Raw genomic sequence first — 288358 nt, forward strand, 5'->3', positions numbered from 1 at the left:
TATCATCTCTTCCAAACGATCTATCCTGATTCTCCCACTACCTGGGATAGAGTAAGTATCAGTCCCTCAGGGAAGCAAGGAAGTTTTTCTTATTTAACCTTAAATAAGCAGTGTTTAGAAAAGCACAGGGGGACTCACTGAACCTAACTGCTCCCTCCAGCTAGTCGTCTCTCCCTGCATTTCCTATTTCCCCTCCTCCCCTTTTTCCTTCTCACTGTCCTAGTGCCCTACCCATGGACACTCCATACAGGTTCTGCAGATCTTCAGTGTTATTCCTCCCACCTCAGATGCAAGTCCCAGCCTGGGGTGGGTGGGTGTAGGAAGAGGGTTGAACTATCCAGTAATTGTCCTCTAGAATAGCAGCATGCTCTGGGCTGTTTTCCTGCTATTCGTCCCTGATGGAGTTTGGATGTGTTGTCCCCTCCAAAACTCATGTGGAATTTTGATCTCCAACAATGTGGCAGTGTTGGAAACTGATTGGGTCATGGGGGCGGATCCCTCATGAATGGATTAATGCTCTCCCTGGGGGAGGGGGGATTAATGAGTGAGTTCTCGCTCTATTAGTTCCCGCGAGAGCTCATTGCTTAAAAAGACCCTGGCACCTTCTCTCTCTCTCTTGATTCCTCTCGCCATATCATCTACTTGTACCCGCCGGCTGCCTGCCACTTTCCACCATGAGTAGAAGCAGCCTGAGGCCCATGCCAGATGCAGCTGTCCCAGAATTGTAAACCAAATAAACCTCTCTTCTTTATAAATCAGCCAGTCTCAGGTATTTCTGTTATAGCAACACAAATCGGACTAAAACAGTCCCCCTCACTGGTGTCTATGTTTGAGTTGTGCTTCCATTGTGAGACAGGAGTCTTTAGTTTTCTTGCTTTGTGAGACAGTAGAGATAAAAATCTGGAGCCAGAATACCTAGGTGCAAATCTTGCTTCTGCCTTGGCTTCCTGGATAACGTAGAGTAATTCACTTCAGGGCCTCAGTTTCCTCTGTAAAAGTGGAGAAGGGGTGGTCTGTGAAGCCCTTATGTTCTGACCTTTTCACCCGTGACATAATGACAAGAAAAGAGCCCAGTCATTGGTGTTGGACTGGCCTGAGTTAAGCTCCAACTCTGCCGGTTACCACTGTGTAATCTTGGACAATTTAGCCTCAGTTTCCTCTTCTGTAAAATGGGAATAATAATAGTTCTACCTCAGAGAGTTGTAAGGCTTAACTGTGAGAATGTGTATAAAGCACCTAACATAATGGCTGGCAAATGCAAAGTTAAATGTTTCCTTAGATTACCAGCAGTATCCTGAGGTACATTGTCTTACCTACCAGAAATTTTCTTGAGTTCTCCTCAGAGTGGAAGGAAAGTGACACATTTCATGGTATTTTTTCAGTTCTTTCTACAAGGAGTGAGGGTGGATGTGGAACACTGAGGTGTCAACATTTTCTGGCCATTCTAGCCTGGTCAGTGACTACTTCCAGCAAGAATGAGTTCGATGGAAGGAAGGAATAACTGGAAGAGGTCACATATATTTAGCCTGGGTCTTCTGAGAAGCAGTCACCAAGAGGGGAATTAAGCATGCAAGAAATCAATTAGGGGACCACCTGTGAGAGAAAATGGGGAGGAAGCCATGAGAGGCTGGGAGAACCATCAGATTGCAATGCAAGTCTGACTGTCAGTCAAGGAGAGAGGAGGCTGGCCAGTTAGCTCAGTTGATTAGAGCCCAGCCTTACAACACAAAGTCACGGGTTTGGAACCCTGTACCATGCAGCTGCCAAAAAAAGAAAAAAAAATAAGTCAAGGAGAGAGGGGTGGAAGGAAGGTGGGTGGGAGTCTCTTAGACTATCATGCAGTTTTAAGGAAAGTTCAGCAGGGCTGTTGGGGAGTCCTGGAGCCATAATGTCCCTGCTCTGGCTGGTCTGGGAGCAGCTTGTAGAAGGTGTGGCCTTAGTGCCAATTTGGCACTGAATTTTGGAGGAATGGCTTCGGGGCTCTCAGTCAGTTATGCTCAGTGCAGTCCAGGTGTCTTCTCACCATAGAGACGTTTGGATGGTTAGGAGTAAAGGATGTGAGAGAGAAAATTTTAGAGAGCAGCCGTCATCCATGGGAGGAGAGGAAATTTTTAGCATTTTTGTTGTGCGTTAATAACGTACTTATCCCCTTGGTGTTTTGTTTTTGTTTTTGTTTTAACTGAAGAAAAAAGTAAAGCACTTTAAATTCACAATTCTTTTGCTGAACTGTTTCCTTGACTTCTGAGATTGGCTACAAGACCCCTGACTTAATTTCAGGTAAAATTGTTAAGACCTGGAACCTGGTTTTCCCTAGACCATGTACATTTTCCAAGCCATCTTGAGAAATCCTCATCTTTTCTGACTCTGCAGGAAATGTGCAGAGCTGGTCCATCCCTTTTCCAGAGACACTTCTAGACCATTCTTCCATTCTTGCTGAGCTGCCCTTTCCTTTAAGTTTTTGCCATCTGTTGGTACCAGCCTTCAGCATTCCCCTGACCTCCACAACACACCCTTCTGTGGTTTCCATATGGGGCTCGCTTTTCCCCTTGCCTGCCTTCTACAGCCATTCTCAGAGAATTTTTTCAGCCTTCATGCTGACATACTCTGACCCTCTGGCCTCGGAATTCCTCAGCCTCCTCAACATGAAGGGCCTTCAGCTCTGTTCCACTTCAGCCACCCACACACTGGCCTTGTAATCACATTGCTCCACTTCCAGAACTGGAACCTGGCAGTTCTCTTTACCACCTCCTTTTTGGCTCCCTTTTCCACACCGTCCATACTGAATCTGGTCCGTCCCTTCCATGGTATCCTTTTGATTCCCTCAGTGTAAATATTTAAACTGCCTACCCTAGCTCTCCAGCCTCTCTCAACTCCTTGAATTTCTATCTTGATCACCATGCCCAGGCCCAGCCCTTCATTTGTATCACTTTGATTCTGCTCACAGACGGTCCACAGTTGCTGGCAGAAGTCACAAAAATTATACTAGGTGTTTTAGTTTCCTAGGATTGCCACAAGAAATTACCACAAAATTGGTGGTAAGACAACAGAAATTTATTCTCTCACAGTCCTGGAATACAGGAGTCCAAAATGAAGGTGTCGGCAGGGCCATGCTTCCTCCAAGGCTGTGGGGGAGAATCCTTGTTTTCCTTTTCCAGCTTCTGCAGCCCTGGCCGTCCTTGTTTTATGGCAGCATAATGCCAGTCTCCACCTCCATTCACCTGGCCTTCTTCCCTGTATCTGTGTGTCTGTGATTTTCCTCTCCTTTTTCTTATTAGAATGCCAGTCATTGAATTTAGGGCCCAACCTAAACCCAGGAAGACCTCATCCAGAGATTCTTAATTACATCTGCAAAGATCCTGGTCCCAAACAAGGTCACATTCACAGGTACCAGGACTTAGGGCTTGGACATGTCTTTTGGGGGGACCCAGTTCAACCCACCACACTAGGTCACTGCAGATTTTTTGCTGTTCCTTGCTGTTCTCCGCAGCCCCATCTCTGTGTCCAAATCCCATGCATCTAGTTCCAAACACCATGTCTTTCACAAAGCATTTCCATGATTTCCCAGGTATAAGCCCTAGTTCTTCCTTTAAGCCCCCATCTACTTTTTGCTCCTCATTTAAAGCTTTTGTCAAGTTCTACCTTTTAGCAGTGCTGTCTTTGTAAGGGAAGCTTACACTTTCTCTGGTTACCTGGGTGGCAGAAAGTGCTATCCAAGTATTAGGTTACCAGACTTCACTTTGGAATCTTTGGTCTAGCTAGAATCATTTGTTGCCTCTGAATATGCAGCCCTGGCCCCTCTATCCTGAAGGTCTCTGTCTGTCTCTTCTTCCCTAACTAGTTCCCCTCTTCCTACCTCATAGCTTCTCCTTTTCTCCAGTCTCAACAACCTCCCCCTTCCCTACTTCTGCCTCTCAGTCTCCCAGCTCGGTCAGCTCTGTGAAGCACAATTCTGCCCTGTGTACATGAGCCTCTGAGGCCACCAATTGCCTTCTTATTCTCTTCTCTACCCAGTTCAGTCCTTTGCTTCAAACTTTCTCCTACTTTCCCTTCTGGCCCCTAGATATCTTTCACTCTATCCAAGAACACTCCCTTCACCTTCTTGTGTTTCATGATGAAATTAGTTCACTTCCTTCTAATACCCAACATGCCTTCCATCCCACAGATTTACTGCATCCCTCTTTTGTGTTCACATAGTTTGTCCCTACCTCTGTGACAGTACCTACATGAATATGTTACGTTAAAATTACTTCTTCAGGTTTTGCTGATGACCTCACCCTTCCCACCCACGGCATATGCCAATTCTGTTTGGATTTATACCTGGTGATGGGGCTGGGATGTATGTTTACAGAACTGTGATATTCTAGGTACACTTAGCTGGAATGGGAGAAGATATGAAAAAGGATGTGGATTCAGAGACCTTGAGCACACAAGAACAGTTCTAGTCTTGCCTTCTGAGTACCCTGATTCTGCTACCCTTGAGGATGCCCTTTCCCATTTCAACCAAAACAGTCTTAGTGATTCCATTTCTGGATACTGATAATGTGTTGCTTTTAAGCTAGAATGCAGCCATAATACAAGAAATACTGTTTTTTTCCCCCTCATCCTCTTTCTTCCTATCCCTCTTCCAGCTGCTTAGAAAATTCCAAAAGAGGAGTCATGATACTAAATTAAGAAATGTTTATTTTAATTAGTGGCCTCTCCTCTTCTTTTTCTTTTATGATTCCTGCTGCATTTCTAAAAGGCTATATAAATTATGCTAATTTCACATATATTTCTATTGTAATGCATGATTTTGAGCTTTTGGTATGAATTATGCTGTTCTAAAGCAATTAAGGTTAACCTCTAGAAAATGGAAAAAAAAAATTAGCTATTCATATATGACTCCACACTGGATTATAAGCTTATTTAAGGTAAAGAGCCTATCATTTTTATTTCTATGTTTCCAGTACCAAGCGGTTTCTGATATGTGGAAGATATTCAATCACTGAATGAACTTTCTCACTACTCCAGTTTCTCTGGGAAGATGGAATTATCTGACCCTTGGCTCCATCACTAGAGGCAGCTTTTTTCCCATGGAGCATGGGAAACCTCTCTAATTTCCCAAAAATGGTGTTGACATTTGAGACGTACTCACTGGGGAACATCAAAAGTAGTCAAGGTAATTACTTTTCATTAGGGTATGGTTCATCCCATCCAACACATCTCCACCCCCTGCCAAATTTCCTTATGATTGATGTGAGTATAACCTTGAGTGAATGAAAAGAGGAAGGAACGTGGGGAAGAAGCATCTTAGGCTGCAGTGCAGCCTGAGGAAAGTCAGCAGGATAAAACTAAATTAAAGTGACGCCGCCAGTGTACCTTCTGCTGTCGCATGCGCTTTGTTGTTTTGGAAAGAGAGAGGAGGTGGTAGGGAAGAAAAAGTGAAAATAAAAACACATACTGTTTCAAGACTTAGAAAACAGCTGCAACCACAGAACTTTCCTTATAACCCCTTTTATATGGAGGAAAGGATTAGGTAAATATTGATGCATTCCTCACTTCCAGAATCAGACAGTCATAGGCTAGAAGGATCCTAGAAGGAAGCACTACAATAATTATGAGTTAGTGAAAGGTTTCTGATACAATGGAAAACATGCCTTGGTGCCCTAAAAACTGAATTCTAAATGACATTCACAAGCAGTGTGGCTAGACAAGTCGGTTAATCTCTTTTAGCTACAGTTTTCCCATTTGCAAAATGGCAATAATAATACTAACCCTATAAAATAGTTGCAAGGATTGAATTAAATGAGGTTACACATGTATAATACTGGGTATGAACTAGGTACTTAATAAGTGATAATTCCAATGACTCTTGCTTGGGAGGAGAGTCCAGTGTAGATTGAGGATAGTGTAGATGGGAACTGATTCTGGACACCTGAAGGAAAAAATTAATTTTTGGAAGGAAGGAATTATCAGAAAGGCTGGAGAAGAGTTAAAAAGCAAGATAATGTAGAAACAGGAAAATGTAGCTAACATCATGCCACAAGATCAATGTGGTTAGGACATTGACCTGGATATCATTGTTAACACACCTTGCCACCACTGCCCATGGATTCTCAAGGACATACTGCCACTGTGAATAGTTTTTATATTGTCATGTATATCTTTGCATCATAGTCTCAAGTGGGAACATCAAATTGGCAGAGACTAAGTAAGATGCCAACACCCTAGCCTGAGAAGGATCTAGCCTGTTTGGCATCAACAATCCCATAAATGGGAGACTCCCTAGAAATAAAAGGGAGTTAAGATGAAAAGTATTCAAGAAAAGGACAAAGGACCTAGCAACTATAACAAAACCGAAATTTTCAGTGACCTAACATAATAGAAGCTTATTGTTCACTCATATAACATTTTAGTGTAGATATTCCTCCACATGATGGGCAGCTTTCCTCCGCATGGTGATTCAGTGACCCAGGCTTCTTCCATCTTGTGGTCCCACCATCCCTAAAATCCTCTGTATTCAAGAGAAGAGGAGAAGGAGACAAGTGAAAGGAACTTCCTGTGTATTAAAGACCCCAGCTCTACCTGGATGCAGGTGGTAGGTTGGCAATGTAGTCCCTGGCTGGCCAGCCACTTTCCAGCTACAGAACAGAAGGAGGATCACAAACTTTTGGTTGACATTAGCTATCTATGCCACAGCCTCTACTGGGCCAATGTATGTGGTAAAATGTATGGGGAATGGGGCAGGGTACTGAGGATTAAAGGATCCTGAAAGGATGTATAGTCATTTTGAGTAGTGGGTTTGGAGAATGGGAAAAGAGATAGTACACTAGGAAGTTTAAGTAAGTGAGGAACGTTAATCCCGGGGCACAGGATTGTCTGAACAGCTCAGGACTCCTGACAACCCCTTTCTTATGATGGTTGAACTGAGCTCCTTCTATGTATAGGGCACTGGGTGAAGTGCAGAGCTTGGTAAGGGTGATATAAGGGTTACTCTTCAGGAGACCTCTAAACTAGATGAAAAGATGATAAATGTATTTTATAGAAGGATGTATATCTCTAGATCTATCTAGCTATATCTATATAGATGTAGCTAGATAGATTTTATGGACAGAAAGATAAATTTTATTTTCTAGGAAGCATTTGGGAAGTGTCAAGTGAGTGCTGGGGGGAAATGCTATAAGAGTTTGAAGCAGGAAGTTATTACTGACAGATGGAGCTTAGGGCAGGTATTTAGTCCAGGTCTGCCAAGAAGCTGATGCCAAGACAGCATTAAATGTATAAGAAATTTATTAGGGAAATGCCTATGAGAGAAACTGAGGAGGGAGCCAGGGGAGAATGGGAGAGGCTTCAGACTATGAACATAAAGTAAATCTGACCCTGAGTGAGGGAGAGAGGGAAGGATGGAAAGGATGGAAAGCAGGCTTAGATTGCAGAGCAGGCTAAGGAGAGCTCAACAAGACCATCAGAAAGTCCTTGAGCAAAGTCACCCACCTATCTCCATGGACCTGCTTCAGTTTCCTTGCCACACTCAGTTTTGGCTGGGAGCACACTTCAAGAAGCATAGCCTCAGAGTGAATCCAGCCATAGATTTCAGAGGGCAGCAGCCACTGGTTAGTTCTACTCCTTGCAGTTGGAGATCTGAGTTTAAAAATTTAATTCAAGGGCCGAGCCCGTGGGGCACTCAGGAGAGTGCGGCGCTGGGAGTGTGGTGACGCTCCCGCTGCGGGTTCGGATCCTATATAGGAATGGCCAGTACACTCACTGGCTGAGTGCCGGTCACGAAAAAGACAAAAAAAAAAAAAAAAAATTTAATTCAATACAGTTTAAATCAAGGCTTAGTAATTCTTATGGCCACACAGTCTACCCTTTGTACCACACTGGTCTACCTCTTCCCACAGGTTTAGGGAGCAGCTCCTCCTTGGTTTCTGTGGGCTATTGTTCCTTAGGGGAAACTCAGAAGAGGGAGGTTAGTGGAAAAAACTCAGCCTTTGTTGCTACAGTTGATTTCAGGGTAATAATCCTCTCCCTCCTTCACTATTCATTCTCAAATTCCCTCATTTTGTCAGGTCTTGTTGACTTGCATGTAATGTGATCCAAACTTTCATTCTGGAATGGTCTGAACCAGAAAGATAACCATACCTCTCAGGCCAGGGTTGCTTGATATGTCCATTCACATAGCAATTGAGCAAGAGAGTACCAGGAGGCACCCAAGTGGATCACCTGGCTTCCACATTTATTCTTCCTTGTCCTGTTGTGTAAAAGCAGCCCTTCTGCTAATCCAGATCAAGTCCTGCCAGGATGGTGATTCTTCTTTTTGCCTGATGGTCCCTGGGCACAAGGAATTCAAAGTGCCCTGACAGCAGTTATAGCTTATAGTTCAATGAGGATTATTTGCTGTATCCCCTGGCAAGACTGTTAGAAGCGAACCAGGGCCTCTAACCCTGAGTCGAAAGTTGTGGGGATAGGAAGCACAAAGTCCCTCAGTGGAGCATTGGGTGTGATAGTAAGTGGGCTCACTCCTGCTTCTTTTTTTTTTTTTTTTTTTTTGGTGGCTGGCCAGTATAGGGATATGATGGCTCACTCCTGCTTCTATCCCTGTTTCTCAGGCCTGTGGATTCTTTCTGTTGAGGACACAGCACCATATAGAGGTCTCTGATTTAATACATATGCTGTGTCCTGAAGGATGGCACCCCATCCATCCAAACTGCTTCCTCTATACTGATACTTAAGCACTGTTAGAAGTCCATTCCAAACGTGCCCTGGCTGAGCATTTTAATATCGCAGGAGTTCTGCTACTTTAACAATTAGGTATTCAGCCTACCACTCAGCTTTGTATTCCCTTCCCCTACCAGAGATATGGGTCTCTTTGTAAGCTACCCCAAGGACTCTATGGCTTTCTCACTTAACCAAAAACTATTTGTTAACTGCTCTGTCTTTTAAAACTTTTTTATTTTTTTATTGATTATAATTATTATTTTACAATTTAAGATGTCGTTGTGGAGCTGTTGGCAGGTAGGGGAAGAGAAAAAAGAAGAGGATAGTCCTCTGGGCTGGATGCGAACTTCAGGGTGATATGGCTGACGCTGAGTTTTCCAGCTTGGGAACCTGGAGCACTTCCAGTGTAGGCTCAGTGGTCGTTGTCGGGCTGGATGCAGACATCAGATGGGCATGACTGAGGCCCTTGGCGCTCCTCCCACCCTGGCTTGGGAACTTGGGGGATTTGGGGTCCTTCTAGGTTTTATAGGTGTTCTTTGGTGGTATTAGACCTTTACTGGTTAATATCACAACTTTGTCTCTGATCTGTAGGTTTTTTGTTTTTTCTTTCAGTTCTGTGTTGGATTATTCTCTATTCCCACCACTTAAACTCTGCAGTGCAACTAATTTGTTGTCCTTTGGTTACTTCTAAAATGGGGGAACTTCCTGTGGGAATCAGCACTTAAGTCCTATGGTTGAGCTAAATGGCTGCTTTGATGCTGATTCTCTAGGGAAGTCTTTTTGTGCAGCTCAGGTTTTAATTGTTGACCTTGTTAGCACTTCTAGGTCTTGAGAGGCCCAGTACACCTGGATTGTGTGGAAACTCTAGTCTGTGCCTGAGTGTTTTCAGCAAACTGCTCCCCCTACAGTTCTATATTAGTTACCAGTCTCCACTGAATGGGCCTGTGCCGATTGGAGGGCAGATCAGCTGTTCGTGCTGTGCCCCAGTGTTCCCCTGGTGTCCCATCTCCCCCACTCCCCACACTCCAGACACTTCCCATGTGATGGGCCATGTGCCGGCCCCTTGTGATGACTCACTGGGCTCCGAGTGGCTCCTTTTTTCAGTTGTCTGTGGCCCCTCACTCCTATGTGGGTTCACAGGAACGCTGTTAGTGGTCTAGCTGGCCTGGGGGCCGCCAAGGCCCTCCTCTGCCCCGCAGTCTCCAAGAAACTTCATACGAAGGGCACATCAGTAGCTTTTGTCAGCTCCTGCTCCAGGTGCTCACCAGGGCCAGGCTTGAAGTGGTTGGGGCTTGAAACAGTTGGAGTGGTCCTTTCTTTCTCTCACTGTGGCTTCTCCTGCCTTCATGCACTCTGTAGGTCTCTCTGTCTCTTCCCCTGAGCTGTAGAGCCCCAGCTTAGCGGTTGTTGCTTTTTAATAGTTGTAGATTGGTTGATTATGGGAGAGAGTGATGCTGGGTACCGTCTTTTCCACCATCTTGATCAGAAATGCCCTCGGTCTCTCGTTATGTCTCTATAGGGTATCAATACAACTTAGTAGTAACCATCCAACCTGATTGGTTTTGGATATATAAAACTTAAGGTGACTGCAGGACATCTAGCTGAAGATGAAAGCAAGAAGCTAAGATGCAAATTTGAAGCTCAGAAGACATTTCAAAGTAGAGTTGTGGATATAATAGTTCTTCAGGAAGAAGGAATAATTTAAACTGAGTGGAGGAGTTGCCCGAATGAGGGTATGAAAAAAGACAGGCTAAAGACTGTGGCTGGAATTCATAAATAACTCATTCATTCATTCAAAAATAAATGAACTAATATATCAGGTCCTCAAAAAACTTACAGTTTAATAAGTGAGATAGTGATGTAAATAGCTGGTTTCAATTAGGGGAAAAATTGAAATGAGAGGGGAAAATCGAGAAATAAGAAAGAGAATATACAGAAATAGGAAAATTCAGACAGTGCAAAATCACAGAATAATGGAGGAAGAATTTTTTAGGAAGAAAGGTGTAATAAATGATAAATTTTTTTCAGAGCCGTCAAGGAGAATAAGGGTTAAGATTTGGTAAAGTAGATTGATACTGTTGAATGCTACCTTTCCTCTGTTCCAGAATTGGTGCTTAGGGCCTACAGCTGAGGACAATGAAGCTCTTAAGTATCTTCAATATTTTCAGACACCTTCCTCAAGATTAAGAGGCAACAAAGCCAGCCCCACCACCACAGCAACCCTCTCTCTCTTCCCAGTTCATAGAAAAAGTGGAAAGAAATAGAGAGTCAGTGTCCAGCCTTGTGGTTGTGTGTTTATGGCAAGAGACTTTTTGTTCCCCTACCAGGGAAGCTGTGCTTTTCCTCTGTTCCCAATAAGTGTGACTGAGTGTGTGGGAGAGTGGGAGGGGAGGCTGGTTTCCTGTTTGAATGTATTCTTGGGCTGGGAACTTGATCTGAGCAAAGGAAAAGGAACTGGAGATAGATGCCAAACGGGGGTTGGAGGTGGGCTATGGAGGAATCTAAACACCCACTATTTTTTATAGCAAGGATGAGTATTCCCTATTTGTGGACCCTTAGAAATTTCTGAACCATCTTAGCAGTACTCCACATAAGTGGATGTTTAGAAGTGGTCCTAGAGAAATGTAAACATGTATCCCAAAAGAGACTTGGCACTTGGCTGCTCTGCACTCAGAACTTGAGTTAGGGCTGGCCAGTTAGCTCAGTTGGTTATAGCACAGCCTTATAACACCATGGTCACGGGTTTGAGTTCCTGTACCAGCCAGCCAAAAACAAACAAAAAAACCTTGAGTTGCCAGTTAATGTTAGCCAGAGAAGCAGTGCAACCCTCAGAGACAGAGCTGCAGTCCTTCTCAGTTGGGCAGATACTTGCTCAGGTCCATCCCAAACATTTTCAGGGCCTAGGGCAAGAGTACAAATGGTAGCTTACATGGTATATGTCTAAATATTTACAAATTATAAATCAAACCAACAAACTTTCAAAGAAAATGTTTTATTCTCCTACTTTGACAAATATATTTTCAAAACAACATGTAATCCTGAGTTTGAATTTAGAATATTTGAAATCCTTGGAGCTTCACACCAGAATGTGGCAGCACAGGTAGAACTGGTCCCCCAAGCATGGATGCTGGCCTGCTTCCTTTCTCTTTCTACCCTTGGCTCCTTCTCATACTTTGAGGATCCTGACATGCACATCCCAGTGCAAACATCCAATCTCTATCACTAACTGTTGTCCTTTGGCAACTCCTTAGGGTCTGGGGCAAATCTCCTTGGCTCTGTGGACCACTCTACCTGACAGATGGAGAAGCATGGCCAGAGTTGCTGCTTCAAGTCTGGGTCTCAGAGCACTACTGCATTTGTCCCTTTTCTTCCTATTTTGCCAACACACCAGAGGAGCTAGATCTTGAAGAGTGAAGAGGAAAGGAAGAGATGAAATTTTAAAACATTTTGAGATTTTTAGTTTGTGGCAGAAACTGCTAACTGCCGTCCAAATTCTATTCTCTCCTTTTTCTTTAATTAACAGAATTTTCATTTTATTTGGCACGTCCATGAACCCACTAAAAGACTACGTTTCTGCCTCCCTTGCAATTGGACATGGCGATGTGACTAAGTTATGGCCAAAGAAATGCAGAAGAGGTGTTATGTGAGCTGCTTACAACCGGAGGCTGTTTAGAAGGTATAGACTCAGCTGGGAGGTGGGCCCTTTTGTTCTCCTTCCTCCTTTATGTTATCTGCAATGCTAAAACTTCAGGAGCCATCTTGGAGTATATGCTTATATAAGACATCCTGGAAGGTAGAAGGTATATGGATGGTAGAGTATGAAGGCAGAGCCTGGATCCCTGATGACAGTGGAACTGCTGTACCAATGGTGCATAGCCTTCCTCCAGACTTCCCGTTACATGAAAGAATTAAATTTCTATTTTGTTTAAGCATTGTTATTTTAGTTTTTCTCTGATTTCAGCCAAACCTAATCCTGATTCTAAGCTTTAAACTAGACTGGACTTTACTAACTAAAAATAATCAGAGGGTTATAGAATCTGCGTAAGATGTAATATAGGGACAAGAAAGAGCCATTAATAGCATTGTTGAAAGTACTAATTGGACAATAAAAAAGTCAAACATTTTGAAGAATATGGTTTTGAAGAATATAGTTTCAGTAAAGTAGTGGAGAGAGAAATCTGAGTTCAAGAGATTGAGAAATGAATAGTTAAGCTGGCTGGTTAGTTCATTTGGTGAGAGTGTGGTGCTGATAGCACCAAGGTTCAGGTTTGATCCCTGTACTAGACAGTTGTCCCACCCCCCAAGAAAAAAAGAAATGAATAGTTAATAAAAATTAATATTATAGTTAGTATTATAATAGTTAATAGAAAAACTTAAATAACGTTGAATTGTTCCAAAAGTTTGACAGATTAAAGGAAGAGAGAGAGATATGAGCTGAAAGATGGGTTCTGGAGCATACGGCATAGCTGGGCAGAGCTGGTGAAGATAGCAATGAGGGGCAGCACACTGAAGAAGTAAACTTGGGAAAACCATGGAGCAAATTAGAGGAAGAAGCCAGAAACAGAAGGAAAGAATGAGAAGATGGAGAATTATGAAATATTTTGATGTAGAGAAGGAGATCTTGATTTTCTCTTTAAGCTAAAGGTAAGGTTCTCTGCTAAGAATTGGAAGGCAAGGTGAGATGGGGGATCACAAATCTAGGGATGTGGAAAAGGTCTGGGAAGCCCTACAGCACAGCTAAAAGAACTATAACCTTCAAATAAGACTTCAACAGTAAAAGAAGCTACCATTTGTATGCTAGTTATTATGCTACTCTACACATTACCTTGCTGAAAAGGAAACATCTTTCCAGTTTGCTGCCTACGTCTCTGACTACTGCTTTGTAGTCTCTTTTGTGGGATCCTTTCCCCATGCTCTTTGTTTAAATACTCGTGGTCCTTAGGGTTTCATTCTTAGCCTTCTCTTCTTACTCCCATCCCCCGCCCCCCACCAGGTAATCTCTATCTCTCCCTTGGCTTCTACTGCCATTTGTATGCTGCTGACTCCTAAGTCTATACCTCCAACCCAGATCCCTCTCCCCTATATAAAGAGCACAAGAACCATTAATCCAACTGCCTACTGGACCTTTCATTTGGATGCTTCACAGTCACTTCAAACTGTACATGTCTAAAACCTACATTCATCATTTCCCCGCAAACCAATTCTTCCTGATGAGTCCCCATCTCTGTGAATCTGTAGAATATTGTTAAGAGTAGAGATTCTGTAACCAGACTGGCTGGATTTAACTCTTATCTCACACTAGCTGTGTGACCTTGAATAAATTATTATATCTCCATGCTTCAGTTTCTTCATGTGAAATGGGAATGATAATAACAGTACTAATCTCATAGTGTGGTTGAGCGATTAAATGAATTAATATGTTTAAAGACTTAGATCAGTGCCTGGCACATGGTAAGGCCATGTAAGTGTTCGTTATTGTTGCCAAAAGTAGAGAACTTGGATATTACCTTGGACTGACCCTTGTTCTCACATCCTACCATTCATTAACTAAATCCTATTGATTCAATCTCCTTAATGGCTCTCACTCCTCACTGACACCATCTTGATGCCCAAGATCAAGGGGCAGCTAACTTTTTCTGTAAAGGCCCAGATTGATAACGTTTTAGGCTTTGCAAGTTGCAGTTACTCAACTCTGCTGTAGCAGTGGAAGAGAAACTCTAAACAATTCATAAATGATTGGGTGTGTCTATGTTCTAATAAAAGGTTACTTATGGAAACTGAACTTTGAATTTCATCTAATTATCATATGCCATGAAATATTATTTTTATTTTTTAAAACCATTTAAAAATGTAAAAAATATTCTTATCTCGTGGGCCATACAAAAATAGGCAGGGTGCCAGATTTGGCCTTTGGGCTGTAATCTGCCCACCCCGGGTAAGATCATCTTTTGGTCTTGCACTAGCTTCCTAACTGGTCTCTCAGCTTCTAATCCCCCCACCTCAATCTATTTTCTGTGAAGCCACATTACCCTTAGAATGGCTCTCAGAACATTGGTAAAATTCTTTGTAATCTGCTCTCTGCTTATTACTCTAACCTGATTTCTCATCATTTTCCCCCTTGTATTATGTATAGTTTAGCCATATTCAACTACATGATGACGTTTCTCACATACATAAGCTTCTTTCTCTAGGCTTTTCTATATGCTATTGCTTTTGTCTAGAGACTCTTCCTGCCTTTCCTCTGTTTTTCCTACTTATCTGTCAAGTCACATTTTATATATCACTTCCTCCATATTTTTCTGAGCCTTAAGGTCTACTTGGGTGTCTCTTGCTATGCTTTTATAGCACCATATTGAAGTACTTGTTCCATTGCATTATACCTGTATATTTATTTCTGTCTTAGTCAGTAGCCTGGAACCCCTTGAGATTGCCTTTTTCATCTATCCATAGTGCCTGTGTTAGAAACACATTTGATGAAGATATGACCTGCCTTGTTAACCCTTCAAGGAAAGTATTATTATCCCCATTTTACAGATTAAAAAACCAAGGTGCAGACAGCATGAATACTTTTTCCTAAATCTATACAGTAAGTATCAGAATAAGGATTTGTTCATGCTTATTCTACTGTCCCATGCCACCTCCCAAAGCTCAGGAATAACAAGGACAGTTTGACTCACAAAATTTAGCTTGCTTAACTTTAGGTTAGAAATCTTCAATTCCAACCTCGTCTGTCTTTCAGTTGCAAAGACCATTTTTTAAACTTTTACTATCCAAGAGAGTATACTTAGATACCTTTGGAGATCCTATTTTATCCAAGAGATATACCCTTTAAAAACCATTCCTGCATTCCTTTTTATGTCCCGAATCAATTCCCTCTCATTTTACATAGCAACAAGTCCAAGCTTTCATCACTCACTAGATTTATTCTTCCTCACCATCTTTTCTAATAGTGAAACACTGAACAGTCAAATTTAGTGGCTGAGGCTACTTTAGTCCTAGCAGCTTGACTTAACTTGCTTGAGCAAAGGATATCTCAGACATGTACTGTTGAGCCATGATGAGAACATGATGACCATGAGACTGTGCAACCCTCAGGTAGTACCATAGGCCATGTGGAACAGGTAAAGAGATGTAAACTGTCCTAAGACAGATGTGGGTAGATAATAGAAACATAGATAGCCCCCAGGGACAAATGGGCTGTGTTCCAAAAATTCAGTTTTATATTGATTGTTTAAAATGCAGAACACATTTTCCCTTAGAAACAATGCTATGAATAAATGCAGTTATTTTCACAGGAAAGTCCACACAAGCCTGTTTAACCTATAATGTAACAGAAATATCTGCTAAGATGTTTTAGATTTGCATCGAGTACATCCCTAAATCTTACTCCTCTAAATTATAAATTAGCTGTGTACATAGCTGCCATGCCAACTAGACTGTGAACTCTTTGAGAGCTAGAAACTGTTGAATTATTCACTTTTGTATTCTGAATGCCTGGCATCTAACCAGCAATAAATGTTGGTTGCATAAATGAATGGACAAACTTAATAGGCACTTGAATAGTGTTGAAAGTGTCTTAGGGAATAAAAACAGTAACATTTAGTGGGTACCTTAATATGTGTCTGGCAGTGTGCTAGGTGGATGACCAATTAAGCAAGCTGCTTTGTTAAGACAAGAGTTAGGAATGAAGAAGCTGAAAGCAATTTTCATATTAGAGGTGTAAAACAAATGGGTGCTAAACTTGCTTAATAAATGGTTTTGAAAGAAATGAATGGATAAATGTATTGATTTGAAAAATGACATAGAAAAAATAGCAGGAATTGATATGAAAAGGGAAGTGATTCTTGAGGCCTCTAGGACTGAAGAGGGGACAGGTATGACTGCAGCTAAAAGAATAGAGGATGGAGGAAGAAGTTTGGTAACAGTAAGAAAAGAATGGTCAGGAAAAGACAGAAGGATTGGTCTGGATTAGATCCTGGTTTAATTTCATCGGGTTTACTGCTCCCTATGAAGAACTGTTACTCTGGCCAGTCTCTGAAGAATTTTCTTGAGTTTAGATTAAGCTAGTATCATTTTCCCAAAGACTGAAGTTAATTACGTTGATTGCTTTCCATAGTGACAGTAGATTAAGCATTTGTTAAAATTTGGTAGGGATGCTTATAATGGTGAAGGTGATGGGGTGGAGAAACTAGGCAGTCAGGGAGAATGCAATTGGAAAGGTGGGAAAGGGAACATCATCTCTAGACAAGAGTTTTTGGTGGAGGAAGAAAAAGGAGAGAACAGAGGAAGGAATGTGAAAGAGGAGGGGAAAGAAAAGGCAAACATTAGCTATTTCATAATTTTGTAAAGGGCCTAACTGCTGAAGAAAGTCCCTCTGACTTACTGCTAGTATGATCTTTGTTCTTTGAAAGCATAACTACAACTACTTCTGCATTTACTTCATTGTCTCCAAAGTGCCAGAGTGCAATCAATAAAAACTTGTTGATTGATATTCTGAGTGTTTCAAATCAATCCACACTTTTGGTTTTATTAGGAACCTTGGAAATGACATTGATCAAGCTGAAGTAAGAACTGTCTTTTAATATGTAATGCATTTTATGTCTCTCCTCAAGGAAAAAGCAAACATTTGTCCATGCCTGTTATGTGCCACACACTGTACTGTTTGCTTTACTTACATCATCACATTTCTACTAATCATCATTTTAACAATTACTGAATTCTCATTATATGTCAGACCCTATGCTAGGCAATGAGGATGAAAGGCAAAGACAGAGAAAATTGACCTTCTAACAGTTGTAGTGTCATGAGGAGACAACAAATCTAAACCAAGAACCGCAGCATAGTGTGGCAATGAAAGAAGTAAGTACTTGGCAATCTTGGAAAATAGAAGAGAGAAGCTTTAATTCAAAATGAGTATACAGGGCTGACCAGTTAGCTCAGTTGGTGTTGTAACACCAAGGTCAAGGGTTCAGATCCCCATACTGGCCAGTGCCAACAAACAAAAACCAAAGTGGGTATACAGACAATTCCACTATTCAGAAAAAAAAAATTAATATTTTGTTGTATATCTTTATGGTCTTTTTACCATGCTCAGATATTTAATTTTTTCCAAAATGATTTCATTAATCAGAATTTCTTTTCAAAAAATTAAGGTAGTATGAACATTTTTCCATGTGAATAAATATATTATCTACCCGGCTGGTTAGCTCATTTGGTTGGAGCATGGTGCTGATAACAACAACGTCTAGGGTTTGATCCCTGTATTAGCCAGTTGCCAAAATAAATAAATAAATAAAAGCGATAAATACATTTTACATCATTTTTAATAGCTATATAATATTTCACTATGTAGATATACCATAATATAGGTTTATTTTCAACTTGGAAATTTGGATTTGTTCTACTTTTTTAATAGCATTCTTATATGAAAATCTTTTCATAAAGCTATAGGTCAAAAGCGTCCCCCAAAAGTTCACATATTAGACACTTAACAGTATTAAGTGAAACAGTATTAAGATGGTGGGAAATCCTATTATGGTAATTGAAGGGTGTGGCCTTTAATAGGTGATTGGATTGTGAGTACTGTACCCTCATGAATGGATTAATCTATTGATGGTTTAATGGGTGGTAATGGTCCTGGTTTTGATGGATTTAAAAGGAGAGCAACTGAGGAGGTTAGCTCTCTCTAACTTAGCCCATTCTCGCCATGTGATACTCTGCTTGCCAAGGGACTCTGCAGAAGAAGAAGGCCCTCACCAGATGTATTCTCTGGACCTCGGACTTCTGAGCCTGTCAAACTGTAAGAAGTAAATTCTGTTCCTTTATAAATTACCCAGTTTCAGATATTCTATTATAAGCAACAGAAACAGACTAATACACTAGATTATTGGCTAGATCTGTGGTTCCCAAACAGTGTGCCAAGGTGCCCCCAGAGTGCCACAGAGAAGGGAAGCTGGAGAATATTTCAACTTTTTGAGGGAAATACAGCATGTTTGACATCTGTTGGACACTGTGAGAACTACCACCTCCGGGTAGTTCACAGTGTCAACATTAGATCACCATACATTCCTTTCAATGAGGAAATATCTTTGCAAAGCTGGGTTTTTCCAGATGCTATGATAAAAAGCAAGTATTGCACAAAAATCAATGTGATCTGGGAAATAAGGGTGCTGATGTCCAATCTGATCATAAGGTTTGAGAAGTTGAGACATGACTAAATGGTACATAAATTTTATTAATAAGTAAATTATAGTTATTTAAGAATGAAATAAAAATATTGTTTCTTTCCATGTATGTGAATTAATTTTTTGAATAGATACCAAGTTAGGACATAAAAATACTCATTAGAGTGTTTGGACCTAACTATTTAAAAAACTGTTTCATATTTTTTTTGGCCTAAGGGTGCTGTGAAAAGATTAGTGAGACACTAAAGGCACCATGAACCAAGAACATTTGGAAACCTCTAACTTAGGATAATTGCTAGCAGTGGAACTGCTGGTTCTGAGGCTCTGCAAATTTTATAAGATTTTAATATTGCCAGTTGCCTTTCAGGAATATTCTACCAATTTATACATCCACTGGTAGGCACTTGAACTAAGTGAGAGTCCAGAGGGGTTAACTTGAATGAGAAACCATGACTGACAAATTGTGCTGAGTTCTCTAGGTGATTCAAAACAGAATAAGAAAGGACCTTTACTCTTCTTATACTTAGAACCTTAAAGGCAGAGACTGTCTTACCCGCCCACCCTGAGTCTGGCACAGGGCTTTGCTAAAGCAGGGGTTCAGTAAATACATGAAATGAAAAGAACCCCGTCCACAAAGATTTCCAAGGCAAAGTTGAAAATAATGTAAGGTTATAGTCAAAGTATATTTACTTTACATTGCCAGGTAAAATACGGAATGCTCAGTTAAATTTAAGTTTTAGGTAAATAATGAATAACGATATAACTATTTTGAAATTTTGCATGAGATGTACCTATAGTAAAAATTATTTGTTGTTTGAGATGATAATTTAACTGGGTGCCAAGAGGAGCATAAGGAGACCTGATGTCTAAATGTAATGTAGCATTCTGGATGGGATTTGGAACTGGAAGAGGACATAGGAAAAGACTAAAGAAATCTGAATAAGGTATGGATTTTAGTTAATGTATTACCATTGATTCATTAATTGTGACAAATGTACCATACTAATGTAAGTTGCTAATAATAGGGGAAATTGGGTGTAGGGTATACAAGAATTATCTGTGTAATAATTCTGTAAATCCAAAGCTGTCCTAAAACAAAAAACATATTAAAATATTTTTAACTGGTGTCCTGTATTTTTGTTAGTTCGGGCAACCCCAACACTTTTACTTGCAAACAACAATTAAACATAAAATATGAAAAATTATCTTGATAGTTTAAGGGATTTGAGTTATACATGATCTTCGATCCAGGTACTTTCTTCTTTTTTGGTGGCTGGCTAGTATGGGGATCCGAACTCTTGACCTTGGTGTTAGAAGGGTGCACTCTAACCAACTCAGCTAACCAGCCAGCTCCTTGTCGTCTATAAATAATTCGTTTGTTTGCTTTTTAGGCAAGGCTCAAGCAAGCCAATAATTATTAGAAGGGAACATACTTCAAGATGCTTTACCGCTAAGTACCATAATCTATCACCACTTGCAACCAATTTCAGAAGTTAAAAAAGAACTGGTTTTACTCTCTCTCTCTCTCTCTCTCTCTCTCTCTCTCACACACACACACACACACACACACACACACACACATAACACAAATGAACCATCAATAGAATTAATCTTAATTTGGGGTGTGCATATCTCAAGAGATTTAAAAAAATCCAGTTATGAGAAAATCAGCAAGGTTAATGCCCTGCAAGTAATCACTTGCCTAGGGTGACTGCTAATTTATGCTGCCTGAATGGAAAACAGTGCTGGTTATTTTACTCTCCGCCTGGCTCCTCTGGGGGAGAAGAACCTATGTGTTGTGGGAGAAGACCTTAGAGTCTGGAATAAAAATAGAACTGTGTAACAATTTTATTTGAAGGTGAGCTTAGAAAAGATTTCGCATCCAAAAAAAATTGGCAAATGGAACTTTTAAAAGTGAGAGTGAATTTTAGAATATGTCATTAAAGAGTACCAAATACATTTTGCATAGCTTTGCTTAATTTCTGCCTTGTTGCTATACAACTTAGGAAGTTATATTTTTATTGATTAGTAGATGAGTGCTGATAACATGCTAGTCATTGTTAAAAAAGACCCTTGCCTTCAAATGGTAATAGAAATTATGTATCAGAGTTTGTACGGGTTCCCTTGATACCTTAACTATTCATTTCTATTCTGTCAAGCCCCTAAAACTAATATGTACCACATTTACATATGCCACGTATCTATAAACATATGTATATACATACACATAACGTGCCACAAGAGATTTACACACATCATAAATTTCACCTAGCATCTACTGTGTGCAAAAAATTGTGCTAAAGAGCTTTCGTGTGTTCAGAGCTTAGAAATGGTTCCTACGGTCTATTTCTACTTGTGCTACTCAAAGATTTTGTACTTTGAGAGGGGAAGGGAATCATCTTTTAAGTTAGGCTTTTGTTTATATACCAGTGTCCTTGGTCTTCTGCAAAAACATAAGGCAGAAGCCTGTTTTAAAAAACAGACACTTCTGAAGATTGCTGTTCGTTCTAGAGCAAGACCACGCGTCCTTTAAGAGATCTGTTCACATAGAAGGGCTAGGTATCTCAAAAGAACTAAAAGAGTTTTTGTTTTTAAAACTGGACTGTCCGTACGCGCTCGGCGCGGTCCTGGTAGGCGCCCCAGAAAGACCGGGCTGCTCGTGTCCGTCAAATCCCAAGGACCAGAGGCCGTGGGAACAGCCCGGCTCTGACGGGAAGGAGAGCCCCCAACTCCGTACAGACCGCCTGCCTGGCCTTAGGGACCTCGGACTGCTGGCGACAGCAAGGAGACGCGGCCCGCAGCCCTGACCCAGCAAACACCGCCCGCGCGTCAGCTAGGCGCGCAGCCACGTTGATCGCAGCTCGCCTTCCCTGCTCGGCTGGAACCAGCCAGCCACGGCAGCGCCCTTTCGGTGGTCGGGATGCGCTGTTCAGGAGAAAGGCCGTCAGGGCGGACCTTGAGGCCATGCGAGGCTACTTCCTCACACAGTGGTCAGTCAAGATAAGGAACTGGCGTTGGGGCCAGTGCGGAGCGCCACATGGTGCGACCCAGCCGGGCCTCGGCGTCGGCGGGAACCGAGGCAGGGCAATGCAGGAAGCCTACGGCCCACACTAGGGAAGGACGGGCCAGCTAAGGAATACTTCTCCACAGCCCACAGGCCTAGGAAAGGGAATTTGAGAGCATGGGGGAGGTGCCGAGAGAGTCGGTGGCTCACAGGGAGCATGCTCCGTTCTGACAGCCGTAAGTGGAGAGTCAGGCATGCGCAATGAGCCCAGGGTGGGCTGGCAGCGGGGAGGGGCTGGCGTGAACGGGGTGATGTGTTTATCCGGTTTTCTGGGTGGGCGGTCAAGGCGCACGCGTAAGGGCGAAAGGCGGCGGAGCCGGGTCGTGGAGTGCGCATGTGCTGAGCGAGCCGGCAGCTCTGGGAGGGTGTGGAGAGGTTCTTAGAGGAGAAGCAGAGGAAAAGGGAAGCGAAGGGAAAGGAAAGGGCGGGGGGAGGGGTGAGAGTGTGCTCTGCGCATGCGTGCGGGCGCTGGCGACGACGGCGGCGGCGGGGGAGTCTCGGGAATGACAGTGGCTTTGCCCGTTGGGGTAACGGTCGTCTTCGCCAGCAGGGCCTGAGGCGCCGCACAGCCCACGGGATCCATTAAAGCTGCAGCAGTCCGGGCCCTACCAAGTTAGAGTGGCGCGTGGAGTCGTGGTGAGGGCGGCGAGGCACGGGGGAGGGGCCTGCGGCGGGGCCCTGCTGTGTGCGCTGGGCGGCGGCGGGGCCTGGCGGTGAGCCCTCGCTTCAGCCGCGGCCGAGCGGGCTCCTCCGGCAGCGGCAGCGGCAGCGGCGGCCGTCGTGCTTGGCGGAGGGGTTGTCTGTGTGTGCCGCGCGGAAAAAATGGCCGGGCAGTGAGGGGGCGGCGCTTGCGCCTGGTGACCCCGGAGTGTGCGACTGAGGAGCGAGGGGCGCCGCCGCGGCCCGGCAGGGCCTGCTCCCCGCTCCCTCCCGCCCGCCGCCTGCGGCCCGCGCACTTCCTCCCGGCCCTCCCCTCTCGGGTGGGGGACGACTCTGCCCGCCTCGCCACCTCAGGGAGCAGCGGGTTGCAACCGCCGGGGCGGAGAGCCAGGGCACAGTCTGGGCCCGGCTTCCGATATGGAGAGAGCGGCGGCGGTCCCCGCCAGTCGCAGCAGCAACCTCTGCCTCTGCCGCAGCTTCTTGCACTAGGTCGGAAAGCCGACGCCCGAGCCGCAGTCCTTGCCGTCGCCGCTGCCTCCGCGCCAGGCACTGTGATGGAGTAAGGAGCCCTGCAGCCCGTGAGAAGCGTGCAGCCTCTCGGACCCGGCCGGGACCTGCTGCAGCGTCCCCCAGCTCGACCTGAGGAGGTGCCTCGCGTTCGGAGATGCAGCTCGAGCGAAGGCCGCCCGCCGAGCCGCGGGGCTAGACTGAGCGCCGAGTCCCGGCCCGAACGCCCAAGCCGCCGCGTTCTGCGCTCCGGGGCCGCTCCGGACGAACTCGAACGCTGGTTTCTCTCTTTTCTTTTTTGGGTCTGGAAGTCTCAGGGACGGAGGAGGGGCGCCAGGGCCCCATGTTTGGGAGGATTGCTTCAGCTCCACAAACTTGCTCGGATTTTGGTTACTACCTTGGCCAATGGTTTTACTCTGATATCTTCCGAATTGTTGCGAATTCGCCATTGTTCTCTGGCTGCTTACAAAGTTGGATCCGGAATTTCTTTTCGACCGGGAGCCATTGGTGTCGAAGTGTCTGCAATGAACCCCGTGAATGCTACTGCTCTCTACATTTCCGCGAGCCGCCTAGTGCTCAACTACGACCCCGGAGACCCCAAGGCTTTTACAGAGATTAACAGGCTCCTGCCTTACTTCCGACAGTCCCTTTCGTGCTGTGTTTGCGGTGAGACGCATTTTACTGGTCCTTTTTCCTTGCTTGCTTTAAAAAAGCCTTCTGGGCAGTGGTAACGTGAACAGTTTAAGGGCATGGTAGTTCGTGTTAAGCTTTTGTTATTTGTGTAGTGGTATACGGTTATTAGTTTTGAAACTCGCTAAGGGACTTTTGCTCGGCATTTCAGAAAGGCAGAGAACTCTTTCAAACCGCTTTGTACAGCGGCCTTAACGTCCAAAACGGTTTAATTTGCCTCGGTTCATTTGGTGATGGTATTTAAATATGCATGCACACTGCTGCTGCTGCTGTTTTGTTTTTTTTTTTCACACCCTTTACTGCAGGAGTTGATTTCATACCTATCGTGGTTAAACGTGGTTAAACGTGATTGAAACATGTACATATGGCGTGTTTGCATTTCCCTAAACTGGCGTTATGTGGGGGTGGTGGTATAATCTGACGCACCCGCAGCCGGAGAACTCGGTGGGGAACTTCCCCCCCACCCCCAGGTACTTCACAAATGCTTTGACTGTTTGACGGTTAACAGTGAGCCGAAGAAGGCTGATGATACTCTAAGTGCATGTTAGCTGGTGGGATTTTTACTGATTACTTTTCTTGCTTATTTTGTGGTTTTAATATACTGAGGCCTGGTAGGGGTTTATTTTAGAGGTTTTTGTTCAAAAAAACATTAACTCGTGGTGGGTAGGGTCCTTTTAAGTTATTAAGACATGAAGAGAGCTATGCTAAATTGTCTAATCGAAATGTCTCAAAAATAATAACTTGGGTTAACTGTGCATGTATAATAATTACTTGCTTTTCAAAAAAAAACCACCTAGGCTGAAAAGTTAATGGAAAGGAAAGGGTAATTATGCGGAGTATATACAATATGCTCCGTTGCAGTAATATATATGCTCCTTGTAATATTCTTATACTACTCCAAATTTTGAGATTTTGTCGATCCACTTGTTCAGTTAGAACTTGAGAAGTTCAGGCCGTTTCAGGCTTCCACTTAAAATAAGGTAAAGGAAGAAGAGTAATTTTGCGACAGCAGTGGCAGAATGGGGAAATACTATTCTTTTGAGATTCATCCGGTATTCTCTGGATATCTGTGAGGCAAGATACTGAGAAGGTGCATAAGAGTGAAGATTGTGGTTTTTCTTTTTTTGCATGCCAGGTACTTAATCTCATTTAAATTTAACCAACTGAGTAAGCGATTACGTGCCACCATGATTGGTAACAGACACTTAGCACCTTTATAGAGAAGCAGTTGCCCAAGGCAAATCACTTACCTTCCCTGGGAAATGAGAGCTTTGGGCTAGATTAAAAGTTTCCTTTCAGTTTAAGTTTTACAAATGTGAGTGGAGAATTTGCTTGGTTTCATGGCACCCCCTTACCCTACTCCTGCATTTATAAGTGCTTCTTGTTATGTCCTCACAGCTTTTGATGGTTTGAAGATTGAGGAAATGGAGCTGCCATAACTTCCTTCTCCACAGACTTTTTTTTTTTTTTTTTTCTTTTTTCGGAGGAGAGGGGTGGTGGTGCTGCTATGGTAAAGTAAAGGAAGGGCATATGGCAGCCCACTTTGTCCTGCAGAAACAGCAATAGAGAGTGGTGATGTCAGGTAATATTTGCAAATCTGGTAGATCCCCTTTTTACTAGGTGTGTGAGACTTAGCTCTCTAAGGGGGAAGTGGGAGTTTTGAATGGTAGTTCTTTAAGTTATCAATAGCTTCAAGATAGTGGTGGTCTAGTTGAACATTTTCCCGAATTCTAACCTCAAGTTTAAGAAATGACATTAAGATAAAGCTACATTTTAAAAAGTCCAGTTGTAGCCTTTTAAATTATCTTTTAACCAGTTGGCAACACTAGGGGAATTTTTCTGACAGTAGGGCTTTGTAATTATTCCCATTTGTTCAAGCCCCCATCATCCTAGGGAGAAGATTGGTGGGTTCTACATCTCATAATAGAGTTAGCTGGCATGAACTTTCAGTAATATGGATGTAGGTTCAAGTTTTTTCCCTTCCCATCTCTTTGGACATAAGTCTGTAGCTATCAAGAGATTGGAGGAAAAATCAGTTATTTAAATTCAGCTCCAGCATTTAATCATCTTTGTAGCATGTACTTTCCTAGACTTTTTACTTGGCCCCAAAGCATAAACTCATTCAAATTAATGCATGTATGTGCAGTTTTATTTCATGAAGGTAATGAATATGTAAAAATAAAATTTAATTCCATCTTGGTGCTGTTAAACAGATAGTTTGTTTCAACAAGTTCTCTAACATTTGACCCAGTCCTAACTTTTCATCCTGTATTCAACTGTGCTCTTACATAATTTCTCTGCTTGAGCCAGATTGTTTTTGCCTTTTCAAACATGACTTATATCTTCCTTCTCTTTTCCTTACCTTTGCTAGCTGAAGTTTCTTCTGCCTGAAACGTACTCCTTTCTCTAAGGTCTCATTCTTCAACTCACTCCCTCCTCAGTGAATTCTTCATTGCTCATTCCAGCAGAAAGTTGTCTTCCTCCTTTGATTCTCTGTAACCCTTTGCTCTAGTCATAAGGTGCTTATAACATCCAGTGCAATTTTTCTGTCTGATTCTTATATTTTATAAACTTGTTAGGGAAAGTACTATTTTTTGTACATTTTTTTGTTTCTCCTACTTCATCCTGTCTCTCCTGTCCAGTGATTTGAATGTAGGTGTTTATGACAGACTCAGAGGAAGAAAGCTAGAGGAGGTGAGAGAGGGAAAGCAAAAGCCCTACAAACTTTGCAGTTAGGTTCAAATCTTGATTCTTCTACTTACTGTATAGGCATATTGCTTTAATGTTAGCCTCAGTTTCCTTTATCTGCTTCAGGTTTGTTCCTCTAGGTTTGTGTTCTGTGTGGCCTTATTTTGAAGTCCTTTGAAAAAACTTTTTGAACCCCTGAGAAAAAGTCTACAGACCCCACTGTCTTTGCACATATTTGTTGGTATATCCCACCTTTGCACAGAAATAGAGAAAGGTGGGAGGAGGTGAGGGAAGAGATTGTACCAAACTGTCTGGTCAATTATTGTTAAACCTAAATTATTCACTGGAATTACAGGTTTTGTTATCATTGTTCTTTGAAATGTTAATTAGCTGTTTTTTTCAATTGCTTTGTATATTTAAACCTTCTAGTGAATGGGGATAGCAGTGGTCCAGAGAATTACTGCACTTTGTAGGCCACAGAAACAGTGATTCAGACATCAGTATGGGTACTATATCTAAGTGTCAATTCCTTGCTCCTCTTCTAAGTGTTGGCTTTGCTTTATCAGGAAGTAGAGTTTTTTTCTTTTGATGGCATTAGACTTGATAAATTCTGCCCTAGGGATTTTAAGTTTTCATTAAACTTGTAAGTGTTTAAATGATTTAACAAGTTTCATATATAGATTTAAATCCTGTTAGAACTGTAAGGGCATGTTAAATGGAAAAATATTATTCTTGGGGATATTTGGAGATATTTGAAGACTTTTACATTATCATGGTCAAATCTCTACTCAGGCACATGAATATTTTTCTGGTGCTTTAATCAATCTAGAAACAAAGTTTTTTTGGCTTTGGATTTACTGAATATGTAGTTGTGGACCTTTAAGACATCCTATTCCTCATTTATAAAATAGGAAGGCACTGGAGATTAATTTTTCCCAGTGATATATGGTGACCGTCTTTTTGTTTTGTGTGTTAAATACTTAAAAACAAAACCCTGTCATCTTATTACTGCTTCTCTTACATTCCACTATAATGTAGGTGGTTCCCTACGGGTGGGAGGCTTGCATGTTCTGTTCACCATCGTTATCTCTACCTGACAGTCTCAGGCTTGGCAGATATTAATTTGTTAAATGGATGACTGCTTGTACCATTGAAAAGAGAACTTACCAGCATCATCAAAGTAGGAAGGATGTACTTTCAGAATATAGAATATCCCTTAAAATTAAGTATTTAGCTTTATGAAAGAAAACTTTCATTTTTCCAATTTTTCCTTATTTTGTTATTGCTTGCGGGAACTGTTGGGGACCTACGTTGGATTTAGTGGAAGAATCAGTCAGGGATCTCTTCCAGCTCTAGAATTCTGATTCATTTTTTAGCAGAAAACTTTACTTTCTGATTGAGCAAATAATAATTTATAAATAGCGAGAATCTTCTGATATGTCATTTGAACATATAACCTTAACTTATTTTAAACTACATTTCTTTTAGATGGAGGAGGCTAAATTTGACTAATTGTATGCAAATGTTATATTAATGTTTTAATATTTGTTTTTCCTCAAACATGAGTTCAATACTTCAAATTTATTTTCTTCTACTTAAAATCACTCTTATTAAAAATGCTTTCTATATTGCAGTAAACAATAAGCTAAAATTTACCGTTAACTTTTTTTCTTTATGGCAGCAGGCCAGTACAGGGATCGAACCCTGGACCGTGGTGTTATCAGCACCACGCCTAACCAACTGAACTAACCAGCCAGCCCATCATTAACTGTTTTTAAATGTACAATTCATCACATTGTTGTGAAGAAAATCTTGAAAATCTGAAACTGTAGCCATTAATAACTCCCCATTTCCCCCTACACCTGGCACCATTTTACTTCTGTCTCTATAAATTTGACTACTTGTAAATACTTCATATAAGTGGAATTGGATTTATCTTCTTTGTGAATGGCTTATTTCACTTAGTATAATATCCTAAAGTTTTGTCCATGTTGTTTCATGTGACCGGATTTCCTTACTTTTTAAGGCCAAATAATATTCCATTGTATGTATATACAACATTGTTTATCCACTCATCTGCACATTTGGGTTGCTTTTTACCGCTTGGCTGTTGCGTTTATTGCTGTTATGAACATGAGTGTGCAAATATGTCCTTGGGACTCTGCTTTCAATTCTTTTGGGTATATACCCAGAAGTGGGATTGCTGGATCATATGTGTATTAGTCCATTTCTGTTGCTTGTAACAAAATATCTGGAACTGGGTAATTTGTAAGAAAATGGAATTTATTGCTTACAGTTTCAGAGGCTAGGAAATCCACAGTCCAGGGAACACGTCTTGTGAGGGTCTTCATTGGTGGTGGCATAATTTACAGCGATGCAAGGGTCTCACATGGCAGAAATGGGGGAGCAAAGAGAGGTAGAAACTGTCACATGTTCTCCTTTTAAAGCCCTCAGAACCATGGCCCTGACCACCATTATTAATCCATTCACTACAGTATGGTTCTACAATCTAGTCACCTCTCAAGGCCCTACCCTTCAGTTATCATATTAGCATTTCCCACCCTCAACAGTTACAGTGGGAATTAAACTCCTAATATATGAATTTTGGGGGACACAGTTCAGTCAATCCACAACAGTATGGTAGTTATGTTATTGATTTTTTGAGGAACCTCCATATTGTTTTCCATGGTGGTTGCACCATTTTACAATCTCACCAAAAGTACACATGGGTTCCAATTTCTCTACATTCTTACCAGCTCATGTTATTTTTTGTTGTTTTGATAGTAAGCATCATAATGAGTGTGAAGTGATATCTCATTGCAGTTTTGATATGCATTTCTCTGATGATTAGTGATTTGAACATCTTTTCAAGTGTTTGTTGGCCGTTTTTTATATCGTCTTTGGAGAATCACTATTATTTTTTATTTTGAAAACTTTGCTGTTTCACTCATTACATCTTTATTAATCACGGATGCTGTTCTAGATGCTGGAATAGAAAGATTCAAGACAGTGGCCCTGGCTTGTATAATTAGTGTTATGGGGATGACAGATAAGTAACCAGGAATTATTGGATGAGCGCTGGGATAGAGGTACTTGTGCTATACCAAACCTCAATTGTCCTGATAGAAATCTTGTAATTTAACATTTTTGCACATATAAAAATTTCAGAAATTAACTGTAAAAGTGTTTTTCTCTCTATTTAATTTGCTTTTGAATTGCTATTTGGCTCAAAGTTTAGGCAGACCTGATTGGTGTTAAAGCAGAGTTTGGTTTACCAGTTTTTTCTTGGGACTTAAGTTCACCTGTTCTTTCTGCTCTGGGAAAAATTCTTCAGCGAGCATTTATCTAGTAGACTGGTAAGGAAGAATGGTGTTTAGTTAGTAATTTTCTCGGCAGATACACTTTTTAAAAATTTCAGATATGTTTAACTTTGGTCTCTTTTCCTAAGAAAAATCTTATTTTTACAGTTTCCTCTTTTAGTATTCTAAAAGTTACTTCTAAAATACTTGTTCTTTCTTGGGTGTGCTTATACAAGATGAAATTGCCTTAGGACTCCCTAAATGCATTGTTCTGGGTGCTGAGAGAAATGAAGAAGTTTGATTCACAGTCATTTTTCATATGATATAATCAACTGCATAGTTAATAATAATACTAGTTTAAGTCATAGTTTGTGGCAGGCAGTATGGAACTGTAGAATTGGACAGGAGAAATTGTTTCAGTCTGGTGAGACCTAGGAACTCTGGAGCTTGAAGTGGGTCAAGAGGAATGGTGAAGTTAGTGGACATTTTCAGTAAGGATTGAGGGAGAAAATGGCTTATTTGGGCAGCAGGAAATCAAGTTTATCTGGAAGGAAGAGTTCTTGTAGGAGAGCCCTTGCCATATGGTGGTTAATCAGGGACCTTCTATATGGGGAGCCTTGATGCCAGGCTAAGGAATTTGACATTCTCCCCGTTGACCTATGTTTTTAATTTCTTTTTTCTTTTTCTTTTTTGGCATCTGGCCAGTGCAGGGATTGAACCCTGCACCTTGGTGTTACCAGCAGCATGCTGTAATCAACTGAGCTGACCAATCAGCCAGACCTGTTTTTTCTAAAGTGTGCTCTGCACCTTAATCAAAATAAAAATTAAGATTCCTAATCATCCCATCAGACTGACTGAATTGGAATCTCTGTGGACAAGGCCTTGTAATCTGCATTTTATTTTATTTATTTATTTTTTTAAAAAGATGACCAGTAAGGGGATCTTAATCCTTGACTTGGTGATGTCAGCACCACGCTCTCCCAAGTGAGCAAACCGGCCATCCCTATATAGGGATCCGAACCCCTGGCCTTGGTGTTATCAGCACCACACTCTCCCAAGTGGGCCACAGTAATCTGCATTTTAACTGCCCATCTTGATAGGGAGGGAGACTTGCAAATCATTGTTGTTGAAATAAAATTTAAGTAGGCGAGTGATGTGATTGAAATTCTGTTTTAGAAAAGATTATGGGTTTGATTGATTACAGTTGGGTGAAACCCATGTAGGAAGGATAACAGATGTATTCATATTAGATAGAGGCCTGAACAGAGTGATGGGAGTGGAAAGAAAGGGAACAACCTAAGATAATATGAAGGGAAAAATTTCATCATCCTTATGGTTTCCATAATATGTTAATTCTTTGATATGTACTGTATTATACTTTGTCATAGTTGGACTTAATCTGTCTATGAGTAGATTAAATGAGATATTACCTACTCTTAAATTTATAAACATGTGTAGGATAGTGCTTTCACATAGTATATACTAGATAAAAATGTACTGAATTATGTTGAAGAACTGAGAGAACCTGGCAGTTAATGCAGATGAATGGGAAAGATGGAAGAAGTCAAAAAGTGACACAATTCATTTCAGAAATGAAGTCAGGAAAGACATTGATTTTGCGGGGAGCGTGAAGAGTTTAGGCTAGGATTGAAATAATATAAGGAAAGGTCAATTAAAATATTTTTCAGGGATTTTAACAATGTGGTATTGAAGCACTAGAGAGATCAGGTGCTTGGAAAAGGTAGTTAAGATAGGAAATTGAGCAGATAAGGTGTGGGCCTGAGGAGAATGAAGAGATGGATGAGGTGGTGTTGAATAATTTAATGGAACCTGGGGTTTGGGGTTAGTGAGGAAGTATTATGGGAACTGTTAGACAAGAATAAACACATAGGGGCCAGCCCGTGGCTCACTCGGGAGAGTGCTGCGCTCAGCGCTGAGGCCGCGGGTTTGGATCCTATATAGGGATGGCTGGAGCGCTCACTGGCTGAGCATGGTGCGGACCACACCTTGCCAAGGGTTGTGATCCCCTTACTGGTCAAAAAAGAATAAACACATAGTCTAAAAATTTTATCTTATGCCCTTCCCTGGAAATTTTGATTCTGAAATAATTTTATATACTATTTGATATAGTAAAACAACATTAACTTTTGAATCTTGGGGTTGTGGTTTTTCAGTCTCTTAAATTAATTTGAACATGTAATCCTCCCCCTTTCTTTATACTCCTTGTTTTGTGTGTGCATTGATAACATGCCATCACTAATTTGTTAATGCCTCTTAAACTGTCTTGATTTCTCTCAGTTGATTCTTCCCTCAGAGTTTGCTCAGTGACTTTTATGTATGAGCAATTTAAATTTGTTTTTGTGAGTTAGGTACTTTAAAAATTTTATCTTTTATCTTAAAAAGCAATATTTAAAAATCTTTATTCTAATTTCTCTTATTTTTCTGTGTCCAGCAGTCACCTCTGACTTCTCCATATCCATTTAATTTGTTACTTTGTTTTTTTTCTTTTAAAAGACTATTTTTTCGTTCCATTGTCAGGAAACTAATTTTAATAAGTTTTTCATTTTAATTACTGAATATCTGGCCATTTATCTCATCTTTTTCTTGCTCTGATTCAGTCCATAATATCTCAGCAGAATTATCTTCATTTGTTGCCCTTCTACCCCAGAAACCTTCTTGAATCTTTGCAGAGTTAGCATCTCTTGTTTTCTCAACTGTTTGTATGTCATGGTGTAGCCAGTGTATTTTGTGTGTGCGACTGTAGTTGCCTATCAGCTAGCATTTCTCTACTTTATTATAACAGTCAGAAAAATATGCATTTAAAAATGTTGTCTTGTTTCAAATTTGGAAATAAATCATGTTTTCTGGCAAAGTCAGGTGGCTTAAAATTCTTTATGCAGACAATTAAGAGCACACTTAGAGTGGATGTGGGGGGTCAGGTATATAACTTGAGGGTTTTTGATTTCCTATGAATCCTGCTAAACTCCACTCCCTTGAAGTTTAAATCTGTCTGATGTTCTGAAATTTGGGACCTGGCTATATATAATATGGGGATGTGAGATTAGAAGGGAGCATTCAAATTCAGGCTTCCTTCTGATGGATTTCTGAATCTCCTCTATAGTTAATCAATTAGTTGTCTAGCCTGTGCCTGAACATACTCAGGCTATAATGTAGGGTGTGACTACAGCATCACCAGTAGCTGTAGGGTGTCTCAGGGGCCTCTTCATGGTGTCATTGAGCTTGCCAGCTCAGTGTTTTACATAGGTCTTAACTAGAAGATATTACTAGATTATTCATCATGGTGAGAATTCATAGTGTTAGGCAGAAAGGACCATAAAATCATATAGCCATTTTTTCACCACATAATCAGTTCTGAAATATTCCTGAAAGCTCATCAGCCTTTTCCTGAATACCTCTGGTGGAGGGAGCTAACTACTCTGCGAAATAGCTGTGTCATTTTTTTGTTGGTGGTGGTGGTGGCTGGCTGGTACAGGGATTCGAACCCTTGACATTGGTGTTACCAGCACCATGCTATTGCAAGTGAGCTAACTATTCAGCTCTTGTCACATCATTATTTGACAACTTTAAAAAAATTATTTTATTTTATTTTCCGTGTGTGACAGATATGGAGATCTGAACCCCTGACCTGGTGTTATCAGCACAGTGCTTTAACTGAGCTAACTGGCCAACCCTACTGCTGTTTTTTAAGTTTTTTTTTTTTTAACTTGCTTCCATTTTGCTCAAGTTACATTATCTGTAGCTATCTCCTGCTAATTTTAATTTTGTCCTCTGGACCAATTCAGAAGGCCTTTGATAAATTTTTGCCCTATAGGTGTTGTAAATCAGTTTTTGTGTGTTTCCTGAGAAGTTAAGCATCACTAAGTTACCTGCATGGGCAACAGCCCGGTTTCAGTTTCCTCTAAAAATGTGGACTTTTGTGTCCATGTCCACAGTATTTTAGATATTGCCAGATGGGGTTATGGCCTTGATGATTTGGACAAAGTATTTAATATTTCTGTTTCTTTTATAAGATGAGATTGTTGGGCTAGAGCAGAAATTTGGTTGTGAATTTGGCTCTTAGGCATTTCTTTCCCCTAGTTTGGCTCAAAGTTTACTGAATTGGTGGTCAGCATTTCTAAATCTAGAGTTCACGTAGAAATCGAAACAGTGGTTCAACTTTCCCTCATGTCATAGGATCATTGACTGGAGTTGAGAGGGGTTTTTCATTTTGAGGGTGAGTGTATGCTCTCTCCAGTTTGCTATTGATCACATTCAGCCTTTGTCAATTTTCTTTTTCTTTAAACTTTACCTCCTTGCCCCTTTAAGCATTTGGGTTTGTAATCCTCAGGAATGGAGGATTTATAAAAGCCCCTTCTTGTTGTCTGTACACTGTTTAGAACCATAGAATTCTAATGTTGTTGGGATCTTGAAATATTTTGTGAAACCTTGTTACCTGGATAATAATCAGGATTGCTTTATCTTGTTTGGGAGTCAGAGAACAGTTATTGGTTTACAGTGTTCTCGTTAGTTAAAACATTTTCACAAGTTGGTTGATGGTGGTGTTCAAATCTTGTCTGTACTTAATGATTTTCTGTTAGTTTTGTCAATTGGGAGAGTAGTGTTGAAATCTCTATTATATAGGTTTGTCAGTTTCTCTTTGGAGTTTTATTGGTTTGTGCTTCATGTATTTTGTTGTTTTTGTTTTGGCTTCATGTATTTTGAAGCTCTGTTATTAGGTACATAAAACATTTTTTAATCTATGGAATATAGTTATAATTTATTTTTAATGTTCTTGTCTACTAATTTTATTATCTATGTCATTTCTGAGTGTTTTGCTCTTGACTGGTTTTTCTGCTCATAATGGGTTTTATTTTCCTGCTTCTTTGCATGCCTGGCCTATTTTGATTGGATGTCAAATATTGTTTTATCTTGTAGATGAATTTTTTTTTTTTCCATAGTATAAATATTTTTGAGGTTTGTCCTGGGATGAAGTTGTTACTTGGAGACCATTTGATCCTTTTGAGGCTTGTTTTTAAGCTTTCATTAGGCAGGCAGGACAATAACAGCCTTCAGTCTAGGAGCTAATTTTTCTGTACGACTGAGGCAAGAAACTTTTAACTACTCTGATACCTTGTGAATTATGAGGTTTCTCTCTCTCAGTGGTGGGAGCAGGACTTATTCTGCTGCATCTCTGAGTTAAGGGGATTGTTTCCTCTGCTCCTTTCTGGGGGTTCTTGGGAAGTTTCCTCATATTCATGTGCTAATCCGTACTCAGGTGAATACTTGAGAGGGATCTTGTGCAAATTTCTGAACCTTTTTCTTTGTGGTGCTCTCTAATTTCTGATTCTCCGTCCTGAAAAGTTCAGCTACCTGGGCCTTCCAGCTCTGTCTTCTCAACTCAGGGAGACACCAGGCTTGTGTTTTGGCCTGAAAACTTCCCAGGCAGTAAGCTGGGGCAGTTGGAGGGCTCACCTCATTTGTTTCCGCTCTCAGGGTTTACTGTCCTGTGCTGCCTGTTGCCCAATTATTTGGAAATCATTGTTTCAGGCAGGAGAGTAAATCTCATTATTCCATTTTTTGTCTGGAAGCAGTGTAAGATCACATTCTAACCTACACTCATATAGAGCCATTAGCCATGTGTGACAATTTAAATTTTATTTAATTAAAGCTAAGTGAAATTTAAAATTCAGTTCATCAGTTATAATTAGCTACATTTATTTAAAGTGCTCAGTAGCCACAAGTGGGTATTGGCTATCTTATTGGACATTGCAGATGTGGAATACTTCCATTACTGCATAAAGTTCTACTGGACAGTTCTGTAACAACTAAAACTTAGATTTGTTCCTTAAAGTTGCAAAAGTATTGAAAGCTGCTTTCAGTGTTTTCGTCCCACGTTTTCCAAGTTTTGATTTTAAAACATTTTGCTAGATGGGGTTATGAACAATTGATTGTAGCTTACCACTTATGCATCTCTAGAACAGTTTTCCAAACTTAATTGGGCTCAAGAAGGTGTTCCACAGTGTTCATGTAGTAAATGGTTTCTATTTTAAAAAAAGATAAAACAATTAGCTATGTTCTTTTTCCTTTTAAAATGAGGTAATTTGAAGAGGTGTCAAATGAACATTGGGGCAAATGGTGGTGCCATAACCAGTTAATAATTCAGCTGAAACCTATCTGCCATGTGGGTTTTAAATTGTTTTAATTCTTGGTCATGTGTTTCGTTAACTTTTAGTCATGTTGTTTCACTTCTTTGTATATCCATTCAGATGCTTAGAGTCAAGAAACAGTAAGAAAATATGGTTGATATTGAAATACTACATAATAAGCATAAAAATATAAATGATCATAAATATTTGCTTGATGATTATTGTTACCTATCTCTGTAAGTTGTCTGTGTTGGACTAACATCCTGTATCTCAATGAGGTATTGGTAATATTTCAAAAAGCAATGTTTAAAAGAGAAACTACAGTGCTACCCAGTATGGTTTTTTATTTTTAGAGACTGAAGACTACTTACACTTGCAGTGTGTTATCTGAAGTGTTTGCAGATACCAATTTGAAGCCTGTAGTTCATCACTTAAGTAACAAAGCACAAAAATATTAAATTTTTTTAGTAGAAACTATAAGAATTCCAAGCACCAGGTTGTATATGCAGTTTTGTTCCTGCATAATGTATTCAATTTTAGCCTGCAATTTTAGCATTCATGAGTTTACAAACAAGATATAAGTCATTTTCAAGTAGATACGTCACTAAAATGCATTATTTTACGTAATTTAAATAAGAAGTAGCCCTTGTTAGTGGGAAGTCAAAATTTTTCTTTGTATGCTTCATTAAAATGAACTTTATAGTATGTATAATCATTAGTTATATGCTGATTAAAAATAGTTTTTCTTTTCTTAAAATCACTTTATTACATTTTCCCCTTAAATTCTGACACAATTAGAAAAATTCCCCAGGAATTCTTATTACTGTGAAAGATGGCTTCACGGCGAAGAAAAAAAAAGGTTAAGATATCTTTAGTGGTTCCTAATCTTGGTTGTATTTGGGAAGCTTTCAAAAAATACACATTCCCGGGCAGCATCTCCAGATATTGAGGCAGATCTAGAGAAGGACCTGATTCTGATACTAACCCTTGGATGACAGTAGTGCTGCCTTGTAATACTCCTTGTGTGTGGTTAATAGGTATACTTTTAAGAAAAGACTGTGTGTCTGTAAATTTGTGCCAGAGAAGCTGTGTAAGCAGGTTTCTTGATAGCTGTAGTATTCACTTTTAAGATGCTAATGTATTTTGGGATGATTATCCAAGAGGGTAGTAATAAAGCAAGCCTCTGTTTCCATGGAACACCAATTTGGGAAATTTAGATCTTGATTTTGTTAGTTTATTGATTAATGTTTGGTAGTTAAGCTATGAATCAATTTTTTTTTTTTTAATTTAAAAAAAGATGACTGGTAAGGGGATCTTAACCCTTGACTTGGTGTTGTCAGCACCACGCTCTCCCAAGTGGAGACATACTAGGCATGATTAATATTGGGATGTAATTTGGGTGCTGTAATTTAGAGATGTAAAAAGGGTCCAAGAATGCCTTTTTAAATGATGGAGTGGAGGGATCCTAAGATGGCGGTGGCTGCGGCGGTTGGCGCTGAGTAGCTGAGGTGGAAAAGGCGGCCACTGGGCCTTAGGCAGCCGGGAAACTTGTGGACCTTCCTCTTGCCGTCTCTTAAGGGAGGACCGCTGCTGGTGGCCGGTTGTGGGGGCTGACCGCCACTTTGCCCTTGGCAGGAGAGGCTGCCTCATTTACAGGCAACAGCTTTGAAGTGTGGAGCAGGAAAATAACTGTTTCTTAGCTGCAAAAGCGAGTCTCTAAACACGGAACACGGCGCTGGGCCGCTGTTGACGCTGCCAGGATCCCGGAGGCCGGGGCCGCGCTGAAGGCGGCCAGCTGCCATATTCAGGATTCGAGGTTTCAGGCCAGCATAAAAGAAGATTCCTGGGAGCGCCTGAGCCGCATGACTGATTGAGCAGCCCGAGGTGGCGGTGGCGGCCGAGAATGGGGACGGTGACGACGCAGAGGCAGAGAGGGAGCCGCCCGACCCGGCACAGCCCTGTGAGTGACCCCGGCCCGGCCCTGCTCGTGGGGGGGGGCGGACGCCCGCCTGGCTTCTGCCTGCCTCACTGGCCCTGGGGCTGCCTCCATTTTCTCAGGTGGTGGCGGCTCCAGCCCGGCTCGGCCACGCCTGTCCTCCTCGCCCTGCTCAGCTCCTCACTGAGCCTTCCCACTTGCTTGCCGGACTGCGGGCCGGCCTCCCCTCCCACTCCCTCCGCGGTTCTCTGGTGGGGCTGGTGGCGTGGGGCGTCCCCGGCCAGTGTCGGGAGGGCAAGGAAATACGGGCTGGGCCGACTGTCACTTCACCGCACTCTGGGCTCTGGCCCCCGGTAAACTTCCTGTTACCGGGAGGCAGATACCATCTCTGCGGCCACCAGTTGGGAAAAACACCTAACCGATTTCTGGTTAGGAATAGTGTGGTTGGAGAGTTCCCGAGTTCACTTGAACCTGCCGGAGAGCTGACTACGGGCGGGCACTGGAGTCGGTCCACACCGGGGGGATTCAAAGGTGAACCGTGTACTGTGGGCTCCTCCCCCAAGGAGCTCACGCTCTGGTGTGAGAGATAAGACAAGTACACAAATAACCGCGATACCAGGAGGAAGGTGATAAGTCCCGAGAAAGATCTACACAGTGCTACAAAGGCACCCAGAGCGACCGGTCGTCTGCGCCTACCAGAAACCTGGTAGACTTCCTGGGCGAGGCGGTGCCGAGCAGGATCTTTAAGGCCCAGCTGATAGACGAGGATTGCAGAAGACACATCCCAGCCCAGCCCAGTGCGCACAGAGAGGGGAGATGTCCGGCTAGGGAGGCGGAGACTCGACAGAAACCACACACCCTGTGGGACTGCCACTGCATGATCCAGCAGCCCGGGCCAGAGCGCACGGAACAGGGAGAAGTCCTGCACGGGAAGTGGAAGCTTAGCAGAGACCACACACCCTGTGGTACCACCCCGTGATCCAGCAGCCCAGCAGAGTCCAAGCTGACCAGAGAGGTGGCTCCCCGGAGAGGCCCAAGACCCGAGGCAACCACACACACACAAGGGACTAGAGGCCAACTGAGCAGTCACAGAGGTAGCCATACCAAATTGGCAACCACAGCAACATCTTAGTTAGTCAATAGTCTCAAACCGGTGGACTGTAAAACCCCCTGGCACAATGAATAAACATCAAAATAAAGATACCAGAAATACAAGAAATCAAGAAAGTACACCACCAAAAGTTAATAAATCTCAGACTCTAGATCCTTAGAACAAGAAGCCCTTGAAATGACTGACAAGGAATTTCGAGTGATAATTCTAAGGAAACTGAATGAGATACAAGAAAACTCAGCTAGACATCATGATGAAACGAGGAAAAGTATACAGGACCTGAAAGAGGAAATGTACAAGGAAATCAATGTCCTGAAAAAAAATGTAGCAGAACTTGCCAAACTGAAGAAGTTATTCAGCAAAATAAAAAACACAACGGAGAGTTTAACCAGGAAGCTTGTCGAAGTTGAAGAGAGAACCTCTGAACTTGAAGATGGGCTATTTGAAATAACACAAGCAGACAAAAAAAGAAAGAAAAAATAATCAAAGACATTGAAGAAAATCTGAGAGAGATATCAGACAACCTCAAGCGCTCAAATATCCAAGTCATGGGTATTCCAGAAGGGGAGGAAAACGGAGATTGCATTGAAAACATATTCAACAAAATAGTGGCAGAAAACTTCCCAGGTATAGGAAAAATCACAGATCTTCAGATCCAGGAAGCTCAACGGTCTCCAAACATATTCAACCCAAAAAGGCCTTCTCCAAGACATGTTATAGTCAAATTGGCAAAACTCAGAGACAAAGAGAGAATCTTAAAAGCTGCAAGAGAAAAGCGTCAAATCACCTATAATGGAGCCCCAATCAGGCTAACATCAGACTTTTCATCACAAACCCTAAAAGCTAGAAAGGAATGGGATGATATATTCAAAATACTAAAAGACAAAGATTGCCAGCCAAGAATACTTTACCCTGCAAGGCTATCCTTCCGAAATGAAGGGCAAATAGTATATTTCTCAGACAAACAAAAACTGCGGGAGTTCACTACCACACGACCACCCTTATAAGAAATCCTCAAGGGAGTACTGGGTTTGGTTCCTGAAAAATAACTACCACTGCCATAAAAACCCAAGAAAAATCAAAACCCACTAGTATAATAAAAATGGCATTCATGAAGAGAAAACAAACAAACAAAAAGGCTATCTACAACCTAAGGAACCAACAAACACAGAAACCAAAGAGTAAATCAGAAAGCAAGGAACAAAAGACACCTAAGACAACCAAACAACCAATAAAATGCTAGGAATAAATCAACACCTTTCAATAATAGCTCTTAATGTAAAAGGCTTAAATTCCCCAATCAAAAGACACAGACTGGCTGACTAGATTAAAAAGGAGGACCCAACTATATGCTGCCTACAAGAGACCCACGTCACCCGTAAAGATTCACACAGACTAAGAGTGAAAGGATGGAAAAAGATTTACCATGCAAACAGAAAAGAAAAACGAGCTGGAGTAGCTATTCTTATATCTGACAAAATAGACTTTAAACTAAAAACCATAAAAAGAGACAGTGAGGGACACTACTTAATGATAAAAGGACTGACGCATCAAGAAGACATAACAATCATAAATATGTACTCACCCAATGTTGGAGCAGCCAGATTTATAAAACAAACTCTATTAGACCTAAAGAAGGAAATAGACACTAATACCATAATAGCAGGGGACCTGAACACCCCACTGTCAATATTAGACAGATCATCTAGGCAAAGAATCAGAAGAGAAACACAAGATCTAAACAATACTCTAGACCTATTGGTATTGGAAGATATCTATAGAAAATTCCATCCAACAACCTCTTCTCATCATTCTTCTCATCAGCACATGGAACATTCTCCAGGATAGATCACATATTAGGTCACAAATGAAGTCTCAATAAATTCAAAAAAATTGGAATTATCCCATGTATTTTCTCAGACCACAATGGATTAAAACTAGAAATTAATAACAAACGAAACTCTGGAAACTATACAAACACATGGAAATTAAACAGCATTCTACTTAATGACATATGGGTCCAAGAAGAAATCAAGCAGGAAATCAAAAAATTTATTGAAACTAATGAAAATAATGATACATCATACCAAAACCTGTGGGATACTGCAAAAGCAGTATTAAGGGGGAAATTCATTGCATTAAATGCTTACCTCAGAAGAATGGAAAGATGGCAAGTGAACAACCTAACACTTCACCTTAAAGAACTAGAAAAACAAGAACAATCCAAATCTAAAGTTGGCAGACGGAAAGAAATCATTAAGATCAGAGCAGAACTGAATGAAATTGAAACCGAAAAAACAATACAAAAGATCAATGAATCAAAAAGTTGGTTTTTTGAAAAGATAAATAAAATTGACAAACCATTAGCATGGCTAACAAAAGAAGAGGGAAGATTCAGATAACAAAATTAGAAATGAAAAAGGCGATATTACAACTGATGCATCTGAACTACAAGGAATCATTTGAGACTACTATAAACAAGTATACGCCAACAAATTTGAAAATCTGGAGGAAATGGATAAATTTCTGGACACACACAAGCTCCCAAAACTGAACCATGAAGACGCAGAAAATTTGAACAGACCAATAACAATAAAGGAGATTGAAGCTGTTATCAGAAGGCTCCCAACAAAGAAAAGCCCAGGACCAGATGGATTCACAGCAGAATTTTACCAAACATTCAAAGAGGAATTGACACCGATTCTTTACAAACTATTCCAAAAGATTGAAACAGACGCAAATCTCCCAAACTCATTCTATGAAGCAAACATCATCCTGATACCAAAACCAGGTAAAGATATAACCAAGAAAGAAAACCACAGGCCGATATCCTTGATGAATATAGATGCAAATATCCTCACTAAAATACTAGCAAACAGAATACAGCAACACATACGTAAAATTATTCATCACGATCAAGTGCGATTCATCCCAGGGATGCAAGGTTGGTTCAACATATGCAGATCAATAAATGTGATACACCATATTAATAAAGTCAAGCACAAGTACCATATGATCATCTCTATAGATGCTGAAAAAGCATTTGATAAAATTCAGCACTCATTCATGACAAAGACCCTCTATAAGTTAGGTATAGAGGGAAAGTATCTCAACATAATTAAAGCCATATATGACAAACCCACTGCCCATATCATCCTGAATGGGGAAAAGCTGAAAGCTTTTCCTCTAAGAACAGGAACTAGACAAGGATGCCCACTCTCACCACTCCTATTCAACATAGTGTTGGAAGTACTAGCCAGAGCAATCAGAGAAGAGAAGGAAATAAAAGGCATCCAGATTGGAAAAGATGAAGTCATACTGTCCCTGTTTGCAGATGACATGATCCTATATAACGAACAGCCTAAAACCTGTACAAAAAAACTCTTGGAGGTGATAAATGATTTCAGCACAGTGGCAGGATAAAAATGAACACACAAAAATCAGTAGCATTTCTTTTCTCCAATAGTGAACATCAGCACAACAAGAAATCAAGAAAGCCTGCCCATTTACAATGGTCACCAAAAAAATAAAATACTTAGGAATTGAGTTAACCAAGGAGGTGAAAAATCTCTGTAATGAGAACTACAAACCACTGCTGAGGGAAGTTAGAGAGGATACAAGAAGATGGAAAGATATCCCATGCTCTTGGATTGGAAGAATCAACATAGTGAAAATGTCCATACTACGCAAAGTGATATACAAATTCAATGCAATCCCCATCAAAATCCCAAAGACATTTTTCTCAGAAATGGAAAGAACTATCCAGACATTTATATGGAATAATAAAAGACCATGCGTAGCGAAAGCAATGCTGAGCAAAAAAAAATAAAGCTGGAGGCATAACACTACCCAACTTTAAGCTATACTACAAAGCTATAATAACCAAAACAGTATGGTACTGGCATAAAAACAGACACACCGATCAATGGAATAGAATAGAGAATCCAGAAATCAGCCCACACGCCTATAGCCATCTGATCTTTGACAAAGGCACCAAGCCTATTCACTGGGGAAGGGACTGTCTCTTCAGCATATGGTGCTGGGATAACTGGATATCCATATGCAGGAGAATGAAACTAGATCCATACCTCTCACCGTATACTAAAAGCAACTCAAAATGGATTAAGGATTTAAATATACACCCTGAAACAATAAAACTTCTTAAAGAAAACATAGGAGAAACACTTTAGGAAATAGTACTGGACACAGACTTCATGAATACGACCCCAAAAGCACAGGTAACCAAAGGAAAAATAAACAAATGGGATTATATCAAACTAAAAAGCTTCTGCACAGCAAAAGAAACAATTAACAGAGTTAAAAGACAACCAACAGAGTGGGAGAAAATATTTGCAAAATATACATCTGACAAAGGATTAATATCCAGAATATATAAGGAACTCAAACAACTTTACAAGAAAAAAACAAGCAACCCAATTAAAAAATGGGCAAAAGAGCTAAGTAGGCATTTCTCTAAGGAAGATATACAAATGGCCAACAGACATATGAAAAAATGCTCAACATCACTCAGCATCCGGGAAATGCAAATTAAAACCACACTGAGATACCATCTCACCCCAGTTAGGATGGCTAAAATCCAAAACACTCTGAACGATAAATGCTGGCGAGGTTGCGGAGAAAAAGGAACTCTCACACATTGTTGGTGGGACTGCAAAATGTTGCAGCCTCTATGGAAAATGGTATGGAGGTTCCTCAAACTATTGCAGATAGATCTACCATATGACCCAGCTATCCCACTGTTGGGAATATACCCAGAGGAATGGAAATCAACAAGTCGAAGGTATACCTGTTCCCCAATGTTCATTGCAGCACTCTTTACAATAGCCAAGAGTTGGAACCAGCCCAAATGTCCATCATCGGATGAGTGGATTCGGAAAATGTAGTATATCTACACAATGGAATACTACTCAGCTATAAAAACGAATGAAATACTGCCATTTGCAACAACATGGATGGACCCTGAGAGAAGTATATTAAGTGAAATCGGTCAGGCACAGAAAGAGAAATACCACATCTTCTCACTTATTGGTAGTAGCGAAAAATTAATATATAAATTCACACACACACACACACACACAAAAAAAACTGGGGGTGGGGGGAGAAGATAAAACAACCACAGTTACTTGAAGTTGATACGACAAGCAAACAGAAAGGATATTGTTGGGGGGGAGGGAGGAGAGGGAGGAGGGAGGGAGGTTTTGGTAAGGGGCAACAATAATCAACCACAATTTATATCGACAAAGTAAAATTAAAAAATAAATACATAAATAAACTTAAAAAAAAATGATGGAGTGGCAGGTTGTAGCACAGGGCTTGACATATATAACTGGCCCCTAGGAATCATTTATGTAAGTGATAGAGGAGGAGAAATATTTTATTAAATGCAAAGATCGCATAATAAGCATTTCTTCATTTGGAATGGTGGAAAATGGGGATATTTAGATCAGTGGATTGGATTATGAAAAGATCATTGTTCAGGCCATATTTCAGAATTATTATTTTTTTGGTTGGGGGCTGCTGACTGGTAATGGGGATCTGAACCCTTGACCTTGGTGTTATCAGCACCATGCTCTAATCAAGTGAGCTAATTGGCCAGCCCCCATCTAAGAATTTTGATATCAGTGGGAAAAGTATATCCTCCCACTCTTTTTTTTTCTTTTAATTATCTCTTTTTTTTAAAAAAATTTTATTTTGTCGATATACATTGTGGCTGATTATTGCTCCCCATCACCAAAACCTCCCTCCCTTCTCCCTCCCCCCCTCCCCCCCAACAGTGTCCTTTCTGTTTGCTTGTCATATCAACTTCAAATAATTGTGGTTGTTATATCTTCTTCCCCCCCCCGTTTGTGTGCGTGTGTGTGTGTGTGTGTGTGTGTGTGTGTGTGAATTTATATATTAATTTTTAGCTCCCACCAATAAGTGAGAACATGTGGTATTTCTCTTTCTGTGCCTGACTTGTTTCACTTAATATAATTCTCTCAAGGTCCATCCATGTTGTTGCAAATGGCAGTATTTCATTCGTTTTTATAGCTGAGTAGTATTCCATTGTGTAGATGTACCACATTTTCCGTATCCACTCATCTGATGATGGGCATTTGGGCTGGTTCCAACTCTTGGCTATTGTAAAGAGGGCTGCGATGAACATTGGGAAACAGGTATACCTTCGACTTGATGATTTCCATTCTTCTGGGTATATTCCCAACAGTGGGATAGCTGGGTCGTATGGTAGATCTATCTGCAATTGTTTGAGGAACCTCCATACCATTTTCCATAGAGGCTGCACCATTTTGCAGTCCCACCAACAATGTATGAGAGTTCCTTTTTCTCCGCAGCCTCGCCAGCATTTATCGTTCATAGTCTTTTGGATTTTAGCCATCCTAACTGGGGTTAGATGGTATCTCAATGTGGTTTTGATTTGCATTTCCCGGATGCTGAGTGATGTTGAGCATTTTTTCATATGTCTGTTGGCCATTTGTATATCTTCCTTAGAGAAATGCCTACTTAGCTCTTTTGCCCATTTTTTAATTGGGTTGCTTGTTTTCTTCTTGTACAGTCGTTTGAGTTCCTTATATATTCTGGATATTAATCCTTTGTCAGAAAACCTCTACAAAAAACCTGCTAGAATTGATAAATGATTTCAGCACAGTAGCAGGATACAAAATCAACACTCAAAAATCAGTAGCATTTCTTTTCTCCAATAGTGAACATGCAGAAAGAGAAATCAAGAAAGCCTGCCCATTTACAATAGCCACCAAAAAAATAAAATACTTAGGAATTGAGTTAACCAAGGAGGTTAATTATCTCTTTTTGTATATGCCTTGATGTTGCTGGCGACTGAATCTAGGCTGAGTGAATGACTCAGATTGAGTATACAGTTGGCCCTTGAACAATGAGGAGGTTAAGGGTGTGGAACCCTGCACATTTGGAAATTCTCGTATAACTATTGACTCCTCGACTTAACTACTTTACTAATAGCCTAGTGATTGCCTGCTGGTAGGTAGGCTCCTTAACTGTTCGGTTAGATATGTCATGCATTCATGACCCACCCAACGAAAAAAATTTCCAATGTATTTATTGGGAAAAAAAAAAATCCATGTATAAGTGGACCCATGCAGTTCAAACCTGTGTTGCTCAAGGGTCAACTGTATTGTCACACCACAAGAGGAATGGAGTATATATATATATATATATATTTAGATTAATCAGCATCAATTTACTGCTACTACTAGAAAATTTTACAGGTGAGTAAATTTTATAAATTAGTTTTGTATATGAATAAGTAATGCTCTCTGAAGTAACATTACTTATGAAGACCAGCTCAGTCTTATGTCTGTAATATATACATTTACTTTTTTTATACATCTAAGCATATACGTTATATGTGAATACATTATACATGTATGCATATTAATATATATGTAGTCTTTAGTTAAGATTTCTGATGCTGTAAATTCTTAGCCTTGTATGTAGGCTTGACCTTTGTTTTTGTTAGAACCTCATTTACAGAGACAGTAGTACATTGCTTCATAGCATATCTGTTCGTGTGATACATTTAAGATTAACTTTTAAAATTGAGGTGAGTGAATAGAGAATTGAGGTCGGGCTCTGGGAACTCCTCTTTCTTTGCAGTAAGGTTTCCTTACACTTGCAAACCTGTTGTTGAGAATCCATCCTCCCCTTCCTTTCACTCTTCCTGCCCCAGTCACTACCCGTTATTGCCAATAACCGTTCCTCTTTCTTCTTTCACAAAAAAGGTTTTATTTATATCTTGTGGTTAATTATTGATTCTGCCTGTGGCCCAGCTTCAGTAATCATTCTCTCTGATAAGTGGAAAAAAGATAAAATTGTTTCAATGGGTGCCACAGACTTAATAGCAGGAGCAGAGGTGGTGCTAGAAAAGTGGAAAGAATACCAGGCTGGGAATCAGTAGACTCAGCTTCTTTTTCTCATTGCCAGTAACTAGTTACGTAGTCCATAGAAGTCCATCTTGGTTAAAGTGAGGCCATGGAACAAGTGATTTCCAAGATCACTTTCAAATCTAATGTTCTTTTTATGGTTCATTCATTGTACCAACCCTGGTTTAAAGATATGGAGATAAATAAATTTCTGGCCTTGAGTGAGACTCAGTGAACAATGACACTATATTGTGATAAGTGCTATAATAGGAGAATATGTAAAGTGCTTTTTGCACAAACTGAGGGGGCTTCCTCTTGGAGGTCATATTTGAGTTCATTCTTGCAGAACAAATAGCCCCATGCAAGGCGAGAAGAAGGACATTCTAGGAATAGGAAATCACAGAGGAATGAGTAAGGATTGCATGTTTGGGAATGGTCAGTGATGGGTGAGAATGGAATATGGAGTTTTTGGAGAAAGCTTAGTAGTATGAAATTTGGGGTAGGGAAAGGATAGGTAGGGCCAGATTCTGGAAGGCCTTATATGTCATTCCAAAGACTCTGGATTTTAAAGTTTGCTTGAAGAGTTTTGAAATGAAAGGCACATAATCAGACTTGTGTTTTTTATAAAGATCACTTGGCGGCAGTGTGGAAGATGGATTCGTTGGAGTATGTGAAGTTGAGGCAGGGAGATAAGCTAAAAACTCTCTCCATTCATGATGAGAAATGAAGGTTAAACTAAGGCAGGAGTAGTTGTGGGAAAAAAACCTAAAGGGTGGAGTTGGCAGATTTTTAGAAGCTACATGTGGGGAGACTGACTTGATGTGGAATGGCGGTAAAGAGGAATCTAGATGGTTTCAAGGTCTGGTTTCTGAGTGGAATAATGGTGCCAGCATAGAAGAGAATAAGGGATGTGGGAGGAAGAGCATGCTTTCAGGTGGAGATTTAAGGGAGATAAATTTGCATTTGCTCATGTTAAGCTTGCGTTGTGGGCTGGCCGGTTAGTTCACTTGGTTAGAGAGCATGGTGCTGAAAACACCCTGTACCGGCCAGCCACCAAATAAACACAAAACCACACCAAAACTAAAATGCTTGAGTAGTCTGTGGACAAAGAAAAAAAAAAAAAGAGAAATGAGTTTCCTAGTAGGCAGTTACATATTTGGGTCTGAAGCTCAGGCGAGAAATATTTGAGCTGGAAACATATTCAGAAGTCACCAGTTTATAAATGGTAGTTTAAACAGCTTTATGGGCAAATTACTCTGAAAGGAGTATGTAGAGCAGTTGTAAACTTTAGGTAGTGTCATATTTTTGTTTAAAAAGGGGAAAAGGTTCATGATCCCCAAAAGATTATGCAACAACTTGTGTCTGTGCATTTATGTATCAACAGATTTTCAAAGGGGTGTGTAACCCAGTAAAGATTACTAAGGAATACTGGAAGGGAGTAAGGAGAGTTGGTCCTATTACAGAAACATGGGGAATAGTAAAATTAAGGAGGGGACAGAAGAAAAGGATGTAGAAGAGATGGAGGAGACAGTAATGTTAGGGGAGAAGTGATGAGAGCATTTCAAAGAAGAATGATCAACTAGAAATGCCCATTTGATTTGGGATAAGCAGTGGTTGCCTTATGGAAGACTGATTCTGGGGAGAGACTTCAGCATTTGACTATCCAGAGAAGTTGCTGTAGGGAAGGAAGGAAGGTTGAAGGAAGAAGTGTGAGAAGATATGAATAAAGTTAGGTGGGTAACTGGAGAGGGAGGATGGGAGCCAGCATTGAAAGAAAAGAAGGGTTTGTCTTGGTGGGAAGAAGAAAAGGATAGTATTGTGTGTATATGTTGGGGAGGGGGAGTAGGTGTGTGTTGGATGAGAGATGGGGAGAGGGAGAATATTTAAATATGTAAAGCTTCTGGTAAATTTGAAAGTTCGAAAAAATTGGGGTAAATGGAAATATTCAAGCTTTTATTGGACTTTATTTTGTAACTTTTATAGAAAATCTCAACATCGAAAATAGAATACGTGTATCTATCATAAAATAGAATCTCATATATCTATCACCTCAACAATTAATGGTAACCAAATGCGAGACTCTTCATACACCCTTTGTAGATCTGGCTGTAAAAGTCTTGGAATCATCAAATTTTAGAGCTAGAAAAAACCTAGATATTTAGTCATTTTATAGCTTTAAGAAATGGAGGGCCAGGTCACTTTTAAAGGCACATCATTATTATTTATTACATGGTTTTACTCAAAATTTGTCAGACTTGGGCAGTTACAGAATTAGTAATTGTAGTGGATGCTGAGATGCACTGCCCAACTCCCCACTACAGGACTGAAGGACTTAATTCTCTTAGGTACTGGGTGTGCTGCTGGGGCTGTCAGATCTCTCTGGGAATTGGCGCTTGGCTGAAGAGAGCTACTCACTCAAGTCACATCCCCTTCCTGAGAGTAGCCTGCTTCCAAATACTGGTCCATTAAAGACCTGTCTTCTTGGACTCAACATAGGACAACCCTAACAAGCCATCTCAGCTACAGGGCTCCTTGTGGGGTTAGCTTATTTGTTCTTCGCTGTGAGTACATCCCAGCCTAGCTTGTTCTTCCTCCCATCCCTCTCTTCTTCCCTCCCTCTTCAAGTGATGATCCTGAGAAAACTCCTGATAAACTTTCAGCACACTAACCTCTTTCCTAAGAGTTTGCATGCCCAGGAACCTGACTTCTAACACTAATTTAAAATTACATTTGATTCGTAACAGAGCAATGCTTTGCTAAACTTTCAGGGATTTTACATGTACCAGCTTTTCATGTTTATGAGAAATATCCAGGTAAATGTTGAGTAATAGAATCGTGTAATAATATAATGAAAGAAAATGATTAATTTGTATAGTGCCAAATATACAGAAAACATTCATTAGGACACATTTTGAGATGGAACAGAAAGAGGAATGCGCTCTCCAACGTATTGAACAAGGATCTTGGCATGTATTTGGCTTTTCCCCCTTCCTATCAGTGTTCCGCTGCATCGTTTTTATTACCTTTTTTAAATTAAAGGGGTCCCTGACCCCTTCCCACCTGCCCCCAGTTTGAGATCAGGCTCACACTCTTTTATTGGCTTTTCTTAATTTGATATATTTTTTAAAATGGATGAGGATTTTTTCTTTTTTGATAATACTGTAGAAAATGGAAAGACATGAAGTATATTTGAAACAAATTAGATTGAGACTTTATAGAAAAGTGTTGCCCTCATGGTACAGGAAGATTTGCCAGATAGCATCTAAAACTACATTCCTGGACGGAATAATTGAAGATTTTCTGTCTGTAGCATTTGAGAGTGCCTTTCCAAGATCGAGTGTCAAATGTTTATCATTGCTTAAATTACCATCCTGTCTTCCATCCAAGAGCTTCACAGCAATGTGATTTGGCTGGCAACAAAATTCTTTTTGCTGTTAATAAAGTTATTTTTTTTTCTTATTCTGTGTTTTCTTTCTGTATATGTGACTGTAGCTGTACTTAGATGGTCAGTAAAGTTATATTTACAAACTTCGGGTTTTTGAGTATTTAAAAATAACCAGTTAGTATTCTTAAGTTTTGTTAGTAATGATTTTAAGAAAATCTCATGAATATTATTATTCCACTTTAGCAAGTGAAATTTTTGTCACTTTTATTCTTTTCCTCCTTTTGCCTTAAGTAAGAGCTTTGATATGAATTTCTCCTGTAGCTTTTTATCTTCTAATTTATTTTTGGTGTGTGTCCATTTGTTGGGAAGCAAATTTAGATTGTGATGGAAAGCATGTTTTATTGAATTACTATGTAGAAATCTATCCTTTATGATATCTCTTCTGTTTCATATCGGTGTCATTAGTAAAAGCAGAAAACTGCTTCCTTCTTTTGTTGAGGAGTGCCTATCCCTTGTATGGAGACAGGGGCAAGCTGATTTGAGACCTAGTTACAGTTTATTTTGGTGTTGTGTATCTCTCTCAAACTTATGCTGCTCTGTAGATCTTGATGCTGGCTGGCAGTGGTTTTTGTCAGGGGCAGGGATGAGGGTGAATGCAAGCCATTCTAATTGCTTTGGTATGTTAATACTGTAAAGTAGTGATTTGAATGATCTCTGTTAAATCTGTTTAATAAAAAGTTTATGGCCCTAAAAGCATGCTGATTGAGGAAGGAAAGTATAATTTTTGGGGGGCAGTTTACAAGGAGTTTGTTGTTATTGTTATTTTTGAAAGTTTTTTATTGAAACATAATGATTATATTTGTGGAGTGAGAAATGTATGATTTATAAAAAGTTTTTTTTTTTTTTTTTTTTTTTTTAAAGATGACGGGTAAGGGGATCTTAACCCTTGACTTGGTGTTGTCAGCACCACGCTCAGCCAGTGAGCGAACCGGCCATCCGTATATGGGATCCGAACCCGGGGCCTTGGTGTTATCAGCACCGCACTCTACCGAGTGAGCCACGGGCCGGCCCCTATAAAAAGTTTTTTGATGGCTGTATTAAAGCCCTTTCTAGAGCTTTAAAAGTTTTTATCTCTTAAATCTTAATCTGTTTTAAAAATTATTTAAAATTGTTAATTTTGTTAGGTGCAATAATGGCATCACACTTACATAAAGAAGTTATTTTGTAGAGTCTTATGCTGATGCGTATAGAGGTGAATTAATATCTGCAGTTTGCTTTGAAATACTTTTGAACAAAAGATTGGTAGGCGAACCAAACGTGGCATAATCTTGATAATTATGTAATCTCAGTGATGAGTATATATCAACAGTTGACCACAAAGAAACCTATAAATTCCCCCAAATAGAAATTATTACTTAGATTTTTTGAATGCTTACTATGTACTAAAGGCTTCACGTATTATCTTCATTTAACTCTCAGGACAAACATCTGAGATAGGCATTATTATTATCTCAGTTTTATGAGTAAAACAAGCTGTAGGTTAAATACTCTGCCCCAGATCATATAGCCCAAAAAAGGCAGAGCAGGGATTTAAACCCCAGCCCTATGATTCAGGCATTCAGGCTGTTAACCACTATGGAGTATGCCAGTATGCTTTCCCATAGCCTTTAATCATAAGGCGGGAAAACTAGTAAGAGTTAAAAACAGCAGTGGTGTAAATGATCCAACAATAAATATCCCAACCATTTGGGAATTTAAAAAATTTCTCTAAGAAGACAATGAAAGCAATGATAAGAAAAACCCTATGCAATAGGCAATAGCGCCCCCCCCCCCCAGCCCCCTTGTTTTGCTTTGTGGGGTTTCATGTTACCCGTGGTCAACAATGGCCCAAAAATATTAAGTGGAAAATTTCAGAAATAAACAATTTATAAGTTTTAAATTACCCACCATTCTGAGTGGCGTGATGAAATTTTGTGCTGTCCTGCTCCATCCTGCCTGGATGTGAATCATCCCTTTGTCCCGTGTTCTGTATAATCTACCTGCCTGTTAGTCAGTAGCCTCAGTTATCAGATCGTCTGTCATGGTATGGCAGTGCTTGTGTTCAGGTAACCCTTATTTTACTTAATAATGGCCCCAAAGTGTTAAGAGTAGTGATGCTGGCAGTTCGGATATGCTAAGGAGAAGCTGTAAAGTGCTTTCTTTAAGTGAAAAGGTGAAAGTTCTTGACTTAATAAGAAAAGAAAAAAAGTTCGTATGCTGAGGTTGCCAAGATCTACAATAAGAATGAATCTTCTATCCCTGAAATTGTGAAGAACGAAAAACAAATTCATGTTAGTTTTGTTGTCTCACCTCAAACTGCAAAAGTTACAGCCACAATATGTGATAAGTGCTTAGTTAAGATGGAAAAGGCATTAAATTTGTGGGTGGAAGACATGAACATAAATGTGTTTTGATTGACACTAATTGGGTTTGGTGCTATCTGGTTTCAAGCATCTTTGTGGGGGTCCTGGAAAGTATTCCCTATGGATAAGGTGGGGGCTACTGTTTAAGTCCTTTAAGATGCTTGGTCGTTTAGGGAGTGTTTTAACTGACATGACTGGTAAAAAGGTCAGTGATGAAATTAAGGCAAGAAGAGGTAATTTTTAGTTATCTATCACTTAGCTTGTATAATTTGCAAATCATGAGGGTTACAGAATGGTAATGTTCAAATTATGTAATTCTGTCTTCATTTACTAGCTGGATTATTCCCACAAAGAGAAACTTCTCATCTACGATTTGGTTATTTGGTGGTGTAGTTCATGTAGTTAAACCAGGACAAAAACTTTATTCTTGCTCTTTATTTACTATCAAACTAATAACCCCCTCCGCACTTTCTTAGATGAAGTTAAGGGTACTCTGTAAGGGATTTCTGCATTGGCATTGGGTAGAGAGTTGGATTCTGTAACTACTGGTGCCTTGTTTTCAGTTTTATTTTTCAATTTTAGAGTTGAAACCACAATCTGATTTTGGAACATTTTCATAACCCCTGAAGTTCCATTGTGCCCATTTACAGTTAATCCCTGCTCTCACTCTCAGCCCTAGGCAACCACTGTTTCTGCTTTTCTGTCTTTCTGGGCATTTTGTATAAATGGTATTATACAGTAATGTACTCTTTTGCATCTGGCTTTTTTCACTTAGTATAATGTTTTTGAATTTCATCCTTGTTGTGGCATGTACCAGTAGTTTGTTGCTTTTAATTGCTGAACAGTATTCATTCTATGAATGTACTGTTTTTTTGATCACTCACCAGTTAATGGATATTTGGAGTGTGTCCAGTTTTTGGCTCTTATGAATAATGCTGCTGTGCACATTCACATACATTTATCTGTGTGGACATGTGTTTTAATTTCTCTTCAGATAAGTTTCTAGGAGTAGAATCGCTGGGTTGTATGGTAAATTTATGTTTAACTTTTAAAGAAACTACCAAACTTTTCCAGTGTGATTGTACTATTTTACCCCTCATTAGCGATGTATACAAAGGTTCCAGTTTCTCCATATCTTTGTCAACTCTTGGTATTGTCATTTTGAATTTAGCCATTCTAACAGGTGTGTTAGTAGTATGCTGTGGTTTTACTATCCCTAATAACTAATAATATTGAGCTTATTTTCATGTACTTATTTGTCATTCATATTTTTTCTATGGTGAAATGCTATTCAGGTCTTTTTGCCTGCTTTTAAAACTGCATTGTCGTTTTCTTACTGATTTGTAGGAAGATTTAAAAAAAAAAAAAATGTAGTTACAGCCCTTTATTGGGTATGTGATTTATACATATTTTCTTCCTGTCTGTGGCTTATCTTTTCATTTTCTTAACAGTGTCATTTGAAGCACACGTTTTAATTTTGAGGAAATCCATTTTAGTATTTTTTCCTCTTGTGTGGATTGTGCATTTGGTGTCACATCTCAGAGCACTTTGCTCTATCCAAAGTCACGAAGATTATCTCCATTGAATGTTTTCTTCTAGGATTTTTAAGGTTTAGCTCTTACATTTAGGGCTGTGATAATTTTGAGTTAAAATTTTTTTCTTTTGTAATAGACTTTATTTTTATAGCAGTTTTAGTTTTACAGAGAAATTGAGCAGAAAGTACAGATAGTTGCCATACTGCCCCTCCCCCCATTTCTCGTTATTAACATGTTGTTACATTAGTGTGGTGCATTTGTTATAATTATAAGCCAATATTTATATATTATTATTAACTCATTTTTACATTAGGGTTCCATCTTTGCTGTATAATTCATTTTGAATTAATATTTTGTGTATGTTGTAAGGTGTAAGGGTCTGAGTTTGTGTTTTTTTATTTTTTGATATCTTGCATCTGGATATCAAATTTTGTCTCACACACTGTGTTGAAAATACTCTCTTTTCCCCATTGAATTATCTGGCACCCTTGTCACACATATTAGTTGAACATAAATGTAAGAATTTCTTTCGGTACTCTCAGTTCTGTTCCATTCATCTATATGCGTATGCTTTTGCCATTACCGCACTTTCTCTATTATTGTGGCTTTATAGTAAAATTTGGAATTCAGTAGGGTAAGTCCTCCAGCTTTGTTGTTTTTCAGAAGTGTTTTGGCTATCCTAGGTCCTCTGTGATTCAATATGAATTTTAGAATCAGCTTGTTAATTTCTTTAAAAAACAACAACAACAACAAAAAATAGTTGAGATTCTGATAAAGATTGCATTGAATTTATAGGTCAACTTGGGGGGAAATCCATGAACATGAAAAGTAGCTTAATTTAAATTAACATCTTTCAGCAGTTTTGTAATTATGAGTGTAGAAGTCTTGTACTTTAAGGTTTCGAAGTGTTTTTAATATATTCTTGATGGTATTGTGAATAGGATGTGTTTTGAAAATTATTAATTTCTGAGTGTTCATTACTATTACAGAAATACAAAATGCAACTGACTTTTGTATAGTGTATACAGTGGCCCCTCAGTATCCTTGGGCAGTTGGTTCCAGGCCCTCCCTTAGGTACCCAAAACCATGTATGCTCAAGCCCCTGATGTAAAATGGCATAGTATTTGCATATAATCTGCACACACTCTCTCTTATACTTTAAATCATTTCTAGATTACTTATAATTCCTAGTGCAATGTAAATGCCATGTAAATAGTTGTTATACTGTATTTAGGGAATAATGACAAGAAAAAAGTCTACATGTTCAGTACAGTTGCAGTTTTTTCCCAAATATTTTCAATCTGTGGTTGGTTGAATCCACAGATGTGGGACCCACGGATATGGAGGGCTGACTGTATTAAATTTGTGCTATGACCTTGCTAAACTTGCTTTTACTGGTTCTAGTAGTTTTTGTGTATGGATTTGTTGGGATTTTCTGTGTACAGAATCGTGTTATGTGTTACTAAATAGTTTTACTTCTTTTCCATCTTGATGCCTTTAGTTTTTTCTTTTTCTTTTTTGATGTTACTGCACTAGCAAGAACCTTGAGTACAATTTTGAAAGAAGTGGCAAAGAGGCATCCTTACCTTGTTCCCGATCTTTGGGGAGAAAAGTATTCAGTGTTTCACCTTTAAGTATGATGTTGGCTGTAGGTTTTTTATAGATGCCTTCCATCAAGTTAAAGAAGTTCTATTTTTAGTTTGTTAAAAAAAACTTCTTTTGATTGTGAATGGGTGCTGTTGAATATTTTGTTATGGATTTTTGTGTCTATGTTCATGAGGGATTTTGGTCTGTATTTTCTTGTATCTGGCTTTGGTGTTGGGGTAGTTTACTGGCCTTAAAAGGATGAGTTGGGAAGTGTTTTCTCCTCCTCTGTTTTCAAGTGTTTATTTGTTAGAATTTATCAGTGAAGGCATTTAGCCCCGGAGTTTTCTTTTGAGGAAGATTTTCATGTACTATTTCAATTTCTTGTTATCATAGGTTTATTCAGGCTTTCAATTTTTTCTTGAGTCAGTTTTGGTCATTTGTGTCTATACAGAAATTTGTCTATTTCATCTATTTAATTTGTTGGCAACAAGCTGTTTGTAGTATTTCCTTAATCCTTTAGATTTTGGTAGAATACTGGTGATATTGTGACTTCTTTCATTCCTGATTTTAGCAATTTGTATCTTCTTTTTTTATTGGTAATTCTTACTAAGGTTTGCCAAACTTTTAAAAATTTTAAACAACCAACTTTTGGTTTTATTGATTGTTCTCTGGTTTTTCTGTGGGTCTTTTTTTTTTTTAATTGATGTCTGCTCTATTTAATATTTATTTGCTTTATCCTGCTTAGTTTGGGTTGCTCTTCTTTTCCTATAAATGTGTAAGACAGCTTAGCTTATTGACTTGAGACCTTATTTTCTGATACAGACATTTAAAGCTGTAAATGTCCCTCTAAACACAGCTTTAGCTGCATCCCCTAAATTTTGATATGTTGTTTTTCATTTTTATTCAGTAAATGTTTTCTAATTTCCCTAGCTATGTTTTGGATTCATGGATTATTTTGGTATATGTTTACTTTCCAAGTATTTGGGGATTTTCCTGATTTCTTTCTGTTGATTTCTAATTTGTTGTGGTTGGAGAATATTCTTTGTGTGATTTATGAGAAAAGTATTTGTTTTTGGTAATTACTAATTATTTGTCTAAATTGGGAACCAAGGAGCAGTTGCCTTTTGGGGGTGGGGGGTAAGAGTGGAGATGGTTACTGGGTCTAGTTGCTTTCTCTTCCTGGTTCATATGTATGGGTCTTTTATAATTCTGGAGTTGTGTCAAGTTAGGAGACCACTTTCACTTTTATACTATATTGTTGCACTTAGGATACTTGTGGTAATGACTGTGGTCATTCTGAATTCTGTCAGAAGAATTTGAGCCCAGCGTTATGCCCTTGTTTTTTTTTTTTTTAAGTAAGTTTAAATATAATTCTTCTTCCAATTTTGATTTTTTTATGGAAGAATTTGAGTTTAGTAGTATTTTTTTTCTTTCTTTTAATAAATGAACATAATCCTTTTCCATTGTAATTACATTTTTATCTTTTCCTTAACATTGATGATTAGTGTATATACAACAAAAACTGGTTGAAATTATATTTTTTTCTGTGAAGATGCCTTTGTGTACTGATTAATTAACACCCTCAAGACTATCTTTTATGAGGACAGGGACTCATAAGTAAGTCTCTCTTACTTATATCTTCTTCCTAGCATCCAACACAAAATAATCATTGTGATGTTACAGTGTGTTTTAGTATTACAGTTTTGCCTTATGCTGAGGTCCCAAGGGTTTTTATTATGCCCTAGTTTGTGCTTTTGGTGCCTGATCTTCACTTCTTTAACTTTATAGCCATTGGAGAAGAGGATAAAAAGGTGGACCAGAACATACTGTTTGGGGGAGATACATAGAATTAAGGAAGACTCTCATTTGAGATACAGGAATAGGAAATATGGCATGGAAGTGAAGTGAGCTGTTAAGTGTTTTTTGGTTTCTCACAAGGTATTTTTTATTTGGTCTAGTGAACTTATCTCATTTTTGATAGGTTACTTATAATGTCACCTTAACTTCAGTATATGTAACCATAAATTGATTTTACTAAAGTGTTTGCTTTCCTCCTTTTCCCCCTTTAGGACATTTGCTACAAGATCCTATTGCACCTACCAACTCCACCTGCCAACACTATGTCTGCAAAACTTGTAAAGGCAAGAAAATGATGATGAAACCTTCATGTAGCTGGTGCAAAGACTATGAGCAGTTTGAAGAAAACAAACAGTTAAGCATCCTAGTGAACTGCTACAAAAAACTATGCGAATATATAACACAGACTACATTGGCACGGGATATAATCGAAGCAGTCGACTGTTCTTCTGATATTTTGGCTTTGCTTAATGATGGATCATTGTTTTGTGAGGAGACAGAAAAACCCTCAGATTCATCGTTTACTTTGTGTTTGACACATTCCCCTTTACCTTCAACCTCAGAACCCACGACTGATCCTCAAGCTAGTTTATCGCCAATGTCTGAAAGCACCCTTAGCATTGCTATTGGCAGTTCTGTTATCAATGGTTTGCCTACTTATAATGGGCTTTCAATAGATAGATTTGGTATAAATATTCCTTCACCTGAACATTCAAATACAATTGATGTATGTAATAACACTGTTGACGTAAAAACTGAGGATCTATCTGACAGCCTGCCACCTGTGTGTGACACAGTAGCCACTGACTTATGCTCCACAGGCATTGATATCTGTAGTTTCAGTGAAGATATGAAACCTGGTGACTCTCTGTTACTGAGTGTTGAGGAAGTACTTCGCAGCTTAGAAACTGTTTCAAATACAGAGGTTTGTTGCCCAAATTTGCCACCGAACTTGGAAGCTACTGTATCCAATGGACCTTTTCTGCAGCTTTCTTCCCAGTCTCTTAGCCATAATGTTTTTATGTCTACCAGTCCTGCACTTCATGGGTTATCATGTACAGCAGCAACTCCAAAGGTAGCAAAATTGAATAGGAAACGATCCAGATCAGAAAGTGACAGTGAGAAAGTTCAGCCACTTCCAATTTCTACCATTATCCGAGGCCCAACATTGGGGGCATCTGCTCCCGTAACAGTGAAACGGGAGAGTAAAATTTCTCTTCAACCTATAGCAACTGTTCCCAATGGAGGCACGACACCCAAAATCAGCAAAACTGTACTTTTGTCTACTAAAAGCATGAAGAAGAGTCATGAACATGGATCCAAGAAATCTCACTCTAAAACCAAGCCAGGTATTCTAAAAAAAGACAAAGCAGTAAAGGAAAAGATTCCTAGTCATCATTTTATGCCAGGAAGTCCCACCAAGACTGTGTACAAAAAACCCCAGGAAAAGAAAGGGTGTAAATGTGGGCGTGCTACTCAAAATCCAAGTGTTCTTACATGCCGAGGCCAACGCTGTCCTTGCTACTCTAACCGCAAAGCCTGCTTAGATTGTATATGTCGTGGCTGCCAAAACTCCTATATGGCCAATGGCGAGAAGAAGCTGGAGGCATTTGCTGTGCCAGAAAAGGCCTTGGAGCAGACCAGGCTCACTTTGGGCATTAATGTGACTAGCATTGCTGTGCGTAACGCTAGTACCAGCACCAGTGTAATTAATGTCACAGGGTCCCCAGTAACCACATTTTTAGCTGCCAGTACACATGATGATAAAAGTTTGGATGAAGCTATAGACATGAGATTCGACTGTTAAATCAGTGGGTCTTTAAACCTACCTCTGGTAGGGAAATAGCTACAGTTTTACGGCAGCTATGGTTCTGTTGGTTTAACTTGCCGGAGCTCCTGCATATAGATCACTTGTATCAAGTGTTTTCATTGCTAAGTTATATGTGTTAGTGTCGGGGAAATAGTTTGCAGATAATGGAGGAGTAACCCTACAACTTTATGTCCTTAGTTCTTACAGAACCTCATAGTTTGAGAACAAATGCTGATGCAACTGATTTATACAAAATGAACTTTGGCAAGGAAAATAACATTAACCTCATTGTTTATGGTCATGCTTTGTGCATAATCAAAGTTTATGATTAAATGTAATGAAGTGGTATCTAGTCGGTCCATAAAGAGTACGCTAATTTTTTGTGGAAAAGTAGCCATTAGTTTGTTCAGGAGACTCATTGCTGTCTTCAGAGGCCATTGATGTTTCTCCTGTTGAAAAGCTGATGTGTCCTGCTCAACCTTTGTGCTGACACAATACCATTTCTGATCATGAAAATTGGCTACTGGTGTATGTAGCAGTTCTTTAATCAGCAGTATTATGAAAGAAAATTTATCCCTCAGAATGTTTTAAGAACCCTGTATTTTTAAAAAGTGAACAAACTGAAATTCTGTCAGACAGCAAATGTTTAGCTGTTTATGCTACAAAACTGTGCTGAGTTGAGCCCCTTTTAAAAAGGGAAAGAATTCTAAATCCTTCCTTCACTTTGAGCAATGTTCTAATTGGATGAATGAAGTGGAGAAGAGCAGTTTTATTCTGAAGGTAATTGAATTTAGACTATATAGTATGTGACAGAATTAAAAAAAAAATACAAAAAGATTTTATTTAGAAATTGGGATTTATTCAAAATAATTTTGGAATAATGCCCGCAAACATATCCAGATTTCTGCATTATACTTATTGCCATCGGCCACTTTGATTTTTGTTTCTTCTAATAATTTGCCACATATGCTTTCTTTTTTTTTTTGGGTGCTATTCATTATGAGGGCATCTTTATAGAGGCCTAATAAAAATGCCTTTTTATGAAGCCTGTGCATTTAGGTAGGTTTGAAGCTAGGAGGATTTTCTTTAGAATGCTCTTTTGCATGTAAAGCACAAACTATGTTTCAGTTTAAATGAACTTCTTCCCTTTAACTTTTACAGGGAAGACAAGTGAGCCATAAACATTCTGTTGAAGGGAAGTCTAGTCAGTTGCGTGAAAGAGCACAGCCCAAATAAAATAAGGACTGACTAGGTGTAAAGAAATAACCTTATGATTTAAAAGAAGAGTTGCTGCTTTGACAGTGCTTATTTAAAGAAAAATACTGCTGGAAAATTCCCAATTTCTACTACGTTCACCATCTCTAGTGAGATCTGACGTATGTTGAAGTTATATTTTGATTTGGCACACAGCATGGTCAATGATGGTTACTCGCCTAGTACAAGACATGGAGAAGAAACCTTTGGACACAGAGCAGATGACACCTCCTGTTTTATAGTATATCCTGGTGTCATTTTCTGTGAATGTGGTCAGGTAGAGTTGTTTCTGTTGTTGTTTGGTTTTTTGTTTTTTTTTTTTGTTTTTTTTTTGGGTCTCTTTTGGTGGGGTGGGGGTGGGCTAAAGCCATAGGAAGAAAAATGTGATGTATGTGTCCAGTATGTACTATTTTGTTTTTGTTTTGCAAGAAGAGTTGAACTATTTTTGATAACAAGAGTAAATGGTGGAAAATGCTTCTTAGTTGTCTTGTCTTTATTTGCTTTCCAAATTTTGGAATTTATTTGATTCTTTTACATGTTAGCAATGTCTTATGAATCATGTATTTACCCAAAGTTTGTAACAGTTTTGTGTTGAACCCAGATGCCCTGCTATATAAACTTGTAAATCTGTTCTTTATTCACTAATGATATTGCAAAAATGACTAGAAATGAGATTGTACACATGGATGATTAGGATATATTTTGCAAATCTCCCCAGTTTTCCTAATATTATGATCTTAAAATTCATAAGAGTACTTTATTGCTTCCCAAGTTTGATGATCTTAGTTTTGTGTTTTTTGATGCATGGGAGGTTGGCAATATAGACAAAGTGGAAATCATTAGTATGTGAGGGATTTGATTGTTATGTAATATTGCCAATGATGAATTCAGGTTGTTTTTAGCACAAGTTTCTCTTTTTTATGCTGGTATTCTCACTGCCACATTTTTGGAAACCTGTATTACACCTTAAATCTATCAATAAATGATAGTTTTCTAATTCTATGTTGTAGAATACTGAGGAGTTTGGGATAGCGTGCTCTGAATGGTCTATATTATATACATTTGGGGAAGAATAATTAATTACAATGCTTTGATTTTTACATTGTTTTTCTTTATACCATGAGCTATTTAGTAATGCTGATCAGTGTCTGACTAGGTTGATGGAGAAATTACTGAGTAATTAGATTTATTTCATGAGGATTTGAAACCACCAAAACAATAACAGCATTACAATATGGCACACCTTTAGTGTTCTTATTAGTCTGTTATTAATATAAATGATCAAATGATCTTTTACCATAGGTAATAGTTTTAGAGATGACAATTTATCTTTTTGATTAGCTTTATTAAATTGACATTTCATGCATTGCAAGTAGTATGGTCCTAGGATAAAGAATTCCTTTTGTTTCATTGTGTTCTTAATTTTTTAAAAACAATTCCATGGTGACCTTGCTGAAGAAAAGTAAGTTTTATGACGGTCAGATGAGAAAGAAAATTGTCCTTTCCCATATCATAGGTAACAAGTACAAAATGATTTAGAAAATACTGTTTAAAGTATAGTGTCTGTATCTCACATTTGGGTGGTATTTTATACTTTTCTCCCTCCTTTTAAAAAATTAAATCTTAGGTACCCAATAACACACAGTAATACATCCTTTTAAAATAATACGTTATAAGTAAGGCTAAAGTTAAAGTTCTCTCTGATCCCTGTGAACCTCTCACTCCCAAACCCTGGTCCTCCTCCTTATCCCCAGAGATCACTTCTCAGTATGAGATATTACCCTTCCAGACCTGTCTTTATGGTTTTACCAGGGGTTCAAAGAGTTCTTCTCTTTGAAACTCAAGCTTGTTTTCAGTGTTACTCTTTCAGACATAAAAATGAGTTGCAAGTATGATTAAAAGCAAAAGTGTGTAGTGATTAACTTAATGAACATGATTTGTATTTGACAGCTTTATTTAGTTTTGCGAAAAAGGAAAAACAAAAGTTAAATCATGCAGCCTTTTCCACTCAAAAACACATTAACATTTCCAAAAGCGGAGCAAATGACTTATCTCATTTGATCAATGTGGAGTTTTATAAACACTTTGAGCAGTACACATAGATAAGATGCGGGGGGAAAATATGCAGAATTTTATTTTATTAGTTTGATTACCTTGGCAATTAATGTTATGCTGTGAAAGTCATTTCTCATTGAATACCATTAAGATCATGATAACCCTCAACTTTTATCAAGGGAGCTAGGCTATTGTAACAACTCGAAATTTCCGTTTTGGCACTAATGATTATATTTAGCATGATCTTTACCACGAAGTCAAATATATACTATCGTAGCTCCTCAGAATTCACATTCCTTGCATTCAGCTCTAAGAAAGGAGTACAGTGAAACATGTTCTTATAATTCCTGAAAATGTGATAATTTGGATAACCTAAATTAAAGTAGCCTATCTTGAATGGTATTGATAGCTGTACATTTATAATAATTACCAAGTTTAAAAACCAAATATTGATCAAAGTGAAAGAGGACTTTAATCAGGAGAAATAAGGTAAGGTGAAGCCAAACAGTTTAAAAGAAAGTATGTTGTAAAATTTAATTTTATTTTTACTTTTTGGTGTGTCTTAGAAATAGTTTAGAGCATTATGCACAGACAGTAAAAACCTTTAAACCGTATCTGGCTTCAGGCTGGCTTGTTATCTTTATTGGCAGAAAGTAGTGCTGATAACACCAAGGTCAAAGGTTCAGATCCCCGTACCACCAGAAAACCCCCCCAAAACCCAACAAAACACAAAAACCATATCTGGCTTCTAAGAAAAGTATTACCTTTTGTTGTTGTTACATGAAATAAAAAATAGTTGCTTTCGTTCCCTGATAAAGGCTGGATGAGATCAGTGGTAAGTTTCATGGTATCACATAAATAATATTAATCCTAATAATTTATCAGTGTGTTTAAGTTATTGCATATAGTGTTTCCTAAAAATTTAGTCACTTTTAAGTTTTTAATTCTTCTGTGTGAACTATTAGATAGCTGTAATAGTTACCACTTTCTGTAACAGTTAAATGAAAGATCAGTTCTAATCCTGAAGACAAAAAACCTGGAGGATCTTGTGGCAGGCAGGATTGCTAGCATTACTAATTTTCTTACTGTACTAGTTGATGGTACATTTCCTAAATTCTCCTTTCTACACTTTTTGCTTACGGTAGCACTGGGTTTCATTGATTGATTAGTTCAATGGTTGGCCTTTACACCAGCAAAGGAACCAAGTGGGGTGGAAAGGCAAACTGTTCTGACACTTTTAGGACTGTGGTTAAAAAAAATAATAATCAGTGAAGAAAGGAATATGTCTAATAAGGATTTTCATATATCATTATTCCTTTAAGTCTTCAAGTAGGCCTTCTGGTAGGAAGTAAAGACAGGGCATCAACTAATTTACAGATTACTAACCCAATACTTCTACAAATGTTAGATAAGTTAAAAAGAGGTTTTTTTCAAGTATGAGTCAAATTCTGTAACTTGTCTTCATTTAAAAAGTTTTTTTCTTGAGATTTTATGTAAGATCCATAGTCAGGATAGGGAGGTTGTTAGAGCTTGCCAGCAAAGTTGGAAGGCCCAGTGGTTACAATACCTGAGGATGTAAAGTGACTAGCAGTTCTGCAGGTCATTGTGAAATTACACTAAACCAGGTAAGTTCAAGATCTTTAAACTGCAGTTACACATATAAGTAAAAGAAGTCTCTGAGATGTTTTGGCAGTGCTTTTATTACTAGGGCTAAGTCAATTCTGGAGGTCTTTACTGCTTTTTCAAGTTCCAGAATTTTTTGACTCAAGTTTTCTGCGAGTGAAAGTTTCTTCTAGGCTCCATAGGAGCCCTGAGAGGCCTCAGGGACACTGGCCAGCACTGAGGCAACTTCTGCTTCTGTGCAGAGAACTGCACTTGGCACTGTCCCCAAGAGATCCTTGGTACATTCAGGGGTGTAGGGTGCTGATTCACAGACTTTGGAAGGTGATGGTACATCATTATATTCACTTCCAAGGAAAAGCTCTGCAAGAAGTGTGATGCAAATTGGAGGAGTCTCCTAAGTTGAGTGTGTATCCAGACCTATTGCTTAAAAACATTTTAAAGTTCCTAGTGCAGTTATATACTTGGTGAAATCAAAGCCTTTAAAAAGCATCTCTTCACAAGAAAAACATTTAAAGTACATATCTTCCTTTCATGTAGACATTGGCAGCTACTCTTCATCCACTGACTGAAGCTTTCCGCATTTTTCTGAAAGGCTTGAGGTTACTATTTTATTGCCTTTGTTTCCAAATTCAGAGGGAGAGGCAGATTCATCTGTTTCGTAATCTTCAAAGGAGCTGAAAGAACAAAGCAAAAGTGAGTTAACTGATTTTTTTAAAAGTTTTAATATTTGGGTAGAAGTCAATATGGCAAACAGACTGAAGACCAGCCTGCAAAGGTATCCTCAGTTGCTAAATAGCGGCTATAAACAAGTGAGTGGCGCTGGAGGAGACAGCACTTTAGGAGCAGAAAACACATTCTTCTCACTGTTCCTTAAAGCTCAAGTCCATGTCTGAATTTATTGATTATGTGCTGTATCAAGCTTTCCCTAGGGACCCTGGTTGGAAGAGAGCATTATGGATGATGCGAGGTTAAGGAGTGTCTGAGGTCCATAAAGTATGAGCTTTCATGAATGCTTTCATTGAAATTTCCCTGCAGAGTGGGGAACTTTGTCAACTCAAATTGCTTTGTAGCTTCCCTCTATAGCTTCCAAGAAGCACACTTAGATGTGTAAGTGTGTATGTAGAGCAGATGAAAGCCCATTAATGGATTTCCCTCCATTCTACTTTGTAGAACAACAGCACACGTAGATGTTCATCCTGGGAAGAATTCTTTCTACTCACTCCCTTTATGTATCCCCCAAATTCCATATCCCCCAGGGTACCCCTGAGGTTGACTTTAGGAAAAGATGACAAAATATTTCATCTCTTGGGAATGATAGCTGCCTGAAATATTAAGTAGATAAATATTCTGATGCTACATCTGAGCCCAGAAAAATATACATGATCCATTAGCAATGTCTATTATAGTATTTAGCATCACTGGCTTAGCCTTGTTACCCTTTGCAGGAGCCTTCCACAACATCTGAGCAGAAATTTCTGTACATCAGCCATCCCTTCATTAAGAAGGTACTAAGGCTGACTAATGAGGAAAAATATGCTGAGGCAGGTATACCTGGTAGTTGGCACCTATTCAAGTTTCTAAATCATTTTTGAATACAGGTTAGAGGTTAAACTTTTAAAAAAGCCTACCTGATGGAAGACTTCCCTATGAATACGAGCTTATGATACTATCAGAAAGTATTTACAACTTGGTCATCTTGCAAAAATACTCCATTCCATTAATTTGTTTCCACTTCTCTTCTCCCACCTCCCTGAGGCCTCCATGGAACTGGGGTTTACTGGATAAGGAAACAATAGGAGGATAACTTTGCTCTAATGGGAATGAAGTGGTTGATGGCAGAGCCTCCATTTTGGGGGAAAAATTCTGAAAAGTTAATTCCAGCAATGCACTGTCAGACACTGCTTCTTTCCTGTCAGAATGGAAGGCATTTTCTTTTTTTAGAAGGGATTTTTATTTTTATTTTTTGGCAACTAGCTGGTAAGGGGATCTGAACCCTTGATCCTAGGTGTCACAACACTGTGTTCTAACCAACTGAACTACCTGGCCAGCCCTGAATGGAAGACATTTTCTTCCCCTTGGTGCCCTAATTTGCTGTCTGAAGCTGTCAGTGTCAAATACTTCAATGCAGGGTTGGGAATAAGGCATACTTTCAAAGAATTAAATCTGAAGTGAGAATCATTCAGCAAATATTTGAACTCCTGTTGCTCAGCATGAGCCAAATGCTAGAAATACAATGATGAAAAAGACTAAACCAGCTCCTCACAGCTTTTGTAGCCTAATGGAGTCCATCTGGAGTAGGGGTTAAGTAATTTTGCCTTAGAGCATGGGCTTTGGAGTCAGACTCAAAGTCAGGTTCCAGTCTGGGTTTGATCACTTACTGTGATTTTGGTCATGTTACTTAAGCCCTCTGCATCAGTTTCCTCAACTAATGAGATAGCAACAGTTCCTACTACTCATAAGGATCAAGGTGGGGATTAGGGCCTGATAAACCATAAATTCTTGGAAAACGTTAACTACTACTTTAATAACGGAGAAGTACCTGGGCACGATGGTGACAACGCTATACAGGGGGCAGGTTACAAATTTTATGTGTGATTTCCAAATAAAAAATTTACAAAAGTAAGCTCATTCACTAACCATCCTTTTGTCAGCATCCTGGAGATTCATCTTACTCTTAGTGGTTCTCAGCTGGGGGGTGATTTTGTCCCCCAGGGGACTTTTGGTAATGTCTGGAGACTTGTCACAACTCAGTGTGTCCTACTAGCATGTAGTGGGAAGAGTCCAAGTATGCTGCTAAATATCCTACAATGTGCCAGACAACACTTCACAATTGAATTATCCAGCTTAAAACATCAGTGCTGTTACTGAGAAACCCTGCTCTAACTTGCCCCTTCTGTGTCAGTGTGTCCCAGGGTTCTGGAGTAACTAAGCTCTTCTTGACTTGTACTTGGAATCTTAGTCTTTCCCATAGCTTTACCCACCATTTGTTCACTGGATTCTAAACCTACATGTCCAGCCTCAGCCTCTAAACTGGAGACCCCCATGTATGTATTCATCTGCCTACTAGCTGGCTCTTTCAGGATGGCAGCATGTAGAAATCTGAACTTATCTTTCCCACTGCCCTGGTTCTCCCTGTTTTAGTGAATGGCACATCTACCCACTCAAAGCCAGAAAACTAGTTATCCCAAGTTCCTCTTTCCTCTTCCCCTCATGTCTTCCAAATCCAGCCACTTTCTTATACTACTACCATGTGGAAACAGCCTTGCCTCCTCTTCCCTATCACCACTGGCTTAGTTGAGGGCACCACACTTGCTTGCTTGAATTACTACAGTAGTTTTTTAACAATTGGTCTTCCTGCTTTCACTCTTGCCACATAGGCTTTGCTGCTTCCCTACCAGGCTGTTTACGGGTGTTGGAGTGGCTTATGGTCTTGGGACCTAATGCCATTGCACATATTTTTCAATTGCCTGAAGTGCCCTTCCCCCTCTTTGTCTAATTTGTGTTCATCTTTTAATCTGAGATGTCACTTAAAAGTTTCCTAAGTCCTCGTTTCTGAGCTACCACCATCTCTTATTTAGATGTCTGTAATGGCTTCCTCATTTGTTTCTTTGCTTCTATTCTTTTTTTTTTTTTTGTCTTTTTGTGACCAGTAAGGGGATCACAACCCTTGGCTTGGTGTCGTCCGCACCGCGCTCAGCCAGTGAGCGCACCGGCCATTCCTATATAGGATCCGAACCTGCGGCGGGAGCGCCGCTGCGCTCCAAAGCACTGCACTCTCCCAAGTGCGCCACGGGGCCGGCCCGCTTCTATTCTTAAACCTCCACCAATCTAGCAGAATAATTTTCAAAAAACATTAAGTGGGATTATATTACTTCCTTGCTCTTTTCGGTAGCTCCCTAGGCTCCGCATGATCTGGCCTCTGCTAAGTTTTCCAACCACATTTCCCTCTATTATTGGCTATACTACAGATACATTATCCTTTTAAAATTTTCCCAACATGGTGTTCCTTGCCTCAGAGCCATTGCACATACTTTTCCCTCTGCCTAGGACATTTTTGCTCCCTGTTTTTTGCATAACTTTCCTTGTCAACCATTAGATCTTATCACCTCCTCACGAAATTCTTCCCTCAGCACCTTAAGTTGGAACCCCCTCTCCATTTACCGATTCATCCTATTTGTTTCCTTCACAATTATGTAATTAAATGTCTGTCTTCCCCAGTGAACTTTCCTTGGTCTATAGTATAGTGACTGGCACTAGGTGCTCAAAATGAACTGTTGAATGAAAAGTGATGTCCTAAGGCTCTTGTGAGCGATGTGTAGTTGTTGGGGAAGTTAGTAAAATGGTGAGTGTGCAGAAATCATCCTGAAGTCACTGAAGTCAGATCTGTGAGAGCCTTAACTTTTATCCTGCTCTCCAGGAATTCTTGAGAACATGTAGAGAGAGTATATTACTGACTCCTAAATGACCACTTTGAGATTTAGTTGTAGGTCACTGGGATTCCTCCGGGCTCTAATGAAGATTCTTTATGAGGTGTTCTCTGTTCATTTGACTGGGCTTTTATTTTTGGCTGGCTGGTACAAGGATCAAACCCTGGACCTTGGTGTTATCAGTAACTAGCCATTTTTGAATAAGCAGAGCGGTCAGAGGATTAAAGCAGAACCCACAAGGTTTACAAACAATTGACCAGAAATCAAAGATAAATTGAGAACAAATTCTTTAACGAAGTATTGTTATATGAGGGAAAATAATGGTTCGTGTAATTTTGCTAACAATATCATTGTCTGTATCCTTAAGTAAGTTTTTCCTTTCGGATGAGCAGTATCTCAGCAAAAGTACTAAGGCTATTTCTGTAGACCCCTGGGATGGAAATATAGTAGCTGGAATAAGCAGAATAACTGGTGCATAGATGGTCTGAAAAAGGATTGTATGCAGTTTCAGGGTATCGTACGGTAGTTGTAGTTTGATTCCAATCTCTGGGATTCTATTTACAGGGATAAAGGGATAGAATATTTGATTCAGAGCTTACCTGGGGGAAATCTAAGACATATAGTGGTCATAGGCACAGAATAAATTGTTAAGTAGTTCTCCGATTCGGAGTCTGTAAAGCTCCAGAAATAGTGTGTGGATTTTATCTTTATACTTTTAAATTAAAAACATACTCTAAGCTATTTACATAAAATGGATTAACTGAAATAATTTGGAATTTCGATATTTGGTTCATTGAATTTCCTTTTGTTTCAGCTTGTTAAAATTTCCTAATATGTACCACCTACTATCCTGCTTCAGAAAGTTGATCTCACTTCATTTTCGATGGCTGAGGAAATCTTGCAGTTCCCCAGGGTCATGAGCCATCAACTGTTAGTTTTTATTTGTTGTGGTTGAAGATAGCATAAAAGTTTAGGCTAAACATGTTCTAATTATAAAATTGAAGGGGGAGGGACAGGGTTTCATTCATTTTTATTACCAAGCACAGTACCTGGCATAGAGCAGTACCGGTAAATATCTGTTGAAGTGAATTAAAATTGGGCTTTGAACAGTTTTGTTAAATGTGGGGGAAAAAAATCATTAACTTCAGGTCCATATAAAGGCTCTGTTCATTGAGCACTGTAAAAAAATTACAAATCTATTCTATCCGTAAGATTGTAACTCATGCTTTGGCTTCTCTTCCTCTCCCTACACACCAATATATACACGGACATACCCCCAATCCTCCACAGTATCCCTACTCTTCTGCTAAATTCTCTCACCTTAACGAGGACGGCCAGGCTTCAGACAACCCCTTACTTCTCACTAGCTACATTCCTACAAGATTGCTCTGGTGGGTTTCTGGCTGACCTTTTTTTTTTTTTTTTTTTTTTTGCCTACAGTGCCTTATTTTCCAGTGCTGACGGCAGTAAATGTAGAATTACAAAAAGAAATTCATCTAAGTTTACATTTAATATAAAGGAAAAAGATGCCTTTAAAAACATTCAGTAGAAAACAGTTCTAAACCACCTAAATGTCCAATAGTAGGGAAATGGATGTGAATTACTGCTTGAGAGAATATTTTGAAGCCTTAAAAGTTATGTTTTTTGAACATACTATTCACATTAAAGTAAAAAAGAAATACACCTAAGTGTAAATAATGGTTATCTCTATATCATTCAACCAAGGGTGATTTTAATCAATCTCTTCATATTTTCCAATTTTTCTGTAGCAAGCCTATATTTTTCTACTAATCAGATTCCCAGAATAAAAAAGAAAATTGTTTAATCTGGATTATTCAAATGTAAAGCTATTGGTGAAATACCAGAATATCCTGTAAGAAAGCATTTTTAAGATAATGTAAAAGGCTCTTAAGTAAAAATCTGAGGTATTAAACATTATTCAAATTGGCAGAAAAGCTTGTTTCTGATTATTGCAGATCTATTTCTTAACTACTAACATGGAGGACCCTTTGGTCTGCTTTACATAATTTTTTAGAGTTTTCAACTTACTCTGTTGCAGAAATCATAAGAATGTTAATTTTAAGGAAATATGGTATCATAACCTGTTATCTTCATATAGGTGACACATTTAGTTGAATAGGGTTAAGTAACTGCTACCTTGTCTTTCTGGTTTCCCCTATGACTTTTCATTACCAGGGTTGAATTTATACAAATGCTGTTGTATGCTGTGATCACTTTGTGTGCTAGATGTGCAAATTTGCAATGTTTGCAGCCTCATACTTATGGAGACCCTGGGCCCTTCTTCACCTCACTGAGAACTGGAGTCATTATGAGGTTACTTATTGAAGGCATTACATAAGTATGAGGCTTGAAATTAGGAGATATAGGCACTTGGCACAAAGGCTACCTATTATTGTTGTGAGATGATAAAGTAGATGGACAATTTTGTTTTTGGAAGGTCAAGTCCTCTGGGCCCCTGTAGATATCCTTGTGGTGAGGGTGGCTGTTGGAGTACTGCTGTCTTCTGTGCCACTCAGTACACGTTTGCTGAGGACTTCCTACATCCCTAACAGTCGGCCAGGTGCTAGGAGGATTACAAGACTAAGAAAAGGTTCTTGGCTCAAGGCCACGAATAGCTCAATTTGTTTGAGCATTTAAATGTCAGACACCGTTAGATACGTGATATATATATATTCTCTAATTTTCATTAACAATCCTGTTGTTCATGCAATAGATATTTACTGTGTCAACCATGTACTGTGCCCTGTGAGTGAAGGGAACAAGGTAATGATGGAATGTTAATGTTACAGCTGATTAAACTCCAGTTCAGAGAGATCAGGTAATGTGGCCAAGATCACAGAAGTGGTAGTAATAGCCATTGTGTATTGATTACATAAGAACTATGCCAAAGGGCTCTATATTATATATGAGGGTACTTTAAAACACTTGTGGAAAAATAGAATTAAAAGATAATACGAATCTTTCCATGAACTTTTTGAAGTACCCTCATACACTGTCTTATTTATTAGTCCTTAAAACAACTTGTTGTGGCATGTGTACCCATATTGTATAGGGGATGCTGATCTGAGGCTCAGTGCCTGGGATTACACAGCTAATAAACGACAGAGCAAGAAGGTGAATTTAGGTTTGTCTAACTCCAAATTTCATGCTCTTAACCATGATGTCTCATTGCATCTCTTTCCACAGAGGGAGTAGTTAACAGTTGCTGTTTATCAGTAGATATGTGCCAGGTGTTTACATACATTATTTCAGATTCTCACAACCACCTTGGTGTAGGTAGTTGCTGGTATCTTCTGAAACTGAGCCTCAGGAGTCAGGTAACCTGCCCAGCTGGCAAGTGGACCAGATCTGTCTGGCTTCTATGCCTCTGCTCTATGGTGCCAACATTCTTCCTCCCTTTCTAACATTTGTGTCTGGCAACTTCTTTTTGTCAGTTAGACTCACAATGACTTATCTATAATTCCTCTTGAGATGAAACCTGAAGGGGTGTAGTCTTGGGATTTGGGGACTGGCCTAGCTTTTGAATCAGTCTATTATTTCTGTAAATGGGCCTTTCCTTTCCTTTGTCGACATTCTAGTGCTCACTCTATAGGCTGTGGCTGTTTTAAGCCTTCTCTCCTCTTGGGACCTTATAATCCATATGTATTCTGTGTAAGCCTTATCTTATCTCTCACAACATGAGAAGAGGGGTATCCAGCAAGAGCCTCTCATATACACTGGTCGAATTTCACCACAGCTGGTCTCTGCAACTCCTCCCGTGACCCCTCACCAGTACTTCTGTCTGTATCCTGACTCCTCTCTCTCCCTTCCATGCCCTCTGACACCTTCTCTTAGTGCAACCACAACTTTAAAAAAAACTTTTGCTTGAGCCAGTTATTTATTCTCTTTAGCTGCCATTAGTTTTTCTTCTTTTTAGACAAACATACTGCTAAGTATTTAGAACTGCTATCTTTACTTTCTCCTCCCTTTAAAGCAGATTACAATACAATATGCAGTATAAATCCCATTTTTGAAAAACAAATGATCTATTTGCATAGAAATGTCTAGAAGGGTTTACTCCAAAATGATAAAACAGGTTGTCTCTGGGTGATAGATTTTAGGTGACGATTTTTGTTTGTATTTTAACTCTTTTTCAGTGAACATATATTATCTATGTAAACAAAGGATAAAAATAACTTCTTTTCCGTTTATTAAAGTAATACATGCTTATTATGTGAACCTTATGAATTACAGAACAGTATAAAAAACCAAATTACTTGCAACTACACAGCTCAGAGTAAATCACTGTTATTTTGGGGTGTTATCTTTTAGTTTGTGGATATACATACACACATTTTAAATACTGAGATTATGTCGCAATTTGTGACCTTGATTTTTCTATGTAATTAAAATTTTGTAAGTATAACATTTAAATGGCTGCATATTATGACACATAGATACCATAACTTATTTTAACCATCCTATTATTGGACATTTGTATTGCTTCAAATTTTTTATTTTAGAATGACCTGTGACCAATGCCAACTGTTTGGATAGAATAATTCTATCCAAATTTCTGTTTATTTACAATAGGTACCAGAATTGGAACTAGGGAGTCAAAGGGCATAAATTCAGACTTTGCTATGTATTGTCAACTTTCTAGGGACATTGGGACAAAATGCTTCTACCAGAAATGTCTGAAAGTGCCTGCAGTTAAGCCTAGGGTGAGGTGTTTCTGCAATGTGCTTCCTCTATGAGACAGCAGTTAAGGCACTATATTTTAATTGCATCTGTCTTCCCTGCTAGGGTAGGGATCCTGTCTGTGTTCACCAATATCCAATAATGCTTACTATACAGTAGGAACCTAAACATTTACTGAAAAAATATTACCTTTAAAAATTATCATCTTTTAAAAAATTGCTGCCAATTTAATAAGTTATTTTTTGCCTCTTTTTAAAAAACAGCTTTAGGTATAATTTATATACAGTAGAGTTTACCAGTTTTAAGTGTCTAATAGAGTTTTTGTATTTTGTAATTGTGCAGCCATCACCACAATCCAATTTTTTTTTTTAAAAATTATTTTTTTTGCAGCTGGCTGGTACAGGGATCTGAATCTGTGAACTTGGTGTTACCAGCACCATGCTTTCCCAGGTGAGCTAACCAGCCAGCCCCACAGTCCAATTTTAGAACACTTTTATATCTCTATCTGCCCCTCCTCTCCCTTCTACTGGTTTGCACTCAGTCTTCACTTTCAGTCCCAGAACCAGACGACTGATCTGTTTTCTGTTGCTATCAGTTTGCCTTTTCTAGAACTGTCATATATATGGAATCATATAATATGTAATCTTTAGTGTCTGGCTTCTTTCATGTAGAATGATTTTATGAGAGATTCATCCATGTTCTTACATCTATTGGTAGTTCATTTCTTTTGTTTTTAAGGTATAATTGACATAAACTGCTCATATTTAAAATGTATAATTAATAAGTTTTGATAACAATCAAGACAATGAAAATATCCATCACCCTCCTACCAAAGTTTTCTCATGCCCTTTGTAATTGCTGTTCCCCTTCCCAGGCAACCACTGGTCTGCTTTCTGTCACTATAGTGTACATTTTTTGGAATTTTATATAAATGGAATTAAACAGTATATACGTTTTTTTGGGTCTAGCTCCTTTGACTCGGCTTGATTATTCTGAGATTCATCCAAGCTGTTGTGATCATCAGTAGTTGATTATTTTATTGCTAAGTAGCATTCCATTGTATGGATATACTATAGTTTGTCAATTCACCAGTTCGATGGATATTTTGTTTCTAGTTTTGGGCTGCTAGGAATGATGCTGTTAAGAACATTCATGTATAGGTCTTTGGGTGCTTTTCTGTCGGGAAGATTTCTAGGAGTGGAATTACTGATTCATATGGTAAGAATATGTTTAACTTTTTAGGAAACTGCTAAACTTTTCTAAAGAGGCTGTATAGTTATACATCCTATCAGCCCAATATATAAGGTTCTACTTTCTCCACATCATTGCCAACTGGTGATTTTAGTCACTGAAGTGGCCATGTGGTGGATCTTGTAATTTTCATTTCCATTTTTGTAATGTCTAAGGATACAGAGCATTTTTTCATATATTTGCTATTTGTACCTTTTAGTGAAGTGTTCATTCAGATCTTTTGTCCATTTAAAAATTGGGTTGTTAGTCTTTTTATTATTGAGCTGTAAGAGTTCTTTGTATATTCTAGGTATGAGTCCTTTTATCAGAATGTTTTGGAAATATTTTCTCCCAGTCCTTTCATTTTCTCAATTGGTGCCTTTTAAACAGCAATAGTTTTTAATTTTATAATTTATAATTAAAAACTATTTTATCCAATCTGTCATTTTTTCAATGCTCTTGCCTAACCCAAGATCACAGATTTTTCCTATGTTTAATTATGGAAGCTTTTTATAGTTTTAGCTCTTATGTTTAGGTCTATGATCCATTTTGGGTTATTTTTTTGTACAGAGTGTGTCGTATGGATTGAGGTTGTTTTGCACACGGATGTCCAATTATTTCAACATCATTTTTTTTCCCCAACATCTTTTTTTTTTTTTTTTTTTTTGCCCTTTTTGTGACTGGTAAGGGGATCGCAACCCTTGGCTTGGGCGTCGCCCGCACTGCGCTCAGCCAGTGAGCGCACCGGCCATCCCTATATAGAATCCGAACCCGCGGCCGGAGCGCTGCTGCGCTCCCAGCACCACACTCTCCCGAGTGAGCCACGGGGACGGCCCCCAACATCATTTTTGAAAGGACTACCCTTTCCCCTTTGGTTGAAAATTAGTTAGCCATATTTATAAGAGTTTAATTCTGGAGTCTTTCATTGATCTATGTTGTATACTTATCAATGCCACAATGTCTCGACGATTGTTTTATACTAAGTTTTGAAATCTTTTAAAAAAATGTTTTGGCTACTCTAGGTATTTTTCATTTCTATATACAGTAGTCTCCCCTTATCCATGGTGGATATGTTCCAAGACTCCCAGTGGATGCCTGAAACTATGGATGGTACTGAACTCTGTACAAGGGGTCTTCAAAAAGTTGATGGAAAAATTCGCATTATCTTTTTTGACTACTGAAACATAATTGATTGTACATATCTATGAGGTACAGCATTGAATATCAATACCTGTGTGCCATATCATATCAGGATAATTAGCATATTTAACATGACACGATGTAATCATTTTTTCGGGCCCTGTACCAATTTCTTCCCTCTTTCCTTCCTCTGATGGCTTCAGTTCTGTTCTCTCCTTTTGAAAGTTCAACAAATTATTGTGATTGTTGTATCCTTTTTTCTTATTTATTTTTTTACCTCCCACTTATGAGTGAGGAAATGTGGTATTTCTCTTTCTGTGCATGGCTTATTTCAATTAATATAATTTTCTCTTAAGTTCATCCAGGTTGCTGTGAATAGCAGAATTTCATTTTTATTTTATGGCTGAGTAGAATTCCACTATGTATATATACCACATTTTCTTTATCCAGTCATCTGTCGATGGACATTTAGGTTGGTTCCAACTCTTAGCTATTGTAAATAGAGCTGCGGTAAACATGGGAGTACAGGTATCCCTTCAACATGAGGATTTCCATTCCTTTGGGTATATACCCAGCTGTGGGATTGCCGGATTGTATGGCAGTTCTGTCTGTAATTGTCTGAGAAACCTCCATACTGTTTCCATAGTGGCTGCACTAATTTACAGTCCCACCAACAGCATACGAGGGTTCCCCTTTCTCCACATCCTCGCCAGCATTTCTTCTTCTCTGTCCTTTTGATAATGGCCAGTCTAATGGGGATAAGATGATATCTAAGAGTGGTTCTGATTTGCATTTCCCTGATGCTGAGTAATGTTGAGCATTTTTTCATGTGTCTGTTGGCCATTTGTATATCTTCATGTGAGAAATGTCTGTTCAGCTCCTTTGCCCATTTTTTAATTAGGTTACTTGTTTTCTTACTTTGAGTTGAGTTCTTTGTATTCTGGATATTAATCCCTTGTTGGATGCATAGTTTGCAAATATTTTCTCACATTCTGTTGGTTGTCTTTTCACTCTGTTAGTTGTTTCTTTTGCTGTGCAGAAATTTTTTAGTTTGATGTAATCCCATTTGTTTATTTTTTCTTCTGTTGCCTGTGCTTTTGGGGTCATATTCATGAAGTCTTTGCTCAGTCCTACATCCTGAAGTGTTTCCCCTATGTTTTCTTTGAGGAGTTTTACAGTTTCGGCTCTTATTTAAGTCTTTAATCCATTTTGAGTTAATTTTGGTATATGGTGAGAGGTGTAGGTCGTTTCATTCTTCTACATATGGATGTCCAGTTTTCCCAGCACAATTTACTGAAGAGTAAGTCTTTTTCCCAGTGTATGTTCTTGTTGCCTCTGTCAAAGAGCAGTTGACTGTAAATATATGGGTGATTTCTGGGTTCTCTATTCTGTTCCATAGGTATGAGTGTCTGTTTTTAATGCCAATATCATGCTGTTTTGGTTACTATACCTTTGCAGTATAATTTGAAGTCAGGTAGTCTTATGTCTCTGGCTTTATTTTTTTGCTCAGGATTGCTTTGACTATTTGGGGTTTTCTGTTGTTCCATGTTAGGATTGTTTTTTCTATTTTAGTGAATAATGTCATAGGCATTTTGATGGGGATTGCATTGAATCTATAGATCACTTTGGGTAGTATGGACATTCTCATAACGTTTATTGTTCCAATCGAAGAGCATGGAATGTCTTTCCATCTTTTTGTGTTCTCTTTAACTTCTTTCAGCAGTGATTGGTAGTTCTCACTGTAGAGATCGTTCACCTCTTTGTTTAAACTGATTCCTACATATTTTATTTTTTTGGTGATTATTGGAAATAGGCTTGCTTTCTTGATTTCTTTTTCTTCTAGTTCAGTATTGTAGTATACAAATGCTGCTGATTTTTGCATGTTGATTTTGTATCCTGCAACTTTACTGAAATTGTTTATCAGATCTAAGAGATTTTAGGTCGTCTCTAGGTTTTTCTATATATGGGATCATGTCACCTGCAAACAGGGATGGTTTGGCTTCATCTTTTCGAATATGGATGCCCTTTGTTTCTTTCTCTTGCCTGATTGCTCTGGCTAGTACTTTCAACACCATGTTAATTAAACAGGAGTGGAGAGAATGGGCATGCTTGTCTTATTCCTGCTCTTATCATTTAGGATGACATTGGTGGTGGGTTTGTTGTATGTGGCTTTTATTGGATTGGAGATACCTTCCTTCTGTACCTAATTTGCTGAGAGTCTTTATCATGAAGGATATTGAATTTGGTCAAATGCTTTTTCTGTGTCTATTGAGATAAATCATATGGTTTTTGTCTTCGATTTAGTTGATGTGGTGTATTTTATTTATTGACTTGCACATGATGAACCACCTTTGGAATCTGGGATGAATCACAATCATGTTGTATAATTTTTTTTTCAACGTGTTGCTGTATTCTTTTTATTTTATTTTATTTTGTCAATATACAACGTGGTTGATTATTGTGGCCCATTACCGAAACCTCCCTTCCTCCCAACAACCTCATATCTGTTTGCCGGTCATAACAACTTCAAGGAATTGTGATAGCTGTCTCTTCTTTCCACCCTCCACCAGTTTATTTGTATATTTATTTATTTTTAGCTCTGACAAATAAGTGAGAATATGTGGCATTTTTCTTTCTGTGCCTGACTTGTTTCACTTAATTTTGTCTGGTCCATCCATGTTGTTGGAAATGGCAGTATTTCATTCTTTTTTATAGCAGAGTAGTATTCCATGGTGTAGAGGTATGAGTCTAGTTTCATTTTCCTGCATATGGATATCCAGTTATCCCAGCACCACTTGCTGAAGAGGCAGTCTCTTCTCCAGTGTATAGGCTTGGTGCCTTTGTCAAACATCAGATGGCTATAGGTGTGTGGGTTGATTTCTGGATTCTCTATTCTATTCCATTGATTGGTGTCTGTTTTTATGCCAGTATCATCCTGTTTTGATTATTATAGCTTTGTAGTATAGTTTAAAGTCAGGTAGTGTTATGCCTCCAGCTTTATTATTATTATTATTTTTTGCTCAGCATTGTTTTGGCTATGCATGGTCTTTTGTTATTCCATATAAATGTCTGGATAGTTTTTTCCATTTCTGAGAAAAATATCATTGGAATTTTGATGGGGATTGCACTGAATTTATATATAACTTTGAGTAGTATGGACATTTTCACAATGGTGAAAATGGTGGTTGGTTCTTCCAATCCAAGAGCATGGGATATCTTTCCATCTTCTTGTGTCTTCTTTCATTTCTCTCAACTCTACAAAGTGGTTTGTAGTTCTCATTATAGAGATTTTTCACCTCCTCGGTTAACTCAATTCCTAAGTATTTAATTTTTTTTGGTGGCTATTGTAAATTGGCTAGCTTTTGCTATTGTAAATGGGCTAGCTTTCTTGATTTCTCTTTCTGCATGTTCACTATTGGAAAATAGAAATGCTACTGATTCTGTGTGTTGATTTCATTTCCTGCACCTTTGCTGAAATCATTTATCAACTCCAAGAGCTTTTTTGTAGAAGCTTTAGGCAGTTTGATATGTAGGTTCATGTCATCTGCAAACACGGACAGTTTGACTTCATTTTTTCCAATCTGGATGCCCTTTATTTCCTTCTCTTCTCTGATTGCTCTGGCTAGTACTTTCAGCACTATGTTGAATAGGAGTTGTGAGAGTGGGCATCCTTGTCTAGTGCCTGTTCTTAAGGGGAAAGCTTTCAGCTTTTTGCCATTCAAAATGATATTAGCAGTGGGTTTATCACATATGGCTTTAATTATGTTGAGATACTTTCCGTCTATACCTAACTTGTAGAGAGTTTTTATCATGAATGAGTGTTGAATTTTGTTAAATGCTTTTTCAGCATCTATAGAGATGATATATGGTCCTTGATTTTATTGATAGTGTATCACATTTATTGATTTGCATATATTGAACAAACCTTGCATCCCTGTGATGATTCCCACTTGATCATGATGTATAATTTTGCATATGTGTTGCTGTATTCTGTTAGCTAGTATTTTATTGAGGATTTTTGCATCTATATTCATCAAGGATATTGGCCTGTAGTTTTCTTTTTTTGTTGTATCTTTATCTGCTTTTGGTATCGGGGTGATGTTTGCTTCATAGAATGAGTTTGGAAGAGTTGCCTCTGTTTCAATCTTTTGGAATATTTTGTAGAGAATTAGTGTCAATTCCTCTTTGAATGTTTGGTAGAATTCTGCTGTAAATCCATCTGGTCCTGGGCTTTTCTTTGTTGGGAACCTTCTGATAACAGCTTCAATCTCCTTTATTGTTATTGGTCTGTTCAGATTATCTGCATCATCTTGGCTCAGTTTTGGTAGTTTGTGTGTGTCCAGAAATTTATCCATTTCCTTCAGATTTTCAAATTTGTTGGCATATAGTGGTTTATAGTAGTCACTGATGATTTCTTGTATTTCTGAGGTATCAGTTGTAATATCACCTTTTTCATTTATAATTTTTGTTATTTGGGTCTTCTCTATTCTTTTTTTAGTTAGCCATGCTAATGGTTTGTCAATTTTATTTATCTTTTCAAAAAACCAACTTTTTGATTCATGGATCTTTTGTATCGTTTTTTGGGTTTCAATTTCATTAAGTTCTGCTCTGATCTTAATGATTTCTTTCTATCTGCTAACTTTGGGCTTGGATTGTTCTTGTTTTTCTAGTTCTTTAAGGTGAAGCATTAGGTTGTTCATTTGCCATCTTACCATTCTTCTGAAGTAAGCATTTAATGGATAAATTTCCCCCTTAGTACTGCTTTTGCATATCCCCCAGGTTTTGGTATGATGTATCATTGTTTTCATTCATTTCAATAAATTTTTCGATTTCCTGTTTAATTTCTTCTTTGGACCCATATGTCATTAAGTAGAATGCTGTTTAGTTTCCATGTGTTTGTATAGTTTCCAGAATTTCATTTGTTATTGATTTCTAGTTTTAATCCATTGTGATCTGAAAAAATACATGGGATAATTCCAATTTTTTTGAATTTATTGAGACTTGATTTGTGACCTAATATGTGATCTATCCTGGAGAATGATCCATGTGCTGATGAGAAGAATGAATATTCTGAGGTCATTGGATGGAATGGTCTGTAGATATCTGCCAAGTCCAATTGATCTAGAGTGTTGTTTAGATCTTGTGTTTCTCTGCTGATTCTCTGCCTAGATGATCATCCAATATCGATAGTGGGGTGTTCAGGCCCCCTGCTATTATGGTATTAGTGTCTATCTCCTCCTTTAGGTCTAATAGAGTTTGCTTTATAAATCTGGCTGCTCTGACATTGGGTGTGTATATATTTATGATTATTATGTCTTCTAGATGGATGAATCCTTTTATCATTATGTAGTGGCCCTCTTTATCTCTTTTTATGGTTTTTAGTTTAAAGTCTATTTTATCAGATATAAGGATAGCTACTCTGGCTCTTTTTTCATTTCTATTTGCATGGTATATCTTTTTCCATCCTTTCACTCTTAGTCTATGTATATCTTTATAGGTGAGGTGAGTCTCTTGAAGGCAGCATGTAGTTGGGTCCACCTTTTTAATCCGGTGAGTCAGTCTGTGTCTTTTGAATGGGGAATTTAATCCTTTTACATTAAGAGTTGTTATTGAAAAGTGTTGATTTACTCCGAGCATTTTATTGATTTTTGTTTGGATGTCTTAAGTATCTTTGTTCCTTTCTTTCTGATTTACTGTTTGTCTTCTGTATTTGCTGGTTTCTTGGGTTGTAGATAAACTTTTGTTTTCTCTTCATAGTTGGCATTTTTATTTTACTAGTGGGTTTGACTTTTATTGAGTTTTTATGGCAGTGGTAGCTATTTTTCAGGTACCAAACCCAGTACTCCCTTGAGAATTTCTTGTAAGGGTGGTCGTGTGATGGTGAACTCCCACAGTTTTTGTTTGTCTGAGAAATATACTATTTGCCCTTTATTTCAGAAGGATAGCCTTATGGGGTAAAGTATTCTTGGCTGGAAATCTCTGTCTTTTAGTATTTTGAATATATCATCCCATTCTCTTCTGGCTTTTAGGTTTTGTGATATAAAGTCTGATGTTAGCCTGATTGGGGCTCCCTTATAGGTGACTTGATGCTTCTCTCTTGAAGCTTTTAAGACTCTTTGTCTTGAGTTTTGCCAATTTGACTATAATATGTCTTGGAGAAGACCTTTTTGGGTTGAATACGTTTGGGGATCTTTTAGCTTCCTGAATTTGAAGATATGTGTCTTTTCCTATACCTGCGAAGTTTTCTGCCACTATTTTGTTGAATAAGTTTTCACTGCAATCTCCTTTTTCCTCCCCTTCCGGAATACCCATGACTCAGATATTTGAGCATTTAATGTGTCTGATACCTCTCTTAGATTTTCTTCAATGTTTTTAATTCTTTTTTTTTTTTTTTGTCTGCCTGTCTCATTTCAAACATCCCATCTTCAAGGTCAGAAGTTTTCTCTTCTGCTTCTGCAAGCCTGCTGGTTAAACTCTCTGTTGTGTTTTTTATTTCATTGAATGAATTCTTCAGCTTGGCAAGCTCTGCTACATTCTTTTTCAGGGCATTTATTTCCTTGTATGTTTCTTCTTTCAGGTCCTGTATACTTTTCCTCGTTTCATCGTGTTGTTTAGCTGAATTTTCTTGTATTTCATTTAGTTTCCTTAGAGTTATTGCTCGAAATTCCTTGTCAGACATTTCAAGGGCTTCTTGTTCTATAGGATCTAGAGCTTGAGAGTTATTACCCTTTGGTGGTGTACTTTCTTGATTTTTCATATTTCTGGTATCTTTCCTTTGGTGTTTAGTCACTGTGGCAAGGGATTTCATGGTCCACTGGTTCGACACTATTGTCTGGCTAGGATCCTGCCTGGACTGCCAATTTGGCACGGCTGCCACAGTGACTGTGGGTGGAAGGTTTGGGCCTCTCTGGTCAGCACTCACTTGCCCAGGCTGGGGGTGGGGTCCAGCAGCAGCACCTACCTGCTTGCACATGCTGGTGCCTCGGGGCGCTTGGTCACCATGGGTCTCGGGCCTCTCTGGGGGGTGCCTCTCTGGTTGGCACCACTTGCCCAGGCTGGGGGTGGGGTCTGGCCAGGGCGATGCCTACCTGCTCAGTCACGCTAGAGCCTTGAGGTGTGTGGTCACCGTGGGTCTTGGGCCTCTCTGGGGGGTACCTCTCTGATTGGTCATCCGAGCTGGGTGACACGTTGCTGTATTCTGATTGTTAGTATTTTGTTGATGACTTTTGAATCTATATTCATCAGTGATACTAGCTTGTAGTTTTCTTTCTTGTATCTTTGTCTGGTTTGGGTATCAGGGTGATGCTGGCCTCATAGAATAAGTTTGGGAGAATAGCCTCTGTTTCAATTATTTGGAATAGTTTGAAGAGAACTGGTATTAATTCTTCTTTAAATGTTTGGTGCACTTCAGCAGTACAGCCGTATGGTCCTAGGCTTTTCTTTCTTAAGGGACTTCTGATTACTGCTTCAATTTCATTGCTTGTTACTGGTCTGTTCAGGCTTTTATTTCTTCTCAGTTCAGTTTTGGTTGTTTGTATGTGTCCAGAAATCTATCCTTTTCCTCCAGGTTTTCAAATTTGTTCATGTATAGTTGTTTATAATAGTCTCTAATGATTCTTTGTATTTCTGTGGAATTGGCTGTAATGTCTTTTTTATTTCTAGTTTTGTTATTTGGTTCTTCTTTTTAAAGTTAGTCTAGCTAATGGCTTGTCTATTTTGTTTATCTTCTCAAAAAACTAACGTTTTGTTTAATTGATCTTTTAAATCATTTCTTGGGTCTCTATTTCATTTAGTCTTCCTCTGATCGTAATTAGTCCTTTCTATCTACTAATTTTGGGATTGCATTGTTCTTGTTTCTCTAGTTCTTTGTGGTATAGCATTAGGTTGTTTATTTGAGATCTTTCTGTTCTTTTGATGTAAGCATTTATTGCAATACACTTCCCTCTTATTATTGATTTTGCAGTATCCCACAGGTTTTGGTATGATGTGTATTTATTTTCACTAGTTTTAAGATATTTTTTATTTAATTTCTTCATGGACCCATTGTTCAGGAGCATGCTGTTTAATTTCCAGGTAATCCCATATTTTCCAGAGTTCTGTTATGGATTTCTAGTTTTAATCCATTGTGGTCTAAAAAAGTACTTGAAATGATTTCAGTTTTTAAAAAATTTGTTGAGGCTTGATTTGTGACCTAACATGTGGTCTATCCTGGAGAATGTTCCATATCCTGATGAGAAGAATGTATATTCTGTAGTTGTTGGATGACATGTTCTGTAGATATCTGCCAGGTCTGATTGGTCTAAAAAGTAGTTTAGATCCTGTTTTTCTCTGCTGATTTGTTACCTAGATGACCTGTCCAGTACTGAGAGAAGGGTGTTCAGGTCTCCAGCTATTATCATATTGGACTTTATCTCTTTCTTTAGTTTTTATAGTATTTCCTTCATATATCTTGAGTGCTCCAGTGTTTGGCACATATGGAGTTTTATGGCACATATGGAGAATTATGACTGTTGCATTTTCTTGTGGGATAGATCCCTTTATCATCATATAGTGGCCTTCTCTGTCTCTATTTTTAGTTTTTGGTTTAAAGTCTGTTTTATCTGACATAAGAATAGCTACTCCTGCTTGTTTCTGGTTTCCATTTGAGTGTTATATCTTTTTCCGTCTTTTCATTATTAGACTTGTTTGCCTTGATATGTAAGATGAGTCTTTTGAAGACAGCATATAGTTGGGTCTAGCTTTTTAATCCAGTGAAGCAATCTGTGTCTTTTGAGTGGGGAGTTTAATCCATTTACGTTTAGGGATGTTAGTAAAAAGTATTGCCTTACTCCTGGTATTTTATCGATTTTCATACAGATGTTTTAAGTATCATTCATTCCTTTCTTTCCCTTTTATTGTCTGTCTTCAATGTTGTTTTTTTGAGGTTGGTAAGATTTAGTTTCTTTCTCATTTGCATTTTTGTGCTACCAATGGGTTTTTTTTCTTTCTTGTGTATTCATGCTATTGATTATCATTTTTCAGATTCCATATGCAGGACTCCCTTGAGAATTTTTTGCAGGGCTGGACGTGTGGTGGTGAACTACCATGGTTTTTGTCTGGGAACTACACGATTTCTCCCTCATTTCTGAAGGATAGCCTTGCTGGGTATAGTATTCTTGGTTGGCAATTTTTTTCTATAGTATTTTGAATATATCTTCCCATTTTCTTGCTGCCTGTAGAGTTTCTGTTGAGAAGTCTGCTGTTAGTCTGATTGGGTGGGGGCTCCTTAGAGTTGACTTGATGGTTTTCTCTTCCTGCTTTCAGTATTCTCTCATTGTCTTTGAGCTTTGCCAGTTTGACAATAATGTGTCTCAGAGAAAATCTTTTTGTACTGAATTTCTCTGGGGATCTTTGAACCTCATGGATCTGAAAGTCTGTGTCTCTCCCTATACCTGGGAAGTTTTCTGTTGTTATTTCATTGAATAGGTTTTCAATGCATTTTCTTTCTCCTCCCCTTCTGGAACACCCATGATATGGATGTATGTACACTTAAGATTGTCTGCTAGCAACTCAGATTTTCATTTCTTGAATTATTTTTCCTTTTTTTTTTTTTTTGGTCCACCTAGGTTATTTCAAAAATACAGACTTTGAGAACTGAAATTCTTTCATCTGTTTGCTCTAACTTGCTGCTTAGGCCCTTGGTTGTATTTTGTTGAATGAATCCTTTAGTTCCAGGAGCTCTGCTACATTTTTTTTTTTAAGGTATTAATCTCTTTGTAATTTCCTCCTTCATATCCTGGCTATATTTTCTCACTTCAGCTGAGCTAACCGGCCAGCCCTATGTTCTCTATCTTTTAGTGCCTTTAGTTGTTTAGTTTTATTTCTACATTTAAATGGATTGAGTGTTCATTATTATTTCCTTTCCACAATGACTGCTCTGTTTCTGAGCTCTTTACTTTGATTTGTCTCTTGGTTTTGTGATTATGTCCTTTTCAAAGAAGAACTCATGGGTGCTATATTACCTCCAGTTCTTACATGTTTGAAAACATCCATCTGTGTCTATGCCTGAATGCTGTCTTGGTATTTCTTTCTCCAAGAAAGTTGTAAACACTGTTTCATGGTCTTTCAGTACTGTTTTACTGTGGAGGTATCTGAAGCAAGGTTGACTTCTTTTTCCTTGTCTGGTGACTTGCATTTTTAAAAATAGAACTCCAGGCCCCAAACCCTTTACTCATCCTTGAATTCCAGTAAATTCACAGTGCATATCTGGGGTCAATCATTATCAGCATTTCCTGGATATGGTGTGACTTCTGACCTTTCATATTCAGGTCTTTTTTTATTTCAAAAAAGCTTTTCTATTCTCTTTAAATATTTTTTTTTCTATTCCATTTTGTTCTGTTTTCTAATACATATAAGTTAGATTCCTTTTGTTTTTCTTACATATACTTAACTTTCTTTTGTACACTTTTAAAATTGTTCTTTTGTATTATATTTCACTTGGTCTTCCAAATCCTTCTTCCTCGTCCCTATTTTTTCTTAATGAAAGTCAACAAATAAACATCCACAAAATGTTTTTAATGTGTCTATTGGATTGGACTATATATATGTAGTAAAATTTTATTAATCTTCCCATTAGAAACTTAGATTGTCTCCAATTTTTCACTATGATAAACATCCACACGTTAACTGTAGCAATGTTGCTTTATAAGATCAGTAAACTAACCCTAATTCCTAGTATGGAAGCTCAGTGCCTAAAAACCTTAAATCATACTCTGAATCCACTTTCCTGTCTTCTGATACAGTCAGGCTTAAAACACTTAATGCATGATGAATGATTTTAAGGGTTTCCAGGTCATTGACAAAAAAATGAAACTCCAGTTTTATGGCTAAGCATATTAAAGAAATCTCCAGAGTAAAGAAAATAGTTTGGTGATGGCTTGTTCAGCACCCTCAAAAACATATTAAGGACTTGATGGTAGAGGTATAAAATGGTATAATCTCTGGAAGACTATTTGACATTATCTATTGGATATTTTCTGCTTATCCTTCCAGATCTACTCTTCCCCTTCCTCTGTATCCCAGAAGGCTGAACTGAATGGACCACATCAGAGGGCTCCCTTGTCTTCTGGTTTCTGAATGGAAGCCAACAGGAGGCAACCAGCAGGATATTGAAGGATATGAAGAAAATGAAGTTGGGTATTTATTCTATCAGCTCCCTCTGAGCTAGGTTGTCATAGGCTGGGTAAATCCCATTACTAAAAGTCATTGGTCCTGTCAGGTGACCCTCTCCAGATAGCTACTCTCTTTAGGTACTTTGGGTACTCTCCTTGTCCCTTTAGGCCTAGGGATGGAAATGGTCCCCCACTGTTGCTAGTTCTGGGTGTCTGCATCATTTCTTTTTGGTTTCTCTAAAACTCTCTTATGTCTTTGCAAATTCTTTTCATAAGCTGTTTGCTACACTTCTAGGAATTTATCCTACATATGTATGGTTCATTACAACTATATAATTTCTAATAGTGAAATATTAGAAATACAATGTCCATCAATAGAAGACTGTAAAACAATAGAATATTATATAGCTGTAAAAAATTATATCGTTTATTAGTTAAATCTATGGAATAATCTCCAATAAATTAAGTGTGGAAAAAGCAAGATATCAAACAATGAATATAATATGCTACCATTTGTATAAGAAAAAAATAAAAGCAAAAGAATGTATACAAATATATACAGACATACCTTGCTTTGTGTTTTTCACAAATTGAAGGTTTGTGCCAACCCTGCATCAAGCAAGTCTGTCAGTACCATTTTTCTAACAGCATGTGCTCACTTGATTTCAGTTTTTAAAAAATTTGTTGAGCATGTGCTCACTTTATGTCTTTGTGTCACTTTTTGGTAATTCTTGCAATATTTAAAACTTTTTCATTATTATTATATCTGTTATGGTGATCTCTCATCAGTGATCATTGATGTTAACCACTGCAGTTATTTTGGGGCACCATGACCTGTGCCAATATACGGTGGTGAACTTCATCGATAATGCTGTGTGTGTTCTGACTGCTCCTCTCTCTCTCTCCTCGGGCCTTCCTATTCCCTATGACACAGTAATATTGAAATTAGGCCAATTAATAACCCTACAAAGGCCTCTAAGTGTTCAAGTGAAGGGAAGAGTTGCATGTCTGTCACTTTAAATCAAAAGCTAGAAGTGATAAAGCTTACTGAAGAACACATGTTGATAGCCAATACAGACTGAAAGCTAGACCTTTTGTGCCAAATAGTTAGCCAGGTTAGGAATGCAAAGGAAAAGTGCTCAAAGGAAATTAAAAGTGCTACTCCAGTGAACATAAAAATGGTAAGAAAGCAAAACAGCCTTATTGCTGATATGGAAAAAGTTTTAGTGGTCTGGATAGAAGATCAAACCAGCCACAAGATTCCCTGAAGCCAAAGCCTAAGCCAGAGACAGGACCTTTTTTTTTTTTGGCAGCTGGCTGATAAGGGGATTTAAACCCTTGTCCTTGGTGATATCAACACTGTGCTCTAACCAACTGAGCCAACTGGCCAGCCTCCCTAACTCTTCAATTCTATGAAGTCTGAGAGAGGTGAGGAAGCTGAAGAGGAAGAGTTTGAAGCTAGCAGAGGTTGGTTCATGAGGTTTAAGGAAAGAAGCCGTCTCCATAACATAAAAGTGCAAGGTGAAGCAGCAAGTGCTGATGTAGAAGCTGCAGCAAGTGATCCAGAAGACCTAGCTGAGATAGCTGATGAAGGGGCTACATTAAACAAAAGATTTCCAATATGGATGAAACAATTTATATTGGAAGATACCGTCTAGGATTTTCACAGCTAAAGAGAAGTCAATGTCCAGTTTCAAAGGACAGGTTGACTCCCTTGTTAGAAGCTAATGCACCTGGTGACTCTAAGCTGAAGCCATGCTCACTTACCATTCTGAAAATCTGATGGTTTTTTTGAATTATGCTAAATCTACTCTGCCTTTGCTATGGAAATGGCAACAACAAAGGCTGGATGATGGCACATCTGTAGCATGGTTTACTGAATATTTTAAGCCCACTGTTGAGATCTACTGCTCAGAAAAAAAGATTCCTTTCAAAATATTACTGCTCATTGACAATGTACTTAGTCACCCAAGAGCTCTCATGGAGACGTACAAGGAGATTCATGTTGTTTTCACACCTGTTAACACAACATCCATTTTGCAGCCCATGGATCAAAGAATCATTTCAACTTCCAAGTCTTATTATTTAAGAAATACATTTCAAAAGGCGATAGCTGCCATAGACAGTGATGCCTCTGATGAATCTGGGTGAAGTGAATTGAAAACCTTCTGGAAAAGATTTACCATGCTTAAGAACATTCATAATTTATGGGAGGGGGTCAGAAAATCAACATTAATGTGTTTGTTAAGAAGCTGATTCCAACCTTCATGGATGACTTTGAGGAGTTCAAGACTTCAGTGGAGGAAGTAACTGCAGATGTGGTATAAACAGCAAGATAATTAGAAGTAGAGCCTGAAGATGGGACTGAATTGCTGCAACCTCATGATAAAACTTTAATAGAGGAGGAGTTGCTTCTTATGGATGAGCAAAAACAGTGGTTTCTCAAAGTGGAATCTACTCTTGGTGAAGATGCCGTGAACACTGTTGAACTGACAATAAAGGACTTAAAATGTTACATAAACTTAGTTGATAAAGCAGTGGCAGGGTTTGAAAAGGACTGACTCCAATTTTTTTTTTTTTTTGGTAGTTGGCTGGTAAGGATTGAACCCTGGACCTTGGTGATATCAGCATCACACGCCAGCCAAATGAGCTAACTGGCCAGCCCCCCTTTCTTCTTTTTTTGGTGACTGGCCAGTATAAGGATCCAAACTCTTGACCTTGGTGTTATAACACAGCTGACTCCAGTTTTGAAGAAGTTCTACTGTGGGTAAAATGTTATTAAACAGCATCACATGCCACAGAGAAATCTTTCCTGAAAGGAAGAGTCAGTTGGTATGTAAACGTCACTGTTGTTGCAGTGGATTGAACACCCCCCCTCCACTCGGCAAACTCACTGAAGCTTAATCCTGGCTATTACTGTTGAGGACGGGAAATCCTAGTATGATAATTGAAAGGCGGGGCCTTGAAGAGGTGATTAAGTTGATGGTTTAATGGTGGGCATGGGCGTGGTTCTGAGGGCTTTAAAAGGAAAGGGCATGAGGGGCTCTCTCTCACTCTGATCCACCATTTTCTGCCACGTGAGACCCCTGCGTTGTTGTAAAGCCCCCACCACAGAAGACCCTCACTAAAGGTGTTCCTTGAACTTTGGACTTCCCAGCCTCTGAAACTGTAAGCAATAAATTTCACTTTCTTACAAATTACCCAGTTTTAGATATTTATGTTGTAAGCAACAGAAACAGACTAATACAGTTGTTTTAAGAAACTGCCACAACCACTCCATCCTTCAGCCACCACCGCCCTGATCAGTCAGCAGCCATCAACACTGGGGCAAGACTCTTCCTCCACCAGCAAAAAGATTAAGACTTGCTGAAGGTTCAGATGATAATTAGCATTTTTTTAGCAATAAAGTATTTTTAATTAAGTTATGTACTTTTTTTTGAGACATAATGCTATTGCACACCTAATAGACTACAGTATATTGTAAACATAACTTTTATATGCATTGGAAAACCAAAAAATCTGTGTGACTTTATTGCAGTGGTCTAGAGCCAAACCTGCAACATCTCTGAGGTATGCCTGTATATATAGGCAGACAGTCTCTGGAAGGGTACACAAGAGATGATAGCACTGCCTGCTTCTAGGGAGGAGAAATGAGTAGTAGAAAACATTGTCATTTATTGTTTTGTTTCTTTGAATACAATATTGTATGAATGTGTTGCCTGTTTAAAAAACACATTACACTAATAAGGTTTTATAGAGGCTTTACGAAATTCTTTAAGGAAGAATTAGAGGAACTGCTCCAGAAGTCAGTAGAAGATGATGGAAAAAGCCAAATTATAAATTTGCTGAAGTGTTCCAGTGAAATTCTTGGATAATTTAATTTTTTAACATGGTTCCCTTCTGGAATTATGCTCCAAACCATGTATGATAAAAACTTGTGTTAAACATGATCATCTTTATTATTTAAAGGAGCTTTAGTTCAATTAGCCTTCTCCTTTATCTACAGGATTTACTGACGTCACTAAAAATAGTAGGACTGTGCAGTGATCTTGATTTCCAGTGAAATGTGCAACTCTATTAAAGGAAATGGGACATGAGAAGACTTTATCAGGAAATTAGTGAAGAAGGGAAGAGAAGACTGCTGGGAAAAATATTCATATAGGTAAAGTTGTTTAAATGTCATGTTTTTATGCTATTCAAAAATGTAAAAAAAGGGCCAGCCTGTGGCTCACTTGGGAGAGTGTGGTGCTGATAACACCAAAGCCACGGGTTCGGATCCCTATATAGGGATGGCCGGTTAGCTCACTTGGGAGAGCATAGAGCTGACAATACCAAGTCAAGGGTTAGGATCCCCTTACTAGTCATCTTTAAAAAAAAAAACAAAAACAAAACACCAAAAATGTAAAAAATAGTAAAGGATTTTTTAAAGGTGGTTTAAAATTCTTGATGCCTCCATTAAAAATTTCTACAAGACACAGTGAAACTCACTCACCCTTCTTGGAACTGCGCTTGGGCAGATTCCTCTGCGACAAGAGTCTCGTACTCCTCAGCAGCAAACCTGTCCCAGTCGGACGGCTCAGGCCCATCGTTTTCAATATCCTGATTGGAAAGAGCACAGCCACAGGAAACAAAAATAATCAAAGCCAAACAATTGGAGATAGGTCATCACAAGTGTTATGTATCACTGAAAAAACCTACCTGAAAAACATTTCATTTCAACATGCTGAAAGAAGTGTTATGGTAAGACTCCTAAGGTAATTTTCTATACCTCAAATCACAAAATTATAAGTAACTATTTAGAAAGTAGATTTTTTAAGTTTAGATTCTTTAGCTTTGTAATCAGAGGCCTTTCTCCAGTTCTCCCTCCCCTGGCACTTAGCACACTAGCTATCTGGAGTGCCTTGTGATCTGTACATATGTAGCACGCCTTCCTCTGGCAAATTTTTACTTCTTTAAAAGCCAGTTCATGTCTGTGAAATCTTTCTGGAAACAGCCCTTCTCTTCCACATCAATTCCTTCTCTCTATTGTAGATGCTTTTGTTGCTATCTTTTGCTCTTGTGTCTTTGTCATCTCTATATATTCAGTATTTCTTCAACACAGTGGCTGGAATTCATTGAGCACTTTCTGACTAATAATGCTCTTTGTAGATCAGAACAAATATTGGTAATTACCAGCTCTTATAAAAAGAGTAAAATTTAAAAGCAAAAATTTAAAAGTAAAAATTCTAACACAAATAAAAGAAATCAAGTGGGAAAAGGCCATATGTTTTCTTTCCTTTCTACAATATGAGCAGTGTCTTAGATTATATGTTCTGGGTATAATGTATTTCCAAGCTGAAAATGAGTTAGTATTGCCCGATTAACAGGGGTCAGTTATGCCTAGAAAAATTTAAGTACCTAACTACTGACCACACAATGTGTAAACTACTATATTAATCCATTTTAAGACCCGCTCCACCTTTTTAACATTTCTGAAACTGCCATGCATCTTAGACTTATAATTGACGTTTTGTTTTATTTTATTTTTTGTTGAGAGGTACATAAAATAATGGTGCATGTTAAGTTCAATGAAATATAATATTGACTTTAGGCCCATGATAATGCGCCTTGATATGTCCCAAGATCAGCCACTGAGTATTTGTTTTTAGAAGGCGATCTTTGTATTCTTACTACTATTTAGGTCAAACAGCTGTGCAACATGTGGAAGATAAAAGACTGCAGATCTTCCTGTAGTTGCTCTGCCACTCAACTGAAATAGTCCTTTCCTATTAACGTAATTCTTACTTCTGAAACAATGGAATAATAGGAGCAAGAAGTGATATTCTGTTCTGTTTTTGAACAAGGATCATATGTCCAAGATTTTTTGAAGGTCCACAGGTTTTTGTGTATGGGGAAGGGCACTCATCTCTATTCAGATAAAGAATGGCATTCAAAACTGATAGCCGTGCACAGCAATCGTCAGCACTTGAAAAAAGTGTTAAATTATCTGAAGGTTGTCTATCATGAAGAGGTTCTAGTTTTCACTGTGATGGAGAAAGCTATTCACCATAGGATCTCACAAATTAGTGGCACAGTTCAATCATGGCCAATGTATTTTCTAACACAGATGTGCCTGCTATAAATTTTTTAAAGTTAGTAACAAATTTTTTTCAAAACTACCTTCTGGACTGCAAAGGGATCTCTCTGTTCATGGTCTAAGTATTTCTCCAGATTAAAGAAAGTGTCATAGAAGATGTGAGCCATTCTGCACCTCTTCAGATCTCGCAGAGTTATTTTGCCTACATAAAAACAAATAAACTTGGTAAATTTTATCAAGACCTGTTTTGGTAAGAGAAAAAAATTTTCACTGAAGTCTAAAAGTACATGTACATGTTTATTTTATTATAAAAGCCCCACTTTTTTTTTTAAATGAAGGTAACATAAAATTCACCATTATAACCATTTTAAAGTGTACAATTTCAGTGGCTTTTAATTCACTCACAATGTTGTACTACCATTACCACAATCTAGTTCCATAACATTATCGCCACACCAAAAGGAAACTCTGTACTCACGAAGCAGTCCCTCCCTGTCTCCCCTCGCCCCCCAAGCCCCTGGCAACCACTAATCTGCTTCCTGTCTCTGCAGAAAAATCCTATTTCTTAAACAGTGGATTTGCCATCAGTTACTGGTTCTACACTAATAGTCAAGGAGAAACTTTAAGCACTTCAGTACTTGGGAAGCCTGTATGGAAGACTCTGTAAAGTTAAGTAATTTTGGATAATCTAGGATCATGTGCCTCACTCTGTCACACAGGTGAACAGCACACATGGTCCTTTACTTGTTCTCACCATCGCTGGCTGGCTTCACCAGGTCAAGCATCTGACACAGCAAATCATGAAATGGCAAGGGCTCAATGCCCATGGCTTCCATCCGTTCACACTGCTCCTCGTAGAAATACTCCAGCTCGTACATGGAGAGTACACCATCTCCATCCACATCCATGCAGCGGAACCAATACTCAATGCTGAGAGATGAGGACACTCATTAGCATGGGCAGGGTAATGTCCTCTATTCACCTAGATCTACTATTGCCCATGTTTTTTTAAAAATAAAGTTATACATACATATACTCTAGACTTAGACATAGTTTTCCAAAGTTTGTTAGAAAAAATAGCAGACTCCTTCTTTCTTTTATTTTCCCATCCCACAACCAACCACTTTCAACACCCGATTCTTTTGTTTTCTACCTTTGTATTTTCAGAGAACATGCCTATATTACTCCTTTATTATATTTGTTTTAAGAAATGTGTATTAATTTCACACCATCAAAGATGAGTTTTTGGCTCTTTTACCACTTCCCTCCACTTTACCTACATGCCCTTCCTGTTTTCTTAATACAGTTAAATTGCTCAACATTCAGAGTTTAAAACTTTACATTTTTCTTTTATGTCTTATTTGCTTAGTTTTCTGTGTCCTTGTTATTAATTCAACCCCCAAATCTCTGCCAGTTGTCTAACCCCATACTCAGTCCCATCAGGTATTCTATCAATTGCATTTTCTTGATGATGTCTTCCTTGGGTCCTTCTGACCTTCTCCAATCTGAACTACTTGGTCTCTAGGCCCAGGTTCACAGTTTCATCCAGGGATCCATTTCTCTTGGTTCTTGTATCTCACATGTTCCTCATTCTTTGTTTACTTCCTTGTTTGGGGTAGCATTGTCTCCAGCAGCTTCTTAAAAAATGGGAGCATAGCAGGTACATCTTTTGAGATCTTGGACATTTGAAAGTGCCTTTTTTCTATCCTCTTGGCCGGTATGTTGGCTAGTTATAGAATTAAAAATTGGTGGTGCCTTTTCCTCCGATTTTTAAAGGCATTGATCCATTGTCTCCTGTCTATCTATCTATCCAGTATTGCTGAGAAGTCTAAAGCCATGCTGACATCTGATCCTTTGACTGTAACTTATTTTTTTCTCTTTGAAGTCTACACAGCATTTGAAATGTGGCTAGTCTAACTTGAGATGTGTTCTAAGTGCAAATAAACCACAGATTTTGAAGACAGTATGAAAAAAAGAAAGTAAAATGTCTTATCAATATTTTATATTAATTACATGTTGCAGTGGTAACATTTTAGATATATTGTGGTAAATAGAAAGATATATAATTAAAATTAATTTTACCTATTTCTTTTTACTTTTTCATTGTGGCTAAATTTTAAAATTACATATGTGGCTTACATCATATTTTAATTTCCAGTTATGTTGGACTTTTTGGCCTGTTTCTCTGATTTTCATATCTTATCTCTTTTTCTATTGTGTCATCTTTTTTTATTGTTTTTTTCTAGAAGGTTTACTTAGTTTTATCTTCTAAACAGTGTTTTTTATTTCTGCTCTCATAGTTTTTACTTCCCTGAGTTTTTTTGATTCCCCAAAAGTTCCTTTTATAAAAAGTACCATTCTGTTCATATTCTGTGAATGTAATTTCTTCTCATCTCTCTGAGGATATTAATCACTGTCTTTTTTGTTGTTTTAAAGTTTTCTTTTCTCTGAAAGCCTCTGTTTCATCTAAGTTACCTCCCCCGCTCCTCGCCCCCCATTTGTTTGGTCTCTATCTTTTATGTAAGAGGTTTTACTCAGGTATCTAGTGATCCTTTGTTCTCTGCTCATATTTGTAGGTGCTAAAAAGCTGGTTGGAAGTTCTAACCTATGGGTTTGTTGACTCTGGGATTTACTATAAAATGATCTGGCTGGGCTCTTTCCTGGGGGATGACCCAATGTCAAATCTTCAGGACTTTATTCTTGGGCTAGTCAAATTCCTCAGAAAAGCATCTTTTAGTCTCTTGCTTGGAGGTTCTGGGCAGGTCGACAGCATTCTGTCAGTCCGTGAGGAATGAAGACTGTGCATTCAGTATATGTGTACTCATTCAATCTGTTTTCAGTATGACATCCACACCTTCAACTGTGCCAATGCTCCCCAGTCCAGAGAGATTCTGTTTTATACTCTCTAAGGAATAAAGTACTAGTTTTACACCAGGGTAGAGTGTATGATCTGGAAGGGTAGAGGATATGAAACTTTTTTTTAAACAAACGTTCTGTAAACTCCCTGCTTTTGGCTTCACCTTTACCACACCCCCACTTCCAAGGTTCTTGGTACCCCCAAGTCCTGAATGTTTGGAGGTTTTGCTGGACATATCAGATTGATTCTTGGTTTTTCCCTCTACTGGCTTAGGATTCAGGCAGACTGCTAAGTTTATCTGCTTTCTAGTTTCTACACCTTTATTTTATTATCTCATCTATTTCCTTTATTATTGTAGGTTTATTCCTTTAAAAAAATCTCTTTACTGGCACTTTAGTGGGGTTTCAAGAAAGACAAAAAGTATTACATGTGGTTAAGTTACTAACTTCACTCAGAAGCCTGTTCACTCTTTATTATGGCCGCTATATCATATAGCACTGTCACTTAGAGTAGCATCTATAGCTATGTCATCAATTAATCACAGGATTTGAAGCAAACAGCATTAATTGGGGGGAACAATATTTTTCTAAAAAGCCACTAATTCATAGCAAAGTAAAACTTCTCAAGAGAAGGTTCTAGGAGATCCTTCGTCAAATTCCATTCAGGTAGGCCTGAAACCATATTAAGAACACTATACATTTAGTGGTTTTTAAAAATCTCTTTTGGGGCTGGCTGGTTAGCTCAGTCGGTTAAAGTGTGGTGCTGATAACATCAAGGTCCAGGGTTCAATCCTTGTACCAGCCAGCCAACAAAAATAAATAAATAAATGAAATAAAAATCTCTTGTGGATCGAAAGGTGAAAATAACTAAGTTGTGACTATTAACTGTTTTCAAGTAAGTTACACTAAGATCTTTGTGTACCTTTTCTGAGAAAGATAAATTTTTCATATTGTAACAAATTGAACATATAATGCCGTACTTGCAAAGTTCTTTTGAGAAATATATTTTAAAAATTGTAACATTTTGATGTTTAATTTTACCACTAAAGAACAGAGGGGACATTCATTGGATCCAGTAAACATGAGGTAATAGTTTGGCCATGGTGAAGTCCAGTCATATCATATCTACTCTCACAGTTATAAAAGGGGCAGAATACTGCTCCACTTTGAAACAAGTCCTGATTATGGGAAAAACCTTGAAGACACAGATCTTAATAAGCAGAGGGCTGCAATACCCTGCTGTTTTACCATTGCGTCTTTTTTTCTTTTTCAGTATTAATGGTTTCAGTACAAAAGGGGCAGTAGAATGTCCTTTGACTGGTCCCTGGAATTTCTTGGTGTCTTGAGATTCCTAATTACTTATCTTAAGAGAATCAAAATCAGGCCAAAAGGAAGAAAGTATTTTGACAAAGACCTAAAAGGACTGAAGTGAAAGGCAACTTATTTTACTGAGAAATGTAAATTGAAGTACTTTAGTCACTTGCATTTTCAATTAAGAACTCAGATTAAAGAGTCTACACAATAAGTAAAGCTATACTTAGTTCTTGTAATAGCCCATAAGAGAAAAAGAAAGCTAGAATGCAAGGAGATATATTGCCTGAATATTTGACAAAGGCACATGATATAGCAGCCCTTAAATATCTGAAAGATATGGTAGATAAATCAGATGTGATTCTGTGAGTATCAGAGAGCATAAGTATCAGTATACAAAAGAGAGAAGATGTTTTTAGATGTAGACCTAGAAAAATGAAACAGGCTGCCTTGGTGGATAGTTATTCGACCCTGAAAATTTAGAAGAAGGGGCTGGCTGGATGGTTAAACACATGTAGGCTATGTTTAGAGGGAATTTTCTTATTGGAAGTATTGATACTCTCTAAAGTTTCTTCAAATGAGATTTTCTATTTTTTTTTTCTTGTCAAAGGTAACTTATCTTCTCAGAGCCTAAAAGTAACGACTATTCATTACAGGAAAATTGGAAAACAAAAAAGCACACAGAAGAACTTCCCAGAGAGAACCAGTGTTAAATTCTCACTATATTTTCCATAAATTTTTAGCTTTTCAAAGCATAATAATATTAACAACAAATTGTATTTGTACAGTTGTAGACGTAAGCAAGATTACTTCTTGCTCTTGGTTCTTAGACTGGATGAAATTAAGTTCGGGACCAGTGATTTCTTATACCTGATAATAAACTTCTATAAGCTACCCAAGAAGAAAGTTATAGGAAACTCCATTATTGCTTAGGGAGTAACTATTTAAATATACTTTCTGTTGTATATTCAGTATACATATTTTAGCACCTACTACTTTCTAAGGCATGGAACTAGTGCCTCCAGGCATAACAAAGGTGAATGGGATAGTTGTTGGAGATGACACTTAGATGACTTAGGCAGAAGCAGAATGTGATAAAAATCAGGAGAGCAGGATTAAAGGACATTCTAAAAAAGGGTTTGCGACTTCCAGTCAAGATGGCAGAATAGACGGTCCCCAGCATCACTCTCTCCCACAAATCAACAAATTTACAACTACTAAAAAGCAACGATAGTCAAGCTGGGGCTGTTAGAGCTCAGGGGAAGAGAAGGAGAGACCTATGGAGTTCATGAAGGCAGTAGAAGCCACAATGAGAGAAAGAAAGGATCACTTCCACCATTTTGAGCTCCAGCCACTTCAAGGCTGGAGCTGGTGAGCACACGGAGCAGGAGCTTGCACAAGCCACAGCTGTGCCCTTCATATGAAGTTGCTTGGAGGTGGCAGGGGAAAAGAGGACCTTGGTGGCCCACAGGCCAGCAAGCCCACAAACAGGGTTCCCGTGGACCCAAATGGGAGAAGGAGGCACGACCAACTAAAAAAAAAGGAGCCACTCAGAGGCCAGCAAGTCATCACAAGGGACTGGCGCACAGCTCACCCCATGGGAAGTGTTTGGAGTGTGGGCAGTGGGGGAGACAGACCCACCAGGGGAACACTGGGGTACAGCAAGGACAGCTGATCTGCCGTCCAATCAGCACAGGCCCACTCAGTGTAGACTGGTCAGGAATATAGAACTGCAGGGGGAGCAGTTTGCTGAAAGACTCAGGTCCAGACCAGAGTTTCTACACAACATGGGTGTACTAGATCTCATGCTACCTGGAAGTACCTATAAAGTCAACCATTAAAACCTGAGCTGCACAAAAAGCCTTCCCCAAGGAATCAGCAGCAAAGTAGCAATTTAGCTCAACCACAGAGATCAAGTACTGGTCCCCACAGGAAGTTCCCCCATTTTAGAAGTAAGCAAAGGACAACAAATTAGTTACAGCGCAGTTTCAGTGGTAGGAACAGTGAATATTCCAACAAAGAACTGAAAGAAAAAACAAAATACCCACAGACTGGAGACAAAGTTTGATATTAACTAGTAAAGGTCTCACATGACCAAAGAATACCCTACCCATAAAATCTAGAATGACCAGAAGCCCCCTGGGCTCCCAAGCCAGGGAGAGGGGAGGGCCAGGGGCCTCAGCCATGCCCCCCGACACCTGTAACCAGCTCAGTGACAACCACCAAGCCGCCTCAGGAAGTGTCCTGGGCTCCCAAGCTGGGGTGTGGGGGGCCAAAGGCTTTGGCCACACCCCCTGACATCTGGACTCAGTCCAGCAATGACCAAGCCACCGCTGGAAGCCCCCTGGTCTCGCCTGCAGGAATGAGGGGGATATCACAGGCCTCAACCATGCCCCTCCTTCTTCCTCCTTCTCCCATCCTATTTCTTTCCCCCTCCCCTCTTCCCTTCCCCCACAACTGCTCCACAACTTAGAATGTAAAAAAATAAACTTAAAAAAAAAAATAAAAGAGGGTTTGCAAGAGCCTATCCATAAAAAATAGGACAAATTTTATTCCTGCATTAAATTCATGGGGAAACTGATTGAATACTCCTAAAACCATAAAAAATGTTCCTTTACTCTTTTCTTTTATATCATTTGAATATTTTCTAACATTTTAATCCTTTATTTTCTTTTACTGTATATTTTTTATTTAATTTTGTAGTGGTTGCTCTAGGGCTTGCCATATACATCTTATCAGAATCTACTTAAGATTCATACTAATTTAATTCCACTGAGATATTGAAATATGACTACTATTTAGCTCTATTCCCTCTTCTGCCTTTTTAATGCAATTATTGTTATATATATTACATATATATATATTACAAACTCAAAAACACATTGTAATAATTACTACATATAATTTTATGCTTTTTTGAAGATGAGAGACGAAAGAAGAGGAAGTATATATTCACAGAAGTTGTTATATTAACCTTCCCAATTACCATTTTTGGTTCTCTTCGTTTGTTCCTGTGAGATAACAGGAGTTCCAAAAAGAGAAAAACGTGCTGGTAACACCATGATTAAGGCTTTTGGATCCTCTTATTGGCCAGTTGCAAATCAAAAACAAAAACATGGATGGGAAATGTCTGAGGAAAGCTTTTCCATACTTAAGGAAATATGAAAGATAAAAAATGAAATTGAGATTGAGAGGGTTAACAGAACACCAAAATGGCAAGAAAAAAAAACAAAAACACAGCCCTCGATCTTTGGAAATTAATGTAATCTAGCTGAAACAATCCCAAACATTCAAAATAATGCATTAATGATAAATGATATATATATACACACACACACACTTCCTGTCATGCAAATATACTGAATGTGAAAAACTCTGTTACAAAATTATGTACAGTATGATCCTATTTATCATACCATATCATTTGGGGCAGGGAGAAAGAGGAGGAGGAGGAGAAGGAAGGTGGGGAAAGGGGAAGGAAAGTGGAAGAGGGGAAAAGAAGAAGGGAAGGAGAAAGGGTGGGAGGCCAAGGGGGAGCCGAAGGACATAAAGCAGCATGTTAATTATGGGTCATGGAACTATGAATGAATTTTATATTAAGGTTTTTGATTGCATGTATTTTATAATTTTTAATACTTAATGTGTATTTGTGTTCAAACAATAAACTCTAAAAAATTAATCCAGCAGAAATGTGCAAAAGATATAAAAAGACAAGGCACCTAAGATGAAATAAAAATGGCCTATATATATATATATATATAAACATAGCCTTCTCAGTAATCAAAAAAATACAAATTAAAACAATACTGAATATTTGATCAAATTGGAAAATTTTTTTCAGAGGAAAATACCTAGTATTCGAAAGGGTTCAGGGAAATATGCTCAATACCTTGTTGATAAAGGTGTAAACTGATACTATCTTTCTTTTTAAAAAAATGTACCTTTTAATTTTGCAACTCCTTTCTGGGAATTTATTCTATGGAAAAAATAGTGGATGTTACGACTACTTAGCTATGACTATTATAGGAAATTTAGGAGAGCATTTCATGAAAAATTTGGAGTTTTTGGCAATTAAGATTTAACCCAATGAAAATAATCTAAAAGTATAAACAGTACATGAAAGTATATATGACAAAGACCATATATATGATATATGCCAACTTTTAATAGTGTTTTTTTCCTACATATTAGAATTACTATTATTAAAATTTATTTTCTTCTGCTTATCATGTTTTCTAAATCATCTATAATGATTACTACTTTTGAAATGAAAAATAAAGTTATTCAGAAATAATCTAACAAACTGCCTAAAGAAATGGCTTATTTTTATTTCTATTTCAGTGATTTCCAAACAACATATCCAACGTTTAGGTAACTTTGTGAACCAATATGAAGATAACTGAGTCAGTTATACCTGCAAGCAGCAGACTGCTGCCCCTCCCTCCTTTGGTACTGAGCACAAACCGTGTACAGAGCATTGAGTTACACAAACTAGGAATAAAAAGCAGACAGACACATAGATTTTTTACTTAACTAACAGAGTACACATAAATTCACAACCACATATCAAAGTATGTTTGAGAGTGTCAAAGAAAGGTAGAGATGATTCCAACTGGGAAAATGAGGACATATTCTTATATGTCACGCACAATTTGCTTTTCTTTCCCTCTCCAATTTACTACTGAGCCATTAAGATTATAGAACAAGTAAAATCTACAGTATCTATTGTCACATTTTGTGTAAATGTTTACTAGTCCTACTTAACCCTCAGGGCCAGCTTACATGTCACTTCACCTTTGTTTCTGTGGGTAACAGCACTTCTCCTGATATGCCATGACCACGGATTGAGTGCCTGTTTCCTTTCCTAGACTGAGAGCTCTCAGAGAGCAGAGACTAAGTCTAATCCATCTTAGTATACCCAAGTTAAGTCAGCTTCACCAGGTATGCGTCATGACTTTTTCAAGCTTTGTGCATGTGTTTAACATCTTGGCAAAGGAAACTTAGAAGTCATACCTGGTGGGGTTCCTCTTGTCTTCCTCAGAGATCAAAAACCAAACAAAGTCTGCGTAGCTCATTCTTCCCTCTTTCTGTACCGTTTTTCCCCTGAAGAAAACACGTTTATAAAATTTCCTGAGCAATTACTCAGACAAATTTAATATGATGATAAACTGAGAAATAAAGTAATATTCTTCTTCGGAAATTTAGCTAAATTTTTAAAAATTAGAATGCTGGATGCCTCATAAAGGGCAACCCTTGCGTGGCCTGTTTTGTTTTCAAAGGCCTAGAGGGTGAAACCAGAAGGAATTTGCAAATATGAAAAAAAAATCTGGTTTCTAATTTGAATGCAAATAATCACTGAGATCAAGTACTGTTACCTGTATCAAGATACAGACAAATACTCGTATTAAAGAGTTACTGTTTTGTATTACAGTCATGACTTTATGTGTTGTGGGATATTACTTGGCCCAGTGGCACTGCCAAATTACACAGGAAGACTTGTTAAAATGAGATTGTTACAGTATTACTTGTAGTTAATTTTTAAACTCAGATTTAAACTTCTTACCTTGTTACTGCTCCAGAGAATATCCTTTCAATAATTCTGTTTGATGAAGCTAAATGTGAATAAGAAATTACAAAACTAATAAGAAACATGCTTAATAAAAAGGCAATACTTTTGGTAAGTTTATTTTCATTAGCTATAAAAGCTAAACCATAACAATCTTCTATGGTGAGAATATGAATAGTTAAATTTTTACTTATGTATAATTTATACTTTTGGAAGTAAGAATTTGAGGTGGTTTACTATCTATTAATCAATAAATTTTTAAAAGAACAGGCAAATGAATGTGTCTAATATCCAGGAAGTATTAATATAGTTGAGTGCTAAGTTAATTCTGAACACCCTGACAACTAACACAAAAATGTATAGAATTTGTATTGATTCTTGTTATCCAATAAAATGAGATAAATTTTCCTCTGAAACAAGATAAATTTTATCCCAGTGTTAAATTCAAGGGAGAACTGAATGTGTAGCTCCTCAAACAATGTTAAATAAAATAAAACAATGGAAAGTGCTTTCAAGTAGAATTTTTAAAAAACATGAGACATACCATAAACATACTTTTGCTATATTCTCATTCTCTAAGAGTCCAGAATATAACATGATATAACGAAATTTTAAAAAATTCCATCAGTAAGTTTTATTCACAGACAGAGACAACTGTATCTTAAGGTAGTATGTTGCTTTTTGTTGATAGAGCCTAGAAAATTCATTGTAGTGTACCTCACTGTGAATTCAAAATAAGCAAAGACATTGGTTTAAAAAAAAAAAGGAATGCTTAGGGATATCACACCTGTTCTTTTAAGAAGTGCCCCAGGCAACGGCATGCACGCTAAAATTTCAGAACCAGTGATGAGGTCATTAGGGAGCAGTTAGTTAGCATCTACATCTGCACAGTTAGGTACAGTCAAAACAAAGGTAAATTATTTAGGCTGAAGAAAGTTGGGAATACATATGTCAATACAGCCATGTTTGGCCACACACAAAAGCTTATATGAAAGACCCTCTATACTTTGTTGAGCATTGGTTTATGGGGTTAATAATTTGTAGTAGATAGAAAAAAAGAGAACTATATAGAAAAGGCAAGGATATTTAATTCCAAAACTAACGCCTTTTTTAAAAGGCCTTTTTAGCTTTGAAAGGTTTAGCCTCCTAAAACTGAAAATCATGTTGTTCCATGTAGTTCCATTAAGGATACTTTGGTGAGTGGATAATGTAGGCCTAGATGCCTGCTTCTCTGGACTTCATCCCATTAACATGGCTCTAGTGAGTTGTGATCTGAGTATATACAATATTTTGGAGACTCGATGAGAATTATGGTTATATCAGCCTGAGAGGAAGCTTTAGAGCCCACAGGGTTGTACATGACTACTGTAGAATGGTTCATATTGTACAGATGATGTATTCATTGGTAATAGGAAGGTGCATAGCTAATAAAGCTTACTTGATAGCTGTATGTATATCTTCATCTTTATGCTATTCTGGTGACAAGAAGATTACCACTACTTGAAGAAGGGAGGTAAGAGTACTAACATGTTTGTTTATCAAATAGGTACATTTGAGTATTTCCCCTTGATGCCTGCTTGGCACCTGAGAATTTAAGAGCGAAAACTCAGTTTCTTAAATATGCAAAGCTCTATGGAACTTGACATCACATACAATGAGCCTTTTCTTAAGGTGCATGCCATTAGTCACAGATATATCAAATAAAAGAAACAAAATCCAATGCATTTATTTAAGATTTGTACTCTGCTACATCTAAAAATCTAAAGTCTGATTAAGAACCAACAGTGCCTGAGGACACCTTTAAGGATAGAACAGGGACAATCATATGAGAGAATAATGAATCAATATATCTTGGTGTTTAGTTAAGAATATTAAATTGGGGTTGACTGGTTAGCTCAGCTGGTCAGAGTTCAGCCTTATAACACGGTCACGGATTTGGAACCCCATATCAGGCAGCTGCCGATCGACTGATAGATAGAAAAATAAATAGATAAATAGATAGATAAATAAATAGATAGATAGATAAACAAACAAACAAACAAACAGAATATTAAAAATCAGTAAGCAATAGGGTCTAAGTTTACTGCTGGCAAAAATGAAGCAAAAGGGGTAATATCTAATTTTTTTTTCTGATAAAAGAAAGAACACAAAATTCATCTGCAGAGAAAATATCTTTCTGGAGCTAAATTCCAAAAAGTAAGTTTCTATGAGTCCTTGAAAATAAAATTTGTCAAGTTAGAAACATTATTTTCATCCTTAGCTTTTATAGAAATACCGTTAAATGGGAAAGCTAATAAAGGTGTATACATATTCTCTTTCAAACAGATTCATGCAGGTGTGGATCTTATTCAAATTCTTCATCAGAAAATACACATCACTGTAAAGACTTGCTGCTTCGTCAGAACTAAGACTATAATTGCTTACTTACCTCCAAATCCCTTCTCCTACATCTGGCCTGTAAATAAAAAATTAAATTATCTTCCTTCATTCCTACTTAAAAATTCTTGGCTCTATAAACAGGACTTGATTAGATATAGAATTTAACAAATAGGAATTTTTCATAATGAGTAGGGACAGTTTACATAACTCTTCAAAATGGTTAAGTCTAAGCATCTATAGATCACTCACCCTGGTCATTGTATCGAGATAGATCGGACTGGCTGATGTAGAGGTCATGATCACTATCTAGTTCCCAGAATTTACAATAAATAACATAGAAATGTTCATAGGAGAAGTAATCTGTGATTTGGTTTATATCTTCCTCTTCTTCCAAAAGGGCTAGAGTCTGAAATGGTATGAATAGAAGGATTAATTTTAAAATTATTAATAACCAGGATTTGGCCATTGTACAGAATCTAGTGAAGTTTTGTTTTAAATTGAATTTAAAATTTTGTTTATGGTACCAAACCAAGAAATTTTTAATAGACAACCTCATCCTACCTTTAATCAACTAATCAATGTATAAGCATTTATTAAGCTCTATAATATACTTAGCAAAGGGCAAGATGCTGTGGAGGATATAAAAGCAGGAAAAGGGAAGGACTAGGCAACTGCAACCTGTCAAAGGTCACCAGACTGGCAAGCACAGAACAATTAGACAAGAGGCTTAATTACATGGCCATAAACTAACACTGCTTTGTGAGCAATATTAAGAAGAGTGGGCATCCACAGGTAGGTTTGGTTTTGTAATGAAATCAAGTTTACCACAGAGGTTACTTACACAAAGAGTCTTCAAAAGTTCATGGAAAATGCGTGTTATAAAAAAAATACACATGAAATGCAAATTTTTTTTGTATCAAAATAAACTTGTACTAACTTGTTATCACAGGTCTGAAGAATATCTAGCTTAAGTCACTAAGAAGGATAAGATGTCAGTTTGAAAACAGCCCCTATCAGAGCAACATGAATTCTGCTAAAATAAAAGCAAAAACAAATATCAAATTTATGGTGAAGCTTGGGTGGAAGAATGGCGAAATCATCTATGCTTTACCAAAAGTTTATGGGGACGAAGCCCCAAAGAAACCAGTAGTTTAGAAATGGAGAACTTGTTTTGAAAAGGAACAAGATGATGTTGAAGATGAAGCTTGCAGCAGCAGACCATGCACATCAATTTCCATATTCAGGACTAAGAATGCCCTAATTGCAGAGGACCAACGATTAACAGCAGAAACAATAGCCAACACCACAGACATTTCAACTGGTTCAGCTTACACAGTTCTGGCTGAAAATTTACAGTTGAGCAAACTTTCCACTCAATGGGTGCAAGAACTATTGTACCCATATCAGCTGCAGATGAGAGCAGAGCTTTCAATGGAAGTTTTAAATAAGTGGGATCAAGATCCTGAAGCATTTCTTCGAAGAATTGTAACAAGAGATGAATCATGTCTTAACCAGTACCATCCTGAAGACAAATAACAATCAAAGCAATGGCTACCAAAAGGTGGACGTGGTCTAGTCAAAGCAAAAGTGGATGGGTCAAGAGCAAAGGTCATCCCAATTTTTTGGAATACTCAAGGCATTTTGCTTGTTGGTTTTCTGGAGGGCCAAACAACAATAACATCTGCTTATTATGAGAGTGTTTGGAGGAAGTTAGCCAAAGCTTAGCAGAAAAATGCCTGGGAAAGCTTCAGCAGAGAGTCCTTCTCCACCATGACAATGTTCCTGCTCATTCCTCTCATCAAACAAGGGCAATTTTGTGAGAATTTTGATGGGAAGTTATTTGGCATCCACCTTATAGTCCTGATTAGGCTCCTTCTGACTTCTTTTTTATTTCCTAATCTTGAAAAATCTTTAAAGGGCACCCATTTTTCTTCAGTTAATAATGTAAAAAAAACTGCACTGACATGGTGTTTTAGTCTGTTTCTGTTGCTTATAACAAAATACTTGGAACTGAATAATTTCTAAAGAAAACAAAATTTACTGCCTACAGTTTCAGAGGCTGAGAAATCCAAGTCCAGGGAACAGATCTTGTGAGGGTCTTGGTGGTGGTGACAGTGACCCAGGGGTATCACACTGCAAAATGGTGGAGCAGAGAGAGACTAACCTCTCATGTGCTCTTCTTTTAAAGCCTTCAGAACCATGCCCCTGACCACCATTATTAACCCATTCACTATAGCATAGTCCTACAATCAAATCACCTCTTCAAGGCCCTACCTTACAATTACCATAGGATTTCCTACCTTCAACAGTTACAGTGGGTATTAAGCCTCAAAGAGGTTGGGAGGGGGAATTCAACTTACAGCATTCTTCCCCCTGAACCCCCAAACTCATGTCCTTTTCACACACAAATGTATTCATTTTGTCTGCAAAATCTTAACTTGTTTCAACTCAAAAGTCCAGTGTCCAAAGTACCATCTGTGAAATCAATACAAGTTATCTGCTTCCAAGATCCAATGGTGGGGCAAACAAAGGGTATATATTCCTGTTTAGAAAGGGAGAAATAGGCCAAAAGAAAGGGGTAACAGTTGCTAAGCAAGTCCAAAACCCAACAGGGCAGTCATTAAATCTCAAAGCTGGCAAATCATGTACCTTGACTCCATGTTCAATGTCCTCTGCACGCTCGTGTGGGGGTTGGGTCCCCAAGTCCATGGGCAGCTTCACTCCTATGGCTTTCCTGGTTTCAGGCCACACTTCAGCTCTCCCAGGATGGCATTCCACTTTGGTAACTCTACAGATCTGGGATGTATATTGCAGTCCTGCTCCCAGAGCTCCACCAGGCATGGTACTGTTGGGGTTTTTCTGCTACAACTCTGACCCCATGTTTCCAATTGGCATTGCTCTAGTGAAGGCTGTCTGTGGTGACTCTGCCCCTGCAACAAATGTCTTCCTGGGCCCCCAGGCTTTTCCATAGATCCTTTGAAATCAGGATAGAGGCTCCCAAGTCCCCACAGCTGTGGCATTCTGCAAGCTCGTAGACCTAACACCACATAGACGCTGCTAAAGCTTCCAGCTTGTATTTTTCAAAGCTGCAGGTCCAGCCACACCTGGGGCCAATTTAGCCACAGCTAGAGCAGCTAAAGCAACGGGGGTGTTGGTGCTAGAAGTGGCTTCCTGAGATGGCCCTGGGCAGTAAGCCTGTAGATGGCACCTTGGGCCTGTTCCCTGAGACCATTCTATTTCCCTAGGCCTCTGGGCCTGTAATGGAAGACACAGCCTCCAAGAACTCTGAAATGCCTTCAAGGTCTTTTTTCCCCCTTCTCTTGATAATCCCATTCTTCTGTACTCATCTCCTTAGCAAAGGGCCCCTGGGCTATACCCTTGCTTTTGTGGCCAGGCTGAAGTTTTCCAATTTTTTGACCACTGCTTTCTTTTTAATTTCTGGCTTTACATCATGCCTTTGCCACCAAAATGTAGCATAGGCTGTTACAAGTAGCCATGCAGCTTCCTGAATGTTTTGCTGCTTAGAAATTTCTTCTGCCAAATACTTTGGTTCACAACTCTTAAGTTCCAACTTCCACAAAGTCCTAGGGCATGTACACAATGCAGCCAACTTCTTTGCCAGTTCATAGTAAGGGTGATCTTTGCCCTGGTATCCAAAAAGCTCCTTCTCATTTACATTTGAGATCTTCTCAGAAATATGAGCAGTAAAGGCCATTCTATCAACATTCTGCTCACCATCATTTAACCATTCTCTAAAAAGTTCCAAATCTTCCCTAGTTTTCTTGTCTTCTAAACTTTCACCAGCATCTAGACTTTTTCTAGCCTGTTCCTTCAAATTCCTCCAGCCTCTCAACACCCAGTTCCAAAGACATTTCCACATTTTCATATATTTGCTGTAAGCAACACCCCACTTCTCTGGTACCAATTTTCTGTATTAGCCTGTTTCTGTTGCTTATAACAAAATACTTGGAACTGGATGATTTGTAAGAAAACAAAATTTATTGCTTACAGTATCAGAGACTGGAAGTCCAAAGTCCAGGGAACACATATGGTGAAGGCCTTGATGGTGGCAACAGTGATGGCAGGGTGTCACAATGCAAAATGGCAGAGCAGAGAGACTAACCTCTCATGTGCTCTTCTCTTAAAACCCTGAGAACCATGCCCCTGATCACTATTATTAATCCATTCACTACAGCATGGTCCTACAATCTAATCACCTCTTCTAGGCCCCACCTTCCAATTATCGTAATAGGATTTCCTACCCTCAAAAGTTACGGTGGGGATTAAGCCGCAGTGAGGTTGGGGGAACATCCAACCTACAGCATATGGTTAAATTCCCAGGACCCTCAGTTCTTTAGGGATGAACTAAATGGCTTGTATCATTGCTTACAAAAGTGTCTTGAACTTGATGGGGCTCATGTTGAGAAAGTTTATATTTTTTATTTTTATCTTTAATCCCATTTTTCCATGAACTTTCTGAAGTTCCCTCAAATATACACTAGTGATGACACAAGATGGCCTGGCATAGAAGGCATGGAAGGTAGAGCTGCAGGGCCCTGAGCTGAAAGTAAAGCTGGGTTTACCCTGACTCACTGTGTACCCCTAGGTAAAACCGAACCAGTGATTTTGAATTCAAAATCCTATAGTCAGCCAAATTATTATATAAGTAGGCAGATAAAGACATTTTCAGAAATAAAGATTTAGAAAGAAAAATAAAAGAAACCATAAGGAAATTTAGGAAATGAGATGGCAGAAATAAAATCAGCTGTATCAACAATCACAATAAAGATAAATGAGTTAAATCTCCCCATTAAAAGATTTTTGATTGACTTTAAAAACCAAACCCCCCAAACTAGATCTAGGCATATGCTGTCTATAAGAGATACACATAAAATGAAATAATAAAAAAAAAAGATGGACAATGCTGTGGATTGGATATCTCCCCAAAGCTCATTGTGTTTTGATCCCCACTGTGACTGTTGGGAGGGTGGGAAATCCTATTATGGTAATTGAAAGGTGGGGCCTTGAACAAGCGACTGGATTGTGAGGACCACGTCCTAGTGAATGGATTAGTCCACTGACGCTTTAATGGTGGTTATGGACAGGGTTCTAATGGCTTTAAAAGAGCGAGTGAGAAGCTCTCTTTCTTGCTTCTGCTTTTCTTGCAATGTGACACCCTGCCTTGCTGAAGTCACTGCCAGAGAAGGCCCTCTGCAGATGTGTTCCCTGGACTTTGGACTTCCAAGCCCCTAAAACTCTAAATAATACATTTTGTTTTCTTATAAATTACCCAGTTTCAGGTTTTTCTATTACAAGCAACAGAAATGGACTAAAACGGACAAATATGTACTAGTCAAATGTAAACAAAAAAGAAAACATATCAATATTAATAGAAGATAAAATGGAATTCAAGGTGAAAAACATTATAAGAGACAAAGGACTATTTCCTAATACAAATGTATGACTCTGATAAAAATTATTTTTCAAAATGTAAACACTGGGAAACCAAAATGCTTTGGTAAATTGAAAACAATGTAAATTATTAAATGATAGTATGTCTGCTCCATGGAAGATTATGCAGCCAGAAAAAATGATAATGTTTACAAAAAAACAAAGGAAAACCATGATGTAAGTGCAAAATATAGAAAACAAGATTGTACACACTAAGACCTATGTTAAATCCTAAAATCCGTATACATACATATGAATGAGACTAGAGCACAACAAAAATGATGCTAGTTGAGTTAGGATGGTAAAAAACAGTTTCTCTTCTGTTTTCCAAACTTGCTTGTAATGGTTTGTTTTATAAAATGCCATTTGCTATGTATGAAGCAGAATGCTTTAAATAAAACAAATCTTTAGAAACAAGTAGCTATGATTTTTACCCATTGGATTGCCATAAAATAAATACTAAGAAGAGGACTAGGGAAGAAAAGGAAGGTGGAAAAAAAATCATGCTCTAGGAAGCAGAACACCTGAGTTCTATTTCCAGTTCAGCAACTTACTTGCTGTGTGATCTTATACAAGTCATTCGACTATATCTGAACATCAAATTTTATCATTAAAAAAAAAAAAGAATGATCCAGAAACTACAAACTATAATGCACTTCAGGAATGTGATGGATTATTATCATTCTTGAAGTGTTATGGAATTACTGCCATCTTAACCTAGCCAGGCATCAGGCAAACACCTGATAAATATAATTAATATCAACAATAACTGTTCATTTTAGAATTAAAAAATTTTGTATATCCATCATGGACTGCTAATTTTGCCAAGTCTTTTTTACTTCGTCCCAGGTGAAGATAGGAAAAAATAAAAAGTAAATAAGATTGTGTTTATTAGCCTAAGTTTCATTTAGTATGTTCATTTAAAATAAAACATTTCATTTCCTTTCAAGTGTGAACAATTCCATTTTCTTTAGGCTTACAGAAGCTTAAACAAGCAAGCATGAAGATTAACACAGTAAAAGGCTCCCACTAGTGGTCAATACATTTTCTCTCACTTAGTAAAATAAATAATATAAATGAATGAAATATATTCTTTCTTAAAAGAAATTTTTAGCAATTTTCTCCAGCAGGAGCCGGATGAAGAGTCATTGCTGAAGGAATCAAGTCCAGATTCTTTGATTTCTTTTGTAAGGCCCTTCCCAACCTGGCCCCAGCCCACCCCTCCAGCCTCATCTCTGGTCATTCTCTCTGAGGAGCCTTTGGCCACTTAATACGGTAGTTCCCGAACATGACACTTTCATGCTTCTGGCCTTTGCTTATGCTGCTGCTTCTATCTGGAATCTTCTTTCTTATAATTTTTTATCTTGATAAACCCCTGATATCCTCCAAGGTGAAGATCACATGCCAGTCCTTCTGAGAAGCTTTCTCTGCACCTTTTATACAGGTCTGTGGAATTTATCAAGCCAAGTGTGGCCATCTGTGTACTTCTCTCTTTTGCTCTACAGTGCATCCTCAGGCAGAGGTCTCTGTTATTCTATTCACCTTTGTCCCCCCAACACACCCCAGTGTCCTTACTAAAGGTATTTGGTAAATGCTTAATGACTGAAAGTAGTGACACTGCTTTGCATACAGTAAGCACTCAAATATTGGTTAAATGTAGTAATATTATTTAAATTGCTCTTAATATCTAAATTCCAATGAGAGGCATACTTGCAAAAAGTTGCTTTTTCTTATCTCTGTCGAAGTAATTTTTCCACTCCAAGATCTGTTGACTGTGTAGAATATTCTCTGAATAACCTGGTTCCAAAAGGAAAACAAAACCAAAGAAAAACATTAAAGATCTCTATTACTTTACCAAAGGTCATCTTATGAATATACCTGGAACCAATTTAAGTTTTGACTTTTTGGTTATGTCAAGTGTAATTCCCAGTAAAAACTGACACTCTGAGGGTACTTCAAAAAGTTCACGGAAAAACAGAATTAAAAGATAATACAGATCTTTCGGTGAACTTTTTGAAGACCCCTCATATTTTTTAATCTACATCTCTATATTTTGAATCTGCCTCCACACTTCTGAGCAGAATAAAAAAAATTCTCTGCTCACAAGTCTTCATTTCCCAGCTGCCAACACATCACTTCCTCTATTTACATGATAATGATCCAAGTAATGCTTATTGGGCCGCATGTTTTCAGAAGGCAAATGAGGTGGGCAGTATCTGCTGTGTTGGCTTAACAATTGATTAACCAGTCACAAGGATGGCTATCAAGGTGATATGATTCAGGAGGGTATTATTCTGATTATTATAGCCTTACTCACTGAAGTCTAGACTCCATAGAAACTGAAATACATCTGGGATAATTTATATCCTGATCTTTGTTGTGGGCATGAACACCTTTGTAATTAGTTAGCATTTTAATGAGTTCAGCAGATGTGCAACTCTGGAGATGACCCTGGATAGGAGATGGGAAGCAAATGTCTCTAGACTGGGGATGTATGTGCTACATGTAGGGGAGGTTTGGAGAAGGAAGACAGAGACTGCAGTCCTGGAGGTGGGAGGCCACAGTGCACTCTTAACAATTTTACCTGCAGCTATTTCTACCCGTTTAATTTCCCTTTAGCCTATTATTTTTTTCTCCAAAAGGAAGCTGTGGTGAGAAGAACAATTTAAGCAGCTTATCTGGTACTCTGGCTTTTATTTTGATTCTAATAATACAGAAATCCTGTATCCATGGTGGTTTTTATCATGGAAGAAGTTAGATCTGTTTTTCAAGCTATTTTGGTGTAAGAAGAACAAAGAAGGGATGACATATGGACATCTTTCCAAAGAGTAGGCCTAATGAGGGACTAAATCACCATTTTCCTTCTGGATTCTTCAGCCAAGAAAGTGATTCTCAAACAGAACAGGGAAGAACTAGCATCAGGATGAAGGTCCAGATTTCCGTTGCCCAGCATTCACAACCTCACCCCTGCTACCACAGCTAACTTCTTCTGAGATTCCAGAACCAAACTCAAATGCCACATCACACAGGAAACCTTGGACAGGGACTGGGGAAGAGCTCCGCCTTCTTGCTCCAGCTGCCATCTAAGAGTCCTTCAGTCATCGCTGTGGTTACATTCTAAACACTGGTGCACCTGACTACTATCACCTCCAAACTCTAAAGGACAAGGTTTTTCTTGACTTGCATTCCACTGTCTGATACCGTGCTTCGCATATACCAGGTGGTCAATAATTTCTTGATAAAATAATGAGGTTTGGAAGCTGTGTTACAACGGCTTTTGTGTTATCTTTTGTGACAGAGAAATACGGGTTGGTTTCATAACTAGTTGAACAACTCTATTCAGAGTTTTGCACAGCATGTGGATGCCAACCCAAGAAAAGTATCTAAATAGTATTTCACATAAATCAGTATTTTTGTCTATAATTTATAAACAGAATGCATATAAAATGTGCAGAAAACATAAAAGAGGGAAGGGTAACTATATTAAAAAGGACTGTGTAAGATACTACTAATGTAGTAAAGTTTAATCTTGAGGGAAAAATAAGACTAGAGTGCAGATGTGATCATGATCTGAATGGCTGACTATCAGGTGGAAAAAGAAGCTGACTGGTTCTGGGTTGCACCATGGGGCAGAATTGGAACTACTGGATAGAAATGCCCTTATACTGAAATGCTTCAGTATAAGAAAAGTTTCCTAAAATTAGTGCTCCGAAGCAATGGGTCTGCATGAAGTGGTGAGGTTTCTTTTCACCACAAGTATTCAGGCAGAAGCTGACAGGATTCCTGTATTAGGTGGGATCTGGGATGAGCTGGTGCCTAATTTCTACATGGGTCCCAACCACTCAGCCTCTGAGGTCCTTGAGGACAGAGAATGTGTCTTGCTCAACACTGTATTATTAGCATTAGCTTGGCAGAAGTTCATATAAAAACGATTGTTGATTTTTAGCACAGAAATTATATATATGAAAATAAACATTAAGAATTTCATCATAATTCCACATCCCCTCTCTCAAGTTAAAGTCAATTTCAATACATATTATCACACCAAATTTTTCTTTCTTGAACGTTAGATATTTGTTCTTATTACTTGATTTTGTATAAGTTTATTTTAAAGCCTGGGTTTTCCATCTAAATTTTATATTTCTATGCTCAGATATTTTATATTATTTATGGAAGCAAAGTATTGTGTTAGTACTTTACTTTTAAGTAAGTACTTAAAATTATTAAACTTCAATCTGTATTCATTTTTGCTTATTCTAGTTTTCTCCTCTTCTTTTTTTGTTCTTTTTGACAGAATTTTTTAAATTTGCAGTTTGACTGTTAGGCATTTCCTATTTTTAGCCTCTGCTAAGCCTACTTATCCAATACTAAAAAACAATGTACTTGTATTCCATTTTTCCATAGACTAAATCTCCTTATTCAGTGGCCCCACTTCATCAGCACATTTGTTGGTTTCCACATCACTGATTCAGCATTTTCGATTTTCTGAGGTAGGGCCACCATCTAGTGGTAAAAGCATGCAGCTGCTGCTTCTACACTAATTACAGTGGTTATTTTTCTAACTTTTGGTCTACCATTTTGAGGTAAATAAAAATTAATCACAATTTAAAAAATACCAAACAAAATTTTAAAATAAATAACAATTAGAATAATAGTTTAATACCAGTGAGAAGAATGAAATTTGACGAGTTTTTATCAAGGGATCTCTAGTCAACTTATAGACAAGCTAAATCGTTAAGTCAGTTTCCTTTTTTCTTTGTATCTATCAAATTGGAAACCTCTAATTCACGAATATAGGTCACCAGGAATGGAAGTGTTTGGTGGCTATGTCATATAGTTTTTGACAAGTGGATTAAATGCAGACATAGAACCTACAAAAATTGCTCATTGGAGATGACCCGAGTGCAGATGAACACACTCAAATGCTGGAAGCCTGGTTCTCCCACTTGGGAGTGGTGAATGGATTCCTGATCCACTCTTTGGTTAATATGGCTCTGAAATGTATTTCTTCATGGTCTTCTGCAGAATTTGAACTTTTAAAAAATGTATCTAATAAAAATGATTTCTTTCTCTGTCAAGAGGAAACGTTTTCGAGAGGAAAGAGTTAATAAGCTCTTAGTGATGAGCAGTCTCCACCACAGCTTAGTCATCCTAGGAAATATCACTACCTTGCCTTTGACAATTAAAATCCCGGCATTTTAGCCTGAAATGATGGATTCAGGTCAATCATACTGAATACATCACTAAGACACCATATGAGCAAGCCACAGAAATATGAGTATCTTAACTATTTCTTAACAGCACCAGTGTCATAAAGAAGTATTTAAAATATTATTACTTATTTTAAAAACTCACATTAGAATCACTTTGCCCAAAAGTTGGCATATATCAGTTTGGATAAGCAGAGCCTTTTATTCACTGGCAATCCTTGCACAGCATGCAAAACTGCAAACTCAAGGGCTACAATTTGCTGGTATTTTTAATTTTAATTTTCAATCAATATGAAGACGCTTATTTCTCAATTGCTAACTCTGGAAATAAGTGAGAATATGGACTAACTTTAGGTATGATGTCTTATTTGGGTAGTGATGTCCTTCTTTGCAAAACAGCTGACAAAATAATTAATTAAACAAATAAAAAAAAAGGTTTTCCCTGTAGTATAGGTTTTCAATTAGAAGTAGAAAATAAGTTGTCCAACTTTTCTTCATCATATATGTAGTGCACATAAGCTAATATTTTAGTCATACTGTCAGTGGTTTCTTCCTACTGCAAAGTGAAATAACTGAGTAATTCCAGCATGAAAATATAATAAAAATTATTTCCTTCTACACTGTTTGCCACTGAGGTTATATAACTTTCAATAGGACCATAAGACAAAAAAAACCCTTTGCTTTTTCTGAGATATTCGTCATTAATTCTGACGCTGATCTTTACAAGTTTCTTAGAAATAGTGTGAAAAATAGTGTGACCTCCTCTCTTTTTGTTATGAGCAGGGTACAGAATGAGGCCTCTAGTTTGGTCACTTTTATGCCTAATAACAAAATTAGTTAGTTTCATACTAGAAGATCTTATTTTGCATTTGTTCTAGAAAAACTCACTGTACTCTGAAATAATGCAAAAGTTTCAATGACTTCATGCCAAATTTATTATTTGACCAAGTTTCATAACAGAAAAGGCTTTAGGGAGGACAGATAAACAGTCTAATAAAATTCTATTTCAAGATATTCATTGTTACATTTTTTATATGAGCTTTTCTTTTTTGGGTGGCAGTACCAGGTACCACAACAGCAGTTATTCACTTATCTCAGTACATACAGATTCACATTATATATTCCCAATTGCATCTTGTTTACTATTTATGTTAAAAATACGGCAACTCAAAACAGCATCATATTTCATCACAGGTATTTTACATTTTAATGACTACTACTGAATGATGGATTCATTTTTGTGAATTGGGGATAAAGCAGCATAATACTAACAATGAAGTGTAAATTTAACAAATGTAAATAGTGATATGCAAATACCATGAAAATACAACAGCAGAGATAATTAACTGTATTCTATTAATTGACCAGTGTAGTTCTTTTTGTTCAGTGACTATTTTTTTATTTGTTTTTGAAGGCTGGCTGGTTCAGGTATTCAGTGATTATTAACATGACAGAATGTCTCAAAAAATGTGAATTACATGTGGACAAAATGGCTTCATGGCTTTTCACTCTGAAATCATAAAGCTTCCTGGGAACCACTTGCTAGATGACCACAGACCATCATAGGTCCAGGTACTTCAAGGAATGCCAAATTAGAAAGTATAGAAAAAGAAAATGTATCTCTATTTTGCTCTTCTGTTAAGATCTTTTCTAATAATGAATTCCAATAAAAAAAGTTCCTCTGTAATACTACCATTCGCAAAAACATGGATGTAAGTCCATACCATTCAATTACCATTGAAGTTAATATAATTTTCTCTAAATTGAATTAAGTGAAACAAATCAGGCACAGAAAGAGAAATACCATGTTCTCACTTATTTGTAGGAGCTAAAAATAAATAAATAAATAAATATACAAACAAATAAAGGGTGGGGGGAAGAAGACACAACAATCACAACAATTCCTTGAACTTGCTAAGACGAGTGAATAAATATGATGTTGGGCGGGGGAGAGGAGGGAGGAAAGAGGAATGGGTAAAGGGACACAAAAATCAACTGCAATGTATATTGATAAGTTAAAAAAAAAAGTTCCTCTGTAGAGAGCATTTTCTGAATTGATGGAAGGTTGGACTAGATTATTTCTAAGATCTTTTCTAACTCTTAAGATTCTAAATTATGCTATTTATATGCCTAGAGTTTAAAGAATAGGCAATAATCAGAACCCAGTAATTCCCTTTGGGATTGCAGCCAGAGCTAATGTAGAATTCTTTTTAAAAAATTTTTGACACAAGATGTTGCCATAGGATAATGTAGAATTCTTAAGCATGAGTAATTTCATTTATTCACTCAATAAATATTTACTGTGTATCTTTTATGTGCCAGGCTCTATTCTAGATACTGGGGATGGGATTCAGCAGTGAAAAATATAGAAAAAGTCCCTGCTCTCATGGAGTTTATATTATGGAGATGGATGATAAACAAAAAGGTAAGTATCAGAAGATAAGAGCTAAGAAGAAAAATAAAGCAGGTCAAAAGAACAGAAAGTGTGGGTGGAAACAGGGAGAAGAAGGGTAATAAAGATAGAAAGTGATCACGGAAGGCATCACTAATAAGGAAATATCTGAGCAGATATCTCGATGAAGTGAAGGAAACACACCGTGTAAATCTGTAGGAAGAGCACTCCAAGGCAGAGGAAAGACGAAGAAGAAAGCGCCTGAGGCAGGAGTGGATTTGGTCTGCTCAGGAGCAGTGAGGAAGCCATCATGTCTGAGCAGAGTAAGCAAGGGCGGGGAGGGAGAAGATAAGATCAGAGGGTGTGGGGGGTATTGGGAAGGGTCTTAGCAAGGACTTTGGATTTTATTCTGAGTGAGATAGGAAACACTATATTGGAGGGTTTGAGCAGAGGAGTGATACAATCGGACTTAGTTTTGAAGGATAACTTTTCTTTGTGGAGACTAGACTTTAAGGTAATGAGGGTGGTAGGAGGGAGACCAATTAGAAGTAATCCAAGTGAGAAATGAGGGCAACTGGGTCAGAGTGATTGTGGTGAAGGTAATTTAGTACAGTGTTGTGGTTAATGGACAAAAATAACTTCTGAGATAGTCTTGGATGACAGTGACACTTTCTGGCTCAGATAAAATCTTATGAAGTCTTACACTAATAGAAGAGAGCCAATATAAAAGCAAAGAATGAAGTTTCTACAGGAGGAAAAAAACTAGTATTTGTAATTTGGCAGAACCCAATACATCCAAAGCCAACAAACGGTACCCTAAGAATGAGAGGAGGATGGTTTTTGTAGGAGACTGCGCAGCTGAGCTGAGGGATTTGAGCTAGAGGCAAGGGCCACCTCAATTGAGTGTGTCTGTGAACGTGAGGTGTGCCCTGGGGCTGGTCTGTGGAATGCCCACAGAGACTCTGGGAGCCATGCAGAGAGTGCATGAAGTGGCTGCACTGTGTGCTGCAGACCTGTGCTGTCTCCCTCATGATTCCTGCCCTGCCTGTGACTGATCAAATGAGGCTATGCCTGAGAAACAGGCAGTGAGAGCACCTCGCAAAACAGGGGATTGTGATTATGTTATTTTAAATTGTTACATGATTTGTTTTCTGATTACACGCACGCCATTTCTCATTATTTTCAGTTCTAACTTTGAGGTACTAAAGACACATCCTTTTCTAGGACAGGCTGCTGAAAATTCCTTTCAGTCTTATTTGGAAATGCTTAAGATCAACTGGACATTAGTATCATAACACAGCGAAAGGTATACTTCATAAGAACAGACAGAATGACTATGTTACTTTACTTTCGTATGCAAGAGACTTCTTTTAAGCATCGGGCCCATATAAAATGGGAAATAAATATAAATAAATAAATTATTAATTCAATTTTACTCTAACTTCCTTCCACTTAAAATAATCATTATGGCCCATGTTATCTTTTACATAAAGATCTGAAAGCCTGGATACTAGACAGTGATTAAAAAGTGACTTAAGGAGTTCCATTAAGACAAAAGAGGACTCAGCCTACCGTGGTGATGTAGCGGGAATGGAATTCTGGAGCATCTTTCAGGAACGTAAGGCCAGGATGTGTATCCACCACATCCTGAAAAAGATCAAAACCAAAACTAAATTAACAAACATACAAAAAAAAGTCTACTAAATTTTTTCCTTTCTGTATAAGAAGTTGCCAGTTGAGCAAACTTGCTCTTATAGAATACTGAATAGTGCCCTTAAAATTTAATACTTCATTAAATTCACATTTTATTAAAAGCACACATATATGTTTTTCTGTATCCATAGTATACTTCAATAAAAAGTTAAAATTTTAATTTAGCTATTATTTGGTGATTTGTGAATCAAATGTTTTAGAGGTATGTACTGTAATTCTAACATATCAAGGCACGTCAAGGAAATTCATCCCACAAATCCTGGTAGGGGTTGCTAAGTGATACTTATACAGGATGGATAATAGAGAGTGAATCTCTTTCTTAACCTAGAGACATGAGAAATTTTTGAAAAAGATACCCATGTAGCCAGGTAGTTTGAAATCTGTCCATGTTAAGTTGTGTGAGCCAGCTACTGTCCAACAGTTTATACCAAAATAATTGTGCGAACAAACCGTTTCAATTTAGGATTTTACTTTATTTTTAAATCTGGTATCTTGTTCTTGTTGAAGACTGCTAAAATACTGAAACCCTGAAATACTGTTTTTGTTTTGTAATTAGATTTTTAAAATACTTTGAATGAGTCTAGAGAACCTATTAGAGATAATTACTGTTAATGTAATAACAAGAGGCAACACACATCAATGCCAACATAGATATAATCTATTAATTGGCTAGTCATCAATGGACAGACATCAATTACATCTCTTTCCTTTGTTTCTTCAGAAGAGTTGGCTATACATACCTACCAACATAGTCTAAAACCAATGGACCTTACTATTTAACTTTTTATTTGGAAATAATCTTAGATTTACAGATGTTATTAAAAAAATATCGAAGAGGAATTTCCTATGCCCCTCTCTCAGCTTCCCATAATGGTAACAACTCACAAACTACAGAATAATGATCAAAACCAGGAATTAAATATTGATACAATACTAAGGTACACACCTTATTCAGATCTCACCAATTTTTCCTCTAATGTCTTTTTCTGTTCTAGATTCTACACTGTATTTAGTTTTTGTGTCTCATTGGTCACCTCCAGTCTGTGACAGTTCCTCCATCTTTCCTTGTCTTTCATTGATTTTCATGCTTGTAATGAGTTCTTGTCACTTATTCTGTAGAATGCCTCTCAATTTGGTTTGTCTGATGTTTTGTCATGATTAGGTTATGTTTACATATCTTCAGCAGGAATACCACAGAAGTGATGTTGTGTCCTTTTCAGTGTGTCACAGTGCATCAAACAGGTAGTACATGATGTCAACGTGTCTTATATCTGGTGACATTAACCTCAATCACACTCAGTTCAGGTGGTGTCTGTTGCATTCTCCACTGTACAGTTACTGTTTTCCCTTAATAATTGATGAATACCATGGGGGACATACTTTGAGACTCTGCCAATATCCTATTTCTCCTTAAACTTTAGCCCACTAATTTTAGCATCCATGGGAGGATTGTGCCTGCAGCATTTATACTGTAGTGTTTCCCTAACAGTGATTTTGTATTTGCCTCAGTCCTTCTACATTTATTAACTGAAATTATTCTATAAGGAAGAGTTGTGCCTTCTTTCCTGTGTATTTATTTGTTCAATTTGTATTAGTACAGAGTCATGAGCATTTATTTTATTCTGTGGGTTATAATCCTATGCTATAATTGTTTATTTTGTTGCCCAAATTGATCCAGCTTTGGCCATTGGGAGCTTCTCTAAGGTTGGCTCCTGTGTCCTCTTGACATGTCCTCAATTCTTTTGCAGGCATTTCCATATTTTCCAGTATTACAAAATGGTCCATGTTCATTTTGTACGTTCCTTGTCTCAGTCCTGGTATCAATCTTTTCTCCAGGAAGCCCTGGTTCCTTTTATCAGAGAATGGTATTTAGAAACCAAATCTAGGTGCTACAAGTGCTTATTATTTCTACGGTGTTACTGCTCCTAGGCCTTCTTAGCAGGCTGAAGTAGGACATATATGTATGTGTACTACCCCCCCCCACCCCCAGCATCTGTATTTCTTTCTGTATCTGTCTGTATATGTATTAAAAACTATGTCATCATACATATAACTCTGATTCTAATCCAATACCACAAGGTTCACTCTAGCCTTCCTCCTTTCCTTTGTAACTTTTTCTAACAGTAAGAAATCTGGTTCTGATATTTGATCTAAAGAAAGATGGGGAAAGGAAAAGAAGGAAAAAAAAAAGAAATCTGGTTCTGATGATCTACAATGTATTCAGTTATTTATTCAATCCTAGTATAATGAAAGAATTGCTAACACATACACCAGTGAGAAACAAATTTTCTAACTACAGTACAGTATCTGTGCACAGTTCCTTTTGTCTTTGACCTTACAGTATCCAGTTAAATACTGTTCTCCAAAGCTACATGGCTTAGTTCTTTCCTTTTCTTCCTCCATTCTCTTTAGTATGGTTAATTCGTAATGCAGTTCATTTCATTTGCTAGTTTATATTCTGTTTTGGGTTTCATTCCCACATGTCCAGGTTGATTTTAATTATTTATTGGAAGGAAAATATATAAAACACTACTATGGTTCTAAGAGTCAAAATTAATCAGAATTGACATTTTAACAATATTGAGCCTTCCCACCCATAAAAAAGACATCTCTTTCCATTTATATAAATCTTTAATTTCTTTCAGCAGTTTTTCAGTTTTCAGTATGCAGGGCTTGCACATCTTTTGTCAGATTTATCTCTAAGTATTTCACATTTTGCAGTGGTATTATAAATAGCATTTTAAAAAAATTTCAATTTCCAATTGCTTGTTGCTAGTATACAGAAAGATAATTGATTTTTGTATACTATGTATCCTATACCCTTGCTAAACTTACTAAATACAGCTTTAGCAGCATCTTGCAAATGTTGATAAGTTGTGTTTTCATTTTCATTCAATTCAAAATACTTCCTAATTTTCCTTTTGATTTCTTTTCTGACCCATGGGCTATTTAGAAGAGAGTTAGTTACCTAATACCTGGGAATTTTTCATAGATCTGTTGTAATTTCTAATTTAATTCTATTATGGTCAGAGAACATACTTTATATGACTTGAATATCTCTAAATCTATAGCTCAGAATATGGTCTATCTTGATAAATATTCTGTGTACATGTAAAAGGAAAGTGCATTGTGTTGTTGGGTCAAGTGTAATATAAATGGCAGTTAGGTCTGGACAGCTGATAGCATTGTTCATGTGTTCTATATCCTTATTTATTTACTCTCTACTTGTTCTATTTATTATTGACAGCAGTATATGTACATCTACAACTACAATTGTGTATCTATCCTTGTAGTTCTATCAGATTTTGTTTCATGCATCATTCTATTTTCTATTTCTGTGTTTATCTACTTTAGATACCTCACATATTTGCCTTTTTGTTACTGGTTTATTTCACTTACCATAATGTCCTCAAGGTACATTCATGTTGTAGCATGTGTCAGGCCTTCCTTCTTTTTAAAGACTAATAATATTCTATTGCATGCATATACTGCATTTTCTTTACCCATTTATCTGTCAATGAACATTTGGGTTGTTTCCTCAGGAAATGCCAACATCCCAGCACATCCCTGTGTATCACTAACCAGGGAAACTCGATCAAGCTTCAGTGTTCAGAGTTTTTATCAGGTTTCCATTATGTAGACATAATTGATTGAATCATTGGCCATATGATTGATTTCAATCTCCAGCCCCCCTCCCCTCTCAGGAGGTCAGGCTCACATCACCTGGCTTAAAAGCCCCACTTCTAATAACACGACTGGCCTTTTGGCATGGCAAGGCCCCATTCTGAAACTATCTAGGGGCCTATCGTGAATCACTTCATTAATATAAATTTAGGTGCAGTCCCAGGAACCCACCATAAAAATAAAGACACTTCTATCATTTAGGAAATTCCAGGGGTTTAGAAGTTCTGTCCTAAGAACCTGGGTTCCTAGGACAAAGACCTGACAAATTATTTTTTATGCAACACCCTCTCCCTCCACTTACATGTATGTTACGCTGCTTGCAGTTGTCCCACAGGTCACTGATACTTTTTTCATTTTTCTCTTATTCTTTTTCTGTGTTTCATTTTGTATTGTTTCTGTTGCTACATCTTTGAGTTCACTACTCATTTCACTTGCAATGTTAAGTCATCTGTTAATCCAACTGGTGTATTTTTTCACTTCTAACATCTCAGTTTTCATCTCTACAAGTTCAATTTGGGTCTTTTAAAAAATATATCTTCAATGTCTCTACTTAACTTTCTGGATATATGGGATTCAGTTATAATATCTGTTTTAATATACAAGTCTGCTAGTTCAAACATCAGTGTCAGTTCTGAATCAGTTTTGATTAATTTTCCCCCTCACTATCAGCTGTATTTCCCTGCTTACTTTTCATGCCTGGTGATGTAAGCAATTATGAATTTTACCTTGAGTGCTAGGTATTTTTATATTCTTATATTCTTGAGCTATGCTCTGGGATGCTGTTATTTTTTAACCATTTTGTCCTTTTAGGTTTGCTTTTTTAGGTGTTAGGCAGGACCTGAGCAGTGTTTAATCTAGAACTAATTATTCCCCACAACTAAGGCAGGACCCTTATGACTACCCTACTCAAAGTCCCGTGCATTTTGAGGTTTTCCAGTATGGTTGGTACAGATAGACGCTATTCCTGGCCTTGTGTAACCCCCTGGTACTGTCTCCTCTAATCTTGGAAGGCTCTTTATTCAGCTTTGGTTAATTTCCTCATATATGTTTGCTGATCATTACTCTGCTGAATACTCACGGAGGAGCATATGTGCAGTTTTCTTCTTTCTGGTACTCTGTCGAGAATTCTGACCTCCTTGGTCCTCCTAGGCTCTCAGCTCTGCCTCCTAAACTCAGGGAGTCCACTGGACTCTGCCGAGGTTCCCCATCCCTGCACTGTGGCTTGGAAACTCTCTCACAGCAGTCAATTCTCTCAATCATAAGGCTCACCTTGTAGTTTTCTATCTCTCAGGAATCACTTTCTTTTGTTGCCTGATATCCAGCATCTTGAAAACTATTGTTTTATAATTTTTGTCTGGTGTTTTTCATTATTTCAGGTGCGTAGGTAAATCTAGTCCCTGATACTCTCCATCTCGCTCAGAAGTGAATGATCTATTGATTTTCTATGTTAATGTTATTTCCTCATACTTTACTGACTTCTTTTATTGTTTGAGTTAGTTTTATCATTGATTCTCTTGGATTTTCCAGGATTACTGTCATGTCATTTGCAAATATACACTTTTACTTCTTTAACCATTCTTACGCCACTAATTGTTTTTTTTAATACAATTACTCTAGTATAATGCTGAACAGTAGTGGATAGAGTGGTCATCCTTACCTTGTTCCTGATCTTTGCTGAAATGCCTCTAGTGTTTTACCATTTAATTCTTACTAAGGTATATATATTTCATCATGTTAAGAAAGTATCTCAAATATCTACTTTTTTTGTGTTTTATGAATAGGTGTTAAATTTTGTCAGAAGTCTTTTCAGCATCAGTGGGAACAATCATGATTTTTTCCCTTAGATATAACATATGATATTAATAAATATCCAAATATTGAATCAACCTTGCTTTTCTGGAATAAATCCCACTAGGTCATGGTATATTCTGTTTGGTAATATCTTATTTATTACTTTTTATCATTGGTCATGAAATTACATTCATTTGCAGTTTTCTTTCTTCATACTGTTACATGTGCTTCATAAAAGGAGTTATGGAATTTTCCTTCCTCTTCAAAACCCTGGACTAATTTATAGCATTGGGGCTATCTGGTCTTTGAAGGTTTGGTAGAATTCCTGTGAAACTGCCTGGGCCTGGTGCTTTTTTGTGAGGTAATTAATTAAATAAATATCTCTACTTCTACAGAGACTAGTCTGTCAAGTTTTCTAAATCAAATGGGGTCAATTTGAGTCCTATATATTTACCTAGGAAATTGTCCATTTCACCTAGGTTTTCAAATTTCTTTCCATAAATGTCTGCGAGATAGTTTTTTACGGTTTTTTAAAACTTCTGTTTCAATGGTTATTTCCTACTCGTCATTTTTTCTTTTGTGTATTAGTGCTTTCTTCCTTTTTCTTTCTTGATCAAATTTGTTAGTTGTTGGTCTGTTTTGTTAATAGTTACCCCAAAACAAGATTTCAATTTATTAAAAGTGCTATTAGTTTTCTATTCTCTACTCCTTAATTTCTGATTTTTATTGGGACCAGGTAAGGGGTACATGAGGGTTCACTATAACACTCTGTTTGCATTTGTTCATATTCTCCATAATAAAAACTTGAAAAATTTATGTATACACATGTGATATAAAATCAAGGAGTGTGCATGCATTTATGTAAAGTAACATTCTACTAACCTTTCCCCACCCATCCACCTGTAGCCCAGTTCTTTCTAATCATTTATATTTTTAGATCTTTTGTTGGTTACCTCTATAATTAAATATAAATTTAATTATAATTATTCTTTGTTAGGAAAGATGAGCATTTAGCTCATTTACAAGGTCCCACTTTACTCTCCTACCCAAAATTTGAGGTTATGATTCTTAGTTCTTCTATTGGTTATCTTTTATCATTCCATTCATCTTAGTGCCTTTATTTCCTTTTACATAGGATAATAATAATGCCCTTATCCCTATTTTCTCCTCTTCTCCTTCTCTTTCCCCTTCACATTTTGTTGACAATAATTTGACTTTTATATTGTGCAGACTGTTTACACACTGTTCTGCAACCACAATAAAATTTCCCACAGTTGACAAATAGGGTGATTTTTAAATGTTATAAACAAAAATGTTTTACAATATTTTCACTATATAAATACAGGTGAGTGCTAGGTTAAGCAATATACAAGGAATGCATTTCATTTCTTATGGGTGCAGTGTCATACCCCTGGGGCATTCAAAGGAGAATCTCCTGGCATTGAGGATAGACTGTCTTTTCCAACTCTCTATCAGCTGTTTATAATCATGCTGTATGTCAGTTTGCTTCATGTTTAGAACACAGTCTTACACAGTTTTTTCATTTTTCTTGGAGTTTCTAATTGTTTTTCTTTAACTTGTTGATACAGAATGCTATGCCTTCATCATATCTTCCCTATTCTCAAATAAAACTACATTGCATGGAGTCACTCCTTATCCCCCCCCCCACCCCCTTTATGGAGAACTCCTGCCCAGAGAGACCCACCACGTTCTCTATTCTGGACTGGTCGTTCTTCAGTGGTTATCCTGGGACTGCCTTTCATTGTTTTTCTGGATTGAATCCACTGTGTGCTGGATCTCACGCATTCCTCTTTCTCTTTCTGCAGTATATATTCAAGTAACTCCCTAAGAAATAAGGAGTTAATTTACAAAGGAGATAAACTTTCTGAGTCTGTAAATGCCCACAAATGTCTTTATTCTAACATCATTCTTAATTAATAGCTTGACATGATATAGAAATCTAAGTTCAAATCCTTTTCCCCACAGTTGCCAATAAGAATCTAATGCCACCCTAATTCTTATTCCTGTTGAGATGACTTGGTTTTTCTCTCTGGATATTTTAGTTTCTTCTTTTCATTCACAAGTCATTTTTTTGTTCACCGGGCTTGGCACTCAGTGGCTCTTTTTCACCAATAGATTTGTTTCGTTCAGCTCTGGAAAATGATTTAGCATTGTTTTCTTTGAAGATTTCTTTCTTTCCATTTTCCCCTTCTTTCTTCTCCAGATTCCAGCCTGTTAGATGTTAAAATTCCTGAATTTGTTCTCTATGTCTCTTATCTTTCTCTCTTTCTCTCTGAGAGATATCCTCAACTTTAGTTTCTAGGCCTTATGGTGAATGTTTAACTATTGGTACTTTTAATTTCAAATTTTAACAGCTCTTTCTTGTGTTAGCATTCTGTTTTCATAACATTCTATTCTTGCTTTTCTTTTTTTAAACATTATTTATTTAAATGGACAAATAAGAATTGTACATATTTATTAATAAATATTAAACATATTATTGTAGTATATTTATTACAGCATGTTCTGAAATATGTAAACATTGTTAAATGGCTATCATATGCATTACCCTCACATATTATTTTTTTATGGTGAGAACACTTAAAACCTACTCTTAGAAAATTTCAAGAATACAATACATTGTTACTAACATAGTCACCATGTCATAGTATAGATCTCCTGGACTTATTCCTCCTGTGTAACTGAAACTTTGTATCCTTTGACCAACATCCTCCAACATGGTAACTACCATTCTACCATCTACTTATAAAAGTTCAACGTTTTACACTCCACATCATGTAGTACTTGTCTTTCTGTGCCTGGCTTACTTCACTTAATATAATGTCCTCCAGGTTCCATGCTGTTGTAAATGACAGGATTTCTTTCTTTTTTAAGGCTGAATAGTATTCCCCTGTGTATATATATGACTTTTTTCCATTCATCTGTTTAATAGGCATTTAGATTGATTCCATTACTTGGCTATTGTCAATAATGTTGCAATGAACATGGGAGTGCAGATATCTCTTCAACATACCGATTTCATTTCCTTTGGATATATACCCAGTAGTGGGATTACTGGTTCATACACTAATTCCATGTAGGTACTTCAAAAAGTTCATGGAAAGATTCATATTACTTTTTTTTTTCACTGTCAAACTTTAAAAAAAAATTTTTTTTTTTATTGATTCAAAATTGGTTATACACATTTTGTGGGTTCAACATTGAGATATGTTAATCTAATCAATATTACTAGCATATATATTGTTACAAATCGTAGTTATTCTTTATGCCCCTTGTCCAATCTCTCCCCTCCCCCTCAAATTACCCTAGATTTCTTCTCTCCTTCTGAAAGAATAATGGTTACTCTGTTGATTTGTTGCCTAGATGATCTGTCCAATGCTGAGAGGCGTGAACCAATGTTATCACAGAGCAGATGCTTCTTCTGTCACTCTGAAATAGGCTTTGTGGAGAGAATCATCCTCTTCTTTTCTTTATCTCTGCTGGTGACCCTCCTTGTGTAAATGCACTCCAGTGGTTGGCGGGCCATCTGCGTGGTGGTTGTGGTGTCTAGCTGCTTTTGTGGTAGCCATGGTTATTGTGGTGGCTGTGGTGGGCCACCCACATGGAGGCGATATTTTTGGCATGCTTCTTGGCACTGGTGGTATGCCTGGTTGTGGGGAGTGTCTGGTCACCGGCTCCATACCTTGGGTCCCTGGGAGTGCCCCAAGGAGCTGGCGCGGTGTGCCTGTTTGGGGAGGGGGTTCTGGTCCCCTTCTCCATGCCTCAGGTCCCCAGGCAGGCCCTGAGGTGATGGCACAGTGTGCCTGGTTGTGGGAGGGAGTTCTGTCCCCCTTCTCCATGCCTTGGTCCCTGGGTGGGCCCTGAGGTGCTGGTGCGGTGTGCCTAGTTGTGGGAGGGTGGTCTGGTTCCCTTCTCCATGCTCAGGTCCACAGGTGGGCCCCGAGGTGCTGGAGCAGTGTGCCTGATTGTGGGAGGGTGGTCTGGTCCCCTTCTCCATGCCTCGGGTCCCTGGGCAGGCCCTGAGGCGCTGGCGCGGTGTGCCTGGATGTGGGAGTGGGGTCCGGTCCTTGGCTCCAAGCCTCCAGTTCCCAGGCAGGCCCCAAGGCACTGGTAGTGTGCCTGGGCCGGAATTAATTTGTGCTCTTTGCTTCTTTCTAAAATGGGGGAATCCTGTGGGAACCAGTACTTGAGCTGTGTGGTTGAGCTAAATTGCTACTTTGCTGCTGTTTCCCTAGGGAAGGCTTTCCGTGCAGCTCAGGGTTTAATGGTTGACCTTATAGGTACTTCTGGTTCTCCAGAGACCCAGTACACCTGGGTTGTGTAGAAACTCTGATCTGGGCGTAAATTTTTCCATCAAACTGCACCCCATGCAACTCTGCATTCCCAACCAGTCTCCTCTGAGTGGTCCTGCGCTGATTGGGCAGCAGATCGGCTGTCCTTGTTGTGTTCCAGTGTTCTCCTGGTGGGCCCGTCTTCCCCACTGCCCATGCTCCAAACATTTTCCATGGGACAGGCCCTTGTGTTGAATCACCAGCCTCTGAATGGCTCCCGTTTTTCAGTTGTTCTGGCTCCTTGCTCCTGCGTGGGTCCACGGGAACCCTATTAGTGATCTTGCTCTCCTGGGGGCTGCCAAGGCTCTCTTCTCTCCTGCTGCCTCCAAGCAACTCCATCTGAAGGGCACAGCTGCGGCTTCTGCTGGCTCCTTTTCCATGCGCTCATCAGTTCCAGCTTTAAAGTGACTGTGGCCCGAAACTGGCCTGAAACCCGCAGAGCAGATTTTTGTTTCTCTCATCGTGGTTTCTCCCACCTTCATAAACTCCAGGGGTCTCTCCTCCTCTTCCCCTGAGCTCCTGCAGCCACAGCTTGGCTGATGTTACATTTTTATAGTTGTAAATTGATTTGTAGGTGAGAGTGATGCTGGGAACTATCTATTATGCCATCTTGACCGGAACCCTCAGATTCATATTATCTTTTAATTGTATTTTTTCCCTGAACTTTTTAAGGTACCCTTGTATTTCTAATATTCTGAGGACACTCCATACTGTTTTCTGTAGTGGCTAAACTAATGTACACTCACACCAACAGTGTGCAAGGGCTCCCTTTCTGCACATCCTCTCCAACACTTGTTATCTTTTGTCTTTTTGATAACAGTCATTCTAATACGTGTATAGTGACATCTACTTGTGCTTTTAATTTGCATTTCTCTGATTAGTGTTTTTGAGCGTTTTTTATGTAACTGTTGGCCATTTCTATGTCTTCTTTTGAGGTATGTCTATTCCAATCCTTTACCCATTTTTCATTCAGGTTATTTGTCTTCTGACTATTGAGTTGTTTGAGTTCCTTATATATTTTGGATATTAACCTCTTACCAGATGTATGGTTTGCAAATATCTTCTATCATTCTGTAGGTTGTCTCTTCAGTCTGTTGATTGTTTCCTCGGCTGTATAGAAGCTTTTTAGCTTATTGTAATCCCATTTGTCTATTTTTGCTTTTGTTGCCTATGACTTTGGGTTTATATTAAAAAAATCATTGCCTAGACCAATGTCATGGAGCTTTCCCCCTATGTTTTCCTCTAGCGGTTTCACAGTTTCAGGTCTTACATTTATTTAAGTCTTTAATCCATTTGGAGTTGATTTTTGTGTACAATGTGAGATAAGGATTATTCTTGTCTTATGGTTCATGTTTTACATAAGCTTTCTTAATACAGTAATTAGTTTTCAAAGAGATGATTTTTTAGAATAGTTTTAGATTTACAGAAAAATTAAGAAAATAGCATAGAAAGTTCTCATATATCCCCCTCCCAGTTTCTATTATTAACATCTTACATTAGTATGGTACTTTTATTATAATTGATAAACTAATATGATACATTATTATTATAGTCCATACTTTATTTACATTTCTTTAATTTTTTTCTGTTCCAGGAGTCCACCCAGGATATCACACTACATTTAATTGTCATGTCTCCTTAGGCTCCTTTTGGCTGTGACAATTTCTCAGACTTTCTTTTTTATGACCATGTCAGTTTTAAAGAGTACTGGTCAGGTATCATGTAGGACATTCCTCTACGGGAATTTGATGTTTTTCTCATGATTAGACTGGGTTTATGGATTTTGGGGAGAAAGACCACAGAGTTAACATGCCATTTGCAACATATCCTATCAACGGTACATTCTATCAACACAATTTATGACTACTGATGTTGACCTTGGTCACCAGGCTGAGTTAGTATTTGTCAGGTACCCCTACTGTAAAGTTACCTACCCCCACCCAAATCACTCTTAAGTAGTGGAGTATCCTCTCGAGGGTACTATATCCACTAATTATTCTGCACAGATTTGTCTCTTCTCCCCATTCAATCATTTATTTATATCAGTATGTGTAATCAGTTTTTAAAAATTTTCACCTGTTTCCTTAATGAGTTTTATTTTTTTTCTGGGTCAGTTTTTCTGTGTATGTGGTTTTTTAACCTTGATTTTTCTTTTTTATGATGATGGTTTTCCTCATATGCCTGGCTGTTCATTCATATTTAAAGACAAGGTAGTTGATGTAATTTTCCTCCACTGAAATGTAAGTTGGTCTATTTTTCAATAGGTGTCTTTCTTGAATGCAGTCTGCCTGGGAGTTCTTTGCATTTAGGTTGGGTGTACCGACTGGAAGGCATTGTTTTAGAGGAAACTAGTGGGACCTCCCTGGTCCCCCAGCTGGCACAACAAAGAGGAATAAAGAGAGCTTAATCTGTGGTTCTCACAATAGAACCCTTAACATGCTTTATTGTTTGTTTTGTTAGTTTGCTTATGCTTGTGAGTAAATTCCATGCTGCACTTTACATTTGGGAACCAGGAAAGGATTGTTCTGTAAACCAACCTTCAATGAATCTCTGTTTCCAAGTTTCTCATCAGATCCGCCAACCCTGAGTTTACAACTGCTCTGGGACCTGATGAGCTGAGGAGCGGACTTCTCTAGTGCAGTCCACACACAGCCCCTCATTCTGCATTTTAGTTTCCTGTGCCTGCTTCCGATCACTTTCTATCTTCAAGAAATATGTCGAAATCTCTAGTACACTGATTTTCTCTACCATTCTTCTCTACCATTCCATTACTTCCATGAATTTATTCTTTTTTAATTTCTATACTTTAACTTCGGAGGGGCTTGGGGAAAAAAATGGGAGGAGGATATGTTTATTCAGTTTGTCATCATTTACCAGAAGACTCTACAAGCCTACTTCTTAAATAAAAATAAAATTTCTCTTTAGATTTAAGGGACATATAAATGTCCATTAAGTCAAATTACAGTTTTGTTGATGTCTGTGTGTAATTCTCTCAGGATAGACTTAATTTGTATTCTTGTCAAAGCTTTTATTAAAGCTCTGATAAAACTGAGAATTCTAACAGTCAAGGTAGGATCCCCACAGGAAAAATGATTCATCATATGAACTTTTCATGAAAGGACTACATGCACAGTTGTAGGCAGGGGTAAGGGAGCAAACAACAGAACGGCGAAGCAAGCAACAGAAGGATTCTGTTACAATCCGTAGGGCTCTAGAGCCTAGGAGGACGGGCCACCCAGCAGAAGCTGTATCATAAAGAGAGATAGTTGCTGTGCTGAAGCAGAAAGTGGAGGTAGAAATGCCGACTTCTGTCTCCTCTGCCCTCCCATCTACTGCCAATGTTTCCCACTGGCCAGACTCAACCAGAAGCTGGTCAGCAAGAAAGCCCAAAGGGTGGAGTTTGCAGGGGTCAGAGCAGGGCCAAGAACGGATCAAGAGGCTGAGAATGGGGAGCAAACAGAGAACTGGTAGTAAAACCTCACATTTATTAGCAATGTAGTTCAAACACTGAATATTTGTGATTTAGCAAAACATAAATAGGAATATTTAATGTTGGATGTTATTAACTATAATGGTCTTTATTAAATGCAAAAAAACTCCTATTAAGAATCCCCATTTTCAGAAGTATGTTTTTGAGGAGGAATAAAATTATGTAGCAGATGAGTCTAAGGAAAACCAAGGACATCATGGAAATTAAGACAAGCCCAAAGGCCCTGAATATAAAATAAAATCAGAACAAAACTTTGTATTTTAAACATGGAAAACTGTTACTAATAAAATTAAAAATCTATGCCATATGGTGTTAGAAGTAATGCTAGTCATTACCCTTGGGTGGCAGTGACTGGAATGGAGCATGAGGGGCTTTGAGGGTACTGGTACTGTTTCTTGATCTGTGTGCTAGTTATGCAGATGTGCCCGTACTGTGAAAATTCACTGGTGCACTTGTGATGGGTGTTCTGACTGAGTAGATTTCATCAAAAAAAATTTTTTTAAATGACAGCAGCCATGTATACAAGTTTTAAAAAAACCCTCCCATGTCAATGTATTTTTATGCCCTTCTTTAGGTAACCTCACTAACAGCTAACAAGGATTTACTGGATCATCTAAAGGAATGACGTGCATTTAACAGAAATGAAAAGGCAGATCTTAGCTTCAAGGAATTTATGATCTGCTCAGGAAAATCAAAAATTTACACATGAAATTAATAATATTAATAAGCAATATCTCAAGCTATGAAGAATGCTATAGTAAAAACAGATCCAATACTGATATATAACTAATTCTCAAGGGAAGGCCTGGATAAAAATATTCCCCAAATGGTCTTTTTCTGTTGATGATCTCTTTTTCTTTAACCATAACAGAAGTCAACTAGGACAACTAGGCCAAATGCTTGTGTACCCTTCATTTAAACCTACAGTGCACACAAGCTGCCACAAAAGCCACAAAGATTTCTAAGCCACTTCTCTCTTCTGCCCTGAAGTAGTGAGCAGGAGCCCATACCCACTGTGAAGGGAAGCAGACAATACAGGGAAGGAGGTTTGAGGGCAGAGACAGAGAAGCATAAAGAAACATGAGGAGGATTTTTACAGACTAGAAGATCTCTCTGTGTAAGAAAAAAGAAAAAGTCTGTGAGTGATAAGAGCAAAGGGACCCTGTGGCCTGGCAACACCCCCAGGAAGGCAGCTAAAACCTAAAACCTCAAGAGAAAATAGCTATGTGGTACATCTTGGAAGATGGGCCATGCATGTCTTCACCAAAGATACCAGAGCCTGATGCATAGCACAGATGTAGCAAAGAACCTCTGGATCTGAAGGGATCTTCTACCCAGGGATGACTGATGTCTCAGCAATAACACCCAACCTTAATGCTTTGGTATTGTATAAAACCTCACAACTCTGGCACAGCTGCAGACTGAGAGAACCTTAGGAAGGTATGAGGTTACAATTCCCATCAGCCTGGTATTTGAGGGCTAAAGTCAAATTTAAATGAGTTACAGAAAAATCAAGAAACTTATACTTTCTATAGATCTGAGATTTATTCAGGTTTGAGACTTATCCTTTCTACATGTATAATAATATATGGGTACACAATATACAGTGTTTAAAGTTTCACAAATAGAAAAGGAAAAATGAGAAATATGCTGTTGTTTCATCTATCTGGTTCTATCAATTAAAGCTGCTCCATGTGAATGAGTTCTCTGGATAAGTGAAATATAGAGTGTACGCTAACATAAATTATTGATCTTTAGCTGAAATCTGGGAATGGGATTGGGGACTACTGCCCTTATCCTAAATTACTCCCAAACTGGAGTGCTTTTACCATTTTTTTTTCCCCTTAGTTTTTTTTACTCTCCTCACTACCTTGATAGTCTGGCAGCAGCAGTTCTCAGTGGACTTGATTCTAGTTATCCTTTCTCCCTTCCTTCTATTCTAATTCTCTATTTCAAATATATCTTGGGTTGAAAAATCAGAAAACCAAGCATTTTAGAACTGTGCCTAAATCAAGAGTCAAGAGGCACTGAGCAAAGACCCCAGGGTTCATGAGAGTGCTTCTGGTTACTCCATAGCCTTTCTTATTTTCTATCAGGTTCTTAGCTATGTTCTAATTTGATATAAGACAATTTTCTGCATTAGTCCATTTCTATTCCTTATAACAAAATACCTGAAACCAGGTAATTTATGAAGATATTTCTGCTTACAATTTCAGGGGCTGGGAAGTCCAAAGTCCAGGGAACACATCTGGTGAGGGCCTTTTCCTGGTGATGACGCAGGGTATCACACAGTGAGACTGGCAGGAGCAGAGAGCGCTAACCTGCTCCCTGCTCTCTTTATAAAGCCATCAGAACCACACCCATTACCGCCCAAGAAACCATCAACTTATTACTCCCCAAATGGATCAATCCATTCATAGGGCATGGTCCTCACAATCTAACACCTCACCTTTCATTTACCATAACAGGATTTACCACCTTCTTAAGAGTTACAGTGGGGATTAAGTTTCACAGGGGCTTGGGGGGACAAACATATCCAAACTACATCACCCAGAGTTCATGAAAGTGTTTCTAGTTACTCCATGGCCTTTTCTTACTTTTACCCAGTTCTTAGCTATGTTCTATGTCAGCATTTTCCAAGTTATCTTCTTGAATTCTGAAGTTTCAGAAGGTGCTTCAGTGATGGGTGGGCAAAGGGGAGGCTGAGTGGCCCCTCTGCTCTGCTTCAGTGGGAGTGGTCCTCTTTTATCTATTTTATACTATGAGTTCTGTTTTAGATTTGATTTAACAAAAGAATTTTACAGCTAAAACAAGTTTGAAAACCACTCTTCTAGAAATCTGACCTCTAGATTTGTGTAGCTCAGTTGCATATGTTATAATTGTGAATTTTTAAAAAATCTCTAAAACTCCAAAAATAGAACCCATTTTCAAAAGGAAGTGAAAATTACCTGAAGTAAAGGGATGAAATCTTCCTGTTCTAGAGAGCTGCAGTTGGGCTTTGCTAGAAGACAAATGAACTTAGAGGCATCATCATGATGGTTATTCAGCAACCTATATAAAAAAACAATTGCTTAGGAAGATTGGCTACTTTGAACAAACAATGGCTACAACATCAGTAGTTGGTAATTTCAGTCTGATCTGAAGGCCATTTAGATCAAGAATGAAGTGTTCTGTCTTCAATGATTAAAGAAAGGGAATTTTTCCCACGTTCTTGATTTTGTCAAAGGGACATCTTAATAAAAGTTCAATAACAAGATGGTATATTATTTTTATTGAATGCTTCTGAAAATGCCACAGAGTCAACTGAATTAATGCAGGTAAAATGTGTTAGTTATCAAAATACACATGAAGGAGAATGTCCATTCCATTTAGCAAAGGATATTTGGAACCAGAGCTCCAGACCTAGCCTTCAGCCAGGACGGAAGACAACAGAAGGACCACTATGCACCACAAGACATAAAATTTTGTTTTCCCAGGTTGACAGACATATTCAGACCAACCTGCTAGGGGCTTTTGAAATTAGACCTTGAATGAACAGGCTTAAAAAAATGAGTGTTCTATTAAATCTTCTAAGGTCCCAGAATTCCTTACCTCCAACTATTTGTTGGACATTTCCATTTGGATACTATACCCTGACAGCAAAGTCAACATATTGAAAACCAAATTTAAAATCTTCCTCTCAAAGGAGTCCTTTTCCTGGACATTTATTTTTGTTCATGGTGGTACCATCCTGAGTTATCTGGGTCAGTGAGATTCCCTGTAAAGTGAAGTAGGAAGGAAGGGAGTTGTGGTGAAGAGGGCAGCATGAACAAATGCCCGGTGTGAGAGTGCAAAGAACATGTGGGCAAGTACAAGTGCAGGGGTGGTAATAGAAGAGGACATGAGCAGGCAGGAGCAAATCCTGGAGGCCCTTTCATGTCACATGAAGAAGCCCGGACTTCAGTATACTCCACAGAAGATTTTTAATTTGGACAGTGACATGATCAGATGTACTTTTCTGAAATATCAAGCAAGAAACAATGAGAGTTTGAGTATGGCACTGGCAGTGGGAGAGGGAGAGAAAGGGGCAAATTTGGTGGAAATGAAAGGATGTGGTAGATGATAAGTGTGGGGGTAAAAGGAAAGGGGAAGTCCATGACAACTTCCAAGTTTCTAGCTTAGACCTTTACGTGTTTGGAATACAGGATGGGAATATTGCAGTCTGAGGAATTTTTCTTCAAAATGTTTTAGACAATTGTTCCTTCCTTCCTGTTTTCATCGTACCATCAAGTCCAGGCCTCATTATTTCATGCTGAGACTGCTGGAAGGGAAGAGGATCCTAATAGGCTTCAGTGCTCATCCAAACTTGTATCATAGACAATTCACTCTAAAACATCCTTTGATTATATAATTCCCTTACTCAAAAGTGTCCAGTATCCTTCTACTTATATGCATAAGTTTAAATGCCTAAGGTGGGTATTTAAGGACCTCAGTAATTAGGCTGTAGTCTGCCTACCTACCTGTCTCACTAATTTGCTAAATGAATATTCCATTCTTGGCAGCTGGCCTGACCTACTATTCACTGAGTGTGTCAGGTGCATGTTTGCCTCTGCGTCATTTTCATGCTGTTCTACTCTCCTAGAATACCTTTTCCTAACTTTGTTATCTTAATGCTGCCTATTCCATAAGACGTAATGAATAACCCACCTTTTTGAAGAAGCCTTCCCTGACAAATGAATTCCTTACTGATCTTTGTAATATTTAATTTACATATGTTATATATACCATTGTACTGTTGTTTGCTTCCTTTTATATCTCTGGCACCTAAAGGGCAGGCAAAGTTATAGCTCTTTTTTTCCTTAGCACACAGTATAGTGACTTTCACATAGAAGACTCTTAAAAAATATTTGTGATCTAACAGATGCATACCTAACTCACTTCATTTGTGATTTTAGAGCTAGAGTATTATTTTTATATTTATTCTCCTTATCATTCTTCAACATGCTCAAGACTCCGAAATTAACTAAATACATTATTTCAGAGAAAGATCAGTGTAACAGGTGCTAATGGGAACTACCTATTAGGATTAGAAAACAGGTAGGATGATCACAACAGAAAGGCAGTGACGTCTTTGAAAAGGAACAGTTTTATATAAAAAAGGATAGCACTACTAAATAAAAAAACCAGAGATATGACAGATGAGAGATACTCTGAGAGGATGAAATCAAATTAGGGATGGCCTTTTGCTATCAGAAGCATGAAATAGAAAGAAAAAGTGAATTACAGTTTTCTGTCAATGCTAGTGGCTTGTAAACTCTATATGGCAGGACAAAATGAGATATTAAGAATCATAAAAAGCTTAAGGATAAAGATAAGCATAGCTATTCCAAGCTGGTATCTTCTAGAGCTTTTAAGACAAAATATTGTTTTGTTAATGGACGAATGACACACTGATATGAAAGAGTAAAAGAAAGTAAAGCATAATAAAGCGGAAGCAATGTTACTGACTCTATTTGAGAGGAGTTCTGCCCAAAAGCTTGTAATGTAGGACTTCAAGCACAAAGGCTGTGGAGCAGTGTCTTTCCCCTAAAAATGTCCTGACTGTAGGAAAAACATGTCAAGAGAATAGATATAAAATGGGCAGTAGTGCAGGGAAAAGGAGGGAGGACAGAAAAGACAGGGGAAAAAGACCTTTAAAGGTGTTCATCCTGCAGCTGGCCAGTTAGCTCAGCCAGCTCGTTGGTTACAGCATGGTGCTGATAACACCAAGGTGCAGGGTTTGATTCCCGTACTGGCCAGCTGCTAAAAAAAAAACCAAACAAATAATAATAATAAAAAAAGATGTTCATCCCAAAATGACTCAGGAGAAATACTGAAGCCTCCAACCCATAAATACTCTGACAAAAGGAAAATGATTTCCTTTCATGCTTATGACTTTTACATTTGACTTTAAAGTTATATAGAACTTGTTATTGGAGCAAGTCAGCATTCATATGTCTATGTCAAAATGTTTTAATTCTATATCATTACCTGCCTGTTATTTTTTGTACTTGAAAGTTTTAATGCACTGTACTTGTGCCCAAGTCACTTTATGCAAAGGGTACAATTTGTAAAAAAAAAAAAAAAAAAAAAAAATAATAATAATAATAAACTAAACACATCTTCTCCAAGGTCAGTGTGGTAATTCAAACCATCATGCTTAGCTGCTTAGGCTCCCAAAATAGCATTACTTGGGTCCCCCTTAAAGCACCCTGGTTTTTAAAAAGCATTTTAAGAGCTCAAAAAAGAGTTCCCACTAGAGGGCACTCAAACCATTTTAGCATCTAACCACAGGCTAAAGCTTTTATATAGAGACACACTTATCTATTGATAAAATTTTTTTTTTTTTTGGTCTTTTTCGTGACCGGCACTCAGCCAGTGAGTGCACTGGCCACTCCTATATAGGATCTGAACCCGCGACGGGAGCGTCGCAGCGCTCCCAGCGCCGCACTCTCCCGAGTGCGCCACGGGCTCGGCCCTATTGATAAAATTTTTAATGAAACAAAGATAAGAACAGTTGCTCATGCTATATTACTTCATAAGCAGTTCCCTTCAGTTACTGAAAATGAAGACTTGTGCTTCATGTCTTTTTTCCTTTTGCTTTTTGTGGAAGTCTCTTTTCCCTAGAGATAAAATGATTCATCTCAACAAAAGAATGCATCTGTTGTGGTGGTAGCTGTTGCTGCTGCTGCTCAATAACATAAATGTCCACTTCATCTCAGTGACACATGGTCTTAGCCAAAAAAATGGATGTTACTCTCCTTAATACTAAGCAGTTAACTGCAGGTAAATCAAGCTGGATACCACTTTTCCTTTGCTATAGTCAGCCTTAGGTTCACAAACATAGGGTCCTAGAACATTCAAAATAGAGTGTAAGTAGTTATACTTCTTGTCTCCAGCTCTTATGTCTCATATAATAGACTATTTTTTTTCCAATCTCCTAGCTTGTTCAAAGCTTTCTCCTAGATAATTATAACTCACTTTTTGCTGCGTTCCCAGATTATTAGATGGTTTTTGCCAACAATGCTGAGCTTAATGGCTGAAGACACCACCGACAAGAGCTGTGTCATCTCCCTACTCTTTCTAACCCTGGTTCACACTCCAGCCGAGGCCTTTTCAGGGGCTGTCACCTACTAGGGTGAAAGAAGCTAGGTGAATGGAAACTGGAACATCTACACATTTTAAGTTCTTGAATTCTGCTACTATTAAATGCTGATATAAAAGAAAAAACTGGGCCGGCCCGTGGCTCACTTGGGAGAGTGTGGTGCTGATAACACCAAGGCCACAGGTTCGGATCCCTGTATAGGGATGGCCGGTTAGCTCACTTGGGAGAGTGTGGTACTGACACCACCAAGTCAAGGGTTAAGATCCCCTTACCGGTCATCTTTTAAAAAAAAATAAAAGAAAAAATCGTATCACCCAGCTGAAGTCCTGGCTTTACTGGTGGGGAAAGGAGAGAGAGTCCAAGCTGACCTCCCTACTGTTCAGGCCTGGGCTCTATCTTCTTCCTCCATGTTCTAGGTTGCCAGAAATACTAAAGAAAAATACCCTAAGGCGAATGTAGTTCCTTTGCTAGTTTACTCCTGCTAATTAGTGTTTTTTTTTTTTTTAAGCCTTTTCTGTTTCTAGCCTCCGAGGAATTCCCTTACTTTTATGACTGCTTATCCACACAATTAAAAAAAAAAAAAAAAAGACATTTCTTGTATTTTATCAGGCAGTTTTCTATTTGTGCTGCTAGGAGACTGATGATCACCTCTGGAACTCTCTTTGGAGTGTCATCCAGATGATGTATGAGGAATAAGTCTCCTAGTGCTCTTTTATCCCTTGGTATCTGGATAACTTAGAATTATATTCCCTGAACGAAATGGCTAAAATCTACCTGGAAAACTTGATGCATTTCTAACTTCTGGCTTGGGCAGGCACAGTTCTTCTAAAGAAGTCCATTAACTGATACAGTCTTATATGCTCTGATCACTTTAGTTCTAACGTAATGCATGAATAACTTCGTGAACTTGACTTGCTGCTAGATTTTAAAAAATAAGAATGTATTTATTAATCACATACCCATGTTCTCAAACATCATACTGCTAAGGGCTTTTAAGTGGTATGAAGGGGTTAGAAGGAATCTGTAAGCTGAATTCTACTGCTATTATATGTTGATTTTAAATAATAACAATAACAATAATAATAGGTGAACAGCATTTCCCAGTCGTTTACTAGGAATGATATTTAGCCCAGAAAAGATGAGAAGAACATGTAGAAAGAGGGCTGATCAGTTAAGAGACATAGAAGGGGCAGGCTGTGACATTCTCCTAAAAATATATAAATATATCAAGAAATAACTCCTAAAAAAGAAGGAAGAAAAAAAAAAAAAAGAAGAAAGTTGGGTTTGAATTCAAGAAAATCTGTCAAGATTTTAAAAGCCAGGAATATCCTGATAAAATATTAGACCTTTGTTCCTTAACTGGAGCTTTCAAAAACTAATGATTAAAATCTATTAGAACCTGGTTATTTTTAATGAACAGACTATATGTAATTTTAAACTGGATCATATGAGAATGGACCTATATTTTTATGTGACACATCAGGGTTGATCCCCTTAAAGGAGAGTCCTTATTGACTTTTATGTTACTGCTGTCAGATTCAAATCCTGAAACATTTATCTATCTATCTACCTATTTTGGCGGCTGTATCTGAACCCCTTGAACTTGGGTGTTGCCAGCAGTGTAATCTAACCAACTGAGCTAGCCGGCCAGCCCCCTGAGACTCAAATTTAACAAGTAAAACTAAGAAACTGTCAAATAGTTACTAAAGAGGTAATCTGCACATCTGCTTTACTGTTTAAAGACATGTAAAATAAAGGCTTGAGTCAAAAAACTTGTGTGTGGGTATGTATGGGTGCGAATCATTGAATATTCCTTGTGCAACAAAGGGTACGGGGAAAATGAATACATGAGTAAAAGAAGTGACTTTTATAAAGCACGTTATGAGGACCACACAATTCTTTGCCTAGTCCCAGAGTGACGGCTCATATACTTACTTTCTCCACATGGCAATGAATGACTGTGCTGACACAAATCCTGTCTTCTCTCCCCCTGCAGCCCTGAACATGGGGGCTTTCCAATAGAGAGGATAGCCACAGACCTGCAAATAAAAAAACAAATATAGAATAAGCCAAGAGGCACTGAAGAGAAGACACAACCAAAGAAAGGATCTTTGTAGCTTTTACCCTTCATGCCACAGTGGATAGAAGGGCCCTTGGGGGATCAAAACTGGGGCACAGGCAAATGTATCAACTAGGGCAGATTCAGAGAGACAGAGGAGAAACAAGAGGATTACATGTTTAATGAAGAAAATGAAAACCCATTTACCTTTTCTCCAAGTTCATTTATAGTGTCTCCCCCTCCATCCTGAGATAAAGCAACCAGCCTCCCTTCCCACCCAGTCTTAGATTATGTATTTTCTACTTTCTAGAAAGAAAAAAAAATGACTAAAATGTCATGGCTGCATAAGTCCTTCATTCCTTGAGCAAAAAAATGCAGCCACCTTTATTATTATCATTTATTTATATATTCGAAGCTACCACAAATGACTACATGTTATAGAAGCCTTAGGAAGAACCAGGAATGAATATAAAAACAACATCAATACCCCGAAAAGTATTTATTATTTTCTCTTCAATAAAAAGCTCTTCTTTTCAATTTTTTAAAAAATTATCCTTTTACTCTTATAAGAAAGAATTCTTACTAAATTTACCTGCTTTTCTTCCTACAAGGAAAATTCTTCCTTATTAGTAATAATGTCATCTACATATGAGCAGAGAAATAGTCTCCAAATCTTCCTAATTTTGTACATATACAGAAAACATATTACAAATCTGGAACTCTTCAGAGTCATATCTTGTTATGAGATAAAGCTATTCCTACTATTCACATTAGATACAGGATCTGTTGAGCTTTCACCATTCTACAGAGGGAAGCTTCTTCTTTGGAGGCAGACTAGATATGTGCCCACATTAGGTTCAGATGAAATTGCTCCTGGTGTGAGGCCTCGGTGCACAGGGGATTCCACAGGAGCCTGAAGAGTATCTAGTCTGACATTAGTTATTCTGAGAGAAGGGTCAGGGCTGCTGGGTTCATATCACAGATGAGGATATGGAAGGCAAGATTCAAGGCAAGAGAGGTAAGGACAAGGCAGAAATAAGGGGCTGTTGCTGCCAGGGCCACTAAAGCATGTTCTGTAGAGTAGAATTTAAGATTTAAAGATTTCGGGCCGAGCCCGTGGTGCACTCAGGAGAGTGCGGTGCTGGGAGCACGGCGACGCTCCAACTGCGGGTTCGGATCCTATACAGGAATGGCCAGTGCACTCACTGGCTGAGTGCCGGTCATGAAAAAGACAAAAAAAAAAAAAAAAAAGATTTAAAGATTTCTCAAGTCCAGAGGTTGAATACCTCCATGAGGTCAAGAATGAGGGAAAGGGTTTGCTTAGCAACCATGTGATTTTGTTTATTGTATAAATTATGATTGCCAAGGTACAAAGCTCACAATTAATATACTTTGGGTGTGTAAACTGTCAAATCCACTTTCCCCAATCCCAAGCCCTCCTTTCACGCAGAATATTGTTTGCTAAGGAAATGTTTTTAGATAGTCTTAGTGGGGTTATTGGCAACTGCTGGGAAAGCTGAAAGAATAGTCTGTATTTCGGAGTGGGAGAGCTACAAACAGAGAAAGTACAGGAAGAGACTGAAATTGGCTTGCTAAAGTGTTTGAAACTTCCACCATTAGAGTGACTCATGAATTTTTCAGAATTAGAAGGAACCAGGAATCTTCTAGCTCAACCCTGGGAAGTAGTCACCATCCTCAGCTGAAATACTTCCAGGGGCTGGCATGCCTGTCACCTCCTGTGGGGCCACTTCCACTATTAAACAAAAAAAATTTTTTTTTGGCAGCTGGCCAGTACAGGGATCAAACCCTGGACCTTGGTGTTATCAGCATCATGCTCTAACCAACTGAGCTAAGTGGCCAGGCCTTTAAACAACTTTCATCCCTGAATTAAGGTCTTTTCTCCAGAAGACTCCTGTTAAAATGCATATCTGTCAGCTCATAAGGAGTAGTAATTTACTGATAGATTAACACTTATAAGTTTATTACGATGTAAACGTAAAATCCTGAGAGACAAGATACAGAACAAAAATGTTTTGAAGTAGACTGGAAAGGTCAGCCTATTTTTCTCATAATGGGTACCCTGAGTAGGCAAGTGTTAGGCAGTGTGAAGGTATCATGCCCTGGGAGAAAATGCCAAAGGAAAAAATAAAAATATATGGTTAGCCTGCATCTGCTTAAAAATCAAAGTATGAAGATAAAGGGAGCAAGGAGATCAATAAGATCCCAAAAAGTAAGTGATATTAATCTGAAGGCAAGAGAATAGAACTTTTAGTAACAGAGGAGAGAACAAATCAATGTGAAGACTCTTCTTTTGCAAAAGAAGAGAATGGTTGACAAGTGGGAATATACACGGAGATTCAGAATATGGGTTTAGGAAACACGTTTAATGGAGGAGTGAAGAGTCAATGTGCGGTAATCAAAGTCACTGAAGCAAAGAAAACTTCATTAACACCTACAATTTGATCTAAGAATAGCCCAACAACATAAAGAATTGAAAGTAAGGTTGTTTAATGTTACACACAGGAGATGATTACCCAGTATTTGTAATGCTCTTTCAACATTTTAAAATGTCTCATGCCTATTATTTCATTTAGTCCTCACATGATCCCCACGCAGAAGAGGCAGGTATTTTTATCCCATTTTGCAGATGAAGAAATTCAAGTACAGAGGCTACCTTACAGGCCACAGGCATGCTGGGTTGAGATGGTGCTACATCAGCCACAAGAGAAGAGCTGGAGGGCTTTGTATGGTTTAGAAGAGAGTTTTATTATTTTTCCTCAACTTTCTGCTAGTAGTCAAAACTCCATGATGAATCTTCTGGCCCAGTCTGTGACAAACGCTTTTCTTACTGTTGCTCAGTTTCTGTTCCTACACTGCTTTTGTCCCTCTTAGATTCATTCCCTATTCATTTCTTCTCTAACATCACTTAAAGCTATGGAAAAAAGTACAAACTACACACTGAGAACTTAACCAGACATGGACATGGAGCTCTCCAGGGATGTTTGAGGGCTAAGAAGAATGAGCTAAACTTCACCAACAGATGCAGATTTCATAAACACAGTTTTCTATACACTTGAAAAACAGATTTCAATCTTTACAGCTACACTTAAGAGCCACTAAGAGTAGGTTGTAAACTCAAGCTGGCCTTGCAAATAGTTTTATAAACTACAAGAATCCATAAAAACATTCATTTATTGCTCTTACAACCTCTTGTCTTCTTGCCCCTTCAAGGGTGCCTCTCTTTTTCCTTTTCCCATGCCAATCTGCTGTAAGAATATGGGCAGTAACAGAGTTCACTGCCTAGTGGCAAAAAAAGACTTTCACTGTAAAGAATTGTTGAAAATAAGGATAATTTTGTGTGTGCTAACAGACTGTGATAGTGAAGCAAAAGCTGGATTAAATGAGAATTAGCTAACTGGAAGACATGACTAAATCAATTTTTTAAATAAATGGTTTTAAGCATAAAGAGGCAAAATTCAATAAAATGAGCTGATACAGTCACTCAAAAACAAAACAATACAAACCAACACAATCAAGATACTTTTTGAGGTCATTATATACAAATCCTCATTTTTATATGCAATGTTTGTTTTAACTTTTTAAAGATACAGGCAGTTTACCTTGCTACCTGAGCTGACAATTAAGGTCTAAGAGCAATGAACACAAAGGCTTGATGTCCAAACATGAAATTTAGGGCTATAATCAACTACAACTAAGACAAGTTAATCAGACATAAATATGTATAATGGCTATTGTGTCACATGATTATTAGGTATAAACAGTAAATTGTTATGTAAATGCCTTCTATTATGGTTAAACAAAATAGTTTTCTTTCTTTCTTTTTTTTTAGGGTTCAGTTCCAGCTGATTTTATTTCCTTCTCAAAAAAAGTTATTTACAGAAGGTATATATCAACAATCTGACAGGCAGTGAGCTTGATGTGATTAGCTGGCATTTTTTTTCTTTTTTCTCCCCCAAACATTGTTTTTGTGGCCTTGAATTTTAAGACAATATTCTTCATGGCATATTGCACAGGATCGATGGCAAAAAACTTTAAAAAACAAAAACCCTTAATGAAACTGCCTTAAAAAGGGCGGACGTCCTAGTGCCTGTCACGTTAAATTAAATGTACATACACACAGTCTTCTTGCTTATTATAATACAGACTTAAATGTACAAAGATGTACATTTAAGATGTACATTTCCCCCTTTTTTTTTTTTTTAAAGATGACTGGTAAGGGGATCTTAACCCTTGATTTGGTGTCGTCAGCACCACGCTCTCCCAAGTGAGCCAACCGGCCATCGCTATGTAGGGATCTGAACCCGTGGCCTTGGTGTTATCAGCACCACACTCTCCCAAGTGAGCCATGGGCCAGCCCGTTTTCCACTTTTTTCAATCTTTAAACAGAACAGCTAAAGCCTGAACACATATGCTATCATCATGCCATAAGACTAAAACAATTACATTTAGTGACAAGTAGAAAGGATTAAATAGTCAAATTCAAGAATGAAAAATGCAGTACATAGTGTAGTGAACCCAAATCAGCATTTAGATAACAAAATAGTTTTCTATCTTTTCAAACTCTCCATGTTGTCAGCTTCAACACTGGGGGGGGTTCCTGATGCCACTAACAGACTGATCCTCACTGCACATAAGTAGCAAAGTCCTTCTCCAGCTCCCCACCATCCAGAGACCCCTTCCCTCCCTTGACCATCATGAAGTCATCAGGCTTTCTGCTCTCCTCTCACTCAATCTATGGAGTGCTAGTGGGCTACTGAGCTGTGGAGCAGGGCAGGGCTACCACAGTACAGGGCTGGAGGGCCAGACCAGGAGGGATGTGGAGGCAGGGAAGGAGGAAGGCACGGGGAGAATGGGCTCCTCATTCAGGGTTTGGGAGTATTCAGAGGAAGAAGGTCAATCCAGTGGACCTGTATTCAAAACAGGCTAGGCTGTAGGTCTGTGACAGTGAGGCACTCATCACCTAGATGGGCTCTCCAGACATGGGACAACAGCACCGAACCAGGTAACTACTATGCCTTAACTGGGACAGTTTCTCCTTGTCTGCCTACCTGAAGCAATCCATGAAAACTCCTATCTCCCTCACACAAATTGTTTCTATGTTAAAAATACTCCATGTGGCATTATACAGTTAATACGTTACCTCCAAAGGCTTGGCAAGTTAGTGAGCTTCCATTTTTTTTTTTTTTCAAACTTAAGAGTTCCATGAAATAAGAATGTAACAGAATCAAATACATTTTTTCAACATGGAAAAAAATCCGTGCATGCTTAAAAAATAGAGAGCAAAGACAGTGAAGAGAGGGAGACTGGGGTTGCTAAAGAAAGGGAGATTATAAATCTTTAGTAGTTATATTACCTTTGCAATTTTCCCCATTTCATAAATGTCTGCTTTCTGATCTTCAATATCCATGAAAGTAGTTTCAATTCTGCTTAGAATCTGTTCGTGGTTACTGCAGGTATCTGGGAGTCCTTCAGGAAAGTAGAACCGTGGAATGTTTACAGACAATGGTGCATTCACAACATTATTCACATGAGGAACAGGGGAGAGAGGTCGGGGACTACTTGGAAAGGCGGCTGGGGGTGGAAGTGGTGATCCAGGTTTCTTTTCTGGTTTATTTTGAATCTGGAAGGAAAATGTGATTATGAGACACAAACACTCTAAACAGTATATAATTCCTGAGAATCCTCACCAGTAATTAGGAAGTTGGGTGTAAATACAAGAAACCACCATTAGAGACAGTAGAGATTGAGAACTCACTCTATTCCAGAGGGTGGTAAGCATGTTTCTAGGAAATGCTTATGCACACTAAATAAGTTAATATATTAATTTTCTGTCAGTACGCAAGTTCACATAGATTTATGTTTAAACAGTCCTGCAGTGCATTTTCTCATCAATCGCATGGCAGATATTTCAAAATAATCAAAGAGCAATTGTCATATGATATGTTAAAGATCTTGAAGTATATTCTCAGTTTGTTGGAAATGGATTAGTAAATTCTTTTTGAAGGCTATTCTTGGTTTTTCTGTGAATTTCTACCTCTCCTAGGCAAAAACAATGAGTTCTTCTTTTAAAATATATAGATCGAAAATGTATTTGGGGCAGGTACTCCTTTCACCTTCTTCCCTAGTTTGACTTTGCCAAGGTGGAATCACTGCCAGCCCCTGATGTTAAGAAAATCTTTGTTAAGAAAATTAAAGCATTTTAGTTCTGGAATGTTCTTTACCTGGCTAATTCACTTGCCCCTGGGGGCATGCCACTTTTTTCTAAGACATACATTTATCTCATTTTTGGTATGCTCTAATAGGCAAGGACCATGTTCATTAATTTCGCCACAAACAAACTCCCTTTACAGATCATTAACTAACTTATAGTTTACATCCTTCCTTTTTCCAAAAAGGATTTGATGTGGTGTACCATAAAGAGAGATCAGAAAGGACAGTAAAAAAAAAAAAAAGAGGGAGGAGGGATGGTGAGATTGAGATTGCTCATGATTTAGAAAAGGGGAGGAGAGATACACCATCATTCAGGCAGGAGTCTACTTACCAATGAAGACGAAATTTAGTTCCCAAGCAGAAAAAGCAAAAAAGATTCCATGAAGATTTTCAGAGTTCTCATAATAATAATAACCAAATTATTTATCAAGGCAAAATTATTTATCAGTGCTCATGAACACAGCACTGTATTAGATGCTACATAAAGTATGGAAGATGGACATGACTGCTGACTATCTAAATTTATTTTAAATTCACTGTGAACACAAAGTACTACTCAAATGTCCTTCTTTCTTAAATTACCCTAATGCCATCCCTCGAGTTTGAACAATGATTGATCTGTACAACGTAGATTCAAATATCATATTTCCTCCTGACATACAGGCTTAGAACATACATTTTAAATTCAAGATAAAAATCTTAGCTACCGTTAAAAAGCATGTTTTATAGGAATATAGTTTTATAGGAAGACAAGTTTCACACACATAAATACCTGATGAAAATGGTTAAATCTCCTACTTTTGTCATACATGGCCTATTTCCCATGTGTTAACATCTGACTTTAATACACAGAGTGGAGTCTGCTCATGTATTAATACTGTTGGGGTCATAAAGGCCAGTTGTCACACCAAGCCTTTGCTGCAGTATCAGGATGTTACCCGTATAAAGCAATAATAGTCAAGGAAGAAACAGCACAGAGGGAAATGATGCTAATAAAACATGAAAAACTTAGAAAACAGTGATGAGTTACTAGTTGTGACCTCAGAAAAGTTTCAGTAATAAAACAAAATACAACCCCTACTTCTTGAAAGGTTGTTGTGAGGATTAAAGAAATTATAGGATGTAATGTACGTAAAAGGTTCAGAACTGTGCTGGGCACAGATCTTTCCTCATATAAGAAAATGAGTGACAAGACCAAAGGGTGGGGTTCTCAAAAGATTAGATTAAGCATAATTTGGCAGGGTCCTTCAGAGTTAATAATAAATAAAATAATCATTTACATTTGTAGAGTAACTTAAAGTCTACAAACCACTGTTGATTTAAGAAACTGATAATCTATTCTAAGTAAACATTTTTCTCTGCCTTAATGTTAAATTTGCAAATATATTGTCTCATGAGTCAGTACCAGTAGAAAGTGCTCTTAAAATACTAAAATAAGAAACAGAATTCTTCAGGGGCTTTAACCAGGGCATTTATATTAGTGCCATTTCATTTCCATTATTCTATGCTGAAAGAGACTTGTGAGACTCCAAGTGTGCAACCAGCAAAATTCTTTTTTTTGTTTCCCCAAAATGTTTTCAATAGTGTGATATCCAGGCAGTTATGGATAACTTCATAGGAATAAGACCAGTGGTGCCAGTGGAATGAAACTCGATAGTCTTGTGAACACATACTAGTGGGGAAAGTTTAGAGCAAGGCCTTCAGTGTTAACTCTGTGCTTCTGCTTTGACAGAACAAACACTGGCTGTCAAAGTTTTTGAGTAGGAGAGTATTTGATTATATAATATTCTACTCTGCTTTTCTTAGTGTTCTTAACATGGAGCAATTCACTGATAGGCAAGTATTTACTAATTCATTGGTTAATTCCACATTAATAAAGCTGATGTTAATATTTAAAAGGAAAATAGACAAATAATGCGTTTATTTTGAATTTTCAGGTATATCAATTTACTTTCCATTGAGTTCAATAGGAGAAACCTAATTGAAACCTTAAAGCAGTTTAATAAAACTGACCATTTATAAACATCATAGAATAAACCTTGGAAATATAAATTTTGTCAGATTTACTGGCATGTTTAGCATCTGTTCACTTTGAAAAAAGCTGTTTCAGTACTATCTAGGAGCTGCATTAAAACAGAATTAGCTGGGGAAAGTACCTCAATTCTCCATTTCAGTCTTTCCGTATAAACACAGTATCATTTAGATACTCATTCTGAATAGTATCCTTATACTATTATGTCACTGCAGCATTTCCATTATCTGGCCTTTTTTGGCTTGAAAAAACAAAAAAGCAATTTCAAATGGTTCACTCAAATAATTTGAAATCATTCTGGGTCAGAATAACTATAAAACCATGATTTCTTGCTGGATTTTGGATGGCCAGCATTTGTACAGCCCTTGATTTGTATTGCACTCAATGTTAGGCATCGTGTTTGGTGAGACACTGGCCACAAGGATATAAGCAAGAAAGCATAGACTGCAAAGTAGTCATCACAGGCAAAAGTGACTCAGTCTTACAGCTTGCTAAGGGAACACATTTTCTCGTAGCATAGAAGTAATTGCCATCCTTTGTTATCTACATACATATATTGTATTACACACATACAGTTGTCTCTCTATAAAAATATGTCTTCCTTTAAAAAAGACTACAGGATCAATATTCTTTTTAAACAATATTCATTACAGATATATGTATGTTAATACAAACAGTTGATTGATTCAAAGTGCAAACAAGGCTTTTAACTAAGAAATTCTAATTTCTCAAAGGTATTTCTATTAAAAATTCTAGTATTTTTTCAGCTAAATTATAAAATGTTTGTTAAATTGCATTCATTGTCTCTAAAACTGGATTCCCTTTCTACAAGAGGAAAATGTGAGTACTGTACTCCAGGTCCAGAAAGTCTATTTTTAAACCTGTTGGAATCCTTCTACGAATAGCTTTCTGCAAATAGCTGAATAGAGGACACAGATTAATTCCTTGATCTAATATCAAGATACAAGTGAGCTGTAAAATTATCTGTGAGTTCTTTGGGTGGTTTTATTAGTAATAAAAATATTTTAAAAGAAACACCCAAGTTTCAAACCTGAGTCTGCTGAAATGACTTCAGCCGCTTCTTAAACCGTGATGGGAGAACAAAATCACAGCCCCTTGCCAGGAAAGCTAACTCTCCCCTTAAATCCGGGTCCCTTCGTAGAGATGTTTCCTTGATCATCATCTTTGAAAAGTAAATGTTAAACTGTCCAGCACACTTCTGAAGATAGTGATTTAATAAGTTGTCAATCTTGTCAGGTAGAAAGTTATTTTTTTCTTCTTATCTCTCGAAGAAATTAAATTCAAGCATTGCGCTCTCCCAGCCTCCAGGGACCACAATCCATGCTTGTCCTGACATGCAGCTGGCTCCCAAATACAGCCTGTGGCTCCCAATACCTGCTCATAATTTTCAAGTTAGAAACACAGCCTGCAATGGGCCTGTTGCTCCTTGTAGGTAGCTTTATGTCAAATTGACCTGCACATGCTGAGAATACAGAGCCTTCTGGGAAAGGAAGCACCCACTACTCGGAGTACCAAAATTAGAAACATTACAGCTGGACCTAAAAATAGTGACTTCTCAGATAAAGCTAACTTCTTAAACTCCGAGTATGTAAGGTGTCAATCCACATAAAGCAGTTTCTCCTTAAACTAGAAGAAAAAAAATATGTACAGCATTTTTGGCTTTTGTTATTTAATATTTCATGAAAAATGAATAGGCTGAATTTCAAATTTGAAACTATTATTTTAAGAATAGTTTTTTTTTATTTCTTATTGGATGAGAAGTAAATATCCAAAACCCTCTAGATCTCTCTCATCAAAATATAGAAGAAAACAAACTTTCATCCTCAAAAGGTAATTTACAGAGATTTTTTGGTCTCAGATTTTTAAATCTTTTTTTAAGCAGAAGACTATATCTTAGTTAAAAAAACATACTTTTTTTGAAGTGATCTTGAATATATTTGAAAATTTATTGTCAGAAGTGTTGATTAAGAAAGTGGAAAGATTGAATGCCTTAAGAAAGAAGGTTTAGATACATATAAACAAATGAAATTTGACTAAAATAAGGATATAAAAGATGATCATATAGTGATGACATAGTACATACCGGATTTGAGAATTTTTTCCTCTGTGGACCTTTAAAGAAATCATCCCAGATTTTTAAAATATCCCGTTATTTTATCATATATTAAGTATCTGCCTCATATAGTTATTTATAAGTAAACCATTAAGTATTCTCTCATGTTTAATACTTAGATTTCAATATTTTAAATCACAACATCCAAACAGTATTTATTTTATACTTCCAGAAAATATGAACCAAATATCATTATAAAAAATAAAAACAAAAAATAGCTTGCAACCATCTTTTACTGAACTTTTGTCTAATATAGTGGGAATTAAATTCTTTGGTTTTCCATTGTTTCCTACAACTTAAGTCAACTTTTTTCTGTTGATTTCTTTTCAAGACATTCTGACAACTCTTTATAATGTGTACAGTGAGCTTACATGCCTAAACCTGTGGTTTAAAAAAATTTTTTTTAAGCTGTGGAATCTTCTGCTCATACAAAATCTTACCTGAAAGCTTTCAATATGTATTACAGATAAAAGAAAATTACAATTGAAAACCACTGGTCTTATGCTTCAACCTATAGGCCCTTCCTTATTTTCCCAATTTTTTCTCTCACTGGGCTTACATATTAACTCTTTGCTAGGTAGTTTTCTCATATTTTTTCCTTACTCCTGCCTAGAATGCTCTTTTCCTCCCTCATTATTTTATCTCCAAATTAAAACAACAAAAAAGTTTGTTATGAATGCAGCTAGGTCTTTAAACTTATGATTTAATGCTTATTCAACTGAACCACACTTTAAGTTATATTTCTCCCTTTTCTTCCCAACACCGCCCTGTGGCTTTAGGGGGGTAAATTTTCATCCCCTGCCTGAGAATGCTCCCTTTCCTCAAATTACACACATTCTAACCATCCTTCAAAACCCAACTCTAATTTTACCTACTTCAAGAAGGCCTCTCTGATTATTTAAGTCCCCTTACTGTAATTCTTAGCTTTATATATACAGCACTTAGTGAAATACTTAAGAATCTCTGTTAAACGACCTCCACTTGACTTACTCTCTTTATCAGCCAAAGCTCTCCATTTCTCCTGTAAAACAACGTCCATCATGCACTGATTCATGGCTAATAGTTTACTTTCTACTATGCTGTCAGGTTTCTTACCTCAGTAGTTGAGTTGTGTGTTTACTTAGTGTTAGCTGTATTTGTCCCCAATCTGTTTATGTTCATTGCACTTTTCCCAGTAACTATTCAATTCAATTACATATTACATAAACTAATGAAATATGAGTTTGGAAAAAAAGAGTTGTTTATAAAGCATAAAAAAACCCCTAAGTTTTATAAAGACTCAATAAAGGTAAACCACTAAAAAAGAAATTGCTACAAAATCAGGTATGGATGGGATAAAAGAGAAAAATCATTAAAATATAGAAGATGCCTACATTCAAATTGCTTCACTACTGACTTAAGTTCCCTCTCCACTTTACAGAAACTAAAACTGGAAATCAGTCAACAAATATGAGTGTGATTTACTGAAAAAAGATTTCACAGAACTCCAATTATGAGACTTAACCCCAAAGCTTTGGCCCTATATTAAAAGATGTATAAATAAATTAATGTTTTGAGTCAAAATATTTGATACACGTTTTACAGTATATTCACATATAGTTTATGATTCCCTACTGATTAGCTATCAAACTGAATCATGATCAGGTGAAAGAGCTTCTACTGTACTATTTTAACCTGACATTTATTTTCCAATAGCATCTAAACTCTTGAGGGCAAGGTCAATTTTATAGTCATTCAATCACTCAATAAGTGATCATAAAAATATTTGTTGAGTGCCAGACACTTAATAAGTATGAGGATAGAGAGATAATAAAGAAGTGGCCTCTTCTTTTCCTCACTGCATCTCTTAGTATAATGTTGGTTTGAAGCAAAGGACAAAAAATACCGTACTTTCATTTCATTTACTTCCCATAAGCCTCTAAAGTTTCGAAATTGGAACAGTGGTTAAAAGCCTGTTCTATTGTTACACTCTTAAACAAACAAAAAAAACATTTCCACATGTCTTTTGATGATGAAATAAACTCTAAGTTTTGATTTATCAAACTGTTTTCCAAAAAATTCAGAGGGGAGAAAAGACCAGGACCACTAAAGGGCTTAGAAAAAAATTTGTGTGTGACAATGAGTTATTGACAGAGGAGATTGATTTATTTGCTTTTTACTTGTGTTTGTATGGAATTATACCTGCTTGTCTAGAAAGAATCTGAGAATGTGAGTTAGTTTCAAGAAGCTAATGACCTTGTTTCCTATTTCACTGAGAAAACTGAAGCAATCAGAAGAGACCTTCAGCCACCTACCTATCCATATAATTATGCACTGCCTTTCCCTTTCCTTCAATTTCTATTTGTGAACTGTCTGGGCTCCTAAGGCCAGTCCTGCACTTGTGCTCTAGGTCTAATCCTGTTTACAATGATATTTTAAACTAAGTCTGTGATTCCAAGTTGTTACTGCCCTTTTTAACTACTCGGCCAGTTAGAGCCACGAACTGAGAAAACTTTTTTTTTTATTAAGATATAACTCAGTATAAAATTCTCCCTTTCAAAGTGTACAATTCAGTAGTTTTTAGTATTTTTACAATGTTATGCAGTCGCCAGCACTATGTAATTCTAGAACATTTTCATTACCCCAGAAAGAAACACATTTTTTAACAGTCAACTCCCCGTTCTACCCTGCTCCCAGCCCTTGACAACCATACTGTAATTTATGTCTCTATAGATTTGCCTGTTCTGGACATTTCATGTAAGTGGAATCGTATAATATGTGGTCTTTTGTATCTGGCTTCTTTCATAATGTTTTCAAGGTTCACCATGTTGTAGCACAAATCAGTACTTCTTTTTTTTTTTATGGTTAAATAATATTCCATTGTTTGGTGCAAGGATTTCAGGAGTTGACAAGATCAAATGTCCACGTAGAAAAGGGGATGTACAGGAGTAGTATGAGGAAAGTGCATGGGATGAGGGATGATCTGGATTCCTGGACTTCTTGTGGTGACTGATGTAAACAGGGATGAAGGGCATTTTAGAAGTAGTCCTGATGACCTTAAGGCAGAGAGTGGTAGTGAAGCTGTGCTCTGAGCAGGCCTGTGAGGGAGACCCGAGGGCTTAACAGGAGCAACCGAGTCCTGGGAGAACTTCTTCACTCCTGCCGAGGATGTGTGGAAGCTGCGGGAGGGGCAGGTTTATCACCAGGATAAAAGCACCTGGATATCTGGGACTCACTTTTTATTTCTGGAGAAACATGCATAATTTGGACTGTATTTATCCCAAACTTTTTTGTGTGCACACAAACATATTAATAACAAAAAGGGACCATAGTGGTACATGTCTTGCAATTTACATTTTTATGACCTATTTCATCTTGACCACCTTTCTATATCAGTACATATATCTACCATGTCCCTGTGAATACAGGTAAGGACATATTGGATACCTTATGTTGATTAATTAGAAAGGATGGAGATACAAAGAGGACCTGATCTCAGAAGCCACTAAAGGTAGAGGGAGAAAGGTAGAGGGATAGCTTGAGCTCATCCTGCACATTCATATTTGCCTCTGGCCAGATCCCTTTTCTTTTATGAATCTGCTTGGGGGTAAATGAGAGGAGGAGAGAATAGTTTCCTATTGTATTGCTGAGTGTCTGGATTTTGACTCAAGCATTCCCAGCATTGAATTCAGGGACCATCAGAACCTACAAAGCTAGGGGAGAAGAAACATTTTCCCTCAGTGACATGACTGGCTAATCTTAATGAAGGCATAGATATAAACCTAGAAAGTAAAAAAGAGAAAAGTGTTTACTAAATGCTCCAAAAGAAACTTTTAACAAGGATCTTAAAATGTGCTTTGCCGTAATGTTATTTAAATTTATAATTATTGTGCCTTTAAATATGCATACAAAACTATACAGTATAATATCTAAACCCTGAGAAAACCAAAATGTTAGATCATTAACCCAGGAAGGCCCTTTATTCCTCCGGGAATAAAATATCAGACACAAATTTCTGATCAGGGTCAGAAGAAAGCAAAGTGAGTTCTAGTAACAGTGGATATCATGCCCACCTTGAAAGATTTTGCTGACCCTTTTGGGTATCCAAAAACAAACAACAAACAATCATACTGAAATTAAATGGCCAGAAAAATCCTTTTCCTGAAATCCTTTTCAGATATTAACCTGAATCCATGGGGATGAAGATGGGGACTTCTAAGAACGGGAAAAAGCACAATGAATGTATAGGTATTCCTTAAAAAGAAAGGATAATAGTGTTAAAAATTTTTCAAAATTAAAGTAAAACTACACCATTCTTGGTGTTCTCTCCTCTTGCCAGGAAAAGTGAAGGAACATTTCCTAGAATGCTGTAGATTTTCAGGTGTTAAAAACTAGAGGAATTAAAAGGCCAGAGGTCTGGGTGAGATACTTGAGCCTCATGGAGGCACCACCCTCCAGTCCTAGAAGGGCACCCTGATGTCAGGTCCTCTTGCACCCATCCCTGAGAAACAAAGAGCAGGGAAAGAGATGGTCCTCAGGCAAGGGGGCAGAGTTTCCATTTGAGAAGGGGACAAAGCAGGAAAGCAAAAATCCCTTCATTTGATTATTTCTCTACTTATCTGTTTATTCACTCAACAAACAGCTATTTAATGTTACCATTTGCTAAACAAAAGCCAATAGAGGTTAGTGGTCCAGACATGGAAACTTGAGAGGGACTCATAAATGTCTTTCCATACTCTTAGTTTAACATTTTATTTTTACAGGGTGTTACTTTTGGGAGCTGGAGATCACATTTTTAGAGGCTGAAGTGGAAAAAGAGAAGGCAAGGTATGAATTACCTTGTCATGTAGACTGCCCGCTTAAATTCTGACTTTAAAACTCCAGAAAAGTGATGGGAAAGGGGTCCCACTTGAATGACAGGGTAGGCTTCTTAGCCTTTACCTTACTAGTATGGATTCTCCTAACTTGGAATTCACAACAATATAAACACAGCAGCCTGAAATTTCTCTTTATACTCTCCAGGAAGGAAAATTCTGTTAACTCAATTTTTGTTGCCTTTGACCACCAAGATAAGACTACCATCAAGCTTGGGTTTGAGAGAAATAGTAGATTCATGATATAACCATTTAGTCTCCCTTACCGGATTCCCCTGGGATGAAAGGTTTATATTTATAAAATAGTTGAAGATTAAGGTATGTTTTGATGTCTTGTAATAGAATGGAAATGGTAGAAGCCACTGTGCAAAATAAATCTCTAACCTTAGCATCATTATCACTGTGCATAGCTAAATTAATTGGATAAGAGTAAGGTATCCATATCCAAACACCATTTTCTCCAGAGAAACTTCCTTAATTCCAGAAGGTGGGATATATCTCTCCCTCTGAGCTCCTGCAGCACTTCATTTATATTTTTCTCATAGAATCCTTTCTACTTTGTATCATAGTAAATAGCTCATCTCTCCTATTAAGACTGTGGGCTCCACCAAGGCTTGCTCTACATTTGATTCATCTTTATCTCCTACTGCATGCTCTGCATAGAAGTGCAGACTTATGAATGGTTAAACTATGTAGAAACAATCTATTTTTAAGCATTTTAGCAATCTATATTTTGCATACCAATAAATAATACGTATAACTACCTTTACCACATTACTGCAATAGGTACAGCTAAAATCCACTCGGCAACACACCGATGATAGTTTTACTCTTTAATCTTAAAATTAATAAAGCTATTCCTTAAAAATATTAAGATTTTAATTTCTACTTTTTGTTTTTCTCCTCAATTAGCTGAAATTTTTAAGGTTTCACTAGACTTAAATATTATACTGTAGTTTTTCTAAAAAATAATCTTCCTCTTTATTTACTTTAAATTCTTCCTCCTTCATTGAAGAATCCTCCCTCGACCCTCCATTCTTTCAATTGAGGCAAGCAGTAGTGGAAAATTTTTCCGGCTTTGCTTTTACTAAAATTAAGTAAAAATAAATAATTTTTAAGGGAGGTTACAGTTTATTATTTTAACCTGTGAAAAACCATTAATATGTTATTGCCTCATAAGGTTAAAAACAAGACCAAAAATGACTGTAATACCATCTGCTGGTGGTAATAAAACATGAAATTAAGATGTCATTTATTATGTGAATTGCCAAATCAGTATAGTTTTAGCGTTTTTTAAAAAAAAGTATTTCATTATCCTCCATGTCAAACATGTCCTCAGTAATTCACTCATTCATAATTATGAAGCCTTTCAGGACCTTAACCATATTGTCCTTTCCCTCCTCCGCAAGCTGTTCTCTTATTCTTGTTCAACTCACTTTTAGGCCCATCTGCACAACTCAACTATTCTAGAACCTGTAGGGTTGTTTCCTATAGGACATAAGGTTTTGTGAAAAAAGCATATTCCAAAAATTTGCTAGCCAATAATATACATAATTTGACACAGTGAGAAAGTTCATGTGCAAAAAAAGGAAAAACAAAAGAATTTAAGAAATAGGATGAAAAAGAAGCTGTTTTATGTGGAAAAGTCAGAAATAAATGGTGAATAAGGAGGAGAGGAGAGAAAAGCTATGGTTAGAATACATCATGAAGGATTTAGAAACTCTGGGCTTATTTACTTTTCTGTGTCTACTGGTACACTGCTTGATTATCAACCACTGGTAGTTTTTGCTATTGATATTTAATAATGCTTCCAAAATTTCCAGTAAGTTTAACAAAACAGCACACTGAACTTTATCAAAAGTCTGCTTTGCTGATCTACTGTGAAATAATATCTAGATTAGGAGTCAGCAAACTTTTTCTGTAAATGGCCAGATCATAAATATTTTAGACTTTAGGGTCTCTGTTGTAACTACTAAACTTTGCAAGTAGGGCACAAAAGCAGTCACAGACCTTGCTCTAGACCAATATCTTCTTTATCAATCTCTCAATATCCTCTTAGTATTTTCTATTTAGCTTTCTCTCCCAACACAGGTTTGAATTTCATTTATATGTGGACAACAAATACTGCTCACTCTCGGGAAAATATTTTGAAATACATATTAAAATATTAATGACATATAATATTGTCAAGTCAATCTTTCCTCTTAGGGATAATCATCAATGTCATTTAAAAGTACTCCCTAATTGCCCCATTACGTACATCTTTTAATTAAAATGTTTTGAATGATTGGTAAGTTTTCAACTGTCTAAAGAGAAAAAAAATGAAAGACTTAATTTAAAATTTATTACTATTAAAAAAAAAAATTATACTATGGGACTCTTCAGCTTAAAAGCCTTCTTTGGCTCCCCACTCCCATAGAACAAACTCTTCAGTATAGCGTGCAAGGTCGTTCATAAATTGGCTCCAACCTACCTCCCCTATTTTATTTCCTATTACTCACTATTTAATCTCTCTAGATAATAATAAAAACATGAAAAAAATTATTATAGGTCTAGCCAGTTAACTCAGCTGGTTAGAGCGTGGTGTTGTAACACCAAGGTCAAGGGTTCAGATTCCTGTACTGGCCAGCCGCCAAAAAAAAAAAAAAAAAAAGAGAAAAACAACATTACATAAAAATCTACGAACCTACAGGAGATAAACACCAACTTCAGGCTAGTAAGTAGCTAATTCTGGAAAAGAGAGAGGGCACTGGAGAGGGGTGCCCTGTAGATTTCAGCTATATGTGAGGTGATTTTTTAAAAACAAAGATGATGATAATAACTGAAAATATTAAATACAGCAAAGATCCGAAGCAAATATGGCAAAATGTTAAGATTTGACAAGGCTAAGCAGTGGGTCATACGAGTGTTTTTTATATCATTTACCATATTTTTCTATTTGCTTAAAACAGGGGTAACAAACAACAGACTATGGTCCATTTGGCCCGCTGCCTGTTTATGTAAGTCTTGAAGCTGAGAATGCTACATTTTTAAAGTACTTTTAGAAAAAAGACAGAAAAGACTATGTGACAGAGACCCTGTGACCCACAAAGCCTAAAATATTTACTATCAGGCCCTTCACAGAAAAAGTTTGCCATTCCTGGCTTAAAGTATTTCATGAGAAGAAAAGAAAGATTTAAAAAAAAAAAAAAAAAAAAGACAAGTAAGGAGACAACTGAGTCATGAAGAAGGGTTTGCCTTCTTGCATTAAACATCTTCCTGAATTAAACATTTTATATTACCTGTCTCTTTAAATTAGCTTTTCATCAATTACTTTTTCAACTTTTATCACAAAGAAATCCCATCAAATTTTATTTTATTTTGTGATATTGGCACTTATTTAAGAGAATGGCAGCAGACAGTACTTTAATAAGGTTTTGATTTCAGTTCACACTTGCCGAAAAACTGGGAAGCTAATTTAGAGCCCACTGTGGCATTTTTAGGCAGCTGTACTTAGATTTGGGGTGTCACAAAGGACCTGCTCATGAGCTGAGCACCAGGGAGATAGGAGAGGTGTGACTCGGAACTTGGGTCCACATTTTCTACTTTATGCAGTGCATCTCTTTTAGAAGAATTTGTCCCCTTTTTTTACAAAAGATAATGGGGGAAGAAAGTTAAATAAAATTCAAAACACAGTATGTAAGAGTTTCTGGTTATAATGGTTGTGAGACGCTGGAATAGGTCATAAGAAATGGTGGACATATTTTTTTAATGGGCAGACAAGTTATGATGGGGAAAACAGTGAGATAATACATCTAAATACCTTAGCAAGCCCTAGCTTACAATAACTGGGAGCTCTTATTTATCATCACTTTGAGGTTGCTATATAGGTAGCTCCTTTTCTTTATAAAATATTAAGTACATCAGTATTACCCCTGTATATGAAAGGATCTTTTCTTATTTTTGTAGTTAATTCCCAGTTTCCCCCCCAGTGTTGTCCCAAGTTAACTAAAGATATTACCATTTGTGGATCAATAAATGAGGAGACTCACATAAAGAGATTTCACAGAAATGTTCAGTGAACATCTGAAGATATTCAAGCCCAAATCATCATTTAATAACCTTAAATATGTATTGTTTTAAACTTTAGTATCACTGGTAACTAAAAATGTGCTTTGCAAAACAGCAGCCACAAAATATATTCCAGGTAAAAATTATTCATCTGATCACAATATACATTTTTTCCTCTCCTCAAATGAAAATTTTAATGGGAAGGGCTGAAATACTATGTAACTTGTTTTTAACTTGGCCACATAAATGCCATCTCTAATATCCAATCAGTTTCTATAAAAATTTACTTTGTAATATTTGAGAATATACAAAAGGCATATAGAAAAACATGACAAAATACTTATGGTTCCACCACCCAGATTATGAAATTGACCACCACTAATATTTCCGAGGCTCCTGAACACCCTTCATCAGCTGCATCTCTCTGTCCTCTCCTCAGAGTTAACCATTGTTCTGAACATCAAATACATGGCAGATCCACGTATTTCTTCATACTTTTTGTACAAATATACATCTCTCAAAATAATTCATACTTTATAACTTGATTTTGTTGATCTGGCTTTATGTCTGTGAATTCATACACGTTGACTTGCAGAGTACATTCACATGGCAAAGATAGTGCTCACAACATATTCCATGTACTTCCTTGTGTTTCTCAGACTTTAAGTTGGGACCACTGCACTGTGAGAAGTGCAGTGTGTCATGTCTGGGAAAAGGTGGCTAAGAGCACCAACCCTTTCTTGCCTTCCTCAGTAAACCCATAAGCCACATATTCCAGATGGGGCAGTGGGGCAACAGTAAGATCATGGAGCCTCCATCAATCCTTGAGTGAGGTGGAGTAGAGCCCACTGCTAACCCATGCTGGGCTTGTAAAACTAACAAGGAATGATCTTGTTCTGCTAAGACACAAATGGGCAGATAACTGCCTTTCTGGAAGTATTCAAAAGCAATGCTATTAGTAGGGGGATAGATTCAAAACCTTTTGAAAATACTTCTATGATTCTATATTGATATTTATTCTCATTCACATGGAGAAGCAAATCTCACGTACTCTAGTCGTTACCTTCTTTGCAGATATATTGCACCAACAATACTTTCAGAGTAGTGTTTACATGCTCCCGTCCTGTTTCAGGAATGTTAATTTTGTCTCTCCAACTAGATTTTAAGCTCTTTAAGGATCATGTCCTCTCTTCTTTTGCACCTTATACTGCACCTTACACAGGGCTCCACAGGCATGCAGTAAGGACTGGTATCTTGGTTGATTGGGGAGAATGAGGTTTAATACTAAATGCCTACTTTGTAAGGCACTTTGCTTGTGCTTCCCTTAAGTTATCTTGATCCTTATTATTTCCACTACATAGATGAGATTAAGGCTAAATAACTTTTCTTTGGTCATAGAGTTAGGAAGAAGATGAAGGGTGTGGGGAGGGCACTGGAAACCATTCTGCTTGACTATAAAGCCTTTGCTTTTTACTGACTGAATTGAGTGAAATCATTCCTAGTGGAGGGCAGGAGCTTAAGTAGAATATAAAATGGATAACAAAAAGAGTTTTTGTTTATCCAGCCACCAAAAAAACCCCCCAATCCCCTCCACCCCTAAATAGATTTTGTTTATAAATTTTGCAAACATAAAAACATTTTTTTGGAGACTCAAGATTGTTGGGTCTTACCTTGATCACCTCTGGGGTCTGCTGAATCAAAACCACTGAAGTATCTTTGGCTTTATGACCAACAGGAGCTCTAGAGACTGATAAATTGGCTTGGGGAGAAGTTGTCAAGGTTTCCTGTAGAATTTGCATCATTTCCTTTTCTTGTGATAGACTTCCTCTGCCTGCTTTGCATTCAACTAGTTCTTGAGCAAAGTCTTCAATGCTTTCCAGAATTCGCAGTAAGAGGGCTCGATCCTCCTCTTCTATTTTGTGTCCATTGGTTTCAATAATCCTTGTTAGACAGGAAGGTGAGACTTTTTCCGAGGGTGAAGAGACCTTAGATTGAGGCTCAAGATCTAAAGGAATCCGACTAGTCAAATTACTACGGCTATTAAGAGAATTAGAGATTTTACCCTTGGCAAGTGGCTCTCTTAGAGAGGTCTCCATTTTCTGTGAAAAAGATTCCAAATCCATTAACAATTTATCTATCTCTTCCTGACTGTTAGGATTCACAAAATCTCTCTGGTCTTGCTCTTCAACATTAGGAACTTTTAATTTACAGTCTTCCTTAGGTAGATGCACAACTGGTGTCTCAAATAGCTTACCAATTTCATTTTGCACTGAGGCAGGACATTTTTTAAGATGAGAACCATGGTCTGAAAGTTCTACTCTATGTTCATTTATCTTTAACAACTCCTGACTGGGTCCATTCTCTGTCCTTGGTCCTTTACCTAGTGCTTTCTTTCCATCTGACTCTTCTTCAATATAAAGAGTTTCCATTAAATCTCCAGAAGAAACATTTTCTAATAGGCTCATTGTTAATGGCTGTGATTGAAGCTGGACAATTTTTAGAGTTCTGGGATCATTTACCTCTAAGTTATATAAAGAATTTGTGGAAGTGTCTGGAATAGATTTTACAGTGTCCATTTTCCTGAAATTATGCTTGTCATCTTGCAGTTCTATAGTTTGAAACTGTCCAGAGTCAGGGGCTGAGAGTTGGACAACATCTTCATATTTAGGAGGCTGTTCAGTGCCAAATATTGGGGAGAAGGGAGTTAGTTGTAAGCTAGGCATATTACTGACTAGCTCTGTTAAGTCTATAGCCTCATTATTCCCAGACTGCATGAATTCAAATGGTAACTTCTTCAGGTAGGATGCTAACCTGGTCATTACATTCATATAGACAGTTTCAGAGCTAGAAATGGCATCATTACCACTTTCTTCGTTGATGCTACCCCTTGACTTTTTCTTTATGCACTGTTTTATAATGTCTGTGCATTTTTTCAAATCCTCTGAGCATTTCAGCAAGATGTCCAAGCACATCTTTATGTCTGTCCCAGAAGAAAAATTATCTATTTTATGTTTTTCCAAAATCTGATTAACCAGATCTTCTTCAGAGAAGTTTTGAAGAAGCATGGAAGTCAGGTTAGTATCAATTGAGTTTCTATAGGACAAAGATTTTTCCTCGACTGAGGAACTCCGGAGTAAACCAAAGGATGGGGAGTTCCCATCATTGTTATAGTGGCCACAGAGCAAGTCAAAATCAACTGACCTTCTATTAAATGAGTCAGACTTAACTTTTCTTCCCTTTTTGTAAGCTACATGGTTAGAGTTTTTGAGTTTTTCAAAAGAAAATTCCTTTATTTTTCCACTGGCAAAACTGATTGCTTCTCCTGCAATGTCCTTTAAGTTGCAGGTATTCTGAAACGTAGATCCTCTCTTGACCCTGGGTATGCCTGTGAGGGCCTGATGGGGGTAGTCACCTTCAGCAGAGGAAAGCCCATTTTCATGGGGTAGAAATACACAGTTCAGATCTGCGTCTTTGAACTGAGACACAGGGATGTGTAAGACGTCTGCACAAACACTATGATGCACCACAATGCAGTCAACTCCATGGCTGAAGGTGTGGCAGGTTCCAGTGCAATAATGTATAGTTTGCTCCAAACGCCGGTCAATTACCACACTGCTGTAGTGGTTCACAGTACTAACCACAAGTCTGTAAGCTGCTGCCATAATATCAAATCCACTTAGTGGTGGGACTTGGAACTTTCTAGAACTCTTTTCAAAAAAATTTTCCTAAATGACAGCTGAAAATATATTTAATGACAATGTTCAGGGGTTTCTTATAAATATAATGACTTTTCCCCATGAAGGGAAACCATCTAAATTTGAGGTTTGGTAACTGTCAGGATACAGTAGATGCTGCACATGTGTGCTTGTATTAGCAAGTCTAATAATTTAATAATTGTGCTTTTCAGTTTTTACTTTTATTTAGTAATATCATGATACTATAGGAGTATCTGTTGTGAAAGAATATCCTCTTAGTTCTTCAGAAGTTCTACACTGTGGAAATTTATTGTCATAAATTTACTGTCATAAATCTTAGATGGTAGTCTGGAAGTACTGTGATAAATGAGTCCTCCAAACGTTTAAAAGATCCATTTTTCTGTGGATGACAGAGAAACCTATAATGAAAAAAGAAAATAATTAAAAGGAAGTATAATTTCTTAATATTGGAACTTTTAATGTTCTCTTTCTTTACAGTCCATATGCAATGGATCACCAGGCCTGTTCTCTGCCAAATCACCGATACTCAATTCACGCATTTGTGTCATCACACCCTAAACTCCTTACTACCTAGGGTGGTATTACCTCAACTCTGCAACTGCCTCCCAGTTGATACTTATCCCACTTTCTTTGCCACTTTACATGACACTAACAAGCTTAGATTTAGACAGCTTTCTCATCCATCACAGCTCAAGAACTCACATTACTGATCTCCATCATGCATCATGGCAGGTCTACATCTTTTGACTCACTTTCAAGCCCTTCAACATCTGTACCCACCCACCTATAATGGTACTTTCTACTACTCCCCTGTACCACCCTTTTGCTTCCATCAACCTAGTTTTCTCAAAAGACTGCCAACACATAGTGCCTGTTCTTGATCCTGAAACTTCCTCTACGCTTGGAATTATTCTTCCATCATTTTCTTTTCTTAATGAGAGAAAAAAATAACCTTCACTACTCTTGACCCCACCCTTCCAGATGCTGCCCAATTCAGATATTTCTCTCTCTTCATCAAGTGGATAGAATTTACTTAGCCATTATTCTCTTACTTTAAAAAAAAAAAAGGCTTTTAAAACATGTTGTAGTAGCTTTCCCAAAAGGTTCGATCAATGTATTCAATCAGCAAATACTGAGTGCTTGCTATGAGTCAGGTACTTTCTAAGAGAAAGGGATTCACAGCAGTGAATAAAACAAAGTCCTTGTCCTTATAGAGCCGATGGTCTAGCACATATCAGATGGCGATATGTGCCAGCTATAGAGAAAAATAAAGCAAGACAAGGGTTTAGAAAGGATGGGAAGGTGCTGTTTCACAAAAGGAAGTCAGGGAAGACCTCACTGACATCTGAACAGAGACCTGAAAGAAGTGGGGGTGGGGTAGGCCAAGGAGGTATTATGAGGTAAATCATCTTAGGCAGAGTAACTGTTAAGAGCAAAGGCTCTGAGATGGGAAGCATGCCTGATTTACTGGAAGAATGACATGGAGACTAAAGTGGTTGGAGCAGAGCAAGTAAGGGGAACAATGTAGGAGACAAGTTCAGAAAGGAAAGGTAGGACTAAATCAAGCAGGGTCTATAGAACACTATGATAAAATTGGCTTTAACTCTGAGTGAGCTGGGAAAACAACTGGTGCCTAGTGAGCAAAGGAATAATGTGATCAGACTTACATTTTAAATTGGTAGTTTGGGCTATGTTCAGAGACTGTAAAGGAGCAAGAGAAGAAGCAGGGAAACAAGTTAGGGGCTACTGCAATAAGCCAGGCCAGAAGGCTAGAGGGCTTGGACTGGCATAATAACAGTTGAGATGTTTAGTTGCTGTATATATTTCAAAGGCATAGCCAACATGAATGTGCGATCCTATTGCATCAAGGATGGTGCAATAAGTCAATAAGGCCAGGAAGGAGATAATGACATCAACTAAGGAGAGTTATCAGTTTCACTGCACCATCATTAGCATTAGTGTTCTTTGTTTTTTGGTTTTTTCTCACCACTATACTAACAAGGAGGTACTGGTTAGCAATAAAAATCTTTATCCATTTCACAATGAGCAGGAGCACTTCATTGTTCTCACATTTTATTTAATTCCAGGAAACTGTTTATTTTGCTTATTTATTTCTCCCTTGGTAAATTGTCTATTTTTGTCTGTTTAAGTATTAGACACTTAGTGAATACAGAAACAACATAATTAATTTGTGAAGAATCCTTTCCTGTGTTGAATTCTTATACTCATTAATTTCCTGATTCTTTGGATCCAATGATTATTCTGTTTTTGTGCCAGTATTAGATTATTGTAAATATTGCTGTCTTATTAAGTTTTACTACCTGGCATTGCTTCCTATTCTTTGATGGTCTTCCAGATGAATTGCTGAATTGTCAGTTTTGAGAAAAATCCTATTGGAGTTTGATTATAATTGCAATAAACTTATGAATTATTGTGATGGAACACTGACATTGCAACATTTAGATTTTTTAACCCAGGAAGATACTCCTATATAAGTCTTCTTAATTCCAATACTCTCTTCTCTCTCCCTTTGTGGTTTTCTTCAGGTGGGTCACACCCCATTCTTTGTCCCTCAGTGTCTTAACACTGTTGTTATGTGAATGGATCTTGAACTACTGTCTCATCCTCTACCTCCTTGTCTTCAAATCTCAGGTGATGTCTTATATAAAACTATAAAACCAGATATCATGCAGGATAGAGACGGAGCTGAAGGAGAAAGGTAAATATAATAGGGTGAATATAATAGTAAAGGAGGTGCCCAGTAATTCTTAAGTGAAAATACAATGAAGCCAGAGGAAAAAGTGTGTTATGGAAAAAAGATAAGAACACGGCAATGGAAGGAATTACTTTTCAAAAGATGCACATCCAAAACACAGGGAGAAACAGCAACTTTTCAGAAATCCACGTTTTTGAAAGAGTTTTTGAGTGAAGATAAAAGTAAGGTAAACACAAAGGATTCTGCTGAGAAACTATAGTAGGATAACTATATTAGAGATATTAGGACTATTTCCTAATACAGTTGATAAAACTGGTACAGAGGCAAAATACATGAGTGTTGGAAAATTTAGATATCCAGACACCTATTAAAACATGTCAGATAAGTTCTTAAGTTGCCATAAAACAACTGTTTTTTTCTGAAATTTGAGAAAATAAAGAGAAGTATTTTTCCAGGCCTGAAAATAACCAAAACAACTGGTTGATAAGATAACGTGACAGAAAGAACAAGAAAGTATTCACGTTATATTGGAATTTGAAATAGCCAAGGAAGAGAGAACACTGGCTAAAGTCAGACATGTGCTGTCCAATAATGGACATTCTTTAATGGAATTAATTTTTAATGGCATTAATGGAAATATTCTTTATCTACACTGTCCGATATTGCTGTCATTAGCCACATGAGGCTACTGAGCACATTAAACGTGGCTAGTACAACTGAAGAACTTAATTTTAATTTAAAAACCTTTTAATTTTGAAATCATTTTAGACACACACACAATAGTTGCAAAAATAGTACAGAGTGTTTCTGTGAACCTTCCCCTAGTTCCCCCCAATTTTAACATCCTACATCAACCATAGAACAACGATCAAAACCAGGAAATTGACATTGGTACTATTAACTACAGACCTTATTTGGATTTCACCAGTTTTACATGCACTCACTCCTTCCTCTCCCTCTTTTCTTTTTATAATAATTACCACAATAATCAGAATACAGAACTGTCCCATAAAACTTCCCCCTTCATATTACCCTTCTGTAGTCACACAGTTGCCCCAACCCTAACCCCTGGCAAACACTGATCTGTTTTCCCTCACTACAATTGTCATTTAAAAAATGTTTTATGGGCCGAGCCTGTGGCGCACTTGGTAGAGTGCTGCGCTGGGAGCGCGGCGACGCTCCCGCCGCGGGTTCGGATCCTATATAGGACTGACCGGTGCACTCACTGGCTGAGTGCCGGTCACGAAAAAACGACAAAAAAAAAAAAAAAAAAAAAAAAAATGTTTTATGCATGGAATCATACAGTATATAACCTTTTGAGATTGGTTTCTCTCACTTAACACGTTTTTGAGATTCATTCACATTACTGCATGTATTAACAGTTTGTCCCCTTATATTGCTGAGTTGTATTCCATTTTATGGATATACCAATGTTTGTTTACCCATTCACCCATTAAAGAGTATTTATGTTGTTTCCAGTTTTTGACTACTACAAATAAAGCTGCTGAGAATATTAGTGCACAGGTTTTTGTGTGAATATAGTTTTCATTTCTCTGGGGTAAATATCCATGAGTTGATTGCTGGGTTGAATGGTAATTATATTTTTAACTTTATAAGAAACAGCCAAATTGTTTGCCAGAGTGGCTAAACCATTTTACATTTCCACCAGCAATGTGTGAGGGACCTGGCTGATTCCACATCCTCATTAGCATTTGGTATTGTTAGTATTTTTTATTTTAGCCAGTCTAATGGGTGTATTGTGTCATCTATCTGTGGCTTTAATTTACATTTCTCTAATGGCTAATGATGTTGAGCATCTTTTCATTTCCTTATTGACCAGACCCCTATCTTTGAAGAAGTGCCTGTTTAAATCTTTTGCTCATTTTAATTAATTTTAATTAAAATAGCCACCTGAAGCTAGTGGCTACCATATTAGACAGTGCAATTCTAAATAACAGGAAAGCAACTTTCAAAAATTCTATAAAAGAAAATATGAAGAAAAAAGGAAGATATGGCAAAAATGAAAGTTGGTGGGTTTTAAAAATGAAATGACAAAGGTGCACCCCAGGCTCTCCCAAGCTGGGGCGGTGGGGGGCCTTGGGCCTCAGCCATGTCCCCCGATAGCTGCAGGCAGCCCGGTGGCGACCACCAAGCCGCAGCAAGAAGGGCCCCGGGTTCCTTAGCTGGGATGGTGGCAGGCAAGGGCTTTTGCCATACACCCCTGACATCTGCACCCAGCCCAGAAATGACCAAGCCACTGCTGGAAGTCCCCCGATATTCCCTGTGGGAATGAGGGGGTGCCACAGGCCTCAATCCTGCCCCTCATCCTTCCATCACATTTCCTTTCCATTTCCCCTCTGCCCTTCCCTCCCATCTGTTCCGCAACAATATCCTAGAATGTAAAAAAATATTAATAAAATGAAAAAGCAATTAAAGAAACCCCAAACTTGTCATGAGTCATCTTACTGAGAAAGAGAAGATGTGTAAAGACTTAAAGAATTACAAATTTAAGTCTTTAAATTTACACTCGAAAAGGACACAAACAGCAGACAGACAAACCCCAAAGGGTGGCACCAATTATCAATGAGAAATTTACAGTCTAAAATGAGTTTTTTAAAAATGCCAAATGAAGATTATTTCCCTGGTATTTGGTCCAGACCCATAGGTATGAACCTTTTTATTCAGACCATAATTCAAGTGATACCCCATGTCCAAACTGAATCCTAGACATGGAACATAATCCAACTATTCTCAATCAGAAATATAACCTAACTCAGAACCACAATGCTATCCTGTTTAATGAAAGCCAGACTGCATGGATTTGAATCCCAACCCTGCCACTTACAACTGTATGGCCTTATATAAGCTGGTTAACTTTGTCAGCCAGCTTCAACTGAAAAATGGAGAGAATAATACCCATCTCATGACGATTAGCATATGTCAAATGCTTAGAACAATGCCTAAGACACAGAAAATGCTCAATAACTGTTACTGCATTTATTATTTTAATTCACTCATCAAACATTTTCTATTCTGCACCAAGCCCTGGAAGAATGATGCTGAATAACCCATGGTTGGTCCTCAGGGTGATCACTGTTTAATGAGGACAAAGAGAGAAGCAAGCATAGCAGATATTACTAGGTTCGGGGAGGACCACTTAAGATGGTGCCATCCAAAGATACTTCAAATGGCAGTTCCTGCCCTACAGGACTTCCCTGTAAAAGAAGAAAAGGAACTCATAACCTCAACAGAATTCCATGCCGTTGATCCGCTCTGAAAACTTTACATACTAAGGGAACCAATAATTGTAAACCTAAAAATCACCTAATTAACATAAGGCCTGAACAACTACCATTGGATATTTCATTTAACTCCTCATTAACATAAGCTATGGCCAATCAGAACAACATAACTCACCATGGGAAGAAATATAAGCCCAACCCCCAGGGCAGAGGGCAGATTAGGTCCTGTACCTGTGCCTCTGCTGCGTCGTAGCCTGTGCCAATAAACTCCTAGCCTGATTTCTTGGCTCAGCACCAATTCTTTTTGAACCTATCAGATATCAGGAGCATGAGGGTGGGGCCTTGGCTTTCTCCCAATTTAATCCCATAATTAATACATGTTCTTCTTTTTTTTTTTTTAAAAAAGATGACCGGTGAGGGAATCTTAACCCTTGACTTGGTGTTGTCAGCACCACGCTCACCCAGTGAGCTAACCGGCCATCCCTATATGGGATCTGAACCCGTGGCCTTGGTGTTATCAGCACCGCACTCTCCCAAGTGAGCCACAGGTCGGCCCTAATACATGTTCTTTTCAGAAAAGTTAGACAATATTCATAAGTGACAAACACTTTAATTACCTGTATCACCATTCAGAAAAATCCACTGTTAATATTTTTATGAATATACTTTTGAGATATTGTGAAATACATAGTTGGTCTTCATTTCCATTTCCTGGCAAACAACTCCTAAAATCCTTAGAATCTACAAAGTGATGTCTTTTTGTATGCTCATGAGTTGACTGATGGCTGGGAGCCCCTAAATAGCTTCAGGATGGGGACTGGTAATAGGAAATATCAATGCATGATTAGAGGGTTAGGACTTTCAACCTCTGGGGAGGGTGGAGGGGTTGAAGGTTAAGTTGATCACTAATGGCCGGTGATTTAGTCAATCATGCCTACATAATGAAGCCTCCATAAAAACCCAAAAGGACTGATTTCACAGAGCTTCCAGATAGCTGAACAGGTGAACATCCTGCAGGGTGGCACCCCTGGGAAAGGAATGGAAACTCCATGCCACTTCCCATACTTCACCCTACACAGCTTTTAATCTGTATCCTTTGTAACATCCTTTACAATAAAAACGTTAAGTGTTTCCCTGAGTTCTGTGAGCCACTTTAGCAAATTAAACCCAAAGAGGAGTTCATGGGAACCCAAACTTGAAGCCAGTTGGTCAGAAGTTCCAGAGGCCTGGATTTGTGATTGGTGTCCAAAGTGGGAGCAGTCATGTGGGACTAAACTCTCGACTTGTGGGATCTGATGCTATCCCCAGGTAAACAGTGCCTGAATTGAACTGAATTAGAGGAAACTCAGCTGATACCTGCTGCAGAAATGATTGCTTGCTTGCTTATTGGGAACCCCCCTCCACATTTCTCAAAGTCTTCTGTGTTGATTGTTGCTGTAGGGACCCAAATGCCCCAAGGGATCACACCCCGATCACATAAGCCCTTCTCGGCCACACCCCATCATGGTGCTGGTTGCCCTTCTCTTCCGTATTCTCCTTCCCGCCGGGGCGAATTACACACCAATCAGCTCCCCTCCAAACCCCATGCGGTATGCTAAGCAGGGATTGTATTTTAAGCCAATCAGCTTTCCCCTTAAAGCCCTATATATGTGTGTGTGTGCTGCCTAATAAACGGGCTCTCTGGTGGATCGTCAACTGGTGTCGACTCTTCCTTTCATTTGGTGCTGAAACCCGGGATGGAGCTTCTCTCGAGCGGCGACACTTTTCGGATCACAGTGGCAACATCTTCCAAGTCGCCCCTCAGGGCTCCCTCGAGCTGTAACACTTTTTGAATCGCAGTGGCAACATCTTCCAAGTCGCCCCTCAGGGCTCCCTCGAGCTGTAACACTTTTCGAATCGCAGCGGCAGCACTTTCCAAGTCGCCCCTCGGGAACTCCGCCCCGCCAGGACCGGCCTCCCTTCCACTGCTCACCATTGACGGTCCACCCTTGTCCATTGTTTTTGGCGCTGGCTTCTTCCACTCACCACCAGCTCATCATTAGGTAAGCCCCCTTTTCTAAAGGGCACTGGCCCTTTTCAGGCTACCACAGGGAGTCTAGATCGTCCGGTAGCCCCTAACACCCATACCCACCCCACCACGGTCTTCACGACCACCATAAATTCCCAAACTATAACAGGTTCCAAAGCCCCAGTAAACTTTTACTTTCATTTTTGGAGGTTAAAAGCCCCATTCTGTTCTCTCCTTCTCTCTTTTACCCTCTTGTCCACCACTCTCTTCTAATCTCTGTCCGATTTCCGTCTCTCTCCACTTCCCGGTCCGGGACCTGACCAGAAATTCCTAGCGCTAGGTTTCCTTCAGGCACCGGGCTTTTGCCCTAGAGAAGTGAAGGTCTGGGTGACGACCCACACCTCCCTTCTCTCCTCCTGGTTCGTACCTGAACCTGCCGGGACTAACGTGACCCACTGGGGACGCCCTCTAGGATCCCCTTTTCCCAACCGGCCGAAGGATCTGTCTTATCACGAATCTCTGTCCAATTTCTGTCTAAAATTCCCATTAAGAGACCAGAATGGGCGCTTCCTCCTCCTCCCTAGGGGACTCTCCACTTCAATGCCTTCTGAAAAACCTCACCAACCTTTCCCTAGACCTCTTTAACTACTGCCAGTGCCTAAAAAAATGGAAGGAGATCCCCTACATCGAGGCTTTTCGCCTCTTGGCTCAGAACCCCACCCTCTGCTCCTCCTGTGCTCCCTCTCAAGTCCTTTTAGCCTGTAAACCCTCTTCACAGTCACCCCTCGATCCTTCCACCTTCGACCCTGCTGATGAACCCCCACCCTACCGACCTCCTCCTCCCCCAGTGCCTCTAGCATCCGCTCCTCTTCCCCCGTCATCCGCGTCACCTTCTGCACCTCCAGTGCCATCCACTCCCCCATCTTTACCCTCACCTACCCCTGACCCACTAAGCCCCCCTTTCACCCGTTCCCGAGGACCTCCCCCCGCCCCTTTAACAATCGCCCCACTACGTGAGGTAGCTGGGGCTGAAGGAGTAGTTAGGGTCCATGTTCCCTTTTCCCTAGCTGACCTTACAGAATTAGAAAAAAGACTAGGCTCTTTCTCTACTGACCCTACCACCTACATTAAAGAATTCCAATGAATCCTGCAGGCCTACAGCCTCACACATCATGACATCTTCATGCTCCTAGCCAATACCCTCCTCCCCGAGGAACGCCGCAGGGTCTGGGATACAGCCCAAACCCATGCCACTGACACCCATCGTAGCAATCCAGATCACCCGCCAGGCCCCCAAGCAGTCCCAGAACAGGAACCTAATTGGGATTATAACACAGCCCAGGGAATCCAGGCTCGAGACCGTTTTGCCTCTTGCTTAATAACTGGCCTCAAAAAATCGGCTCGCAAGGTCGTCAATTTCCAAAAAATTCAAGAAATTGTCCAAAAAAGGAGGAAACTCCCTCCGAGTTCCTCAATAGATTAACTCAGGCCTTTCAACAATACACTAACTTAGACCCCAACTCAGAAGATGGCCGGCATGTCCTTATGACTTATTTTCTGGTCCAATCCTACCCCGACATTAAGACTAAACTTAAAAAAAAAAGAGCAGGGTCCTGCAACCCCTCAGACCGAAATCCTATCAGTGGCCTTCAAGGTCTTTCATAATCGAGAGGAGGAAAAGGAACGTCGAAAACAAAAGGCCGACCACGCCAACTTCCAGATGTTGGCCTGGCTTATCAAACCCCCTGGGCCCCCTCCCACAGCCTCCACCTCTAAGCCTCCACCTGGAGCCTGCTTTAAATGTGGACAGGAAGGGCACTGGGCAAAGGCTTGCTCCACCCCCAGTCCCCCCACCACTCCTTGTCCAAAATGCAAAAAGAAGGGACATTGGGGATCTGATTGCCCCCGCCAACTGCCCCACAGTCCCCCGAATTGTGGACTCCACCTATGGTGGGCCTCGCTGAGGAGGACTGACGGAGCCTTGGGCCCTTCCCGACCATCTCTATAACAAAGCAGGAGCCCAAGGTATCCATGGTTGTGGACGGCCACCCAATATCTTTCCTCCTGGACACTGGAGCCACCTTTTCGGTCTTAAGGGAATATAAAGGCCTCACCACCTCCAGCAGCTCTCCTATAGTCGGGGTAGGAGGTAAACAAATCTTTCCCCCAAAAAACCCTCTTTTAACCTGCTGCCTTCAAGGCACTCAATCCGTTTTCTCCCATTCCTTCCTAGTCATGCCACAATGCCCCGTCCCCTTGTTGGGTCGGGACATTCTATCACGGCTTCAAATCTCCATTACTTTGCCCCTGTCCTCTTCCTCTTCCCCTGTTTCCTTCCTCCTAGCGCTAGTTCAAGCCCAAGATCCTACTAATTCCACCCCTCCAAAGAGGTCCTTACCCATGCTAACGCACCCTGTTAACCCCACAGTTTGGGACACTGCCAGCCCCGCTCTGGCCGAGTGTTCCCCTGTACACATAAAACTAAAAGACCCCTCCAAATATATTTGTCAGGCTCAGTATCCATTAACCACAACAGCCCTCCTCAGGTTAAGCCCCATCATTCAGGCAATACTCCCATACTCGCTGTAAAAAAACCTAATGGCACCTTTCGTCTCGTCCAAGATCTCCGCCTTGTACCTATCAAAACAGTTAGACCCCACTGTACAAGGCTGGGCACCCTGTCTAAGAGCCCTACCAGCGGGGCAGTTGCTGCATAAGGTGGCATCCAAATTAACATTTGGGGCACCTCTTACCATTCTCTCACCACATCACCTTAAAGACCTCCTTACCTATAAGCCTCTCCACTCCCTCCCACCTTCCAGAATTCTAACCCTCCTATCCTCGTTTCTGGAAAATCCTGCCCTATCCTTCAATACCTGCCCAGCCCTAAACCCGGCTACTCTACTGCCTATACCAGATTCCCCCAACACGCCTTTGCACAGCTGCGTAGAAAGCCTTCAGAATTTCATACCTTACCGCTCTTCCATCACTGAGGGGCCCCTGTCTCACGCTGATCTCGCATGGTTCACGGATGGGTCCTCATTCAAGGAAGGAAACACTCATTACGCAGGTTATGCCATAGTCTCCCTTGATTCGGTTATAGAAGCCCAACATTCACCCAGGGGTACTACCAACCAGCAGGCTGAACTTATCGCTGCCACGCGAGCCTGTGTTCTAGCTGAAGGAAGAACTCTCAACTTATACACTGATTCCAAATATGTCTTTCATATACTTCTCTCTCATGTCGCCATATGGAAAGAACGCGGTCTGCTTAACACCAAGGGTAACACAATCACCAACTCAGCTTTAATCTCCACATTAATTGAGGCATCCCATTTACCTTGTAAATTAGGAGTCATTCATTGCAGATCCCACCAGAGGGACGATTCCCCAATCACTCGCGGGAATTGTAAGGCTGACCTCGCCGCACGCACTGCGGCACGGCACCCACAGACACAAAACCAACTTCCCATTCTTCCTTATGGCTCCCAGGGTTCACAGACACCCTCTCAGCCCCAACCACCTAATGATGATAAGTCCTCTCTCTTTCGCTTGCTCCATGACCTGTTTCACTCTAGCCCCCAAGCTTTATCCCAGTTTTTACAAGTCTTCTTCTCAATCACCCCATCTGACAAAGACCTCTTGCAAAAAATCTCCTCCTCATGCACAATCTGCCAGCGTACCAATCCTAACACCCCTCTCAAATCTGGGCCATACCCCTCCCACCAGGCCAGAGGTCTCACACCCGCGGCCGACTGGCAAGTCAATTTTATACGCATGCCTTCCGTCTGGCGCCTCAAATACCTCTTGGTGTTTGTTGATACCTTTTCAGGATGGGTGGAGGCATTCCCAACATCCAATAAAAAGGCCTCCACCATAGCCCAGACTCTCCTTTCCCAAATCATCCCACGATTTGGGATGCCTACTTCCATTCAATCTGACAATGGACCTGAATTTACCGCCCAGATAGTACAAAAACTCTCCCAGTCACTCTCTCTCCCCTGGCACCTACATTGCCCTTACCGACCTCAGGCATCTGGAAAGGTAGAAAGAACCAACAGAACCTTAAAGGACATACTAACTAAATTGTCTCTGGAATTACACCTGATTGGGTCCGTCTTCTACCTCTTGCTCTACTCAAGGCCAGAGCTCTCCCAAAGAGGCCCTCCAATCTTTCCCCTTTTGAAGTCATGTATGGTAGGCCCCTCCTACCCCCGGGGATCACAGCAACTGAAGGACCCATACCACCCGCCATGGTTTTACCTTTGCTCTCCCACCTTCACACCGAATTATGGAAGCACCAGGACTGGCTACTTCCAGATCCATCACTTTCCAAAAATAACCTTTCACTCAGCTCAGGCCAATTAGTATTCTACACTTCCCCAGAACCCAAAACCCCCCTAACCCCTAAGTGGGAAGGCCCATGTCCTGTCATCCTTTGCACTCCGACCGCTGCTAAACTTGCCCTGCCAGGTAATCATGTTACTCCATGGATTCATATTTCTAGGCTGAAGCCTTACACTCAGGATCTGCCATTGGCCACCTAGAACTCCAGTAACAAACTGCAGAAGAACTTAACACACCATTCTTTTAAGCGTATCCCTCATCCTACTGACCCTTTCAAACTCTGCCTATCCCGGACCTCAGCCCTACCCCTAATTCCGGAGACACAAACCTTCTCCTTGGCCTTCCCCTGTCCTTTTCACTTCACCCAGGGAGCTTTCAGGCCTCTTCCCATATATGGAAACTTGAGGCATTTGAGACCTACACTGAAAAACAAACCCGGAGCAGCGGCTCTCTAGCTGGGACCGCAGATTGCCCCACCTTCGGTTGCTCTCAACCTGTAAACATCCCTCTCGCTACATCCAAGTTAATCAAACAAGCCACCCGTCCCTACCTATGTTTTCTCTATGACCAAACTGCCGCCCACTGTAAATGGTGGCCGGACACTTACGGAGGCTGTCCGTATTGGTCCTGCAAGATCCATGACCCACTCATTGGGGCGGGCGGCAGGTTGTTTACATTCAACAGTGGGCAATACTCCCTAACAATTTCCGATCCCTGGGACTCCAGATGGGCTACCAGGATCATTGCCTTCTTCTATTGCAACGGCTATGCCTCTCATCCATGCGGAAATCTAGAAATTTCCCGCAAATACGTTCCTGTCCACAATCCAATATCTCATGTCTCCACGGACATCTCACATCAGGAAGAACAACTTTCCTCTGCCCTAGAACAATCCTCTTCCTTTTCTGCTAGTTCCCCAGGGTCACCCATTTACACCTGGCAACAAATCATTTCTGAAACATTCACCATTCATAACCACACCTACGCCCCACCAGGCACTTTCTTCTGGTGCAATGGAACCCTCTCTACCTCCATCCTGCCTAATCTTACTGTCCCATGCCTTCTTGTCACCATTGTCCCTCAACTCACTCTGTACTCCAATTCAGAACTGTTCTATCTTCTTCACCCACCCTCAAGACAAAAAAGGGCCGCCTTCCTCCCAATCATGGTCGGTATTTCCTTAACAACATCAGCGGTCGGAGCCGGCCTGTCGGGAGGAGCCTTAGGGCACAGTTTATGGGCGGTCAAAGACATCAATGCTAAATTGAAGGGGCTCTAACTTCCACTGCCGAATCTCTTTCCTCTCTACAGAGACAAATCACCTCTTTAGCTCAGGTCACCCTCCAAAACCGCAGAGCACTAGACCTCCTCACTGCAGAAAAAGGAGGTACTTGCATCTTCCTTAGGGAAGAATGCTGTTGTTATATCAATGAATCTGGTCTAGTAGAAACAAACATCATCAAACTCACCGACTTGGCTTCCAGCCTACGAACAACATCCAGTTCTAACCCCTTTTCCTCCTTTATCTTAAGCCCTGTCCTAACTTGGATTTGGCCCATTTTGGGACCTCTAATCATTATCCTCATAACCTGCCTTTTCTTGCCTTGTATCATTAGGTTTCTTCAAGCCCAAGTGGGAAAAATTTCTAATCAGGCTTTTAACCAGCTTTTGCTTAGAAACTACCAGCTCCTAGATACCGATGAACCCCCTGCCTCATCTCGTGAGAGCCTCAGCCGATGCTGAAGAGACACCACCTTACAGAGGGAACGCATTCCTACACGCCCTTGCCACCGACGCCTGGTTGCTCCCTCCAGTCTCCAACTACGAAGAATGGAACCAGTGCATATTCGACTTGTGGCTTCAAGGAACGTTTATGGACTTTTCCCCTTTTGAAATCACTTGTTTCTCTACCCTCCTTTGGGGTTTCATAATGGGTATTTATGTACCTTCTTCCTTTTGCCCCCCCCACAACGCCCCAGTTCAGCAGGAAGTAGCTCGATGACTTCAACGTCCCCTTTCCTAAAACAAGAAAAAGGGAGGAATGTAGGGACCCAAATGCCCCAAGGGATCACACCCCGATCACAGAAGCCCTTCTCGGCCACACCCCATCATGGTGCTGGTTGCCCTTCTCTTCCGTATTCTCCTTCCCGCCGGCGCGAATTACACACCAATCAGCTCCCCCCAAACCCCATGCGGTATGCTAAGTAGGGATTGTATTTTAAGCCAATCAGCTTTCCCCTTAAAGCCCTATATATGTGTGTGTGTGCTGCCTAATAAACGGGCTCTCTCCGGTGGATCGTCAAGTGGTGTCGACTCTTCCTTTTAGTTGCTGAGTAAGAGTATAGGAAAAACACATTGGTTTGTTTTATCATATATTCTTGACTTTCTTTTTCTTATGAAAATTTGTAAATGTGTATATATATATATATATATATATATATATATATATATATATTTTTTTTTTTACAAAACTTGGACCATACTAAGTATATTATAACTTTAAACTAACAATATCTCATGAATGTACTTCCATGTCAAAATAGATCTAGATCATTTTAAGGGATACAAGATACTCTGTCACATAGAGAAAGTAAATTATTTACCCATCTATTATTGCTGAACATTTAGGTTATTTACTATTTTTTGTTTTCAAATAAGCAGTGATAAACATTCTTATACATACATTTTACACAGTTGTTCAGTTATTTTCTTACAATATATTCCAAGTAACAGAATGATGAGTCAAAAGGGGTATGTGTGTACACATACATTTTTAAAAGGTTCTTAGATACATAGAACCAATCTATCCTCCAGTAAAATGACAAACTTATACTTCCAATATCAGTGCAGGAGAGAGCCTATTTCCCCACGCTCTCTTGGAGTGATACCACTCCTTAAATTTTTGCTAATTTGATAGATAAAAAAATGGAAATGCATTGTTTTAATCTGCACTTCTTTGATTACTGGTGAGCCTGAACATCTTTTAATTTACTTACTAAACATTTTGTAATTGTTATTTATAAAGCCTTTCTTCATGTCCTTTGTCTATTTTTGAGAGGGAGCATCTAAATCAGACTAAAGAGTCAGGAAAGGCTTCCCAAAATAAAGGGATGTATGTATATAGTTTTGAAAGATCAGCAAGAGTTAGACAGACAAAAAGAAAGGGAAGAATACTCCAGGCAGAGGGCAACATATACGTGAAGATGCAGAGGAAACACATAACATGGCAATCTAGAAGTACAAGTGTTCCATCTGGCTTCACTGGGAAGCGTAGAGCCAAGCAAGAGGGGAGGAAACTAGAGAGAAGCAGGAACTACACCACAGATTGGCTTATATTCTAAACTAAGGAGGATGAACTTTTTTCTGAAAGCTATAAGAACAAAGACTTTTAGGTTTGCAGTGACATGATGAAATTAATGTTTTAGAAAGATCATTCTAGCAGCTGAGTGGAGGCTCGATAGAGAGGGACTAGACTGGAGGCATGGAAATCAAGTAGGTGGCTACTATAATAATCTATGCAAGAAGTGGTGAGAACCTAAACCAAGTCGATAGCAATAGTAACAAAGAGAGGGCATTGATTAGACAGCTAGGGAGGAAGAATCCATAGAACAGGAGGAGGGAAAAGTGAAAAGGAGGAATCTTCAGTTTCTGGCTTTGGTATTGTAGGACTAGTATTGCTACTCCCAAGACAGACTTTTTGTTTTTGTTTTATGGGGAGTGGACATAGGAAAAATAAAGAGTTTCACTCTGAATGTGTTGTTTCAGGAAGTACCTGTGGAACATCCAAATGGTGATGACTGGATGAAATGTGAATATAAAAAACTGGAAGTCAGCAGAAAGATCATGCTGGAGATACAGCTCTGAGAAGTTACTCAGGGCAAATGCATAAAGTGAGAAAGTTCTGGGCTGAGAACAGAGCTGCGGATCACTGAGATTTCTGGTTAAACACAGTAGAATTCTTAGAGGGAGCATATGAAAGCAGAGATGGAAAGGTAACAAGGAAACCAGGAAAAAGCAGTTTTACAGAGGCTGAAGAAGATCCAAAATGGAGGTCACCAGTGTTAGATGCTGCTGAGAGGTCAAAGAACACCAAAAATTTCCCACCGGATTTGCCAGTATGAAGATCACTGGTAACCTTAGCAAGTAAAATGTCAGGGACTCGTTGTCAAAGAAGTGGTGAAAATAGACTAGATTTTTCATTAGTTCTTTTGTTAAGGGAGGGCTATAAAATGGTAGACAAAAGAGAATGGGGCTTTGAATTATTTTTTCTGTAAAGAATGGGAGATATTATTGTGTATTACGTTGAAGAGAAAGATCCAGCAGAAGCTCTAAAGAGGCAGGAACTAGTAGCCAAAGCTCTGGTAAAGAGATTAGCCTCAAAGGAAGATACCTTTCCCAGTGAGACAGGAGGCAAGAAACCAATGAGATATGTTTATAGATGGAAGAGGAAGAAATTAAGGGATTTTTTTTTTTTTCCCTCTTCACAGCTTCAATTTTTCTCAGTACAACCTAAGACAAAATTTTCTATTAAGGTCTGGGGGAAAGAAGAGGTGTTAAGGGATTTGCTAAGATAGTGAAATCTTAAATAGATGCTAATGGAAATAAGGAGGAATCTGACTAGGAACAGGCAAAAGTAAGGATAGATTCTGAAACACTCAGCAGAACTGATGTAGGAGTACGGATGGTAAATGGCTGGGTTGATTCAGGACTTTTCATGAAGGCCGGAACACAGAAAGAACAGTGGCAAGAGATTCAAGAGTAAGTGTGATAAGCACTCACAGGAGATGTATGAGATAATATATTCACTGATTAAATGATATTGAACAGGAAGGAGCAAAGGACAGAAAAGTCCTTCATCAGTTTACTAAAGATCTCCCACTAGGATGACATCTGTTTATGCAAGAAGCTTTGACTGTAACTGTTAGATTAGCCAAGCAATATTTCACTTGCATATTAGTGAAGACTTCATTAAATCATCTGAAATGCGGAAGATCTATTTTTAAAAGTTGGCAAAGATAAAACTGCCCCTGCTAACTTTAATCAAAACAAATGTAAAGATAAGAAAACTTCAAAGTAAAAAGAAGAAAATTCTAAAAATTTTCACAAAAAGGCAGTATTTTAAAAAGTGAAGTTTGGTTATAAATATGGATTTAAAAAAGCAGCAGCCTTCAATTAACAATAGGAACAACAACCGGAAAGCTCTTGGTGCTAGAATCACATTAATTATTGAGCTGCAGTATTTTTCAATTCTGAAATACATTTTTTGAGACATATTTTACATCACTAAAATGATACATCTTACATCGGTGGCATCTTAAAATCCTCACTGGCCAGGAAGAATTGTGACATAGTTGTCACTGACTGACACCTTCTAGAAAGATCAACAAAACACCACCATAAAAAACATGCAGAATGACTTTGTGAAAAAATCCCAAAGCCCACCACAGAGCACTCTTAAGAAATGCTTCACCACTAAACACTCTTGACAGCATTGAAGATGATACTGTAGGAGAAAATATCCACATAGATGGCTCTAAATTTAAAAATGATTTCAAAGAGTCAGAATCTGGCTGAAGAAATTCTAGGAAAATTTTAACCAATTATTTCCCTTATAATTTATTTATATATGCACAAGAGTGATATATAATTAAAAATACCTGTAAACATAAATCTATAAGAGCTCTTTCAATAAGTAAATTCTAAATGATAAGCATTATATCATAGTTTAATAGAGATTTTTCTTTCTTAATAGCACATGAAATAATGAATGTTTTATAATCTTAGATATGATGAAATATGGCAAGATTTTTCAGTCAGTCTAAACATCTGTTATATTCTGTTCTCTACCCCGATACAATAGATTTCTTGGGAAATTATAATTATTCTGAATGTTTATATTTATTCCACCTCAGGTCTTGCTGCATGCCACCTGCCCCCCATCCCCCACCCACCAGGCCTTTGGTCTTTCCTGGTTCTTTCATCCCTAGCTACATGATCACCTTACAGTGAAGTCCACTAATTGAGAAACAGAGACTGTTTCCCTAATTTCTAGCTAAGTGGTTCATATGCATCTTCAGAGTTTAACAAATATTTATTGAGCACTTACTATCACTTATACTTTAAGCAGAATATGATTACTCCAAGTACTTTCTAGTGGCTCCTGGAAAACTCCTTTATAGTCAACTGCTATATGGCAATTCCTGATAAGGCAGATCTCTTGTGCAACAAAGGTACAGAAGCAGCAATAAGAAAAGTTAGGAGAGAGAGGAACTGGATTTTGAAAGAAGAGAGCCTTACGAAGTAAAGAAGGGACTGGACTGGGCCTTGTGAGCAAAAAAGAAATTCTACAAAGGCACAGAGATATGAAAAGGCCTTATGTTATGTTTGAAGAATTATAAGGAGTTTGTGAATCTGAAAATGTTCAGTACAGGTTTTATAGTCTTAAGGTCTCCTCCAGGCAGTAAGAACAAGAAACAAGAATGTAAACTCCATCTTCAAAAACCCAGCAAACAGCTGTAACCCCAAATCATTACATATGAAGATAGAAAACAGAAGTGGGAACAGTAAATGACTTAGCATAGTAGAGATACTAATGACAAGCAAACCAATTCAACTTGCACAATCCAAAAACGACTAAAGTTTGGTGGTACAGGCTGAGTATCCCTAATCTGAAATATGAAATACTCCCAAATCTGAAACTTTGAGCGCTGACATGACACTCAAAGGAAATGCTCACTGGAGCATTCTGCATTTTCAAGTTATGGATGCTGAACCAGTAAATATATAATGCAAATATTCCAAAATTCAAAAAAATCTGAAATCTGAAATACTTCTGGTCCCAAGCATTTCAGATAACGGATACTCAAACTATACCAGGTACCACAGAAAATGGGGTAGAGTAGGTAACTGAACATAGAGGGATTGTTTGAAAGTCTGCAAAGGAATAATAGTTAGACCTCCCCAACCCCACTCCACAAACTCAGAAAGTCATCCCTCTTTCACCCCGCTAAAGACAGAAAGTTTATTTGTTGGGGTAAAGAAATTGAACCAGAAAAGCACCAATGCAAGGGGCATCAGATACAGAGGGTAGTAAAGGACTGAAAGTAAAAGAAGATTGAGTAAAAGTCTATAGACTGAATAGTGAGCCCACCAACCTGCTTTCCCTGCCCAGGCCCAGGTCACCAGAAACCAGGCTTATTAACCTGCAGCTACTAGTCCCCACTGTGGATTAAAGAATCCTTATCTGAAGAAATATAAATCTCCTCTAGCTTACACCATCACCTTAAAATGAAGCCCATTCATTTACAAATGCTGCCCCAAAACACAGAGCTTCCTCTCAGCTTTTCAGATCCTCCATTTTAAATGAATTTTATTGATGTATAATTTACATACAATAAAAATACATATTAAGTGTACAGTCTAATGAAATTTGACAAGAACCATGTAACCACTGCCCTAAAAAAGAACATTTCCTTCACCCTAAAACTATCCTTATTTCCCAATCAATTATCTCACCCACAATACCCAACAACCACTGATGTGATTCCTATCACCATAGGTTAGTTTTGCCAATTCTAGATCTTCATATGTAATCCTAAACATACATACTGTTCTGTCTGGCTTCTCTCATTTAGCACAACGGTTTTGAGATTCATCCACACTACTGCATGTATTAGTTGTACATTTCTTTTTACTGCTGAGTAGGTATCCCACTGTATAAATATACCAACATTTGTTTCACCTGTTCACCAGTTAATGGACATTTTGGTAGTTTCTAGTTTGAGCTATTATGAATTTAAAGCTGCTATGAACATTCAAGTAAGAGTCTTTTCGTGGGTATGTGTTCATTTCTTTTGGGTAATTAATGATGGAATTACTGAGTCATGATAAGTGTACAGTTAACATTGTAAGAATATGCAAAACTGTTTTCCAGTGTAGTTCTACCATTTTACACTCTTGTCAGCAACATTTGAGAGCTCTAGTAGCTCTACATCCTTTTGGACACTTGTCAGTTTCTTTAATTTTAGTGATCGTCATGTAAAGTGATATCCCATTGTGGCTTTAATTTGCATTTCCCTGATGACTGACGATGTTGAGCATTTTTTCATATACTTATTAGAAATTCATACATATCCTCTTTTGTGAAGTGTCTATTCAAATCTTTTAGGTTGTCTTCTATTATTGAATTTCAAGGGTTTGTTACATATTTTAGATGCAGATATTACCTCCTAGTCGGTGTCTTCTCTTTCCATTTTCTTAGCAGTGGATTTTGAAGAATAGGAGGTTTTAATCCTACTTAATTTTATCAATCCAATTAATCAATTTTTCTTTTATACTTAATACGATTGTATCCTATGTTAAGATCTTTGCTTATCCTAAAGTCATAAAGTTTTTTCGAGTTTATTTTTGGTAGTTTTATATTTTCAACATTTATGTTTAGATCTATGATTTTTTTTTTAATTAAAAAAAAATATATTTTTTTAATTTTTATTTTGTCGATATACATTGTGGCTGATTATTGCTCCCCATCACCAAAACCTCCCTCCCTCCGCCCCCCCAACAATGTCTTTTCTGTTTGCTTGTCGTACCAACTTCAAGTAATTGTGGTTGTTATATCTTCTTCCCCCCCCTGGTTTGTGTGTGTGTGTGTGTGTGTGTGTGTGTGTGTGTGTGTGTGTGTGTGTGTGAATTTATATATTAGTTTTTAGCTCCCACCAATAAGTGAGAACGTGGTATTTCTCTTTCTGTGCCTGACTTGTTTCACTTAATATAATTCTCTCAAGGTCCATCCATGTTGTTGCAAATGGCAGTATTTCATTCGTTTTTATAGCTGAGTAGTATTCCATTGTGTAGATGTACCACATTTTCTGTATCCACTCATCTGATGATGGACATTTGGGCTGGTTCCAACTCTTGGCTATTGTAAAGAGTGCTGCGATGAACATTGGGGAACAGGTATACTTTCGACTTGATGATTTTCATTCCTCTGGGTATATTCCCAAGAGTGGGATAGCTGGGTCGTATGGTAGATCTATCTGCAATTGTTTGAGGAACCTCCATACCATTTTCCATAGAGGCTGCACCATTTTGCAGTCCCACCAACAATGTATGAGAGTTCCTTTTTCTCCGCAACCTTGCCAGCATTTATCGTTCAGGGTCTTTTGGATTTTAGCCATCCTAACTGGGGTGAGATGGTATCTCAGTGTGGTTTTGATTTGCATTTCCTGGATGCTGAGTGATGTTGTGAATTTTTTCATATGTCTGTTGGCCATTTGTATATCTTCCTTAGCTCTTTTGCCCATTTTTTAATTGGGTTGCTTGTTTTCTTCTTGTAAAGTTGTTTGCGTTCCTTGTATATTATGGATATTAATCCTTTGTCAGATGTATATTTTGCAAATATTTTCTCCCACTCTGTTGGTTGTCTTTTAACTCTGTTAATTGTTTCTTTTGCTGTGCAGAAGCTTTTTAGTTTGATATAATCCCATTTGTTTATTTTTCCTTTGGTTGCCTGTGCTTTGGGGGTCGTATTCATGAAGTCTGTGCCCAGTCCTATTTCCTGAAGTGTTTCTCCAATGTTTTCTTTAAGAAGTTTTATTGTTTCAGGGTGCATAATTAAATCCTTAATCCATTTTGAGTTGATTTTAGTATACGGTGAGAGGTATGGATCTAGTTTCATTCTCCTGCATATGGATATCCAGTTATCCCAGCACCATTTGCTGAAGAGGCAGTCCCTTCCCCAGTGAATAGGCTTGGTGCCTTTGTCAAAGATCAGATGGCAGTAAGTGTGTGGGTTGATTTATGGATTCTCTATTCTATTCCATTGGTCAGTGTGTCTGTTTTTATGCCAGTACCATACTGTTTTGGTTATTATAGCTTTGTAGTATAGCTTAAAGTCAGGTAGTGTTATGCCTCCAGCTTTATTTTTTTTGCTCAGCATTGCTTTGGCTATGCGTGGTCTTTTATTCTTCCATATAAATGTCTGAATAGTTTTTTCCATTTCTGAGAAAAATGTCTTTGGAATTTTGATGGGGATTGCATTGAATTTGTATATCACTTTGGGTAGTATGGACATTTTCACTATGTTGATTCTTCCAATCCAAGAGCATGGGATATCTTTCCATCTTCCTGTATCCTCTCTAATTTCTCTCAGCAGTGGTTTATAGTTCTCATTATAGAGATTTTTCACCTCCTTGGTTAACTCAATTCCTAAGTATTTTATTTTTTTGGTGGCTATTGTAAATGGGCAGGCTTTCTTGATTTCTCGTTCTGCATGTTCACTATTGGAGAAAAGAAATGCTACTGATTTTTGTGTGTTGATTTTGTATCCTGCTACTGCGCTGAAGTCATTCATCAATTCCAAGAGTTTTTTTGTAGAGGTTTTAGGCTGTTCGATATATAGGATCATGTCATCTGCAAACAGGGACAGTTTGACTTCATCTTTTCCAATCTGGATGCCCTTTATTTCCTTCTCTTCTCTGATTGCTCTGGCTAGTACTTCCAACATTATGTTGAATAGGAGTGGTGAGAGTGGGCAGCCTTGTCTAGTTCCTGTTCTTAAAGGAAAAGCTTTCAGCTTTTCCCCATTCAGGATGATATTGGCAGTGGGTTTGTCATATATGGCTTTAATTATGTTGAGATACTTTCCCTCTATACCTAACTTATAGAGGGTCTTTGTCATGAATGAGTGCTGAACTTTATCAAATGCTTTTTCAGCATCTATAGAGATGATCATATTGTCCTTGTGTTTGAGTTTATTATTATGGTGTATCAGATTTATTGATTTGCGTATGTTGAACCAACCTTGCATCCCTGGGATGAATCCCACTTGATCGTGATGAATAATTTTACGTATGTGTTGCTGTATTCTGTTTGCTAGTATTTTAGTGAGGATTTTTGCATCTATATTCATCAAGGATTTTGGCCTGTAGTTTTCTTTTTTGGTTATATCTTTACCTGGTTTTGGTATCAGGATGATGTTTGCTTCATAGAATGAGTTTGGGAGATTTGTGTCCGTTTCGATCTTTTGGAATAATTTGTAAAGAATCGGTGTCAATTCCTCTTTGAATGTTTGGTAAAATTCTGCTGTGAATCCATCTGCTCCTGGGCTTTTCTTTGTTGGGAGCCTTCTGATAACAGCTTCAATCTCCTTTATTGTTATTGGTCTGTTCAAATTTTCTACGTCTTCATGGTTCAGTTTTGGGAGCTTGTGTGTGTCCAGAAATTTATCCATTTCCTCCAGATTCTCAAAGTTGTTGGCGTATAGTTGTTCATAGTAGTCTTGAATGATTCCTTGTATTTCAGATGAATCAGTTGTAATTAATTTTTGTTATTTGAGTCTTCTCTCTTCTTTTTTTTGTTAGCCATGCTAATGGTTTGTCAATTTTATTTATCTTTTCAAAAAACCAACTTTTTGATTCGTTGATCTTTTGAATTGTTTTTTGGTTTTCAATTTCATTCAGTTTTGCTCTGATCTTAATGATTTCTTTCCGTCTGCTAACTTTAGGTTTGGATTGTTCTTGTTTTTCTAGTTCTTTAAGGTGAAGTGTTAGGTTGTTCACTTGCCATCTTTCCATTCTTCACAAGTGAGCATTTAATGCAATAAATTTTCCCCTCAATACTGCTTTTGCAGTATCCCACAGGTTTTGGTATGATGTATCATTGTTTTCAGTAGTTTCAATAAATTTTTTGATTTCCTGCTTGATTTCTTCTTGGACCCATATGTCATTAAGTAGAATGCTGTTTAATTTCCATGTGTTTGTATAGTTTCCAGAGTTTCGTTTGTTATTAATTTCTAGTTTTAATCCACTGTGGTCTGAGAAGATACATGGGATAATTCCAATTTTTTTGAATTTATTGAGACTTGATTTGTGACCTAATATGTGATCTATCCTGGAGAATGATCCATGTGCTGATGAGAAGAATGAATATTCTGAGGTTGTTGGATGGAATGTTCTGTAGATATCTGCCAAGTCCAATTGGTCTAGAGTCTTGTTTAGATCTTGTGTTTCTCTACTGATTCTTTGCCTAGATGATCTGTCTAATATTGACAGTGGGGTGTTCAGGTCCCCTGCTATTATGGTATTAGTGTCTATTTCCTTCTTTAGGTCTAATAGAGTTTGTTTTATAAATCTGGCTGCTCCAACATTGGGTGCGTACATATTTATGATTGTTATGTCTTCTTGATGGATCAGTCCTTTTATCATTAAGTAGTGTCCCTCATTGTCTCTTTTTATGGTTTTTAGTTTAAAGTCTATTTTGTCAGATATAAGAATAGCTACTCCAGCTCATTTTTCTTTTCTGTTTGCATGGTAAATCTTTTTCCATCCTTTCACTCTTAGTCTATGTGAATCTTTATGGGTGAGGTGGGTCTCTTGTAGGCAGCATATAGTTGGGTCCTCCTTTTTGATCCAGTCAGCCAGTCTGTGTCTTTTGATTGGGGAATTTAAGCCTTTTACATTAAGAGTTGTTATTGAAAGGTGTTGATTTATTCCTAGCATTTTATTGGTTGTTTGGTTGTCTTAGGTGTCTTTTGTTCCTTGCTTTCTGATTTACTGTTTGGTTTCTGTGTTTGTTGGTTTCTTAGGTTGTAGATAGTGTTTTTGTTTGTTTGTTTTCTCTTCATGAATGCCAACTTTATTATACTACTGGGTTTTGATTTTTCTTGGGTTTTTATGGCAGTGGTAGTTATTTTTCAGGAACCAAACCCAGTACTCCCTTGAGGATTTCTTGTAAGGGTGGTCGTGTGGTAGTGAACTCCCGCAGTTTATGTTTGTCTGAGAAATATATTATTTGCCCTTCATTTCGGAAGGATAGCCTTGCTGGGTAGAGTATTCTTGGCTGGCAATCTTTGTCTTTTAGTATTTTGAATATATCATCCCATTCCTTTCTAGCTTTTAGGGTTTGTGATGAAAACTCTGATGTTAGCCTCATTGGGGCTCCCTTATAGGTGATTTGACGCTTCTCTCTTGCAGCTTTTAAGATTATCTCTTTGTCTCTGAGTTTTGCCAATTTAACTATGACATGTCTTGGAGAAGGCCTTTTTGGGTTGAATACGTTTGGAGATCGTTGAGCTTCCTGGATCTGAAGATCTGTGATTTTTCCTATACCTGGGAAGTTTTCTGCCACTATTTTGTTGAATATGTTTTCAATGCAATCTCCATTTTCCTCCCCTTCTGGAATACCCATGACTCGGATATTTGAGCGTTTAAGGTTGTCTGATATCTCTCTCAGATTTTCTTCAATGTCTTTGATTCTTTTTTCTTTCTTTTTGTCTGCTTGTGTTATTTCAAACAGCCCATCTTCAAGTTCAGAGGTTCTCTCTTCAACTTCGACAAGCCGGCTGGTTAAACTCAATGTTGCGTTTTTTATTTCGCTGAATAACTTCTTCAGTTCAGCAAGTTCTGCTACATTTTTTTTCAGGACATTGATTTCCTTGTACATTTCCTCTTTCAGATCCTGTATATTTTTCCTCATTTCATCATGATGTCTAGATGAGTTTTCTTGTATCTCATTCAGTTTCCTTAGAATTATCACTCGAAATTCCATGTCAGTCATTTCAAGGGCTTCTTGTTCTATAGGATCTAGAGTTTGAGATTTATTAACTTTTGGTGGTGTACTTTCTTGATTTTTTGTATTTCTGGTATTTTTTGATGTTTATTCATTGTGGCAGGGGGTTTCACAGTCCACCGGTTTGAGACTATTGACTAACTAAAATGTTGCTGTAGTTGCCAATTTCGTATGGCTACCTCCTTGACTGCTCTGTTGGCCTCTAGTGCCTTGTGTGTATGGTTGTCTCGGGTCTTGGCCCTCTCCGAGGAGCCAGCTTTCTGGTCAGCTTGGACTCTGCTGGGCTGCTGGATCATGTACCACAGGGTGTGTGATCTCTGTTGAGCTTTCACTTCCTGTGCAGGACTTCTCCCTGTTCCGTGTGCTCTGGCCCAGGCTGTTGGATTGTGCAGTGGCGACCCCACAGGGTGTGTGGTTTCTGTCGAGTCTCCGCTTCCCTGGCCGCACGTCTCCCCACTCTTTGCGCACTGGGCTGGGCTGGGATGTGTCTTCTGCAACCCTCATCTATCAGCTGGGCCTTCAAGACCCTGCTCGGCACTGCCTCGCCCAGGAAGTCTACCAGGTGTCTGGTAGGCCCAGACGACCGTTCGCTCTGGGTGCCTTTGTAGCACTATGTAGATCTTTCTCGGGACTTGTTCACCTTTGTATCCCCCCGGTATGCACTGAGTCTAGCGCCTGCCTGCAGCCAGCTCTCTGGCAGGTTCAAGCGGACTTGGGAACTCTCCTACCACACTGTTCCCAACCAGAAATTGGTTAGGCGTTTTTCCGAACAGGTGGCTGCAGAGATGGTATCTGCCTCCCAGTAAGAGGAAGTTTACTGGGGCCGGAGTCCAGGGTGTGGTGGAGTTACAGTCAGCCCCCCCTGTACTTCCTGCCCTCCCAACACTGGCTGGGGAAGCCCCACACCACCAGCCCTGCCAGAGAACTGCGGAGGGTGTGGGAGGGGAGGCCGGCCCGCAGGCCCCGGGAAGCCCCGCGCCGGGGCAAGCAAGTGGGAAGGCTCAGTGAGGAACCAAGCAGAGCCAGGCTGGAGCTGCCAGCACCTGGGAAAATGGAGGCAGCCCTAGGGCGGTGAGTGAACCGGTGATGCAGGCGGAAGCTGGGTGGGCGTCAGCCCCCCGAGCAGGGCTGGGCCAGGGGTCACTCACAGGGCTGTGCCAGGTCGGGTGCTCTCTCTCTGCCTCTGGTTTGTCGCCTTCCCCGTTCTCGGCCGTTGCTGCCTCGGGCTGTTCAGTCGGTCCTGCAGCGCGGCTCAGGCGTTCCCAGGAATCTTCTTTTATGCTGGTCTGAAACCTCAAATCCTGAATAGGGCCCGCTGGCCGCCTTCAGCGCGGCCCCGGCCTCCGGGATCCTGTCTGCATCCACAACAGCCCTGGCGCCGTGTTCCCTATTTAGAGACTCGCTTTTGCAGCTAAGAAACAGTTCTTTTCCTGCTCCACACTTCAAAGCTGTTGCTTGTAAATGAGGCAGCCTCTCCTGCCGAGGGCAAATTGGTGGTCACCCCCCACGACTGGCCACCAGCAGCGGTCCTCCCTTAAGAGATGGCAAGAGGAAGGTCCACAAGTTTCCCGACTGCCTGAGACCCAGTGGCCGCCTTTTCCACCTCAGCTACTCAGCGCCAACCGCCGCAGCCACCGCCATCTTGAAAAACCCATGATTTTATGTTTTATATATGTTATGAGGTTGAGTTTGAAGATCATCCAACACCATTTGTTCAAAAGACTAACTTATCCCCACTGAATTATGTTGGAGCCTTTGTTGAAAACAAATAACCATATATGTGGGTTTAATTCTGAATTCTCTATTCTTTTGTCTATATGTACACCAATACCATTCTGTCTTGATTATTGTAGCTTTATAGTAAGTCTTAAAATAATAATGTATATCCTCCAATTTTTCCCCCTGGAATTATTTTTGCTATTCTAGATCCTTTGCACTGCTACATAAAGATTGGAAACAACTGCCAATTTTCACAAGGAAAGCCTGCTGGCCTCTGATTGGAATTTCATTGAATCTAAATCTCCTTTGGTGACAATGGGGACCTTAACAATATCAAGACCCCAATCCACAGTCACTTAGTTAGATGCTCCTTAGTTTCTCAGAAATGTCTGCAGAACTTTCATTAAGTTTATTCCCAAATATCTCATGATTTTTGATGCTAATACAAATAGCACTGCTATTTTTACTTAATTTTCCATATTGTTTGTTGCTGTTACATAGATATACAGTTAACGGACCTTATCACTTGCCACCTCATTAAATTCACTTATTTTAGTATTTCTTTTTTGTAAATTCTTCGGGATTTTCTATATAATTATATTGTCTGAGAACAGAGAAAGTTTTACTTTTTTCTTTCCAATCTTTATTGCCTTACTGTCTTTTGCACTGTCTAGGATCTCCAGAACAATACTGGACAGAAGCAGTAAGTTCAGAAATCCTTGTCCTGTAGCAGATTTTAGGGAAAAAGTAGACATCTTTCACCATTAAGTGTGATGACAGTTGCAGGGTTTTTTGTAAATGCCCATCATCAGATTAACAAAGTCCCCTTGTATTTCTAGTTTTTTGAGAGATTTAAAAAATCTCATATGGGTGTTTAATTTTGTCAAATACTTTCTCTGCATCTATTAATATGATGACATAATTTTTATCCTTTATTTTGTAAATGTAGTGGAATATGGATGAGAGAGCTGAAATCCATACTAGGAAAGAAAGACAATATTTAAAAATAATGAATGATGTACTAGCAACATATATGCATTTATAAGTATGAAGATAAATAACAGAAGAAATAGCTAAGAAAAAATTGAAAGTGATTGTATCTGAAAAGCAGGACTAGTGGGAGTGGAAACTGAAATTTCCTTTTCCAAAAGGATCATTTTGGAATTATGACACTTTAAATATGAAAGTATATAATATTTTATAATAAATTAAAAAAATTAAAAATGAGTACTAAGGAGATGTCAAGATGAGGCTGAGACCTGATTATTCATTGTGTGCTAAGTGTGGCTGCAGGGCAAGTGTGCAGGAAAAAAATGCATTCAGCTTAAGACATGGGTCATTCAGGAGAAGATACTTCCGTGTAGCTGGATATACCTGGCAGCAAAGAGATAGGCACTGAAGATAAAGATTTGGGAGTAAGCACCAGATAAAGATTTTATTTTAAAATTTTAATTTATCAATATACATTGTAGTTGATTTTCGTAACCTTTTAACAATTCCTCTCCCCCACCCACCATAAACATCGTATCTGCATGCATAGGGTGAGAAGAGAGTCAAGGATAAAACTCCGAAAAGGCTGGCACATATGGGGCAAGGAGAGGAACACAAGGAAGGAGAGAGAGAATGGATTTTCAAAAGGCAGGTGATGAACCAGCCAAATATGTTGCAGAAATCAAGAGAAGAGTGTATTTCATTCTTCCAACATGCTCAAATCTAAATATTTTGTGTACCAGCAAACATCAGAGCTACATTTCCCTTTTGTAGATGTTTCTCCCTAATATCATGGAGAAATTTGGGAAGTTAATAAAATCTTAAACAACGTAAATGTAATGATGGAAAATAAAGAATAGTATTTCACATATTTTTATGTTGCTATTTATTTGTTCCATTTCAGGAAACATCTGGGACATAGACTATGAGTAAAGAAATTCCACTGCTTATCTCAGCTGATGAAAGGGTTTAAGAAAGGACCAACATAAATCAGACACAAGAGATAATTGTTCGAATATCCATGTTACTCATTTGAAGACAAAGAGAGTAAGAAACTGTAGAAAAGTGTCCTGAAAACTTTTTATTTAATGGAGTACACAGGTGTGATGATTCAGAAGTACTGAGTCATTTAGAAATAATGAAACTATTACTTTGTCTGGAAAACACAGACAATCTTTGGTGGATGACTCAGTATGGAAAACTGCTTCCAAGAGAACAGTTCAGAGGAATAAAAAACATACCATTGAACTACTTGTGGCATAAAAAAGAAGACTCAGAATATTTTATTTGTGTGTTTTCCTTAAAAATAGTTGAGAAAATAAATTAAGAAATCTCTTATAAAGGAAGATTTTCTGATGTGCAAATAAATTACATATAGGAGTACAAAAGAAAAATAAATGCATTAGACTTAGGGTTTATGTCTTAATGAGACTAAGTAATATAAAAACATTTCAGCAGCAGGCCTAATTTGAACATATGGGAATTAGGAAGGACTTAAAAACTTGCTTTTATTTTTACTCCAGTGGAGAAACAGGAAATGTCGCTGAGGGGAAAAAGCACCAGGTGGGCAGTCAGGAGCTCCTGATCCCAGCTTCTACTTCTGCACTGACCAGAGCTCAGTAACTTCCCTTTCTGGGATTTTGCCTTCTCTCCTGGAAAAACAGGGTGAAAGATGGCTCAGGGGTCTAGAGAACACAAGAAAAGCAAAATTTGTTTTTTCTTGGTTTTGAATTAGGAAAAAGCTATCTTCTACCAGAGAACTATTTTGTATTATTTGATGTGGGAAGCATTATGAACTGGCTATTAATTTTTAATACACATAATTTGCAAAGCTACTGATTTCCGTGAGAACTGTCTCTGAAAGGAAAAATTGGGGGATTAAATTTTTAAACCATTTTATAATTAAAAAAAAATTCTCTGTTATATATTTCAAAACATCAACAGTAGTTGCCTCTGTCTAGCTGGTAGTATTTTAAGTTGCTTTAATTTACATATTTTCCTTTTCTAAGTATTTTTCTTATTTTGCAGGAGAGTTTATAAAAATCAGATCACATTTTATAGGTAAAAATCATTTGGACAGTTCGAAATAACATATGTACTTTACAACACAATTTAATAAACATTTGAGTGCCATTATAGACCAGATACTCTTCCAAGACGAGGGAACTACAAATTCTATGGTTTTGCCTCAGGCAACTCACAGCATGAGGAGGCAGAAGAGGAGGATACCTCACCTTTCAGTCAAGGAAGACATCTTAGAGAGCAGAACTGCCAAGCTCAGTCCTGGAGTAGAGTAGAAATAGCTGGCTGCAGGAAGGAAGGGAGCAAAGCAGAAGGCAACATGGGATGTGTGGGAGCTACGAGGAGTTCCGTATTATTCAAATGTTAGGTATGAAGACAGGCTTTCAGGAACCAAAGCTGAAGGTGTGGGGCAGAGGCAACAGCATCAGAGAGCCCCTGAAAGGTTTCAAATTGAGAGAAGGGGGGAAGTAAGGTCAGATTTACACGATAGGTATATTGCTCTGTGTAGCACTGTGGAAGACAGACTTAAGGAAGCAAGACAAAGTTAGGGAGACCAGGTGAAAAGTCTCTGCCGAGTCCAGAGAAAATCAGTGAGGCTATCAAATGAAGGCAGCTCAGGGGCTTAAGTGACTAACCCATGATCACAAAACTACGAGCAGTATCTTTAAATCTTTTTTCTTTCTACATCTCTGTGCAAGCACAGATTCTGGTCAAAGTTAAAAACAGATCTTAAATTTATTTTTATTAAGTAAATTATGAACATATCTTTTAAAAAGACTTTATTCATTAATTTATATTAAGTACCCAAAATGTTCAGGGAATTATAGAAAACACAGAAGGCTTCTGTCTTGTAGGAATTTATGAGATGAAAGAAACAAGACAAGAAAGAATAGATCAATTCATTCAAGAGATATTTACTGAGCCGCTCCTGAGCCCTGGTGGAGATCACATTCCAGTAACAGTTGCTTTTAGAACATAATTTTCCCGTCCTCCTTCCTTCCCTGACAAGTTCATTTTTGTACAAGTGAGCAAAGAGGGTCTCCAGAGCCAAGTGGGCAATTCTAGAGGATGACCAGGATCCTGGAGTAAAATAAATAGAAGCATGAGGTCAGGGGAAAATTTGCTTGAATGGGATGATAAGAGAAGAATCTCAACGGATCGTATTGATGGCAGTAAGCTGGTGAGGAGCCTAGAATCACCTTCAATGCACTTTTGATTTGACAAACCAAAGTTACTGTATTTTGTTTTTTTTAATCAACAGTTTTAATCTTTATAAAAGTAATGACTAGAAATAAGATACACCAGAAAAAAGAGAGAAAGATATAAATAGAGAGAAAAAATACAAAGAGGAAAACAAATATCAATGTGAATATTTTTGTAAATATACTTTTTGGCTTTAAAAATATATAGACACATAAACAGATATGGGGATTTTTGTGGGTATTTATTTTTGTAAAACAAAAGTAAGATTAAATTATAGTTTATTACCTATTTTTTTCCACTTAATATAGAGAAATTCCTTTCCATGAAAATAAAAATCTGTATCATACAACTATAAACACTGCATGCATGAACTAAATTTACTTATTCAGTTCTCTGCTAAGGTACATTAGGCTGTATGACAACTAAGGTGCAGAAAGGAAGCAAGCAGCAAGCAAATGATAAAGCTGACGTCAGCTGTGGCAGCATTTTGAATATTCTAAAGGTGGAAAGAGGTAAAACACGTGGAAGCTCATGAGATTTTTGTGTTCCAGACAGTGAATAATGTCTGAATTTGGAATTCTTTGTGGATGAAGAATTATTTCCAAAAGGGAATCAAAAAAAGACTGCAACCCAACACACACTAAAAATGAAGTAATTTCAAATCTTCACATCTGCAAAACAGATAGAATGTCAAAGAAAGCACTGAGACAACTAAAAACAGTGGGTGGACTGCCAGGGAAAAACCAAGTGCTGTCCTAATGATCATCCATAACCACAGCTTTCCCAGGAAGTGATAGAACTCCCAACATTGTGCTTTAATAGAAGATACACTGAGCCCTTCTCATGAGGTGCTAGGTGGCTTTAAGACTTCATATATCCTCTCTGGGCCTCCACCTCCTCAAATGTTTGTGTGAGCTCTGTGGGATACAGACTGTGCTTGTCAGAGTTCCCTTAGAAGCTGCTAACACTAGGCATTTCCCACTGCAACCAGAACAGCTCTGCTTTTATCTGTTTTATACACTGGAAAAAAGGTTTTATTTGAAAAACAGTTCTACAGCTAACAAGTACTCTTAAAATCACAGGGTTAAAACAAAACAAAACAAAACATTTACCCTTTGGCTTATTTGTTAATCATAAAGGGAAAAACGTAAATTTATAATCTAGGGATATGAAATTCACCACTTTAACACATTAGTCAAACTTAGCATCACTAATGTGACAATCAGATAATATGTACCTCCCAATATGATGCAATATGAAGATCACAGTATCATCTATGGAGTTTTCTTGCCAAAAATATTTAACTTTAATTCTTTAGATCTAAAGTCTAATTATAGGAAATACAGGACATAGAGAAATAAGTTAATACCATGAGGAAGAAGAAGAATATGCATCATTCTATAAGACAATTGGCCTGGTCCCTTCAATAAATCCAGTTTCTCGACGGAAAAAGTATGTACATATATGGTTGGGTTGGGGGAAAAGGAAGCAAAAGGAACACCAAACATAAAGGTTCTGAGGTGGGAGCATGTCTTGCATGTTTTAGCAAGAGTGAGAACGGCAATGTGACTAGACTTTAGCTCTTAATTGAGTGAGATGGGAAGTTTTGAGCAGAGAAATGACATGATCTGACTTACTTTTTAACAAGATCATTCTGGCTGTTATGATGAGAACAAACTACAGGGGATAAGAGTAGAAGAGGGAGACCAGAAAGGGGGCTATTGGAATGATCTAGGCGCAAGATGATGCTGGCCTCAATCAAGTGGTAGCAGGTGAAGGGTAAAAAGTGATCACATTCCGGATATATCATGAAAGTAGAGCCAATGGGACAGATGTGTTGGATTTATGGAAAAAGGGGAAGTCAAGAATGAATCTAAGGGTTTAAAAAATTGTGTTTTTTGTTTTGTTTTGTTCTTCAACAACTGAAAGAAGAAAACTGACATTAATTGAGACTGGCAAGTCTGCAGAAAGAACAGATTTATTGGTGGGAGAGGGAGTGGTGGTGGCAAAGATCAGTAGTTCAGTTTTGGACACATTAGTTTTGAGATGCCTATTAGACATCCCAGCAAGCTGTTAAAGAATTGAGCTTATACAATTAAAGGTGTTCAGCAGGCTGTTAGAGAACTGAGCCTGGACTTTAGGGGAGAGATTTGAGCTTATAAAAAGCTGAGAGTCATATTTAAAGCCATGAAACTAGATGAGATCTCCAAAGGAAGGAATACAGAAAGAAGAGACATCCGAAGGCTGAACCCTGTGGCATTCAAACATGCAGAGCAGTGCTGTCCAATGGAACTTTCTGTGGTGATGAAATATTTTTATGCCTGCTTCACTCAACAGGTAGCTACTACCCATATGTAGCTATTGAGCACTGGAAATATGGCTAAGGTAACTGAATAATTGAATTTTTAATTGAAATAACTACATGTAGCTATTGGCTACAGTACTGGACAGTGCAGATCTAGAATTGGGGAAGTGAAGAGAAATTAGCAGAGGAAAGTGAAAAGAAGTGGCCAGAGAGGGAATAATTATTGTGAGACAATTCTCCACAGGCCTCTCATGTTTCTGCACATACTGCAAGCAAGGCACTGACTATTGAAATGATACATAATATAAGACAGTTATGGACTATTTTTTCAAGAATGTTTGTACAGCAAACAGCCTTGGAAGACTTAGCAGTGTCTCCCTCCTGAGCAAAGGGTTACTGTCCAGTATAATAAAGATGATTGTTTCCCTCTGGAATAAGAGCAGGCATACTTATTGTCCATTATAAAAGATTTGGGTTCCCTAAGATTAAATTTCCTTTCCGATAACACAACTCACTGTGTATACACGTTACCTGGCTTCTTCACATTGCTCTGTGGGTACTGGGGCTCTGAGAACCCATACAAAAATACTGATACTCTGGCTACTGCTACTACTGTAATTCTTTCATCTCTCTGACCCAGAAGTCTCCTGTCTTCTACTCGTATTCATGAAACTGTAACACACTAATCTGTTAGCTTACAAATGGTAAAATCTTAGATCTTTCATAGTTCTTAATAAGTAACTTAGAAATGGAGAAGGTGTTTCAAGGAGGAGAAAGTGATCAACTCTGTTCATGAATGTGAAGTTGGATAAGTATTGAGAAACGACAGATGTGAACATTGTTGATAACTGATAAGAGCAGTTTTGAGAGAATTGTGGGAACAAAAATCTGGCTGGCTCGAGTTCTGAAATGAATGGGAAAAGAAAAGTTAGCAACATAGTATGGACAATTCTTTCAAGAAGTTTTGCTATGAAGTTTACATGAAATAAGGCAACAGTTAGAGGGGGAAGTGGAGTCAAGAAGAATTGTTTTTAGTGTCGGAGAAATAAAAGCATGTTTTCATGCATAAGAGAATGATTCAGGAGAGGGGAAAATGGACGACACAAGAAAAAGAATTACAAAGCACTTAGGCTAGTTCTTTCACAGTAAAAGGAGGGAAAGCAGGGTACATGGAGACTACTCAGGTAGTAGGTAGCTGTAGTGATGAAAGACCTTTTCTACTTCATTTTCTCAGTGAAACAGGAAGGAAGGCCATGGGTTGAAAATGAAGAGTGGGAAAGATATATTGAACACTTGTGGAGACTGAAGACATGAAACAGTCATCTAGGAGGAGATAAAACTGAGGGAAAATGATTAGGGAAATCTAGTATGATTGCCAGGCTACATTAAGGACTGCTTGAGTTATGATCATTAATTTAAGGCCAACTTCATCAGCATGGTTTTATAGGCATGGGGTAGGCAAAGAAATGAATTTAATCGGTGCTGTAGTTTAGCCAGGCAAAGTTGCTGACATGAGAGAGAGGGGGGCAAAGGAATTGAGGATGTATGTAACGGAGAGATAATGACTGATGATTGAATCTAGGCCTCTAACCTTTCTATCTCCTGAAATCCCAGCCCTTCCACTGAGCCCTGTGGGAATCATGGATAGTTATCAGCAAAATCCCCATGTCCTTGACCTCTTCTCTGAAGCTTTCTTCAATTTCCAGTGCCTTCCTGTTTAAGGAGAAACTGGGCTCTCCCCTGAGGATGTTGCTTTCCTTGTAGCCATTTTAGACGATGGCACTTTTTCTCTTTCACGCTCCTCAAACAGAAAGCCAGGCAGGTGCCCTTCCTGTTCCTCATTGCTACTTCCAGACCATTCTCCCTTTGCCATCTCCAAAAATCCTCTGCTCTGAGTCACATATCATTGTACTCTACCACCCACTACCCTCCCTTATTGCAGTCATTTATGGCTCTCCTTTCATTCCTTGATGAGTTTAGTTTAGCTTCTGGCTCACTGCCACTCCAACACTATTTCTGTCATAATTCTTACTTATTTCAACATCCAAACAAATAATCCATCTGATATCCTGGCCTCTTAGTTTCACAACCTTTTCTCCACAACAATAACAATGTTGGTCTTGTTCTCTACCCTATCTCAGCCACTTTCTCCCATGGTTACACCTAAGCCTTTAGAACACCAAAGAGTACGTTTTAATAACCACATCAGAAGGAGAAAAAAATCTACTGGTGAGTTTGCAGTAAGACAATCCCTCTGTAGGCCTCCACTGGTAGGGTAGAGGGAATGGTCATATCAGGCATAAGCTCACCCTCTGCAGGAATTCATGCTACCGTCACCAACAGATAAACAATAAGAAGGAGAGAACTAGGCATTGCTCCTCTTTGCCGCTTCTTATCTTAGGCTTGTATTCCTTAGGCACATGTGTGAAGGGTTGGGGTAGAGGCAGAGGCATGCTGCTATGTTGACCCTTCTTGTACCAGAATCTCAAGGGGAATATTAATATTATTACATGATCATTTTTAAAGTACTCATATATGTTAGCATTGTGCTGAGCATTGAAAGGCATCATCTAATTTAATTCTTATGTCAACATGGAAGTTAGTGTTACCTATATGTCTTAGATGACGAAACTGAGGCTGAGAATTGTTAAAGAACTTGCTCATATTACAAAGTACAACTGTGATTTGAGCCCAGTTTTCTCTAACATCAAAGCCCTTTTGTCCTAGCTGGGGTATTCAGTACCTGAGTCCCTGCCATAATCCCAGATTTCTCAACTTCTAGGGAAGAAACTGCCTCAAACTCTTAGTAGGTAGAAGGAAGGAAGGAAAATAGAAAGGAAGGAAGGGAGGAAGGGAGGGAAATCTGTAGAACACTGAAGTAGTTACAGTAATCTGGACAGAAAAAACAAAAAGGTGTTTTTTTAAAAACCCCAATTATATTTCTCAGAAAGTCTGGAAACCTAATAAATTTATTAGAGAATGATAAAATGTGACATAAAATAGCTATATAAAAGAAAATCATAACAGATAAATTTAACAGAATACAATTTAGAGTTAGACTCTTAAAGACCAATGAATAATGTTAAGTGCTACCTATCTGAACTTCAGACTATAAGTATATTATCAAACTTTGTAAGCATAATTAAGACAATGAGCTAGTTCAACAATAAAACTTACTGGGGCATAATTAAAAGAACATTTTCAATATCCAGAAATAGAACTATATTCAAAACATGCCATAAGGCCAAGCATAAAGCTTAATTTAAAAAACAAAAAACAAGTGACCTGTGAGATTAAATCAACAGGAGGGAAAGGGAAAATGCAGAAGGCCCTAAATGTAGAAGGAAGCAAGTAGCAGGGCAAGAAAAACCAATTTAAAGAGACTTAGAACAGTGAAACATGAGATTCGACTAGGAGAAAACACATAAATACAAAATCAAAGATTCAGGCAAAGAGTCACTGAACAGAAAAAACCTAGAAATAATTTCCATTTACTAACAAAGTATTTATTAAGCATTTATAACACTGCTATAGTTTCTCAGGAGAGAGAAGACGGGATTCAGGTGGCAGTGTGACGGATCAGGGAAGAAGATGTGTTAGAAAGCCACAGTTTAGGGCTGAGCCCGTGGCACACTCGGGAGAGTGCGGCGCTGGGAGCGCAGCGACGCTCCCACCACATGTTCGGATCCTATATAGGAATGGCCGGTGCACTCACTCACTAGCTGAGTACCGGTCATGAAAAAGGCAAAAAAAAAAAAGAAAGCCACAGTTTACTTACCCTCATATCTCCAACAAACAGCCAGTGCACACGCAGCATAAAATAGAACTTCAGTAAGATTTTCCTAACGTATAAACCTCAGATGCTGCGAAGCACCCCAAAATTCAACTAGGGTAGGGCAAGGGGGCAAAAGCCCAATGCAAATATCTCCAGGTAAGAAGGAAACGCAGATTACTTTGAGCTGACCCTTCACAGTTCTCCCTTGACAGAACCCATTGCTTAGCTCCTGCCCTGGATAAAGCTTTTGTACCTTACTTCTTGGCACCACTGATGCCCTCTGTTTAACCAACCATGACAATATCTTTGGTGACGTCTCACAGATAAGATTATTAGTTCATTTATTCACTGAGCTTGCCCACTGGAAGAGTGCATGAAGCACTCATCTGTCTTATGACTGACAATTTCAGGCAAAAAGTTGTGGTCCTATGGGCTCAAGATTAGTACCTAACTAAACAAACCACCCACAGGACACGGTCTGGATTACCACCTCTAGTAGGGTTCTGTGGCCACAATTTCAGCAGGAAAATTCTCATTCAATATCATGATAGAGGTATGTGTATGTATGTGTGTGGGGTGGAGATGGGAAAGATGATACTGAAACCATGTGGAAAGCACAGCTGAGAGCAAGGTTCAAACTCAAGGAGCCAAAGGGGATACTTGATGGGGTTCAAACCAAAAGGCCAGAGGGGGTATGGAGGTTGAGTCAGGAAATTGAGAGCAAGAGGTTCATGACTTGCTTTTTATTTTCTGGTCATACATGCAGTACGTCAGGCTGAGCTGACAGATGCAAGTCTAGGGACAGGACAGTCCACCCAGCCTGCCTCACCAACCTCTGACTGTCATTCAGCCTTTAGTACCCTGAGTGGCATGATGAGAACCCTCAGAGACTCCCAAAGTTCTTCATTCAGCTGACATTCTACATGTGGGATTGGGGAAATCCCTGTATTCTGCAGAAGAGGCCCAACAAGGGTTTTTTGTTATTAATTACCTACTGTACAGATAGACAACCTAATATCCAGTACATGCACAACCAGAGTACCTTACTGGGTAATAGAGCTTTTTATAGGTGTCTTGTTAGGTGTATGGAAGTCATAAAAGTGAAATGGCCACCTGCCGTATTTACTAACTATACCCAGGATATAAATTCACTCAGTAAAGCCTATTAACCCTATCTCTAAAATAATTTCAACCACTTCTCAGCACTTCCACTGCCAGAATTCTGATTCAAACCATCATCCTCTCTCACCTGCACTACTCCCATGGTCTCCAAACTGGTCTCCCTGCTTCCACTCTTGCCTCTCCATTCTCCAGTCATTCTCCTAACAGCAATACCAGACTAATATAAATCATAGTGAATTGCTCATCTGTTTAAAATAATCCAATGGTTACCCACTACATTTTGAACAAAATCTAAACTCCTCCACCATGGCCTATAATAGTTCCAGACTGTCCACTACCTCCTTAACCATATCTTGTACTGTTCTCCCCAACCTTTCCTCAGTTCCACAAACAGCCTCTTCCTCTCCCTTGATCACAGCCCCATCTCACTACTCTCAATGCCATTATCCAGTTTGTTGTCTTTATAGCACTTATCAGTCCCTGAATTCGTTTTATTTATTGTTTACACATTTACTGATTTTATCCCTGAACAGAATGTACACTCCACAAAGGCAAGGATCTTGTGTGCCTTGTTCACCACTATATCCCAACACCAGAACAGTGCTTGACACATATGAACCACTCAAAGAAGGAACAGCAGGAAGAAAGGAGGGAAGCAATTTGCTAATATAGCACCATTTCTATTTCTGTGGCCAAGAATTCGATTAGAAAAAAAGTCATCTTTCGTAACCAGTTTAAAGAGGGACTGACTCTTGCCATCTAGGATAAAGTGGCCCTCCTGGCCATTTCTGATAATTACTCGGTTTCATTTTGCATTTTGCATTTACCTAAATGTTTAGCATATCTTCTGAACCTAAGACCTTGGCCCCCATCCCAAATGCCTTAGTACAGAGAAGCAAAGTATAGAAGATAATCCACAATAGCTGCAAGACCCAGCACAACCCCACCACACAAATTGAGAAAGACCTGACACTGGGCGACAGACCCCCGATTTCCCCTGGCTGTTCCACTGATCCCCATCAGAGCAGGCCTTGGCTGGGGGAAAGGGGAGACAGCTAAAGAAAAACTGCTTGACCAGGCAGGATGGACTGGATTCCTAGGAGTAGCAATAATAAGACAGGAGTAGAGGTAATTAAATGTAAACTTTCTTAGGTTCAGACTTGATCTGGAGGATGGGATGTTTGTTCCTCAGGCTAAGATTTGATTTAAAGGTCAGAATGTTTGCTCCTTAACTGAATGCCTTATGGCTTAAGATAACATGTGTAAAGTCAGTCTCTGCAGTTATTTCTGCAGACCACCTGTAACTGCAAGCTGGCTTTGAAGTGCACACACCCTGGACCCTAAGGCACCATGGAAAATACCAGTCAAGAAGCCAAGAATAGCTGTGCTGACTTCACCCTGAGCCAATCAGCTTCCCAAATGACTCCTGGGACTCCCACTCATGATTTTGTTCCATAAATGCTTGTGATTTTAAGCTATCGGGAGTATGAGGTCTTTAAGCTCTTATAGCTATCACAGGCTCCTTTGAATGGCCATCCAAATAAATGCTAATCTTTAACACTGCAAACTGTGGCGTGAGAGACTTTTTAATCATTTAGGCAGCGGAGGAGGAACCTCTCTAGGGACAGTAACAGACTGCCAACAAGAAGCTCAATTATGCATCTACTATTCTTCCTGAAACCAAAATTTTCATGCTTTCAAACAGGGTGCTTATACCTTATTTCTAAATATTTAAGCAACTTGAAAGTGCCTGGAAAATTGCACCACTGTGCTTGGTTTGTTTTTTAAGTAAACATGCTGAAAAGTAGAGCTTAGAAATATTAATTCAATTTGCTTAATTTTTGTTTAAAATAATAATGGTACTATGTAGAATTGTATAATGGAACCCAATAAAAGGTAAAACTTAAAATAATTATGCATCTACTATAGTTAGGCAAGTTATTTTACAAAAGTGTACTCATCAAATAGTCCTCTGGCTTACCAATAAGGTGGACCTCACAACACCATAATCTCCAAACTTAGATAGCCTATGTTCAAATCCCCAGAGAACACATTATTGTACAGGCATCTGGTTACCCAAGCACCTCAGAACATTGTGTAAACCAGGCCTTGGTCCTTCAGGAAAAGCGACATAATCCAGACTCAATACACCTGCACTTGGTGGTGCTCCTCCTTATGAATGCCCCCTGCTACTACTTACCTATGCTATGCATGAAGGGCTCAACACAAACCAATCCCCATTATGTGAGAGTGGGAAGACTAAGACATTTAAATGTCAGTGGTTACCAAGCTAGATGTGCTGAATGGAACTTAATGGAGATCACCAGTACAGTTTCATCTACCTAAACAGACTTTTATCATAATGGTGGCTGGCTATCAAAGTGAAACAGACTTTGGCCCAAGGTGTCTATACCTTGACAGACATTGTAGTAGAAATTTTTGGTTATATACCTAAAGTTTTAGTCATCTACTTCATCTCATCTTCTAAGGTCCTCATTCCTGTTGGGTGGGAATCATCTATAAAGATTATTGGGGAAGTTGGGCTGTCCAAGGCTACAGAATGGACAGCAGTTCGTGTTATAAACTGACTCAACTTTGCTCTATTATGTTCTTACCAACTTTTTGTTGAGGTTGTTGTTGGGGGTGTACATATTTTATGCTCCCTTCCTTTTTCTTTCCCCCAAGGCTTCTCTCTTATGTACTGAACAAGAGATTTTATCCATTTCCTCCCTACTCACATCCTCGTCTTAGAGACCTGTCTTGCCCACAGGCTAGATGGGGCAACTTTATGTGTCATATGCTTTCCAATTCCTGGTCAAATTTGGTTGAGACACACTGACTCAAGGTAGGCCAATCATATTATTCTCTCCTGGGAGCTTGGAATTGAAGCACACTGTCAACAAACTGAGAGATCTGGGTCTTAAAGGTCCTACAGATTTGAGGCTGGAGCTACTATTTTGTGGTACCCACAATGAGCAACATGGTAGGACAAGCTGGTGTTAAGAAAACAGAGTGGACATAATACAGAGAGAGCATGTTTATTTTCCATGATGGCTGGCCATGCTTAATAAAACAGGAATGAACTGATGTACTCTTTGTCCATTTTTACTACAAATAACTTTTTTACTTGTCTTTAAGCAGATTTTTATCCTTAAAACCAATCAATTTCTATGACATGCAAATATATATCTTCATTGATATTATTTCTCCCTCCATTTTTCATTTGGCTCTTGTTTTCATAACGTTCTACCTTATTTCCTCTCTTGGTGTCTGTCTTCATTCCATCTGTAGCCAAAAAACTCTCATCATAAGTAATGGATACTAATTGGGTTTTTTTAGCTGCCCACTTTTAGGACCAAAGCAACAACATGGATTAAAAGGGAGAACTTATTACCCTTCTGAAAATGAGCAGGAATGCTGTGCTCTTCAGTCAAAGGGACCGATCATATCCTGGCCCTACACTGTCAATAGTACATGTTTTATCCAGGCTGGCCATTCTGGATCCAGGTCCAATTTGATATCAGTACAATTTCAGTGATCAGGCCTACAGTAAAGATCAATCTTTTTTGACTAATGAATCTTTCAAAAAGTAATACTGCAAACCTCCTTAAATTTTTTTTAAATTATCAAAAAAATTTTATATGACATATGATAAAGCAATTTTAGTTAAAAATAAGTATCTTAGGTCAGCATATTAAAGTTCACGTGGCACAATCTTCAATATTTAAGGACAAATTTTGACTTCTACTTACAGTAGATGAACTGTTTTATCACGTAAAGAAAATCATAAGCTGTCAAATCAAATTGTCGAAAAATTAAAAGATGGATTTACAACCAAATGTATTAAATTCAAAGATGGACTTAGCACCAACTATATATTGAAATGTAGACTGAAATTTAATTTGTATTATAACATCCAAAATAAACTATTTTTATAACTTGATACTTGGAATTCTTCTATTTTGAGCTTAGAAAGATCAGCTGCTTATTTTGATAATTTGGAGGTTTAGTTTTTAAATGTCAAGGTAGAAGAAATGGTTTCCTGCTGCTCTTTGAGAAAATTTCTTTGTAACAAACACACTGTGGATCTTTATTGGCAATAAATGAAAAGCCAAATTGGATAGAATCATCCTATATTTTTTCAAGCATATTCAAACTTTTAAATTTTTAGAATTTTAAGTACCTAAACAGAGATAAATCAATTACAATAAACATGCAGCTGTCCACAACACCACATGTATAGTAAGTTGAAAATCAATTATTTTAAAAGAAAACCATTTCCTACTTATTTAATACCACACAGAGTTTTTTAATTGATAATCCATTTTAAAATTGAAAACATCTTAACTTGATTAGGTCCCTACTATCTTTCATGAGATTCAACTGAGTATCTTTACTTGCTACTTGAATTTGGTGAACCAATCTGAAATGAGTTTCTCTAGAGCAGGCTTAAGAACAGGAAATAGAAAATGCCAATCACATGCATGTATGAATATATGTGTAACTTTAAACATAAGGCATTCTTGGCTGATGTTTCTACCTCTATAATGATGTTTTAAAAATCTTTTTATTTTGAAATAACTTTAGGTTTCCAGAAGAGTTGCAAAGATACAGAAATACACTTCACTTAGCTTCCTTTAATAATATACTTTTAAAAATATTAAAGACATCTTGACGTTTCATAAGAACGCTGACCAGATTAATGCAACCTATGTATTTCATAAAGAACATCTTGAAATAATTTTGCAGAATTATCATTTTTTATGCTCTTGATTAACTTACGATATTTTTGACATGTGTTGCACACATGTTCCATCTTTAACCGACAGTCCATTATGTCTACAAATTCAACCATACTTACAACTACGAACAATTAAAAATAGTGTAATGGTTAACTACCACCAAAGCTGACAATAAACAATGACTGAAGGTCATGACCACATTCAAGCAATGTCTTCTAACATCATATCACTCAAACTGTCGTTTTCATATGGAAAAAAATTTATATAATTATTGTATTATTTGCCAAAAAGCAGTTACTGACACAGAAACTATTACTGCCTTCGATGATATAAACTGATGTTAAGACTAATTTATAAGCTAATTCTAAAATTTCACATGAATAAGAAAATATGCTAGAAGAGTCAAGACAACTTTGGGGTGGGGAGACAAAAACAAAGGGAATAGTAATGTTTTTCCCTTAAGCTAACAAGGGTAGCGAGTGTTCACTCTACTGCTATGCTTCATACCTGATATATGTTTTACAAATATTCTGTTATAGTCATTTAATATTTAATTTTTTAAAAAGAATGAAAAAAGAGGACCTTCCTTTATCAAGAAAAAATATGTATCAAAAAGCTGTTGTAACTAAAAATGTATTAATGGCACAGAAACAAAGATCAATGAGACTAGAGTCCTAAAATCAACTTATGCATATATGAGAACTGATAATTTGACATGCCACCTATTATTAAAATTATTCCAACTGAACATGATTCCTCCCTCACACTATTCACAAAAATAAATTCCAGGGCTTCTGGTCAAGATGGCAGAATAGACAGTCCCAGCCTCACTTTCTCCCACAAATCAACTAATTTACAACTATTAAAAAGCAACAACAAGGGCCAGCCCATGGCTCACTTGGGAGAGTGTGGTGCTGATAACACCAAGGCCACAGGTTCGGATCCCTATATAGGGATGGCCGGTTAGCTCACTTGGAGAGAGTGGTGCTGACAACATGAAGTCAAGGGTTAAGATCTCCTTACAGGTTATCTTAAAAAAAAAAAAAAAGCAACAACAGCCAAGCTGGAGCCATTAGAGCTCAGGGGAAGAGGAGAAGAGACCTACGGAGTGCATGAAGATGGGAGAAGCCAAGATGAGAGAGAGAAAAAACCACTCCGACTGTTTTGAGCCCCAGCCGCTTCCAGGCTGGAGCTGCTGAGTGCATGGAGCAGGGGCCGGCAAAAGCCATAGCTGTGCCCTTCAGATGAATTTGCTTGGAAGTGGCAGGGGAGAAGACAGCCTTGGTGGCCCCCAGACCAGCAAGACTACTAATAGGTTCCCGTGGATCCACTTAGGAGCGAGGGGCCACAACAACTGAAAAAAAGAAGCCACTCAGAAGCCAGTGAGTCAGCACAAGGGACGGGAGCATGGCCTGTCCCATGGGAAGTGTTTGGAGCACAGTCAATGGGGGAGACGGGCCCACCAGGAGAACACTGTGGCATAGCAAGGACAGCTGATCTGCACCCCCAATCAGAGAAAGACCACTCAGAGGAGACTGGTCAGGAATACAGAATTACATGGGGTGCAATTTGATGAAAAGACTCAGGTCCAGACCTGTACAACCCAGGTGTACAGGATCTCATGAGTCCTGGAAGCACCAATAAAGTCAACCATTAAAACCTGAGCTGCACAACATTTAGCTCAACCAAACAGCTCAAGTGCTGGTCCCCACAGGAAGTTCCTCATTTTAGAAGTAAGCAAAGGACAACAAATTAGTTCCAGTGCAGAGGTTAAGTGGTAGAATCAGCAAATAACCCAACACAGAACTGAAAGAAAAAAAAAATGCCCACAGACCAGAGACAGTTTGATATTAACTAGTAAAGGTCTCTTATCACCAAAGAACACCTATAAAACCTAGCAGGATCAGAAGTCCCCTGGGCTACCAAGCCAGGGAGCGGGAGGGCTGGGGGCCCTCTGATACCCGCAACCAGTCCTGAGGGCCTCAGCCATGCCCCACTGACACCTGCAACCAGCCATGATGAACACCGAGCCACCACAAGAAGCGTGCCAGGCTCTTCCAAGCTCAGGCGGTAGGGGGGGGCGAGGCCTTCAGCCACACCCCTCTGACATCTGCACCCAGCCCAGCAATGATCAAGCCACTGCTGGAAGCCCCCTGGTCTCCCATGCAGGAATGAGGGGGGTGCCACACGCCTTAACCTTGCCCCTCCTCCTTCCTCCTTCTCCCACCCTATTTCCTTCCTCCTCCCCCCTCCCCCTTCCCCACATCTGCTCTGCAACAACATAAAATGTTTAAAAAAAAATAGTAATCTAAATAAATAAACTTTAAAAAAATTCCAAATGAAATTAAAGGCCTAAATTTTAAAAACATATAAAGTAAGATTATATATTTGTATCTTCAGGGCAGGGCTGGTTGGTTAGCTCAGTTGGTTAGAGCACAGTGTTGTGACACCAAAGTCAGAGGTTCAGATTCCAGTACCAGCCAGCCACCAAAAAAATAAATAAAAATAGATTAATTAATAAAATATCTTTAGGGCAGAAAAGACACCCATTAAAAAGTCAGTTAAAAAAAAAAAGTCAGTTAAATAAAAAGCCATAAAGGTAAAGATAGGTAAAACTGACATCGAAATTTAAAATATTATTTAACAGTCCAATAGACTGGAGGAAAATGTGCCATTTTTATAATAAAGAATGAGTATCTAGAATATAAATAAAAAGACATATAATGGTGCATATAATAGAAAAACCAAAAAAAGAGTGCTTAAACAAGATAAAAATTAAATTTCTCTCTCATGCAAAAGCTGGTGAGGGGCTGATGGAGCAGCTCCACCAAATGCTTGGCGACTCAGGCTTTCTGGCTCACTGACCTACTATGATGGGCCTGATGATCTAGGATGGCTGTTAGTGCTCTAGTCATTATATCTGTATTCCAATATACAGGACAGGTGAAGGGATGAAAAAGAGAGAGCCTTCTCCCTTTTAGGAGACTTCAGAGTCACACCTAACCCTTCTGCTTAAATATCATTAGTTAAAACTTACTCACATGGTTATACTTGACTTCAACAAGGCCAGGTCTTCTGGATGAGCAGCAGTGGGCCTGGCTAAAAGCTGTAGCTCCTATTATTAAAGATAAAGGAAGTACAGATCTAGGAGGTAACTAGCAGTCTCTGCTATGCAACCCCATAAACGGAAAAAGAAACACAAATGGTCAAAAACTTTAGAAAAGATATTCAACTGCAGGGAAATAAAAATCAAAACAAAGAGATACCATTCTGTAAAACTTCTGAGAGGCAAAAATTCACAAATTGGTGAGGGTATGAGAATTTTCAGCCTCATAATATGTTAATTTTTTAACAAAGAGAATGTATTCAATATTATTAGTGTAATTAAAAACAAAAATATTTTATTCATTGAAAAAATAGTAATATACATTATTACTCCTTTGAATTATCTTACATATCATTTATTTTATATTAGTACAGACATCTTGGGGACCAATTTGGCAGTAACTATTAAAATTTTGTTTATATGATTATATGACCCGGCAATCCTGTCTTTTAGAAGATATGCAGTATAAACATTCACACATTTGCACAAGTAAGGATGTTCACTGCAGTAATCTTTAAAATAGGGAAAAACTGGAAACAACTCAATTGTTCATCATTAGGAGAAAAGCCCCACTGTTTTCTTCATAGTACTATTATCACTACCTGAAATTACATTAATTTATCTTCCTGTCACCTAGGAAGTTGGCTCATCTAGGAAAAGAAGAGAAATGAGAATGTACCTATATATTTGTATGGTTAAAAATTCCTTGGAAAGAATACACTGCTTTTTAAAACAACAAATTAAAACACACACCATTCTAGCCTTTAATAACATAAACCCACCAGAAGGCCCACAGGTTTGCAGACACAGGCTGAGAAACGCTAATCCAGAAGAAGCCTCTAAACTTGATATCCAGAGCAACTGTCCCTGGATGTGTTGTATCTGCCCTTTTCTTTAGGGTCTGGGGCATTTCACAGTAGAATCAACACACTCTCTCCATTACATGGAACCCTCAACTGTCTTTTTACCTGGATCCCAATACTGTTGCCAGCACCAGGTGGGCCACCACTCACTGAAGAGGGCTGACCATGGGAAAGGAGATCCAGCCAGATCTGGCAGAAGACCAAGACTGGCAAGATGTACCAAACTGAGACGAGACAAAATGCTAACACCTGAGCCACCGTGCTTGCAGGGGGACTTTGCACTGGTAGGAGCACTGTGTTCCTCAGTGTGCACAACAGCAGTATTCTGGGGCTCAATCCACAGGACCGTAAAATAGGGAATATGCCTGTGATCTACAAAATGGAAAGGATAAGTGTGCCCTTGCTAGAACTTCTAAGCCCTTAATGACATCTCCATTCACAGCCACTAATCTCTGCTTTTTATTTTTAATCTCACAGACAAGCAGTTTTCAAACTTCTTTTTTAACTGGAGGAAACAAGCATAAAGATGAATAAACGAATACACAAATAAACAAGGAGGACAGGGACAGCCTCAGTGCTCAGTCTTCAGCGGTGGGGTAGGGGGAATACTCAGACCCCTCAGAGTGCTGGGGAATGAGAGTTTGAAAGGGAAGGAAGATAGGAAGCATTGGGGAAAGTGAAACTTAGCCAAGACCTGAGGGAAATGAGGGAGGAAGCTTCACTAGGGGAAAGCAAAGTTTCTCAGGCAGGAACACACCTGGCTTTTTGGAAGAAGAAAAAGGTACTGTTTGTGATTGGGACAAAGCAAGCACAGGGGACAGTAGTAGGAAATGAAGTCAGAGAGACAAAGGTGGGTTTCCATTATGAAGGGACTTGGAGGTAAGTGTAAAGCCTCTGAGTGGAGAACTTACTTTTAACAGAATTCTTCTGGTTGCTGTGTTGAGAATAGGCTGTAGGACAGGAAGGACACAAGCAGGGAAAAGAGTTAGGTTATTGCAATGATTCAGGGGAAATATAAAGGTGGCTTGGACAAGGTGGAAGCAGTGATCAGAGTGGGAAGTGACCTAATCTAGATAGATTGTGAAGGTAGACCCATAAGATTTGCTGATAGATTGAACGTGGGATGAAAGAGAAAAGAAAATCAAAGATAAATCCAAGGTTTTTAGCCTGGGCTACTGGAAGAATGGTGCTATTTACAGATATGGGACAGGCTATGGGAAGATTGGGCTTTGGAAGGAGTTCAGTTTTGAGATGTCTGTTAGATATTCAGGTGGATATGTCAAGTAGCCACTTTGATATCAAAGTATGAGATTCAGAGGTGAGGTAGAACTTGGAGATATAAATTTGGTAGCTGCTGGTGTATAGATGATGGTGTGTATATGGTATTTAAAATCATGAGATTGGGTAAAATGTCAAGAAGCAGGTTCAATAAGGAAGAACAGAAGTTTGAGTATTAAGTTTTACAGTGCTCCCACTTTTAGAGTACAAGAAGATGATGAGGAACTAGCAAAAAGACTGAGAAAGTACCTGCAATAAAGTGAGAGGAAACTTGGAGAATGCTGGAAGCTAAGTGAAGGAAGGATTTCAAGGAAAGAGGAATAATCAACTGCATCAAAGCTACTGAAAGGTCTAGTAAAAGGAAGACTGAGAACTGATTCACTGGGGTTAGCAATGTGAAGGTCAGTGGTAAGCTTAATAAGAGTGCTTCAGTGGGGGAAGAGGCCTGACAGTGTGGACTCAAGAGAGACTGCTGGGAAAGGAATTGGAATCAGTGAGTTAGAAAACTGTAGACAGGACCAGATTTAGAGGAATCCCAGTGGAAGAGACAGTTTGTTCTTGTATCACAAGGCACTGTAACTCCAATATCTAGTATAGTGCCTGGCTCACAGTGATAACTCAACAAATATTTGTTGATTGATGCCACAAATATGTACACATGAATGTTAAAAGAAAAAAAAATTGACTGAACTAATGGAGGTCACTAGCCAGTGAATTAGGAAGCAGTCTAGTTTTAGAAGTTTAAAAGCTGGTACAGTGAAATGTGAGGATTCTTGGTCCAATAAGAAGAGACTGCCTTTTACTTTCCTACTATGCCTAAAAACTCTTTAGGGCCCTTACAAACCTAGAGTAGATCGCTCTACATTTCAGAGGAACAGCAACAGAGTTCGACAAACACATGCCCTACAAGAAAATATACTTTCAATTCTGGATAAGTAGAATCTCTCCAACTACCTTTGCATCTGGGGCCCTGTGACTTTGCACCCTGGGCTACAACATAGATCCCAGAGTCATATCATATCATGATTCACTATGTACTAGGATGGAAGACTTTTGATAGTTCCTGATATGGTAATGGATTCTTAAATATGATACCAAAAGCATAAGCAACAAAAGAAAAAACAAACTAGACTTCACCAGAATTAAAAACTTTTGTGCAAAGGACACTATCAGGAAAGTGAAAAGACAGCCCATGATATGAGAGAAAATATTTGCAAATCATATATTTGATAAAGGTCTAGTATCTAGAATATATAAAGAACTCTTACAGCTCAACAACAAAAAGACAACTCAATTAAAAAATGGTCAAAGGACTTGAATAGATATTTCTCTGAAGAAGATACACAAATGGCTGATAAACACACAAAGAGATGCTCAACATCATTAGTCATTAGGGAAATGCAAATAAAAACCACAATGAGACACCACTTCACACTGACTAGGATGGCTATAACCAAAAAACCAGAAAATAACAAGTGTTGGCGAGAGTGTAGAGAAACTAAAATTCTCAAATATCACTGGTAGAAATGTAAAATGGTGCAGCTGCTATGGAAAACAGTTTGGTGATTCTTCAAAAACTTAAAAATGGCATTACCATATGATCCAGCAATTCCACTCTTACATATATATGTAAAAAAGCAAGCACAGGGTACAATGCTCTTTATATAGAAAAGAACTTAAAACAGGTATTTAAGCAAAAACTTGTAAAGGAATGCTCTTAGCAGCACTATTTACATGACACAAAAGGTGTGAACAACCCAAATGTCCATCAACTGATGAATGAACAAAATGTAGTATATCCATATGTATTAGTCTGTTTATGTTGCTATACCTGAAACTGGGTGATTTATAAAGAAAAATGAAATTATTGCTTACAGTTCTGAGGCTGGGAAGTCCAAAATTCATCTGGTGGCAGTGACAGTGACCCAAGGGTCTCACATTGCAAGATGGTGAAAGCAGAGAGAGCAGAAAGAGCAAGAAAGACAGACTCTCCTCTTCTTTTAAAGCCTTCAGAACCATGCCCCTGACCACCATTTTTAATACATTCACTACTGCACAGTCCTACAATCCAATCACCTCTTTGAGGCTCTACCTTTCAGTTACGTAATAGGATTTCTCACCCTCTTAACAGTCACAGTGGGAGCTAAGTTTCTTATACATAAAACTTGGGGGACACAATTCAAGCTTCAGGGAGTTTTGGGGGGACATAATTCAGTCCACTACACCATACAATGGAGTATTATTCAGCCAAAGAAAGGAATGAAGCACTGATACATGCTATAACGTCAATGAACCTTGTAAACATTATGCTGAATGAAAGAAGCCAGACACAAAGAGTCATACATTGTATGATTCCATTTATATGAAGTGTTCAAAAAAAGGCAAATCCACACAGACGGAAAGCAAATTGGTGTTTTTGAGGCGCTAGGAGCAGATGAGAATCAGGAATGACTGCTTACTGGGTACAGGGTTACCTTTTAGGGTGATGAAAATGTTCTAGAAATACATAGATGGCTGCACAATACTGTGAATGTATTGAAAGTCACTGAATTGTACACTTTAAAATGGTTTACATGGTTAATTTTACCTCAATTAAAAAAAAAAAAATCACATAGCCCATACTTGACAAATCCAGGCCTTGTACCCAAGAACTGGCTCCAAGTCCTCTGCCCACTCAGAAATCCTGTCCCTTCCACAAACCAAAGGGAGCTCTGGACCACCTTGGCAATGGGCTTTTTCTCCATCTACTGCCATTCAAGCAGTATTTGTGATGAAGGAATTACTACAGCTGTCCAAGCACATACAAGTTTCTTAACAAAATATTGTCTTATAATGAGCTCCCAGTATAAACCATCTTGGATCAAGGTCTGCTATCTATTACAAAATCATCCTTTATACAGAACTTAACCATCCACCTAACTGATAAACCAATGACAGCTATGAAGGCTAGTCCCTCACAAGATGACACTCCTGTTTGCAAAAATGTATAGCAATGGGGTTTATGGCTTCAATTAATAAACACCAACCTTCACTAATAATTCTCAGCATTTTCCACCCCCACCCCCTGCCATGTTTTCTGTTCTGGTGGTAGACCACAACTCTTAGAAACATGAAACACAAAACTGACCTTTAAAACCTCCTCTGCCAGGTTAACGTTGCCAATGAAGCAGAAATGGATAAGAGACAGACTGGTTGTGGCCATTAGCATGACAACCCATCCTAGATAGTCACTCTAACCCTGGTTCTTCAAGGTAACAGCATTCACACAACCTTTTGGAAACCAAAATTTGCTCACTGCTGTCCTCTACCAAACTTTGAAATGCTAGGCCTGAACCCTCTTCTCTCCTTAATCTGTCAGTTGTTCTCAATTTCCACTGCTCAGTGGAATCAACCAAGGAGCTTTTAAAAATCCAATGCTGCAATTCAGACCAAGTAAACAGAAGCAGAAATTTCTTAGGTGGACCCAGAGTTAGTATTTTTCAATCACTCAGTGACTCCAAAGTGCAACCAGATGAGAATCACTGTTCTATATTCTCTTTCTAGACTGGGGATCACAAAAGCCTACGGAATCAGAGAAGTAAATGAGCAAAGTAGTCAGGCATAAACTGTAGGGAGTGTTGGGCTCTATGGCAAACTATAAAGCAGCTGGAATCAGCTATGACTTACTCTATTCATTGTTGCTATATGGGAAAGCCAGCTCAGTAGTGCTACCTTTCCTCATTTTTAAAGAGAAGCCCCAAATCTAGATTTTCATGGGAAATCTTCAGATTTTAAAATATTGGCAGCTACTCCAAATTAAACAACGACGAAACCACTGTATGGGCAAAACAAAACACATCTGTGAGCCACATTCTGCTACGTGCTACCAGTTTGCAACCTCTGCCCTGGGTAATTTTACTCAACACCCTTTAATTTACACCTAAAAGTTTGTGCCTCTAGTGCAGCCCTTTCCTCTGGGCTCTGAATTTGAAATGTCAAATGCTATGTAACATCTCCACTTGAAAGTTTCAACAGTCCCAATGTGAGCTGTCACTTAAACCCACCTCAAAACTACTTATCCTTACAATGTTCTTTATTTCAGGTAACAACTCCACCATTCACCTGGTTGGGCAAGCTAGAACCCTAATCTCAGAAATTTATTTCTCCCTCTCAACCCCCGTACCCTATCAACCACCAGATCCTACCAGTTATGCCTCCTAAATGTACCTCATGTATACACATACTTCTATCTCCACAGCTACCACGTTGGTCCCGATTACCATCTTTTCTCTCCTAGTTATCCACAGTAACATCAATTACGGTCAGTTGTCTCCCACATTCACTCGTTTCCTTTCAAACCAATCTCTCCAATATGACCAGAATGATTTTTTACAAACGGAAGTATTTTCAAATATATACATGTATAAAATGTATGTATATATGTATAATTTGACCCAACAATTCCACTTTAGGAATTTATCCTGCAAATATATTCATACACATGTGAACTGGCATATTTATAGTACTGTTTATAGTAAATCATTGGAAACAATCTAAATGTCCATCAATAGAGGAATGGTTAAATAACCTATGGTATATCCATACAATGAAATACTACACAGTCATTCAAAAGAATAAGGAAACTATATACTGAAATGGAAAATTCCTAAGATGATGTTAAGAGTGTACAGTATACACCATTTGTGTAAACAACAAGAGAAAAAAAGAATATGCATTTGCTTGAACGCCCACAAAAACATCTACAATAATATACAAAACAAGTATCAGGGGTTATACCTTTGGAAAATGTGGGGAAAATGGCAGCTGGGGGAGGGAATAGAACCGACATTCTGATTTAATGAGCCTGGGGGAGGGCTCAGGCACCAGTACTCTCTGAAATTCCTCGTGTGATTCTGATGAGCAGGGTAGACTGAGAACCACTGCTAGTGGACAGCCTCTGACTACCTTCCAGCTTCATCCTGCCCCATCGATCTCCATGGTCCACCCACACTAGCTTCTGGGTTCCCAGAAAAGGTCTTGTTCCTTTCTGACACAGGGCCTTCACACTTGTTCCTTCTGTATGGAATACCGTCCCCCTAAGCTTCACCTAGTAACTCCTATTTATCCAGAATCCACTTCAAAGGTCACTTCCCCAAGGAAACTTTTCCTAGTTTCCAAACTAGGTCAGGCCTTTGTTTTACATACTCACAGCAACTTGTACTTCTCTTCCCAGAATTTAACACAACTGTAATTAGGTAATTGCATCATTACACATGTAAACATCTGTCACCTTCTTTAGACTATAAGGTCTAGGAGTCCAAAGACCTCATTAGTTGTTTTCACCACTGTATTCTCAGACCTAACCTAGCATCCAGCTGGTGAAGTATGCCTTTAGACATTTGTCAAATAAATGAAGACTGTTTCTGCCTTCCAGCTTAGTAGAGAAAACATAAGTAAATGAGGACAATGCAGTATCACTGGTGTTAAGGCAATAGTCCATTTAGAATAGTAGTTTTAAACTAGAGGTGATTTGGGCCCTCCCAGGGGATATTTGGCAATGTCTGAAGGCATTTTTGCTTGTCACAGCTATGTGTATGGAGTACTACTGGTATCTAATAAGTAGAGGTCAGGAATATTGCTCAATATACTACACTGCACAGGATAGCCCTCCACAACAAATTACCTGGTCTAAAACCTTAATAATACCATGGAGGAGAAACCCTGATTTAAAGTATGGTAATACTCAAAAGAGTGGTGAATTCTACTCCCGGTGGCAGTGATTTTTTTAAAAATTTGTTTCCTTTTTTTTTTTTTGGCGGGGTGAGGGATGTCAAGAGAAGCTTTAGAAAATAAGTAATGCTTCAGCAAATAAGTAATGCTTCAGCTGTGTATTGAAAGGACACAGAGACAAGGTAAGTGGGGACTATGTTTGTCAAAGGTAATGAGGAGTCTCTGAAGACTTTAAAGGCAAAGTTATGGTTTGAACAGGTGCCCCCTCAAATACCTCATACTTCAATTTACTCCTTTTCTTTATTCCCTTCTTGCTGAAACAAAACTACTCTCAGGAGTAGCTAGTGTCAGCTAAACATTAAGGCCAAATAATTTGATAAAGTCACACAGCCCCTTCCTCTCTAGAAAGTTAAGCTGCATTTTTAAATATGCAATACTTATGAGTACAAAGAAATCTTTAACTGCTTAATGTTCAGGTTGTTAGTGGACGAAGCTATTTTTGAACTCAACAGCCAGTTGGCTCTGGTAATGAATTCTCCAAACCTTTCTATTTTTAAAAAACTTTTTACCTGTTTTCCTGGCCTTGACTTCTGAACTCCCAGACTGTATAAAAGATCCAAGTTTTCCCACTAGTACCTCGTGCTATAAGTTCTTCCACCAGAGATGATAGGAGAGCCATTTGGTTGCAATAAATGTGAATAAATTGTGTGTGTAACAGGAGTTGCCTATACATTTCTGAAAAGGCTTTCAGTAAAAGTCATGGATATTCCTGAAAGAAACTGAGATAATTTGTAACGGTATCACCAGAAAAAAACCGTGTCTTACTAGAACACAAGCCTGGTGCCTACTGAGCTGGACGCCCACGTTCTGACCTAGTATGGCAATTCTTAGGGTCTCAGCGCCGGTTACTCTGTTTACAAGAAACTGAGGCCTGAGACTAAAGAACAAAGAAAAATGCCTGGCAACAAGGTGTAGGGGATGTTATGTACATAAATAAAGATTTGAGGAGAAATACTTCCTCAGATTTTGGAAAGCACTACAAATCACTCTCTTTTGCTTATGCGTTCATAATTTATTTCGTGTTTTCAGACCATTTTCTGATCAGAAAGTACCTTACTATCTGTGAACAGCAATTTGTCTCCCCCTGTATTCCTTAAGCTTTACCGGAGCGGGAGGACTAGGAATAATGTGAGCACGACAGTGTTCGGATGCAACATCAACGCCAGGCCCGGCCAGCTGGTTTCCATCGAGGTGGTCCCCAGGAGAACGTCTCTCCGGGGCGGCGCGGGGCTGAGACCCACCGAGGCGCTTCGAGCACGGCCGCGGAGCAGGGCCGGGGTCAGCCCGGACTCCGTTTACCTTTGTTTCAGGTACTCCTGCTCCCAGCCGGGCCAGGGATCCCGCGCGCGGCCCGGAGCTGGTGACACATCCTTCTTTGGCCAAGTCGGGCCGTGGCTGAGCAGGGGGCGGGGAAGGAAAATAAAGCCTCAGCGCCTAACGACGCGACTCTCAGTTCTTCCAAATGTTGGCATTTGTCTCTCTGCCAAGCTTTCCTGTTAATACGTACCCCAGGGCTGGCCTAGGAGCCCCGAAAGCCGAGAGGACCCAGGCCGCCCCCGCGGAGGGCGGTTTCCACGCCTCCCGGGCGCCGGTGCCCCGGGCCGGGCTCCGCGTGTGGAGCAGCCCGAACCGCCTCAAGTCCCGACTCCCACAGCCCTGTCGGCTCTGCGCGGCCCCTCGGGCCAGGCCGGTCCCCGCCCCCAGTCCCGGCCCCGCCCGCCCAGCCTCCGCGCGCCGCCCCCCGGCCTTGCCACCCCCTAGGGCCGGGCTGAGGGCGCCGAGGGCTCCAGGCCTCGCGGCGGCCGTCCCAGCGCCTACCTCGGCGCCCGCGGCTCCTCCTCCGACTGCTGCCTCGGCTCGCGGGCGGCACTCGCCGCCAGGGTTCCCCGCGGCGCGGACTGCGGGGCTGCGAATGCGGCGCGTGAAGAGCAGAGGCCCGAGCGCGCCCCGCCCAGCCGCCGGCGGCCACCCCCTCCTCCTCCGCGACCCCACCCTCCGCGGCGGGCTTGGCACCCCGCCCCGTCCTCCGGCCCCGCCCCCAGGCTTCGCCCCGCCCCTCTGGCCGGAGCAGTTCAGGGGGTGACGAGGGGGGCCGCGAGGGGCGCCGCGGCCGCGCCGGAGCAGTTCGCTGTGTGGCTTCCTCGCGAGGTGTGGAACGTAGTGGTTACTAGTATGTATTTGGCGAATGTGAGTCTTGCTCGGATTTATTGCCGTTATTGTCGTCTTCATTATTGTTATCGTTGTTATTGTTATCGTCATTTGTTGTTTTGCCCTCCTTGGAGAGGCCGGATGGCCCCTTTGAGGGCAGCCCTCGCCGCTGACCGGACACTGCAGTCCTCCCAGGGGCCAGCACCTGCGCCACATTTCACTTAGCCCAAGAAGTTGTGTTTATTTTGAAAGAAGAGATATTTATTTTTAACTGTTATTGTTAAATATAAGACAAGTGCAGAAAGCCATATAAAACCAATGCACAGCTTAATGAATTATTCTGAGACACCACTCTTATAAACCACTCCCCAGATTGATCACCATGTAAAATGGTCTGGCTTAAAACAAAACCTCAGGGCAGAGACAGCCTGAGAGGACCTCCCAAAATTGCCCTCCTTCTAACTGCCGAAGGAATTGAAAGGCCGCCCATAACCGTGCCCTTTCAAGAATACATTCGTAAAATGGAAATTTCTCCAGAATTAGGAACCCCCAATTAAAAGTGTCTTTGTAAAATTCTTAATTAAGAAGATAAATCAATAAATACATAAGCATGTAAATAATAAGTCAATCAAACAGGAGATTGAATAGCATGAGGAAGAAGGTGGGGGATGGGATGTATGATAGCCAGGGATTAGGGGGACTGCAAGGATAGGTCTGGGCATCCGGGCTGTCCTTTTCACTCTGTGTCACCAGCACCTAGCACAGCAACAGGAACGTACCAGGTGCCATATGCGTATATGTGTATATACATACATTATACATATACATATATATATATACATGTACAAGGATACTTCAAAAAGTTCATGGAAAGATTTGTATTATTTTTTTAATTCTATTTTTCCATGAACTTTTTGGAGTACTGTTGTGTGTGTCTGTGTGTGGCACACGGAAAGAGAAAAATATGTAAAATCGTTCACAACAGGCCTTACCTACTGAACAATTTCATCCAAGGTCAATCTTTCTGATAGGTAAAATGCTGTGCTCTGTGAGATGTCCTGTTGCCTTGAAAAGAGACCATTACACTTTTAACTTTATAGTGTTTTTCCATTTTAAAAGCCCTTTCACACGCATACAGTATCTTATTTCAAACAGAATAATCCTGTGAGAAGGGCAGGGCAGAACTAAAGGACTTTACAAAGGTCACAGTGCAATGCATAACTGGTAAGAAGGGGAAGTACATGGTGAACCATAAAACAATTTCAATACTGCTAACCCTGCTGACCTGGACTCCTGGTTTGTCTTGACAGTTTTACTGCCTGAGTTTTTACATTAGGACTCCTTTGGCTCCTTTGACATACATTTGTACACAGTATAATTTGAGTGTTTAAAGGACATAATACTTGATTGGAAATTTGATTCAATGCAATGAAGTCAGCCTCTGTCATGAGCACCTTGGTGAAGTGGGGCTAGAGAGTTGCCAACTTGCCACCCTTCACTGATCACCTAGGTAGGTGGTAGCAATACAAAGAATATAAAATAAGTAAGACACAGTCTTTGCTCTCAGGAGGCTTGTGGTCAAATAAGGGAGAAAGATTTGGAAATAAGTGAGTGTTTAATTTATTTCCATGGTAGGGGAACAGTCCCAAGCACAACTAATTCTACTAGGGTTAGGGAGAGAGTAGGGCAAATCTCAGAAAAGAGAACATCTGAATATTTTTTATTATGAAAAAATATTAAATATTGCAAAAATAGAAGAAATACTGTAATGAACTGCTGTGCACCCATTACCCAGCTTCAACAATTATCATCCCATGGCCAATTTGTTCTATTTGTACCCCCATCTTCTCTTTCACTCCCTGGATTATTTTGAAGCAAATCACAAGCAGCATATTATTTCACCCATAAATATTTCTGCTATGCATCTCTAAATGATAAAATCTATTTTTAAAAATAACTGCAACATCATTAAAATATCTTTTAAAATTAGCAATTTCTTAACATCTAAACAGTGTTCAAATTTTTCTAATTATCTCACAAATTTTTATATAGTTTATTTCTTCAAGTCTAAACCAGATCCTCACACTGCATCTGGTTAAAATCTCTTAAACTTTTTTCTTTTCTTGCACTTTATATGTTGAAGAAATGGATTGTTTGTCCTTGGAATTTCCCACATTCTGCATCTTGCTGATTGCATCCCTGTCGTGGTGTTTAACATGTGCCTCTACTTCTGTTTTTCCCATAAAGTGATAGTTAGAACTAGAAGCTTGATCAGATTAAGAATAATACAACCCATAATGAAGAGAAAAATCAACCATTCAAAAACAGAAGGGGGGGGGGGCGGAAATGCAGACCTGGAACTGTCATAGATGTTAGAATCAGCAAACTAGGATGTTAAAACAATTACTATGACTGTATGCCAAATGCTCAAAAAGTTAAGTAAAGACAAGGAAGATATAAAAAAGACCCAGGGTGTACTTCTACAGATGAAAACTATAATGTCTGAGATAAAAATACATTGGATTGGGTTAATAGCAAATTAGACATTGCCAAAAAAAAGATTACTGAACTTGAAGTCACATCAATAGAAATTATCCCAAATGAAACACGCAGAGAAAAAAAAGATCTAAAAAATGAAAAGAACATCAGAACAACTATGAGTGGTGTAATATTAGTATATATGTAAATGGAATCTTCAAAGGAGGGTGGTGGGGACAAAAAATATTTGAAGAAATAATAGTCAAAGGTTTTCAAAATTTATGAAAACTACATATTCACAGACCTAAGAAGTTCAACAGACTTCCAGTCCAGCAGATGATAGACTTAAACCAAACCATATCAATAATCATATTAAATGTAAATGGACTAAACATCTCCAATTAAAAGACAGAGATTGGATAAAAAAGTGAGACACCACAATATGCTGCTTAAAAGATATGCACTGTAAATACATCAACACCAGTAAGTAAAAAGTAAAAGGATGAAAAAAGGTTTACTATGTAACAAAAGTAAAGTAGCTGAAAGAAAAGATTTCAGAGCAAAGAATAATATCAGATGTAAAGAAGGTCACTTTATAATGGTGAAAGAGTCAATTCATCAAGTGACATAATTCTAAATGTTTATGCACTTAATATAGAGATTCAAAATACATGAAGCAAAAATATACAGAAGCAAGGAGAAATAGACAAATCTATGACTACAGTTGCAGATTTCAGTACCTTGCTCCTAATAATTGATAGTACAATTAGACAGAAAATCAGCAAGATATAGAAGACTTGAATAACAATATCAAGCAGCTTCATCTAATTGATATATGTAGGACACTCCATCTGATAACAGAATTCACATACTTCTCAAGTGCAATTGGAACATTTACCAAGATAGATCAGATTTAATGCCATAAAGCAAGTGTCAAATTCAAAAGAATTCAAGTCATACACAGTATGCTCTCTACACAATGGAATTGTATTAGAAACCAGTAACATGTCTAGAATTTAGTATATCCCCTTATTGTTCCCCTAACTCCCAAACCTGCTCCTCTCATGTTTCTTACTCATCTTTGGCCAAGATCTCATTATCTACTCAGTCACTTAAGTCAGAAATTCTTAATTCCTCCTCTTCTTCATCTCCTGTATGCAACAAATCTCCAAGTTCTGCTGACTTTTTCTTTCAAAGTGTTTCTCAAATCTATTCTCTCCTCTCTGCCTCTGTTACTGCAGCCTCAATTCAGGTCATGACCATCTCCCTGTGGACCTTCACCAGCCTCCCAACTGGTCCCTCTGCCTCCCATCTTGTCCTCACCTTAAACTCACTTTCCACATGTAGCTGAGTGTAGTGAATAGTCTGTCACATTCTTATAGTTTCTCAGTTTCTCAGCATCTGTTGAAAAGCTTTCCTGTATTTGGGAGATCTTTTCTGTTAGGAGTCCTCACTGCCAAGGTGGAAGCCAGAACTTGCTTTCCCCACTCCTTTGAAGCTAGGGGAGGGCACATGACCTAGACTCAAACAGATGCACCACACGAGACTTTAAGAAGAGCACAGTGTGAAGAAGCAAGACATCCACAGCAAAATATAGTTGTTATATATATGTGCAGGAGATTCCGGAGATGTTTCCTTGCATAGTGAACTTTCTTTCTTTCTCTCTTTCTTTCTTTTGTAACAGCTTTATAGAGACATAATTCACATACCATATAATTCACCTATCTAAAAATGTAAAATGCAGTGATTTTTGGTATATTCACAGAGTTGTGCAATCATCATCAAAATCAATTTTAGAACATTTTCATCACCTCCAAAGGCAACTCCATTCTCATTCTCACTCTTCATTTCCATTCATCCTCCACTTCCAGCTGTAGACAGCCACTAATCCACTTTCTGTACTGATAAATATTCTGGACATTTCATATAAATGGAGGCATAATACAAGAGGTCTTTGAAAAGTTTATGGAATGATTCATGTTACCTTTTAATTCCATTTTTTCCACAAACTTTTTGAAGTACCTTTGTATATGCCTTTTGTGTCTAGCTTTTTTTTTTATATATATATATCTAGCATAATGTTTTCAAGGTCTGTCTATGTTGTACTGATCCATGTATCAGTACTCTATTTCCTTTTCTTATTTTTGGCTGAACAGTATAGAATAATTTTGCTGAACATGTAATAATCTATTGCATAACTATACTACAGTTTGTTTATCCATTCGCCTGCTAATGAACGTTTAGGTTATTTCCAGTTTTTGGCTATTACAAATAAGGCTGCTATAAACATTCATGTCCATTCTTTGTATGGACATATGCTTTTATATCTCTTGAGTATATATCTAACAGTGGAATTGCTGGGTCATATGGTAACTCTGTGTTTAAAGTGCTTGATTTTCCTTGCTCGGAGATTAAGAAGATGTTTTTTCTTGTGAGAACCTGGACCGGTAGGAGTCGACCCTTTCATCATTTCATCATTTGAGTTTTTTTAATGTACGAGGCAGCCTTTTGTACACAAAAAGAAAAAAAAAAAAAAACACTTAGAGCCACTCTTGCTTAATTGATATGAAATTTATTAAAGGTATCTAGTTTTAAAATATACTTTTTATTAGGCTTTTAGGCTTAACTTTAAATCTTGTAATTTTATTTATAAATGTAGTATTCTGTTATAACTTAAAATTAGCTTACAAATACAATAGATTAAATTCCCTAAACATTTATTTATTAACTTGATGAAATTCTTTGCTATTTCAAACTACAACTACAAATGCATCTGATTCTCTAAGCCCTTCAAGCACTCAACAAGCTTACAAATCTAATAAACCAATATTCCTAAGCACTTAAATTCTACTTACAAACCTAATAACTCAAAAGTTATAGATTAATACCTTAGATTCCCTGAAAAATTCAAACACAGTTTACAAACATATTCAATTCAACTTTTACACATTTCAAATTTAAATCTCCAATCTGCCATCAATTAAGTTCTTTTAAACATTTTAAAGTAAAATCACGTCTGAAATTCAACATTTCAGATAACCCATCTGTCAAAAAAACTCCCGAAACACCCAAATTGCCAAGATGATTTAAAAAATAACTTATTCTTGAACTTAACACAAAAAGTGTTAAATCTTAGATTTGAGCCACTTCTTCCCTCTTATTTGGAACCTGATAAGGTTGGCTTATAGAAAAATTCAGCTAAAGTGAAAAATCATAAATAACATTTCATGCATAGTTTAACATTTTAAGTCAAATGTTTAGAACATTTAACTGTTTAGTTTAGAGCATATAAGTATAGTCATGCATCCCTTAATGATGGGGATATATTCTGTGAAATGTGTTGTTAGGCAATTTTGTCATTGTGTGAACACCATAGAGTGTACTTACACAAACCTAGATGATATAGCCTGCTATACACCTAGGCTTCATGGCATAGCCTATTGCTCTTAGGCTACAAATCTGCATAGTCTATTACTGTACTGAATGCTATAGGCAATTGTAACACAATGGTCTTTGTGTATCTACACATATCTAAACATAGAAAGGGTACCAGTATAAAGGATAAAAAATGGTACACTTGTACAGGTCATTTACCATGAACGGTGCTTGCAGAACTAGAAGTTGCTCTGGGTGCGTCAGTGAGCAAGTGGTAAGTGAGTGTGAAGGCCTAGGACGTTACTGTACAGTGCTGTAGGCTTTATACACACTGTACACATAGGCTACACTAAATTTATTAAAATTTTTTCCTTCAATATAAATTAACCTTTACTTACTATAACTTTTTTACTTTACAAACTTTTTTTTTTTTTTTGACCGGTAAGGGGATCGTAACGCTTGGCTTGGTGTTGTCTGCACCACGCTCAGCCAGTGAGTGCACGGCCATCCCTATATAGGATCCGAACCTGTGGCCTTGGTGCTATCAGCACCGCACTCTACCAAGTGAGCCATGGGGATGGCCCCAAACTTTTTAATTTTTTTAACTTTCAATGCTTTTGTAATAACACTTAGCTTAAAACAGAAACACATTGCATAGCTGTACAAAACTATTTTTTTCTTTATATCCATAGTCTATAAGCTTTTTCTATTCAAAAAAAAATTTTTTTCCACTTTTTTGTTAAAAATGAAGACACACACAGCTTAGCCTCGGCTTACACAGGCTCTGGATCATCAATATTACTGCCTTCCACCTTCACATCTTGTCCCACTGAAAGATCCGCAGAAGCAATAACATGCTTGGAGCTGTCATCTCCTGCGATAACAATGCTTTCTTGTGGAATACTTCCTGAAGGAACTGCCTGAGGCTGCTTTACAGTTAACTTTTTTTTAGTAAGTAGAACTCTACTCTCTAAACAATAAAAAGTATAGTAAAATAGATACATAAACAAGTAACAGTCATTTATTATCATTATCAAGTATTATGTACTGTACATAATTGTATGTGCTATACTTTTATAGGACTGGTAGTGCAGTAGGTTCATTTACACCAGCATCACAAGCATGTGAGTAATGCATTGCTCTACAAAGTTACGATGGCTCCATCACTAGGCAATAGGATTTTTTCAGCTCCATTGTAATCTTATGGGACCACAGTCCTATATGTGGTATGTCACTGACTGAAACATCATTATGCAGCACATGACTGTATACATTCATTTTCCATACCATTTCTTTGAGTCTGTTAATTGGAGTTCCAAGACATCTTCATTGCATAAACTACTCTCATGGTGTATTCTCTATGATTCCCAGTTTGAATTATATTAAAATGGAGCAGAAACTTTAAGCCACTGCAAAGCAATGTGAATGTAGATTGGTTTTAGACTTTTACAGTTCCTTGCAATCTTTCATAGTTGTCTCACCCATTTTTAGTTTAAGAATTTTTTTTAGCAAGTTGCCCTTACCAAGCCTTTCCAAAGCATTCTTCCTAATCTCATAGAAACAACTCTTTCCATGTTCATATTTCATGGACCTATGCCATATTTAATTAAATTAGGTAATGATGATAACAAATACAACTAACATCTGCATGTTTGGGAACAAACACAACTGATTCTTGGTATGTGTTGTGTTTAACCGGTGGGAGCAGAAAACTCTAGTATACCAGATAGGAATCTACTAGCTGTAAATATTCAGCTGTAAGTGTCCTGGGTACCAGTTGGTATGTCTCGCAGAAGGAATGGAGAATGTTGGTTAATTTAGTAATTGAGCTAAGTGGAGGTTGGTTAAAGAAGTTTCTATTATTTTCCATGTTTTTAAAAATTGAGTTATAAGTTACATGCAATAAAGTCTACCCTTGTGAGTTATGTCCTATGAGTTTTGACAAACTCTTGAAGTCTTGTAACCACCGCTATGATGATCAGGATATAGCATATTTCTATCACCCTTCAAAAATCCCTTGTAACTACTCCTTTGAAGTCAATCCCTCCACCATCAACACCACTACCACCACCACCACCACCCCAGCTACTGGAAACTGCTGATTGCTGCATACTTCTTTGGAGATTCATCTGAATTATTGGGTTTATTGATAGTTTGTTCTGTTTTTTTGCTGAATAATATCCCATGGTATGGAAATATAATAGTTTATTTGACTATTCATCCGTTGAAGGACATCTAAGTTGTTTCCTGTTGGGGCTATTATGAAAGCTGCTAGGACCATTAATGTACAGGTTTTTGTATGAACATATGTTTTCATTTCTCTGTGTAGTGCTATCTCATTGTGGTTTAAATTTGCATTTCCCTAATGGCTAATGATGTTGAACCTCTTTTCATGTGTTTATTTACCATCTGTACAATATATCCTTTTGGGAGAAATATCTGTTCATGTCTTTGTCCATTTTCTAATTGGATTGTTTATTTTTTCACTGTTGAGTTTGAGAGTTCTTTGCATATTCTAGATACTAGTCTTTTGTGGGCTATATCATTTGCCAATATTTTCTCCCAGTCTGCAGTAGCTTGTCTTTTCATTCTCTTCATGGGGTTTTTCACAGAGCAAAACTTTCTAATTTTGATGAGGCCTAATTTATCAATTGGTGTTAAATCTAAAAACTACTTGCCCAGCCCTAGATTTCAAAGATTTCTTTACTATTTTTTTCTAAAATGTTTATGGTTTTTCCGTGTTACATTATATCCATGATTCATTTTGAGTTAGTTTTTTCATAAAATGTGAGTTTTAGGTTGAGGTTCTTTTTTCCCCCCTCCTATGGATGTCCAATTGCTCTAGCACCATTTGTTGAAATGGTTGTCCTTCCTCCACTGACTAGCTTTTGAATGTTTATCAAAAATCAGTTGGGCACTACAGTAGCAACGAGTGCCCAGGTCATAGTTTCTAATACGGTTCTATAATAAAAGGAACCAAGGTTCCTTGGAGAAATGGCTGATTCTTGGATTGGGGCAGGCAATATACAAGATGATCCTGGAGCATCTTGTAGTTTCAGAAAGTAAAGAAGTGATAACAACAGCAGCAACAATAACAACAACAAAACCCACATCAATGGGGGTCTGTCAAAGGAGCCTAAGGAGCCAACTGAAAGAGCTCTCAATGGCCAAAGTTGGAACAATTTGAGAAACAAAATAAATATAGTATTGGATTATAGCCCAAAACATGAAATAAATACCCACGAGTCCATACTGAGATAAAAAGATTGAATAATAAATATATAGGGGAGAATAGACAAATCTCCCATGCAGAAGAATTCAAAATAATTTATGCAGATACCCCTCTCAATGAGGGAAATGTAACTCCCCGCTCCTTAGGTGTCAGCTGCCCATAGTGACTTCCTTCCAAAGAGAACAGTCTGGAAAGGGCAGGAAGGTAACTTTACAGCAGAGAAACCTGACAAACACTACCTCTGCCAGGTGATCAAAGTCAACATATACATTCATAAATCGTGTTAATAGTATGGACCCTTGATGTGATCTGATGAAAATGGTGCTTTACTTCTGTGATTTTCCTATTAATAACCCATCACCCAGTCTTATCATGAGAAAAACATCACACACATTCCCATAATGGGGCACCCTACAAGTATATGACCAGTACTCCTCAAAGCTGTCAAGGTCCTGAAAAACAAGGAAAGTCTAAAAAACTATCATAGCCAAGAGAAGCGTAAGGAGACATGGCAATTAAAAACTAAGGAAATATGAATACACTAAGGCCATTAGTTAATAGCGTTTCAATATTGTAACATTAATTGTAACAAATGTACCTTACTAATGTAAGATGTTAATAATAAGGGAAACTGGGTACAGGGTATATGGGAACTCTGTACTATATGCTTAAGTTTTCTGTAAATCAAAAACTATTCTAAAAAATAAAGTCTGTTTAAAAAATCAGTTGAACATATTTGTATGATTCTATTTCTGGGTTCTCTATTTTGTTCCATTAATCTGTTTTACTATCCCTCTGCTAATACCACACTCTCTAGATTACTGTGTGGTATTGTCAGAGAAATAGCTATATAGTAGGCCTTAATATTGGGATAGTTTTTGCCCATTTTTTATTGAGTTGTTTGTTTTCTTGGTATTGAGTTTTGAGAAAGTGCCAGTGCAGTAGAGAGAAGCCCACTGGTTGCAAGTGCTCAGCGTGCTCTGGGACCAGGTGGTAGGCTTTACAGAGGGAATGGCAATTATTAGTTTAACAATTTGATTAAATGAAAGTTGGTTATAAAAGTTTCTATTATTTTTATTTCTGGATTCCATGCATAGGTTGAAAAGACACATACATACCCAACTGAATTAACATCAATTACTTGGAGAAGATGTGGGACCACTGTATATTTACAGATTTAGGATTTCTGTTGGAGATTAGGGGACTGGACACTGGATCCAGGTTCACCTTCCATAATTATTACTCCTGAACCACATTTTGATAAGCTAGATCCCTTCTTATATAGCTGAGCTTTGTACCAAGAAAATCCTCAAGCCTGTGCTTTTCAGCCAGAATTTAACTTGTTTCATAAGCTAGTGAATTGCATGATCCCTAGGCATATCTAAAGTTATATTTTTACCCCCCCCAAAGGTTTTTCCCCAAACCTTTTCACAATATTGGGATTTGCGTTGATAGAATTCTGCACCCTACCCGCCCCCACCCCTAACTAGTCTGCAACTGCCTAATGAAAGGTTTGTCAACCTTCTCTCCCCCGTGTACCTCTCTGGCAGTCTGATGAAGCCTATGGATCTCTTCTTAGAATAAGGTTCTAAAATCTTTTTCATAAAATGCATAGAATTGCAGGGAAACCAATTATTGAAATATAGTTACCAAATATTAAAAGAACTGTGTAGTAGGTTTATAGATGCTCCTTTATTAACAGGTTAAATATCAAGATCTAGTGACATTTAATTAGTATCATGACTTCAAAGTAATAATGAATAAAAATGGTATTTCAATGTATTTGCAAAACCATAAAGTTAATTGAAAATATCTGTGAATTCTATTGGTGACAGTGATCGCTACTACTAATACTGCTGTCATTCATTGCCTGCATTCATAAATGAGGAAAATGCTAGATTTTCAGTTACAAATTAATGAAAACAAAGTTACAATTTTTTTCTCCATCTGAATTCATGGCTTAATGCAATCCCATTTCTGTTCTATGAGATCCCACACATTCTTTTAGTTTTTGATTTGTCTTGTTTACAACCACTTTCTGTTCCTTTGTGTTAATCCCCCAGAGGCAGTCTTTAGAAGGAGATTGAAGGGAGCCAGGGATGTTGGTTAATGCAGACCTCAACTCCTGGAGAGAGCCTGTTACTCTGTGCCCCACACTTGATGCTCTGCCTTCCCAGGCCCAGCCTGCTGTTGCAAGGAACGCCCAGCCATGAGAGCCAGCCCTAGTTACAGAAGGCTTGAACTCTGCCTTGGTTTCCGTCTGTGCATTGTTGATTTATCTGCAAGACCTACCCATAGCTAGTTGTTCTTTTCTCCTTATGATTCTGAAACTTATGTGGGGAAAGTGTTTTGCTTTAGACATTATGAATCTGGGCAGGCCCTTTGGAATGTGTGAGAATTCAAATTGCTTTCCAGTTCTAATTTCCATAGATCCTAGAAGACAAAACAGAACTACACACTTAAATACTACTGATAAGTGTTCAAGGATATAAGTAATATATTGTTGGTACTGTGAAGCTGAACCATGAAGGCAATCATTTTATTAAAATGGGGACAACTATTTAGCCTCTGCCACATTCTTCTCTCTCTTCATTCCCAGTGCCTGGAGACAGGCTGCACAATGGAACTCTCAATGGTGAGAATAAGTTGTGTGTTTGCCTTTGGCAACACCACTGTTTTCATAGCGCTTTCTTGCTGTGGGACTCTTGTTGATTTCTGCCCTAGAGGTCGAGGGCAGAGATGTTCCAGTTCTCTTGACAATGTCCCAGGGGACTGGGAGTGGACTGGATTCTGGCCAGGGCATTTGTTCTTGAAGAAATTAGAAACCAGTGGGGTATTGCTCTGCTAATTCAGAAGGAGTAAGAAATAAACTAGCATGTGACAGGACAAAAATTTTATTGCAATCTAGCCAAACTTTTATTTTTATAGGTCTATGGAGGTGATAAAAATGAAAACTAGGGAGAAATGATTGGTGAGAGAGAGAGAGAGAGAGAGAGAGAGAGAGAGAGGCAAGTTTCCATCCAGCAAAAGTTGTTTTCATGTGGAATTAGGATTTTTCCCCCTCATTTTCTCTCACAGTTCTTTTTTTTTTTTTAAATTAAGAAATTTGAGAATATATAAAGCGTTAGAAAAGAATATTTAATTATACAATAAACATCCACGTACCTATCTCCCAGATGGGACAAACATTACAGATACAAGAGGGTCTCATAGGGAAGCCTTGATGACCCGTGAAGATGACCATAGAGAAAGTGTCCCTGTTAACCATCCTCCTGGCCCAGAAAATGCAAAGCCCCCAGGCTAGGTAAGAACTGGTCTATCCCTTTCCTCTTCCCCTTGTCAAGACCCTACCGCTTTGGAGGAGAGGAGAACAGCAGGTAAGAGGTGGAAGAGAAAGACAGTGGGGAAGAACAGAGAGCAGGAGGCCCTATCTCCCTTTCCTTCTGCAGGCTTCCAGGCCCAAGCAGGAGGAAGGGAGAATATTTACTACTAAGTGAGGTTGTGAGTTTTGATTATTTCAGAGAATTATGCATTCTAATTGCTAAAGTGGGATGTGTTTGTGACTTAAAATGACTGTGAGACTTGTCTATTATTTAAGAATGAACAGACAAGCCATGGGATGCTCAGCGTTTTCATTAAGGAGCAGAGAAGTTGACCTTCAATGAATAAATGTTTAAAGGAAATAGTGGGAGACAAAGTCAAGTTGGGTGTTAATTGCCAGGAGTCATGCTTGTTTCACACACCACATGGAAAGCTTTTAACCAAATCCAAGATACCATCAACATGAAGGAAAACTGTAATTTAAGATGCCACAAAGAACAAATAAATTGCTACTTATGAACATAAAAATTAATGCAAAAGTCTGTGATAAACAGAATACCAAAATTTTAAATAAAGACAGGATCGGTGTTGCTGATTTTCCATTTTGCCTCAGGCTTCAGTATGTCTCAATATGGCATTGTCACTGATCTTTATTTCAAATTTTGATATTCATCATTGTGGAATATACTATAGAGCATATGTACTTCACAGGGCCTGGTTTTCCAAAGCCTTGCAGTTTCAAATATTGACCTTGCAAGGACAGGAAATCTTCCCCAGGCTAGTGAGTCTCTGTTGCAAGATAAGAATTGTGGCACAGCAGGTTGCTGGCTCAAGGAAAGACTAGTTACTTATTGTTATGTAAAGATACTGAGAAATTGAGGTAAGATCACTTAATTGTCTACTGGAATGTCATCTGGCTTGTTTCACTGAAAGTTGCCAGCCTATATTGTTAAACTATAACCCCACCTATGTTCTCTTCCTGTAACTTCCTGGTCTGGCAAATAAATGCAGGAAGAGAACCCCAATTCAGTGTTAATTTCCTGAGGAAGGGTCACCTTTCACTGGAGGGTCCCGGGGAAATTAACCACTTTGGGGTCTCTCACTGCTCAGAAGAGATGGGCTTTGAGTAATCCTTTGCATCTCCATCACCCAGGGGAAGTGTGGTGACAAATCCGTGGGGGGCAAAGCAACACAAAGCAACACATCATGGGTTTTTTGCATTAATTTAAAAAATTGCATTCAAATATTACTTATCTTGATTTTTTTTTTTTTTTGTCTTTTTTGTGACTGGCCACACCACGCTCAGCCAGTGAGTGCACCGGCCATCCCTATATAGGATCCGAACCCATGGCGGGAGCGCTGCTGCGTTCCCAGCGCTGCACTCTCCCGAGTGCGCCATGGGGTCGGCCCTATTTATCTTGATTTTTGAGTTTTTTGGTGCTCCACTAAATTTTTCACTAGAGTCAAGTGTCTTACTTGTCTCACCGAACTCACCTACTACATCCTACCTCCTCTGGAGATAGAGGTGGGTATAGAGGAAAAGAAAGGAAAAAAAGGGGAGGAAGAAAAAATATACTTTTGCTTATTCTCTTGCTCACATAGTTGCAGGTGGGAGAAATAGTTGCATATGTTTCCAAAACAGGGATCTCTTTGAAGTACTTTCTGGAAAATATCAGAGATGGTCTGATTGATAGCCTCAGATAACACTGAGGAGGGAGCTCTGATCTTCTCTTTGAAAAGACTCCAACTTACTGCCTGGGATGACAAAAGTCCACAATAAATGGCTAAATTGGTGCTTTCAATGCTGTTGATATTAAAGTATGAAGCAAAAGTTTTGTTGTATTGATTTCCTCATTCCTGTCATTTAAAAAATTCCCTCTAGTACCAATAAAAGTGTAAAAGGAGATTTATGATACTTGTGTGGAATATAATACCTAGTACATAACTCTGCCATGTTCATCATCTCACTTAATTCTCACAATATTTCTCACTCAGTCCTCATAACTACCACAGGAGGGAGTAAGGGAAGGTGTTGTCCTGTTTTATGAACAAGGCTTCAGCCTCATTTTCCAGATAAGGCTGATCCAACTTACATGACAAACTGCTACAGAATGGGAACCAGAACTCCGATCTTTTGACTTCAAGGACTGTTCCTTTCCTGTACACAGTGCCCTGTGTCTCTGCAAACATGTGGAGAGACTCTAAGTGGCTGCATTTGTGGATCACAGCTATAATCTGAGCTGGTTAGCAGCTGATCTCCCGCAGGCTATATCCAGTTTCCTAATGCTGTTTCATATTAAACAGGTTTGGGAGTGAGTCACTTGGCTGGCACATACCAGCAAAGTGATTGCTTCAGCCCTTGGAAACTCTAGGTCCTCCCTTTGCCTGGGGGTAGCAAACTCAATGCAAACCTCAGCTATAATCTTGCAGAAGTTCTGGGGCTGACTTTATGCTTTACTTATATAATTTCAGGCTTCATTTAGCATTCACAGCTTTCCCTTTCCATGCTTACGTGATTTGGTACAGTGTTCTCATATGCTAACACCCTCAGCCTACACACGTTTTCCTTCGTTTAGGTGATGTTGGGGTAGAAAAGAAGACATGCCCTGCCCAGGGGAGCTCTTACTCAAAAAAGAAATGAAAGCCCACAGTAGTCTAGGGGGGCTGCTGTCTTAAACCCAGGTGAGCCTTAGAGGTGATAGATCAATTGGAGAAAGGAATTTGGATTCTCTGCTTCCTCCCGTCCAGGACGGAGGCATAGGTTGTTCTTGGTAATTGATTTGAGAACTCCCCACCGCCCTGCCCCCACTAAGCCCCACTGGCCTCACTGCTGAGAGGGCACCTAGTTATCCTTGAGCTAAAGGGAAATTAGGTGACCCCTCCCTTATTTGCCACCCCCTTGCCCTGTAAAGATGGCTGACACAGCACCTGTAACATTTTATTGTGTTGTTTTATGTTAAGCATGTTTGCCCGATTTGATTCTGGGCATGTAGAGGGTAGGGACCATGTCAGCTTGTGGCAGTTTTATCATTGTGTGGTGTCCAAGGGTAAAAACAATTCCAATTGCAGAGAAGTTCACAAAGTCTCCAGGAGAAGATGGGCAGAAATTGCAATGTAACGACATACGTAACACACACACACACACACACACACACACACACACACACTCTCTCTCTCTCTCTCTCTCTCTCTCTCTCTCTCTCTCTCTCTCTCTCTCTCTCAGTGCTATTCTGGCTATTCTGGCCTTCTTCACTGATCTGTCTCTCCAGGTCCACTTGTTGACCCACCTGCTACCAATTTTCTCACCACCCCAACTCTGGTCTCGTTTACTAGTTCTGTCACTCTGCCTCTCTCCTCATCTTCCCATCTCCTCCACCTCCCTGCTCTCCTTTCCTCCTCTCATCTCTGGTCTCCCTGGATTTTTTTCAATAGTCTTTTTCACCTGTTTTCCTTATCAGCACAACAAAGCTCCAGAAGTGGGGTGCGCAAACAGAAACCTCCGTAAAAGGGCTGGGAGTGTTAACTGATAGAAAAGGAGGAGGAGGCTGTAAATACATATATGTAAATATTTTTGTCCTTCTCATATTTATCTTGGTTTCCTCAGCACCCAGCTCTGCATTCAGCACATATTATGTTTTCGGCAAATGATCGATGAATGAATCAAGTATTATTTGCCTTTACCCCAATATACCATCAAAGCTGTTCCTATGAGTTCCAACCCTTTCAAGGAGAGGCTGGCAGATCAATAGTTTTAGTTCTACAGATCAGTGGAATTGGGACATAACATTAATGGCTGCTTCTAAACCTGTAGGCAGAGGTGCCAGGTTCTCTGTAGCTATCCCCCATCGGGGAGGGGGCTAATCCCTCCCAAGCCCTTGTGTGCCCAGGTGCCCAGGTCACTGGCATCCCAGGGGATGTGTGGGTGTGCAGAACTGTGTCCTTGTATGTTGACCCGGTGGATGGGGCCTGCTTCATACCTTGATCCTGAGACTGTGCCCCCTCCCCTTTGTGCCTTGATGAACCTCTTTTACCTAGAGCTCCTTCACTCTGTTTACCCCATTATTTTGAGTAGAATCTTCCTGTGGCCCCTCACTCCCTTGCTTGTAACTGGGCTGAGTCTGTTGCATTTGGCTCAGATGTTTTTTGCCCTACATTTCTATTCTTATTTAAAATCTCCTAGAAATCATCTTCCTGACCCTTTGCTGGATGCAAACTTTGACATTTGTCTTCTTACAGGATTCTGGATCTCAGCTCTCGAGAGCCACGCTCATCGGGGAGAAGGAGGAGGAATATGGTACCCACCACCTGAAGAGAAAAGCCTACTTGTCGTGGCTAAAGCTTCCTGCAGAGAGTTGATTTGAAGGTTAGTATTAACACATTTTGGCAAGACTATGGATGTAAGTCACGTTAAGATGTATTTCTACATTATGATAAAAGAAGAAAGGTGATATAAGATGGCTGAAGAGTTAGGTTGAAATGGAGATAATTCCTTGAAGACGTTCTAACAATTCTTTGAAAAGACAAGGCATTAGGACAGAGCCGAGAGGAGAAATCTCTGTTGGATAATGAAGTTTTAAATTGTTCCTGGACAGGATTCTCTAAGTTCCACTGCTTCAGTGCAGCTCAAAATTCATCTGGCAGGTGATGTACATCTTTGGCTCTGTCTAAATCCAAGCAGAGTTTACCTGTCTGATGTGCTTTTGTTCAGACTGATTAGTCATTAAATATCAGCCAGAGCCTGGTAGAAAATCTTAAGATTATCTGGATAATGTCAACATTAGTAGAAGTGTTATTTTATTGGCGTTGCTTTTATATGGAACACCATTCATTGTTTTTAGTGTTTCATTTATAGATGAACTTGCCTATTCTAGGCATTTCTATCTTTGATGGGATCAATAAAAGATAGTGGTAGAATATTGGTGAATGGACAGCACATAGGGCTTAAGTAGGTGAGACAGTGAAGGCAGATGCAAGATGGATTAGGATCAAATAGAGGGATCCGTGGATTAGCTCTCTAAATGAGGTTGAAGAGTAGTTGTTTTTGTTTGTTTTCTTTAAAATAGAGATCTGGAAGATGGGCTGGTAATGGTTTTTGGTGGGATATTAGAGTTTAAGTTGGCAGAGTTGGAAGAGTTCTGGGTAACAATTACGTTCACGGTGAAGCCACAGGAGTGGCTGGTGAAGTAGAGAGGAGGTGGCAGCTACCAGTTACCTTGGCAGGACTTGGGGAAGAGTTCAGCAATGTCCAGTGAATGTGTAACAAGTGACCAAGAGAAAGATAGATGGCAACGATGGCCACAAAAAAGGGTAGAGGATTTGTATAATTGAATGGAGAATAAGACTTGGATATGCTAATATGGAGCCAGAAGAGGAGATATGTCCTTTTCCCTAAGCAGCCCCAAGGTGCATGAAGAAGCATCTTCACTTCCAAGGGGATGCAGGAAAGGCATTGTCCTTTAGTAAGGGCTGAGTTTCAATTAAGGCAGGAGGAGAAAGGAGCCCAGAGGGAAAATCTTACGTCTTAAGGAAGGGAGCTTACCAATGGATGAGGGCTCTAGAAAGCCAGCAGGAAGTGTTGGGTTGTGGGAGAGGGAAAAGTCAGAGGATGAGTCGGGGAGGATGGAGGTGGTGGTTACACCAAAAGACAGGCTATCAGAGGAGCTAGCATTTAGGGTGGAGGCAAAGCTTGCCAGGGTGGAGAGGTAGATAAAGCAGTACTAAATAGTCTGGAGAGTCTGTCTGGGCCTCTGGCATAAGGGTTTTCTAAGCCTATGCAGAGGGGGTGCCAGGTGGTATCTGAGGTCAGGTCAGATCTTTCGATCTGGTCAGCAATGAGGGGCCTCCAAATGGATGCAACATGACTGTAAGGTTATTTTGTGCTTTGACATGAGCCAGCCTCAGGTAAGAAGGGTAGATTTGTTAGACCTGAATCAAAAGGAAGAAAATTATATATACTCCCAGGCCTTCTGTGAAGTGTGAGCTATGCACAGGTCCTGATAAGTTAGTCAAACTCTTCCTCATGTTGGTGACAAGACCTCGTCCCTTGATGTCCCCTGGAAGCTCTGGACCTCAGCCAGAGTCCTCAGGGTTAGGAGAAAGAGGAATTCAGCCCCTAAACTTCTTGGCCAAACCAGCTTGACCTGGTGACCATAAAATAAACCTGTTCCCAAGAATCTTCACTGTGACAGCAATGGACCTTCCTGATACCTGCTGTCCATTGCCAGAGTGACCACACCTCACCCAACCCTGTACTGGGGAGGAGGCCAGTCACTGGGGATTTAGATATGAAACTGGGAACTTGGATGTAGGGAAAGTGAAGGAAAATGGTCAGGGCCCCTCAGATGTTTAGAATCTTGCCTAGCATTTTATGTAAATACGCGTATGCACCCAGGTGTTCCTTGGCTATTGTCTGAGGTAGATGTATGTGGACACCTAGGTATTCCTGGGTTGTCTGACTTGCACCCAGGTGTCCTGGGTTGTTGGACTTAAGTACAAAGGATGAACAGCTGGGGGGGGCACCCACAAGGAGGTCACTACTGCTGCTAGAGGTTGCTTCTGCAGCTGCATCTGCTGCAGCTGCTGTAAGCTGCTGCTGAGGAAGCTGAGGACTGAGCTTGTGTCATCTGCCAATGGCTCCCAATTGGATCTTTCCCAATTGCCTCGCTTGTGGACCTGTGTGTGAGGGGTCTGGTAACCCAGCCTGGTATATGAGGGGTCTGTGACCCAGTCTGTACAATGGGTTGAAGGGTCTGTGGGCCATAACCCCTAATCCAGCAATACAATTGGCTATGTCGGCAGCATTCTGACAGTTGCCCCAACCCTAGCCTTAACCCATAAATTGGTCTAAGAGAAAAACCTATAAACTTAGGCTCTGAAAAAAACTGTGGTATTAAATCAAGACAGGAAAAGCAGCAAGATAAATGCAATGCTGAATGAGTGAGGGGCTGATCTAACCTTTGTGAAACTCAGATGTCAGCTGGGGTCACCCTGATCCTTGGTGTCTGTTAAGCCCTGTCCTGAGGGAAGTACAGTGCCCTCCCAGGTTTATGCACAGTCTGATGGCTGACAGTTTTTCTAGTCCCTCCTCCTCTGATTTCCAACTTTGGCTGAGTTCTTCTCCACCCCAAGGTGGATCACGGGACCTGACTCCTTCTCCTTGGATTCCTCCTAAAGCACCACTCAGCAAATAGCATGTTGTAGAACTTTTGCTGTTGGTGGGAGGTACAGATCAGCTTTAGACAGTGGATGACAGAGTTAATGTCAGACAGCCCTGTTCTTGAAAATTCCCTTTGCCATTTCTGCCAATGCCCAGACTCCCATTGTGTTGTCTAATTCTCACTTTCCTTCTTTCTTCTTTCTCCCATCTCCTTCCTCTTTCCTTTGCTCTCTTCCAGTCCAAGTCCCTTTTCATTTTTAAGCAGATGAGTTTAGCTGCTTCTTTGTTAACCCCTGCCAATGCCAGTCCAAGGGCTCACCCTCTTCTCCCACCTAGCTTTTCAAGATATTTCCCTAAACAAGACAGTTTCTTCTCTAAGAAATTCTGGAGCCAGCTGGGTAGAAGATTTTCCTTACCTCTCAGTTTTCATTGCCCCTGTCAAAAAACAGCTGGCTCCCAGAGTCTGCATTGGGGCTTAACTTGCAGGTGCATTTTAAGTTGTTCCTGATTCAATGGGCACAGGAGGTGAATGGAACTAAGTAGACAGCTTCAGGCAGTCCTGGAGTAGACGATGACCATCCAAACTCAGTGATTGGTTCTTGCGTTCTCAATGTTGTGGCCCTCTGAGCTGACTTCCCTCACAAGAACTTCCCAGACCACCTGTATGCTTGCTCCTGGAAAATGCATCAGTCTGTCTTTCACTCACTCTCAGGTAACAGCCTGGTCCTCCCTGAGATTTCTCTCTCTGAAGTCCTGGCTCAAGGTTAATCTTCCTCCGTTCTTGCCAAGAGGAGGTTAGACACAAAACAGCTCTTTGTTTAGGACTTTAAACTCAATGTCTTTTTTTGCCTAATTAGAAGGAAGTATTTTTCCATTCTCTTTGTTTTCTTATTGGAATTTGCTAACTGGAGCTTAGTTTGCATGCAAGGTTTGTTCATTAATTAACAGCCTCCAGGCCAGGTTGTCCTTATCAGGACTTAATATCTAACTGGGAACTGGCTAAATCAGAAACAGTGATTGAATTTCTGGTAGATTCTCTTGTGATGGGAAAGGATCTCCAGGGTGATGTAATAGCTCTCTTCACTGCTGAAAGCAATCCCAAAGACTAAGACCCTCCAAGTATAACCTGAAACATTTGGGGATCCTTGGCAGAGATCACGGATGGCTATCACTTTGCCAGTTTCTTGTAATCAGACAAATGACTTGGAACTCTAACAGACAGAAAGTGTTCAAAAGAGTTTTAAATTACTTTTTCAACAAGCCCATGAAACTGGGGAACAGGCCCTGATTTCCCCTAGCTATTCCCCTAACCCCAGCCAGAACAGACCTCAGCTGGGTAGCAAAAGAAAATCTACTTGACCGAGTAGGATGGGCTGGCTTCCTAGGAGTAACAAATTCAGTTAATAATAAGACTAGAGTTGATTAAACATATACTTCCTTAGGCTAAAACTTGATTTAAGCCTAAGGATGATTGTCCCTTAACTGAATGCCTATGACTTAGGATAACATCTGTTAACGCTAATCTTGAGTTGTCTTTGCAGAACACCTGCCGCTACAAACCTGCTTTCAAGTTTATGTAACTCCAGACTTAAAGGAGCCAAGAAAGACCTTAGCCAGGACACCAGAAATAATTACATTGACCTCACCACTGACCGATCATACACCAAAACACTTCCTGAGACTCCTACCCCAATTCCCACCCTATAAGTACCTATGATTTTAACCTCTTAAGAAGTCCAAGCTCCCTTAGCTACCACTGTCTCCTTTGAATGGCCATCCAAATAAGTGCTAATCTTCAAACTTTGGTGCGAGAGACTTCTTAGTCATTTGGGTGGTGGATGAGGAACCCTTCTGGCTTTGGTAACATCTGCTTTATTCTCTACTCAAGAAGCCACTAAGTAATTACCAGCTGTAGACTTACTGGTTTCTTCATTCTCTGCTACCAGGTTGTGATAGGCAGAATTTCGGCTCCAAGACTTCTGCCCCTTGGTTTTACTCCCATGGTTATGTTGCATTAATTAGCAAAAGAGACTTAGCTGATGTAATTAAAGTTACTAATCATTTACCTTAAAATAGGGAGATTCTCTGAGTGGATCCAATGTAATTATGTGATCCCTTAAAAGCAGAGCTTTCTCCTAGCTGGGGGCAGAGGAAGACATTAGAGAGATTCCAGGTTTGGGAAGGATTCAGTCTATTGTTGTTGGATCTGAGATAGAGGGACCATGTTCAAGGACGAGAGAAAGGCGTGCAGGAACTAGGGGCAGCCTCTGGATGACAGTCAGCAAAGCAACAGAGACCTCAGTCTTACAACAGCGAGGAACTAAATTCTTCCTACAGCCTGAGTGAGCTTGGAAGTGGATTCTTCCTCAGGGCCTCCAGAAAGAAACACAGCCCTGCTGACACTGACTTGGGACTTATGAGACCCTAGGAGAACCCAAGTGAGCTACACAGTACCTGGTCTTTTGATCTATAGAAACTGAGAGATAATACATCTGTGTCGATTCAACCTTCAAAGTTTGTGGAAATTTGTTGCAGTAATAGAAAGTGATTTTGTGGGGTTTCTGTCTTTTGTTTGAAAAAGAGCGAGCAGTGGAGACCTCCCTTCTTATGAGGAGCTGACCAAATAAGAGTCTTCAAGGCAAGGTTTTATGGACAAACTTGGTCACTGTGTTCAGAGTGGTGATGTGGTCTGGCCTTCTGTTTTATAATGTAGATCTGCATAGTCCAATGTGGTAACCACTAGCCACATATGGCTTAAATTGAATAAAACAAAATTGATAATTCAATTCCTCAGTTGTATTAGCTACATTTTAAGTATTTAATATCCACATGTGGCTAATGACTACTGAATTGGAAGGCACAGGTATAGATCGTTTCCTTTATTGCAGAAAGTTCTATTGGACAGTTCTGGTCTAGATGATATACAATGATGACATCCGATTGCAACTGTTGTTTTTCTCATTGGGGCACTGAGAGGTAGGATTCTTCTACTCCCTGGTGGAATTATTACAAAGCAGAAAGCATGCAAATTTATCCCAACTGCAGCAAGAAATCTGTAAGTTTTGAGGAAACTTTCATGCCTCTACTTTTTTCCATTATCACTTGTACAAATTATTTCCTGAGAATAGACAGCCCTGGCCTTGCAGTAGAGCATTCTAAGAATATCAGTGATGGAGCATCAGGCCTCACTTTTTCTTTTTTTTGCAGACAGAGGAGGGATTACCATATGGCAAATGACCAAGAAGTACCCTGGCCTGGACTGCAGGATTTTCCAAGGGTCTCCTACTACAGTAAGACAAAAGCAGCTGTTGTGGCTGGCAATAAGGTCACCCCTGAAGCAAACCAACCTGAACAGACTATGGCTGTTAGACTTGCCTCCTTCTGTTGGTTTCAGATGCCCAAAGGCGACACTAGACTAGAAGAGAAGGAATAGGCTTTTTCTCTCAGGAGATGGAAGCATCCAGCCTTAGATTAGACTTCTGCCTCAAATTCAAATAACAAAAGTTGAGACTTAAGACTTCCTGGCCAAACTCTAACTGGTGGCCATGGACTCGAGCTTGCAGGTGATGCAGTTAGAGAGGTGTGGCAAGAACTCAGCTTTGGACTCAGACGACCTGAGTTTGCATACTGTCTGCATACTGCTGTTACCCTGAGCAAGCTGATAAAACTTTGCCTCACTTTTCTCATCTGTGATGCAGATGAAACAATCTGCAATTCTTGGACTTGTTGCAGAGCTGTTGTGAGGATTCAAGGAGAGAATCGCACAGATTGTCTGGTACCCAGGAGGCACTCAGGGAACAGTAACTAATGTTACTCACACACGTCGGTCCAAGGTTACATCAGAAAAGACCATCCACCTAATACCCTGGCCATCAATTGTGTAGTTTTGTCTTCATTTCTACCTCAGTCACCAATCCTATGGCCATACCCTCAGCCCAGTCTTTTCAATAATTGTGTTACCCCTCAAACACCCTATGTCACCCTCCAAACATCCCACTCTTTTACCTCTACCCAATATATTCCTCTGAACACCTGATTTGCTATAATTCTCCCACCCCACTGAAACCTCTGATCCATTATTTCACTGAGGAAAATAGAAGCAATCAGAAAGCTCCTACCACCACATCTCCCCCCTCCTGGCATCTTGCTCATAGACTCTGCCCCTCTTCCTGCTGCAATGGATGAACTGCGTGTGCTGCTACAGTCAGTCTCACACCTGTGCACAGCGTCTAGCCCTCTTCCCTAATCGGAACCTAACTCCTGCAATCATCTTTCCTGTGCCATGAATTTCCCCCTTTTCACTGGATCACTTCAATTGCAACAATTATACTATTTCTCATATTTGAAATGTTCTTCCTAGATTCCTATTCTCCTTCAACCTGTTTTCTCTGCTCCCCTTTATAGTGTCCTTCCCTGGTGTTTTCTCATCTACCTGAATTCTAAATGCTGGAGTGCCCCAGAGTCTAGTGCTCAGAATTTTTCTGTGTCTACACTCACCCCCAGGTGATCACATGAAGTTCCATGATTTTAAATACCTTCTATATGTTGCCGAGTTTATATGCCCTGCCTGGACGTCTCCCTTGAACTACAGATTCTTACATCCAACTACCTGCTTGACATCTCCACCTGCATATATACTAGGCATCTTAAACTTATGTCCAAAAATGAACTGTTGATTTTCAACCCCCAAACCCCAAATATACTCCTCCCATAGTTCTTCCTGGCAGACAGAAGTCTATTCTTTGATCTTCACATGCTAAAAATCTTGGTTTCACTTTGATCCCTCTGTTTCTCTCACAAACCTCATCTAATCCTTCAGAAGGCAAAGGGAGAGAGTCCCAAAAGGCTATTTCATCCAGGCCAGGTAAAAGTCCTGGGTCACCAGAGAATATTCCCCTGTAGTGACCAGAGTTAATACATAACCTGCATGTACTCACTATCAATTCAACTAATATATTTGGAGCATCTGCCATGTTCCAGGCAGTATTCTAGGTGCTAGGGAGATAGCAATGAAGAAAAACAGGTAAAATCTCGTAGAGCTTACCTTCTACTTGGAGAGAGGGAGGAGAGGAAGACAGAAAACATGTCGGATGGTTAAAGAAAAATATACTAGAAAATGACAAAGTGATAGAAGGCTGCTGTTTTAGATAAGGTGGTCATAGAAGCTTCTGAGATAAGATGACATTTCAGCATAGATATTTAAGCACTAAGCATAGGGAGCCAAGGTGATATCCAGGAATAAATTATTCAAGCAGGAGTAATACGTGCAGAGGTTCTGAGGCAAAAGCGTGCTTGGGGTGTCCCAGGAGCAGGATGAAAACCTCTGTGGGCAGAGTAGCATGGTGAGGTGGGTAGTGGTGGGAAATGAGATCAGACAGAGGGAGAGCTAGAGATCATGCAGGCCTTGCAGCCAAAGAAAGGGATTTGGGATTTTTTTCTAACAGGCCAAGGGAGGGTTTCTAACACAGGTACACCATGATTTGACTTATGTTTTAGAGTAACTTACATTTTAGCAGCCTGACTGCTGCCTGAAGAACGGACTGTAGGGGCAAGCGTGGAAACAGGGAGACCAGTCAGTACTCCAGGTGTGAGAAGGTAGTGCCTGAACTAGATGAATTACTGTGCAGGTGGTGGGAAGTACTAGAATCAGGATTCTTTTGAAGGCAAACCTGACAAGGTTTACTGAGCACTTGGTAGGTACACAATCCATATTTGTCAAATGCATGGACACACAGAAAGGAATATTATGGGGCAAGATAGGACTTTTCCCTGCCATCGACCCCCCTTTGCTCTCCATGCTCACCTGCAGCTGTCTGAGGACTAATATTTTATCCCACATACCCAGACTCTAAGGAGGGGTGTCTTCAAGGCTGAACACGAGGATATTGTCACTGGAAAATATCTACAATTCTAAGTTACTAAATTGGGAGTCTGGATAATTTGTAATCCTCTCGTTTAATTTTTCTCAGTCTGACCATCTGTTTGTGCAGGAAAGTCAGGCTCCAAACCTGAAAATCTGAGGCTTGAACTCTGGAACATGATGGACCACATGGTCCTTTAATATCGTTCTGAGCCCATTCTGAGCCATTTTTGAGAAGTTTTTCTCATTCTAGCAATACATGCTTCTTATTACTCTTCAAACTTCTATTATAAAATTTCTGAATGTGAAATCAATATAATTGGGTAGGAGCCCAGTTTTCATTGCCAGAAGATTCACAGAGTACCTCTTTACTTGCAAACATCTTTCTTCAATTCCAAGAGTAGCAGTAATGCCCGCCAGGGCCAGGACTAGGGGAGGCAAGTGAGGTGCATAGGGCACGACGCCGAGGGAGGCGTGTGTTCTCAGGGCCGCGTAGGTGTAAGGCCAGCCCCTGAGAGTGAGTGAGTGCCCCCTTCAGTGTTGTGCTCAAGGCACCCACTAGCTCATCCTAGTCCTGGCCTTGATGCCTACAGAGAAGCATTTTGGTTTATTAACCAGGCAGCTGTAGCATCAAGAGCAGGACCAGTTCCCTACTGCTTGGCCATGACTGTGCAACAGAAATCTGTTCTCAGAGAAAGCAAACAGCATGGAGAAGAGCCATATTCTAGAAAGCTCTGCCAATTTAGAAATTAAAATCAGTGGGAAAATGGGGACAAACATCATGGAATTTTGCTTCATAATCAACTCAACAAGCGACTGGCATTCCGTTTGTTGAGGGCTACCTGGATCTAGTAATCCCATCTATAGCATTTCTATCTTGTTTACAGTTCCTCAGATACAGCATTTTAAAAAGTATTCATTCTCTACTATCTTCTTCTGTGCCTTCTTTATGCATATTACAAAAAGATTAATAGAACAAATAACGGCCACAGTGTAAATGATAATCAGGTAAGGACTTATTTTTAAGGTTGGGTTAACAACTTCCATTTTCAGAATGAGCCCAAATTGACTGAGTGACTCTAATTTAGCTCTTTAGTTTTTACCCTAAACCACCGATAATGCCACTATTAATTTCAATTATTTAGAGGCCACATTAATATGTGTGAAACAAGAACAGTGATAAAGACAGAAAGGAATAATTACTTGCCGCAGGACAGAATGACATTTTGACTGGCAGAGAGATTTTTTTCTTTCACACACTTTGTGCTTTGGCATTTCACTCGGCACAAACATTTCACAAATTCTTGACCTAATCTGATGTACTGTTGTTTAGCAATTGCTGACATGACATGTTTTAACCTCAGCTGACTGAATTCCAAATGTTACCTTTTCTTGTCAATAAGGGTTGGATGACCTCCAAAAAATAGTCCAAGCAAATGTCTATGAACCTAGGAAGTTAAGTGTATTTGCTCAGAATGGAGAAGAAGCAGTTTGCAGCAGGAGTTAGGGGAGGGGTGAAAGAGGCAGTGTCATTTAGGGCAATTGTGGGGTAAGAAGAGGGCAGAATCCCTAGGGAACCCTGACAACTTGGGAGAGACAACAGCCCCAAACATAAGATACCTAGGAATAAACCTAACATGAAATAGTGGGGCATGTATGACAAAAAATAGAAAACTTAGGTATATACAAGATTTAAACAATGAAGAAATACACTATTTTCCTGAAAGGTAAGAATGTATTGCATGAAAATATCACTTCTTCTCAAATTACTTTATAGGTATAGCTTGACTGTCTGTAGGCCTCACTGCCTGTGGGTATGGAAGAGTTCACATTTGTATTAATACCTAGAGTTTGCTAGTTTGTTAGTTTCTATTGGCATCTTCTTTTTCCAAGATCATTACTCAAGAATAAACCAACTCACAAGATCTCTTCTTTTAGTGCTGTATCAGTTAGAAATGCTTTCAGTTACAAGTAATAAAACAACCCACCAAGTGGTTTAAATAATAAAGGCATTTAATTGTCTTCCATTATTAGTCCAGAGGTAGGCAGTTTCAGGTGTGATCATCAAGGACTTAGGCTCCTTCTGTTTCCACTCTACTAACCTGGGAAAATTGCTTTCTGTCCTTAGGCTATTGCCTTGTGGTTGCAAATTGGAAGAGCCAGAGCTCCAAGCACAATATCTGCACATAAACATGTCCAAGTCAGGACAACGAGGCGAGGCAGGAACAAAGGACTTTCTTCTCACAGGCTGTGTCTTTTTATCAGGCAAGACAAATTTTTTTTCTAGAACCCTCCCACCCCCTGCAGACTTCCCCTTACATCTCATCAGCCAAAGCTGTTGCCCACCTCTAGAGCAGTCACTGGCCAAAGGGAACTGCTACTGCCAAAATGGTCTTTGACAAAACATGATCATCCATGCATGCTGGGAACATGGCTGCCCGGGCAAAACTGGTTCCATTGGCTATGAAGAAGGGGACATGGCTGTTGGGTAGGCAACCAATAGCTTTTTTCCTAAGATGCAATACCTACAGGCATTTGAGAGAGGCCTCTCTCTCACAAGACCACTGCTCTGTTGGCTGCTCCAGACTTTTTGATCTGCAAGGCAGACACTCTCCCTAGTGGTTGCTTCAAGTCCTTAGAGTTTCCAAGCTGCTTGGCTGCTTGCAGCAAAGAAGGGCAGAGAAAGCCTGCTCAGCGAAGTGCACTGTGTTTCCTGGATCTCACAGCAACACTCCTTGTGACCAGTCTTGCAAGGGTGCTCACGGAAACTGCTCCTGCCTCTGGCCCCTCTTCCATGGAGACTTTGTGGCAGACCCTGCAGGTGGGCTCACTCAACATCCATTCTCATTTCCCTTCTCCCACCTTCATTCTAGAGGCTGGAAGTTAGACATCATCTTGCAGCCTCCTTTGCAAGGAAGTGTAGTCATGTATGTGACAATTTTGGGAAATGCTAGGTAAGCAGAAATTTGCCAAGGGTTTCTGGAAAAATTTTTTGCTTTCCTGACAAGGACCTCAGTGTCAATTTGGAACACCTTGCCACTTAAGTTCAACATGATCCCAGTCAAGTTATTAATGGGATTTTTAGGGGATATGATAGCAAAATTATTCTAAAGTTTATCTGGATCAATAGACAAATGAGAATAGTTAGAATATAAGCTTTATTAGGGCAGGGATTATATAAAAGTAATTTCCAGTGCACACAGAGCTGGGAGACGTCCGGCTAGGGAGGTGGAGACTCGGCAGAAAACACACACCCTGCAGGGCCGCTACTGCGAGATCCAGCAGCTAAGCTTCACCGCCGCCACCCAGCTCCATTCCCAGCCCAGTCCAATGCGCACAGAGCTGGGAGACGTCTGGCTAGGGAGGTGGAGACTCGGCAGAAAACACACACCCTGTGGGGCCGCCACTGAGAGATCCAGCAGGTAGGCTTCACTTCCGCCACCCGGCTCCATCCCAACCCTGGCCTAGCACGCACAGAGCAGGGAGACATCCTGTAGGGGAAGGGGAAGCTCTGCAGAGACCACACACTCTGCGGTGCCTCGGTGCATCCCAGCAGCCCAGGCCAGAGCACACGGAACAGGGAGAAGTCGGGCATAGGAAGTGGAAGCTCAGCAGAGACCACACACCCTGCAGTACTGCCCCATGATCCAGCAGCCCAGCAGAGTCCAAGCTGACTAGAGAGGTGGCTCCCCGGAGAGGCCCAAGACCCGAGGCAACCACACACACAAGGCGCTAGAGGCCAACTGAGCAGTCACGGAGGTAGCCATACCAAATTGGCAACCACAGCAACACCTTAGTTAGTCAATAGTGTCAAACCTGTGGACTGTGAAACCCCCTGCCACAATGAATGAACATCAAAATAAAGATACCAGAAATACAAAAAATCAAGAAAGTACACCACCAAAAGTTAATAAATCTCAAACTCTAGATCCTATAGAACAAGAAGCCCTTGAAATGACTGACAAGATATTTCGAGTGATAATTCTAAGGAAACGGAATGAAATACAAGAAAACTCAGCTGGACATCATGATGAAATGAGGAAAAGTATACAGGATCTGAAAGAGGAAATGTACAAGGAAATCAATGTCCTGAAAAAAAATGAAGCAGAACTTGCTGAACTGAAGAAGTTATTCAGCGAAATAAAAAACACAATGGAGAGTTTAAGCAACAGGCTTGCAGAAGTTCAAGAGAGAACCTCTGAACTTGAAGATGGGCTGTTTGAAATAACACAAGCAGACAAAAAGAAAAAAGAATCAAAGACATTGAAGAAAATCTAAGAGAGATAGCAGACAACCTTAAGCACTCAAATATCCAAGTCATGGGTATTCCAGACGGGGAGGAAAAAGGAGATTGCATTGAAAACATATTCAACAAAATAGTGGCAGAAAACTTCCCAGGTATAGGAAAAATCACAGATCTTCAGATCCAGGAAGCTCAACGATCTCCAAATGTATTCAACCCAAAAAGGTCTTCTCCAAGACATGTTACAGTCAAATTGGCAAAACTCAAAGACAAAGAGAGAATCTTAAAAGCTGCAAGAGAGAAGCGTCAAATCACCTATAAGGGAGCCCCAATCAGGCTAACATCAGACTTTTCATCACAAACCCTAAAAGCTAGAAAGGAATGGGATGATATATTCAAAATACTAAAAGACAAAGATTGCCAGCCAAGAATACTCTACCCTGCAAGGCTATCCTTCCGAAATGAAGGGCAAATAGTATATTTCTCAGACAAACAAAAACTGCAGGAGTTCACCACCACACGACCACCCTTACAAGAAATCCTCAAGGGAGTACTGGGTTTGGTTCCTGAAAAATAACTACCACTGCCATAAAAACCCAAGAAAAATCAAAACCCACTAGTATAATAAAAATGGCATTCAAGAAGAGAAAACAAACAAACAAAAATGCTATCTACAACCTAAGGAACCAACAAACACAGAAAACAAACAGTAAATCAGAGAGCAAGGAACAAAAGACACCTAAGACAACCAATAAAATGCTAGGAATAAATCAACACCTTTCAATAACAACTCTTAATGTAAAAGGCTTAAATTCCCCAATCAAAAGACACAGACTGGCTGACGGGATTAAAAAGGAGGACCCAACTACATGCTGCCTTCAAGAGACCCACCTCACCCATAAAGACTCACATAGACTAAGAGTGAAAGGATGGAAAAAGAGTTACCATACAAACAGAAAAGAAAAACGAGCTGGAGTAGCTGTTCTTATATCTGACAAAATAGACTTTAAACTAAAAACCATAAAAAGAGACAATGAGGGACACTACTTAATGATAAAAGGACTGATGCATCAAGAAGACATAACAATCATAAATATGTATGCACCCAATGTTGGAGCAGCCAGATTTATAAAACAAACTCTATTAGACCTAAAGAAGGAAATAGACACTAATACCATAATAGCAGGGGACCTGAACACCCCATTGTCAATATCAGACAGACCAATAACAATAAAGGAGATTGAAGCTGTTATCAGAAGGCTCCCAACAAAGAAAAGCCCAGGACCAGATGGATTCACAGCAGAATTTTACCAAACATTCAAACAGGAATTGACACTGATTCTTTACAAACTATTCCAAAAGATCGAAACGGACGCAAATCTCCCAAACTCATTCTATGAAGCAAACATCATCCTGATACCAAAACCAGGTAAAGATATAACCAAAAAAGAAAACTACAGGCCGAAATCCTTGATGAATATAGATGCAAAAATCCTCACTAAAATACTAGCAAACAGAATACAGCAACACATACGTAAAATTATTCACCACGATCAAGTGGGATTCATCCCAGGGATGCAAGGTTGGTTCAACATACACAAATCAATAAATCTGATACACCATAATAATAAACTCAAACACAAGGACCATATGATCATCTCTACAGATGCCGAAAAAGCATTTGATAAAGTTCAGCACTCATTCATGACAAAGATCCTCTATAAGTTAGGTATAGAGGGAAAGTATCTCAACATAATTAAAGCCATATATGCCAAACCCACTGCCAATATCATCCTGAATGGGGAAAAGCTGAAAGCTTTTCCTTTAAGAACAGAAACCAGACAAGGCTGCCCACTCTCACCACTCCTATTCAACATAGTGTTGGAAGTACTAGCCAGAGCAATCAGAGAAGAGAACGAAATAAAAGGCATCCAGATTGGAAAAGATGAAGTCAAACTGTCCCTGTTTGCAGATGACATGATCCTATATAACGAACAGCCTAAAACCTGTACAAAAAAACTCTTGGAGGTGATAAATGATTTCAGCACAGTGGCAGGATACAAAATGAACACACAAAAATCAGTAGCATTTCTTTTCTCCAATAGTGAACATCAGCACAACGAGAAATCAAGAAAGCCTGCCCATTTACAATAGTCACCAAAAAAATAAAATACTTAGGAATTGAGTTAACCAAGGAGGTGAAAAATCTCTGTAATGAGAACTACAAACCACTGCTGAGGGAAGTTAGAGAGGATACAAGAAGATGGAAAGATATCCCATGCTCTTGGATTGGAAGAATCAACATAGTGAAAATGTCCATACTACCCAAAGTGATATACAAATTCAATGCCATCCCCATCAAAATTCCAAAGACATTTTTCTCAGAAATGGAAAGAACTATTCAAACATTTATATGGAATAATAAAAGACCACGCATAGCCAAAGCAATGCTGAGTAAAAAAAATAATGCTGGAGGCATAACACAACCTGACTTTAAGCTATACTACAAAGCTATAATAACCAAAACAGTATGGTACTGGCATAAAAACAGACACACTGACCAATGGAATAGAATAGAGAATACAGAAATCAACCCACACACTTACTGCCATCTGATCTTTGACAAAGGCACCAAGCCTATTCACTGGGGAAGGGACTGCCTATTCAGCAAATGGTGCTGGGATGACTGGATATCCATATGCAGGAGAATGAAACTAGACCCATACCTCTCACCATATACTAAAATCAACTCAAAATGGATTAAGGATTTAAATATACACCCTGAAACAATAAAACTTCTTAAAGAAAACATAGGAGAAACACTTCAGGAAATAGGACTGGGCACAGACTTCATGAATACGACCCCAAAAGCACGGGCAACCAAAGGAAAAATAAAAAAATGGGATTATATCAAACTAAAAAGCTTCTGCACAGCAAAAGAAACAATTAACAGAGTTAAAAGACAACCAACAGAGTGGGAGAAAATATTTGCAAAATATACATCTGACAAAGGATTAATATCCATAATATACAAGGAACGCAAACAACTTTACAAGAAGAAAACAAGCAACCCAATTAAAAAATGGGCAAAAGAGCTAAGTAGGCATTTCTCTAAGGAAGATATCCAAATGGCCAACAGACATATGGAAAAATGCTCAACATCACTCAGCATCCAGGAAATGCAAATCAAAACTACACTGAGATACCATCTCACCCCAGTTAGGATGGCTAAAATCCAAAAGACTCTGAATGATAAATGCTGGCGAGGTTGCGGAGAAAAAGGAACTCTCATACATTGTTGGTGGGACTGCAAAATGGTGCAGCCTCTATGGAAAATGGTATGGAGGTTCCTCAAACAATTGCAGATAGATCTACCATATGACCCAGCTATCCCACTGCTGGGAATATACCCAGAGGAATGGAAATCATCAAGTCGAAGGTATACCTGTTCCCCAATGTTCATCGCAGCACTCTTTACAATAGCCAACAGTTGGAACCAACCCAAATGTCCATCATCGGATGAGTGGATACGGAAAATGTTGTATATCTACACAATGGAATACTACTCAGGTATAAAAACGAATGAAATACTGCCATTTGCAACAACATGGATGGACCTTGAGAGAATTATATTAAGTGAAACAAGTCAGGCACAGAAAGAGAAATACCACATGTTCTCACTTATTGGTGGGAGCTAAAAATAAATAAATAAAATCACACAAACACACACAGAAAAAAACCGGGGGCGGGGGAAAGAAGATATAACAACTACAATTCCTTGAAGTTGATACGATAAGCAAACAGAAAGGACATTGTTGGGTGGGAGGGAGGGGAGGGAGGAGGGAGGGAGGTTTTGGTGATGGGCCACAATAATCAACCACATTGTATATCGACAAAATAAAAATTAAAAATAAATAAATAAATAAATAAAAGTAATTTCCTGTTTGTTTCTTCCAATGCTTTTTTGCCTTAAAAAGACCTCCTCATTCTGAAGTTCATTACATATTTATCTTACTTTTTTCTGGTTTCATTTTTTTGTATTTAAAATATGAAATTATCAAAAATCACCATAAGCAAACTTAAGAGGCAAGCAACCCACTGAGAAAAGTCTCCCTGTTTCAGTGTGGTGACAGAGGAGCATGATATCAGGGGTGGGCAGACTGCCAGTGCTCCTGGAGCATGGGGTCTCCTTTATAGCACAGGCTGGTGATATACTTTTATCCCCACACATTATTATTATTATTATTCCCATTTTGTCAATGAGGACATTAAGAAGTAAGGTAATTTGCCCAAGTTTAAGTGGGATGAACTGGAATCCAAATCCAGGTGGCTTTGATGACAAAAAGCCAAAGTCTGTACTCTTTCTACTGTACTCCAGTGCCAACCAAATCCTGAGAAAGGTTAACTTTCCAAGTAAATTAGGAATAATCAGGGGAGTGGGACAGATGAGGGTAATTTGAGACATGTTGTAGAGAGCAGGAAGGGTATATAAAATGTAGAGGTCAAATAGGGTCTAGGATCATTGGGAATGGGCAGGTAGGAACAATGCACCTCCAATTCATGTTGCCTGTGACCTGGTCTGAATTCTTGGTCACACACAGCCAAGGGAGTGTGTGGTGGAAAGTGCAGAACTTTTATATCCAATAGATCTTCCTTGATTCCCTTTCATCACTCACTAACCACATGCCAAAATGAGAGTAAAACAAAATCCTTAAGTAATCCAACCATAGCCTCCACCAGATTACAATTTTCTTTCCTCCAAAGGTGCGAAGGTTGGGACTCTTCCTCCAGGTGTTCCAATTCTTGCCAGACTGCACACCCAGACACCATTGCTACAGTCCCAGAGCTACGTTTAAAGATGTAGATATAGCAGTATAGATGTTATGAGCAACAACCACCCAATAAGCACAATTTTATTTTGGTTGCAGTTATTCACCCAAACTTCATGAATTAAATACTCCATGCTATTTTTTCTTGGTTTGACATAGCATAAAGATGTTACAATTGCACCCACAGCCATCCAGAGAATGGAATTTTTTAGAAGTGCATTATATTTAAAGAGGAGTGTCCATTGTGTATCGACAAAGGTAAACATAATTACATAAAAATGATTACACCCACCATGGATAATTTCTATTAGTTCTATTCATACAGCTGAGCAACGAAATTCATGATGCAATAGTTCCATTTCAAACTAATGTTGCTCAATTTATGGCCAGCTTTCCAAAATCTTAACTTTAATCACTGTCTTACTCAACACAATTATAGCCATAAATAATTCAAATTGATTAAACTTGAAGATGAAAAATTCAACTGATGAAAGATTACAAAGCCCCATAAAACTTGGCAAATTTCTAAGTACAGACCGGATAGCACAGGGAAATAGGCTTACATTGTTTGCAAAGACATTTTTAATACGAGTAATATAATAATAAAACACCTGCTTATCAAACTGATCAATAGACAGAACTAAAGATTATCACAATCATGTTTTTCATAGTAAAAATGACTTATGAGAATTTATATTATTTATCTTCTTTAATAATGAACAAGAACACTTCATTAAAAATGGCCATATTCTTTTCCTAGTTTTGTTTATTTGCTTATCATTTTACAATTGCTCTGAGCTACTGCTTTGATGTCTGTAAGAGCTATAATTTTGCTGCAAACCTTGAAATTAATTTAGAAAGAATTGGATGTCCAATTTTTCGGGAAACAATTAAAGAAACAAGAAGGTAAAACTAATCACAATGCATTGGTATGAACATATTTAAAGAGTGTGTGGGTGGAAAAACATATTCTTGCTTCAGATGGTTCTTTAAATATTTATAATGCCATACTTACACACATATCAAGGCAGTTCCTGGTACAAAGTAAGTGATTAGAAAATGTTGAATAAATAACACACTTCTCCAAACACAGATAAGTGCACATCACCATGTCATAGAAACACTCTAAAAATGATGGAATTTTAAACATTGAAAAAGTCTACTCAAACGACATGTGGCATATTTGCTGGAGGGAGGTAGGGCCCAAAGTCCCTCAGACAAATGTCAACTCACATCTGTTTTGTTTGTTGCACAGCATGACAATTTTAGCTACCTTTTCCAGATCCGCTTCAATTTCTGCACCTGTGAACTTAAACTCAAATATTATTAGAAAGGTTCCATCCTTCCCCTAGGGAAGCCACGTTTTTTATTTCTTATTTTAGAAAGAATCCTTGTTGGATTAGATGCACTTGTACAATTTTATCTGGCTTTTCAGAACTTCTTATAAAAAATTCTTTCCTTGTGGGTCCCCAGAGCTGAAGGAACACTATATACCAAATTCTACTTTCATTATCCAGTTTATTTTACTGTTTCTAAGTGGGTCACAACATTTTGGTGTCCTACATTCATTTTAAGTCTCTCCCAAATCCACATAATTTTGTCTCATGCTTCATTCCAAATGTTTAGTGAATGTCCAATCAATCCAATTGCAGGCTATGTTATTAGAGTTAAAAAGGACTTCCTTTACTAGCCATATTGGCCTAACGGTGCTCTTATTTGAGGACACAGAAGGCATCACCCCTGAACAAAACAGGCTCCATGGTGGCTGGGGTAGGGATGGGGTAAAATGAGCAGAGCCTAGAGCCCTGAGGATTCAGCCATGCACATCTTACACCAGTTGGTTGAGTAGAATTTACTCAAGACTTTTACTTGTGTATGTGTGTGGCAGGTGGTCACAGGCGATGTCATGTTACGGAGTATTTGGATTCTGCCTCTCAGCTTCTCTCCATCCCTCTTTCTTCTTCTCTGCTCTTGAGGGGCCTTGGGAACACCCAAATAAGCACCAGACAATGCAAGTGCAATTCTGCTCTCGCCTGCATGCACTGGGTGCTGGGATGGTCTCCCCAGTGCATCCGTTTCTCCATTCCCCCTTCCCAGCAGACCACTTTTATGTGGGCATCCATCTCTCCTCCATCTCTCCCCCATAGCCAACGCTTCAGGGGAAGCTGGCCCCCCTCAATTCCAGGGCTGGGCCTGATTGGTCCAATGAGATGCTTATCCCCTTTGTCAACGATTGGGTAATGAATGGGCATGTGATCCAGTCTGAGCCAATGAGGTGTGAGGAGAGGTTCACTTCTGGGGAGGGACTTTAATTTCTCGGAGAGCTCCTGGCAGCAGCTGACTTTCTCCTCCTACAGCTGTTGCTGCACACAGTTGTGAGGCCAGACCAGCTGCAGGCATCTTGCCTCCAGCCTGAGGAGGAAGCCAAAGCGCCCAGGAGGGCAATGCTGGAGGGCGGAGGAGCGAACTCTTCCTGGCCAATAGAACTAAGAATAACTGGACAGCACCCAAATGTATGCTTCAAACATCCCTACCTTTTAATCCACAATCTGGGAAGGCAATTTTGTCCACTCACTATCTCCCTTCCCTTCATGAAGAGGGACTTTTAAAAAAATTGTGATAAAATATACACAACATAGAATTTACCATTTTAACCACTTTAAGTATACAATTCGGTGGCAAATGGTTTTGCAAACATCACCAGTATCCGTTTCCAGAACTTTGTTATCATTCCAAACTGTTACCCATTAAATATGATGAGAGACTTTCAACTGGACTGGATTCCAGCTGTAGACTGGGCCTCTGCTTCCTAGAGGAAGAGGTTACAGTGTGTTCTAATGTCACACACATGGGGGTGACTTTCTGGCTTTTTCTTTTACCTACATAGCAGGAAGGGTAAGCTGTGTCAGGACCTGCCTCCACGGGGGAAGACCTGTTACTTCTCTGAGAAAGTACTGAGAGGGGGCTGGTGGTTGGTTAGATAAAAAGTCATTCATCATTTACCTGGAATTCAAATTTAACTGGAAATCCTATATTTTTATTTGCTAAATCTGGCATCCCTAGGGAAGGAGAGTGCAGCCCATTGAGCTTGGAGACTGGAGGACTTGAAAGACTGCTGACAGCAGTGGTGGACATCAGTGCTTGGCGATGAGGACCAAGCAAGAAGCCAGGGTCCAGCTGACACCCCGTTTCTTTGAATGAAAACCTGGAACACACACACTTCACGTGTGCTCCTCCTGAATTTAGGTTGTGGGTGGGGGGAGGAACACAGAGGGAGAATCCTGAACTGGTTGAATATTAACCCAAAAGGACCTGAGAGAAAAAGCCTGTAAGAGACTGAGTTACTCTGCATTGGCGAGATTAAGCAGAAGTGAGAATTTAAGAACTAGGCTAAATTCAGTTATAATATAATAAAGTCACATTTTCCACATCTGAGTCCATGAGTGAAAATTTGTGCCTGCTACAGATAAGAAACAGGACTGATGAGATTGTCTCCGTGGTCCCTTCTGTATCGACAAGACCATGACTATAGAGGTGAGACTTGAGGCCCTTGAAGGAAAAGCAAGAGGGACATGGCTTAGGTAAGGGTGAGGCATTTCAAAACCCCCTCCTGAGTGTCTGGTTCTGGAAACCCAGCAAATGGGCATTAGTGGGACGGCATGAGAGGAAAATGAGGACCAGTGCAGTGTCAGGTGTCCCTGTGTGGTTTGGGTTTGCTACTTCGTAAACATTTACACCTGTGAACTTGCTAGAATTGATTAATTATTAGTAACAGTGAGATGCAGCTGATTGACGCTGATTAAGCTGATTTAAAAGCTGTTCTCTTAGAAGAACTATGAACAGGCTTTCATGGGAACCTCTGGTGAACAAGCACTTTTTGCAGGGAGAGCTGCATAGGACTCTAGACCCAGGAAAGCTGAAGGCCCGAGGGAATTGTTGCAGCCTGCACCACGTATAGCTTCTTACCTAAGTGAGCCCTGAGGGCTGTAAGCATCATTGGTTCTCCTTGCTTGCAGGGAGGGTGAAAGTCTTGATGGAGGATCCTCCAACACTGCAGAGTTGAGAGGGTGCCTAGACAGGGGGGAGAAACATGCCAGACAGGAAGCCGGAAAGAAAGCCTTTCTAAGAGGGGAGGTGGTCTGAAGCCAATTTCAAGAGGCTGGAGAGGAAAATAGTGGTCCAGAAGGAACTGGCAGAGAAGAAGCACCTCTCCCCGGGCCGGGCCGAGGAGAGCGGCTTTGCGCTTCTGCTCAGCAGCTCCCCACACTCATCAGCAGTCAGGGAGCGTGGCCAGCCTTGGCGGGCACTGGCGGGAGCGAGCAAGGCTGTTCCCGCCTAGTGAGAAAGAGGTGAGTCACCAGAGTTGGTAACCAACTCCCTTCTGGGGAACACTGTGGCCTGACGCAGTGAACAAGGGTGAGTTGTCTTGCTGGAGCACGCAGGCAAGCGGGATGTGGGCAACACCCACCAGGATCTATCAGTGCCACTGATCAATACTCAGGTCTGTAGACTTGCCCTTGAAGTGAGGAGGCAGAAGAACCCTGACATACGTCTTTACTGGTGTTGGAGGCTCTTATAAAAAACACGGAAGGCTGAGAGCTGAGGTGGGCAGAGGTCACAGGCACATCACGTTCCACGTTGAAGGTTGCCACTTGTGAAGAATAATGTGGAATGAAAACTGAAGTTTTAGCTACACTGGGTATTAACTAGCAGGCTTTGGTTTTCTAGATTGTGGCTTTTGATACCAGTACTTCTGGCACAGATTGCTGAGTACTTTGCACTGAACCTGGGAAGACCTGTTTGACAGGAGTAACACCTACCTAATTGAGAGATTCTACCCCAAATGTGAAGGGACGGGGAGAAATTGGTCCAATAAAACAATGAAACTAGGTATCAAGGAGGATAACCACTATAGCACAAAAGAAATAAGGAAACAGAGAAGCACCCAGGAAATGGGTTAGAAACAGTGTGCATAGGCTTTGAGATCTATATGGTACAGTGCAGAATGAGAAACAAACAAAATATATTTGACGTTTTTACGCAGTGAAGTAAACATAATCCCACAAGGATGGGGTGTGATGGGAACCAACTGCTGGCCCAGGCCTGTTGTACCATGAGAAGAGTGTCAGGAAGGCTGAAGCTCAGAACAAGCCAAAGCTTGTGGGGGAAAAAAGGCTAAAGACAAGCAAAAGGTTTTTAAAAAGCTACATTTGGAGCAAGAAGAACATGGAAGGAATAGGCCTGCTGTTTGGGAAATTTAGTGCAATGTTTGCAAATGACCCAGGGAGAACTACACCGTCCCAGTGTTGCTTCTGTCTCGTCCAACAAAAGAATGCTTTTCAAGCTCCATAGAGCCCAACAAACACACAGAGGAGAAGGAAAGGTAGAGGAAGTGATCCAGGCTCCAACAATTTACCTGCCAGGGATGTGCTTGCTGAAAAATGGTTGTTAATTAACTTGGTGCAAAAAATGAAGAATGGTGAGGAGATACAAGAGACCTGTACACAAAGGGATTTGAGTACTTATTTTAGAAAGATCCCCTTTATGTGGACTATCCTTTTCCAGCACTCCAGGGAATATCTGCTAAGCTTAAGAGTCTTGCCCCCCTACCTCCAAACCCTCTTAATGCCAGGTTACAGAGAAAGGGCATAATGGAGTTAAATCTGCAGATTACAGATCAAGGTCAAAAGACCCGCCAATTTCTCATTTTCAAAGGTAGGTGCATAGAGCAAAAAAGGTGGAAGGGCAATAGGAGGTCCTCTTGTCCTGGGGGCAGGGAAGGGAGCCACCATGTCATTCTGTGCTAAGCTGACACCTGTTCCCAGCAGGTGACTTAATCACTAATCCCTTAAAATAGCAGCTTGTTCCCTAAGCATTCCGGGTTCCTAGTGAAAAAGGCTCTTCACTGGTTTCCTTTAAAGAGCAATACCTAGTCATAGCATGAAATTTGGAAAAATATTTTGGAAAGCATAAAGAATTAAAAAAAATCAACTTTGACCTCATTTCCTAGAGATAGCCTTTGTTAACATTTAAAAAATATTGTTTATTTAGAATAAAATTCAGAATAAAATGTTTATTATACATTTGTAATACAGAAAAAAGCTTAAAGAATAAAATAAAAACTGCCTGTAATTCTACCACTGCTAACATTTTGATGTTTTTCCTTCCAGTCTTTTTTCTTTGCACATATGCCCATATATACATACATATATAAATTTTAATAAAATATGAATCATACTGTATATAAAGTTTCACATCCTATTTTTTGCACTTAATATTATGAGCATTTTCCTTATGATTAACTGCTGTTCAAGAGCATGATTGCAATTGGCTGCCTGCCATTTTACTGTGCCACAGTTCATTTAACCATGGCCTCAGTGTTGGACTTTAGCTTGTTTCCAGTTCTTTGCCATTTGAAAATAATGCCATTGTAGACATAGGCATTCTTGTATGAAAAGCTTCACTTACGATAAGTTTCTAAAGGTTGCATTACTAGGTCAAGGACCGCGAACACTTTTAAGGCTTTGGATACACATTGCTGCCTTGTCCTCCATTTCACACGCCCCCCATGGGTGAGTGCCATTTCTCGTCCACTCCTGTTATGATTTGCAGTTTCTGTCTGATGCTTCGAGCCTCCCTGCTTTGTGCAATCCCACCGCACCACTGCCATCTTGTGTTCTCCCTCTGTGGCTTTTCTAGGAGGAAGCAGAAGCTCTGGTCCTTGGACTATTTGAAATGTTCTCCCTATATTACTCTAAAGTCCTTTATTGCTCCAAGGCTATTTTTATGTTGCTGCTTTGCTGTGATATGAATTTCCCTAAGTCAAGCAAGCTGGGTAACTCCTTCCTGTCCTCTGGACTCAGCTCAGACCTGTGTCGAGTGTAAATCTTCCTCTGACACTCCAGGCTGTTTTGGAGCCTTTCCTCTGCGCTGCTTCCCACCTCCAGTCCTTCCCCATCAAAGCACTTAACACACTGTACTGTGTGTTTAGCTCTCTCCTCCCCAGATGCGAGCTACATGAGGCTTGGGATGTGTCTTTTTGTGCTGCATCTTCAGTGCCTGACATGCATTTGGCAGACACGGAGACTCAATAGGTGCTGGATAAGTGTTTACTTTATTTGAAAAATCCTTTAAGGCTCATCTCTATTTCCATATCCCAGATAACCTAGAGTTGACCTTGAGGCACATTCACACTCAGACGCACAAAAAGAAGGGAAAGAAAAGGCATGAAGAAAAGAGGAAAGATAGATCAGAAGTAAATTATTATGCTTTTCAAATCTATATGATTTTTCATACGCTTTATTTTATGGTGTAATTCTAAGCACCTCCCCGCGGCCAGAAAGGACAGACCCTCATGCCATGTGCTGAGATAGCACTCTATCATTTTTCTTCTCATCTCTCACAATTGTTGGCATATAATTATTAGTGTTCACCGATGTATCCTCAATGCCTAGCACAGTGCTCAATGCACTGTAGCTGTTTAGTAAATATTTATGAACTCCCAGAAAAAATGTTATTATCTCCATCTTATAGATGAGGAAATGAAACGTAGAGAGTTGACATCTCAATCTAGGGAATTGGATTCCAAGTTTGCTGCTTATTCACTACACGTCAGCTAATATAGTGAGCTTTTTTCCCCCATGGGAAAGATATGAAAGTGGGGAAAAAATGGAAGAGGAGAACCATGCAGGGAAAGTAGAGAGGGCAGAGGGAGGAGGGAGTCACAGAGATGGGGACAGTGGAGAGAAGTGGCTTGAGACTGACATGTGGTGAAGGGAGGAGAAATGGAAAGCTGACTCCACATCAGATGCGGTGTTTTGTTACTCTGCCAAGCTTAGTGAGCCAAGATGCCACGCAGAATGGCTGTATTTCTAGAACCAGCCAAACATAAGAGTCCAACAGCACTTTGCCCATTGTATGTCTCCATATTCTCAGGCCAATCAAGGGCTGCATCACCCCAGCTTTGAGAATATATACTGGATGGCAGTGGGAGAGAAAATTCCCTAGTGATGTCCTCCAGAGAATCCATGGGCAGGGTCAGTCTGCCTCTTCCTGGTTTCATACAACAGAGTGTAGAGGGTTTAGGTGAAGCTTTTCTCTAGACAGGGAGATATGCCTTCTGGAGTGGTTCAGAGAAGACCAGTGAATGCTGTGACATAGATGTCACACTTTTCCTTTTGCAGCAGTGCCCACCGTAACATTTTTGAACTGTCAGGAGGCAGCAAAATATATTGATTAAAGTGCGGGCTGTGAGCCAGACTGCTTGGGCTGGGATCCTGGCTGAATCACGTCCTTGTGTGATCTCGGGCAAGTTACTTAACCTCTCTGTGATCTAGTTTTCTCATTTGTAAAGTGGGGATAATAAAAGCTAACTCATTGGAATGTCGTGAGGATGTAATGGTGTAACGCATGTGAAGATCACAGAACAGAGTCTGGCTCGTGGTCAGTACTCAGTAAGTGTTGGCTCTCTTTGTTAAGATTGCCTTCAAGCTCTAGGTGGGAGAATGTGTTTGCAGTTTTGTCTAGTAAGTAAGCAAAATGGGCATGATGCCATTTTCCCTTGCCTAAGATCTTCTAAGAATTCCTAGACACCTAAAGGGCACCCATAGGCCATACCTCAGGGTGTCTTGCTCTTGGCCAAAGCTTTCAAAAAAGTGGATGGACTTTTCAGGAGCCACTGACAGCCAACCCCTCAGGATTTTTCCACCCTGTACCCCCACCTCAGCTGGGTTCCAGAGGCCACAAGGCATTCTTCCCTCAACTTGCTGTTGATATTTACTTTAAGATGGAATGTATACTATGCTGGAGTAGGGCACCCAGAGAAATACCACAGATACCCCATAAGCTAAGCCCTAGAAAATTCGGCAGTTGGGGCCAGTATTTTCCTAGACACACTAATTACAAATGGTCTCTCTCTCTCATCTGTGTTTGAATGCCTTTAGTCAGGACATGTACTCTCCAGTCTGTTGACACATTTATGTTACTGGCTGGAGCAGACAGGAGCCCCTATTCTAGGTGATCTAACTCAACAGCAACGTCATCTAACACTGGCATTTCTTTGTCATTGGTGAATTTTTCAGTTATAGTGGGCCACATACTCTGCTGCGACTCCTCCCTTACTCTAGTTCCCCATTTTGTACCTGACCTTATCTGACCTCCTCACCGGACTTACCAGGTCCTTCATGACCTGGTCCCTGATCACACCTCTGTTTCCCATCTCCTGCCCCTGCCCATCTCATCCAACCCCAGAACTTTAGGCTCCAGCCACATGAGCCACAGTGGTTCTTGGCACTCTTTATGCATATATTCACCTCCTTGTCTTTGCTCATGCTGTCTCTCCCCACATCATTTGCCCACCTGACTAAGCTCTCCTAATCTTTTGGGACTTAGTCTATGCCTGACATCCTTCTGGACATTTTCTCTGGTCTCCTGGTGCTTGGTCAAATTCTCCCCTCAATTTTCCTGTAATATCCTGACCAAATCTCTGCCCTAGTTCTTTCACATTGTGTCATAATCTATGCACTGTGTTTTTTACTCACTGGACTTATACCTCCTTGACAATATAAATGATGTCTTATCCACTTTCCAGTGCTCATAGTAATTGGCACATACGAGGCTCCCACTAAGTGTTTGTTGAATGAATCCATGGATAATTATAGCTAAAGATAAAAAAGCAATAAAAACATGAGAAATCTATAAAATGCTATTAGAAAGACAGAACCAAAAGACACTTTTTAAATACACTTTTTAGAAATGACAACACTGCAGTTGTGGAAATTAAAAACATAACGGATCGGTTAAATAGCAAATTAGAACTGAAGAGAAAACTGATTAATTGAATTGCAGCACAGAGAAGTTAAGACATAGAAAACGTGAAAGAGATATAAAGACCTTCCCCTATCCAGAAACAGAGGGGGAGAGAGAGAGAGAGAAAGGGAGAGAAGGGGAAGAGATAGACAGATAGACAGATAGAGAGAGACAGACAGACAGATCTAAAGGCTAAAGTACAAGGAATTAGAAAAATAATTGAAGAGGTAATGGTGAGAATTTTCTAGTGTTGATGAAAGATTCAGGAAGCATAAATCTGAAGCATGAAAAACCAAAGGGAAAATTAACACTTATACACATAAAAATGCAGAACATAAAAGAGAGGAAAGTATCATAAAAGAAACCCTAAAAAATAGACTTTACTTACAGAAGAATGATAATTAGAGTGGCAACAGACTTCTCATCATTACAATGAAAACGAGAAAACAACAGTGGAATAAGAGCTTAACAATGCTGAGAAACAACCCAAGTGTCCATCAATAGATAAGTGGATAAACAAAATGTTATATATATATATATATGACATGAAATATTATTCAGCCACAAAAAGGAATGAAATTCTGATATATGCTACAATATGGGTGAACCATGAAAAAATTATGTTAAGTGAAAAAAAACAGAAAAGAATGAATATTGTATAATTACACTTACATGAGGTGCCTAGAATGGACAAATTCATAGAGACTGAGGAATAGAGGTTAACATAGATTGAGGGAAGGGGTGAAGGGGAAGTTATTATTTAATTGGTGAAGAGTTGTTTGGGTTGATGAAAACTTCTAGAAATGGATATGGTGGCAGTTACACATCATTGCAAATGTACTTAATGCCATTGAATTGTGTGCTTAAAAATGGTTAAAATAGAAAAATGTATGTTTTACCACAATAAAAAAAATGCTGAAAGACACTAAATGTTAATTTAGAAATCTTTGCCCAGATAAATTACAATACAACAATGAGGGCAAAATAAAGATACTTTCAGACAAAAAATATTGACTGAGTTACCACAAATAGGTCTTTGATGAAAGAATTACAAATTGAAGAACTTAAGGAAGAAAAAACCAAAAGGGAAGTATAAAAACCAAGAAAACGGTAGGCAAGATATTGGTAAACATGTGGCTAAATCTAAATAGGCAAGAGCTACATAGAACAATAATAATCCTGATTATATTTCAGGGTAAAAGCAAGAGCAATATAAAATACTGGCCAACTTTAACATGTAAAATAATAGCAATGATCAGAATTAAAGAATTTTTTAGGTCTTTGGGCTGAGGCTACAGATACTGATTAATTTTAGATTTTAAGTACTTCTGTTTAAATTGAAAGGGAACAACAACAAAAAATAGAAATTATAAAGGGGGGAGATAGAGAATAAATGAAGTCAATTCATTAAAAGGTAGAAGAGAAGAAAATTTTGTGTAGAAAAAGTAGGATAAGTAGAAATACAAAATAAGTTGACAAGAATAAAGCCAGCTATGTCAGTAAGCACAATAAATGTAAAAGGGACTGAACTTGTTGTGTAAGACATCGTCAATTACTGTTAAAGTTCAGTTATATCTGTTTACAGGAAGTATACCTAAGACATAAGGATGGAGAAAGCTTGAAAATAATTAAAAAAACAAGACAGACAACTATCCAAAATAGATTTTAAGAAAAAACATACTATTACAGAATCACTATGTAATGATAAAAGAAAAATTCACTATGAAGAAATAATTCTAAACTTGTATGCACCAAATAACATAGCCTCAAACTATATAAATCACATATTTTCAGAATTATAGGAAGAACATGATAAACTACTGTCACAATAGATTCTAACAGTACAGTCATTTCTTGGTATCCATACGGATTCATTTCAGTACTCCCCACGGATACCAGAGTCAATGGACGCTTTATATAAAATGATGTAATACTTGCCTATAACCTATGCACATGCTCCTGTACACTTTAAGTCACGTCTAAATTACTTAAAATACCCAATACAATGTAAATATTATGTAAATAGTTGTTGTACTGTTTAGAGAATAATGACAGAAAAAAAAGTCTGCACGTATACAGTACACATGCAACCACCTATTTTTTTAAAAAATATTTTTGTTTCATGGTTGAATCCATGGATGTGGAACCCACAGATATGGAGGGCTGATTGTATTTTATAGATGAAATACATAGTGATCTAGTAAAGAATATAGAAGATTTGAACAACAGAATTAATAAACTTAATCTAATTCAAATACAAAAATTGACCTCATGTGGGTCACAACTCTCAAACACCAAAACTTTATTGGCAGGCAGACTGTACTTTCTGATCACAATATAATTCAGTTAGGAATCTGTAACAATGTGACTGACAGCTTTCATACATTTGAGAATTTAGAAAACACATTTCTAAGTAACTTGTTAATTGCAGAAGAAATCGTAAGATAGAAAATGCTTGAACTGAATACTAATGCTAATAAAACATGTCAGTAATGATTTAAGGATGGGCTGGCTAGAAGGCAGATGGATGCCATCTTCCATGTGAGGGTTTTCAAGACCCACAGTGATTACGGACTTCTCTGGGCAGGTCTGCCCTGCACTCTGGAGTGGATGTGTGGCAAGTTGAACTAATACTGCAATTTCTGTGGTGGATTTATAAACATACACTGATGAGCAAAAAACATTTTCTGCTCTGTGTTCTTACTACACTAAGTCCTGCAGCAGGCAGTCTGCTAAGGGGCAAGAGAACCAAGGGGTGCAGTGTTCAGTCAGGAAAACAATATTGAACTTCTAACTACCTTGAAAACTCACTCCAATTCTTCCTGCTGGTAAATAGTACCACTGCTAAGAGAAAAGGAGGTACAAGTAGCAGGATTAACATGGAACAGGATTAAGTAAGCAAGTACAGACCTGAGATCTTGGTGCTGGACATTTAAAGCAGAAAATGATGTGGGTATGTCTTTATCCCCACCCTAGAAGAAATCCTCAACTGAACTCACATTTGGGAGAAGAAGCAGATTATAATACCCACATCTGCGGACTCCCTCTCTCTCACCTCAGAGGTAGTTTAGGGTCTGGACTAGAAACTATATGCCTCTACTATGCCTCTTGCATGCCGGAATGTACTACCAGTGGGACTGCGGCAGCAATTTAGCCTCTCACTCCTGGTGTTTCAAGGCTGTGGTGTGGGTGAGATAGAGGCCAAGGTCTTAGGAGATGGCCTTGCACTTGCTTTCTTTATGGCAAAAGGGGAAATCTTGTGACTGCTTGTCCCCAGACTTGCTTTCCTCCCCATACTCCAGAGCTGCCCAATGACTCTGGTGGAGATCACCTCGTGTTTACCCCGTGTGCCTGCAAATCCTCTCTTTTTCCTTCTCAGCCATCATGTGTAAGTGAAACACTGCCCTAGCCATGACTCATGTAGGAAGGGGATTAAGTGTGAATGTTGACACGTCTCTGCCTGGGAAACTTCCTGTTACCTTGGTCATGTTCACTCGGCAGCACCCTCAGAGGCACAAGAGAGTAATGGCTCTCAAATCTGTTAAACCACCAATTCCTACAATCTAATGTAAGCAGAGTCTCCTAGAGGGTACGTTAAAACAGTTTCCTGGGTCCTTTCCCCAGAGATTGCAATTCAGTAGGTTGGAGTGGGGCTTATGAATTTGCATTTCTGATGAGCTCCCAACTGATACAATACTGCTGGTCTGAGGATCCTACTTTGAAATTATAGTCATCCCCCGATATCTGCAAGGGATTGGTTCCAGGATTCCTGTGGATACCAAAATCCAAGGATACTGACGTCCCTTATATAAAATGGTGTAGTATTTACATATAACCTACACACATCCTCTCTTATACTTTGTCATGTCTACATTACTTATAATACCTAATACAATGGAAGTGCTGTGTAAATAGTTGCTATACTGTATTGCTTTTTATTTGTATTATTTTTATTGTTGTATTGTTATTATTTATTTATTTATATTCTTTCCAAATATTTTGATCTGCAGTTGGTTGAATCCCTGCTGCAGAACCCCAGATGTGGAGAGCCGACTGCACTGTAGAAAGAGACTGCAGAGAAGCAGAGGGGAGGAGGGCAGGTGCCACTGAACTGCCTGAGTCCCTAGGAGATCCATTTGTATATGGGACAGTCCTTTCCTGAGGGTGGGAAGTGGGTGATTCTGTAAAAATTCCCAGCTGTACTCTCTCCTGCCACCTAAAGATTGTTTTGGCTTCGTGCATCCTGTTTCTTGCTCTCCCTGTGCAAAGAGGGGACCGGTTCCTTACAGTTTAGAGGGGCAGAAATGCAGACCGGGGGATGGAGAGGGTAGCTGGAGAAGTGACAGGAAAGAAAGAGGAGAAAGGCAGGAGACTCAGGGCCTAGTGGTGCAGGAGGAGTTTTCCAGGCAGCTTTGGGGAGAGGTGGCAGAGAAGGGGCAGGAGGGAAGTGGGTGGGAGAAAAAAGAGTTTCTTTGAGGGCCACAGCCCTCAGGGTGCAGGGGGATGACCTGAGGCAGCCCAAAAGTGTTTGAGAAACGCAAGAAATAACTTAAGTGATTTTGAAATTAGTTTGATTGCCAAATGGCACGTCTTGGGGTGTAACATTGCTCTGAGACTCTGTAGCATGATAATTCTGATGAATCACGTGTGGAAGACAAGGGGGCCCAGGCAGGTCCCAGCCAGTCCTTCGTCCTCATTAAGGCCCTCCCCGTTTCTCACTGGTCAACTCTTGTCATTGTTCCCTACTGACACCCTGTCTTGGGGCCCTCCTCCCTTCAGTCTCTCCACTTACAGACTTCAGTGGCTTGTGCCACAGAGCCCTGGCCCCTGGGAACCCAACTTCCCTGGTGCTGGGAGAGGTGCTCATTTCACCTCCTAGTCCCCTTTAATGGGAGGGTTGTTGCGAGTTCAACTGCCTATTGATTTTAGCCAATATACCTTTCAAGGCATTCAGGCTTTATATTCCTGGCTTCCAGTCTCTGTTTCCTGTGTTAATTCCCCCCCACATGTTGGAGACACTCCCCACCTCTGTTTCTTGGACATTTACTGACAGTTTTCCCCACTCCACATCTTGTACATGCTGTTCCTGACACCTGGGATGCTCTCATGACCATTTTGGCCTAGTAAGAGCAACCCATTCTTCAAGGCCTAGCTGAAATGCCTCCTCTCCTTTAAAGCTCCTCGGATTACCCCTACTCCTCCTTCCCACCAAAGAACTGTATTTGTACTTGCCTATTACTACAAATGCTGCTTATATTGTAGTTCTCTGTCCCCCTTCGACCTGGGGTTTCCAATATGGTAGCCTCTAGCTGCACGTGGCTATTTAAATTTAAATTAAGATAAAATAAAATTAGAAATCCAGTTCCTCGGTTTTACTAGCCACATTTCAAGTGCTCAATAGCCCATGCAGCTGGTAGTTACTGTACTGCATAGCACAAATACAGAACATTTCCATCATCGTAGAAAATCCTGTTGGACAATGCTGGGACCATATATTACTCACCCCCCTTCTGTTTATTGAATAAAAATTAGCCATGTTGAATTAATTAAAATGTTACTGATTGTTTTGTCTCAATTTCTGACGCAGCACTGGAGTTTATATTTTCAGCTTCTAAAAAAGGCACATGGTAATACCTGTTCCTTGCTCTCTTTTTGATGCTCTACGCTCTGTTGATAGGTGAAGCCCTATCTCCTCTCTCTACGGATTTTCTTCATTTCATGGCCTTTCTAAGAGTTGTTTGGTCCACTCTCTTCTTCCTGAGGTGTGTTCCCATGGCCTAATCCCTGAACAGCGTTTCTTATTAATGGTGCCTGCCTTGGAGGAAAGAGCAGAGGCTTGTAGCCCTCAGGGTTACACTGCCACTCAGGAGAGGCTGCCTGTCCTTCTAGACAGACCCTCATGCCCGCAGGATACAAGGACACCCACGAAAATTAGCAATAGCATTTTGAAGTATCCTTCCTCATTAACCTCTTGCAAAATCGATGGTCTCAGAGGCTTCTGGGAAGGAAACCACAAGGCCAGAGTGACCACAAGAGGGCGCCGGTGTACCTTAAACAGCTTTACCTCTAAAATCCTCAGGAAGGTTTCCCAGCATGGCAAGGGAAGGGGAAAATGAATACACATTGGAAAGAAGTAGAAAAAAAAGAAGAAAAAAATCATTGTATTGTTATATCTAACTGGAAGTCCTGCTTATCACATATGTATGCATCCAGGGCCTCCTTAAATGTAGGAATCACAAGAATATTAGACAATAATAGGTAGACAAGGGATTAGATTGAAAATACTTGAATAGGTCAGTAGACTTTAAAACAGAATAAACCTCACTTCGAAGCAAGGTAGCTATGGAAACATTACCAAAATTATTCTGTTACTTCATGGCTGCAGTGGTTTCTACAGCCTGGAAATGCTGTCAAGGGAGGGCAGAATATTATTTTCTTATAAATAATACAACATAGGATCCTATATGGAAAGTTGCAAGAAATTAGATTTCAGAGGTAGAGATGTTTCAACAAAAATACTGAACAGCTCTAATTTAGTTTCTGATAACTTAGCTCTGGGTTTGCAGTTGTGAAGTTTTTCTCTATTTCTGATTTCTGTTGCAGAAATGGAGCCAGTGATTTATTTCCTTGTCTCTGCATGTATTACATACACACATGCATGAATATATATTCATCATGGCCCATAGAAGCCACTTGTTTGCCCCAGGCATGACTCACATGAGGGAAGGTGACCGATAATTAGCACTTAGATAAGGGGCTTACCTTCTTATGGGGGATAGGCCTGGAGTTATGCTGCTTAAGGCCACGGGGTTCTGCTACTGACTCTCAGAGACCCTAGATCAACTGTTCTCGAGCTTCCCAGAAAACTCCACAGAGCACATAAAGGCCGTATACATGACTGCTCCCTGACCTTGCTGATCATGGGTAGGTGGAGGTGTGGGTAAATGAAGCAGGTTGATATAAGGGGGGTGTTTGGTAAGTAGGGTAAATGTGGCACAAACCCTGAAGATATGATAAATGTCATGCTGGTGGGTGCTGGGGGTTACAGCTGCAGTTTTTATGCAGTCATTCAGGCAGGGGCCCCAAATGCCTCTACCCTGGCCTGACAAGCAACCTTTCTCCCCATAGAGTTTCAAGGATGCTGTTGACCCAAGAGACAATAATAAATTGGGAATTAAATACCCAGTAAGCTAATGCAATGTGCTCTGGTAAGAGACTAAGTTGTCAATGTGCCTAAGGTCTCAACACTAAGAAGTGAGATTTCCTGGCCCCTCTGAACCTAAGTATTGGGATATCACCTCTACAAGGCTGGCCATATGGAGAAAGAAGGTGGGAGTGGGTAGCAATATACAGAGCAGGCTGTGGCTTAACTGCATGTGTGGAGAAAGAAGAATGGAAAAGAGCAGAGTAGCTCTGCCTAATATTTAAAGAACAGGGCCCATTCAGTGTCCTGAGGGCGGGGGGGTGGGGGAAGGAATTTTATCCAGTCAATTTGTCCTAGGGAAAGAGTGCTTATATTCCCCTTTGTCCAGAGAAGTGGATCTAACATTTTAGGGGGCACCAGAACCACTTGGAGGACGTCTTGAAAGACATGTTGCTGGGCCCTACCCCAGAGTTTCTAGTTCAGTAGGTCTGAAGTGGAGCCAGAGAAGTTGCTAACAAATTCCTGAGCATGCTGAGGGCCTTGTTTCGGGGACCGCACTTTGAGAACCTCAGCTCTAGAACACTGTAAGTGGTTTAAGTCAAGTAACAGCAGTGTGGGTGTGATATGGATTTAAATTCTGCCCCTGAAACAGAAACCCAATAAAATCCCCATTACTTTTTTTAAAAATTGAGATATAATTTATACACCATTTGTATATCTTCTTGGGAGAAATGTCTATTCAGATCCTTTGCCCATTTTAAAATTGTGTTATTCGCCTTTTTATTCGTAAGTTGTAAAAGTTCTTTATGTATTCTAGATACAAGTCCCTTATCAGAGATATGATTTACAAATATTTCTCCCATTATGTGTGGGTTGTCTTCTCCCTTTTTTGATGGTGTCCTTTGAAGAATGAAGGTCTTTAAAATTTTGATGAAGTCTAGCTTATCTATTTTTAAAATCACTTATGCTTTTGGTGTCATATCTGAGAAATCATTGCCTAATACAACATCACAAAGATTTACTTCTTTGTTTTCTCTTACATGTTTTATAGTTTTAGCTCTTGCATTTATGTATATGATCAATTTGGAGTTAATTTTTGTGTATGGTACAAGGAAGAGATCCAACTTCATTCTTTTGCATGTGTATATCCAGTTGTCAGTCATTACCTTTTAAAAATGGAAAAATTAAAAAAAAAAAAGCTAGAGCAAAAGAGCTTTCATTTTTTTTTTAGTGGGACCTTTTGAATATTAGTGTGGTTTGAACAGTATTTATTTCTATGGCTTTGCTCATACACAATCAAATACATTTATTTATCCACTAAATACTCACAGAGCATCTAGTTTGTGCCAGGTATATCTAAGTTGCTGGTGATATAGTCACAAATAAAGCAAAGTCCTTGACTACAAGTATCTTACATGCTAGTGAGGAAGATGGACATAAGCAAATAAATGAATAAATATATAATATGCTGCAGTAGTGATAAGTATTCTAAGGGAAAAGCAGAGAAAGAGGGTAGAAGTGATGTGGGGGCTGGGGATAGGATACTATTTTATATATTTTAATTTTTTATTCATACTTTTTATTTTGCCACTGGCTGGCATAGGGATCCAAACCCGTGACTTTGAAGTAATAAGGCTGTCCTCTAACGAACTGAGCTAACCAGCCAGCAAGATGTATTTTATATTGAGTGGGAAAATTAGGGAATGCCTAAAGTGGCCACATTGTTACCTGAATTACATAAAGGAGCAAGCCTTGTGAATATCTGGAGGGAGAGTCTTCCAGTCAGAGGGAAGAGCAGATGCAAATATCAAGAGGCAAGAATGCGCTTGGATTCTTCCAGGAACAGTAAGCAAGACAGTCAGGCTAGAGTGTGCTGCAGGAGGGAGGATGGGTGGAAATGATGCTAAAGCAATAGTCAGGGGCCAACCCACAGGAAAACAAGACTTCCTAAGAGTCTTCTGGTCTTTTGCCAGGCAAAGCATTTTGGCCTACAGTATTTGCATTGGCCTTGAACCAAAGTCAATACCATTTCTTCCTTCTCTTTGAATCCAGTACCTGCCTCAAAACTTTTAGTATATAGGTTAAGAAAAAATAACGCAAATTATGAGCATAGTTGCAAGGCACAGACTCCACCAAAATAAACCTCCAACTCCAAAATAATTCAAAAGAAAAAAGTAATTCAAAAGAAAAATCTTACATAGTCCTTCTTTTGTTTTCCTAAGTGATTTCCATTAGCCAAAATTTTGCCTTTTTCTTTGTTTAAGGTCTGTGGCCAGGTCTGCAGGCTGCCCCCCAAAATCTGCTCTCACCTTTAACTTTGTTGGTAGGAAGCAGCTGTCCAGCCAGAGACAATACCTCCCATACTCTCTCTCAGTAGTTGGGGCCATGTGACCAGTTCTCACTGGTGGAATGTGACTGAAAGTGGTGTGTATCTCTTTAGAGCTGTGGCCTTTAAAAGGCCAGTGGGCTTACACAATCTGGATGCAGAGGATGATCGGGCTCCAAGGGATGGTGTGGCCCCACACTGGAAGAAGCACAGATCCCTAAATCAGTATGTGAAGAAGAGCTTCCTGCTGACCCAGAAATGCCTGCATCGGACTACCATGTGAGCAAGATTATCTTTCTTTTGTGTCTGAGCTATTATATCTGTGGATATGTTTGTTACAGCAATTCAGCCTACTGTAATGAATACATGCTCAACTTAGACTGAAAGCCAAAATATTAATAAAAAAAATAAAAAAATAATCTGCTTGGAAAACTAGACTGAAGGTAACTAGGATTGAGCACAATGCTAGACTGGGACTGAGGAGGTTTAGGATTGAATGGGCTTCCCCTCTCTGGTCATATACATTGTTATTGCATAAAGAATTTTCCATTTTTATTAACTGTTGGCAGTGAAGGTGCATGGGTGAATGTAGGTATAGAGGGAACATGTTGGTGGGGAGGGGGCCAGGGATGAGCCCTTGAACGTGTCTTCAGGAGCACCTGCACAAGCGGGCAGAGATGGCACCTGAGCCAGGGAGGATTTGACAATTCACTGGGCCATGGCTATATCCATCATTTTTGTTCTGCCAATGAACTAAGAACTGAAGTCCCCTCGATAGACCATAACAAGAACTTAAACTTATTGGTTCAATAGCATGCTAACTTGTTTTTAAACTAAAAGAATAAAGATTTTTATTGAACACTGTAAGTAGCATTTAATAATCTTCAAACTCACCTCATAAAAATCCATCTACAGTCAATCAAATTTAACTGTAGTTCATTCTTACACAATCTATGAGTTAGGGCAAAAGTGTCATCAAGTTACCTTAAGACATTGAGATATCTACCTGAGCAGTGAATGAGGAACTAAGCCTCATTTACGATCACTGGTGAGCACACCAACTTTTAGTGGAAAAAGAGGTCTTTTGCACGAGGCAAAGAGAATTAGGGATTGATGGTATCAGCCATAAAGGTCACGTGGTCACTAGTGAATCTAGGCCCAAACTTTGCTGAGAAAAATAGATGAAGCCACATTAACTTGGTTTTTTGTTTTTTAATTTAATTTACTATTATGATTATTTTTTATTTTATCATAACACAATGTCAACATTTTTTTGGTCCTTACTCCACACATTTCTCGCTAATTCCCCTTTCCCTCCCCCTTTCCCTCCTCTGGTGGACTCAGTTCTGTTCTCTCCTTTTGAAAGTTCAAGAAATTATTTTGATTGTTGTATCTTCTTTCTTTCTTTCTTTTTTGTTTATTTTATCTTTTTTTTTTCCCCAGCTCCCGTTTATGAGTGAAGACATGTGGTAATTTTCTTTCTCTACCTGGCTTATTTCACTGAACACAATTTTCTGTAAGTTCAGCCATGTATTACTCCATTTTGTGTTGCTATAACAGAAACACCTGAGACTGGGTAATTTATAAAGAACAGAGTTTTATTTGGCTTACGATTCTGGGACAGCTGCATCTGGTGTGGGCCTCGGGCTGCTTCTACTCATGGCAGAAAGTGGCAGGCAGCCGGCGGGTACAAGCAGATCACATGGCGAGAGAGACAGAGAGAGAGAGAGAGAGAGAAGGTGCCAGGGTCTTTTAAACAATCAGCTCTCCCAGGAACTAATAGAGCAAGAACTCACTCATTAATCCCCGCTCCCCAAGGAGAGCATTAATCCATTCATGAGGGATCCGCCCCCATGACTCAATCAGTTTCCAACACTGCCACATTGGGGATCAGATTTCCACATGAGTTTTGGAGGGGACAACACATCCAAACTCCATCAATCCACATTGCTGCGAATGGCAGAATTTCTTTTCTTTTTATGGCAGAGTAGTATTCCATTGTGTGTATATACCATGTTTTCCTTATCCAATTGTCTGTTGATGGACATTTAGGTTGGTTCCAACTCTTGGCTTCTATAAATAGAGCTGTGATAAACATGGGAGTGCAGGTATCCCTTCGACATGATGATTTCCATTCTTTTGGGTATATACCCAGCAGCAGGATTGCTGGATCATATGGCAGTTCTACCTGTAGTTGTTTTCCATAGTGGCTGCACTAACTTACAGTACTACCAACAGCATAACAGCATAGGCAGGTTCCCCTTTCTCTGCATCCTCGCCAGCATTTGTTATTCTTGGTCTTTTTGATATTGGCCAGTCTAACTGGTGTGAGATGATGTCTCAGTGTGGTTTTGATTTGCGTTTCGCCAATGATTAGTGATGCTGAGCATTTTTCATGTACCAGTTGGCCATTTGTAAGTCTTCCTTTGAGAAATGCCTATTCAGCTCCTTGAAAGCACATTAACTTTGGGCAAGTCAAGTAAGTCAGAGGTGAGGAAACTTTAGGTGAATAGCCCAGCAAATGGTGCTGGCCAAATAATTTTGCCAAGGCTTTGGTAATTTAAAGATGAGAAATCTGCCTGTCACCTCACTTATGTTTTTAACTTATGTGTTCTTTCTTTTTGTTTCTTTGTCTCTACAGGTTTTTTTAAGGCAAAAATTCAAAAAAGTTTTTCACTTTTGTCTCAAATACTTATTAAAGATACTCATTAAAAGGATACTTATTAAAATCTAAGCCAAAATAGACAGGAAGAGCAAACTGCTGCAGAAGCAGTTGTGATGGTGACAGTGGTCACGGCTTGTAGGGGAGTGAAGGGCCGGGGTAAACGAAGCAGAGGTCGAGACTGGCAGAGGGCTGGGGATGGACACGCTGGTCCTCCCTTTCCTCCTGGTCTGTAAGTTTTCTGTGTGTGCGCACAAGCGCGCGGATCATTGTTAACTTTTTATTTTGAAATAATGGTAAACTTATGGAAAAGCTACAAGAATAGAACGCAGAACACCCATGTGTTCTTCCTCCTTAGCCACCTACTGTTAATATTTTGCTTGGATTTGCTTTATCATTTGTGCGTGTGCTCACGCACTCTCTCTCTAGTACATACAAACACACATAATTTATTTTCCCAAGCAACGTGAACGAAGGTTGCGTACTCCATGGCCCTTTACCGCTACATAGCTCAGCGTGTATTTACTAAGAATAAGGATATTCTCTTAACTATAAAGCAGTTATCAATTTCACTAAATTTAACTGTGATACGATACTTTGCTCCAATCTGCCTTCGTATTCCAGTTGTTTTCATTTGACCCAATAATGTCTTTTACACCATTGTACCCCCTCCAGTAACAGATCCAGTCTAGGATCAGGGATTGCACTTAGTGGTTATGTCTCTTCAGTGTTCTTTAACCTGGAACATTTCTATAGCCTTTCTTTGTCTTTGAAGACATTGGCATTTTTGAAGAACTCGGTCTTTTTTTTTTTTTTTTGAATAGGATGTTCTTAATTTCAGGTTTGTCTGATGTTTCCTTATGGTTAGATTCAGGCTTTGCATTCCAGGCCTGACCTTCAGACAGCATCACATCTGGAGGCACACAGAGTCCATCTGCCTCTCATGGGTGGTCATTTTGATCACCCACCTTTAAGGGCACACTTTAAGACCATGCAGATATTCTGCTTCTCATCAACATTTCCCTCAGGATTCAGCAACCATTGATGGTTCTTGCTTGAGCCGATCTTTGCCTTGGTGGTTGTAAAATGACAGGTTTCCAGCTCTAATGCTCCCCTACATTTACCAGATGGTGTTTGACATTCCCTGTGGTTTTGATTCTGTTATAAGAGCAACGTTCCTCCCAGAAATCAGGAAAAATTGATTCCCACGATGTACAAATTTCGTAGATAGGAATAGGATGTTTTCCTCTTATATGTGACAACCTACAAAAATAAGGTCTTGTAGAAAAATTTTCTCAGTCTTTGTTTAATACGTTATGTTTTGTTTACATATCGGGATTAAGTAGAATAAGGATTGTGAGTGAGCTGGAGGTCTTTAGCCTTTATTAAACAAGTGAGCAAGCACAGAAATAAGGAAAGAGTTGACGGTCATGGACAGAAGGGCTAGTTTCTTGGAGAAGGCCTTTCTGTTTGTGTCAGATCACCCCCTTCTTACTAGAAAAGCAGAAAAACCAGTGAGCATGTGTGTGTGTGTCCACTCCATGGATATTATAGGGCTAGGCTCTAATCACTTTCTCTTTTTGGGTGTTGGCAGTGGTGTGAAATAGAAGGTCAGTCTCTCTCATGTAGAATTGCACAGTGATTAGACAGCAAGACTATTAAGACTGTTAATTAGAATGCTAAGACTGCAGCGGGACACCTTCTCACTGATAAGTTGTATAAAGGCAGCTAAAATTGTGAATAGCTGGAGAGAAACCATGTGGAATACTTGCTGGTGCCAAAATCTCTAATGCCCTGAAAAAAAAAGAGCCAAGTATAAACCCCACACAGAATTTTAACTCCAAGGAAAGACACAGAGTGAACTCTAGCTTAAGTGTTGAGGAAGTGCCAAGATTAGATTAAGCAGTGAATGATTACCGTTAAAGGTAGTAACGAGGGATATGAATTTCTTTAAATCTTGCTCTAAATGCTGTAATCAATTTTTATCTATAATAATTTGAGATGAATTGTTATGCTTTGTTATCTTAATAAAGTATTCTATTTTTATAGAAAAAGCACAGAGGCGTGGAAAAGCACGCTAACTTCTCTTTCTCCTGTGGGAAGCCTTTTGTTCCAATCTGTGGTCACAGATCTGCCCCAGGAGCAGCCAGCTGAAATTGTAGTCATGAGTATAAGGGGGGAAGAGTCCATATGTGCAAACTGCAAAAGCCAAACCCACAAAAGAGGGTAGCAGGCAAGTTTTTTGGAGGAAAGAGAGGCAATGAAAGGGCCACAAAGGTGCGGGGAGCCACCGGAGTCAGGAACCCGGCCCTGCATACCAGATAGACAGATGGGGCTCTGAAGTCAGGGAGGTGACTTGCAGCACAGATGTCAATTGCAATGTTGCTGAGGCCTTGAATACACGGGCCTCTTTTACTATTTGCCACTTACTCACACTGTGGGGCCAGTCCCTGCCATTTTCCTAACCCCCGCTGCCAAGTTCCTGCGCTTGCTGATGCTGTGCACCCTAAACTACTAGGGACTCCCAGTTTGGAGGGTATTGCCCCGTAAGCACTGCGAAAAGGCGAAGGGATTTCCAGAAGAGATACCTTGGAAACTGTGAATTTACTTTGCAAAGAGTAGAGGCAAAACCCTTTCCGACTAAAAAGATAAATGTTTGAAGGAAAGGCAGGGAGGAGGAAAGTGTGGAGCAAAGGCGTTTGCAACTGGGTTGGATCACAGCCCACCATTTCCAGGCGTCGTGACCTTGGGCATGTTACCTAAACTCTCCAAACATCAATTTTTGTCATTCTCCTCATAGAGTTAAAAATACTTACTTCCTGGTTCTGTGAGGAGTAAATTTAATAATTTATGTTTAATAATTTATATAAATCTCTTGATACAAATCTTGAAACACAGTAAGCATTAAATAGCCAGTGTCAGTAGCTATTGTTGTCATGCCTATATTAATGTGCCAGATATTGAAATTCCTGCGCAGTCTGCCCCAGCCTGCCTTACTTATCTCGTTTCCTACCATTTGCTCCTCCATTTTTACCATATAGGTTCATCAGGAACTGTGTCAGGCTCCATACAGGCCTGTGCCCGTTTTCTTCTCACTATTCTCACCTTTGTTCCCAGGACAGTTTCTGAATCAAATGCCTTTTCCCATGCTTTCTTCTCGTTCCCAGAGGCTCAACTTAAGTCCCAGTTCCTCCATGACGCTCTTTATAGTGATTTCCGCTCACTCTGGGCTCTTCCTTTCTCTGTATCCCTATTGTAATTGCTGTTCGTGCCGTAGAGTTTAGTGCTGGATTATATAGAGAAGAACTTTCTGTGATGATGGAAAAGTTCTATAGCTGCATTGTCCAGTACAATAGCCACTAGATACACGTGGCCGTTGAGTACTTGAAATGTGACTAGTGTGACTGAAGAAGTGAATTTTAAATTTTATTTAATTTTAATGAATCAAACTTTGAATTTGAATGGCCCCCTTGGCTCTGACCAGAGGTATCTGCTCTGATGAGAGCTCCTGTAAGAGGTAATAGTCATGTGTTTCTGCTGCCTCCTGGGGCCAACAACTATCCTCTCTTCCTGTGGTGTCCCCTCTGCCAATAGAGAAATCAAGGGATGAACTTGGGGGTAGAGGAAACAGAGGTGCAGTTCCCAATGAGAGCGGGTTGGGTGTGAGACAGACTGAAGTTGGGGTGAATGGGAACCAGTCCAACGACTCCCATCAGTGTGTGATTAACCCTGCAGCATTGGATGTGCTGTTCAGCAGGACTTAAAGGAGCCTTGTCCTGGAGAGCTGGCAGGACTTGCAGCTCCACATGTCAGGGAGGCTTCTTGTGGGGGCTCCTGAGTCATTGCGGCTGACCCACGGACCTGACCCTTGTCGGGAGGGATCTCTGGAGTCAGTGCTGTGGAATCCACCTGGTCTGGACCTGGCCACAACTTGACCCTTCCTTCCTGATCTGACCCTTCTTGGAGAATCCTCACCCTGTGACTCAGCACTGGCTCCCGATTTCACTCCTTAGAGTTACCTTGGACTTCTCCCTCTCTATCTTGAGTCAATTATTCTGTGTTTTCCAGTGGTTCATGAATGTTTAGAGATCATAGACTCATGGAGAAGACACGAATGCTGTGGACACTCTTCTTAGAAAAATGCACATGGCCACATCCACATGCAGTTTTGCATACAATTTCAGCAGGGTCACAGATCCTTTGAAGCCCTGCCTAGGTCTGAGACCCCTGGTTAAGAACGTTTTCTTTAACTGACCTTAGAATTCCATGTGCTATTTCTTCCTCTCTCAGCACCAGCTTAGCTCCAACTAATTCTGTACTCATTGGGTAATATTTTGATGACTGGTTCAAGGCTCTAGTTACCTTAATAACAGGAACAAGTCACTCTAAATAGCTATGAGGAGTATTTCAGTCACTATAAATATCTATCCCCATTGAGTAGGTTGATAGGCATTCTGGCTTACAAATCTTTTCCCCTTTGCAAAAGAGTTTTTAGAACCTGGTTATATCTAGGGGAAATTATAAAATTTATAAAACAGCATTACTGAGCTCCAGACTCTGGACTGAGAATCTCCCCCACCCCCTACCACTCCCACCCTCACTCTCTCCTGTTAATTATAGATATCTGGCCCTGGATCTGTCATTTAGAATCATTTATTTCCTTAATTGAACTTTGAAACTGCCCTTCTTTAACTCAGTTGGGCTTTTTTCTGATGTGACCTGAGCCTCATCTCATAGACCACAAGTTAAGAATTGGAGGAATGGTTGAGACCATTTGTTGTAGTGGCTGAGAGAGAAGCAGCTGGTCCAAGTTCTCACAGCTCATGGGTGACAAGGCAGGGCTAGAAACCAGATGACTCCTATTCTAGTCAGTCTCTCAATTTCTCTGTGTTCTATGGGCAATTTGTCCTTGAGTTTTGGATAAGCTGACTTGGGAGTCAAGCCTGTGTCATATGTGTAGGGACCTCATTTCATGCCTTGGACATATCCTCGCAAATTTGATAATAAAGTGAATTTTAGTAAATTATATATGTTTTCATGTTTTTCAAAGATTAGAGATGTATTCCTTTTGTAAAAGCTTTCAGCTTTGGATATGCACTTGGATATAATAGAAAAACCACATGCTTAGAGGGAAAAGGATTTTGTGTTGAAATATTAAAATAATGTTCTGAATAAGCCAACATATATTAAAGTGTGAGACAAAAATCTTTTTTTGTCTAGAGGAAGATATAGCCTGTCTGTTTCTTTAAATTTAATATATATTTTTCTCTACCTGCAGGTAAATATTCCTTTTGAAAAGCTCACACTTTTATTTCTTTTTTCTGAAGGATTTATCTTGCATGATTACCATTAATTGTTTATTTAACAGCCGGGATTAGCTTGCTGTAATATTTGCTTAGGATCTTGTGTAAATTCTTTACCGTTAAAAGTCAGCCTTCCTGATAGCATTATTAGGATTTATTATTTCTGTAAGTATAACTTTCTCTGTAGTGGGGTTTCTATAAGAAGACTAGATAAACAAAGAAGCAGCTATTTTTTTTTAATTAGCCATAGGATACTCTATTTTATAATTTAATAAAAAACTCTAAAAGGTTATATGAGATAACATAAAGTTTGGAATTCTTTACAAAGAAAGTCTGATGTCAGTTCCTTCCCTCAGTTATTTGCCATGATCATCTTTCCTCTGGCCCAGCTGATCACAGCAACTGTCTTAGCCTACTCCCAAGGCCAGGACATTTGGTACAATAGATGATTTCAGGAAGAAGGAAGTTCTTAAACTAATGAGCTGCAGAAACAATCCTCAAACTTTATATTAATTAATCATTTTAGCCTGCTCCCCTACTAGACTTTTAACTAGAGCCAGTAATAGGGAGCAAACGGATGGGTTTGAATTTCTTCTCCTTTTGTTTTCCCTGCTCACTCTCTGGAAAAGGGGCTAATGAGCAGTGGAATGGGCAGGTGTGAGTTGCCAGAGGAGAGGAGAGGACCTGCCCATGGAGTCCACTGGGGCTGTGTAATCAGTTCCTGAATGATCACAAGGTGCCCCACGGTTTTATGATGCTGTCTGAGATATCCAGGTTCCAGCGTAAAGGGGAATAGAAGAAAAGACGATGTTATCATTGGCATGATGTCCACTTTGTCTGTTGGATTAGAGATGTACCCCAAAGAAGGCTCTTCACAGAAAAAAATAATAGAACAAAAGTTGGTTTGCAAAGTGTAATAAACCTATTAGTGTTTACAGTACAGGTGATGACATTGCTTAACCTAATAGCAAGCTGTTGCCTAAGCATCTTTTGGAGGGTAATTAAAAGGCTCCTAGATGCACCAAAACCAATTATATTAAAATTTTATTTGTAGGGAGTACTCAAGACTCCAGGTAAAAAGAAATCAGAATTCATGACCCAACCAGCTGCCAGAAGGAGAACCCAAATCAGCTTTTCTCTGACCCAACCTAACACTACTTTAATGAGGGGGAGAAAAAGTTCACTATTGCAACAATATTAAGTAGAAATTAGAAGGAAGAACCATTTATTCCTCTGGAGAAAAAGACCGAGGAAATGTGTGGTCCTGCTTGAAGAAATTTCAGCAGCAGCAAGGCTAAGAAAATCAATGCTGAGAGGGCTCTGGAAGGACGCTTTTCTATTTTTCTTTTGGTGAGCTGCATTCTTCAGGCATAATGCATGGGTCATGTTTGCTGTTTGTGTGTTTGCTGTTTGCTAAAACCCCCACCAGATCTAGCTGGGTTTCCCAGCAGAATTCCAGAAGAGGTGCATCAGGAGATCCTGCTCATTCTGAGACTGCTTGCAGAAAGGCTGTGTGACCTCAGAGAAGTCACTGTCCTCCTCTGAGCATTGGCTTCCTATGATCCATAAAGAGAAAGGAACACCAGCTCAAAAAAGGATCAGTCCTGCTGTAGTTATACTTTGCATTGAGAAAACGCCTCCCCTTCTAGCACCCAACTAATTTTGAAAAGATATCAGCCCTTAAAATCCCTCTATAATCCACGAGAATTATTGTGGTTGGAGTTACGGACACTCAGTGAAGTTAAGTGGTGGGAGCAGGGTGACCTTGTCTCTTTTTAGAGGAGGATGGAGAACTGTATTCCTGACCCCAGCGCTTAAGCCATTCAGCCAGAATTACATGGCAAATGAAAAGGAGTCTCATGGAACTTGGTGGTTGGTGTTTTCCTCAGTTGCATGGGTTTTTCCATGTTCTCACCAGGCCCCTCTGCTTTTTTGCTCTTTGAGCAGAGTTCATCAACAGTAGCTGCAGTCAAAGATACCAGAATGGGAGTGATGTCATCTTTTTTTTTCCTTTGATGGGCAAAAAAAAAAAAAAAAAAGACTTTATTTTTTAGAGCAGTTTTAGTGTCACAGGAAAATTGAGAAGAAGGTACAGAGATTTCTCATACACCCCCTCCCCTGATACACGCACAGCCTCCCGGTTATCAACCTCCCCCGCCAGAGTGGTACATTTGTTACAACTAATGAACCTACACGGACACATCATTATAACCCAAAGTCCATACTTTACTTTAGGGTTCACTCTTGGCCTTGTACATTCTATGTATGACAAATGCATAGTGACGTCTCCACCACTCCAGTCGTTTCACTTCCCCAAAAATCCTCTGTGTACCTCCTATTTATCCCTCCCTCTCCCAGCCCCTGGCAACCACTGATTTTTTTTTTACTGTCCCCATACTTTTACTTTTTCCAGAATGTCATGTAGTTGGAATTGTACAGTACGTAGGCTTTTCAGATTGGCCTCTTTCTCTCAGTGATATGCATTTGTTTCCTCTGTCTTTTCATGACTAGGTAGCTCATTTCTTTTTAGTGCAGAATAATATTTCATTGCTGGATTTACCACAGCTTGTTTATCTGTTCACCTACTGAAGGGCATCATGGTTGAAAGACAAAGTTTTCTGATGTCATCTTATTTCATCTTTTGCAGGACTGGTGAGGTGGGGCATGTGAGGTGAGGGCCTGCATGTGTGGGGAGAACTCACATGCTCACAAGTGTCCTTCCCAAGAGGATCTCTTGACAGCCATGCTTCACATTCCCAGTCAGGACTGTCTCCAAAATCTGTGTGAAGACAGGCACTGGGCTGAAAAGATGGGGCCCTTTGCAACCTTGTTTCCTTGGCTGGCAGCTCTCACCCATGTTTCTCAGCTCGACCATGGTGAGCAGTCGCAATTCAGCGTTTTCTGCTCCAGCTCTCTGTCCTGGTTCACTGGGCCCTTCAGACTTCCCCATGGTCCTCAGAAATGTCTCTCGGAGTTTCGGGGGTGGGGGGGAATCTCAGGTATAATAAGCACAATGACACTTTCACATCTTCTGCTCTTCAGTGCTGGCTAATAGGTATAAGTCCCTGGAATTGAAGATTGAGTGTGTCATCTCTGATGGTGGCCCATTACTTTTTTTTTCCTTTATTTTATTGTGATAAGAACACTTAACATGAGTTCTACCCTCTTAACCATTTTTTAAGTGTACAATACATTATTGTTGATTGTAGGCACAACATTGTCTGGCAGATCTCTAGAGCTTTTTCATGGTGCCTAATTGATACTTTATGCCTATTGATTAGTACCTTCCCATTTCTCCCTCCCACCAGCCCCTGACAACCACCATTCCACTCTTTGATTCTGTGATTTGATTATTTCAGATACCTCATATAAGTAAAATCATAAAGTATTTGTCTTTCTGTGACTGGCTTATTTTACTTAGCACAGTGTTCTCAAAGTTCATCTATGTTGTTGAATATGGTAGAATTTCCTTCCTTTTAAAGGATCAATAATATTCCATTGTGTGTAAATACCATTTATCTGCTTTCTGTATCCATTAATTTGTTGATGGCTATTAAGGTTGTTTCCACATCTTGGCTATTGTGAATAGTCCTTCAACGAACATGGGAGTGCTAATATCTTTTTGGGATTCTGATTTCAATTCTTTTGGATAAATATTCAGAAGTAGGATTGCTGGATCATGTGTTAGTTCTATTTTTAATTTTTGATGAACCTCCACACCGTTTTCCATAATGGCTGCACCATTTTGCATTCCCACCAACAGTGTGCAAGAGTTCCAATTTCTCCACATCTTCATTGACACTTTTTTTTTCTTTTTGTTAAATAATAGTCTTCTTGACAGGTGTGAAGGTATATTTCATGGTGCTTTTTATTTGCATTTCCCTGATGACTAGTGACACTGGGAATTTTTTTATACACTTGATGACCATTTGTATGTCTGTTTCGGAGAAATGTCTATTCAAGCCCTTAGTCCATTTTTCAATTGGGTCATTAATTTTTTTGCTATTGAGTTGTATAAGTTACTTATGTATTTTGGAGGTTAACCTATTTTGGATGTATGGTTTGCAAATATTTTCTTTCATTCCGTAGGTTATCTCTTCACTCCATTGATTGTTTTCTTTTGTGCACTTAAGCTTTTTAGTTGTAGTCCCACTTGTCTTTTTTTGTTTTTTTCCCTG

General features: G+C 39.2%; 2 protein-coding genes across 3 annotated transcripts; one reads left to right on the forward strand and one right to left on the reverse strand.

Moving 5' to 3' along the window:
* The first annotated feature begins 22671 nt into the window (after positions 1–22671).
* On the forward strand, positions 22672–61059 carry MSL2 (MSL complex subunit 2). Its single transcript, XM_063114315.1, has 2 exons — positions 22672–23778; positions 57877–61059. Exons 1-2 carry the CDS (start codon positions 23637–23639, stop codon positions 59469–59471), a joined length of 1737 nt encoding a protein of 578 aa, XP_062970385.1. The 5' UTR covers positions 22672–23636; the 3' UTR covers positions 59472–61059.
* A 1605-nt stretch (positions 61060–62664) lies between these two features.
* PPP2R3A (protein phosphatase 2 regulatory subunit B''alpha) lies at positions 62665–222273 on the reverse strand. Of its 2 annotated transcripts, XM_063113740.1 has the most exons (14): positions 222115–222273; positions 163478–165921; positions 147882–148148; positions 142384–142487; positions 136274–136376; positions 119868–119942; positions 112404–112490; positions 105492–105648; positions 102861–102909; positions 102311–102400; positions 93885–94060; positions 93214–93332; positions 91547–91653; positions 62665–65080 (listed from the first exon to the last, which is right to left on the reverse strand). In XM_063113740.1, the coding sequence occupies exons 2-14, from the start codon at positions 165467–165469 to the stop codon at positions 64954–64956; spliced, it is 3453 nt and encodes a 1150-aa protein (XP_062969810.1). In that variant the 5' UTR covers positions 165470–165921; positions 222115–222273; the 3' UTR covers positions 62665–64953. The 2 variants fall into 2 exon arrangements, with proteins under 2 accessions (XP_062969810.1, XP_062969811.1); XM_063113741.1 differs by lacking the exons at positions 163478–165921; positions 222115–222273 and adding an exon at positions 151822–152242.
* Between the last annotated feature and the right edge of the window lie 66085 nt (positions 222274–288358).

This window comes from Cynocephalus volans, chromosome 11 (assembly GCF_027409185.1).
Source record: "Cynocephalus volans isolate mCynVol1 chromosome 11, mCynVol1.pri, whole genome shotgun sequence".
NCBI lineage: Eukaryota > Metazoa > Chordata > Mammalia > Dermoptera > Cynocephalidae > Cynocephalus > Cynocephalus volans.

What these genes read in the sequence shown, in the direction of transcription:
- MSL2 (XM_063114315.1), top strand. Translation starts at nt 23,637, where the DNA reads ATGAACCCCGTGAATGCTACTGCTCTCTACATTTCCGCGAGCCGCCTA. An exon ending in CCTTTCGTGCTGTGTTTGCG is followed by an intron (nt 23,779 to 57,876) that starts GTGAGACGCATT and finishes TTCCCCCTTTAG; the next exon opens with GACATTTGCTACAAGATCCT.
- PPP2R3A (XM_063113740.1), bottom strand. Translation starts at nt 165,469, where the DNA reads ATGGCAGCAGCTTACAGACTTGTGGTTAGTACTGTGAACCACTACAGC. An exon ending in GACAAGAGGAACCCCACCAG is followed by an intron (nt 94,061 to 102,310) that starts GTATGACTTCTA and finishes CTCATCTCTCAG; the next exon opens with CATTGAGTATTGGTTCCGCT. An exon ending in CAAGCGCAGTTCCAAGAAGG is followed by an intron (nt 65,081 to 91,546) that starts GTGAGTGAGTTT and finishes TTGTTCTTTCAG; the next exon opens with CTCCTTTGAAGATTACGAAA.